This window comes from Copadichromis virginalis, linkage group LG3 (assembly GCF_057382275.1).
Source record: "Copadichromis virginalis isolate Kocher_CV1m ecotype Utaka linkage group LG3, C_Virginalis_male_GT1.1, whole genome shotgun sequence".
NCBI lineage: Eukaryota > Metazoa > Chordata > Actinopteri > Cichliformes > Cichlidae > Copadichromis > Copadichromis virginalis.
In genome coordinates, this window is record NC_140620.1 from 20,577,065 (window position 1) to 20,844,655 (window position 267,591).

At 40.4% G+C, this 267,591-nt stretch overlaps 24 protein-coding genes and 2 long non-coding RNA genes across 31 annotated transcripts; 17 read left to right on the plus strand and 9 right to left on the minus strand.

The window, feature by feature from the left end:
* Nucleotides 1-10,723: 10,723 nt before the first annotated feature.
* Nucleotides 10,724-53,363, minus strand: LOC146713320 (myelin-oligodendrocyte glycoprotein-like). Its single transcript, XM_085446863.1, has 4 exons — nucleotides 53,062-53,363; nucleotides 52,752-52,844; nucleotides 51,454-51,816; nucleotides 10,724-11,727 (listed from the first exon to the last, which is right to left on the minus strand). Exons 1-4 carry the CDS (start codon nucleotides 53,075-53,077, stop codon nucleotides 11,612-11,614), a joined length of 588 nt encoding a protein of 195 aa, XP_085302989.1. The 5' UTR covers nucleotides 53,078-53,363; the 3' UTR covers nucleotides 10,724-11,611.
* On the minus strand, nucleotides 21,772-31,561 carry LOC146713321 (butyrophilin-like protein 2). Its single transcript, XM_085446934.1, has 4 exons — nucleotides 31,482-31,561; nucleotides 22,930-23,289; nucleotides 22,319-22,396; nucleotides 21,772-22,236 (listed from the first exon to the last, which is right to left on the minus strand). Exons 1-4 carry the CDS (start codon nucleotides 31,549-31,551, stop codon nucleotides 22,226-22,228), a joined length of 519 nt encoding a protein of 172 aa, XP_085303060.1. The 5' UTR covers nucleotides 31,552-31,561; the 3' UTR covers nucleotides 21,772-22,225.
* LOC146713322 (uncharacterized) lies at nucleotides 35,077-39,891 on the plus strand. The gene is made up of 5 exons (XM_085446938.1): nucleotides 35,077-35,149; nucleotides 36,573-36,728; nucleotides 36,866-36,967; nucleotides 37,295-37,393; nucleotides 38,817-39,891. The coding sequence occupies exons 1-5, from the start codon at nucleotides 35,098-35,100 to the stop codon at nucleotides 38,918-38,920; spliced, it is 513 nt and encodes a 170-aa protein (XP_085303064.1). The 5' UTR covers nucleotides 35,077-35,097; the 3' UTR covers nucleotides 38,921-39,891.
* On the plus strand, nucleotides 43,354-46,238 carry LOC146713323 (Fc receptor-like protein 5). Its single transcript, XM_085447150.1, has 6 exons — nucleotides 43,354-43,551; nucleotides 43,636-43,671; nucleotides 44,913-45,176; nucleotides 45,256-45,501; nucleotides 45,577-45,771; nucleotides 45,866-46,238. Exons 1-6 carry the CDS (start codon nucleotides 43,521-43,523, stop codon nucleotides 45,868-45,870), a joined length of 777 nt encoding a protein of 258 aa, XP_085303276.1. The 5' UTR covers nucleotides 43,354-43,520; the 3' UTR covers nucleotides 45,871-46,238.
* A 3,139-nt stretch (nucleotides 53,364-56,502) lies between the features above and the next one.
* On the minus strand, nucleotides 56,503-69,126 carry LOC146713324 (uncharacterized). The gene is made up of 3 exons (XM_085447139.1): nucleotides 68,736-69,126; nucleotides 58,310-58,639; nucleotides 56,503-58,071 (listed from the first exon to the last, which is right to left on the minus strand). The coding sequence occupies exons 1-3, from the start codon at nucleotides 68,812-68,814 to the stop codon at nucleotides 57,863-57,865; spliced, it is 618 nt and encodes a 205-aa protein (XP_085303265.1). The 5' UTR covers nucleotides 68,815-69,126; the 3' UTR covers nucleotides 56,503-57,862.
* On the plus strand, nucleotides 68,762-131,560 carry LOC146713325 (uncharacterized). The gene is made up of 2 exons (XR_014917804.1): nucleotides 68,762-68,791; nucleotides 131,369-131,560. It is a non-coding gene; the product is annotated as an uncharacterized LOC146713325 (long non-coding RNA).
* Nucleotides 72,481-75,998, plus strand: LOC146713326 (Fc receptor-like protein 5). The gene is made up of 5 exons (XM_085452611.1): nucleotides 72,481-72,521; nucleotides 73,157-73,192; nucleotides 75,165-75,425; nucleotides 75,505-75,750; nucleotides 75,826-75,998. Exons 1-5 carry the CDS (start codon nucleotides 72,491-72,493, stop codon nucleotides 75,996-75,998), a joined length of 747 nt encoding a protein of 248 aa, XP_085308737.1. The 5' UTR covers nucleotides 72,481-72,490.
* Nucleotides 83,714-105,675, plus strand: LOC146713327 (vascular cell adhesion protein 1-like). 2 transcript variants are annotated; one of them, XM_085446461.1, is made up of 11 exons: nucleotides 83,714-83,931; nucleotides 97,169-97,247; nucleotides 97,472-97,504; nucleotides 98,863-99,144; nucleotides 100,326-100,592; nucleotides 101,339-101,644; nucleotides 101,917-102,183; nucleotides 103,491-103,739; nucleotides 103,964-104,034; nucleotides 104,994-105,044; nucleotides 105,180-105,675. In XM_085446461.1, the coding sequence occupies exons 2-10, from the start codon at nucleotides 97,208-97,210 to the stop codon at nucleotides 105,018-105,020; spliced, it is 1,542 nt and encodes a 513-aa protein (XP_085302587.1). In that variant the 5' UTR covers nucleotides 83,714-83,931; nucleotides 97,169-97,207; the 3' UTR covers nucleotides 105,021-105,044; nucleotides 105,180-105,675. The 2 variants fall into 2 exon arrangements, with proteins under 2 accessions (XP_085302587.1, XP_085302578.1); XM_085446452.1 differs by lacking the exon at nucleotides 83,714-83,931 and adding an exon at nucleotides 95,015-95,097.
* Nucleotides 110,552-113,397, plus strand: LOC146713328 (Fc receptor-like protein 5). Its single transcript, XM_085447148.1, has 6 exons — nucleotides 110,552-110,760; nucleotides 110,845-110,880; nucleotides 112,118-112,381; nucleotides 112,461-112,706; nucleotides 112,782-112,976; nucleotides 113,071-113,397. The coding sequence occupies exons 1-6, from the start codon at nucleotides 110,712-110,714 to the stop codon at nucleotides 113,073-113,075; spliced, it is 795 nt and encodes a 264-aa protein (XP_085303274.1). The 5' UTR covers nucleotides 110,552-110,711; the 3' UTR covers nucleotides 113,076-113,397.
* Nucleotides 118,363-120,314, minus strand: LOC146713329 (myelin-oligodendrocyte glycoprotein-like). Its single transcript, XM_085446942.1, has 3 exons — nucleotides 120,255-120,314; nucleotides 119,944-120,036; nucleotides 118,363-119,008 (listed from the first exon to the last, which is right to left on the minus strand). The coding sequence occupies exons 1-3, from the start codon at nucleotides 120,268-120,270 to the stop codon at nucleotides 118,638-118,640; spliced, it is 480 nt and encodes a 159-aa protein (XP_085303068.1). The 5' UTR covers nucleotides 120,271-120,314; the 3' UTR covers nucleotides 118,363-118,637.
* On the minus strand, nucleotides 123,402-125,538 carry LOC146713330 (butyrophilin-like protein 2; the record flags this gene model as incomplete). Its single annotated transcript, XM_085447002.1, has 2 exons — nucleotides 123,402-124,963; nucleotides 125,202-125,538. Coding segments are annotated over 2 exons (537 nt in total), but the record flags the coding sequence as incomplete, so codon positions are not given.
* Nucleotides 131,561-135,361: 3,801 nt separating the features above from the next.
* Nucleotides 135,362-137,686, plus strand: LOC146713331 (Fc receptor-like protein 5). Its single transcript, XM_085447091.1, has 6 exons — nucleotides 135,362-135,413; nucleotides 135,498-135,533; nucleotides 135,865-136,128; nucleotides 136,208-136,453; nucleotides 136,529-136,705; nucleotides 136,814-137,686. Exons 1-6 carry the CDS (start codon nucleotides 135,383-135,385, stop codon nucleotides 136,915-136,917), a joined length of 858 nt encoding a protein of 285 aa, XP_085303217.1. The 5' UTR covers nucleotides 135,362-135,382; the 3' UTR covers nucleotides 136,918-137,686.
* A 1,078-nt stretch (nucleotides 137,687-138,764) lies between these two features.
* On the plus strand, nucleotides 138,765-144,368 carry LOC146713332 (low affinity immunoglobulin gamma Fc region receptor III-A-like). The gene is made up of 6 exons (XM_085446709.1): nucleotides 138,765-138,811; nucleotides 138,896-138,931; nucleotides 141,963-142,226; nucleotides 143,069-143,314; nucleotides 143,397-143,537; nucleotides 143,621-144,368. The coding sequence occupies exons 1-6, from the start codon at nucleotides 138,781-138,783 to the stop codon at nucleotides 143,722-143,724; spliced, it is 822 nt and encodes a 273-aa protein (XP_085302835.1). The 5' UTR covers nucleotides 138,765-138,780; the 3' UTR covers nucleotides 143,725-144,368.
* A 646-nt stretch (nucleotides 144,369-145,014) lies between these two features.
* Nucleotides 145,015-146,429, plus strand: LOC146713333 (uncharacterized). The gene is made up of 3 exons (XR_014917805.1): nucleotides 145,015-145,049; nucleotides 145,499-145,534; nucleotides 146,385-146,429. It is a non-coding gene; the product is annotated as an uncharacterized LOC146713333 (long non-coding RNA).
* Nucleotides 146,430-147,407: 978 nt separating this feature from the next.
* Nucleotides 147,408-149,298, plus strand: LOC146713334 (low affinity immunoglobulin gamma Fc region receptor II-like). Its single transcript, XM_085437855.1, has 5 exons — nucleotides 147,408-147,420; nucleotides 147,507-147,770; nucleotides 147,850-148,095; nucleotides 148,171-148,329; nucleotides 148,432-149,298. The coding sequence occupies exons 1-5, from the start codon at nucleotides 147,408-147,410 to the stop codon at nucleotides 148,533-148,535; spliced, it is 786 nt and encodes a 261-aa protein (XP_085293981.1). The 3' UTR covers nucleotides 148,536-149,298.
* A 2,639-nt stretch (nucleotides 149,299-151,937) lies between these two features.
* On the plus strand, nucleotides 151,938-154,205 carry LOC146713335 (low affinity immunoglobulin gamma Fc region receptor II-like). Of its 2 annotated transcripts, XM_085446679.1 has the most exons (7): nucleotides 151,938-152,153; nucleotides 152,238-152,273; nucleotides 152,581-152,844; nucleotides 152,924-153,169; nucleotides 153,244-153,417; nucleotides 153,524-153,649; nucleotides 153,960-154,205. In XM_085446679.1, the coding sequence occupies exons 1-6, from the start codon at nucleotides 152,105-152,107 to the stop codon at nucleotides 153,625-153,627; spliced, it is 873 nt and encodes a 290-aa protein (XP_085302805.1). In that variant the 5' UTR covers nucleotides 151,938-152,104; the 3' UTR covers nucleotides 153,628-153,649; nucleotides 153,960-154,205. The 2 variants fall into 2 exon arrangements, with proteins under 2 accessions (XP_085302805.1, XP_085302801.1); XM_085446675.1 differs by having other exon boundaries at nucleotides 151,939-152,153; nucleotides 153,524-154,205.
* A 7,347-nt stretch (nucleotides 154,206-161,552) lies between these two features.
* Nucleotides 161,553-163,317, plus strand: LOC146713336 (Fc receptor-like protein 4). Its single transcript, XM_085447065.1, has 6 exons — nucleotides 161,553-161,620; nucleotides 161,705-161,740; nucleotides 162,008-162,268; nucleotides 162,348-162,593; nucleotides 162,669-162,836; nucleotides 162,922-163,317. Exons 1-6 carry the CDS (start codon nucleotides 161,590-161,592, stop codon nucleotides 163,020-163,022), a joined length of 843 nt encoding a protein of 280 aa, XP_085303191.1. The 5' UTR covers nucleotides 161,553-161,589; the 3' UTR covers nucleotides 163,023-163,317.
* Nucleotides 163,318-166,823: 3,506 nt separating this feature from the next.
* LOC146713337 (myelin-oligodendrocyte glycoprotein-like) lies at nucleotides 166,824-171,250 on the minus strand. Its single transcript, XM_085447151.1, has 3 exons — nucleotides 171,018-171,250; nucleotides 169,396-169,716; nucleotides 166,824-169,164 (listed from the first exon to the last, which is right to left on the minus strand). Exons 1-3 carry the CDS (start codon nucleotides 171,085-171,087, stop codon nucleotides 169,004-169,006), a joined length of 552 nt encoding a protein of 183 aa, XP_085303277.1. The 5' UTR covers nucleotides 171,088-171,250; the 3' UTR covers nucleotides 166,824-169,003.
* Nucleotides 171,251-177,306: 6,056 nt separating this feature from the next.
* LOC146713338 (uncharacterized) lies at nucleotides 177,307-180,799 on the minus strand. 3 transcript variants are annotated; one of them, XM_085446966.1, is made up of 4 exons: nucleotides 180,506-180,799; nucleotides 178,872-178,984; nucleotides 178,320-178,535; nucleotides 177,307-178,081 (listed from the first exon to the last, which is right to left on the minus strand). In XM_085446966.1, the coding sequence occupies exons 2-4, from the start codon at nucleotides 178,879-178,881 to the stop codon at nucleotides 177,909-177,911; spliced, it is 399 nt and encodes a 132-aa protein (XP_085303092.1). In that variant the 5' UTR covers nucleotides 178,882-178,984; nucleotides 180,506-180,799; the 3' UTR covers nucleotides 177,307-177,908. The 3 variants fall into 3 exon arrangements, with proteins under 3 accessions (XP_085303092.1, XP_085303086.1, XP_085303077.1); XM_085446960.1 differs by lacking the exon at nucleotides 180,506-180,799 and adding an exon at nucleotides 180,123-180,185 and having other exon boundaries at nucleotides 178,872-179,298; XM_085446951.1 differs by lacking the exon at nucleotides 180,506-180,799 and adding an exon at nucleotides 179,229-180,055 and having other exon boundaries at nucleotides 178,872-179,091.
* LOC146713339 (low affinity immunoglobulin gamma Fc region receptor III-like) lies at nucleotides 180,352-184,470 on the plus strand. The gene is made up of 7 exons (XM_085447113.1): nucleotides 180,352-180,411; nucleotides 181,810-181,960; nucleotides 182,045-182,080; nucleotides 182,388-182,651; nucleotides 183,180-183,461; nucleotides 183,494-183,616; nucleotides 183,954-184,470. The coding sequence occupies exons 2-7, from the start codon at nucleotides 181,912-181,914 to the stop codon at nucleotides 184,031-184,033; spliced, it is 834 nt and encodes a 277-aa protein (XP_085303239.1). The 5' UTR covers nucleotides 180,352-180,411; nucleotides 181,810-181,911; the 3' UTR covers nucleotides 184,034-184,470.
* A 542-nt stretch (nucleotides 184,471-185,012) lies between these two features.
* Nucleotides 185,013-186,912, plus strand: LOC146713340 (uncharacterized). The gene has a single exon (XM_085437857.1). The coding sequence runs from the start codon at nucleotides 185,013-185,015 to the stop codon at nucleotides 185,706-185,708; it is 696 nt and encodes a 231-aa protein (XP_085293983.1). The 3' UTR covers nucleotides 185,709-186,912.
* An 11,947-nt stretch (nucleotides 186,913-198,859) lies between these two features.
* Nucleotides 198,860-202,688, plus strand: LOC146713341 (Fc receptor-like B). Of its 2 annotated transcripts, XM_085446690.1 has the most exons (6): nucleotides 198,860-198,899; nucleotides 199,293-199,328; nucleotides 200,735-200,995; nucleotides 201,075-201,320; nucleotides 201,396-201,593; nucleotides 201,681-202,688. In XM_085446690.1, the coding sequence occupies exons 1-6, from the start codon at nucleotides 198,869-198,871 to the stop codon at nucleotides 201,728-201,730; spliced, it is 822 nt and encodes a 273-aa protein (XP_085302816.1). In that variant the 5' UTR covers nucleotides 198,860-198,868; the 3' UTR covers nucleotides 201,731-202,688. The 2 variants fall into 2 exon arrangements, with proteins under 2 accessions (XP_085302816.1, XP_085302812.1); XM_085446686.1 differs by lacking the exons at nucleotides 198,860-198,899; nucleotides 199,293-199,328 and adding an exon at nucleotides 199,358-199,700.
* Nucleotides 202,689-215,941: 13,253 nt separating this feature from the next.
* Nucleotides 215,942-232,290, plus strand: LOC146713342 (scavenger receptor cysteine-rich domain-containing protein DMBT1-like). Its single transcript, XM_085437867.1, has 17 exons — nucleotides 215,942-215,990; nucleotides 217,362-217,748; nucleotides 217,892-218,323; nucleotides 220,175-220,561; nucleotides 220,705-221,136; nucleotides 222,197-222,453; nucleotides 222,675-222,825; nucleotides 222,953-223,040; nucleotides 223,147-223,209; nucleotides 225,588-225,787; nucleotides 225,897-226,028; nucleotides 226,122-226,309; nucleotides 229,017-229,168; nucleotides 229,254-229,499; nucleotides 229,582-229,744; nucleotides 230,810-230,896; nucleotides 231,347-232,290. Exons 1-16 carry the CDS (start codon nucleotides 215,942-215,944, stop codon nucleotides 230,894-230,896), a joined length of 3,414 nt encoding a protein of 1,137 aa, XP_085293993.1. The 3' UTR covers nucleotides 231,347-232,290.
* A 429-nt stretch (nucleotides 232,291-232,719) lies between these two features.
* Nucleotides 232,720-235,430, minus strand: LOC146713343 (uncharacterized). Its single transcript, XM_085447191.1, has 5 exons — nucleotides 235,254-235,430; nucleotides 234,299-234,445; nucleotides 233,716-233,890; nucleotides 233,406-233,571; nucleotides 232,720-233,253 (listed from the first exon to the last, which is right to left on the minus strand). The coding sequence occupies exons 2-4, from the start codon at nucleotides 234,351-234,353 to the stop codon at nucleotides 233,406-233,408; spliced, it is 396 nt and encodes a 131-aa protein (XP_085303317.1). The 5' UTR covers nucleotides 234,354-234,445; nucleotides 235,254-235,430; the 3' UTR covers nucleotides 232,720-233,253.
* A 1,559-nt stretch (nucleotides 235,431-236,989) lies between these two features.
* Nucleotides 236,990-249,565, minus strand: LOC146713344 (nephronectin-like). The gene is made up of 13 exons (XM_085447197.1): nucleotides 248,963-249,565; nucleotides 247,973-248,073; nucleotides 247,217-247,309; nucleotides 245,403-245,522; nucleotides 245,040-245,159; nucleotides 244,823-244,957; nucleotides 243,849-243,923; nucleotides 241,332-241,847; nucleotides 238,398-238,481; nucleotides 238,136-238,234; nucleotides 237,779-237,965; nucleotides 237,622-237,706; nucleotides 236,990-237,541 (listed from the first exon to the last, which is right to left on the minus strand). Exons 1-13 carry the CDS (start codon nucleotides 249,028-249,030, stop codon nucleotides 237,455-237,457), a joined length of 1,770 nt encoding a protein of 589 aa, XP_085303323.1. The 5' UTR covers nucleotides 249,031-249,565; the 3' UTR covers nucleotides 236,990-237,454.
* Nucleotides 249,566-251,439: 1,874 nt separating this feature from the next.
* LOC146713345 (atrial natriuretic peptide receptor 1) lies at nucleotides 251,440-262,150 on the plus strand. Its single transcript, XM_085447209.1, has 23 exons — nucleotides 251,440-251,589; nucleotides 251,776-251,887; nucleotides 252,068-252,200; nucleotides 252,291-252,423; nucleotides 252,956-253,060; nucleotides 254,633-254,735; nucleotides 254,985-255,130; nucleotides 255,212-255,284; nucleotides 255,572-255,716; nucleotides 256,957-257,043; nucleotides 257,130-257,273; nucleotides 257,453-257,574; nucleotides 257,898-258,036; nucleotides 258,212-258,260; nucleotides 258,353-258,454; nucleotides 259,374-259,493; nucleotides 259,662-259,755; nucleotides 259,939-260,026; nucleotides 260,194-260,333; nucleotides 260,692-260,844; nucleotides 260,926-261,024; nucleotides 261,148-261,239; nucleotides 261,326-262,150. Exons 1-23 carry the CDS (start codon nucleotides 251,554-251,556, stop codon nucleotides 261,515-261,517), a joined length of 2,607 nt encoding a protein of 868 aa, XP_085303335.1. The 5' UTR covers nucleotides 251,440-251,553; the 3' UTR covers nucleotides 261,518-262,150.
* The last annotated feature ends 5,441 nt before the right edge of the window (nucleotides 262,151-267,591 follow it).

A 267,591-nucleotide genomic window follows, 5' to 3' on the forward strand; every position in this document is an offset into this window, starting at 1 on the left:
TCTAGCCAATTTTTTTAAACCAACCCTTTTTTTATAAGAACAAAGACACCGTTGAAATGACAACTATATTACAGTGTGAGGATCAAACTGTAAGTCAATCAATACAGACCAAAACCAGGAGAGTTTAACATTCCAAAGTCCATATCAGCCTGGAACTGCTTATTTATGTCATGCTAGGCTAAGTAACTCCACACTAGTGATGGGTCGTTCGCGAACGAAATGGCTCTTAGAGCCGGGTCTTTGATGTGAACGACGCGAGCCGGCCCCTTATCGCGAGCCGTCACGTGGGTTTTTTTTTTTCCTTTCTCTCACCCTCTCTCTCTCTCGCCCTTTTTTTCCCCGCTTCACTCTGCACGTGAGCCTTGTACTTTACGCTGGGCAGAGGGGGGAGGGGCGGTAGTTACACTCAGTAGCACAGGAACAGAGCCAGAGGGAGAGAGAGAGAAAGAGAGCCAGGGACAACAACGTCACATTAGAAAGGTATAGTAATCATCCACAACTATTTTCGGTTGCAGATGATAAAGGATTCAGAAAGTTTATTCATGCAGGCCCATATGACAGAGAATATGCATCTTCTTTTTGTTTTCATATTATAATTTATATTTAATTGTGTTGTGGTTTGCAGTGTTTTGTGTTGTTTTCACTTTAAATTTGTAAAAGGAAAAAGCTGAAAATTTAAATAGTTAAATGTTGAAATGTGAATAGTTGATTTTTGTATTATATGATTTATTTATTACATTTTATGTGGAGTGAATAAATAAAAGTATATTTACGGTGGCTCCTAGAGACAAAGCACATACAAACTTCAAATCACGTAAAAACTCTGAAGCACGTAAAAACTCTGAAGCACGTAAAAACTCTGAAGCACGTAAAAACTCAGAAGCACATACAAAAGACAACAGAAGTGCTCCAGGATGCTGGGCGCAGTGTTGAGCTTTTGTTATCTTGTGGCTACACAAGCCAGCAAGTACCAACGACAGGATTTGGTGTGTGGTAGTAACAGGTAAATTAACTTTTTTTTTTAAATTATTTGAATATTATATGAGTGCCTGTGTATACACAAACAATACACACATGCTTTTAATTGTGTAATTTAAGTGATCTAGTACTTTGGAAGTTCAGTTCATGCTAGAAATGTGTTTTGGAGTTTGTACGTGTTTTGTCTCTAGGGGCCACCGCATATATTTATATATAAACATATATAAATAAAACCACTTTTTTTTTTTACGTTAGTAATTCCTTTTGTGCATAATTTTATATTATTGTTAATAATAAATAAATTAAAGCAAAAAAACAACCCGAAGAGCCGGCTCTTTTTAGTGAGCCAAGCCGAAAGAGCCGGATCTCTAAAAAGAGCCGGAAATCCCATCACTATTGTACTGGGCTGTTTGCATTTTCATTAATAAGAGTTTATCTTTATTTGGGTTGAGTTTATTTGGGCGACCGTGGCTCAGGGGGTTGGGAAGCGCATCTGTAACCGGAAGGTCGATCCCGGGCTCTCTGTCCTGGTCGTTGTGTCCTTGGGCAAGACACTTTACCCTACCGCCTACTGGTGTTGGCCAGAGGAGCCAATGGTGCGATATGGCAGCCTCGCTTCTGTCAGTCTGCCCCAGGGCAGCTGTGGCTACAACCGTAGCTTGCCTCCACCAGTGTGTGAATGAATAGTGGCATTGCAAAGCGCTTTGGGTGCCTTGAAAAGCGCTATATAAATCCAATCCATTATTATTATCGCTACAGTTTTCATCCTGTAGATATACTCTCATTTCTGCTCTGACATTGTCATTTAGAAGACCCGTTCTAATGGACTGAAAACATTGACTTTGAACATGTTATTTCTTGTACTTTAGGCTGGAATGGGCACGCTCAGATGCAAAAATAATTTTTTGACGCAAATCCAGCACTCTAATCAGGAACTCAAGTGGTGTTTCATTTGCCCCCTGTGTAACTTTGGTTAACTGCTGATACAGTACTGTTGCATCCGTTTTTGCATAATGGGTTTTTAGAACTTGTCTCAGTCTGGTCAATGTGAGATCTTTTTCCCTTCCAAATAGCGTTTTAACCCAGGACTGATGGCACGTATGACAGCCTCCACGATCTCAGCTTCAGAGTAGCCCGTTTTTAAGCCGCTTTCCATCTGGTGCTCTAAGCCAGCGGTCCCCAACCTTTTTTGCGCCACGGACCGGTTTATGCCCGACAATATTTTCACGGACCGGCCGTTAAGGTGTCGCAGATAAATACAACAAAATAAAACTAGTACCTGTACCGAAAAAAAGAAGATTTATTCATAACACACATGAAAAGACCGCGCCTCCACCAGCAAAACCAGCACATCATTTAGCTCCAGAAGCACCGACACGCCTTCATCCTCTCGTTGCAAAAAATCTTCTCATTCAGAGAACTGGCTAATAAGCTTAACGAGACAAAGTTTGACATTGAATGACATCCACAACAACCACAACCCGTACACAGAGGTCGTATTGACAACAACACTAGATGTTCAGTAGATGTTGAAAAACAAACGTAACCTGTGGGTTACAAAACAACCCTTTCAACGGACCAAAAGTGGACATCCAAAAGAATGCCATATAAAAAAAACGTCACTCTGATGTAACTTTGGGGGTTCTTAAATGATGGATGCTGGTTGGCTTGATCAAAGTGCCAATCCTGGTACAAAAGAGCATATGTTTGAATTAGATCAGGTCTGCTCCACTCTACACCGATGATGTTGTTTCTTGGAGCTTGACATGGCAGAGTTACATTTTCTCCAGACTTAGCTGATGACTTTCTTGTCTGAAAGAGGAAATGACACAGAGCAGAGAGATTTAAGGATCAAAGTACAATTGTTCTCTTCTACAGCAGCCAATCAGAGTGAGAGCACTGTCTGCAGATGGTTTTCCTTTCATCCTTTGTGATTCAGTGTAAGTCCTGCACTCTATCTGCAAAGCATTCATGTATATGTAATCCATCTGCTTTCACTACAAATGCACACTAGATCAAGAGCTTCTGTTATTTGTAAATGAAACAAAAAGGCGTGTGTTGCTGCATCTTCCAAACTTCAAAAATCTTTACAGTATTTCCACCACACTGATGTTGATAGATGTTACAGTGCAGATGAGCAGGCTGATACACTGACAGCTGCTTTAATGTCCTCAGATATTTGAGTATGAATTCATCTCAGCTCACTACAATCACAAAAACAACAAAGTGCTAAATGTCCCAGAGGATTGTTAAGCGTGGCCTTTCACACAGGAACACATCAACAATATGATTTGTTTTTCTAAAGGTCCAACTTAGGGAAAATAAAAGTTCAAAGCAATTGAGCTGTGGCATCTGTGGAAACTGACCCGAGCTGCTCTCCTCAGGACTAGAGAGCAAAATAAATGGCTGGCTGACCGTTACAAGATCGGCTCACCTCCCTATGTTTCAGATCAGAAAGTATGGTTGTCAATGGCCAATGCTCCATCATGCACCAAGTCCAAAAGATTTGCTCCTTGCTTTATGGGATCTAAAATTATGGCAATAAATAATCTGGTGACTGCCTGATTTAACTCATGTCAAAACATGAGGATTCATAATGTTTTTCAAGCCTTCCCAGTCCAGTATGCTGTGTGTGTGTGTGTGTGTGTGTGTGTGTGTGTGTGTGTGCGGCAGTGTCCAGTTTTTCCTGAAACACCACGCCACATCTGGCAGTGGAGCCAGTCACACCTGAGGAATAATCATACTCACCTGTTGCTGATCAGCCTCATCAGGAGAGCTACTTAACAGAGTAGCTGAGCTTCAATCGAATAGTGGTGAGAAACTCAGTCAGCTCCCAGCTAGTGTTTTGCAAGTTTCTTTGTTTACTGATCGTCTGTACTAAGGGCAGCCTGTTGTTGTGGAAATAATTATTACAGACACCGGGAAAGTAACACCACAGAACCGAGGACTAAGTACACGAATAAAACATGCAATAAAACATGTCTGTGTTTACCTCCACACATGGAAGATTATTTTCAGCATTTTTTCATTCTTTTACTTTAAAATAAATACACTGTATGCGACATAGGAATTCATGTTTTTGGGTCCTGCTTTTGAAACTGAGGACCTACACAAAGGCAGAGAATACTTATTTTTAGCTGTTACTTGGTTCTGACCTTAAAAATCAATAAAGGGTCTTAATGCTTTGTCTTTTTTCTTCACAAAAAAGCCCCCATCACATGTTGAGGAGGAAGACAGGTGAATTGTTTAGGCTGTCAATCTCTGATATAGACCACCATAGCTTGATTTTTCAGATCACTGAGATAAGATCACTAACAGTCACACAGTCCATGTGGTGGGAGTGACAATGTCACCAGGCGTTTATGCACCACTCTGCATTTAATTGTGAGTCATGATTCATCTCTGGCTCTCTTCCAAAACATGTCTTTTTACCTTTCTCCCTCCTCTAACCCCCAACCTGTCACAGCAAATGGCTGCCCCGCCCTAACCAGTTCTGTTGGACATTACTTCTTTCCCACTGTTGCCAACGTACTTCCTATTAGGGGTTTTCTAATGGTTTTCTCGCTTATCTTAATGTCTTGTAGTATCCTATCACCCTATTAGAGCACTTCGCTCTCGCTCTGCAGGCCTACTTGTTGTTCCTAGAGTATTTAAAAGTAGAATGGGAGGGAGAGCCTTCAGTTTTCAGACCCCTCTTCTGTGGAACCAGCTTCCAGTTTGGATTCAGGAGACAGACACTATCTCTACTTTTAATATTAGGCTTAAAACTTTCCTTTTTGGTAAAGCATATATTTAGAGCTGGACCAGGTGACCCTGAATCCTCCAATAGTTATGCTGCAGTAGGTGTAGGCTTTTTACTAATCTCTAGCTCTCATCCCGAGCAAGTATATTGTCCTCTCTTCCTCCTCTCACCCCAACTGGTCATGCCACATGGCAGCACGTCCCTGAGCCTATTTCTGCTGAACGTTTCTTCCTGTTGAAAGTGAGTTTTTCCGTTCTACTGTCCCTGAAGTGCTTGCTTGTAGGGTCTACCTTACAATATAAAGTGCCTTGAGGTGACTCTTGTGATTTGGCGCTATATAAATAAAATTTAATCGGGAGGGCTGGCTGGCATGTATGCATACTTGGTGGTGTTTGTAATTTGACTTGAGTAGGCCAAATGTCTTTTTGATATTGGTTTAATTTTTTGATATTCTAAAAATTTATTCTAACTTAACTGTGTCAAATGGAATAAAGTCTGTTCCTTTGAATACATGTTCCAAGCATTCAATTTCTTTAAAACTCCAATTTGGGAAGTTTGTCATATTATTAATCTGTACTAAAAGTCATGGTTGTTCAGTAGTGATGTGTCGGTCGCGAACGAAACGGCTCTTAGAGCCGACTCTTTGAAGTGAATGACGCGAGACGCGTGTTTGTTTGTTTTTTCTTTCTCTCACCCTCTCTCACACACTTTTATTTCCGCTTCACTCCACATGCAAGCCTTGTGCTTTGCGCTGGGAAGAGGGGGAGGGGCGGTAGTTACACTCAGTAGCACAGGAACAGAGCAGGAGGTAGTGATGGGTCGTTCGCGAACGAAATGGCTCTTAGAGCCGGCTCTTTGACGTGAACGACGCGAGCCGGCTCCTTATCGCGAGCCGTCACGTGGGTTTTGTGTTTTGTTTTTTGTTTTTTTCTCTCTCTCTCTCCCTCTCTCGCACTTTTTTTCTGCTTCACTTCGCACGTGAGCCTTGTGCTTTATGCTGGGCAGAGGGGGGAGGGGCGGTAGTTACACTCAGTAGCACAGGAACAGAGCCAGAGGGAGAGAGAGAGAAAGAGAGCCAGGGACAACAACGTCACATTAGAAAGGTATAGTAATCATCCACAACTATTTTCGGTTGCAGATGATAAAGGATTCAGAAAGTTTAGTCATGCAGGCCCATATGACAGAGAATATGCATGTTCTTTTTGTTTTCATATTTTAATTTATATTTAATTGTTGTGGTTTGCAGAACACGTAAAAACTCCAAAACACGTACAAACTCTGAAGCACGTAAAAACTCCAAAACACGTGCAAAACACAACAGAAGTGCTCCAGGATGCTAGGGGCAGTGTTGAGCTTTTCTTACCTAGTGGCTACACAAGCCAGGAAGTACCAACGACCGGATTTGGTGTGTGGTAGTAACAGGTAAATGAACATTTTTTTATATCCTCCTGACTACCAGGAAAAAAAATGTCCAATCAAAAAAAATTTTAAATCCCCCAATGTTTGTAAGGTAATTAGAAGACTGAAATAATTTTTTTGGAAAAAAAAGTTCACATTTTTTAGATATCACATGTCCACTGCAGAGGACATTGGAAGGCCAAACGTGTAAAAATGAACTTTGATGGCAAACATTTTCTTCAACTCTTCACCAAGGAGAAGTTTGAACTCAAGGAACTGTAGTGGTTTCTTCCCCCAAAACTGCAAGTCACTGCTATACTGAAGCCACGAGTTGGTGATTGCCAGATCAAAAAGTAGAAAACTGCACATACTGTCAATTTCTGAGTGTGAGGGACCATCCTGTAGAAACTCAACATTCGGCAACAAGGTCCACGTCACCTATATTGGTAGTGTACTCAGCAATTGCCAGTGGACTTGCTACATGGACAAACCTTTTGTTTTTCTTAGACCATCTTGTGCGTCTGTCCTGAGGTTGATTGCCATAGGCAGAGGATGCCATGACAACTGTCCAACCACTTAATGACAGCAAGTTCAGGTCTGAGTACCATCCCTGATGCTCCTACTTCTTTCTTCTTCAAGGGCTTATTCCCTATGATCTTCTTCATCAGACAACTCAAGATCTGGGTTTCCCTCATCAAACTGCAATAAATTTCTTTCTGCTTCTAAAAATGACTCCTTTTCTGGTCATTTAAAAAAACAGAACAAAATGGAGGAAATGACTACAAATGTCCACTATGGAGGACATTTTTTAAACACTTCAATACTATACTAAAATTAAGTTAGAATTAAGCATACTATGTTTTAATGTGTTATTAAGAGACTTATTTAAAATATGCTAACAACATTTATAGCTAAAAATTGCTCAATAAGAAGTTTTATGCACTTACTTTTCTTCTTCCCATAAAATGTGCTTGCAGCGATGGCCGCCATGTTCCTTAATGAAAAAACTAAAGTTCCCAAAGCTCCACCCCTTCACATTTGGTATCATTGGAAAGCCCTAAATGTTCTCTGTAGATACCAAAAGGAGGCAATTCTGTAGTATGCAGTGCATGGGAGATATTCAGGTTTAGAAAGGTGCACTACAGAGGACAAATTTGCATTGCTGGTAGTCAGGAGGATATATTATTTGAATATATATTAGTGCTTGTGTATAAATACACAAACAATACACATATTTCAATTGTGTAATTTCAGTGATCTAGGTAGCTCTGTTTTGGAAGTTCAGTTCATGCTAGAAATGTGCTTTGGAGTTTGTACGTGTTTGTCTCTAGGGGCCACCACATATATTTATATATAAACATATATAAATAAATAAAACCACTTTTTTTTTTTTTTTACATTAGTAATTCCTTTTGTGCATAACTTTATATTATTGTTAATAATAAATTAATTAAAGCAACAAAACAACCTGAAGAGCCGGTTCGGAGCCGAAAGAGCCGGTTCTCTAAAAAGAGCCGGAAATCCCATCACTACCAGGGACAACAACGTCACATTAGAAAGGTATAGTAATCATCCACAACTAATTTCATTTGCGGATGATAAAGGATTCAGAAAGTTTGTTCATGCAGGCCCATATGACAGAGAATATGCATCTTCTTTTTGTTTTCATATTTTAATTTATATGTAATTGTGTTGTGGTTTGCAGTGTTTTGTGTTGTTTCACTTTAACTTTGTTTAAAAGGAAAAAGCTGAAAATTTAAATAGTTAAAAGTTAAAATGTAAATAGTTGGTTTTTGTATTATATGATTTATTTATTACATTTTATGTGGAGTGAATAAATAAAAGTATATTTACGGTGGCCCCTAGAGACACGGCACGTAAAAACTCCAAAGCACGTAAAAACTCCAAAACACGTGCAAAACACAACAGAAGTTCTCCAGGATGCTTGGTGCAGTGTTGAGCTTTTGTTACCTAGTGGCTACACAAGCCAGCAAGTACCAACGACCGGATTTGGTGTGTGGTAGTAACAGGTAAATGAACTTTTTTTTTTTTTTTATATTATTTGAATATATATATGAGTGCTTGTGTATAAATACATAAACAATACACATATGCTTTGTGTCATTTAAGTGATCTAGGTAGCTCTGTTTTGGAAGTTCAGTTAACGCTAGAAATGTGGCTTTGGAGTTTGTAGGTGCTTTGTCTCTAGGGGCCACTGTATATATTTATATATAAACATATATAAATAAAACCAAATTTTTTTTACATTAGTAATTCTTTTTGTGCATAATTTTATATTGTTGTTAATAATAAATTAATTAAAGCAACAAATCAACCTGAAGAGCCGGCTTGGAACCGAAAGAGCCAGCTCTTTTTAGTGAGCCGAGCCGAAAGAGCCGGTTCTCTAAAAAGAGCCGAAAATCCCATCACTATTGTTCAGATGGGTGTACATTTGCATGGGATTCATGAAAACTAGGTCATTTTTAGAAACTCCCATCATGCTGTCAGAGAGGAGCCGATGTTGATACTTTTAAAGCATTCATGTCATTTAATGTTTGACCTGATAAATGGTAGGTCTGCAATCTATATTGTTGCAAAGTGCTTGTTCTACATCTAGCCAGGGCTCATCTTAGATGGTATTTTTAAACTATGCTAAAATGATTGTAGCCTGTTGGCTAGGAAGTAGTGTTGAAAGTTAGGCAGATCTAGTCCTCCTTTGTTCTTGGTCCTTTAAAGCATTTTTAGACTGATACACGTTGGTGTATCTTTCTAAAGGAATTTATAAATGGTCGTCGGAACAGATCTAAACGTGTCTACTGATTGTTTATTCAGAATAACTAAGAATAAATAATTGAGTCTTGGCAAGACCATAGTTTTTACTGACACAACCCTTCCCATGAGTGATATGGGTAGAGATTTCCACCTAGACAGATCATCTTCTACTTTCTTTATTAAGTGGGATGTGGTTTCATTAATAACATTAATACCTAAATATTTAATATTTCCAAATTGCAGCGGGGTAGAAGAATTTTTGAAGGAGCAATTAATAGGAAGAACTGTTTATCAAATAATATGAAACACTTGAGAATAAGTTTATTAATGTAATTACCTCAGAGAGTGGTTTGTGAGTGTTGGAGAAAAAGTAACACATCCGCATAAAGACTGATCTTATGTTTTACATTTGTGCATTTTTTGCACTTAATTACTGTAGCCTGTCTGATTGCTGCTGTTTGTGTTTAAATAAAATTTGCAAACAGTGAAGGGGAGACAGAAGCTGGGGGATGTTTGGGCATTTGTGCTGTCACAGGCTGTTGGGCAATTATGTAATATTTTCAACCAGTTTATGAAAGAGTCTCCAAAACCAAAATTGTGTAAAGTTGCAAATATAAATAAATGTATTTTTCTGCATCTAGAGACAATATCGTGGTTTCAGTGTTTTTACTACATGAATAGTCTATAAAATTAAGTATTCTGTGTGTATTTGTTGATGAGTGCCTACCTTTAATGAAACCGGTTTGGTCCGGTAGTTCTTTAAGGGGGGTTTTGTTCCAACACAGCTGAATCAAATGAATGGCTTGTTATCAGGCCATTGCCAAACTTGATAGCCTGCTGAAGAGGTAATCCAACCATTTGATTCAGCTGTGTTGGAGTAGAGATGCATCTAAAAGCTGCAGGACAGTAGCTCTCGAGAACTGGAGTTGGACACCCCTTACTTAAAAAAAAATAACAGTCCAATTGTGATGAATCTAGGACTGCGTCCACACGTACACGGGTACTTTTAAAAACAGAGATTTTATGTGTACGTTTTTTTTTTAAGTATCCCGTCCACAGGTGCAGTTTTGAAAAATATCTCTGTCCAATTTAAATGCAAAAAACACAGTCAAATGTTGTCAAGAACATGCCAGATCCTAGCCCTGTGGAAATGTTGTCCAATAAGAAGTCTAGAAGCCTGGGAGGGAAACAGTAAAGAGGGTTTTATGCAGTACTTCTGAAAAGTTTTTCTTTAATAACAAAAGACAGTATTTTGGCTGGTGTAGACTCACAACTTAGGAATGAACAAAATCCATACAGCAGGCCTAAATTTAACTTTTAAAAAAAATCAAGTTTGTTAAAAACTGACGACGACATCAGTGTGTGAATGTAGAAGTTCACCCTGACGCCTCTGTCTTTCTAAATGGAGGTACAGTAACTTTGTGTGTATATATAAGCGTGTAAAAACTGTAGATAATCAGATTAAATCTCCGTTTTCCTCGTCCACATGTAAAAACTGAGTTTTCAAAAATCTCCACCCCGGCAGGAGTTGATAAAAATCTCGGTTTTCAGTGATTGAAAATGCAGTTTACGTTTTGGACGAAAGATGCATAGAAAAATCTTTTCAAAAAACCCGTGTACGTGTGACCATATTCTACGAGAGGGTGGAGCTTTGATGAAGGATACTCCCTTTTAGGTTTTACTTTCTTTCTCTCTGCCAGCAGTGGCTGAACACGAGAAAAGAAACAGTTTACAGTCTGGTCAGTTAAATTCAATTTTATTTATAGAGGACCAAATCACAACAGCAATCACCTCCAGGGGATTTTGTATTTAAGGATAAAGACCCTACAATAGTACAGAGAAGACCCCAAAAAACAGATGACACACTGTGACCAAGCGTTGGGTGACAGTGGGTAGGGAAAACCTTCCTTCATAAGGAATGAAACCTCCAACAAAACCAGAGAGGCGCAATCATCTGCTGCGACTGGTTGGGGTGAGGGGAAATTCAAGAAATATTCATGGAAAATGGAGCAAAGCACAGACAATGGTAGATTCAAAGGATCTCGGCTGATTTAAAGCTCAAAAACATTCGGCTTTTGAAGCCTACCATACAGCAGCATTATAAGAGAGACACAAAGCTGCCACCAAGTGGTCAAACTGGAACACCGCCATCCATAAGTAGGTAAAGGTTAATTCTTGGACATGAATTGACCTGTGGTTTGGGGAAGGCCTTGAAAGGGATTGGCGTCGGTTCCTGGGCCTGGTTATGGTTATCAGGGGTTCCATGGCCCCTGATCCCCATGTACCTAATAGAAGTGAAGAAGTTACAGAATTGAAAAAGGGAGGAAGGGAGGGTGAGGCACGTAAATGAGAATCAACAGCTTGCAGAACTGGGGGAACCTATCTAGATGAGAACCGGAAGGAGCGTGTTGGAGACGTGGTCCTGCTCTTGAAATTCCGCTACTTAATATCCAATAATTACTTTCCCACACACTTTCTGAACATATTTAAAAAAGAAAACCTTCGACTCATTTTAAACATTTTGACTACAGAGCATTGTTAAAGACTAAGCAGCACCTTGAAACAAAATACACACGAACACACTGAAGCTCACAGAGCCACTGATAAACACAATAATACAAAAAGGTTTGACAGAGATGAAACACATTTTACATGATTGAAGTCTACAGCTCATTCTCTACTGCGTGCCCAGATTGGTATAAATCTTGACCTTGTTCTTTATCAAAAAACAACAACAGCAGCAGCAATAAGTAGCACACCTAAAAGTGGCAGGCCAACTTTCAGTCCAACAGATCCATCCTCCTTCCCTCCATCCTCTGTGTCTCCTCCTGGCTGACCTGCAGGTGAGAAACAGGTGTGAGGTGTCAGCTGTCAGGTAGGTGATGAGTGAAGAACAGAACAGAATCCATTTCCTCTTCAAACTGCTGTCAGACATTATCTACTGCACTCTGATCACATCACTCAGACCAGCTGCTTTCTACAAAGTCTCATCAACAACATCTTTAGAAACAAACATCAACAACCAGGAAGCAGCTTCACCTCTGATCACACACTCAACTCTACTCACTCACCTGGAGGAACAACTCTCAGGGTGATGTTGCAGATGGGTTTGGTCTTCAGACGAACTTTTGTTGCACTCATGAAGACATGACACTCGTATATTCCAGTGTCATTAATCGTCACATTCTTTAGAATCAAAGACACGTCTCTGTCCTTCATCTGTCTGTCTCGCAGATCCACACGGTTCTTAAAGGATGGATGCTGGTTTTCCAGATCAAGCTTCTCATTCCGATACACAAAAACATATTCTGGTACCAGGTCAGCTCTGCTCCACTCTACAACAATGATGGGGTCCGTTTTATTTGGTACCTGACATGTGAGATTGACATTCTGCTTAGAATCAGCTGTGATGGTTTCCTGGTCTGAAGGAGGAAACAATACAGAGCAGAGAGGTTAAAGGTGAAAATACAACTGTTCACTTCACAGTGAGGACCAAACAGAGATTCCTGAGCTGTATTTCATGTATTTTTAATCATATTTTACATTTAAATCTTAGGTTTTATTCCCTTCTCAAATCAGTTTTTATATACTTTCCTTATTAATCTCACTGCCTTTACGAAAAAGTACTTTGGGTCAATCCCTGTCGTTTTGTATTCATCTGTTTGTTAATGCAAATGCCTAATTAGCCAATAAAATGGAAGCAACCAAATGCATTTAGGCATTTAGACATGATCAAGACAACCTGCTGAAGTTCAAACTGAACATCAGAATGATGAAGAATGGTTATATAAGTGACTTTGAATGTAGGATGGTTGTTGGTGCCACATGGGCTGGGCTGAGTACTGCAGACAGATCTGATCTGCTCACAGTCATCGCTACAGAGAATAGTCTGAACAAGAGGAAATATCCAGTAAGCAGCAGTTCTCTGGATGAAGTGGCCCCAAGCCTCTTCTTCAACGCCTTTGACATTGTTGTAAGTAAAGAAAATGTGTACAAAAACAAAAATGATTGTAATTTCTTTGAGTTTATTGCAGTTTTTAGCAGTTTATGTTGTTGCTGTCGACGTAATACATACAAATTAATAAAATGTGTAACAACATGTAAAAATGTAAAGATAAGCTGTCGTGGACTTTTTTCTATATTAGGGTTCGCTTCAGTCGCAATAAATATCAGGACTGCCAAATGTGTTACTTAGCTACAAGATATAGTCTACTCCATTTCCACACAGCTTCTTACTTCCTCCAATCAATCAATTGTTCTTAGTGTTATTAGTGAGCTGCTGTTATTTTGTACTTACGGGAAAACATGCAGAAAAAAAGCAGCAGAATGCAGCAGAGCGACTCAGTCACTGCACTCATTTTCTCTTCATCCACTTCAAAGTTCAGCTGTTAAAAATCCAAGAATGCTGATATTGTCAGGAAGACAATCTAACACTGTAAATGTCAGGTAACTGATATAAACAGTCTTGCTTTGACTTGAGGTTGAGGGTGTGTGTGCGGTGTAAAGAAACCAGATAGTGGGAAGAGTGAAGCTGAGAGGCGGGAGACACATGTCTGAGCATGAAAGAGAAATAACAGCAAAATAATGAAGTAATTAAAATTTGAGTAAGTGAGCTTGACAGAGCCTCAATTCTCAGCTCAAATGTTTTACATATATCCTCCACAAGTTTTCTTTAACCCTTTAAGACCTACCATAGAACCAAGGCCGCCAGAGCTTACTTTATATTTTTACAGGCTGTAGTGCCATTTAGGGAGCATTTAAAGTTGCTATACATCAATACAACTGTTATAGCCCACATTTTAATAATATGTATGCATTAAGTCCATAGTAACTACATAAATTGCAAAAAAGTGCAATAAACTACAAAAAAATTTAAAATCGTTTTTGTTTTGTTTTTTACATATATTTCTACTTGGAGAAATTTAAGAGGTTTATCCCTCAAAACTTTAAATACAAAAAAGTTGCAAAAAAAAGTAGTTTACAACCACAGGAAATTTATTTTGAGTGTCTTCATAGTTTTATTTTTGAGATACACCAATTTTTATATAATGCAGAAAAAACTTAAAACAATCTTATGATGCAAATTTGCAAAGAAAACAGCATGTGCATCAAAATAAACTATTTAAAGCAGTGCAATTTGAGTTCTTAGCATCACAGAAACTATTCAGAAAAGCATAAAGTCAAACATGACTTATAAAAACACCAGTATAGGCTTTTAAGGCCTACAAGTAAAACACATTTTCGGCGAAAATGACGTCACTTCCGGTTTCAGGCAGGTAATGGCGGACATGCGATCGTTCGCGCTTGTCGCTACCCGATCCGTACCGGAAACCCGATCGGTACCCCGCATGCGCAAATCTTACATCACTTCCTCTCTTTGCCAGCATTGCGACATTCAATATATTTGAATGATACGGTTAGCGCCCAGTTAGCTCCTGGCATTTCTCAGCAGCTCTGCCTCCTTTTCGACTACCGGGACATTTAAACAATGGATAATCCGTATACAAACAAATTCATGCTTTTCTTCTCAACAGAGAGCGTTCCCCGATTGAACAACAGCGCCGTAAAATAAGAAGAATGGCGCCTAATTACAGAGTTAATAATACAGACTTTGTAATATGTCACGTGAAGATTCCTCAACCAGATGAAGTGTTTACTGACAATTGACAGTGATAGCAGACATCATCATCAGTATTCCAACAATCCTCTCCACACAGACAAGCATAAACACACTCGACTATCACTAATGCATCCCTTCCGAGCCCTGGGGACCAAAAATGGTCCCGCCCCAAAAAGTGCAATAAAAAGATTATATATTCATATTTTTTTCCACTTTAAATTGGTCAGTCTTTTAAAACTACTTCTCCCTGAAATATTCATATAAAGTTTTAATTATATTTTCGTTGTTTTAACCCTTTAAATCCCAGTTTTATTACATGAGCGCCCTGTTTTTTTTTACAAAAAACTAAATATTTTCCAAAAAAAACATTTGAAGTAATATTCAATTGTTATTATAATTAGGCCTTTAGATGGACTAAAGATTGGCACCAACATTCATTTCGATCGCCTTTTTTTTTTTTTTTTTTTTTTTAAGACCAGAAAATGGTCTCCAGGCGGCAAATGCTCCTCCTCTAGGCCGAAAACAGTGCATCTTGCCGGGGTAAGTCGCGACGATTACCGGGGCACGATCACCGGGGACCCCTTTTTCCAGCACACACGTCCGATACCACGTGATAACAAATACGTCATTCCCTGTTGACTAAAAAAAAAAATGCACCCTCTCACGGCCCTAGGGACCGACAATGGTCCCGCCCGATCAGCGGGCCAAGCTGCTGCTGCACCCCGGGAGGAGTGCCTCTCTCGCGGGTATGTGTCGAGCAGCCCCGGGGCAAAGTGGTTGGGTCGCCGCTATTACTATTTTTTTTTCTAGGAGCACAGTAAATGTAATAAATGGTGATCATGTTTTCACTTTTTGCTTATTAGCACTTATTATTTACTTATTGCTTATTACCACTATATACTATTACCTTGTTGTGTTCTAAAATAAAAAAAATATGAAAATAAAAATACAAGATCACTTTGAACAAGAAAACATTTATTTTTAGAACTATATAACAATGAACATATACTGGAATATTTGGAATGGGGAAAGGTATGAGTGAGAGTGGGGGCTGGAGGGGAGTGAGGGGGAATCGGCTGGGGGGGGGGGGGATCGGCTGGGGGGCAGTCCTGCTCAGGTGGAGCAGTTCCTGCAGGTGGTCAGGCTGTGGTCCCTGCATGTCACGTTCCCACATTTGTGGCAGACGCTGTAGACCCTCTTTCTTTTTCCTCGGCACAGCTGACATTGCCTCCTGAGCTTTGGTTTGATGGCTGCAGAGGGACCGGGAGAAGGATCTGCAGCATCGGGAGAAGGATCTGCAGCATCGGGAGAAGCAGCGGCCTGCGCCTGTCTTACAAACTCTGCTGTGAGGACAGAGCGGGGAAGTCGCTCTCTCCTAGCAATGCATGGTTGCACTAAGGCTTCTCCAACCTGCTCTATGTAGACCCTCCTCCTGTAACCTTTATTTCGCTGCCAAGCTGGGTCCACCGCGGTCCACAGGACATAGCCATTATAAAGAGAAATGTCAAGCAGATGGTGGAAAAGGGCTAACAGCCACCGTCTCGTCCGCCTCCTACAGCTGTAGTCGTTAACAGCCTAATAAAAACACAAAACACACACACACACAAAAACATTAAACCTACGTATATTTTACACAAGAATATATGAGCAAGAATGAATAAATTTGTGCGCAACTGATGCTGACACCTACCTGATCGAGTTTGTCCACACCTCCCTTGCATCTGTTGTAATCCCTTATTATGTGCAGCTTTCTCTTGGGTCCGTCGCAGATTCCTGGAGTCCGGTGTTTGGAGCTCAACAGGAGCACATTTTTGCCGCGGCGAGGGACGTATGAGACGGCCGTATGCGTGGAGGTGAAAGCAAACACGGAGGAAAAAACTCCTCTCCCCCTTGTCTGCAGCAGTTCTGGCAGAAGCTCGGGCTTGTTCTTCCGAATGGTGCCAACCAGGGTATTTGTTCTCCTCAGCAGCTCCACTGACAGAGGGTAGGAAGTAAAAAAATTGTCACAGGTGACGCTGTGTCCCTGTAGCCCCTCCGTCAGCTCCAGAACCACTCGCATACCCTGGTTGGTCTCAGCGCGCCCAGTGGCTGCTTTGCCCGTGTACAGCTGCAGCCTCCAGGCATAAGACGTCTCCACGTCGCACACCGCCCATACCTTCAGTCCATACCTCCCCGGCTTTTTGGGCATATACTGCCTGAAGCTGCACCTCCCTTTGAATCGGACAAGCTCTTCGTCCACGCAAATGTCTTTGTTTGGGAGGAACATCATTTCGAGACGATGGGTCCACATGTCCCAGATCTTGCGAAATGGACCCAGTTTGTCGTCAGAGTGTGTTGGTCTCGCAAGTCTGTCATCGAATCGCACAGCTCTGGTGATGTGGCGAAACCTTTTCTCCGACATGGTTGCACGAAAAATCACCCGGCCGGATTTCTCGCTCCAGAGGCTGATCGTGGCTTCGTTTCGGGAGCGATAAACACCGGCCAGAATTATTAGTCCGACATAGGCACGCAGCTCATCGCTGTCCACGTCCCTCCAGTCAGCCATAGCACGTCTCCCCTGGAGATTGGTCATTGACACGATGTGCTGGATAATGTCATCCGTGAGGAAAAGGGAAAAGCTGGATAGTGGGTCACTGATCCGGGCCAGGGCGTATAAAGTGGGTCCGGTGCGTCCCGTGGCCGCTGGAACGTAGCGGAACGTCTCAGCGTTCGTAGGTGACCACCGTGTTCCATTTTTTGAGATCCACCCCGCTGATTCTTCCTCTCCGCTCTCACTTTCGGACTCCGATCCATATGAGTCGGAACCGGACTCCTGCTCCTCCGTTTCCTCCTCTGAAGAAGTATCCGATTCATCCCCCGAGGATGGGGCACTTTCCTCGCTGTCGGGGTCCATGATGAGTCGCAGGGCTTCCTCCGCGTTGTACCGTCTTGCCATTGTGAAAAAGATTACTCCCAGCTACTGCTCATTCTTATAACCACGGTTTTAGTGCAGCTGCACAAACAACCCGAGCTTGCAGACAAAACAAGTCTAATTTGGCTTTGGTATTCGTTTCATATTTGATTTGTTTACATTGCAGGGTGCACTGAACTGCAGACTTCAAAAGGAGAAAACGTTTGAAATTAGGCACACACTCTTTGATTCTGAGGTTAGACACACACTCCTTTATTTTTTTTAAGACACACACACACACATTGATGATGATCCAAACTCATCATTTGAGCAGAAAGACACTGCTTTGAATGTGGGATTTTCCTCTGTAAAACTTGTATTTTCCAGCAGGCGTCAAATGTGAAACAAGAGCGCCACATGATGGACAAATAAAAAAATTACAATTCTAAGCACACACGTCCGATACCACGTGACAACAAATACGTCATTTCCTGTTGACTAAAAAAAAATGCACCCTCTCACGTCCTAGGGGCCGAAAATGGTCCCGCCCGATCAGCGGGCGAAGCCGCTGCTGCACGCCGGAAATGAGGCTTCGTTTCCCGCAGGTCTGTCTAAGCAGCCCGCTGTTTTCCAGCCGGGATCAAATGTGGAGCAAGGGCGCCACCCGGTGGACAAATAAAAAAATTACAACTCTAAGGCCCATAGACCAAAACGAAACGGAAACATAAGTAATCACCAAGACATTAATGGTAATAATTCTGCAGTGAAAAATAGCGTTTATAATGGAAGTCAATGGGCCAAAAATGGTCCCCAGGGCTCGGAGAGGATGTGTATTGTTAGCTTAGCCACTGAAGCTAATTTAAGGAAGTCAGACTTGAATTTTGAAATGAAATTATGCCAAGTTTTTTTTTAGAGGATTTGGCTATATTCCATTCAACACAGTGCAAATGGCTTGTACCTGAAAACCTAAAGGGACCATTTATGGTCCCAGGGCCACACAGGGGTTGTAATGACGCTAATTCAGTTTACAAAAGGGTTCATTCGCTCGGTCAGCAGGTGGCAGTATCCTCTTACACTGGGGAGTAAACTGCCATTAAACGAACAGAAGAAGAAGAAAACCCCTGCACATGCGTGGTACGGATCGGGGAGTCCTGATCTATCTTTTTATTTTTCGTTTTTGTCTACATTATATTGAAATGTTTCATTATTGGAAACATTTTAAGAGATACTTGTTATTCTTAACAGATACTCTGACCCGTAACTATCGTAAAACGCAATTAAAAGTCATAATTCCACACTGAGATTTAATCTGATTCATTACAACTTACTCCCAATCATTCCCATCATGCTGACAATAATGTGGACAATCCTGTAATTTGAACAGCCTCGTCAAGTTTAAGGTGGTCTGGGCACACCTAGCACAAAGGAAAGAGCTGTTTCTGATGTTCAGGTTGCTGTGACATGACATCTTCTGCAAGAGATTGAGGATTTTTCTTCTCTTTAAATATATAGCATATACTCCTTTCCACAGCAGCATTGTCCTCACAGGAAGAACCCTCCTGGGTCATCGGTGATGGGGGGCCTGATGATTGTAGCACATTTGACTGGAAGAGGTCTGTCTGTGTCTGAAAGAGATGCTATTTAGCAATGTGTTTTATGAGGACATGATATTTGTGGCTTTGAACAATGCCAGGTCTTCCTCTGCGCATTGTAAGTCACAAATATCTTTCCAAACTGTATTTCAGGCTTAAGTACAGAGAAACATGTCTGTGAAGAGGATGCACCAAAATCTACCCTCACACAAAGTGGAGCATGTGCCATCTGGGCAACTTTCTGTCTCCTTTTCCATGTCGCAGCCTTGGCCTCTCCAAAGAATTTCAGGATCACCATTTCCATCAATATAGCCTCTTGTGGAAATACCTCTTTCACAGTTTCACAAACTGAATACTTTCAAACTGTGTTGCTCCACTTCACAGACAAGAACAGAACAGAATCCATTTGTTGGATTTGTTCCTGATGGGTGATGGGCACTGCCAGGGCTGCCCTTTGTCACTGATTTTGTTTGCAATTTTTATGGACAGAATTTATAGGCGTAGCCAAGTGGCGGAAGGCTTTCACTTGGGTGGTCTCAGAATCTCATCTCTGCTTTTCGCAGATGATGTGGTTCTGTTGGCTTCATCGGGTGATGGCCTCAAGCTCGCCTTGGAACGGTTCACAGCCGAGTGTGAAGCGGTGGGAATGAGGATCAGCACCTCCAAATCTGAGGCCATGGTCCTGAGCCGGAAAAAGGGTGGAGTTCCCACTCCGGGTCAGGGACGAGTTTTTGCCCCAATTGGAAGAGTTTAAGTATCTCGGGGTCTTGTTCACGAGTGACGGGAGGAGGGAGCTGGAGATCGACAGATGGATTGGTGCTGCGGACGCAGTGATGTGGACCCTATACCTGTTGTGGTGAAGAGAGAGCTGAGTGTAAAAGTGAAACTCTCAATTTACATGTCAATATACGTTCCTACCCTCACCTATCGTCACGAGCTGTGGGTAGTGACAAAAAGAACAAGATTTTGGCTGCATCCAGACTCTTCTCACGGTCAGAGGATGGGCAGCATGGTAGGTAGCACTGTCTTTCTGTGTGGAATTTTCATGTTAGGTAAACTGGTTATTCTAAAGGTGTGAGTGTGAATGGTTGTCTGTGATGTCCTGTGACAGCTGGAGTAGACTCCAGCACCCAGCCCGTGACCCTAACTTGGACAAGTGTAAGCAAATGGATCATCTGAGGATGTTGCAGGAATATAAGCTTACAGAAGGTTTTATCCCACCACCCTGCATCAAAAAATAACAATCCTGCTGTTTTCCAGAATATAATGAATCAAAGCCAATTCAATGATGTTCAGAAGCACCAATAAAATATTCAACTGTGTACAGTTCTGGCCAAAGAAATGTGATTTTCTTTCTCTTTTTTCACTACAAGTCAGTTTTTTATGGCAAAAAGATGGCATTTCAACAATCTGGAGACAAAACCTCATCAGACACATTTCTCTCATTAACTAAACCGGTAAAGCTGGGAAGCGGTGTTTCGTCTGAATGTGGTACAGGTGTCATTGCTGATGAAGGTTGGGGTAACTGACAGAAGATTTAGATTTGCAACTGCTTACAGAAATAATGCCAAAAACATATCCCTTCATATCATATCATATATTTTATTTTATTGCATTCCAGTGTTTTCTAATTTCTGCTACAAAGCTTTGCACTTTTGCTGTAATGAAGCAAATTTCCCACCTGCGGGACTAATAAAGGTCATCTTATCTTATCACTGGAATAAGAAAATCCAGAAAAATCTCTTTGTCCACACTCGCAGGTTTTCCACACATACAAACTGAATGAGGAGCCCACAGCTCTTTTTGGTTGCCCAGTTTCATAGCAGAACAAGTACACTAAGCTCTTTTTGTATTTTTTGGGAGTAGAGCTTTACAATACAACCTATGCTAAGATGGTTTAGTGGGGTTATTCACCCACATCAGGTTAACTGATCATTCTTAAACTAAGTGAAACATTTTAAACATTGCAGCAAAATGAGCAGGCTTCATGTGACCTACTGTTTATGAAAAACTCAGACACTGCCTGATCCAAATGTCTGCAGGGGAATGAAAGACTGGGGTATTCATGCATAAGTGAAATGACTTAATTAGAAATAAAAGTGCATATTTCACTGGTGCCTACAGGCACAGTCCTGTCTGGGCTTGAGCTGAAGTCAGTTACTGTATTTTTACTGTATTCTCCCTCTGGTGGCAAAGGTCAACCTCAGTTACAGACACAGATCTGTGTACAGAAAGAAGTTCAGAGTATCTTCAGAGTAACAACTTTAAAGTCATGTTAGTACCAGGGCTCAGTCTGTTTAACTGAAACAGACTGAAACTGAAATCACAGGAAATAAAACCACACAGAGAGGAGAACTCTGAGCAGAAGGTATTATTTAAATAAATAAAAATGTGTTATAACTCATTACTGCAGGCCTGTGTCTGTCTTTATAAGCTCATGTATTATAAATTTACATTTACGTGTATGCTGTTGGTAATCACTGTGCAATAACAGCCATGCACCAACTGTGACAACCCTCCAGTTAGGCAGTGGTACTCTTCACTCTGTAATAAGAGCTTCCTGGGATTGTCTTTAATCACAGATGGATGTCAGAATGGTGACTTAGAGCCAAGCACACTACACAAACATGATAAGAAGCCAGATTTATAAACCTTTTTCTGTCAGACAGTGATAAGCTGTAATTGTGTTTTTCCCTTAGTACTCATTTTTTTTTATGAATCCAGGGTTTAGATCAAAGTCTAAATCAGATTAAACATTCAGACAAAAAAAGACTTCTCACAGCATTATGCATTATATTCAGCTGTTGTTTTCAGTACACAGTAAAAATGAAATGTTACATTTAAAAAATACAAAATAAATGTAGGACACATGTTACTGCAAAACTTTTCATCTGATTTTTAATGGCTCGTGACATTGCAGAGAATAATGAACAAGCTGGACTTTTGTAGTTCAACAAATAAAGGTCAAGGGTTAAAAGTTACAGTAAATTAACATTTGTTTGCACTGGTGGGAGGGTCCTGCTCAGGTTTGAACGCAGGATCAGTGCTCCTAACCTAAATATTATCAAAACGTGTTGCTTCTCTGAATTAAAACACAATTTGCTATCACTGAATTTTCTATTATAACATCACCTCCTGTTGGTTGATGAGCGTGACGACGAGTGGGTTTGACATTCATTGGAATCTTTCCAGTTGTGGGAATCTTTCAAATCCTGAATGACAACAGTGTTGACTCAGAGTTCAGCTGGAAAATTAAAGATAAACATTTTTTTTAAAATTCCAAGACATTTCAGCTCCAGGCAGGTTTTCTATGGATCAAAACTCACCAACAAGAACAAACAGACCAGCTATAAGTCCAACACATGCAATCATGCTTCCTCCATTGCTGACGCCTCCTTGTAGACCTGGAGGTAAGAAACAGGTGTCAGCTGTCAGGTATGTGATCACAGACCTGAGGCCTGTACTATGACATTCACACGCCATCTTGCAGCTGTCTGCTGATAACTCTGCATTCCTTCACACAGAAAACATCCTACAGCAGAGCCTATAATGAATATAAAGTTTGACATTGAAAAGACATCCACAACAGCCCCTTCAGTGGACCAAAACTGGACATCCAAAAAATACCATATAAAACAACATCACTCTGTTGTTGAGTGGGTTTACTGACACTGCATGATTTTCAATATTTTCTTTACAAGGAAAGATAAAAATCCCAGTTTGTGATCAGTGCCAACCCCATCCCGTACACCCCCTCTGAACACGCTCTCAGCTGAACTGATAAAACCTGGGTAGATGTTTCAACAGACAGTATACTGGGTAAGTTCAACTTTCTTCATAGTACAGTAGACCCAGCAGCTTTCTACAAAGTCTGATCAACAACCAGGAAGCAGCTTCACCTCTGATCACACACACATACTGAACTCTACTCACTCACCTGAAGGATCAACAACAGTCAGCTGGATGCTGCTGATGGGGGGAGTTGGAATATTAAGACTCTGCCGTTGACGGCATTTAACGACACGACAATGGTACGTTCCAGTGTCGTTCGCCCTCACATGCTTCAGAATCAAAGACACGTCTCCATCTTTGATCTCCCCATCCTGCAGATCTACCCGGTTCACAAAGGATGGATGCTGGTTGTCTGGATCAATTCGCTTCTCTCTGTAAAAAAGGACATAATCTGTCCCGAGGTCAGCCCTGCTCCACTCTGCTACGCAGATGGACGAGGTGTTGTTTGGAGCTCGACATGGCAGAGTGACATTCTGTCCGGGCTCAACCGTGATGTTTCTATGGACTGAAAGAGGAAACAACACAGAGCAGAGAGGTTAAGGGGATCAAAGTACGACTGTTTACCTATCCAGCAGCCAATCAGAGGAAGAATCTAAGAGAAAAAGGTTTTCCTCCACACGTGCATGAACTCAAAGCACGGCTTTATTAACAGAAAGGAAAAGGGCGATACAAAACTACACTGGGATGAACTAAAACTAACTCACAAGGAGGCACAGGGAAATCACTGGGAAACGCACACAACACTGAGGGACGACGCGACATGGAACAGAGGGAGACTTTGACATAAATACACAGAAGATAATGAGGGAAGTGGAATCAAACAGGGAACACAGCTGAGGAATTTACACATGACAGGATGGAGAGGACACGAAACTGAAAACACTGACACCAAGATGCGGACCTTAAACGTAACACAGGAAATTTAGAGAGAATACAAGAAACTCAAACTAAGACACTAAACTAGGGCAACTAAGTGAACTTAGAACAAATCATAATAGAAAATCACAAGGACACAAGAAAACTCAAAGTGTAAGATCCTGACACTGTTAATAAATATACTCTCTCGGGAGCGAGTTGTGTGTTTGATGTGCAGTGTGGATATATTTATATTTCACATTTGAAAACAAAGCCACTCTGTAAAAATACCCCTGCATTCAAAATGTTGCTGAAATTTGGAAACATGCATGTGCTAAATCTTGAATAAAAGTTGTCACTGAAGGAAACATTTTATAATTATATAACATTATGTAACATTTAAAGGGTCTCATTGATATTTAGGGCCATATTTACAAAGAAACAAAAAAACTTGTAGGCTGTTAAAAAGGTTGGGGTGAGAGAAGGAAGACAGGATAAAGACATGCTGTGGAAGAGAGACAGAGGTTAATAACAGATATGATTCAATGCAGAGAGGTCTATTAACACATAGTGAGTGAGAAAGGTGACTGGTGACTGGACCAGGTGAATTAAGAAGCAGAAAGTTAGCGGCCATCCAAGTCTTTATGTCTTTAAGACATTCCTGCAGTTTAACTAATTGGTGTGTGTTATCTGGCTTCATGGACAGATAGAGCTGGGTGTCATCAGCATAGCAGTGAAACTGTATGCTATGTCTTCTAATGATGCTGCCTAAGGGAAGCATGTATAATGTAAACAGAATTGGTCCTAGCACTGAACCCTGTGGAACTCCATAATTGACCTTAGTGTGTGAAAAGGACTCTCCATTTACATGTACAAACTGGAGTCTATTAGATAGATATGATACAAACCACTGCAGTGCAGTACCTGTAATACCTACAGCATGTTCTAATCGCTCTAATAGGATATTATAGTCGACAGTATCGAACGCTGCACTAAGGTCTAGCAGGACAAGCACAGAGATGAGTCCACTGTCAGAGGCCATTAGAAGATCATTTGTAACCTTCACTAAAGCTGTTTCTGTGCTGTGATGAGCTCTGAAACCTGACTGAAACTCTTCAAATAAGCCATTGCTCTTGACGAAGGCGGTCCCACTTTTCTCCTCTCCTCCTCTCCCTTAGCTTCCCTGCTTAGCCTTTTATGTCCTTGTCTAGTCTTGTGTTTTTTGTATTACTTTACCCTGGAACATTCTCTCACAGTCTGTTCTCTAAAACCTAAAAGAGGAATTATGGATTTGATCAACTGGTCCCTAAATGCAATTGACACCCCTTTCTCAACGAGAAGTTTGGGCTTGGGTGAGCCTAAGTGCTGAAGATATCTACCTATTCGGAACCATGGTAACAGGCGTTCTGGCTGATCAGAGCTGGCTTGGCCCTGACTTATCGAAGATTTAAGAAACCCCCACAAGGCTGCCCGCTGGGATTGAAACGATGGGAGAGGCGTGAGTTTCTCAAAATGGGCTCATTGAGTGCAGCATGGATAAGATCTTGGAAAAGCTACGAATATTCATAATAAGATCTCTGAGTGCAGACTGGATTACACCTTGGGGAGGCTCACTGTGGTCGTGAGTTCTCAGAATCGGCTCTTTGAGCACAAGAATGACAACATCACAGAACGCAAGTATGGCGAAGCTCACGGCTCTCCAACGGGAGATTGAGAGACCAGTGTTGGACTGTAGAACTGCTTTAAAATTCATATGAGTTGTTCGCACTAAAGTAAAAACCACCATCACTTCATGCGGATACCCTTTCGGTGCCAGCTGCGGTTGCAAGGCTGGAGCCGAACAAAAAACACCCTGATAACGACTGTGTTTAGACTGTTCCTTCCCATTCCATGCAAGGCCACCTGGGTTGGCTGGCAGACTGTTTACTTAGCCTAGCAGGGCGAAGGACACTGTCTCAGCTGAACTCTGGACACGCGCACACATACATATACACTGATATGCACACACTCATCCCCCCTCCCTTTCCAAGCGCCTTCGATGCTTGTTCCTTCCTGGGAACACGGCGGGTCTGAGCCCGCGGTGGAATGGTAGCGCTGGGCAGGATGGCTGCTGTGTTTGGGTCGGATTACTCTTCACCCCCCACCCGACCCTGTGGCTTGTCACGTGTTCCATACTGTTGTGCTCTGGACATTTATGTGCTTTTTTGTGCAGAGGAGTTTTTTTGTTTCCTGTTCTCATGCTATCCTCCCAGGAGCCCAACAAGAGTAGAGGTCTCTTTTTTTCCTCCTGTACTTTCCCATTGTAGTGTATATTTCAGCGTTTGTTTTCTGTAACGCTACCGATCTCCGACCTGTATCCCCATGTGATGTCTGTGTTGTGTGTGTAAGGTCCGGGGGGGTGTGTGTCCTATTTCACTGCAGGAAGGTTGGAGATTGGCCTATAATTAGCTAAGACTGCTGGGTCTAGAGATGGCTTTTTGAGTAAAGGTTTAACTACAGCCACCTTGAAGGCCTGTGGTACATAGCCGATTATTAGAGATAGGTTGATCATATTTAAGATCGAAGAATTAATTAATGGCAGGACTTCTTTTAGCAGTTTTGTAGGAATGGGGTCTAAAAGACACGTTGATGGCTTGGAGGAAGTAATTATTGAAGTTAACTCAGAAAGATAAATTGGAGAAAAAGAGTCTAACTTAACATCAATGGTACTAAGAGTAGCTGTCACGGACCCGGCTCTGGAGGACTCGGGGGTCCTTGAGCAGTTTTGAATGTTGTTGTTATTATTATTATTATTAGTAGAGATGGACCGATCCGATATTACGTATCGGTATCGGTCCGATACTGACCTAAATTACTGGATCGGATATCGGAGAAAAATAAAAAATGTAATCCGATCCATTAAATATCACGAAAGCACCTCACAAAACTTGCAACACGCCGTAACTCACCTCAGAACGTTAGCAGTCGGAGCAGTATGCATCACGTGATAGAGCGGCTGTGGCATGCGGGACCTGTCGGTGGTCTGGATAGCATTTGGAGCTTCGCTAGCAACCTGGCATTTCATCTACGACAAAGTTATCCCCGAGAGAAGTAAAGCAAGTGTGTAAGTCCATCTCTGAATGTTTGTAAAGCATTCCCACGTTAAGCTTAACGAGCGACTGCCTCTCGCTCTCCGGCTGCTACTTCAATCGTGAAACTGCTTAAATGATCAGCTGATCGGCTTTTCTGTCGCGAGTCCGTCTCTCATTTGTTTTTGGTCCACTTTGCGCCAGAAAGAGCAAACCAGCGGCTGAACAACAGCAGCACGTTTAAGCTTGATAAGCTGTTGTTACAATTTATTTAAATATTAATTTCTACACCAGGATCTTTTTCTACATAGCTGACGGCTGGTAACTGTGCAGGGGCGGATCTAGCAAAGTTTAGCCAGGGGGGCCGATAGGGCATTAACTGGGAAAGGGGGGCACAAAGACATACTTTTCTTTCTTATTCTCATTTAAAATGTCTAGCTTTTAATAAATAATTATCTGACACCCAAAGTTTTAATTTGATGTAAAATGAATAGAAATCAATTACTGTATATAGTGATTAAGTCTAATATATATACCCTAGTAAGCTATAGTACTTTTTACTTTGGGAAGGTACCATCTGTGCAGTCTGCAATTTTGTTGAAGAAAGATGTTGAATCTATTTAATATTTCTTGAAAAATAATTGATTTCTGTGCATTTTCTTTCACACTGCATCAAATTAAGGTTGATTACGTCGATTAAGCATCATGAGGTGGCGTGTGAGGGGTGGTTCCCTATTTTTTATTTATTTATTTTTGTTGTTGCTGGGAGTTGGAACCCTATTAGTTAGGTTGCTTAATATTTACGCTAAGTACTCTTTAAAATACCAGAATAGGGAGGATGGTGTAGGTCTAAGTTTATTAGATTGATCAGTATTGCTGAACTATGAAATATTTTTTTTGTATACAGGTATAACAGAATAGCTTTAGTGTAGTTGTTGTTTTAAACTTGAGTATGAACTTGCAGACTTGCAAAATGCAGCAAGATATTTTAAAAAACAGTTTTGTTGATTAAAAAACACTATATCGGATTCATATCGGTATAGGCAGATATCCAAATTTATGATATCGGTATCGGACATAAAAAAGTGGTATCGTGCCATCTCTAATTATTAGTAGTAGTAGTATTATTATTATTTGGTGATGTGTGTGTTTTTCTGCACAATGCTGTGTTAGTCTGTGTTCCACTCGTATGTATAGGCAGGGTGTGGGTGTGTAGGTGTGTATGTCTGTGGGTGTGGCTGGAGGATGGAGCACAGCCACCTGCAGGCCTGATGGGTGTGGCCCTGCGGGAGGACTGGCCACACCTTAAGTTTCTGCCACACCTGTTGGTGATCAGGGCTCGTCGGGGGAGCTACTTAGGAGAGTGTTGGAGCTCCCACCGGTGCGGGATCATTGAGTTATCGTACTAAGTTAGTGTGTGTCTCAGCATATGTCAGTGCTGTTCATATATGCCCGCCGAAGGTTAGTGTTGACGGCTGCTTCTATGGTTTCCCTGCAGGAGGAAGAGTGGTCCAGAAAGGCAGCACGCACGGGGTGTGCAGAAACACAACAGCGGGGAGCACGAGCACAGACGTCGAGGGGAAGCACGCACACGGGGTTCAAGGGAGCAACGGGGAGTTATTGTGTTTACAGCTTTTCACTGTAAATAAAGAGCACTGTTTGCATCGCAGAGTCTGCGTTTTGGGTCCTCCTTTCCCCACATCCCCACGGTCCACCAGCCAGACCATGACAGTAGCTGTAGACAATATTACATCTGTGGGATGATTGTTGGTATTTTTTTTCTCTAATAATAAAAATTTTAGTTGTGAAAAAGTTCATGAAGTCATTACTAGTTAACGTTAAAGGGATTGTTGGCTCAAAAGAGCTCTGACTTTTTGTCAGCCTGGCTACAGTGCTGAAGAGAAACCTGGGGTTGTTCTTTTTTTTTTTTTCAATCAGTGACGAATAGTAAGATGTTCTGGCTTTGCGGAGGGCTTTCTTATAAAGCAGCAAACTATTTCTCCAGGCTAAATGATGATCCTCTAGATTTGTGACACGCCATTTCCTCTCCAGCTTACGAGTCATCTGCTTTAGGCTATGAGTTTGAGAATTATACCACGGAGTCAGGTACTTCTGATTAGAGACCTTAGTTTTCACAGGAGCTACAGTATCCAGAGTCGTACGTAGTGGTAAATGGCCTGTATTTATATAGCGCTTTACTAGTCCCTAAGGACCCCAAAGCGCTTTACATATCCAGTCATCCACCCATTCACACACTGGTGATGGCAAGCTACATTGTAGCCACAGCCACCCTGGGGCGCACTGACAGAGGCGAGGCTGCTGGACACTGGCGCCACCGGGCCCTCTGACCACCACCAGTAGGCAACGGGTGAAGTGTCTTGCCCAAGGACACAACAACTGAGACTATCCAAGCCGGGGCTCGGATACCTTCCGATTACAAGGCGAACGCCCAACTCTTGAGCCACGATCGCCAGTGAGGAGGTAAAATTATTAACAAGATAATCGACCTCTGTTGGGGTAGCGTTCAGATAGCTGCTCTGCTCTATGTTGGTACAGGGCATTGGAAATAATAACAGTGGGTGGATTATATTCTTAAACTTAGTTACAGCACTTTCAGAAAGACATCTACTGTGATAAAGTCTACTCTCCACTGCTGTGTAATCAATTATTGTAAATGTTATCAGGAAATGATCAGACAGGAGAGGGTTTTCAGGAAACACTGTTAGATGTTCAGTTTCTATGCCATATGTTAAAACAAGATCTAGAGTGTGATTAAAGTGGTGGGTGGGTTCTTTTACATTTCGAGAGAAACCAATTGAGTCTAATAACAGATTAAATGCCATGTTGAGGCTGTCACTTTTAGCATCTACATGGATGTTAAAATCACCCACAATAATTATTTTATCTGAGCTGAGAACTAAATCAGATAAAAAGTCTGAGAAATCAGGCAGAAACTCTGTGTAAGGCCCAGGTGGACAATAGATGATAACAAAAAAAAAAAAGTTGTGTCGCGCTGTTGGGGAGATTTGCGGAATTTTCTAAGTTGTGGCAGGATGCTAGATCATGGCTTTCAATGTTGTTTTGAGCATTAAGGCTCTTCCTAGGGCAGCTGCTACTTTCACTTCACTGTCTGCCTTTAACTGATAGTGTTTAGTTTTCTCCTCCTCCAACCTTGCTTTTGTTTCCAATTCCTTTAATTTCCACTCAATTTCCATTTGTCTGATCTTGGTTTCTTGTGCCAGTATTTCTTCTGTGGCTTTTGGCTGCAAGTTCAGCTTCTGCTTCCACCTCATGACTGCCAGTAGAATCTGCCTTTGAGTATGCAACCGAACCATCTGGGAATGATGTTTCAGTTTCGGTATTACCAAACACAGAACCATATTCCCCTTTGTTTAACATCACTTGTACTCTTTCCCTTTCAATATTTCCCTGTCGTTTAGCAATGACTTCACAAATGTTAGTTGTAAGCACTGCACAAGCATCTGTTCGTTTAACAATGTCTGGAATCATGGATTGGCTGCTAGAATGGGTTCATAATGCCGTTGTACTACAGCGTGCTTATGTCTTATGTCATGACTGCCATTATTTAGCTCTTCAGGTGAGCCAAAATTTTTAACTTTGTTCTGATTTCTTTAGCTGCCTTCTTCCAAGTGTCATAAGTCATAATAATGCCTTCTCATTTTTCTTTGCCTCATATTCCTGCATGCTTTTACCCTTTTCAGTTAAATGCATTTCACGATTGCTGGATCTCACTCCTTGTTGCTCTGAGTCGTCGGCTTCTTCAGCAGGGTTCAACATTTCGTTACTGTAATGAGTATGTTGCTCTATGCAATAACATCTGGACTTAAATTTAAGTGAGTGTTACTTTAACTTTTGGAAACAATGCTCACATCAGATGTTTACACCATGCAAATAAACAGATTAGCACTCACATATTTGACAAAATGTAACTGTAAATACTGCTGATACCACAACGTTATTTTAAAGAAGAATAACCCATATAATTTAATTTATAGAGAGAGCTTCGACAGGTGCAGAGTTTTTACTTCAAGATTCATTCAGAATCTAACAGTGCTGAGGTGCGCCAATACACCTTAAAACTAGACAGAAACACAGAAATACATCTTCTTAGGTGGTTCTTATTGATATAAACTCAAATATAAATCAAATAAAGTAGCAATACAACAAAATATCAACTAAGCAGTCAAGTACAGTTTAAAACATGTACCTTAATTTTGTCTTGTATCACGCTGCTTCACGCTTCATTGAGAGCTGCATTGTGGCACATGTGAGCCACAAAATTGGGTCTGAGCTGGAAGTGCAGCTTGTGGCTAACTACGTGACAGGTCCCTCTGCTGGACACTACCCATAGCTATGCAGGCTTATATCAAGAAACAAAAACTGACCTTTACAAAGATTATGTTGCCGTTTAAATTCTCCTAAATATTACAAAAATACTTTGTTATAAATAAATAATACATAAGCTATAAATTATTAATTCAAAACATAATTTACAACTTTTTAAAATGTTTATTTATTTATTTTTTGTGTAGATGCCTCACTCTGTAAACCTGATCTTCCTCTCGCATTATAGTTTTTTTTAGCACAAGTTTTAAAGTATCCATGAACACAGACTGACAGGCATTTTCAAAAGACCGGAAAATATAAAACAGCAGTGTTATCGCATATTCACTCCTGCAGCTTAAAGCCTAACAGTTGCAAACACACTTGCGGAATGAACTGGTTTCCTGTTCCAGACCTTGCTCAGACTCACCTGCAGAGACCAGCAAGACGCAGGCAGACAGCAAACCGCAGCAGAGTGACGCAGATGTACCAGCAGACATCTCTCCTCCTTCAGCCTTGAAAAACTTTTAACTTCCTTGATGACAGACGATTTAACCTTCGAGGGGGCGTGTCCACTGATAGAATCTAGAAACAGTGCATGAGGAGGAACAGATGTTTTACATTGATCGGTTGTTTAATGTCTTTAAGATGTTCAAACTATGTGCCCTTCACTGTTTCTCTGCGTGATTAAAAACCTCTGATATCTGTCACCCTCTATGTTGCTGTCTTGAGCCATATGTCATCTCTATATATTTTGCCTCCAAGCAGCCAGACTTTATTGTGATGTTTTAAAGTGGCCTTGAGGAATAGTTCTTCAATCATTCTTCCTCACCATTTTCAGCTGTTGTTGCTTGTTAAGCCACTTAAGACTGACCCTTCACTAGCACGCTGTCGCCAAAACACATTTTTTTTTGCAGCTGCTTAAAACAGATGCCATGATGTTTGCTTAATTGTCTAAGTACTGATGATAATGCAAGATTTTCTTGATTGGTGCTTGCGTTTCAGTAAAACCATGAAAAAAAACAACAACCTGAAATCAGCATGAAAACACTATTTAAAAAATAGCTTTGTCATTTCTGATTATTACAAAAAATAGTTTTGTTGTCCTGTTTTATTCATTTGGGCTGTTTGCACTTTCTTAGCAAACACTGCAGCTGGTGCAGAGGAACCTGCATTCAGGTTTGATGTGCAGCAGTAGAGTGAAGTGCAGGCCTGCAGGTAACATGTAAAAACATATTTGCAGTGTAGTGTAACACTGCGGTGTCACCAGACTTCTGTAGAAATAAAAAGTGGAATGTGTACATGTTATCAGTGGACTCATTGTTCTGCTCCTTGAGATGAAGTCGTGTCTGAACTTGAGCTGCATTTTTCCACTATGGTTTTAAAGTGACTTTTCACACAAAGTCACTTTAAAAGGAAGCTAGCCCAGGCTCATAAAGGACCAGTGGAAGCACGGTTGGCTCCATCCTGTTGGCTAGTTGATCCCCAAAGCCCAGCAGTAAAGCTCAGTCTGGTGTTCTGAGGGGACCATACAAAAGTATAGCCACCAGGACTCCAACAGGAGCAGAAGAGACAGCTGCCAGTTGGCTGTGGGTTACAAGTGGTGGTGATTGGGTAAAGCTGCTGGGACAGGGCTGGATCATCTAGGTAAGGACGTGTAATGTTGAGAGGCCCGAAACACCCATAGAACCCAGGAAACATCACTTATGATGTGTACCAGTATGACCACTAGATGCGCCTTTCAACAGATCAAAGCTCACTGGTGTCAAGTTTGTCAGTGTGGCAGGCAAGGGTAGGACCCGAACACATAGGAGGAAGTAAATAACTTAAGCAACAGCTCTATTTGCTGTGAAACGGAACTAAAAAATAAAGTACAAAGAAACACTAAAAGAAGCAAACAAAAGATAAACTAGAAACAAGGACTCTTGTAAGCAAGGAACTTGGCATAAACAATAGAACATGAAAAATGCAGTAACAAGCAGAGGGAGACTGAGGACTTAAATATACACATGATAACGACAGGATGGGAAAAGTAGAAACACAGGAGACACAAATCAGACATAACGACAAAGGGGAAGCGAACCTGAACAAAGTGCATACAGGACAAGAGACAAATCAAAATAAGACTGGAAACACACTGACAGAGACTCTGACACGCAAGCTGGACAAAGAAACCGGGGAGACAAGAGTAAACACGGGGACAAGACTGACTAAATATAGAAGATTAGACAACTAAGGCCACTAATAACAGAAGGCTAACAGAAACACACTTTAAACTTGGCAAATGAATAACCAGGAACCTAAGAATTATAATATTTTTTTAAAACGAACACCACAATGTCCAGAACTAGAAAATACTGAGTCACAGACATAATGAGACTGGCAGTTTGTGGCTCTGTCTGCTACTCCCGGCACCCAGCAAGGCTGTTTCAATCTGGGACTGATGGGTCTCGCTCCACCCACCAGCAACCCAGAACACGTGCAGAAGGAAGGCTGAGTAAAGGGCAGAGGTCATCGCATCATGAAATTAATCAAAAGAAAGATCCATAGCTGACATCATTACATTTTTATTGTGATTTCTTCAAGATTCACAAGCTTTATTGTCATATACACCAAAAACACAAGTGGTTACGCAGAGCAATGAAAATCTTGCTTTGCCAGTTCCCTTCACAAAACTAAATAAATAATAAATAACAACTAAACCCAAAGTAAACTTAACTCTGAGCATAGAAAATAATAAAACAAGTGCTTTGTAGCACTTGTTAAATCCAAAATTTTCTCAGCTTTTTGGGAAGAAGAGTCGTTGATGATCTGCTGTGTGTTATGGGTCCATGTGAGATGCTCAATGAGGATGTTGGTGCCGAGGAATTTGAAGGTCTTCACTCTCACGCTGAACATTTCATTAGCTGATAAAATTAAATGAATCAAACAGAATTCAAATAGACTCTCACACATTTAAGCAACCCCATAACAGAGTCTATGTTTTCTAATCCTTCTTCTACTTCTCTAATACTGATTAAATACATGTTTTATGACCATTTGTACTTCAAATATAAGGGGATTCAGGTCATGCTGTTTCCTCTGGGAGTTAAAGGTAGACTGTGCCGGTGTTTTCATCTGCAGTTACTTTAACATGGCGCAGTGTGTGTTTTGCTTTCTTTGGGACAGGTTCAGCTGGATTGCAGTGCTGTAACGAATCAGAATCAGAGGCTGACTGAACTGACTGTGGATGAAAAGGTTGGATAAATACAGCCAGCAGGGGGCAGCACTCTGACTTTGTTTATGTTTATGTTTATCCTTGGCAAACATAAATAGAAGAATAATCTATTCAATCTATTCATGCTGACTGTATAACACATTTCTTCTATGTGTGTTGCATCTGTACTTCTTGCACTTGTTATATGCATGCTGTGTCTTCCTGCACATTCTGGGCACACACACTGCAGCTCTTCTTCATGTTGCTGCTGGATCTAGAACACACTTCTCCTGATCCGGATGAATTTTTCAGTGGAATCTGTGATTAAGAGTTTAATGTCCTGCATATGTTGCCTGCACATGAGTAACCATCATTTGTGTCGGCCCTGCATGCAAAACATTGGCAGTCATGCAGGGTGGATCATTCCTTAAAAAATATAATATAATGAAATCTAAACAGGGACTATCACTTTTCTTTAATATTTGTTTAAGTGATGTCTTGAAGCACAGAATATTATATGCACATTTATATACCCAAATATTATCAGTTCTTTGATCTAAGTGTTCTTTCAGAGCGCTGCAGAATTATTGAAAGTGTCAAAAACAAAACAGAGTAAAAAAGTTTAGCATCATTTCTTCACTCACAGCAGGCAACAGCTGACCCCAGGCCTGCGTCTGAGTGCAATGAGTGAAAGAGGTGTTCCTAATAAACTGGCTCCTCCCTCACAGCTGTTTGCAGACTAAAAGTGAGCTCTGGGTGTTTTGTAAATACAGAGTCTAAGCCCGATTTACTCAGTCCTCCTCTATCGTGCAGACACTGATCACAACCTCAGCAGCAGCTCAGCACTGAAATGTGGATCGTCTCCTGCGTCCTCATTGGCTCTCTGGCCTTTTCTTTGCCAGGTGAGTTCCATGTGTGTTCATACTGCCCGCTTCATCATTTTAAAACTTGAAACATGATTTTTTTTTTTTTTTTTGAAAATGGAGTGTTTATTTAACCTACTGACAGAATTTAAAATAAAACAAATCTATATTAATTTGCATATTTGAATTTTTATTATATTTGCTAGCGTCTGGTATTTTTTTAAACTCTATTTCCTTAAAAATGGTGTAGAAGTCTCAAAAAAATAACAAAAACTTAACTAAGAGTTAAGGAGTTATTTTTCTGAAGGGCCGGGTCATTGTTCAGGACACTCAGCAATTATTTTTATCAATAAATATCTTTAATAATATTAAGTAAAGAACAAATTCAGGAGACAGAGTCTCCAATAAAAACAGGTTAGGAAGCCAGCCTTTGCATTGTTTTCTAACCAGGTTTAGGATTTAAGCCATAAGATTTTAAAAATGCTGGAATAAAGTTGTTTCTTGCTCGATTTCTTGCTTCCTTGCCCATCAATGTACAATGAAGACCATTTGTGTCTGCTCCATGTGGTCTGTGGAATCTTACAGATCTTGTTTCTGAAGTACTGATTGATCAGTGAGGGTTTGGACCTATTCATCACTGACACGAAGATTAGGTCTGCAGCATTTGTTGTCATGGTGAAAGTAGTTTAAAATGCTGAAAACACTCAAAAAAAGAAGATTTTCTGCTTCAAACAGAAAAAAATATTAATTGAAGACTGAGACCAATTGAAAACCACATATAATTCTGTAAAGGTCGATAACAATGAAAGAAAAGACACCCTGGCTTCATGCTTCACTACTTTAACATGTGGACTGCTTTGTGGATGTGACTCATATTCAGTGCTTTCTGTAGAAGCCACAGTGGTTTCTGGTTATAGCTTTCTTTGTTATCTATGCCTTTATTTTACATTTTCTTTCTTTATTACTTGTAAGTAAACATGAGGAGGAAACTGTGTCAGGTTTATCTCACAGGATGTCTGTTTCTGGTTTGGTGGATGGATGCACATGAGCGATTTTCTCAGACCCTGTAATTTCTCCAGGAACACGAGATGCTGTAGCATTTTGTGAAAGTCGCATGACTTTGATAGAAGTGTCATATGTAATCGATCTAGTCTACTTTTCAAGTAGGTATATGCACTGTCACCTCAGTTCTTTTCCCCTTTCCTCATTTTTCTTAGTTATTTGCATATTTGTCACACTTGAATGTTTCACTTTATCAAACAATTTTAATTTTAATCAAAGATAAAATGGGTAAATACAAAATGCTTGTGGAGGAATTTTGGTCCACTCGTGTTTGCAGAATTGCTTGAATTCAGACACATTGGAGTGGGTTTGAGCATGAAGAGCCTGTTTGAGGTCGTGCCACAGCATCTCATTTGGATTTGAATCCAGTCCTTTAATGACTGTGTTTGCTTTATTTTAGACAATCACAATCACACCACCACACCTCCACCTACATCTGCCTCCGTCACTCCATCACTCATTGCTGTGTTGTCATCTATGGGATCAGTGTGTGCTGTGGTTTTGCTTATGTTAGTGGTTCTGGTGGTGAAACGATGTGTATGTGGAAAACCCAAAGGTAAGATTATTACATTTTTTAAAATAATAATTTTCAAACATTTTATAGATTTATTTTGAAACTTGTAATAACAAACATGTCCAACACTTTTATGTCCAAGCAGTAAAATACATTGCTGTTCATTTTCTTCATTTCAGAGGATGCAGAAGAAGTTAGAGAAAATGACATCACAGATGGCGTCATATACAGTGAAATCATAACCTCAAATTATCAACAGCAGCCAGCCAGACAGAGCCCAGGTAGTGTTTTATATGCTGAGGGTCCATGTTGCTATCTTTATGGAGTCCAGTGTCACTTTAAATAAGTTACAGGGAAAGTTAAAGAAAAGAGGAAAGGGAAAACTTGATTTAAACATTTAAAAAATTCTCCCCAGAACTCCAGAGAAACTCAGATTCTCACCAAAACTCTCTGAACATTATAACCAAACCCCATCAAACAGCCAGTTCATTATTTCAGATCATATATTTTCTACATTCTTGTGTGTCTTCCTGCAATGTTTGAAAGCTCATTTCAGCTCTCGCCTGTTCTAGCTGCAGTGATGTCCACTGTGTGTATTTATTGTGCAGAGAGCGATCCAGCTGCAGTCTACTCCACAGTGAGGAGGGACGACGTCACTTATGGACGAATCATCATCAAAGACAAGAAAAAACAGTCAAAGAGGAGAGGTGAGGTACAACCACTCTGCAGACCCCCACAGCTCACAGTGAGGCTTTATCGTGAATCCAGCCTTAGACGCTCTTGGTCTTAAGCTAAAGATTGTTTATTTTAAGCTGAATCTCTTTAAGTTTCTAACTTGCTGTTCTACATTGAAATTCTGCTGCTGTATTTTAAATGGTATCAGGGCAGCTAGAGTCATGTTCACCACATGACCAAAATGACCTGATCTGCACATTTCTTCTCTAACAGCATCAGAGCTATACAAAGTTGCCGATATAGAATCACCACACTGCTGATACTCTTCTCTTCTTTGACAAGTCTTTGTTTTTGGATGGAATTAGACCGATTACTATCGGGTTAAGGCCACACCAAATGAGAAATATCATAAAAATGGTATATTACCCAACATTTTTATTGATCTTCTTCAAACTTCACAACATTATACTGGGCCCTGGGTCACATGAGTCATGATTTCAATACAACGTCACAATGAAGCAGTAAAGTTTCCTAAAATCCCAGTCTGCATGAACACATGTTAAAATCCTCAAGTTTATACAGCTTATAGATTTCTGCTAGTTGTGCTCCAATCATATGGGTAAAGATAATAAAATACACAGTTTTCGTATATAATTCTTCAAGATCTTAGGTCAAAGGTTAGGGTCAGATGAATTAGGAAAAAGCTTTAGTTTCCATTCGGTTATCAGTTTTGTTCTCTGTTATGTTACATTTCATTGTAAGAATTGAACAAAAAGGCTGCCAGTATGACCTGTAAAAACCTGCAGCCTTTTTTAAAAATTGCTTCATTGTGGAGAGAGTCATCCAGCTATAATCTACTCAGAAGTGTGAACTAGTTATGAACAAATTGGCTTCAGAGCAAACAGACCTGCAGGTACAGTTATTCTTCACTATAAGATGATTAGGATTTTTTTTTCTAAAAGTTTGAAATGATCCTTTAAAGTGACCAGGAAGTGTATCTGTAGCATAAACACAGAGCAGGTCCTGATCTGCGGTTTCTGGGTGAGTAACTATAAGATAAAGTTTGGGTGACAGAAACACAGTCAGCACTCTGCTGAGGCTCATTGTTTCTTTTCCATGAACTACTAAACCTAAGCATTTCCTGCTGGCTTTCTTTCAAATTAAAAGCTAATTTATGACAGAAAGGCTGAAAAACTTTTAATGTGAAAATGCTGGAGGAAGTACTGAGCTTCATTCATGGTGTTTTGACATTGATAAGGACAATGAGTTTTAGAAAGATGAACACCCTGCCCTAAAAATAACATTTATATTATTTAAACTGTCTGAGCTCTGATCAATAATGTTTCATTTTGATGACACTCAACAGTTCTTTTGTTGTTTTGTTGCGATTTAACTGCATATAGGTTTGGTTTTGTACAGAGCTGTGGGTTGAGCTGTGCATGTTTGTGTGCTCAGATTTTCTGGAGCCAGAGGTCATTTACTCCAATCTCCAAAGTAGTCGACCAGTCCAGCCAGTGGAGTCCAGCTGCTCTTCTCATGTTGTCCTGTGGGTTTCATGAAGATGACTGATGGAAAATTTGAATGGACTGATAAAACATCTGTCTTCAGTTCAGATAGGAAACAAACAAATTAACTGCAACCACAGACTATAAACAGCATGAGCATCGCTGCATTGTGTGAGTTACAAGCAGCAATTCATATGACAGTTTTCAGAAACCCAATGAACTGTTTCATTATTAAATTAAAAGCATTCTGTGCTTTCAAACTCAAAATCGTGAAATTTGGTTTGATGAAAAAGAAAACATTTCATCATGTTTAGTCAGTTTAATTGAATTAATTGTTTGATTGAAATAATTCAACTCAGTCAATTCAGTTCCATTTGTATGGCAAATAAAAAGATCACAGCAACAGTCGCCCCAAGGTGCTCAAACTGGACAGCTCCCCTGATCCAGTCCAAAAAATTATAGAACCACAGTTAATCATGCTTCCATCAGATAGCATGTATTTTAAATGTGAAACATAGAGACAACGAACACAAAGAAGAACATAGACATGACGTTAGTTTTGTGGTTTATAAAGGCCTTCAGAGTCTGCTGCCATCTACTGCTAATACTGGGTATTAGCAAATGAAAAACTACTTAATGTCTATATGTTGTGATATGTTTATAGTTAGTTATTCAGAGTGAAAATGTTTTTATTGTTGATGAAGGATTATCAGACTGAAAATACATCATATAAACACACTTTTCTGTATCTCTCCCACATGTGATGAATACCTGTTACTGCAGCGGTCCCCAACCTTTTTTGCGCCACGGACAGGTTTATGCCCGACAATATTTTCACGGACCGGCCTTTAATGTGTCGCGGATAAATACAACAAAATAAAACTAGTACCGGTACCGAAAAAAAGAAGATTTATTCATAACACACGTGAAAAGACCCAGGAAAACAGAGTTAACGATCAAAACAGTAACAAAATAATGCTGAAAACTGATAAAAACCTTGAAAACCATACATTTCACACCTGAGACTCTACTCTCGCGGCCCGGTACCAGTCCGAGGCCCGGGGGTTGGGGACCGCTGTGTTACTGGATGAATCTGAACATTCTTTGTTTAAATGTGACTCTTTGTTGGGGCAAAATAAACAAAAGGAACTGAACTGTTATCAAATGTTGTTCCACATTTTGCTTTAAGATAAGTTTCTGGATGACATCCTACTGCCTGCTGGGGGTAAGTATACATGTAGGTGGGTTGGACATTCTTTCTTTTATTCCCCGTTCTAGGAATGTTTGAAATCTGGGAATGAAAACTAAAATAACTGGAACAGCAGCAGGAGACTGAGCTGGAGGCTGCTGTGAATCCTAAATCTGTTGTTTTTTTATTTTTTTATTTTTGTTTGACGAACAGCAAGGAGGCCACTATCAATACAGCAGATCCCTTTAACTCCTCTCCAATATTAACCTGTTTTAATAGGCAGTGTTGGGGATTAAAGGAATACATGTACCAGCGTTATGTATTTAAAACACAAAATATGAGTAACTGTATTCCGTTCCATTACCATTTAAATAGGTGATATTCAGAATACAGTTACTTTGTTGAACTAAATAGAATACACGGTGGTCACTTCCTGTTCCATATGTTAGGCTATCCCCTCTCTATGCCTTCCAATTTTGTTTTTTTGGGGGTTTTTTTGTTTTTTTTCCCTTCCCGTTTGGAAAGATGCCCAACGGATTTACTTTACTTTAACCCAGGAGATGTTACCCTTTCCCCTGAGGTGGAGACAAGCAGATCGCCCCCGGCTCAGTAGTAGCAGAGAGGCTCGCATCCCAGAACCCAACCGGACGGCCAACACCTCCGCCCAGCCCTGATGGCTAACAGAGAACGGGGGGGTGTGAAGACCCCAAACCTCCCTCCACCTGCTCGTATGTAGTGTTGCTGCGTGCTGTTCTAAATTTAAAACACGGGAGAGCAGCAGGTGTCAGCACAGCCCCTCCTGGAAACCCTCAATGTCTACATGGATTTAAAATTGAGAAATGGGCACCAGCGCCAGAGGTGATTTTCAATACACAGACTGTCCTCTGGACGCCATGTAATGTGCCCATCCAAAAGGCCCTATATGTATGTGTTATGAGAGTGTGAGTAATGTGGATGTCTAAGTTGTGGAATAAAATTGAGGCACAGGCGGCCAGAAGGGGACAGAGGGAGGATGCCTCCCCTGCACCCTGGTGACACACCTGCACCCCAAGGCCCTGCATGTGTGAGTGGGTGTGGTGGCGCGGGAAGAGGGAGTCAGTTCTCTCTTCTCCAATTTTGGCGATTAAATGCAGTTTAATGCAGGCACAGGTTTAGCTCAGTTGGCTGAGCATGTATGTAGTCATATATCGCAGGGCTGAGAGCGGCCAGCCCATGTTCAAGTACAACCTAGGACTCTTTCTTTTTTTAAAAAGAAATTATTTTTAAACTCAATTTCAGTTTGGGATTAATACAGTTTCTCTGATTCTGATTACTGTAAATCCAAACAAAACGAGCAATAAAGGCTGTAATGTAAGTGTCCTGTTAATGTTGGTGGCATCAGTCACACAATGGACCCAGAGGCAGCAGTGCACAGGCAGGAATCCATTTCCGACATCATTTCATAAGAAGAATGAGATGGGCGAAACTTCAGTATCTTCGATGTATTATTGTTGTGTGATTTTTATTACTATTAATGATGAATGCTCGTCACCAAGCTAACATTGTTAGCTGGGTTTGGTGAGGTTAGTTCATAGACTGCAGACTGTTAGGCCGTTTCTCAATACTCATGTACAAGAGTCCGTACTCACCTTTTCACTATTCCAGACTTCGTAAGTTGACACAGGAGTCCCGACTTCCCGAGAACGCAGCGCAACCCTTCTACAATTGGAACGGGAGTGTACTTACTGACATCACAGCTATTTTTAGTTATTTAGTTTAGTTTAGTTTTTTTTATTTCACTGCTTTGGAAGTGAAGACCTTAAATGTTTCAAATGAAATGAAATCAACAACAATCAAAATAAGACAACACAAAGTTATTGCTGAGATTCAGTAATACAGAAAATGTTTTCTGTCAACTCTGTGTGACCGTTAAGCAGGAAACTTGCTTTAACAGTCATCAAAAAACTGATTTATAACCATTTTTGTTTCAGCTATAAAGAGACCCATGTCACACCGTCTTATCTGAACATTATGGGGAGATACTCACTGACTCTGGGTGTTTTCTACAGTTACACATGCTCTGTGTGTGTGATGTGGTTTCTCTCAGACACGTTCAGCTGGATTTCTGTCATATCAACCGTAACAGCATGCAGAGTTAATGTTTTGAGGATTTGCAAAAAAATATCTGGTAGTTTGAGAGCAGAAAGAAGAGATCTCATAGCAGCACATCAGCCAGAGCATGACATGTGGTCTGATCTCGCGTATTCACACAGTGTCTGTCCACGTTTCAGAGATTAAAACACAGAGAAGCTGGAACTTCTTGGTACTAAGACTAGGTCAGTTAACCGATACAGAAAAAAATGAAATACTTGCCTCTATCAACCTAAAAACATTAATTTATTATTGATAAGACGTTGTCAACAAAACTACTGTCAGTTGTAGATTTTGCTTCAATCCAAGTCTTTCTGTTTCAGCATTTACATTTTCTTTCTGGTTTGTTTTAACCAAAAACTGAAACTTTCTCATGGTGTTTAGTGGAGAAGAAGCCACGACTCTGAGACAGTCAACGAGAAAGAGGAAGATGAAAAGGAGAAGGAGGAAGATGAGGGTTTTACTTGATGTGACTCTGAACTGATCTCAGTGTTGGTCTGATGTCATTGAGCAGCAGGATGGAGGAAACGTCTCTGCTGTGTCTGCTCTGTAAGTTCACTTTGTGTTTTTCATGCCTCTGCTGTCTTGTAACTAATAACTATTAAAACGATAACTGAAAAACTATATTGTATCCCAAGTAACATAAATGTTTTCATGAATAATGTAGGAATAATAATGTATTAACTTAACTGACAGATAGATTCTGAGGAGAAACACAAGATTTGTGATCTGTGTTGTCACTGCAGGTACATGAACAAAGCTCACTGTATGCAGCACGTCTCCTCAGACCTTCACAAACATTAACCAGGGCGTGACGTGTAGTCTAATGTTGTGCAGCCATTCAAGTTATTTAGTCTTTTGGACCACAAGTCAGTGGTTGGAACAGAGAGAAGCACAAAAGCAACTAAAGTTTGCACAGTTAATGTGCAGTCAACTACAGGAAGACACAGTTTGTTTGGCTCAATCTGCGATATTATTAATTAAATCAATAATTACATCAATGCAGTCAATATAATTATTTCAAAGAGCTGAGAAAACATCCATTAAAAGAGGTCGGAGAGTCAGTGAAGGCATCATACAGGTACTGGTGTTGCATTCAAGGTCAACTGTCAGTCGTAGATATTGTTGCCTTTAATTCTTATTCAATATTCAGTTGAAACGTGTAAAACTTTGGTTTCAAGGAAGCAGAGAAATAAACACACAAAGCTTTTTCACACAAGGTTTTTTCTAACCACAAGTCTAAGACCCAGAGACAGAGAAAGAGGAAGAGGAGGGTTTTACTCAGTGTAACCATGAACTGATCTCAGAGCTGGTGTGATATCATTGAGCAGCAGGATGGAGGAAACGTCTCTGCTGTGTCTGCTCTGTAAGCTCACTCTGTGTTTTTCATGCCTCTGCTGTCTTGTTGAATGTGAAACTCTGAACTAACCTGAGTTTAATTTCTCTTTAGTTCTGATCTCACTGCTGAGCTGCACCACAAACCAAGGTCAGTAACCTTCTTCTGTCACACTGTAAACCTGACTCACTCTCTCAGGAGGCTGCAAGAGGCTATTAAAACATGGTGAAAGAAAATGTATAAAAACAGATCAGTCTTATCTCACTCCTGCTGACTGTCTCCATTATTTATATTTTATTTAAATAAGCGGCTTAACTTGTATCCTTGATGGGGTGTTGGAGAATTCATCATCCAGATACTCTTTTGTTCTGAGGGTGCACTGGGAACATCTGTCAGAGCCCTCACTCCACGAAATTTCAACTCCCACCTCCAGCATTGGTTTGATTGCTTTGTAATGGAGGCTGGGGGCAGTGAGCCAGATTGGACAATGTTCTGCACCTCTATTGCAGAGAATCCTGCAAGGTTGATGGCACCTGTCTCTGCAGTAATCCCAGAACCAGATGATGGACACTGGAGCTGAAGGGAGCCGTCATGCAGGAGGAGTCTTACTGGGCTTTATTAGTCCGTGGGACTCCAGAAGGAGATAACAGGTGCTGGCAGGACGAGCGGAGTACGGTTTTGTAAAAACTTAGGTTTGGGAGTTCAGTGGGACAATGAAACGTGACTTTTGGTCAGCATCAAAGCGACTCTGGCAATTGTCAGATGATGCAGGAGAGGGAAGCGGTATTCTACAAACATTGTTCATTGTTTGGTGGCAAGCTGCTAACCTTGACTGGGATTGATGAGATTCATCCTGAGTTCCTGAAGGCTCTGGATGTTGCAGGGCACCTCTAGGCTGCCTCAGGAGCATGTTGATGTCCCTGGGAAATTTCAGCTCAGAGTGTTTCCCCAGCCACCCAAGCCCAGATAAGCAGCATAAATTGGATGTACAGATGGACTTAACTTGTATTTGATATGAAAATGTAACACCAGTAAATACTAACTCTTAAAAAACAAATATATAAAAAAAAACAATGAATAAACATTCCAGTTATTCAGTTTGTTTCAAGATTCAGTTTTCCTGAGAAACATGACTTTTCCCGCCTTGTCTGCACCACATTGCCTTCTTTTGCCCAAATTTCGAATCTCCCTAAAAAAGGAAAGTTTAGACGCTGATTCATTTACTGAGATGAACAGGAGATATTTAAAATCTCAATAAATTTGTGAACTTGGCTCTGCTCTGTAATGTGTTTCAGCTTCGCCATCATGGGCCACAGGATCGGGTTCTCGTGTATTGATTCAACCAAGCCAATCACATGCAAATATTATATATTCTCCCCCTTTCCTCACAGCTCGTGTGACTGTGAGTCCCAGCAGCTCTCAGTTCTTTAACGGAGACTTTGTGTCTCTGAGCTGTGAGGAGGACGACAGCTCTGCTGGATGGACTCTGAGGAGAAACACAAGCAAACAACAGAGGACTCAGTGTGGAGATGGGTGGGGAACATCAGCTGGTTCGTCCTGTGACATAAACTACATCTACCCATGGGACAGTGGAGTTTACTGGTGTGAGTCCAGAGAGGGTCCCATCAGTAACATGGTTAACCTGACAGTCACTGGTAAGCTGAGTGTGTGGAGTTAGTGTTGATGAAGCTGTGTGTAAATGGATGAAATGCTGTAGTTTGTCTCTGTGTTGAGGTGGATCAGTGATCCTGCAGAGTCCTGTCCTCCCTGTGATGGAGGGAGATGACGTCACTCTGCTCTGTAAAACAAAGACCACTCCCTCCAACCTCCCAGCTGCTTTCTATAAAGATGGCTCCCTCATCAGGAAGCAGCCTACAGGTCACATGACCATCCAGCATGTTTCCAGGTCTGATGAAGGCCTCTACAAGTGTGACATCAGCGGTCATGGAGAGTCTCCATCCAGCTGGATCACTGTCACAGGTGAGGAGCTTCACTCTGATTTCACCTCTAATTTAATGCACATATTCACACTAACAACTACGATTTTCTCTTCAGATAAACCTACACCGACACCTTCACCCACCACAACAACTTTTCTCACATCCACATCACTGTCCACCACAACAGCTCCAAACCCTGGCTGCTCCCTCTGCCATCCTAATTTCAGACTAGTCCTCCACCTGCTGGTGATCTGTCCATATTTGATCTCCACTCTCCTCTTGGTATCTTTATATCAACACAGAACCAAAGGTAACTCTGTGAATCATTCACTGATCAATCAATATGCTGATGATAAATTCCTCTCTTTGTTTAAACTCTGTCTTCTCTTGGCCCACCCCACCAGGCTGAGCAGGGACTGGATGATGACTGTAATTACAACATCACTGCATCAACAAAGAGCACCACATCTGAACCTCTACCTTAACTTAAAAAATTAAATGTGTTCTGATGTTTCGAGTTGTAAATCAATTGGTTACTTTTACTCCGTGTTTTTGTAATGATTACGTTTTTTACAGTGTGTGAGAACATCTGCCAGCACAGACACCAAAAGTGAAGGAGGACGTTTTTGCTTTCTGACGTTTTTGGTGTATCAACCACATGTGACTGATGTTTACTCACACGGTAACCATATTTTGTTTAAAATCAATAAACTAATTATCTTTGTTAGTCCTCAATTCCTCATGTTAAATTTGTGTATGACAGAGGGCTGATGAAGACTGTGGTTTAGATGGAGCTCTGACTGAGGTATCTCTCAAAGTGGAGATGTGGAGGAGGTGGATTAAGTGAATTAGAGTCTAAAAAGGAAAATGACAGAAGAGCACTGAGATTTAAACCGTGCAGAGTGGCAGCTGATTGGCTCAAAAAAAGGTTAAAAAGAAGATGATTGGACTAGAGCAGGGGTGCCCAATCCTGGTCCTCGAGAGCTACCGTCCTGCAGCTTTTAGATGCATCCTTGTTCCCACACACCTGAATCAAATGAATGGCTTGTTATCAGGCCTTTGCCAAACATGATGGCATGCTGAAGAGATCAAACCATTTGATTCAGCTGTGTTGGAGTAGGGATGCATCTAAAAGCTGCAGGATAGTAGCTCTGGAGGACCGGGATTGGGCACCCCTGGACTAGAGTAATGATGTCAGTATTGAGGCTATGGCTGTGTGCATGCAGAAGTTGCAGTAAGCCGCAGTACCAGCAGAGGGAGATATTTTATTTCAAGCCAACATGAAAATAGTCAATGGCAAATCTTTAAACAGACATTATCAAAACATTAAATATAAACACATATTAGCAGCCTAGCTTAATTGTTTCTGGCAAGTAAGGTCCCTAAAATGTAATCGTGCATTAATTGCTCACTTCTGACTACTTTTTTATTGTAAATATATTCTTCTCCTATCTGCATTGCAAGTTCTGCATGTGTGTCCATTTCACGTTTTCTCCCGGATGCAGTTGGTGGGTTTAGGTTTATTGGTGAGGGGAGGAATTTGGGAGCACATTTTTTTGAGGAAGTAAGCTGTTGTAATGGTGTAACTCTGAGAAGCAGATGAGTGCAGCTGCCTTACTGAAATAGGGTTTTCTTTAAAGCTGTCTTCACTACTACAGTTAGAAAGATCATTCTTTGAACAGAAATAAAGAAAAGTACATTTTCACATATAATGAATTTTAAATGTAAATACAAAGACTTAACATATCTTTCCAGCAGCTTTGACAAACAAACAAATAGTTTAAAAATATATCATAGAGCAGCAATACATCACATTTTATTATAGTCACTATTGGAACTTAGGATGCCAAAGTTACGCCTTTAGGTATGTATGTTTATGCACTAATTATATGTTGTTAACATCATTACAGTGCCCAGTAGATTTATTTAAAAAAAATGAAATAACATTAAATTAAATTAAAAATTACATTAATATGAAAAAAAATATTATTAAGATCACTAATAAAAAAAAGTCCTCTCTCAGTGTACTTCCAACCAAAAGGCAAATAACAAAACCACATGTACATCTAATAAAAGATATAAATATTGAAACACTCCTCATAGGTGTGATATACTGGTTGGATGCATCAGCAGGGATGATGAGACAGAGTACCGGGCTGTGGTCGACTCCTTTGTCACGTGGTGTGAGCAGAATCATCTGCAGCTCAACGTGGCAAAGACCAAGGAACTGATCGTGGACTTCAGGAAGACCAGGAAACACTTGACCCCTGTTTCAATCCAGGGGGTCAGTGTTGACATTGTAGAGGACTATAAATACCTTGGAGTACACATTGACAATAAACTGGACTGGGCTAAAAACACCACAGCACTTTACAGGAAGGGCCAGAGTCGTCTCTATTTTTTGAGGCGACTGAGGTCCTTCAACATCTGCCAGAAAATGCTGAGGATTTTCTATGAGTCTGTGGTGGCCAGTGCGATCCTCTATGCTGTTGCATGCTGGGGGAGCAGGCTGAGGGTCGCAGATGCCAACAGACTTAATAAACTGATCCGTAAGGCCAGCAATGTTGTGGGGATGGAGCTGGACTCCCTCAAGGTGGTGTCGGAGAGGCGGATGCTGTCCAAGATAAAGACAATGTTGGATAACACCTCCCACCCACTCCATGACATGTTGGTCAGTCACAGGAGCTCGTTCAGTGAGAGACTGAGATTACCGAAAAGCACCACTGAACGACACAGGAAATCATTCCTGCCTGTGGCCATCTCCCTGTACAACGCATCCACTTAACACACTGTTTGCTGCTACAACTACACGTTTCTTTTCCAACTATTTATTTATAAGTGACTTATGTATGTATGTATGTATATATATGTATATATTGTACTATTCTTAGTTAGTGTATTGTCTGTCTTGTCTTAATGTTGGTTTAAAATGGAGCACTGTAACAAAAAATAATTTCCCCCAGGGATCAATAAAGTATTCTGATTCTGATTCTGATACTTATACAAATACTTAACAGCATTCATACTTAACAGCATTCATAGAATGGCTCTTCTCTACTATCCAATAATGTAAAATGCACCGTAGTTTTTATACTTATAACTGAATTTGTTCTCAGTGGAAATAACAATAACAAATTAAATGATTATCTACTAAAATTTGAACATCTGTCCTCATCAGCAAGTATTATCAGGAAAATTAATTATTTCAGTCACATAAAGAAAACATAATATAGTGAAAACCACAGACACATTACAATTCCTGATGGTTTGGGATGGAGTCAGCGTCCCGACCTGTGTTGTTCTCCAGTTTGTCCCTGAGCGTGATTTTCCTCTGAAGAGGCTGTTATATTTATATTCAGAGGGTGGGACATGTTAATATTAATTTTTCGCTTCAGTAAATAATGACTGTGATTGTTCTCATATTGTTTTTACTGTACCTGTAACAGCATTAATTAAGATCTGTAATCTACATTTTGACGCAGACAAATACTAAAGTGTTTCTTCTGAGGGTTTGGAGACCGTCTGACACAGAGCTGCTCTTACACAGAAGAAATGTGCAGATGTGGAATTCGGCTGTCGTTCAGCCTGTAGATGCACGAGTGTGGATTTACGTCATGTACTAAATATTTGACTTAACAGCCTCCATAAAAGCACAGTTATCTTACGAACGTTATTAATCTTCTTGGACGTCAGCAGCTGTAAAGTGTCCCAAGTAACAAGAAACGTTCCCACAACATTCTTAAATGTGTTTGGGAACATTCAAGGTTAAAAGAGGTTCTATTATTAAAAAAGAAAAATAAGTGTTACACAGTGTTAGATTACATCAGTTAAAGAACATCATCATTTTTGAAAACCTGTCTACCTTGTGTTGGGATCCACGTTAAGGAGCCTCTGGCTCACTGGGTGCGTCAGCACTCAGGAATGTTTTTCTTTGACGTCTCAACACGTCATTCAGACATTTCTGCACCAAGTTCAGTTCCTGCTGCTCTAAAATATATTAATGGAGCCTTGAATACATGTTAGAAACACAGGTGAATGTTTCCTCACTCAAATGTCAGCCTGAGCTACAAACACAGATCTGAGTGCAGAATGAGATCTGATTGGTTTATACAGACATGACAGTTTGGCAGATTTACTTATGACCTCTGAGTAACAGCCTTTAAAATGCTGCATCACTAACAATAAGTGAACCTTTCTAAATTGTTTAAGCACACATTCAGAGCCCTGAAAACACAGCAGGAAGTAAAACCACAGAGAAAGAAGAGATCTGATCAGAAGACATGACTAACATCTCTGTGGACCAAACTGTGTGTGGAAAGATTGAATCTATGTCTGTTTAGCTCAGCTCTTAAATGAAGCTGGAGCAAGTTCACATTTAAAACATGTAACACATTACAGTATTCCTGTGTCTTTATAAATTTGTACAGGTTACAATGTCACTTTGTAATGGAGCTGTAAACCACATCATAGACACAGTGCCAGTGTTTACAGCATCTGTTTGTAGAAGGAAGCTCCTTGTGCTTCAGTGAAGTTGAGTCTAATCTTTAATTTTCAGCTGCTTTTCTGCTTCCAAGTGGTTGAAAAAATACACAAACAAAAAAAGACAAAAACAAACAAACCATGACAGTACTTTAATGTCAGATATCTGAACTCAAACAGAATCACTTCAATACAAAACACCACGTTAATACATTCGCAAACATTTCAGGCCTTGTACACAGAAAATTTCCACGTTGTAAACATATACAGTATAATAACTTCTAAGTTTTGTGCTTCTCAATCCACTAAATCAGCAGTTCTCAAATATTTTCTCCTGTGTCTCATTTCAGGAACTGAATCATTGTCAATTAATCTTAAAAAAAAAATAATGATGGAGATTAAATTTTATTCCCAGGTCACAGCATCAGCAGATACTTGTTTGTTTTGCACAAGCAGAGACTCGATGTTTGAAAACTGCTGGACTACAAACATGTGGAGTTGCAGATTAAAGGTTTTTATCAACAGGAAGCTGTTTTTGGACAAACTATGAAAAAAATCAGCCATTTTTATCCTGGTTTCCAGACTCTGTCAACTGTGAAGGAGTATAAGCTTATGCTAACAGGCAGCTGGCATCAATAAGTGTTTGAGAGAGGAGCTATTAAAAGGAAAAACAGCTTCCTGTGGACACAGACCCTTACTCAGACATAATACAATCACATTAAAGATAAAAGGTAACCGACTGAGAGAAATGGCTGTATTTTAACCTGTCTATACAACCAAAATGTACAAAAACAACGTTACAGAAAGCCTAATTTGATCATGGTTAAATGTTACTGAATTGCTCTTAGTCTGGCTCATCACCTGGGACCTGTTTGTCATGGGAGACCCTACCAAGAGCTGAACGCTCCAGACAACTCAGCTCCCAGGATCGTCTGAGCTCACAAACCCCTCCACCACGATAAGGTGGCAATTCAAGGAGGGGGACATGCCTTGAATCCAACATGCCAAACACAGCTCAGCTAATCACACGTGGGCTAGCTTAATGAGTGTGGCATGTGTCAGAAAAAGACATGTAAAATAAAATTCCCAGCTTGGGAAGAAATTACTGAAAACAAAAAACAGTGAATCAGGACAACAAACTCTTGTCAGGTGAGTCACAGTCGTCTGGTTCGTTTGGATCCTGTTTTTTGCATCTTCTGTAGATTAATATGATCGCAACAACAAGCAGCACAGCGGTGGCTATTGGCAGAACAATCTCGAGTCCAATACGCTGACCTGCAGGTGAGAAACAGGTGTGAGGTGTCAGCTGTCAGGTAGGTGATGAGTGAAGAACAGAACAGAATCCATTTCCTCTTCAAACTGCTGTCAGACATTATCTACTGCACTCTGATCACATCACTCAGACCAGCTGCTTTCTACAAAGTCTCATCAACAACATCTTTAGAAACAAACATCAACAAGCAGGAAGCAGCTTCACCTCTGATCACACACACACTCAACTCTACTCACTCACCTGGAGGATCAACAACACTCAGTGTGATGATGCAGATGGGATCACCGCCCAGATATGCTCTCTTCCTGCGCTTTGTTTCTGGAATCTTACGGACTGCGTATATTCCAGCATCAGCAGTCATCACATTCTTCAGAATCAAAGACACGTTTCCATCCTTCATCTGTCTGTTCTGCAGATCCACCCGGTCCTTAAAGGATGGATGCTGCTTGAATAAGTCCAAGTGTCCATCCCGGTACAACAGGACATATTCTGTCTCCAGCTCAGGTTTGCTCCACTCTAGGCCATTGATGGTTTTGTTACCATCCAAAACTCGACATGGCAAAATGGCATTTTCACCGAGCACAGCAGTAATATTTATCTGTCCTGAAAGGGAGACAAAAACGGAGCAAATGAAATGTTGATATTTACCCCAGCCAAACAGCGCAAAGATCAACAGTCAGAAACCCCTGAGCTCAGCTGAACGGGACCAGAGTGTCCATTTGATACACTTATAATAACCCCAGTTTATATTAAATAAAATACATAATACAAGTAAATTTCAGGTGTAATTGAGGTATATAACACATTTTCACTACAAACTTCAGTGTTTCAGGTGATGTACATTAAGCCCAGCATCCTGCAGGCCCCTAAAACCTCCTGTAATCATTAGTAAGTGTCTATTGGTGACATTTTTAAAAACAAAAATCATGAAAACCTTTTAGGAATGGAAATAAAGACCTAAGCAAATGTCACTTAATACATTTCAACATGTTGAGCTAATATCCATCCATAAAATAATATGTATATACTGTAAACCACCGATTGCTGCCTAGTTTGAGCTTTCTTTTTTTTAAACATGTTTTTGTCAGTGAGATTGAACTTGCTGAAGTCTAAACATGCTTTACTTATATAAGACGAACAGACAGCACTGAGTCACTGTCTTTGCTTTAGCTATGTACTCACACCCTAATGGCTTATTTTAAGTAGGAAAAAACCTCCGTCCTACATATAATAAGTTATTTCATCATTAGAGTCAAACATAGGCTTAGTGACAGTGTTAAATTATAGTAAAATTGGCTCATAAATATAAAATTAAATATTTCAAACTCTCACTTCAAACTGAAGCGCTCAGGCCGAGGCATTACATAACAGTGAGGTGACGTCGACGCAATAGGGAATAAGGAAGTGGTTCTCAACTGCGCTTATTAAATAAGAACTACTTTAACACACGTACACTGACATTTACCGAACTAACCTAAAAATATTTCACTCAAGTGGGTCCACAATCATTTCATATATCAGGAAACAGCTGAACTCACCAGCCGAGGAAGACTTGATGAAGATGGCGAACACCAAAATCAACCAGAGCCAGACGGAAGACGTCGCACCAGACATCTCAGCTGTTCTAAAAACTGAACAGAAAAAAAAAGAAGAGATCAAACCTAAAACATAAAACGATCTGTTTTCGTGTGTTTCCAGTCACTTTACTGTCTTTTTAAAAGAATCATCTAGAAAAACGTCACACAACAGGTGTCACGTTGACATAAGGTGTAAAAACGCCACAAGTGACACAGAGGTTTTCACCATGCGTCAAGTCAAATTAAAACTGTCAGTAAACCAAGAACAAACCTTTCATCGAATCCATAAATGCCACAATGACTGAACGAAGTGTTCCTTAGTTTCTATTCGCTCACACTTGGGCGTGCTCGTGATTTTCTTGTAGGCAGGACCTACCGCTGTCCTCAGGTAGCGATCCCGTAGCGTCCTTACCTGAATGTTCTGGAATCTTCCAGGTGAACGGTGAACCAGCAGCCGCAACTAGGCAGACAAACTGACTTTTATCTTTTGTTTAATAATTGTACTATAAACTAAACATGTTTCCACTATAGCAGCCTATAATCAATTACTACTTAAAAATGTATAAATGAAAACTGTAAGACAAACAGAAAGTAAACAAAGCTCAATAAATGACTACCAAAGTAAAACAGGAACAGATAATCAGAGTATTTTATTGATCCCCAGCATGAACTTTTGCATAAGTATTTCCTAGTTTGGTCAAATTTGCCTGATGATGGACATATTCATTGAAACTTTAGGTATCTAAATACTGGGAACCAAGTGCTTTGAACAAGTTCTGTGTTTTTATAAGATAAGATAAGACTTTATTGACCCCACAGCAGGAAAATTTGTGCATTACCTCAGCTCAGGTACATATATCAGAAGAAAATAGAAATAAAATACAAACAAATACAAAATATTAAGATAATACAGTATATACAACGATAGCATAAATATGATTATGGACAGAAGTTTGTGGAAATGCAAGAAATAAATTTAACCTTTCTTCTTCCTCTCTTCTTCAACTACTATTATTATGTAAGTAATAGATATCTATAAGTATCTATAAGTATATACATGTACATGCACACACTAATATACATATGTATACATATACATATACCTGCTCAGGCAACACGTCCATACATATAATAGGTGCATTATGCATGGAGAGATGACCGTGGATGTCCACAAAGTCCAGTGACTCATAACATCGTGATTGAGGAGTTAAAGAGTCTAACTGCTGTCGAGATGAATGATCTGCAAAAGCGCTCCGTCCTGCAGCGAGGGTGTTTCAGTCTCTGACTAAAGGAGCTGCTCAGCACACTCACACTCACAGATTCATGCAGAGGGGGATGTGGGTTATTCATGATGGATGTCAGCTTTACTAACTTCCTCCTCTCACCAACAGCCTCCACAGACAGAGGACAGCTTAGCATGGAGCTAGACCTCTGCACCAGTTTATCAGTATCGCTCCTGTCCCTGTCCACGCATCCACTCCCACAGCAAGTCACTGGATAGAAAAAGGCAGATGCTACCACAGTGTCACAGAATGTCCTTAACAGACTCCTGCAGACTCCAAAGGATCTCAGTCTCCTCAGTGGGTAGTGTCGACTCTGCCCCTTCTTATACAGGACGTCTGTATAAGAACTCTTGAGCCACGATGACCCGACAAGTTTCAAGAGGAGTTTCTTTTGGTATCTCGGGGGGGAAAAAAGCCCCTTTGGATTTCTCTTTGACCCACTGTCTTATTTGTAGAAATTTGAAGGAACTTTGTCCGGGAAGTTTGAATTTTTCCTTTAGTTGTTGAAAGTCAATAAATGTGTCATTATTGTATTAATCAGCAGCAGTTCGAATATTTCTGTCCTTCCATCTCCCCAATATTGGGTCGGCAATGTGATGAGAGAGATCAGGGTTGCCCCATAAGGGTGTCCTTCTAAGAAAAGAGATATTTAATTTCAGAAGCGAGTGAGATTCCTGCCAGGTGCTGAAGGTGTTAAATATTATCAAATTGTTTGTAAACTTGGATAGACATTTTTTTGTACCTAAAATGGAACATATTTTAATAGTATGGGGTTCACCTCATGTTGTTCTATTGGAACCCATCTAACCTCACTCCTCTCTGCACGTAGCCAGATCCAAACTGATCGGTACTGGGAGGCAAGATAAGTTCCTAAAGTTTGGTAAATTAAGTTCTCTCCTTGAATATGGGGCCTGCAGAGAGGTGAGTATAACTCTTGGATTTTTCTTTTGCGATATAAAAGAAGTTATATGTTTATTAAGCTGTTTGAAGAAACTTTTGGGAACATTTGTAGGGAAACGAACATATTGGAGAGTTTCAGTCAGGTTTCAGAGCTCATCACAGGACAGAAACAGCTTTAGTGAACGTTACAAATAGTGATGTGTCCTGTGTGTCGAAGCGTCGAATCGTGTGTCGGGTAATCTCGGGGGCGTTTTTGTGAAGCGCGTATCGAGGCTTGCTTTGATTACGTATGCAGTGACGTTCGAGATCTCGCGGGCAGTCCGTACCACGTGACTGATTCAGGGACTGGTTCACTGGTTCGCGCCAGATTCTAAATAAAATGGGCAGAAAAACACAGCTGATTTCCCATCACACTGTGTTGTGGAATTGGATTACGTACGTGTTACATAGTTACTTGAGCATTTCTCTCGCCAGGGCGGAACTCATGGTGGGTTCACGCCCTTGGCCCACGCCCCTCTGAAGAGGAAACACCTGGGCCTCATCAGCGCAGCCAGCATTTAAGCCAGGGAGTGGCTTCTACTCATCGCTGGATCGTTGTGTGTGACTCGCGTCAGTGCAGCCCGACTCTGAGCAAGTTCTCTTTTGCTTCCCTGTGCAAAACGTCTAACGTTTGTTTCCTTCTGTACATAGATCCCCTGGACCCGACCCTGCATTCCCCGAGTGGATTCCCTTTTGTGTGAGTGTTTGGTGAGAGAGCCAGAAGAGGAGCAAGTGTCTTTTCCCTGCCTGGATTTCCCCGGAGCTCTTTCCCTGTCACCGCTTTGTATATAGCACTATCCCCTGCACTGTTTGTATATACACCTTGTGGAACTGTAATAAATACTGACTGTGCCTCTGAGTCCTGCGTGTGAGTCCTCAAGCGAACCGTGACAGTTATGCATAAGACCTCCGTTGTTTACAGCGCTGTCAGCCGCTGTTTTTTCCTTTTTAAATACTTCCGAAAAGAAAACCTAATTTCTGCCGTTCAATAGGCTACTAAAATAATTTAAACTTTTTAACATTATGCAAAATTGCAAAACGCTAAGGTGTGTCTCTAATAAAACCTCTGTAATTTGCTCTGCTTCAATTCAGCAGCATCAGGTAATGTTCATTTGTTGATTAATGGTTCGTTCTTTCGTTTTTTTGATCTACTGCAGAATATTTTTATAAAACCATTTTTGTTTTATTTTACTTTGACACAAAGGCATCTGCAGTGATGCTTACACCTTTTATAAAGTCTCGCAAGTGTCAGCTTTCTTTTTATAGATATAAAAATATGAAAATGTACTGATCCATGATCTGAATTATAATATTTCTGACTGTGTGAGGCAAAATTTCCCCGGATCGAATTGAATTGGAATCGAATCGATTCTAGAAATCAGTGACGATACCCAGCCCTGGCAACGGTAACAGTTACACAATCATACCAAAACTGTCCTGATAGTTTCCACTTTCTCTTTTGTATCAGACATACTGAGACAATATTCGGGATAAATAACCATGAAAACAATTTATTTATTCAGTTTACACATAATGTTATTATAATCATTTAGCCTGTTTCACTTGAATCGTCCACTTGATGGCGCAGTAGAGCAAATGACCATCACAATGCTTCGAACCATGAGTCAACCAGTTGGATAGAAAGCTTTAGTTCATCACGAGGCTTCATCTCACCATCACTAATTTTCCATTTAATTTATTAAGACAAATTAACATAACTGTACAAAGACATACTTAAATTTAGAATACTTTCCATATCATTTAGATGAATAAATTACACAGTTTTTACAATGTGCAATGATGAAGCCTTATTTTTTGTCACTTGCAGTTGCCTGCAGCGAAAAATTAGACCTCCAATCATACATATATTACACAAACATCACATTGGGGAAACCGGTCAGAACAGGTAACGTAGAGAAAAACAATGAAATGTATAGCACAATAGGGGGTGGAGGAGAAAAAAAGAGAACTCTACTCAGACTGAGCTCCTGGTAGGAGATCAGTATGAGAACATGAAACAAAAAAAACTCCTCGCCACAAAAAGCACATGACTTCACACCATAACATGAAATGATAACAGCAACAGGGGTGGGTAAATGGGGTGAGAGTTTAGTGATGTAGACAGCAGCATCCGGTCCTGCAGCATGACTCTGCGCTGGTCCAGTCGACCCATGAGCCCTTCCCTCTATAGCGGCTTGCCTTGTGGGGTTTTGAACAGCTGTAACCGCTTTCTTTAATCTTCGATATGCCAGGGCCAAGCCAGCTCCGATCGGCAAAAACCCTGTTATCATTCTTCCAAATAGGTATAAATCTTCTAGGTCCTCAATAGACAGTCCCTCCAGGCACACGATGCGCCAATGCTGCCACCCAACCATCGTGCATCTGAAAGCTAACGTCCCTTGAACATGGTTGAACTCTCCTGAACATGATTTTCTGTGTCCCTGCTCCAAATCAGGGCATCCGATGTAAATGTTGCAGTCAGGAAAACAAATTCAATATTATTACTATTTCTTGAGCTTATCAGAAGTCGAAAGCTGCAGACAAGTCAGCTCTCAGGATCCTTTGCACTCACAAAAAAAGACTTCAAGGAGGGAGCTGAATGATTAGTACAGACATGTGGACCAGACTCTATGAACTCTGAGCAGATTCAACAGTTTTTGACCAGTTTTTTCCTTATGTGATTCATAAAGCTGACTCACACAGACAGACGTCTGTACTGCTGCTGTTGTTTTATAGTGTTCACAGAAGAGGATGCTGCTGCAGGAAACTCTGGTTTGGTTGTTTGAGATTATCTGTTGGTCAGCTGCATCATCAGCATGTGAGTTAAAACGGGAAAAGTTCTGAGGTCTTTCAAACTGGCTGAAGTTCAATTGGAGGCTCGTATGAACCCAGCTTCTGCTGTGCTTTACATTTTCTGTAGATAAGAAAAAAGCCAACAGCAACAAGCACAGCAGCAACTGACGGTCCAGCTATTAGGAAATACAATTTTTCCTCCTTCCCTCCTGCCTCCTTCTCTTCAACTTCCTTCCCTCCATCCTTTGTCCCTCCTCCTGTCTGAGCTGCAGGTGAGAAACAGGTGTGAGGTGTCAGCTGTCAGGTAGGTGATGAGTGAAGAACAGAACAGAATCCATTTCCTCTTCAAACTGCTGTCAGACATTATCTACTGCACTCTGATCACATCACTCAGACCAGCTGCTTTCTACAAAGTCTCATCAACAACATCTTTAGAAACAAACATCAACAACCAGGAAGCAGCTTCACCTCTGATCACACACACACTCAACTCTACTCACTCACCTGGAGGATCAACAGTCAGTGTGATGGTGTTGCTGAGCCTCATTTCTTCTCCGACTAACACCTTACACTCGTATGTTCCAGCATCGGCAGTCGTAACATTCTTCAGAATCAGAGACACGTCTCCATTCTTCATCTGTCTGTCCTGCAGATCCACCCGGTTCTGAAAAGATTGATGCTGGTTTCCTGAAACAAACACATCATCCCGGTACAAAAGGACATATTCTTCCCCCAGGTCAGTTCTGCTCCACTTTACATGGATGGTTTTGTTGTTTGGAGCTCGGCACAGGAAAGTGACGTCCTGTCCAGAATGAGCTGTGATGCTTTTCTGGCCTGAAAGAGGAAATAACACAGAGCAGAGAGGTTAATGTAAAACTACACTAAGGATCAGAAACCAGTTAGCTCTGTTGAGCTGAAAAAGGGAGAAAATATTATATGAGACTCTGTGTGTGCTGTTCAACCAGGACAAAAAGTGGTTCTAAATAAATTATTTAAAAATAAAATTTGTAAATAAATTCAGTTCTGTGGTTTCTAACGTGAACCTTTTTCCTACACATTTCAGTGTTTTTGCCAGTACATAAAACCCCAGAGCCCTGCAGGGCCCATGTGTTTCACACGAAAAATATACAGAGGGCAATAAAGAACCAGACAGAAGTCAACCCTTCAAACAATTTGGCATGTTCAGCTGACATCCATCCACTCGGGATGAAGATGAGCTCAGTTATTTATGTGTGGAGGAGGCTAGCTGTGTGAACTTCGAGCTCTGCTGATGGTTTATTAATTTACCAACATTTCCCTGGTAAATGCTGGTAAATTTAAGGAGCTTTAACTCCTCAGTCAGAGAAGTTAAAGCTCCTCTGACTGAGCTTTAACTATTAAACTGGGCTGATGTGCTACAGCTTCTCCCAGAAAGACTGAATCTATTGTTTGTTGATCAAATCTAAAACAATTCCCAGATGCAGACTTCTTGAAAGAGGATGCCGAGTAGACGACAACAGATTGAAGCACAGAAACAAAGCATCATGGTAGTAAGACGCGTATTTGCTGCCGCCATATTGCTGAAGGCATTTAAACACCCGACCTGTTCCTGTAAAATGCAGTTTCCATCATTTTACATGTGTTTTTCATTTTCAGGGAAATAAAAAAACAAAAAAATCTAAAAAGAAACTGAGAAAAACGTCCAACAATTAGGAAGCTGCTTGATGATATTTTAATACTATTAGTTTTTAATCAAATGTACAGAATTTAATCTGACTGAAGTTACATCACTGAGTTGGTTGATTGGTTGTGTTCAATAGACTTACATTAGTTCATGTTAGCTAACTAGTAACAGACACTAAAACAAAAAATCAGTCAACAGGGGGTCACTTTTGTGCTGCTCCTGGCTGTAAGTTTAAGTCTAAGTTAAGAAACCGAGGATATACTTTCTCTCTCTTAACAGTAAGTGGTGCTTTCTAGTTTGACAAGCTGCACTGACACAAGAAAATCCAGCTGTTAGTTGTAATGTTGGGTTTGTAGAGCACTTTATGAATGTGAATTGTGTGGAGGAGAGTCTGATCCGTCGGCAAAAAATGCACTTTCTAGTGTTCATTAATGTTGATTAATGGTTTTCTTTTGTTTTTGATCTACTGCATAACATTTTTTTTATAAAATCCCAGGCCAGGAAAATCACCTTTATGTTTTTCTGTGTCCTATCCTACTATCCTACAAAGCTGCTGTGATGCTTACACGTTTTATAAAATCTCGTAAGTGTCAGCTTTCTTTTTAGAGATATAGAAATATGGAAATGTACTGATGCATGATCAAAATTATAATATTTCTGTCTGTCTGAGGCAAAATTCCCCCAATTCAAATTGAGTCGGAATCGAATCGATTCTAGAAATCAGTGACGATACCCAGCCATAATCGGCACTGTTTTATGCAATTAAACAGTTTACAACATAACAGCCCACTAACCACTACACACATATCACCCCATCAGCACATCTGTAGGAAAAACAAGTCAAGGTAGATTCCAATTCATTTCCTATGGTGGTCACTTTTGACTGGAAAGACCACAGATGTAACAAAGTTGATTAAAACACACAAAATTTAATGAAAGAGGTGCTCATCACTTTAATATATTCAAGTACATAGTGTGGAGGATGTCATAAGGCCTCGAGGCATTTGGATGTAAAACACAGCTTCACAGACAGGGTTTCATCCATGTATATTACAGGTACTGCGCTGCAGTGGTTTGTATATCTAAGAGAGTCTAATTTGTTCATGTAAATGGAGAGTCCTCTTCACACACTAAAGTTAATTAAGTTTTCATCAGAAGATATAGCATTCATTTTCATGATTTCGTGATTTACTTTCCTGGATGATTGAGAATGCATCAAGAAATTACTTGAAAAGTAACTATTGCGTTACTTAAAAAAAAACTGTTTAACCCTCTGGGGTCCAGGGTATAATTGGCCATTTTTCACTACTTTTGATTTTCCCTCCACATTTCACCTTTAAAAATTATTTACTTTGCCTTCTTTGGTATCATCATTTTCAGCACAACCTCACATGTCTGAATTTACAGTTATGTTTTCATTTTGACATACTGTATTAACACAATTGATCCAAAATCAGACAAAAACCATAAAATCAGAGTAGAAAAAGTTATATTTTTTTACTGTAACAACCACAAACATTTTATTGAATCATATTTCATAACTTTAGATGCAAATATTAATTGTCAATTTTAAAATTTTAAAAAGTTTTGCAAACAACAAAGTTATTTGAATCCATTTACCTTTTACCATTTTTTTAAAATAACCGTTTCAAACTATTTACAGAACAATCAGCTGTTCTGCCTTCAATAAGATGCCTCACAAATTATTTGTGCCACTCCAAAAATATAATTTCTGTCCACTATGAAGGAGAACATCACAGCCTGATACCTGCAGGTCTGAGCAGCAGGTGTATCACGCCTGTTTCTACCTGGAGACAGCAGTCGCCTCATTGTTCTGATACACAACACAAAACTATCCACAACACTACACGTGAACTACACAAGACGACACATTAACTACACACTCCAAACACGCTAAACGTCACAAATCTCTCACATCTCAAAACTCACTCTCTCTCTCGCTGTCACTCCTAAAACTTCCCCTAGTTTTGTTTGGTTTTTAGCTCATAAGCAGAGAGTGCTTGCTAGCGCTAATGTGGTGAAACTATTGAGGAAAAATATTGTTTATCATGACTCTGGTTTTAATTGGCCTATCAATTTAAAAACTGGTATATCTCACCTTGTTGCTTTGTCTTTAAGTGGTCATGTGACTGACTTACCACGACTACTTTATTCTTCCTCAGTCAAACAGCAGCTCTCATGCGATTGTTTTGCCCATGAGCTCCAGGTGTTGTGCTAGACAGTGATGTGATTACCGTCCGCGGGAGCGCGCAGCTGCTTAAAGCTGTAGCGTCCAGATTACTTACAGCTACTTCCTGCAGCTGATATAAGATGTGGTAAACTGAACACAGCTTCAACCGTCTGTTTGTTGAAAAATAGTAACAGACTGCATTTTCTCGTTAGTAACTATAATGGCGTTGTAACGATAGGAATAGTAATTAGTTAGATTACTCGTTACTGAAAAAAGTAACGCCATTAGTAACGCCGTTATTCCCATCACTGAACACACCAATTAGTTAAACTGCAGGAATGTCTTAAAGACATAAAGACCTGGATGGCCGCTAACTTTCTGCTTCTTAATTCAGATAAAACTGAAGTTATTGTACTCGGCCCTGAAAATCTTAGAAATATGGTATCTAACCAGGTTCTTACTCTGGATGGCATTACCTTGGCCTCCAGTAACGCTGTGAGGAACCTTGGAGTCATTTTTGACCAGGACATGTCCTTCAATGCACATATTAAACAAATATGTAAGACTGCTTTCTTCCATTTGCACAACATCTCTAAAATTAGAAATATCCTGTCTCAGAGTGATGCTGAAAAACTAGTTCATGCATTTATTACTTCCAGGCTGGACGACGGTAATTCATTATTATCAGGACTCTCTGAAAAGCCTTCAACTGATCCAAAATGCTGCAGCAAGAGTACTGACAGGGACTAGAAAGAGAGAGCATATTTCTCCTGTTTTGGCTTCCCTTCAAATCCAGAATTGAATTCAAAATCCTGCTCCTCACATATAAAGGTCTTAAATAATCAGGCCCACTTCGCTCTCGCTCTGCAGGCCTACTTCTTGTTCCTAGAGTATTTAAAAGTAGAATGGGAGGCAGAGCCTTCAGTTTTCAGGCCCCTCTTCTGTGGAACCAGCTTCCAGTTTGGATTTGGGAGACAGACACTATCTCTACTTTCAAGATTAGACTTAGAACTTTCCTTTTTTCCAAAGCATAGTGCTTGCTCATTGGCGGTCTTATGATTGTTGGATTTTTCTCTGTATGTATTGGTGTAGGGTCTACCTTACAATATAAAGCACCTTGAGGCAACTACTGTTATGATTTGGTGCTATATAAATAAAACTGAATTTAATCCATGCCAGTTTTTGTGAGCAGGGCTCCATGATGTAAATTAGCTAATTACCTTTATACATGTAGCGTTTTGTGTATTCCAGTCGTGCCTTTGGTTATCAATAAAGTAGCAGGTGTTTTAAATAATGCAGTTAGCATTCAGACCACGGGTATGCAACATTTAATGTCAAGAAATGTTTTGAGCAAGTTTTGGCCAAAATTTATCTTAATGGAGCCATAAAACATTTCAGTCTCACGTTTTCACAGCCTGGTAAGTCTAAATCACTCCTGCATCCCAAAAACAGTAGTATAAGAGTTGCTTTTTTGGAAATTTAGTTTTAAAAAAGAAAGGTAATTAATTACATATTTTCATATTTAGTGAACATTGCAATTTCCCACTTGTGCTTCTGCAGTGCCTACTGATTTCTTTTGTGTGTGTGTGTATTTTTTTTTCCAACATTTTAGTTACACCCTCTACCTGTAAGGAGTCTAACACCTGAATTTTAATCACCTGGTGGTGAATGTCGCTGAACCTCAGTACTTGTGGTTAACATGAATGTAAACACAAATGTCTAGTTTTTCGTGTTTCTATGGAGTCCAGATCCATATAAGAAGAGTGTAACAATATCTATTCAGATTTATTTGCTTTCACCACCAACACTGATTACTGTATGCTTCATCTGCTTCTGCAATTCAGTCAAAATGACTGAATGAATTGGCCCTTTTTTAAGCAAATATGTTTAGACTGCCCACCCATCCATCTTTGGCTACTAATTCTAATTCAGATCACAGCAGCAGTCTACGCAGATTAGCCCAGACCTCTCTCTGCAGAGCCACCTCCTCAATCTCTTCAGGGGGGACACTGAGGTATCCCCAAAGCAGCCAAAAGATGCGATCTTCTCCAGTGTATCCTGGGCTGCTGGGGGCCTCAACCCAATGGGACATGTCCAAAACATTGCTTTCGTAGAGTACCTTACATTTGCCTGAGCTCCTCACCACCACCCATCCCACCCCTTTTTTAATACAATGCAGCTACTTTTGACTCTTTTGCACAAACACAGGTAGTAATCAAAATGGTCTATCAAAGTAAGCTTAAATAAATATCCACAGTAATATTTTTTTCTATTTAATTCAATCACTGTTTTGTTGGCTTCAAAAGAAAATTCTCTAATTTCATAAATGACAAAAAGGAAAAATCACAATAAAAAGGCAAATTTAAAGTATCAACTAATCACAAAAACCTGCTGCAAAGTCACATGATGCGATTATGATTAACCATTTCAGAATATGAACAGGCTCAACAGGCTGTGAAAACTATGTTACAAATATGAGTTATGATCTTAAACAGATTTGGTCAAACACTGCTTAGAAATTACTCTTGATAGCAAATTTGCCAACCCTAGCTCTAGGTCACCCTGGCAGGCAAAACAAGTTCATTTGTTTGGATTTTTTCTCCTCTTTTATATGAACTTGTATGGAGCTAAATGAGGGTTTAAAAGTTTTACGTGATTTGAAACTGAAATTCTTAGTTTTGATATATTTTTAAAAAACTCAAATGAATTATTTTGTTTTGAATAAATTTATAAAAAAATGTTTTTCCATACAAATCTTTCTTGGATTTTTTTTTTTTTTACATTTTTTTCCAGCTTTACACCCTTTTTATTTTTAGTATTGCCTTGTGGGCCTGTATCAATGAAGAGCAGTGGGGCTTTGACTAATGACTGAGTACTAAGTTAATCATTAAGCTAATGTTACAAACATTCACCCAGCGATATAGTCCTTCAGGACAATCAGAAACAGTGTTTCCTACCTGTTGGCTGGTGTCTGCAGTAAACTGTGACGGAGCGGTGGCCACCTTTAACTAAAATGTTTATTTTTAATTTGTAACAAATTGTCAACTGTCAATCATTAGTCCGCACTCTGCCCCACGATTCATTCCCAAAATACAAAATCGGGATCTGAACATCTGATCTGAAGTCTGAAACTCATCAAAATACCTGGATTATTGAGCATGCACCAAGATATCAAAACTTAGAATTTCAGTTTCCTATTAAATTAAGAAAACCTTTAGCTTCAATTTTGCTCCATAGGCTCACTTCTACTGTTGAAGTTGACTTAGATCAGACACCTGTCATGTAGCCATAGTAGCTTTATGGATGGATGAAGTCTTCTTTATGTAAAGTGCAGGGTTACTATAGTGAACTAAAAATAAAATTCAGATATTTAAAAAAAAAAGACTTCAGGGTAAAAAAGGGTATGAAAATAACAAACAGAAACCACTGTCACTTGAATGTCTGCTCTGTGGGCCCACAAGAAAACCAACTGAATTACTTTATTTAAATCTGTTAGATTTACCTTTTCTATCAGATCACAAATATGAGAAGAAAAGCTCCTACAGCTGGCTAGAAAGTGACGAGTTTGCAGAAAAAGACAGAACATGTCTTTGTGTGCATTAACATCCAGAATGTTAACATTACTTTTGTAAGTTTATTTAGACTGACTAATGCACAGCATGTGGGCAGTTTATCTTTTTCTTGTCCTTTTTAATTAAATATTTTAAAAAAGTAAAGGGGAAAAAATAAATAAAAAGCAGGCATACTACAGTTTATTGTGGTGTGAAGTGCCTTTTTTTGCTCCAAGAATTAGCTGCTGCTGTTGGCTGAAATGCCAGGAAGTTTGAGATGGTCAGTCACTGCACACTGCTCAAAGATGGTATTCTACTTGTATCATACGTACAATTTTCCAAAGTCCCTCATATCAGTTGGAATTGTACCCATTGCAACCATAATCTATATCTCTACACACAGACACCTTGATATTGTGTTCATTCAGATGAAATTGGCCCAATTTAAGTATCAGTTTGTTTACTCGTTACAACTTCTCCTGACCTATTGCCCAGGTCACTCTGCTTAAGGACATTTATAACCATTTTACACAGAGAAATGTAGAAATTTCCACAGTAGGTCACTGCTGTCAAATTAGTACATGCACAAACAGGTAATGCAACTTAAAAATCAAGGTTAAAAGAGGCACAATTGAAACCGATAAAGAACTTTTGAAAGCTGTCTGAATTTTTTTTAAATATATTTTTTCTTTAATATCATCTTAGAGCAGGGGTGTCTATCTCCAGTCCTTGAAAGCCAGCATCCTGCTTGTTTTTGAGATACCCCTGCCCTACCTGCTGTTGATTACCTGGATCTGGTGTGCTTTGCCAATAAGAAGCTACAATGGCAGGTTAGTTGGAAAACAAACAGGACAGCGGCCCTTGAGGCCTGGTTCGACACCTGCGATTTAGAGCATAACCATGCAGACCAGTCAAGAGCGGCTGATAGTTCTGAGATAAGGGGGGGGGGGAAAGAAACAATCACATTGACACTTTTCATCATAACACCATCTGACTATCTATTTGCTTTGTTTAAACAAGTATATGCTTTATTCACAGTAAACAACCTGTTGCAAAAGTAACTTTAACAACATTATTTTGGAACCAAGTGTTCCCAAATCTTTATGGAAGTATTTGAGCAGATGGATGACTAAGGTGCAGCGTGAAACAGATCATTTGCTGCCCTCTGCTGTGAGATTTCCATACATGTAGAGCATACAAACTCTTAACAGAGTGGTAGTAAATGTGGCTCACCCCTGACAGCTCTTTTCCATTAGTAGTACCTACTCAGATCAGTGCAACTTGAGTTGTTTTCTATTACATTCAAATACCACCTAATGTGCATGGGATCACTATAGCCATGCGGCTGAAAGTCCCATGACATCATTTGTATGCAACAAGAATGTCACAAGGAGGATGTTGAGGCGATGGTATACCTGCTCCTCTATCAGTGGCTTTTTGTCAGACTCGGGGACCATAGATGTGTTTTTTGTGTAGCCATTTCCCTCACTGCCAGGTTTCAAAAATATGTGCTCTATATGTCCCTCTTCACTATGATGTACTCATTTCTAATCCTGTCCTTTGTGGTCATGGTGAGCTCTGCCTTCCATCTTTCTTTGCTTTTAAAAGTATCCACAAGGGGAGTTAATGAAGACTCTTTGTTAGGAATTTAATGTGAAAAGGCCCACAAGTGAGAGTCAATTTCTTCACAGATGAATGAGTCACCTGTAAACAAGTTACTAACACAAACTTCTTCTACTCACCCCAGGCCATTGGATATGTAGAACACAGCTCATAAACTAATTAATCACCAATCACTACCTACTTGATGAGGAATCAAATGTATTTGACAGTTAGGACAGCTATGCGACCGCTGCCAATAAGTGATGCCTTTCTATTGTAACTGTACCAGTCTGAACTTTAAAATACCCTCCACATCACTGTTCAAAAAAGAAAAAAAAAGAAAAACACTCAATACAAAAAAATAAAGTAGAATGAACAGCTTAAAATTAATTTAAAATGTACTACAAAATACCTACGTATAGCATCTGTTTTAAACAATATAAATGGCCACATGTTGTGCTTTGTGTACTTTAGTGTGCAGGTAAATCAGGTCCTTGCTCTGTTTGGGATGGCTGGGGGGGGGGGTGACACGACTTTGTCAGAGGACATTCAGAAGCTTCAAACGATAATCCATCCACATACAAGAATAGTCATTAATTTACTGCTACGTGGGCTGGGCCGTAGATACATGGTAAGGTTTTAAAAACTGAGCTTTACAACGTGCTGCCGATGAAGTGGTAATAAAAACCGAGAGATGTCAACAGTGATCACTCGATCACTAACTTTCTCTTTTAAATAGTAGGTTGTTGAGATTAAACAGAACAAGATACCACAGCATTAAAACATGTTACAAACACAACAGCCTTAATAAACTCAGAGTATTCCCCAAAGCAGGGTTCACACGTAATCACTTAACCGGAGAATAGAAATTAACTTTAAAAGAAAGGAGAAAGAACTGTTTGTTGAAATGAGCAAAATCTATTTTATAAATGGGCTTCAGGCAGAGACCGGTGCAACCATGTTCTGTATCATACACTACCACCATTTGTAACAAGTTGGGTTATCATTCACCAAGTTAGTACATGAATAAAAATCGTCCTAACCTCATTAACTACCTTTGCCTGTATACAATATGGCGGCCGCAATGACGCATCATTTAATAAATCGCTGCTACCAGAGCGCCGTATTGACGTACCGGCACAAATTTGATTTGTGGGCTACTTTTAACCAACACAAGACACCGATGTTTTCAGAGCAGAAATGGAAAGTAGTGATGGTGAGATGAAGCCTCATGATGAACTGAAGCTTTCCATCCAATTGGTCGACTCATGGTTCGAAGCATTGTGATGATTCATTTGCTCTACTGCGCCATCAAGTGGACAATTCAAGTGAAGCGGGCTCTTTGATTATAATGATGTGTAAACCTTATGTACATCTGGATAATGACACAAACTAGTGTTTGGTGCTTCACTTTTTAATAAACTAAAAGACAGAAATCAGATTATAGGATGTGTAGTGTTGTTTATTTATATTTTGGTGTTTATCATTTGTGATATTTATTACTGTGTGCATACTTTATTAGGAGAGACAAAATTAAAAAAAAAAAAAACATCTCTTCCTTGCTGGTTCCATCGAAGAAGAAATGCACAAGTAACTATGTAGCACGTACGTAATCCAATTCCACAGCACGGTGTGATGGGGAATCAGCTGTTTTCCTGCCCATGTTATTTCGAATCTGGCGCGAACCGGTGAACCAGTCCCTGAATCAGTCACGTGGTACGGACTGCCCGCGAGGCCTCGAACGTCACTGCCTACGTAATCAAAGCAAGCCTCGATACGCGCTTCAGAAAAACGCCCCCGCGATTACCCGACGCACGATTCGAAGCTTCGACACACAGGACACATCACTAATGGAAAGATTTTTTACGGGATTCATTCATTTCGATTAATGAAGCTTATTTTAACCTCACAGCGAAATCTCACCGGGCACGACAGCCGAGGGAACGACGACGACAACGACAACGAATAGCGAAATCCAGGTAGTCAGCGAGCACGCAGCCATTGTTGCTTAACTGAAAACTGCAGACAGTAGGGGAAAACCGATCGTCAGAATAACATTAATCGAACACAGTCAACTTAAACTTGGAGTAAAAGTTTCCGTTTACTTACTGTTTTTACACCGCGACAGGAACCTGAACCGATACGTCGTAGATCGTAACGTAGATCAATTTTATACTTAGGCGTTTACAACATCCAGCTTATTTAGACGGGAAATCATCCGGTATGTAGCGGAGATGAGTTGTCGCTCGATTAAGGACAGTTTAATCGTTTCCGTTACTCACGAGCTGGCGGGCGCCGACGTGCACAGTGTGAACGCTACTCATAAATGAACACAGTGATCCGTGACGGGAGCTTACGTAGCTTCCTTACTTTTCCAGAATGTTCTGGAATCTTCCAGGTGAACGGTGAACCAGCGGCTGCAACTAGGTAGACTAACTGACTTTTATATTTTATTTAATTATTGTACTATAAACTAAACATGTTTCCACTTGTTAGCAGCCTACAATAACTACTTAACAAAATAAAAATAAATAAAAACATTAAAACATACAGGAAATACCTGTTCAAACAGGAAGTAAACAAGGCTCAAGAATTTTTTTATTCTCTATAAGCTTTATTTAGAACAATGACAATCTCAAACAGACAAGCGACACACACACACACACACACACACACACACACACACACACACACACACACACACATATATATATATATATATATGTTTAAAATATATTAAAATATATATATATAAATATATATTTAAAAAATCCCTTCTTTTTTTTTTTTTTTTTTTTTTTTTTTTTAAATGACATCAGAAACAGCAGTATGCGACATTACGTGATGGCAGAGCTTCAGTTCATCCTTTGTCATTTTTTTTTTTTTTTTTTTTTTTAAATAAATAGGACAGGGGGAATGAATGAGAGAAAGAGGGGGAGAGAAAGAAAGAAAACCAAAGGGGAGAAGAGACGGTGAGAAGGGGGGGGAAGAGAGAGAAAAAAAAAAAGAACTCCTGGGTCACCTGTATGGAGAAAAAAAAAAACAAACAAAAAAAACAAACAGAGGAGACAGCAAACAACAAAGAGCAACATAATAATAGAGAAAACAAAGCACCATCACAATAAACTAGCTAGTCATAGATATCAATATTTACTAAATAATAAACGATATTGTGCAGCACGCAAGATAGACAGCGCACAGTGTGCTTTGAGGTAGCAGCCAAGAAAGCTTTAGTCCGTGTCTGTGAATACCCATGTGTGCATACCTGTGTGGATCAGCATGCTTGCATTCCAAAGGTTTCTCCATGTAATGATCTGCTAGGGAGTGTGGGGGGGCCACAGCCCTGTCCACCAGGGTATGAAGCAGGTATGGAGGAGATCAAAACTCCAGACATCCAGAGGCCCCCAGAACACAAGAGACCATGGAAGACCAACAGAGGGGCAGCCGCGCCACTGTCCCAGTAAGAGCTGAGGAGAGTCCCAGATGAGGGCTCGCCCAGCAGCCGCGGAGCAGAAGTCAGGGGGAGTTGCAGTGACGCGCCCGTGAGCTCCGCCGGCCCCCAGCTGTGCCTGAGTGACCGAGCCCCAGGCCGAGAGGCCGGGGGCACCCCACCTCCAAAGGGGCCCGAGCGAGCCCCAGGCCCCAGGCCCCGACAAGCGGCCGCCAAGGAGTGAGCCGGTGTGTACCCGGACGCCCACCCCCAGACACAAAGAACCACCAACACACCGACACCTGAGGGAGTCCGCCACCGGCAGGGGAAGTGGTGGTGGGTGGAGATAGGCCTCCAAACCTTGGAGGGCCTGAGGTGTCCCCAGAGAGGTGGCGTCTGATACCCAACCTGACATATAGACACAGACATACAGGCACACACAGACACAAACATCCATTCCCACCCTCATGCTCTCATATGCACTCACTCTACACTCAACCAACGTGGAGACAGACATAAAGAGACGCTGTACACACAATCACACTCCCCAAGCGTACTCTACAAACCGGGTCTAGGTACCCTTGCCCCTGGAGGGGGGAATTGCACCCAGACCCAGGTGGTGTTACCCTTTTCCCTGCGGTGGGGAGAGGCAGACCACCCCGACTCCGCAGCAGCAGGGAGGCCCCACACCCCAGACCGCAGTCGGACGGCCAACTCCTCCTACTAGCCCTCCCGCTCCAGCAGGCCGCAGAGAATGGGGGTGGGAGAAGACTCCAAACCTCCCTCCACCCGCTCATTGTAGTGTTGATGCATGTGTGTTCTAAGGTGCAAAAATCCCTTCAAGCTCAGGTCCTCTACCACAGGCCTGGGAGCTTGAGGGTCCTGCGCAGTATCTTAGCTGTTCCTAGGACTGCGCTCTTCTGGACAGAGCTCTCCGATGTTGTTCCTGGGATATGCTGAAGCTACTCGCTTAGCTTGGGAGTCACCGCACCTAGTGCTCCAACTACCACTGGGACCACCGTTACCTTCACCCTCCACAACGTCTCAAGCTATATATATATATACGCATTTCCAAACCAATCCACACGTGCAAAGAAAACCATAGATGTCCATTGTCCATAAATGAAGTGTAATAATTAGAAATAACACAGGGAAAACTTTTTGAGCACGTGAAGAAAAGCAGGTGGAAAAAGGCGTGGAAAGTTATGACACCAGTTGAAATCTATCAGTAATTAGTAATTTGCCACTTGGTGGAAATTGATATCAGCTGATTCTTTCCCAACTGATCGTCTATAAAAAGGTAACTTTTTAGCAAGTTTTCACGCAACACACATCTCATGATGATTTTTTCAAAGAAAACAATAAGCAATGCACTCATCCGCCATGGCCCATATGCATGCTCACCATGCAACACTCCATTGCTGAAACAAAAGCCTGTTGAAGCACGTTCCAAGCTCACTGAACAACATTCAGAGAAACCTTTGAAATACTGGAATTACATAGTCTGGCAAGATAAAACCAAAACTGAACTCTTTGGATGCCATAATACACACCATGTTTGGTCAAAAGGCACTGCATATCATCCAGAAAACACCAAATCAGCAGTGAAGTTGGTATAGTGCTACCAGCCTGACGAAGATGAAATGAGGGCCAACATTTAAACAAGACAATGATCCCAAACACACAACCAAGAGAAATGTGAACTGGAACGTGTTCAGCTGGATTTCAGTGAGATAAGAGGTGTAACGACATGTATGGTTAAAGGGTTTACAAAAAGTCTGTTAGCTGATAGAAGTGATCAAACGTCAGCTCACCTCTGCCAAATACCTTTAAAATCTTTAACCACAGCCTGATGCAGTTTGATGTCGTGCATCCACACAGTTTCTGACCACATGTTAGTGGTTGGAACAGAGAGAAGTCAACAGGAACAAAACCACCTCCGGGTCACTTCCTGCTGTCAGCTACAGGAAGACAAAACTTGTTTCTTTCAATCTGTAACACAATTGATAAAATCAATCCTTTCAGTAACATAGTCAGTAATTTTACTCTGTGTCAGCTAGAGCTATAACACATCCCTGTGGTTTGTTCGGACTGGCAGTGAAGGCATTACACAGGTGCTGATGTTCACTTTAGTGCATTTCTGGAGGAAACCACAACGCTAACAGCCAGTCAACGAGAAAGAGGAGGGTTTTGCTTGAAGTGACTGTGAGCTGATGTCTGTGTTGGTCTGATATAATTGAGCAGCAGGATGGAGGAAACGTCTCTGCTGTGTCTGCTCTGTAAGCTCACTCTGTGTTTTTCATGCCTCTGCTGTCTTGTTGAATGTGAAACTTTGAACTAACCTGAGTTTAATTTCTGACCACAAGTCAGAGGTTGAAACAGAGAGAAGCTAAAGCTCACCTCCAACTCAAAAACCTCGCAGCTAAACTACAGTCAGCCACAGGAAGACACAGCAGGTTTGTAACAATCTGCAACATGACTGATAAAATCATTATTGTCAATAAAACACTTAAGAATTAATTTTAATTTAATTGTGAAAATGTATTTTAAACAGTGCTTGATGCATTTATTTCACAAGTAAAGGTCAGAGAGTCAGTGAAGGCATCACACAACTGCTAATGTTGCCTTCAGGTGCAGTTGTAGATTTTGTTGCTGTTGATCTTTACTTCATGTTCTGGTTCAATTTTTTCATTTAAAATTTTGTATTTCTGCTTTATTTCCACCAAATAATTTAACTTTTGCGTGAAGTTCAGAGAGGAAACCACAACACTGGCACCGAGTCACAGCTGAGGAGGAAGAGGAGGGTTTTACTCTATATGAGAGTGACCTGAACTCAGTCTTTGTCTGATATCAGCGAGCAGCACGAGGAAACGTTTCAGAACTCTGAACTAACCTGAGTTTAATTTCTCTTTAGTTCTGATCTCACTGCTGAGCTGCACCACAAACCAAGGTCAGTAACCTTCTTCTGTCACACTGTAAACCTGACTCACTCTTCCAGGAGACTGTGGGACACATTTATTTAAAAAAGAAAAAATCCTCTCCCTGTTGCATCACCAAACCTGATTTTCTGACAGTCTAGATGATGTCACCTGTTTTTCTAAATTAAACATCCACACAAAAGGAAATATATCTGTGCAATAGAATATTTTTATTCAACACCCAATTGCAGTTAAAACTGAATTTATAGAAAAGAAATGTGTCATTTACACTTCAGGTATAAACATCAGCTCATGTTCTACTGTGTCGTTCTTCAGTGTTTGAGCCAGCTGGAGCAGTCGATAAGAATAAAGCTGATTTTCTGTCAGTGTTTATTAGGACCACATGTTTGTGTTTGTGGGGTTAACTCTCATATAAAATTGCTTCCTGGTGGAGAAACGCACACTGACCCTGTGACATAATGAAGAAGAAGAAGCAGAGAGACGCGTTTACTGGCTGTCAAACTGCTGCTGATCTCAGTTACTTCTTAGGATTGATGTCAGGGAGCAGACACCATTTATAGATCTGAGATCATGTGAACATTATTGTTACGTTAGGACTCAGACATGTTAAAGTAGATGTGATAATTGGTTCATTGCTTCTTGTTTTAGGCTCGTGCAGGTTTTAGTTGCACTGAAACCAGTTTATGATGCTTGAGCTGAACTAAAGTCAGTGTGTTGTTGGTGATGCAGGGTGCAGTCGCAGCCACACAGTTTATGTCTCTCTGACATCAGAACAGAAAAGCAGCAACAAGTCTCAGCTGACCTGCTGTCACTAACAAGAAGATCAAACTTTGTGTTTAACATCGTCCTCGTCTCTGACAGCTTCAAAGAAAACTCCTCCATCGCCCTGAAGAAAAGGATCAACTTCATCTAACAGAAAGTTTGAGGATTTAAATGGAGGAAAAATCTCTGTTATGGCTGCTCTGTAAGTTCACGCTGTGTATTTCTGGAAGATTCAGATGATGAAATCTTTAAAAAGCTCATAAAACACTCTGTAGTTTGTTTTCAGTGATGTTTGTCTGTAATATGAATCTTCTTCACGTGTTTGAATCCAACAATCTTCCACCTTCCTGCTCTGATTCTGCTTCAGTCTTTCCTTACAATCAGCTCACAGAGATGCTGTGTCTGCGCTGCTCTCTGATCACTTCATTAAACACCACAAACTCTGAACTAACCTGAGTTTAATTTCTCTTTAGTTGTGATCTCACTGCTGAGCTGGACCACAAACCAAGGTCAGTAAGTTCATCATATGGCGCTGTCATGCAGTTTAAAGTCATTAACATTGTTAGTTGTTACTGCAGCCAATGATGAATCAGGATCACAATGTGTTTGAATTTAGTCCTCGACTACTTCACGCATCTGTAATCTGACAGTTATGAAATATTTAATACAATGAGGTCACATTTTTCTCTCATTTCTGTATTTATTCGTCCATTTTTACAGATAAAAAAGACGAACTAACCTGACAGATCATTAATTTTATGAACATTTCACGAAGGCTGTGAGACTAACAGTTCATTATTTAAAAAGCCTATTTACTGCCTTTAAAAAGTAACTAATTACACACAGAGATATGTTGTGTTGCAACTGTCAGCATAAAATCATGATGAAAAAACATAGATGATGACATGTTAGTGCAGACTTATGCAGACTTGGAGATCACGCTGTGATTTTTGTTGTGACTTTTAATAAGCTGAGGTGAAGTTAAATAAATGTGATGCTTAAAAAAACCCTGAAATATTCCTGTGATTGTTATCTAGATGGTGTTGGTTGTTTGCAGTAGTGTTCTTAAGAATAATAATTCATTAAATTACTAATTAGATACAAATGCAACGTAAATACCTTAATGTATGCTTATGGTAATGTCTTCCTGTCATCCATTAATGAACTGGAAAAGTCAGCAGGTCAATTAATTTTAGTTAAAATACACTAAATTCCTCACAGCTCGTCTGACTGTGAGTCCCAGCAGCTCTCAGTTCTTTGAAGGAGACTTTGTGTCTCTGAGCTGTGAGGAGGACGACAGCTCTGCTGGATGGACTCTGAGGAGAAACATAAGCAGAGACACCAGGACTCAGTGTGACAAGTGGGGAAAACCAGCTGGTTCTTCCTGTAACATTGGTCACATCTACACATGGGAGAGTGGGGTTTACTGGTGTGAGTCCAGAGAGGGTCCCATCAGTAACATGGTTAACCTGACAGTCGCTGGTAAGCTGAGTGTGTGGAGTTAGTGTTGATGAAGCTGTGTGTAAATGGATGAAATGCTGTAGTTTGTCTCTGTGTTGAGGTGGATCAGTGATCCTGCAGAGTCCTGTCCTCCCTGTGATGGAGGGAGATGACGTCACTCTGCTCTGTAAAACAGAGACCACTCCCTCCAACCTCCCAGCTGCTTTCTATAAAGATGGCTCCCTCATCAGGAAGCAGCCTACAGGTCACATGACCATCCAGCATGTTTCCAGGTCTGATGAAGGCCTCTACAAGTGTGACATCAGCGGCCATGGAGAGTCTCCATCCAGCTGGATCACTGTCACAGGTGAGGAGCTTCACTCTGATTTCAGCTCTGATTTCATCGACATATTCACCTGAACAGGTGGGATTCTCTCTGCAGACAAACCTACAACCACCGCTCCAGATCTGACCGCTGACTCCTCTCTACAGCTTGCATTCAGAATAGTCCTCCACCTGGTGGTTTTCTCTCCATATATCATCTCCACTCTCATCGTGATGTCTTTATATCGACACAGAGCCAGAGGTAACACTGAATCATTCACTGATCAATGAATGTGCTGATGATTAAATCCTGTCTCTTCATGAATAAACAGCCGATAGATATTCTACATTTGTTTTTGTTTTTTCAGGAAATGGCATCAGTGATTCAACCAAGCCCACTCTTCCTGACCAGGGATTGGATAATGAGCATGATGATGTAATCACTGATGTCACCACAGAGTATCACTTCTGAATCAGAGCTCTGTTGTGTCTCTGTGAGTCTCACTAACTTTGTCCTCTCCATCTCTGATGTTGAGATTATTTGGATAAATGGACTCTGATGATCATCTCTGGATATTTTTATGTAGATAAACAGTAAATATTCCTGCTCACAGGAGGAGGTCATCATGTACTGTGTGTGTGCATCACTGCAGCTCTGTCACTGAAAGACATTTTCAGGTCAAATATCAGAGAAAAAGACAAAGTCACGCTACTTCCTGTTTAATTTTTGTATTTCATGTTTCCACATCCTACCTGATCACCTCACTGGAGTAGCTGGTGTCCTGATGGTTCTGACCGGAATAAAATCTACCCGTCACACACAGATGCTGTCATAGCGTTTTGGTGCCTGACTGTAAACACATGATCACATGACTCAGACTGGACTAATGCAGTTTTTGTCTTTTCACCTCTTCCTGGATCAACACAAACTGTGAATTTTTCAGTGAGCCTTGAAATTGACTCTTTCTTGTTGGTGCTTTTTTGTTATTAAAGCCACATCCTGTGCAACATTTCAAACTGCTCCAGTTGTTCGTGTCACTCTTTAGTATCTGTACCTACAGCTCATGTGGTTTTTGCTGTGATGGCCCCCTGCCTTCTTTGTCCCAACTCTTTTTGTCATAGCCTCATATGAAATGAGAGGTCCTGGGTCTGAATCCCAGGTGAGCCCCCACATTGTCACAGCCTGGCTCATAAGACCCACAGACAGTATGAAAGATCGACTGATTTTGGATCATTTAGTTTGTAGCTTCAATTATTTCACAACAGTGTTTCTTGTTGTTGTTGTTGTTGTTGTTGTCATAAGTGACCAAATGTGTGCAACAGGGTGGAGCACGCATCAGCTGCAACATGCTACATCCATAGAAATATGAGTGAAAGTACAAATCAAATCAAAGCAGGACTGAAATCCTAATTTTTACTGTTCATGACTGTCAGACATTTCTAAGTAGGTCAGGGCCAATGTTTCAGGACCACCACATGTAAATCACATTTGATTTGATAACAAATAATTTGTTATCAAATCACTGATTAATGAACATTTTATTTCAGATATGTAGAGACCCATTTAACACTGTTTCTTTTAAACATTATGTGGAGATAAATACTGACTCTGTCTGTGTTTTCACTGCAGTTACATCAACACAGCTCAGCTTGTGTTGATGTGGTTTCTGTGCAACACATTCAGTTGGATTTTAGTGAGATTAGAGTTCTGACGACATGGAGAGTAAACACAAAAACTCTGTTAGTGTGAGAGCAGAAGTGATCTGATAGCAGCTCAGCTCAGCTTCTCTGCGTCTCAGAACTGAGGACGCCATCATCTACCTGCTCAATCGTGTCTACACCCACCTGGACCAGCTGGCGAGCACTGTGAGGGTCATATTTTTTTTGACTTCCAGTGCTTTCAACACCATCAGGCGGACCCTCCTGGGTGATAAGCTAACAGCGATGCAGGTGGATGCTTCTCTGGTGTTCTGGATTGTTGATTATCTAACAGGAAGACCACAATACAAACTACACTCTTCTTATACTACCGACACTTTGTTCACTTTTAGTCACTTACAGTTATTTATTCACCTTTCAGTCACTTTACTTTTAAAGCTGTGTCATTTTAAAAGTGTATATACTGTATATTCTGTGTATTTATTATTTGTCCTTCAACATTATACTGCTCTGTTGTTTGTTAATTGCCCCTTGGGGATAAATAAAGTCTTCTGATTCTGATTCTGATTCTGAATATGTGCGTCTCCCACAGTGTGTGTCTGACAAGTTAATCAGCAACACAGGAGCACCACAAAGAACTGTCCCCCTTCCTCTTCACCCTCCACAGACTTCAGCCACTGCACGGAGACCTGCCATCTTCAGAAGTTTTCTGATGACTCTGCGGTGGTTGGATGCATCAGCAGGGATGATGAGACAGAGTACCGGGCTGTGGTCGACTCCTTTGTCACGTGGTGTGAGCAGAATCATCTGCAGCTCAACGTGGCAAAGACCAAGGAACTGATCGTGGACTTCAGGAAGACCAGGAAACACTTGACCCCTGTTTCAATCCAGGGGGTCAGTGTTGACATTGTGGAGGACTATAAATACCTTGGAGTACACACTGACAATAAACTGGACTGGGCTAAAAACACCACAGCACTTTACAGGAAGGGCCAGAGTCGTCTCTATTTTTTGAGGCGACTGAGGTCCTTCAACATCTGCCAGAAAATGCTCAGGATTTTCTACGAGTCTGTTGTGGCCAGTGCGATCCTCTGTGCTGTTGCATGCTGAGGGAGCAGGCTGAGGGTAGCAGATGCCAACAGACTTAATAAACTGATCCGTAAGGCCAGCAATGTTGTGGGGATGGAGCTGGACTCTCTTAAGGTGGTGTCGGAGAGGCGGATGCTGTCCAAGATAAAGACAATGTTGGATAACACCTCCCACCCACTCCATGATGTACTAACTAGTCACAGGAGCTCGTTCAGTGAGAGACTGAGATTACGGAAAAGCACCACTGAACGACACAGGAAATCTTTCCTGCCTGTGGCCATCTTCCAGTACAACTCCTCCATCTAACACACTGTAAACACTGCGATAGCTACACCCTTTTTGCACATGCTCTTCTTTCTTATTCAGATATTTATTAGTAAGTGACTTATATGCATATATATATTATATATATTGTGCTATTTTTTACTTCTTTATTGTCTGTTTTTGTTACTGTTTGTACTGGAGCACTGTAACCTACATTTCCCCTACAGGGATCAATAAAGTATTCTGATTCACATCTTTAGTGTTTCTTTCAGTCTGATGTTGTGCAGCCAAACATTTATTTACTATCTTTCTGACCACAAGTCAGTGGTTGAAACAGAGAGAAGCTAAAGCTCACCTCCAACTCAGACCTCACAGTTGACCTACATTCAGCTACAGGAAGACACAGCTGGTTTCTAACAATCTGCAAAAGGTCTGAAAAAATCATTGAATGTACTATCAATAATATATTAAATAGTTGAATTTTATTTTCTTTGTGTAAAAAGAGCTTCAAACACTCCTTACAGGAGGTCGGAGGGTCAATGAAAGCATCACACAGATGCTCATGTTGCCTTCAGGTCCTGATATCAGTTGTTGTTAATCGTTACTGTTTCAGTTTGAATCTTTAACACTTTATTTTTCCACTTTTTTCAGTCAATTAATGAAAGTTGCTCGTAATGCTTGAGGGAGAGAAAGCCACAACACAGGCTGGAGGAGGAAGGTTTTACTAGATGTGACTGTGAACTTATCTCAGTGTTGGTCTGATTATCAGGAAGCAGCAGGTCGGAGGAAACATGATCTTTAGTACTAGGAGACTGAGACACATTTATTATGGTTACAAAGCCATTTCTAATGTTTTGAGATTCAGGTGAAGGACTTCACACATTAAAGTGTTATTTTTTCAGTGTTTGTGTCAGCTTTTCACCCAGTGTTTAGTTGGGTCACATGTTTGTGGGTTTAACACTTGTATCCTCAGAGAAAAGCACACTGATGCTCTGACATGTAACAGTGCAGAAAGAGGAAGAAAGACTCTTATCACATGTTAGCTTTCAGGGCTGCTGCTGCACTGTCAACAGTCATACCAGCAACAACCAGTAACGACTCATCACAGTCACAGGAGGCTGTGACTCTGAGAAGAAGTGGAGGAGGAGGGAAAACAGTCCCAATAAGTCTACGTCCACACTAATCCGACTTTGTTTGAAAATGCATCTTTTTCTCTCCATTTTGGCCTTCGTCCGTCCACACTGAGACGGCGTTTTTGTTCAAGAAAATGTGAGCTTTTTGAAAACGCAGATACATTTGAAAACAGCGTTTTCCCGTTGCAGTGTGGACTGGAAAAACAGAGGCTTTCGAAAATGATGACACATCTTAGTCATATGATGCAGTCATGTGACCAATTCAACTAAGATGGCGGATGGCATTGTACAGCAGTTGTTTTGTTTGCTTTCAATTTTGCCAGCCCTATTAATGAATAATATCAGTTTGTACATGCTCCAGATAAAACTCGGTGCTTTTCCCCAACATTTTGCTGCAACGTTTCAAAGAGCCGAAAAGTAAATAAATGGCAGACGGAAATGAGGCAGGTCAACTCCTCTTACGTTTCACGCATGCGCAGTACTGGAACATAGGGTTTTAAGTGTGGATGGAAATGACTGAAAACGATAGCATCGATGCAGAGCGTTTTTAGACGAAAACGCCGTTTTCAAATTTATCTGGATTAGTGTAGCCGTAGCCTAAGAGTGTAAGGAAGTGACAAAGATGTGAAAGTAACAGTGAGATAATAGAGAGACATAACTAGAAAGGGAGAGATTCAAGTAAAATGAACAACTACTTTGAAAATGAGCCGCTCTTAATGCCAGGGCTGATTTTCTGCCCCAGTCATGTCTGTAGTTCGATTTCATTGATGTTTGTCTGTAACATGAATCTTCTTCATATCTTTGAATTCAACAATGTCCCTACTTCCTGCTCTGGCTTTGCTTCATTATTTCCTTACAATCAGCTCACGGAGATGTTCCTGGCTCTGCTCTCTGACCACTTCATTAAAAACACCACAAACTCTAAACTAACCTGAGACTCGTTTCTCTTTAGTTCTGATCTCACTGCTGAGCTGCAACACAAACCAAAGTCAGTAACGTCATCATGTGACAGTCTGAAGTCATTACTACTGCAGACAATGAGGAAGCAGGACCAGAATGTGTTCAAATTTATTGCTCAGATACTTCATGCATCTCTAATCTGACAGTTATGAAATATCAGTATGATAAGGATCATCTTCTTTCAGTTAATTCTGCACTTATTTGTTTGTTTGTACAGCTTTAAAAGACCAACCAAAGCTTGACAGATCACTAACTTTCTGATGAACCTTCAACAAAGACTGTATGAGTAGCAGTGTTAGTATAAAGGATTACTTTACTTATTTACTGTAGAACTAATTACACACAGAGATGTGTTGTGTTGTAACTGTCATATTTTAAATAACACACTGAAAAATCCTTCATATGAACACAAACTAGAATCATAATCCTGATGCTCTGTTCTGTGATTTTGTGTTTCCTTCTAGATGAGCTGAGATCACGTGAGCGCTGCAGCAAAGCACATTTAATGTTGTCTGACCTTTGTGCTGATAACTGAAAAACTATATTGTATCCCAAGCAGTGTTGGTCAAGTTACTTGAAAAAAGTAATCAGTAACTAATTACTGATTACTCCCCCCAAAAAGTAATCCCGTTACTTTACTGATTACTTATTTTCAAAAGTAATTAATTACTTAGTTACTTAGTTACTTAGTTACTCTTTAAAAACACGATTTACAACCTGAATTGGTGATAAAGTGATAGATCTTTCAGCCCAATTCTACTTTTTCTGCATAATCCATCATACAAAATGTAATCAAATGGAAAAGTCTCTTTTTTTAACTTGTTTTATCAGTTTTAATCTTTTAACTTTATGCATCAAGCAAAACATTTAATTATATGCACCATTCTCTGACTTGAATAAATTAGTTTAACATTTAAACCTATTTTCTACACATTCCAGCACATAAAATAAAATATTTTTTGTGTTTTCACTCACTCTTTCAAACAGATGCAAGTAAAACACAGCAGAAAATAAATAAAGTCAAAGACTCAGCGGTCCTTTTGCTCTATTTTCACCTGTAAAGCAGGAGCAGGGTAGGCGGAGGGTTACCCTGGTGTAGGTGTGCTGCGGTCAGTTGAAGAATCCGCGCGAGTGTCTCTGTGAGTTTCCCATCACGTCGTAGCTACTCGGTGCTTGCTCGGAAGTTATGGGGTTTTTTTCGCTGTAAAAAGAAGTTTTCTTCCCACGCACGATGGACGCTAATGTTTTTGTCACTTTTTATGGAATCAAACTCAAAGTAAGGTCAGTACTTCCACACTTTAAACGCTGCACGCTCATACTCTCTCCCGCACTAGATATATGATCCATTGTTGATCTGCACACAGCTGCTGTCACCAACGTCGCACTTGCTTACGTCACTGTCATGAGACATTCTCGCAAAAAAAATCACGGTTTTAGTAACGCAGTAACGCAGCGTTCCTACGGGAAAGTAACGGTAATCTAATTACCGATTTTGCAATAGTAATCCCTTACTTTACTCGTTACTTGAAAAAAGTAATCAGATTACAGTAACGCGTTACAAGTAACGCGTTACTGCCCATCTCTGATCCCAAGTAACATAAATGTTTTGATGATTAAATATAGAGTAATGATTGAATGTAGGAATAATAATGTATTAACTTAACTGGCAGATTCTGAGGAGAAACACAAGATTTGTGATCTGTGTTGTCACTGCAGGTACATGAACACAGCTCGCTGTATGCAGCACATGTCTCCTTCAGACCTTCACAAACATTAACCAGGGCGTGACGTGTAGTCTAATGTTGTGCAGCCATTCAAGTTATTTAGTCTTTTGGACCACAAGTCAGTGGTTGGAACAGAGAGAAGCACAAAACAACTAAAGTTTGCACAGTTAATGTGCAGTCAACTACAGGAAGTTTGTTTGGCTCAATCTGTGACATTATTAATTAAATCAATAATTACATCAATGCAGTCAATATAATTATTTCAAAGAGCTGAGAAAACATCCATTAAAAGAGGTCGGAGAGTCAGTGAAGACATCATACAGGTACTGGTGTTGCATTCAAGGTCAACTGTCAGTCGTAGATATTGTTGCCTTTAATTCTTATTCAATATTCAGTTGAAACGTGTAAAACTTTGGTTTCAAGGAAGCAGAGAAATAAACACACAAAGCTTTTTCACACAAGGTTTTTTCTAACCACAAGTCTAAGACCCAGAGACAGAGAAAGAGGAAGAGGAGGGTTTTACTCAGTGTAACCATGAGCTGATGTCAGTGTTGGTGTGATGTCATTGAGCAGCAGGATGGAGGAAACGTCTCTGCTGTGTCTGCTCTGTAAGCTCACTCTGTGTTTTTCATGCCTCTGCTGTCTTGTTGAATGTGAAACTCTGAACTAACCTGAGTTTAATTTCTCTTTATGAATGGAAAGCATGTCTCAGCAGCAGCACTCCACTTACTCTGATTTGGAACAAAAATCATACATGATTTTTCACTTCACTGTTGGTGGGCTGGTTCAGGTCTGTGAGCCTCATATTTCACACCACTGGTTTACACTGTAATTGCAGATGTTGTTTGGGTTTTCAGCCACACATTTCTTCGCAGACATGTTCATTTTCTCAGGATAGAGCCAATCAAATGTGGGCCACTGTCAGTATGATGGAAGGTTTCTCCTACATCAAGGTCATAGTCAGAGGAGAGCCACCTAAATCTGAGCTTGACTCCTGTTTATTCTATTAAACAGCTTCTATGGTGATCTTAATGTGACTGATGGTAGATTAGTAATCAGTTTTGTTGTTGATCAGCTCTGAATCCAAACCTTTAATTCAGTGAAATGAGCCCCTTTGTGTTTATGACGTGTTATGTCCCCACCCTCAGTCTGTTTTCTTCCTCAAAAGACAAGCAGCCCTGTCACTGAACACAAACGCATCTGTTTTCACCCTAAATAACGTTCAGCTTTAATGAAAAACTCCTCTTTAAACTCGCCGTCAGGATTAAATTTGGATGTTCTGTTCTCGGTAAATCTCAGTATCCTCTGGATATATAGCAAACTTTGAAGAGTCGGATCATCAGGCGGAAATAGCTGCTGGAGCGTCTCAGCTGGACTCACCGTCTGTGTCTGCAGGTGAGTTTGAACTAACATAAGAGGTTTGTTCGTATTTGTTAGATTTGTAAACTTGTTAGATTTGTAAACTTGCGTGTAAGTAAACCACGTGACCTGTCCGCGCTCTCTGTAGATTAACAGTTTAGGAAACCATCATTTCTGCTCAGATTCTGGAGCGCGTTAACAAAACATTTTATTTTTATTTGCTGGCTCCAGAAACCAAAACATTCAGTCAGAGACGGTGTGAGGAGCGGACGTTAAAAACCTTCCGCGCAGACTTTGTGGTTCTCTCTGTGCGCGCTCACATAAAAGCAGGCGTTTTGTTTTTGTGTTGTGCGCGTGAACGACCGTTTGACCGCCGCACACGTCACTGAGAGACAGGATCACAGAGAGCTACAAAGTAAAGCCTTTAAATATACGAGGAAACTGTTGCACTGGTGGTGCAAATAAGATGTGTGAGCAGTGCTGGGCATTAACGAGCAGCCTAATAAGGCTATTTATTCTAACTGCGCACACACTGGAAGCGAGAAAGCGATGTCCGTCACTTTGAACTGTAGCGTGTGAGTAAGACACGGCGCAGCAGGCTTTAAGCTGCAGAGCGATATATGACGGATTGCACTCATCGAACAGATGGAAGATCAAAAGGGCACTTATGTTCAGCTGCTGAGATGAATAAAAGTCAAGCTTTCTCAAGCTGTCAACAAGCTCCAGACTGCGCACCCGGAAGGATTCGTTATTGTGGCCCGGCGACTTCAACCAAGCAATTCTCACGACAGTCACTCCAAATTCCAAATCCGCCTGAATTAAGTTTACAGCAGCTGTACGCCTGCTAATCGGCTCATCTGATCACGCCACTGTGATGCTGCTGCCCGCGAATACATAACTGCTGAAACGCACAAGGTCTGCCAAAAAACTATCAGAGTCTGGCCGAGTGGGACTGTCTCAGCGCTTGGACAATTTTTACCTTCAAGAAATCTCATGCTTACAAGCTGCTAGACTGGTCACTTTAAACCACTCTAAACTGTAAATTGTAGTTTCTCTTGATCATTTAGACTTAAGCGTAGGGGAGACCGGGGATAGTTGTAACATTTTTGACATTTCTGTCTGTAAATGAAGCTCTTTTAAGGTAGTGGATTCAAAATGTAATCCAAAGTATTTACATGTCTCTGCTATTAAATAGTGCAGCTATTTTCTCTGCAGCACAATTACCCATTGCATGGTATGGTCTCAAACACGAAGAGTGAAATGTTACAATTAACCCCATAGTCTGGGTTAGTTGTAACATATCCTGGGGTGAAATGTAACACAATGAAATAAGGGTACTAACAAAACATTAACATGTAATCTTTGTTTATTCAACACATGAATGCACTTACATCCATTTATGCAACTATGTGTGTGTGTGACAGAATGCAGAAATCTAGCTTTTGAACATATTCCAACCCCCCAAAAAGACAAATTATGGAATTTTCTGCAACTGAATATTTCATTAATTTTGGTTGGTCTTCCTTGAGTTTGGCCTCATTGGCTCAGTGGGCATTATAACCTACAACTCTTGCACCAATTTTGAACATAACAATGAAGCTGAAAAAATGTAGTTGTTCACCAGCATCGCAATTCCATTACTTTTTATCATGGCTTACCTTGGTGTGGTTTGCAAAGTGCTTCAGAAAGATGAGGAAATCTGTTTCTTGCACCCATCCTGACTTATTTCCACTACCAGTACTTCCTACTGGTCCATCTCTGACACAGTGGGCTGCATAATGTATGTGTGGGAACACAAACAGTGGAGGAATTGTGTTGCCAATGGCATTAACCGCATATACAAAAGCGACCAGTGAACCTCTCTCTGCTGATGTCGTTGCCCCAACTTGTTTAATATAAGTTAAAGTAATAGTGTGGTAAGTTGTAACATCTGCATTATTGTTACAACTAACCCAGACTCCTATAGCCATGAACTAGCTAGCATTACAGCCAACGGCTAAAACATTAGCACTAAAGACCTACACAGAATATATCCCCATAGACATACAAATAACATAATTTAAGTTTGAGGAGTTTAACTGCAAAGCAGATAATGCTATTAGAAATTGAAATAAAGTAGAAAAACTTACTTTTTGGCATACAAATTACTTTTTTTCATGTTAAATTGTCTGTGTTTGACAAAATGTGCTGATTTTTCACATGTGATAGCAGAACTGAATTGGGCATGCACAGGATGAGTCACATCATTTGAAACTTAGCCCTGATTGGAGAAATTGGAAGTGTTACAACTGACCCACGTTACAACTATCCCCGGTCTCCCTATATTTATTTTCTTACTCCTCTTATATATATTTATTTGGTTTTCTTGCACTGATGTAACCAGAGCCTTGTCGTCTTGTCTCTCTGCTGCACTGGGTATAGCAGAGATGACAATAAAGTTTATTTGACTTTGACTATAAAGTTCTATGAGTCGCCACTTCTGTGGCTTTTCTTCGCTTTCTTGATTAAATGGAGATCTAATCGAAAGAGATTGTAAGGCTTCACAATCACACCTGTGGTCATTTCTTTGAAACCTCTCTCCTTTCCCGTTTCACCGTTGCCCCATTGTCTCTATTCAGCTGTCATTGATGATTTCTTTAGTCATCTTCTGGTGTTTCTCTGTAATTGCTTCATCTACAGGCTAGTGAAGCTGAACCTAGTTATGTTTTAATTCCTCTAAAAATTAAAAACTAAAGTGAAATCGTGTTTAAAATTATAACATTTTCTTTCAACATATATATCCAATGTAAAGCGCTGCCTTGCAGTTTTTAAGAAATAGACTCTCTTCTTCTACATTTTTTTGTGTATAAACTTCTTAAGTAAGTAATTCTATGAGCCAACCAACATCCATTTACCTGTTTGATCTCAGATCTTATATTTACATTTTCATTTCTATAGATGTTCTGTTATTTATACTTTGAATAGGGACACCCTTCAGATCAGACAGGATTACTGCCTCCTCAAGGACAACAAACAGATCAATGATATCTTCTTCTTTTACCATCACAGTGCCAACTTTCATCCCCTTGATCAATGTGTCTTCACGGGATATAGATGAGTTCAAAAATAAAATGCATTTATCATCATTTAAGGTGTAAACTTTCAACAAAAAGATTTTAATTCAAAATATTCTTAGTTGTGATTTTTTTAAATGGTCTCCTGCTTTTAGTTTTAGGTTTTTACCCTCATCTAAAAAGGCTGATTGGGTATTTTTTCCACACTGTCAGGCAGATGGGGGGGGGGGGGGGGGGGGGGAAGTAGGGCTGGGTATCGTCACTGATTTCTATAATCAATTCACAGGATCCCGATTTAATTCAATCCATGATTCAATTCGATTCAATTTGAATAAAAATATTATAATTCTGATCACTTATCAGTACATATCCATATTTATATATCCATAAAAAGAAAGCTGACACTTGTGAGACTTTATCAAAGGTGTAAATATCACATCAGTTGCCTTTGTAGCAAATTAGATAAAATACAGAAAAATTTGAAGGAGATTTTTCTGGCCTGGCTTTTTATAGGAGATAACCTTAAACATATTCTGCAATAGAACAAAAATGGAAGAAAACAATGAATCAACATATGAGCATTACCTGATGCTGCTGAAGTAAAGAAGAGTAATGTTACAGAGGTTTAATTAGAGACACAGCTAAGTGTTTGGTAATTCACAAAACATAATTTAAAAAGTTTTAACTTCTTCAGTATTTAACAGCAGACGTGAGAGTTTCTTTTCAGAAGCCATTTGAATACAAAAAAAAAAAAAAAACAGTGGCCGCCGGCGCTGAACACAAAGGCAGACTGGTAAACAGCGGTTAAAATATCAACACTACAGTCTAAATATCAGGAGAGAAAATCAATAAGCGTTCAGATGTGTGGCTACATGTTGGTGGCAAACAGAGATTTGAGTAGGGCTGGGACAACGCGTCGACGTAAAAAAAATCTGCGTCGATGCGTCATCACTTTCAAAAAAAAGACATGGCGGCAGCGAGTAGCGGAATCATGAGTGAGGCAGTTGCAGTGAACTTAAATCACTCCACCCGGACACGCAGTTCTACAGTATGGGGATATTTTAACAGAAAAGGAAGTGATTCAGTCGTTTGCCAGCTTTGTGAGGTGGAAATGGCCTATCATAAAAGCACGACCTATGCACCAGCACCTCAAACGACGGCATCCAGGAGCAGCTTCTGCAAAGGACAAACCACCGTAAGTTTTCAACTTTTTTACTAACGCTAGTTTTTACCTGTTAATTCATCCAGACCCCCCCACGTAGACGTACACTCACTCATAGACACAGATAAACACCCAACCTCCGTAAATGCAAAACTCATTTAAGCTGCTTAGCAGTAACATATAGCAGCTGCTGTTTAGTTGTTATTGTTTTTTGGTTTGTGGCCCATGCTGGCAAAATGAGTCGGAATGCGCGCAGGCTGATTATCAGAATCGGCGAAAGACAAAAATGTGAGACAGCGAATTGGCCGCAGGAGAAATGTTAACAAGGATAATGCACCACCTGCTAAACGTAGCCGTCGTGGACACTATTACAACATTGTTAAAGTGCTTGCAAAAGCAAAATGACAATGAACTCTTGATTTGTCAAATTTAATGTGTTTCATCCTATTTGAACGCTGTTTTTATACATAATGCTTCTCCAGCTTGATCTTATAGGTCAAAGTTATGCCATCTAATGACTAGAAAGCAGTGCACCAGTAAAGGTGCCATCAGCTATGGCTGTTTAAACGTTATCTTTTCCAGCCATCATGATTACTGCATATCATATGTTCAACATTGGGGATTATTATTAACCTCTTACTGTTATGCTATGAAAGCACATGGCATAACAGTATGTGTGTATCTATCTATCTATCTATCTATCTATCTATCTATCTATCTATCTATCTATCTATCTATCTATCTATCTATCTATCTATCTATCTATCTATCTATCTATCTATCTATCTATCTATCTATCTATCTATCTATCTATCTATCTCAACCAGATCCTTATCAAATTATTTTGATATTATGCTTTCCATATAATTATTTTGTAATTATTCGAATTCATCTGTGTGCTGTGTGTGATTTATGATTTCAGGAATAAACAGAAAAGTCTGGAGGACTACTGTCAGAGAAGAAGTACACCATGCACCCCCCAGGAGGTGGCTGTACTTACTGAGAGCGTCTTATCTATGATTTTAAAAGACAAGAGACCACTTGCTGTGGGTGAGGGATTCAAAGAAATGCTGACCACTTTCCAACCAGGTTACACTCTGCCATCTAAGCGTCATTTTACAAGCATGATGGAGAGAAAGTATGAAACTTCAGTGGAGAAACTAAGGAAAGAACTAAAAAAGGCCACATCCAAAATCTCCCTTACCACTGATGCTTGGACAAGTCTGGTCACAGAGTCCTACTTAGGGGTAACTTGTCATTTCATTATTTGTTCAAAGACGCCATTGCTGCTGTTTGTATATTATTAATTTTTTGCTATGATTTCCTTTGTTATATTTGTTTTGCAAAACATTTAATTTTTTTTTAAAAACAGAAGATTGTAGTACAATGTTATTGTGGATTTTGTTTTGTGAATGAAGAGCACTTTTTGGCAGAAAGCAAAGTGAATGTTACATTTTGTTTGTTTAAAGACACCATTGTTGCTATTTATTTGAAATGTTTTGTTAACTTTTCCTTAATTTTATATATGTTTGCACATTTCATTTCTTGTTAAATGCTATCTCTATTGTATTGATTGTACGACCTCTACAACTTTATTTTGCAATTTTTTTTTTATTAAAAGGTCTTCAAATGAATAAATTTGTGTTTTTCATTTATATACATGAATTAGTAAATGTGAAATTGCTATACAAGTCAAATAATGGGGAAAAAAATCGTTAATCGAATCAAATCGAAATTGAATCGGATCGAAAAATGAATCGTTAGATTAATCGATGCATCGAAAAATTAATCTCTACATTCATCGATTAGGAAAATAATCGTTTTGCCCAGCCTTAGATTTGAGAAACTGTTCGTGAAGTACATACAGAGAGAGAGATGTGCATGAAGTGTTATTTTATCGTGGTGATATCAGTGATGAGGCCAACTACTGCAGAGTCTTCAGAGAACTTATGCAAAAATACATTGTAAGCTATAAAAACTTAGTTTCTGTCTGAGTTTCTTGCTGCTGTATTATGAAGTGCTGGCTCTCCACAAGGCTGTGTACTGAGTCCCCTACTGTACACTCTGTACACACATGACTGTGTTAGTTCCCACCCAGACAACACAGTCATCAAGTTTGCAGATGATACCACCGTGGTGGGGCTCATCTCAGGGGGAGATGAGACAGTGTACAGAGCTGAAGTTCAGAGGCTGTCAGATTGGTGTGCAGATAACAACCTGGACCTCAATACCACCAAAACAAAAGAACTGGTAGTTGACTTCAGAAGGAGGAAGTCCGAGCTGCAGCCTGTCAGCATCAACGGGGAGTGCGTGGAAAGGGTCTCCAGTTTCAAGTTTCTGGGTGTGCACATAGACACAGACCTCCAATGGAGCTCTAACACCTCTGCGGTCTTAAAGAAGGCCCAACAGCGTCTCCACTTTCTGAGAATCCTCAGAAAAATGGACCTGAAGAAGGAGCTGCTGACCGTCTTCTACCGCTGCTCCATTGAAAGTGTGCTGACATATTGCATCGGTGTGTGGTTCTCCAGCTGCACCACAGCACACAGAAAGGCACTCCAGAGGGTCATCAACATGGCCCAAAAAATCATTGGACATCCTCTTCCCTCCCTGAAGGACCTGTACAGCACTCGCTGTCTCAAGAGGGCACGCAGCATCCTACGGGACTGTACACACCCAGGACACCGGGTGGTTAAGCTGCTGCCGTCTGGCAGGAGGTTCAGGCTGCTGAGGTCCCGAACAAATAGACTCAAGGACAGCTTTTACAACAGGGCAATAGCCCTGATCAATGTAAATAGCTGACCTGACTGGATACCTCCCTGGACTTTTTTAGGGGGGAGGTAACAATGTTTAAAACAATAACAATAATAATATTTATATTTATAACAAGGTGCAATAACAATTAATGTGCAATAATAACAGTGTGCAATACACATACACTTATTCTTCTTTTTTATACTAAGTTAATATACTGTGTTGTGTTGTTTGTTGCGTTGTGATGTGTCATATCGTGTCGTGTTATTTGTAGTGCCGACGTAGGACAGTTTTTCCAATTTCATTGTACTACTGTACTATGTATGACTGTGCAATAACAATAAAGAGTTATCTTATCTTATCTTATCTTTGAAGACAGCAGTTACTATTCTCTTCATTTATTCTTAAAACAGAACACGACGAGGTTGAAAGCACCTAAATGCAGCTTGCAGTTTATCTCAGTTATGTCTCGCTTTGATCAAGCAGCATGTGCTAAATCTATCAGCTGACCTATTTTCATGCAAGCTCTTGCTTAGATAAGATGCGTTGTTACCGCATCTGACATGACTGGTACTCGTTTAGTGCTATTTTTCACCATGTACGACACTCTAACAGAGATCAATAGCAGCCCGTCAGTGTCTGAAATCAACACCAGAGATACAGACTAAATGTTGCTTGTGGTAACCCAGGAGATGTCAGAAAAGATTCTACCAAATATGAGGAGTTTGCCTTTTAAAGTGTGTTTAACATGGTAAACTGTGTTTTTTAACCATAACTGTGATTTTTCAGCTGGACAAGCTAAACAGGCCTAATAAGATGGGGAGTTTTTTAGGGTTTCTGAGGAAATATCATCTGTCCTATCACTGTAATTCCCACTGGTATTGATAGATAGGGGATTTTACTATGCAACGATGAGTTGATGTGAGAGTGATTCATGATAATATGTGGGATTTTCACAGTTATGGTGATCAAAATAATTAAAAAATCTTACTCTAAGATGATAAAACATGTTTTTTCTTAAATTATCATATCAACATTAGTAGTTGTGTTCATGTCTAAAATGTGATCCCTGTGTCTAAACGTGATAAGAGAATACCTAAAAATGAAAAATATCTCACAGAAGAATAAAAAGCATTTCCTCAAAGGTTTAAACGGTAAATGCTGCTGTCAGTTCAGCTCAGGATATCACTGACTGTGTGTGAAATGAAAATCATTGACATCAGTCTGACATCAGTCACTGTCTTTTGTGCAACTGTCTTTTGAACTCAGTGATCAGCTGATAAGATGCTTGAACACAGACAAAAGCTGAGGTTAAGCCTGGCAGGCAGCTAGCAGGCCCAGGATTTTCAAACTGATAGCATAGGTGCATCACCTGAAAGTCTCTTAAAAATGTCAGATAAGGTTGAATGACAGTAAGCTTGAGGTCAGAGGTCATGTTTCACGTGACATTTGCGACACTGTGGAATTGTCTATAACTATTCATCTCTTTGTTAAGACTTGGAAAGAAAAGCGTCTGGACTTCTCTAAGTTGCTTGAAGACGTTTCACCTCTCATCTGAGAAGCTTCTTCAGTTCTGGAGTCAAACAGCGGAGAGTCCCAGATTTAAACCCAGTGGGAGTTTCCCCCCAAAGAGGGACAAAAGACCCCCTGATGATCCTTGTTACGACCCCCTCTGCTAGGCGTAAGGGAAGGAGTAAGGCCTCCAAGGCCTCTGGCCGTAACAATCCTCTACCTAATCACATGAGCCAAGGTGTGAAAACAGGTGTGGGTCACAATCAGCCAGGGTTTCAGGTGAGATGAATGCAGCTCTCAAATGAGAGCTGCTCCATCCAAAGTGGGACGGATGCCATCTCTCCTAACAAGACCAGGTTTCCTCCAGAAGGTTTGCCAATTATCTATGAAGCCCACATCGTTTCTGGGACACCACTCAGACAGGGACAAATGGACCCCCTGATGATCCTCTAATCACCTGAGCCAAGGTGTGAAACTGGGCGTGGGTCCCAATCAGCCAGAGTTTCGGGTGGGTTCATTGTGAAACCTGGCCCCACCTTATCATGCAAATTCCTGAGATCAGATGGCCCAGGATGTGAGTGGGCGTTAAGGCGTCTGGGAAGGGATCTCAAAACTGGATTATAGATGGCAGAGAGTTGGTGTCGTAAACCCCCGCCTCTGTTCAAAGATGGTCTCTCACAGTGGACATAGATGGCTTCTTTCACTCCTCTTTCAAACCATCTGTCCTCTCTGTCCAAAATGTGAACATTGGCATCCTCGAAAGAGTGTCCTTTATCCTTAAAATGCAGATGGACTGCTGAGTCTTGTCCTGTGGAGGTGGCTCTTCTGTGTTGTGCCATGCGCTTGTGAAGTGGCTGTTTGGTCTCTCCAATGTAGAGGTCTGGGCATTCCTCGCTGCACTGTACAGCATACACCACATTGTTAAGTCTGTGTTTTGGCGTTTTGTCTTTCGGCTGAACCAGTTTTTGTCTGAGTGTGTTGCTGGGTCTGAAATGCACCGGGATGTCATGCTTGGAGAAAACTCTCCTGAGTTTTTCTGATACAACAGATACATAGGGGATGACAGTGTTGTTGCGTCTGTCTGTCCTATCCTGGTGTCGGATCTTTTTTTCTGTGCCTTATTGCTGACTTTATAAACACCCAGTTAGGATAACTTATTTGCTGTTGTCTGTCTGTCCACCTACAGGTACAAAGAAAACATATTCACTCTAAATAGGCTATTTATGCATTTAATCATTCAGTTATTCATTACCATCTTTACTTGTATGAGACAGGTGGAGTGAGACAAGATGAAAATATAAAACAAATATTTTGTGTCTCCGTCTTAGGAAGCAGCCTTACTATGATGTGGATAGCTAACAAATAGAAAGCATCTAGTTCTGCCTTTGGGCCTCATGGAAAAAATATAATTGTTACTTATATAAAAAATATGTGTTCAGATTACCCAATGCAATAGTCCTGTTGTTCTAAGACTGTTCTAATTAAAATATGAGCTCGAATTTGTTGAAGGTGATCCAGCTGAAAAACTTTTCCTGAAAACATTTAAAAGCAGGGATACAGTGGCAAGATGTATTTAAAATCTAATGAAATACAGGATTCGGTTGTTGAACACAAGATTTGAGTAACTAATCTCATATATTTAATTGAAAAAAGAGACTTGTTATTGTTTTGGACTATGAAGATGAAGAATGCTTTTTTAAAATTTGCGAACTCTATTCAGAGCAGACTTGCAAACTTGCACAACACCACAGCTGTTTTACTTTGAAAGAATGTGGGAAACAACACAAACAACTGTGTTGAAACATGAAGAATATTAGTCTATAAAATTGGTTTTAGTAAATTGTGTCATTCAAGGTCCCAGTTGGTTATTTCTTTGTAATGTTTGTCAAGAAAGTCTATAAAAAAACTGTATTTGTTTTGAATCAAATTCATTATTAAAAAGTTGGTTTCAGGAGAAGCAACCAAAACACTACAGATATACATAACACTTTGTCAAAGGGCTGTAAATTAGATTTTGGTCTAAAATTGTTTTAAAATGATGCCAAGGATAATTCAATAATCTTAATTCAGCTCAGCACTGAAAGATGATGATGATGGAAACTATTTCAGACGTGTTATCAATAACAATCTGAGTTTCTCAGACAGCTACAACAAAACGAAAATATGAAACCCGCATGGACTGTTCTTGTACTTTGGCATGTAACAGCAAGACAAAGGTTTGATAAAGAACTTGAAAAGAAGCCATATGAATACTGTAATCAAGAGAGATTTGCTTAGCTTCAGTAGGTTCCAGCATATTTGGTATTAACTCCTCCGGATATTGAATCTAGGAGGTGGCAGCGAGTTTATAACTAGCTGCCTGAATACAACAAGCGCACTGTAGTATACCAAAATAAATACTGACGACTGCCAGTAACTTCCAGTTTTGAGTAGGTGGGGTTAAGAGGGAAATTCTAGTATGGCTTCAATCAACAGGACACCGTGAAAAATCACTAAAGTTTCTAAAAAAAAAAGAAAAAGAGAACTATAATGTGAATTGTGTGACTTGAACACACATTCACATGTTAGCAGGTAGCTCACCTGTGTGTTAACGTCTGGGCGGTGCTTCTCTGCTATATAACAGATGGTTTTGTCTTTCTTTTTCATTCACTCCTTTGTCTGAAGCAACAAGCTTTCAGAGCATTTTAAGCTGGTTTTCAATCGAGATTTCAAAAAAACTAAAAGGTAAGCTGCTTGTCTTGTTCTGCTCATACACAGTGATGACTTTATTACATTTGTTGGTACTTTTGTGGGTGGTTTGATTGGCTGTTTTCAGCTCATATCAGACAGCACATGTGCCCTGCTTCAAGCTGCAGTTGTGATAAAGCATTGCTTTATTTTTTAGGTAGGCTGCCTCTGACTGTGCTTCACTGAGTTTGTCATATTTGGTGAAAACAAAATTCCAGGTTTGTACCTGCCTTGGACTTTTGTGCTACACCCATTCAAGCAGAGGCGCGTCTAAAGTGTGGGCTGAGAATCCTGTATTTCCTTAAAGTGAATTCAAAAACTGACAATAAAAGACAAAACCTGAAATGCAAAGGAAGAAACACTTTTACAGTCACAGTTTTAAACTGTGATGATTTGACCCATAGATTTCTAAAGCTAAGTCTGCAACATCTCACTTTATGACACTTATTGTCTGTAGTGTGTACGTGTTTCTATGTGTCGCTATTCACTACTCTAACAATTTTCACAAGATCCCCAATTCTACTAGCTAACATGTGATCCAAGATTATGACAGGGTTATTCCTATTTCACTCACTTCAACGTAGAAATGTTAAGTTTTCTACAATTTTTATTTATTTCACAAGTGGGCTTATTAAAGTATTAGGAACAATATCTTGGTCCAGCTCAGGATATTATACTATTACAAATTGTCCAAGTCTCCATTTCTTCAATTTTAATTTTGAAAAAAATGAATCAATACAAACAACAGCGTGGACAGGATGTAACAGTGGTGACAACACAACAGGGAAAGTTTGCTCCTTCAACCACACATTCATCTCCCAATTGTTAGTAAAATACTAGCAAACTTTAGACAGACGTGTAATGAAATGGCACATTATGAAAATAAAGAAAATCATGAGCAGGAGTAGTTCCAGATAAATATAACATGGGCAATCGTGGCTCAAGAGTTGGGAGTTCGCCTTGAAATCGGAAGGTTGCCGGTTCAAGCCCCTGCTTGGACAGTCTTGGTCGTTGTGTCCTTGGGCAAGACACTTCACCCGTTACCTACTGGTGGTGGTCCCCATAAGGAGAATCATGTGCTATCGGCTGTTTAAATGACTCGGGTAAAGTTTGTAGCATGCATGCTTGTTGTTTTTGTCTGCTTCCACTTGTCTTTGCACTAGGATGATGTCGGCGTAAATGTGCAGTCATATTCGTTGTGTTCCCACTAGTGCTGTCAGCTTTAAACTCGTTAAAATGACATTAACGCCATAACGCGGCAAATCTCTGTTAACGAGTTACCGCGGATCGCCCCGTGCGTGGGGCTGGACGGCGTCAACACGTTAACAAGCTAACTGCGCTAACGCACTAGTTCCCACAAATTGAGCATTGCGTGGCACATCCGACATACTGTTTTACTTTTGTCCATGACGTGCTTACCATCAGGGTCATACTCCACATGAAAACCAAGATAGTTCCAAACGCCAGATCTGAATTAGGGTGGGGGAGGTTCAATTTCAGGTAGCGTTGAGGCAGTTGCCATGTTGCAACGAGCTTAGCTTCTGTCTTGCTAGCTTGTGCTGCGTTCAGTGGATCTGCGCTCAACAGTGCAGCCTAGGCGGAGTAGTCGAATGCAGATCCACTGAGCTCTCAACACAGACAGCATCATCAGAAGAAAAGTTGATAAAATAAATAAAACATTTTGTATTGTTCGATACATATGCGTACCGAACCGAAAGCACTGTATCGAACGGTTCAATACCGATACGAGTATCGTTGCACCCCTAATATATATATATATATATATATATATATATATATATATATATATATATATATATATATATATATATATATATATATATATATATATACATATGTATATTATGTATATTTGGTTTGGGGTATTTTTGATGTAATGTTGTTATTCTTAACAGGGTATAATTATCCCATTACTTTATAATTCTTTGGCTGAGTGCATTAATAGAGTAAATTCTGTATGATTTGCATAGATTATGTATACCTTTCTCCAAAATAGCTTTCATCAGCGTATAACTTCTCTTTCTTCTGCATTATTTATGCAAAGTAGGAAACCTCGAGATAAGCTTTGTATCAGAAAGCAGCAGTGATGGACATGAGCATGAGACACACTTTGCTGGGGTTATTTTGTAAGTATTTTCTACGAATGGCAATAATTAAAAGAAATGTTTTTCTACTGCGAGAGATGAAGTGCAGAAGTGCTGTTTAAGTGCTGTGTGTGTGTGTGTGTGTGTGTGTGTGTGTGTGTGTGTGTGTGTGTGTGTGTGTGTGTGAGAGAGAGAGAGAGAGAGAGAGAGAGAGAGAGAGAATGCGGATTATGATTTTCAGTTTCATAATGTCTCAATTGCTCTAGTGCTCGCATCACTCTTCTCTGGCAATGCTCAAGGTAAGAAACTGCTTTCTTTTATTTCAGTCTGAGTAACACTCAAATTAACATTTTCTTTGTATTTATATTTTACACATAAAACTATTAATTCTATGTTTCTGTACTATATTTTAAGTTCACATGTTGTTGGTCACATGAGAAAATATTGCACTCAGCCATGAGGTTTGGTGCAGAGGTTTTAGGTTATCCAGCAGAAACCACTGGTGGAGAAACAAGTGCAACCACAGACACATACTATATTCCTAATTGTAGTGATTATCTCACAAATTTAGATTAGGCCTACTGGTATTTCTACAGGGTTCATTTTTGAATAAGAAATACTTCTAACACTGGCTAAAGTGTGCTATTATGACAATGAGACCATACAGTAAGCCTCAGGAAAGATTTCTTCCTGACAGGTAAAGGCTAATACTTGGGCAAAGTAAATATGACATGAAATAAAAAGAAAATAAGAACTATCACAAAATAAAGACTATAAATTTAAGTTGCTTTCATAATAGTTTGTGAATGTGTTGTTGTGTTACAGTTTGTCCTTGACCCAACTAGCCTTCTTACATTTACTTTATTCATACGTTATAAAGATCAGATTTTTTTTTATCTCCTAAATGGATGTTTTAATGTGAACAGTTCATATTGAGTTTATTGTTGTCTTTGAGCCTGGCTAGGCTCAGAAACGATGAGGTGAAACGTCCAATGAACACAGGATATTCAGTGTTCATCTGATGTTGCATTGGTTGGATTGCATAATTTTTAAAATGTTTATTCAAGTTATTAGTTTCAGCTCAATGAGTTGAACATTGTGTTTTGTGCTGCTCAGTGTTACTAGCTATTTTTGTTCAAAAACAAAATATCTGAAACAGCTTTTAAAGTACAATAACACATCCCAAACATATCAGATTAACTTCCTATTAGTATTAAACTCAAAATGCGGCATGCTGTACATGTGTAGTATTATTGTAAGAAACATTATGATACACGTTTGTCATGTATTTTTTTTCTCCTAATCTATGAGCACATGTGCATGGTTAATTAGTGTGGCAATGCATTTTCTGTAGTTTAATTGTCTTAGTATTTATATTATATTTTATATATTATTTATATTTTATTATATTTTTTACAGAGTGTTTAAAAAGAGGTTTCAGATTTGTGAAATTGTTTTCATCAGTAAATAAAACTCACTCAGAAACAAAAAACATTCACTAACATGACAGCATTATTAGTGACATTTATTGTATATACTCTCTATGTAGTACTTTTTCTTGTGAAATAAGTAACACGTTTATGTTCTCTCTCTCTCTCTCTCTCTCTCTCTCTCTCTCTCTCTCTCTTGCCCTTTTCCCTAAATACTACTGGAAAAGTGAAGTACCTTTTTGAAACACCCACTGCCATACTGAGACCAACAAGGTATCAGTTACCAATAGGGGGCAGCGTGACACTGAGCTGCTCTGTGGAGGGCTCTGGCAACTGGACGATTTTGTGGTACAGAGCTGCTTCATTTGGTTCTAAAGAAGAGCCTATGACAGAATATGAAGGGAAGAAAGCTATTCTTGTATCACAAAGAGGTCTCTACTCCTGCAGAGGAAGAAGTGATTCAGGTCGCCACACATACAACAGTGATAAGGCCATCATTAAAGACACTCGTGAGTTTAGCTATTTATATCGTTGTTATGAAAGTTAAATTCTCTGTCCTTCTTTTTGTCTTTCTGTCAGTAATATTACATTAGTGAAGTATGACATGGAAATAACAATGATGACTTGTGCTTGACTTTGCTATTTAAATCTTTCACTTGTTTCACAGAGTTCTTTTGTAAATTGAAAGATAGAAATTTAAGTACTGTACTGTATGTTCCTGATACATCGGGCTTTCAAGCAGAAGAAATTAAACCACAGCTAACAGATCATCTGCAGAAGAATGGCTTATTTGAAGAGTTTCAGTCAGGTTTCAGAGCTCAGCACAGAAACAGCTTTAGTGAAGGTTACAAATTATCTTCTTATGGCCTCTGACAGTGGACTCATCTCTGTGCTTGTCCTGCTAGACCTTAGTGCAGAGTTTGATACTGTCAGACATAATATCCTAATAGAGCGATTAGAATATGCTGTAGGTATTACAGGTATTGCGCTGAAGTGGTTTGTATCATATCTATCTAATAGATGCATTGAGTTTTTCCTTTCAAGTCAACTTTCTCACTCACTATGTATTAATAGACCTCTCTGCATTGAATCATATCTGTTATTAATCTCTGTCTCTCTTCCACAGCATGTCTTTATCCTGTCTTCCTTCTCTCACCCCAACCGGTCGCAGCAGATGGCCGCCCCTCCCTGAGCCTGGTTCAGCTGAAGGTTTCTTCCTGTTAAAAGGGAGTTTTTCCTTCCCACTGTCGCCAAAGTGCTGCTCATAGGGGGTCATATGATTGTTGGGTTTTTCTCTGTATCTATTATTGTTGGTCTACCTTATAATATAAAGCGCCTTGAGGCGACTTTTGTTGTGATTTGGCACTTTGGCGATTCTTTAGTGCCTCCTTTATTGCCTCCTTCAGTGGAGTTAAGATGCTGACACGCATTTAGACTAGCATGACACTTCACCTGAAACTCAAAGATCAGGCTGGTTATTTATCCCCACAGGAGAGGATGTTCACTTTTGGATGTATTAGTGAGTCTAGGACTTTTTTTGAAGTGAAGAGATTTGGGTTTCATATATCACCTCATAATATAAAGCGCGTTGAGGAAATTGCTGTCATGATTTGGCATCAAGTAAATTAAATTTAATAGGACTGAATTGAATGATGCTTCTGTCTCTTAATTTAATATTTTCTGTGAACAGTTCCTATTACGGCCATTTTGACTATACAGCCCAACTGGACCAGGATATACACGAGTGAAGCATTCACTGTCAGATGTGAGATCCCAGGAGGAGAAGGGACTTACTGGAGCTATGACTGGAGACCAGAAAGGTTCACCACATATTACACAACCAATGAAAGAACATTCTACAATGTTGGTTGGGAAGACAAAGGAAATTATCAATGCAGGGGCAACATGGGGCTTTCCTTGACAGAATGGAGTAATGTCATTCCAGTCACTATATCATGTAAGTTGGACAGACATGTCTTACCCATATAAACTGTTTCATCCAAATGATCCTGTCCTGTTTTTACAGTCTCTTGTCCTGTGAGCATGTTGAGTTCTTCTTCACTCGGCTCATTAGTCTGATCTTGTTCACTTGTGTTCCCCAGTGTGTTCATTTTCCCTGCTTAGCTCATGTGTGCCACACACAGCGTACTGTGACATGCTGTGGTTCAAATAACATCAATAAATTTAGTCTTATGTATAACAATGGCAGTTTCTAATTTTGTAGCAATTTACTTATTTACTTAATTTACTTATAAGGGCGATCGTGGCTCAAAAGTTGGGAGTTCACCTTGTAATCGGAAGGTTGCCGGTTCGAGCCCCGGCTTGGACAGTTTCAGTCGTTGTGTCCTTGGGCAAGACACTTCACCCGTTGCCTACTGGTGGTGGTCAGAGGGCCCGGTGGCGCCAGTGTCTGGCAGCCTCGCCTCTGTCAGTGCGCCCCAGGGCAGCTGTGGCTACAATGTAGCTGCCATCACCAGTGTGTGGATGACTGGATGTGTAAAGCGCTTTGGGGTCCTTAGGGACTAGTAAAAGTGCTATACAAATACAGGCCATTTACCATTTATGTTCAAAAGTGAACACAGGCCAAACCAGAGTGATGATAAGCTGGCTGTTCACCTCATTTGTGAACCCATCACTTAGCAATGTTATTAGAAAAAATAAAACAAATTTTAAAAACCTGATTTAAAAAAACTCTTTCAACAGTTAAACTGCAACCTGTCCTCACCGTGTCCCCTTCATGGCTGAGTCCCGGAGCCTCAGTAACTCTGAGCTGTGAGATGGAATATCCTTCGGAGGGATGGAGCTTTTACTGGTATAAAGCTTTTCCTGATTTGGACATAAAAGAAGAGGCCTACAAGTACGAGCTGCTACCAGATGGCAGCGAGACTGCTCAGACTTTGTACATCATTACTGGACAAACACACACAGCAGCATATGTGTGCAGAGCGCAAAGAGGAAGGAACTACTACTACACCTATTACAGTAAACCAAAGTTTGTCTGGTCTGCAGGTCAGTTTGTTTCTGTCTCTTTTTGATAAGCTGTATTTAATGTCATTAATTATTTATATAACCATAAGATCAATTTGCATTTGTGCTCCCTGCATACAAGGACTAAATGTAACATTTTCCCTTCTCTCTATGATCAAGTAAGAATTTCCTTCTTTGGTTCTTTTAACAGATCCATGTGCTTTTACTTGCATTTAAGCTCATGTCAATGCTTGATACTTAGTTTTTATGTGTTGTGCCTGTGCTTTCACTCATCTATCCGTGTTGTTTTTCAGATCTTTATTCAGCAGCATCTCTCACAGTCGGCCCTGTAGAGCAAAGATTAGGCTTTGACTTTGTCAGACTGACCTGCAAGGGAAACTCTACTTGGTGGAGAGTGAGGAAGTTCCCTGAGAATAGCGTGCCGTATTGCAGTAACGTTTGGAATCTAGGAGAATCCGTATGCACACTCTACACAAAAGCTTCATATTCAGATGATGGAGTTTACTGGTGCGAGTCTATGTCAAAACAGTTCAGCAATGCAGTCAACATCACTTTACAGGGTATGTAGAATATTTTTTGTATCTTATAATGTTTCATAAATATTTCTCTCAATATTCTGTATTTTAAACATTTTTTTGTGAAAAAACAGGCAAAAATGTAAAGGTTATGTTATCTGTGACACCAAAGTAATATTCCTGAAGATTATCATGTAAAAGCTGCAAAAAGGACCATCTGCAGTAAAAGTATTCACAGCACTTGCTCCACATTTCGTTATGTTACTCTTATAAACTTTCCAAAAGAACAACCAAGCAAAAATGTCAGGCCCGATGTCGAGCATTGTGTCTGGAAGAAACCAGGCACCACTCATCACCTGACTATTACCATCCTTACAGTGAAGCATGGTGGTGGCAGCATCTGCGGTGAGGATGTTTTCACCACCAAAAACTGAGAGACTAGTCAGTGTTGAGGGAAAAATGAATGCAGCCACGTACAGAGACACCCTTGATGATAATCTCCTCCACAGTGCCACATCTTCCAACAGGCCGACGATCCTAAGCACACAGAGTTGGATTCAGGAAAACTCTGTGAATGTCCTTGACCTCGACAGTTCAAAGGGCTCTGTGAGCTAAAAGAAAGGATGATTAGTTATGCCTCACTTACGGTTTTGTCCAATTTAGAGCAATGCTGGTGTTATTTTATTAGACATATTCAATAACATCTGTATCATTATTTTCTCTTGACGTTTTAGTACTGAGTATGGCTACTAATATATTTTTTTATGTTTTTCATATTTTACTCTGGGCTTGTAATTAGGAAAAGAATGTTTTGGAATTTAAAACAGTGTTGTTTCCAAAAAGGCAGCTGGTTACAGGCTGAATCAGGCGAAATGTAAAAAAAAATTCCCTGGAGCTTAGAGGTTAGGTTTTTATATCATTAGACACAATTGGGCAGAGGGGCCGATGGCACAATATGGCAGCCTCGCTTCTGTCAGTCTGCCCCAGGGCAGCTGTGGCTACAACTGTAGCTGCCTTCACCAGTGTGTGAATGTGAGAGTGAATTAATAGTGGTATTGTAAAGCGCTTTGAGGGGTCCCGAAAAGCGCTATATAAATGCAATCCATTATTATTTCATTATTATTATTATTTAAAAGCTCTATATAGTTCATAAACCTGCTGTTTATTTGGAAATTATTATTTTTATAGAATAGTTATTAAATAAGCCAGGTCACATATCACATCTTCATGCTACAAGACATTTATGAAATCTATTATTATTATTGCAAATAAGCGTTTTTTGTTTTTGTTTTTTTTCTGAAAGCCGGCACCAGCTGATCCAGTTGAAACAATATATTCTGACTGTTTTTCAGATTTTTATTCAGGTCCTCTCATGGTGATCCCTGATGATCCTGTGAAAAAGGGAACTTTCGTTAGTCTTAGCTGCAACTTGAGAATAAAAAAAAACTTCCCCAGTGTGGCTTTTTACCACAATAACAAACTTATCCAAAATGATTCCCGAGAGGAGCTGAACTTCTTGGCAGTGTCAAAATCTGATGAAGGTTCCTACAAGTGTCAGTACTCAGGAAAAGAGTCGCCATCACGTTACATGTCGGTTAAGTGTGAGTAGCATTGCAACGTTATTTAAACATGACTTTTTTAAAAACCATCTTAATGTTTGAGAAGGAACTCAGTCCTCATGTATTGCGTTAGCAAATATGTATAGCAGATAGAAATGTGTGCCTGTTTAAGTAAAGTAAACTTACTCTGTTTTATAGTTTATTAAATTATATTTTGTAAAAATGTCTCATATAACATCTTTCAATTCTGTTTGTTATCACACTAGCTGCTGTCGGACCTGAAAGCTCTTCATTTCCTGTCAGAATGAAAGTCATGAATGCAGTCGCCTTCATCCTGGTCAGTACTGAAACCAGTTATTATTACCATTTTAATGTGAACTGAGATGGAGTTAAAAGCCAAAAGTAAAAGTACAGAGAATGTCAGGAGTCCTTGTGGATCTAAATAAAGCATTTGAGAGGGTGCCAAAAGAGGAACTGCGGTACTGCATTTTCTTTGCATGAGGAGATCAAGACTGATAGAGTGGTATGTGAGAGTGGTGGAGGACTTGTATGAAGACAATGAGCAAGGTGAGCAGTAGTAACAAATGGGTTTAACAATGAGGTGGAATTACATCAGGGATCAGTTCTATTGTTTGAAGTGGTGATGGACAGGCTGACTGATGAGGTCAGGCTGGACTCTCTGTAAACTATGTGTGGAGTGAATAAGGCACCACGGCACCACTGATTGTAATTATGAGCCATTTATTTGCATTGGCTGACAATCCCAAACTGCCAGCCGCACATCACACCACAACACACAACAACCCCTTGTGTAGGTCGGTGGGCGTAATTGCCGCGCAGGTGCGTGGGCCCTCCCTGCACGGCACCCCAGACCACGCCCTACCATATACCCCCTTCGCCCGATTGGGCTGGAGAGCCATCTGGCTGAACCTACTCCCCCTGTGACACCGTGATCTGCAGTGAGAGTTGGGAGCAGTTGGAATAGAGGAGAGGTAGAGGTATGGTTTGGAGAGAAAAGGAGTGAATGTCACTAGAAGCAAGACATAGTAACTGTGTCAAACAGCCAACTGACAAATAGATCAAAGTTAAACAAAATTGTAAAGACTTTAAATAATCCAAATGTTAGTGTTTCACTTCATATCAACAGCATGCAGACTCACAGTACAAAAATATTGCATAATTCTGGTTTTAGTTATATAGTTTCCAAATACTTGGTCTTTGCAGTGTATGACAATGTGATATTTATTGAGTCCAATAACATTAAATTAATTGTTGCTGGATGTTTCTTTTATGTAGGTAATGATGCTGTCTATGAATCAGTAACACAAATGGAAGAAACTGGAGAAGGTACTGTATATTTTTTCGAATATTAAAGAGCAATACAAGATGTGAAAGCTTTTTGATTGAAGGATATCAGATTTTGGAGGATTTGGCTCATCATGACAACTTTAAACTTTCTGTCTTTATGTGGATGTTTTACAGGTCAGTGAGGAGAGCTGTAGCCAAAGCAAAAAAAGAAGCATTTTATGAATCACTGTTGCTCCTCTGCTACACAAATATCAGACACATATCAAACACATGCATATTTTCTACAGTTCGTTTGTTTGAAGATAATACAACTAAATACAGACTTCATAGTTTGTTTCAGCACAAATAACACCATAAATACATTATTCAGGCTCTATAATCATTTGTTTTTTACAATTAAAAAGTATAAATATAATCATTTGTAGTAAGAAAAATCTGAAATATGTGATCTTCAGTGACTGATAATGCATCTGAATAATCTCTGTATAGATTGTGTATAGAGGGTAGTAGCATGCAGTATGAAAAATCTCCTGTGTCTGTCCTTATGACAGCAGAGGTGAAACTGTACAGTAAGTGGTACTGAGGCCAATCAGGATTATCCATGATGATTACAGTTTTTTTTACTAATGGTCCATATTTGATTTTCTACATTTCTGTACCAAATAAATGTTTAAAGAAATTCAGTGGGCACATTCATTTGTTTGTTTATTAATATTGTCTTAAATTTCGCATAGATTAACATGGATTTTAGATTTTAGATTAAAGCCAGTTAAAACTGCCAACAACAACAAACGGAGAGGGAAGAGAGTAAACATTCAAAACAAATTTGCAACCACATTATGAGGAAAGTTTAAACAGAAAGCGTTGTGTAATAAGCAGAGCTGTATTTCAATTTCAGTGATGAAATTGCCATAGCAACTGTTAAGGAGGAGGAGGCTCAGAGGAAGTTGGAGCTTGTTACCATTATGGGCTCATCTGGTCAGAATGTGAATGAAGAGTTATCAATTACTTACAGGCTTCTCGTTTTATTCGAATAAACAGTATTAAAGGACACACATGGACTGCCAACTCTGAAAAGAAACAAAATGTGATTTAAGTCACTCATTAACTTAAAATAATGCGTGAACTGAGGAGACCCAAACAAAAACTCACCTCAGTTGCCGCCCCATGTGGGAGTGAAGAAGCAGTGAGCTCTAGGTGGGTGCAGTCCTTTTATAACATGTGACAGGTGAGTGCAATTAAGGACAAGCACCACACCCGGTCAAAGGTGAGAAAAGGAAACAAGGCAAACCTCCTTCTCCTACTTCAGATTAAGGAGCAAACAAAGACCACTGAGCTGTATCATATGATATATATCATCTTGTATTCATTCATTCATTTGTTATCGTGTGTTGCATTTAAATCTCAATCCTGTTCATAGGATTTACTCTCTCTTCAAAGCACATGGTAACCATGTAGGTATCACAGTTGTTATAATGTATTTAATAATAGAAAACAAAGACAAAGATATTGTGAGCAAAGTGGTAACAACTTGATTACAATAGTCTTAGAAGTATATAAATATAGCACTGCATATGTGTCATATGTGTTTATAAAACAAAATAAAACAAACTTTTGTGTTTGGAGTATAGACTGCTAAATTTATGAAGTGAACCTAAAGGCACCAAGAATTGCGTCCACATATTGAAGCACAAATCAGGGAATTTAGTCTTTTGCACTTTGCCCTCTTTCTGAAGCTGGTACAGTGTCAGAATATGTGAAGAAATAAAAGAGGTCGAACATGTCGATATGTTGAATATGAACTCAACCCAGAATGCAAATCTGCTAATCAGGCTCCACAAAAAGTATATTGGCGTGTGTTTATTGAATGAGCTGTACCTGCCTGATTTCTCCTTAACCTTAAACACATGCATGCAAAATCAGCGTGAAAAGCATCATTATTGCGGTGCTGTTATTATGTGCATTTCACTTACTGAACAAACAGGTAAAAATCAGCAAAGTCCAGCAGAGCAGCACAGGTACAGACAGCAGTTATCTCTCTTCCTCCAAGTCTGCTAATCACAAACTTTGATTGTTACAAAGTCCTTTGATTCTAGTTTGCAAGAAGCTGGGCTGAGCACAGATCAAGATCCAAAGTGAAATAATTCTTGGAAACAGAAATCACCTGTTTTAGAGAAAACAGGTGATTTTCTCCCTGTAGAGTGTGACTGTTAGATAAGTCGTTTTAAGAAGTGGGTTTGAGTGGGTTAAAGGAAAAGTGGAGGATAGAGAATAAACAATGCTGCCACCTACAGACCAGTTCAAATAAAAACCAGCAATCAAACACTGATTCAGTTTGTGTTGTTGTAGCTTCTGTACAAAAAGTTATTTAATACATTTGCTCTATGATTGGTTATGACTGGAATCAAGAAAATATCAAAGCTGACTCTGTATTTCACTCGGCTCCTGCTGCTCTAGAAAACAGTGATGGAGCCCTGAATACATGTAAGAAACAGATGTGAATGTTTCCTCTCTCAAAAGTCAGCCTGAGCTTTAGACACTCATCCAAGTACATTCGATCAGACTGATTTATAAATAAAGACAAATAAAGTTTCTCAGAGTTTCATCCTTTAAAATTGCCAAAGTACTAATAATAAGTAAACCTTTTTGATTTGTTTATGCTCAGTTTAGCTTGGCACACAGCCAAACCCCTCAAACAACAGCAGGAAATAAAACCGCAAAGGAAAGCTCTGATCAAAGGTCATGATTGCCTTTAAAAGCTGACTAACATCTACGTGGAATGTATGTGGAAGGAGTGATGATGGAAAAAATAAGTTATGCAATGTTAGAATTAGTGTGAACTGTATAACAGTCGGGGAGACACTCGGTACACCTAGTGCCTGGAAATACACCAACGAGTTTCGGATTGACAAAATGTAATGAAAGGTCACTAAGGACTTTTCCCCTCGAGCACTTGCTTGCAGTTCTTCACCGTTTCTCATTTTTGTTCATTTTTATTCTGACAAGTGAATATATATCTACACTCAACAAAAATATAAACGCAACACCTTTGTTTCTGCTCCAATTTGACATGGGATGGACATAAAGACCTAAAAGTCACTCCAGATACACAATATTGTTGTGTATCAGACCCCCAATAAAGCAAAAAACTGCACATTCCAGGGTGGCCTTTTGTTGTGGGCAGTCTGAGGTACACCTGTGCACTACTCATGATGTCAGATCAGCATCCTGATGTGGCACACCTGTGAGGTGGGATGGATTATCTCAATATGGCAGATGTGCCCACTACCACACATTTGGACTGATTTGTGACCACTGTTTGGGAGGGATGGTTATATTGTGTATCTGGAATGAATTTTAGGTCTTTATGTCCATCCCATGTCAAATTGGAGCAGAAACAAAGGTGTTGCGTTTATATTTTTGTTGAGTGTATGTAGTCATATATCGCAGGGCTGAGAGCGGCCAGCCCATGTTCAAGTACAACCCAGGACTCTTTCTTTTTTTAAAAAGAAATTATTTTTAAACTCAATTTCAGTTTGGGATTAATACAGTTTCTCTGATTCTGATTACTGTAAATCCAAACAAAACGAGCAATAAAGGCTGTAATGTAAGTGTCCTGTTAATGTTGGTGGCATCAGTTACACAATGGACAGTGCACAGGCAGGAATCCATTTCCGACACCATTTCATAAGAAGAATGGGATGGGCGAAACTTCAGTATCTTCGATGTATTATTGTTGTGTGATTTTTATTACTATTAATGATGAATGCTCGTCACCGAGCTAACATTGTTAGCTGGGTTTGTTAGTTCATAGACTGCAGACTGTTAGGCCGTTTCTCAATACTCATGTACAAGAGTCCGTACTCACCTTTTCACTATTCCAGACTTTGTAAGTCCCGACTTCCCAAGAACGCAGAGCAACCCTTCTACGGGAACGGGAGTGTACTTACTGACATCACAGCTATTTTTAGTTATTTCGTGTAGTTTAGTTTTTTTTTATTTCACTGCTTTGGAAGTGAAGACCTTAAATGTTTCAAATGAAATGAAATCAACAACAATCAAAATAAGACAACACAAAGGACTTTAAGTTATTGCTGAGATTCAGTAATACAGAAAATGTTTTCTGTCAACTCTGTGTGACCGTTAAGCAGGAAACATGCTTTAACAGTCATCAAAAAACTGATTTATAACCATTTTTGTTTCAGCTATAAAGAGACCCATGTCACACCGTCTTATCTGAACATTATGGGGAGATACTCACTGACTCTGGGTGTTTTCTACAGTTACACATGCTCTGTGTGTGTGATGTGGTTTCTCTCAGACACGTTCAGCTGGATTTCTGTCATATCAACCGTAACAGCATGCAGAGTTAATGTTTTGAGGATTTGCAAAAAAATATCTGGTAGTTTGAGAGCAGAAAGAAGAGATCTCATAGCAGCACATCAGCCAGAGCATGACATGTGGTCTGATCTCGCGTACTCACACAGTGTCTGTCCACGTTTCAGAGATTAAAACACAGAGAAGCTGGAACTTCTTGGTACTAAGACTAGGTCAGTTAACCGATACAGAAAAAAATGAAATACTTGCCTCTATCAACCTAAAAACATTAATTTATTATTAATAAGACGTTGTCAACAAAACTACTGTCAGTTGTAGATTTTGCTTCAATCCAAGTCTTTCTGTTTCAGCATTTAAATTTTCTTTCTGGTTTGTTTTAACCAAAAACTGAAACTTTCTCATGGTGTTCAGTGGAGAAGAAGCCACGACTCTGAGACAGTCAACGAGAAAGAGGAAGATGAAAAGGAGAAGCAGGAAGATGAGGGTTTTACTTGATGTGACTCTGAACTGATCTCAGTGTTGGTGTGATGTCATTGAGCAGCAGGATGGAGGAAACGTCTCTGCTGTGTCTGCTCTGTAAGTTCACTTTGTGTTTTTCATGCCTCTGCTGTCTTGTAACTAATAACTATTAAAACTATTAACTGTTAAAACTATAACTGAAAAACTATATTGTACGTAACATAAATGTTTTGATGATTAAATATAGAGTGATGACTGAATGTAGGAATAATAATGTATTAACTTAACTGACAGATAGATTCTGAGGAGAAACACAAGATTTGTAATCTTGTGTTGTCACTGCAGGTACATGAACACAGTTCACTGTATGCAGCACGTCTCCTCAGACCTTCACAAACATTAACCAGGGCGTGACGTGTATTCTGATGTTGTGCAGCCATTCAAGTTATTTAGTCTTTCGGACCACAAGTCAGTGGTTGGAACAGAGAGAAGCACAAAACAACTACAGTTTGCACAGTTAATGTGCACTCAACTACAGGAAGTTTGTTTGGCTCAATCTGTGATATTATTAATTAAATCAATAATTACTTTAATGCAGTCAATATAATTATTTCAAAGAGCTGAGAAAGCATCCATTAAAAGAGGTCGGAGAGTCAGCGAAGGCATCACACAGGTACTGATTTTGCATTCAAGGTCAACTGTCAGTCGTAGATATTGTTGCTTTTAATTCTTATTCAATATTCAGTTGAAACGTGTAAAACTTTGGTTTCAAGGAAGCAGAGAAATAAACACACAAAGCTTTTTCACACAAGGTTTTTTCTAACCACAAGTCTAAGACCCAGAGACAGAGAAAGAGGAAGAGGAGGGTTTTACTCAGTGTAACCATGAACTGATCTCAGAGCTGGTGTGATGTCATTGAGCAGCAGGATGGAGGAAACGTCTCTGCTGTGTCTGCTCTGTAAGCTCACTCTGTGTTTTTCATGCCTCTGCTGTCTTGTTGAATGTGAAACTCTGAACTAACCTGAGTTTAATTTCTCTTTAGTTCTGATCTCACTGCTGAGCTGCACCACAAACCAAGGTCAGTAACCTTCTTCTGTCACACTGTAAACCTGACTCACTCTCTCAGGAGGCTGCAAGAGGCTATTAAAACATGGTGAAAGAAAATGTATAAAAACAGATCAGTCTTATCTCACTCCTGCTGACTGTCTCCATTATTTACATTTTATTTAAATAAGCGGCTTAACTTGTATCCTTGATGGGGTGTTGGAGAATTCATCATCCAGATACTCTTTTGTTCTGAGGGTGCACTGGGAACATCTGTCAGAGCCCTCACTCCACGAAATTTCAACTCCCACCTCCAGCATTGGTTTGATTGCTTTGTAATGGAGGCTGGGGGCAGTGAGCCAGATTGGACAATGTTCTGCACCTCTATTGCAGAGAATCCTGCAAGGTTGATGGCACCTGTCTCTGCAGTAATCCCAGAACCAGATGATGGACACTGGAGCTGAAGGGAGCCGTCATGCAGGAGGAGTCTTACTGGGCTTTATTAGTCCGTGGGACTCCAGAAGGAGATAACAGGTGCTGGCAGGACGAGCGGAGTGCGGCTTTGTAAAAACTTAGGTTTGGGAGTTCAGTGGGACAATGAAACGTGACTTTTGGTCAGCGTCAAAGCGATTTTGGCAATTGTCAGATGATGCAGGAGAGGGAAGCGGTATTCTACAAACATTGTTCATTGTTTGGTGGCAAGCTGCTAACCTTGACTGGGATTGATGAGATTCACCCTGAGTTCCTGAAGGCTCTGGATGTTGCAGGGCACCTCTAGGCTGCCTCAGGAGCATGTTGATGTCCCTGGGAAATTTCAGCTCAGAGTGCTTCCCCACCAACCCAGATAAGCAGCATGAATTGGATGTACAGACGGACTTATCTTGTATTTGATATGAAAATGTCACAGCAGCTAACTCTTAAAAAACAAACATAAAAAAAACAAAAAAAAAACAAAAAAACAATTAATAAACATTCCAGTTTGTTTCAATATTCAGTTTTCCTGAGAAACATGACTTTTCCCGCCTTGTCTGCACCACATTGCCTTATTTTGCCCAAATTTCGAATCTCCCTAAAAAAGGAACGTTTAGACACTCATTCATTTACTGAGATGAACAGGAGATATTTAAAATCTCAATAAATTTGTGAACTTGGCTCTGCTCTGTAATGTGTTTCAGCTTCGCCATCATGGGCCACAGGATCGGATTCTTGTGTATTGATTCAACCAAGCCAATCACATGCAAATATTATATATTCTCCCCCTTTCCTCACAGCTCGTGTGACTGTGAGTCCCAGCAGCTCTCAGTTCTTTAACGGAGACTTTGTGTCTCTGAGCTGTGAGGAGGACGACAGCTCTGCTGGATGGACTCTGAGGAGAAACACAAGCAAACGACAGAGGACTCAGTGTGGAGATGGGTGGGGGAAACCAGCTGGTTCGTCCTGTAACATCAGCTACATCTACCCATGGGACAGTGGAGTTTACTGGTGTGAGTCCAGAGAGGGTCCCATCAGTAACATGGTTAACCTGACAGTCACTGGTAAGCTGAGTGTGTGGAGTTAGTGTTGATGAAGCTGTGTGTAAATGGATGAAATGCTGTAGTTTGTCTCTGTGTTGAGGTGGATCAGTGATCCTGCAGAGTCCTGTCCTCCCTGTGATGGAGGGAGATGACGTCACTCTGCTCTGTAAAACAAAGACCACTCCCTCCAACCTCCCAGCTGCTTTCTATAAAGATGGCTCCCTCATCAGGAAGCAGCCTACAGGTCACATGACCATCCAGCATGTTTCCAGGTCCGATGAAGGCCTCTACAAGTGTGACATCAGCGGTCATGGAGAGTCTCCATCCAGCTGGATCACTGTCACAGGTGAGGAGCTTCACTCTGATTTCACCTCTAATTTAATGCACATATTCACACTAACAACTACGATTTTCTCTTCAGATAAACCTACACCGACAGCTTCACCCACTACAACAACTTTGCTCACATCCACATCCCTGTCCACCACAACAGCTCCAAACCCTGGCTGCTCCCTCTGCCATCCTAATTTCAGACTAGTCCTCCACCTGCTGGTGATCTGTCCATATTTGATCTCCACTCTCCTCTTGGTGTCTTTATATCAACACAGACTCAAAGGTAACTCTGTGAATCATTCACTGATCAATCAATATGCTGATGATAAATTCCTCTCTTTGTTTAAACTCTGTCTTCTCTTGGCCCACCCCACCAGGCTGAGCAGGGACTGGATGATGACCGTAATTACAACATCACTGGCATCAACAAAGAGCACCACATCTGAACCTCTACCTTAACTTAAAAAATTAAATGTGTTCTGATGTTTCGAGTTGTAAATCAATTGGTTACTTTTACTCCGTGTTTTTGTAATGATTACGTTTTTTACAGTGTGTGAGAACATCTGCCAGCACAGACACCAAAAGTGAAGGAGGACGTTTTTGCTTTCTGACGTTTTTGGTGTATCAACCACATGTGACTGATGTTTACTCACACGGTAACCATATTTTGTTTAAAATCAATAAACTAATTATCTTTGTTAGTCCTCAATTCCTCATGTTAAATTTGTGTATGACAGAGGGCTGATGAAGACTGTGGTTTAGATGGAGCTCTGACTGAGGTATCTCTCAAAGTGGAGATGTGGAGGAGGTGGATTAAGTGAATTAGAGTCTAAAAAGGAAAATGACAGAAGAGCACTGAGATTTAAACCGTGCAGAGTGGCAGCTGATTGGCTCAAAAAAAGGTTAAAAAGAAGATGATTGGACTAGAGCAGGGGTGCCCAATCCCGGTCCTCGAGAGCTACCGTCCTGCAGCTTTTAGATGCATCCTTGTTCCCACACACCTGAATCAAATGAATGGCTTGTTATCAGGCCTTTGCCAAACATGATGGCATGCTGAAGAGATCAAACCATTTGATTCAGCTCTGTTGGAGTAGGGATGCATCTAACAGCTGCAGGATAGTAGCTCTCGAGGACCGGGATTGGGCACCCCTGGACTAGAGTAATGATGTCAGTATTGAGACTATGGCTGTGTGCATGCAGAAGTTGCAGTAAGCCGCAGTACCAGCAGAGGGAGATATTTTATTTCAAGCCAACATGAAAATAGTCAATGGCAAATCTTTAAACAGACATTATCAAAACATTAAATATAAACACATATTAGCAGCCTAGCTTAATTGTTTCTGGCAAGTAAGGTCCCTAAAATGTAATCGTGCATTATTTGCTCACTTCTGACTACTTTTTTATTGTAAATATATTCTTCTCCTATCTGCATTGCAAGTTCTGCATGTGTGTCCATTTCACGTTTTCTCCCGGATACAGTTGGTGGGTTTAGGTTTGTTGGTGATTCTAAATTGCCCACAGATGTAAATGTGAGTGCAAATTTTTAAGCATTTAACCTATATGTTTAGGTCAAGTATTAGCCACAGTTATATCATAAGTTTATGCCACTTGTTGTTTGAGCATCTGTTGATGCATACTGCAGGGTTAATGTGTGTGTTAGGATGTGGCTGCTGCTGTTATGTAAGTCACCTAAAGCAATGGTTGTAAAGAAAGCTGGAGAAGATAGAACTAATGCTGCCATCTACAGACTGGGTGACTTAAACTCACCAATCACACACTGAGTGTGGATGTAGCTTATGCACAGTTTGAGGGTATTGTAATTTACTTCACTGCATTTTCTTGTTGTTCAATAAAGTTTTTGAGTTTTTGATGGTGCACCAGTCTGAGCACATGATGAAACCTCAGATTCAGGGATATGATGGGGCCTCATAATTCACGGCCTTTTACTGTATGAGACAAGAGGGGGGGATTTGGGAGCACATTTTTTTGAGGAAGGAAGCTGTTGTAATGGTGTAACTCTGAGAAGCAGATGAGTGCAGGTGCCTTACTGAAATAGGGTTTTCTTTAAAGCTGTATTCACTACTACAGTTAGAAAGATCATTCTTTGAACAGAAATAAAGAAAAGTACATTTTCACATATAATGAATTTTAAATGTAAATACAAAGACTTAACATATCTTTCCAGCAGCTTTGACAAACAAACAAATAGTTTAAAAATATATCATAGAGCAGCAATACATCACATTTTATTATAGTCACTATTGGAACTTAGGATGCCAAAGTCAAAGCCTTTAGGTATGTATGTTTATGCACTAATTATATGTTGTTAACATCATTACAGTGCCCAGTAGATTTATTTAAAAAATGAAATAACATTAAATTAAATTAAAAATTACATTAATATGAAAAAAAATATTATTAAGATCACTAATAAAAAAAAGTCCTCTCTCAGTGTACTTCCAACCAAAAGGCAAATAACAAAACCACATGTACATCTAATAAAAGATATAAATATTGAAACACTCCTCACAGGTGTGATATACTTATACAAATACTTAAGATAAGATAAGATAAGATAAGATAAGATAAGATAAGATAACCTTTATTAGTCCCACACGTGGGAAATTTGTTTTGTCACAGCAGGAAGTGGACAGTGCAAAAGTTATGACGCAAAAATTAGAATACAATAAGAATAAATACAGTACACAGCTGTACAGAATAGAATAAAATAATATACTATATACAGTAGAATAAAATAGAATAAAAATATACAATAAGATAAAAATAGAATACGAATGCTATATACAACTGAGTAAAAATACAACGATGCCAGAAAAGATTATTGCACTTAGTGTTATTGCACATGTGTGGATGTGTGTGTTTGTTCAGTTAAAGTCTTTGTTGTGGAGTCTGACAGCAGTGGGGAGGAAAGACCTGCGAAATCTCTCCGTCCCACACCGTGGGTGCCGCAGTCTCCCACTGAAGGAGCTGCTCAGTGCTGTCACAGCATTCATACTTAACAGCATTCATAGAATGGCTCTTCTCTACTATCCAATAATGTAAAATGCACCGTAGTTTTTATACTTATAACTGAATTTGTTCTCAGTGGAAATAACAATAACAAATTAAATGATTATCTACTAAAATTTGAACATCTGTCCTCATCAGCAAGTATTATCAGGAAAATTAATTATTTCAGTCACATAGAGAAAACACAATATAGTGAAAACCACAAACACATTACAATTCCTGATGGTTTGGGATGGAGTCAGCGTCCCGACCTGTGTTGTTCAACAGTTTGTCCCTGAGCGTGATTTTCCTCTGAAGAGGCTGTTATATTTATATTCAGAGGGTGGGACATGTTAATATTAATTTTTCGCTTCAGTAAATAATAACTGTGATTGTTCTCATATTGTTTTTACTGTACCTGTAACAGCATTAATTAAGATCTGTAATCTACATTTTGACGCAGACAAATACTAAAGTGTTTCTTCTGAGGGTTTGGAGACCGTCTGACACAGAGCTGCTCTTACACAGAAGAAATGTGCAGATGTGGAATTCAGCTGTTGTTCAGCCTGTAGATGCATGAGTGTACTAAATATTTGACTTAACAGCCTCCATAAAAGCACAGTTATCTTCATGAACGTTATTAATCTTCTTGGACGTCAGCAGCTGTAAAGTGTCCCAACTAACAAGAAACGTTCCCACAACATTCTTAAATGTGTTTGGGAACATTCAAGGTTAAAAGAGGTTCTATTATTAAAAAAGAAAAATAAGTGTTACACAGTGTTAGATGACATCAGTTAAAGAACATCATCATTTTTGAAAACCTGTCTACCTTGTGTTGGGATCCACATCACTGGGTGCGTCAGCACTCAGGAATGTTTTTCTTTGACGTCTCAACACGTCATTCAGACATTTCTGCACCAAGTTCAGTTCCTGCTGCTCTAAAATATATTAATGGAGCCTTGAATACATGTTAGAAACACAGGTGAATGTTTCCTCACTCAAATGTCAGCCTGAGCTACAAACACAGATCTGAGTGCAGAATGAGATCTGATTGGTTTATACAGACATGACAGTTTGGCAGATTTACTTATGACCTCTGAGTAACAGCCTTTAAAATGCTGCATCACTAACAATAAGTGAACCTTTCTAAATTGTTTAAGCACACATTCAGAGCCCTGAAAACACAGCAGGAAGTAAAACCACAGAGAAAGACGAGATCTGATCAGAAGACATGACTAACATCTCTGTGGACCAAACTGTGTGTGGAAAGATTGAATCTATGTCTGTTTAGCTCAGCTCTTAAATGAAGCTGGAGCAAGTTCACATTTAAAACATGTAACACATTACAGTATTCCTGTGTCTTTATAAATTTGTACAGGTTACAATGTCACTTTGTAATGGAGCTGTAAACCACATCATAGACACAGTGCCAGTGTTTACAGCATCTGTTTGTAGAAGGAAGCTCCTTGTGCTTCAGTGAAGTTGAGTCTAATCTTTAATTTTCAGCTGCTTTTCTGCTTCCAAGTGGTTGAAAAAATACACAAACAAAAAAAGACAAAAACAAACAAACCATGACAGTACTTTAATGTCAGATATCTGAACTCAAACAGAATCACTTCAATACAAAACACCACGTTAATACATTCGCAAACATTTCAGGCCTTGTACACAGAAAATTTCCACGTTGTAAACATATACAGTATAATAACTTCTAAGTTTTGTGCTTCTCAATCCACTAAATCAGCAGTTCTCAAATATTTTCTCCTGTGTCTCATTTCAGGAACTGAATCATTGTCAATTAATCTTAAAAAAAAAATAATGATGGAGATTAAATTTTATTCCCAGGTCACAGCATCAGCAGATACTTGTTTGTTTTGCACAAGCAGAGACTCGATGTTTGAAAACTGCTGGACTACAAACATGTGGAGTTGCAGATTAAAGGTTTTTATCAACAGGAAGCTGTTTTTGGACAAACTATGAAAAAAATCAGCCATTTTTATCCTGGTTTCCAGACTCTGTCAACTGTGAAGGAGTATAAGCTTATGCTAACAGGCAGCTGGCATCAATAAGTGTTTGAGAGAGGAGCTATTAAAAGGAAAAACAGCTTCCTGTGGACACAGACCCTTACTCAGACATAATACAATCACATTAAAGATAAAAGGTAACCGACTGAGAGAAATGGCTGTATTTTAACCTGTCTATACAACCAAAATGTACAAAAACAACGTTACAGAAAGCCTAATTTGATCATGGTTAAATGTTACTGAATTGCTCTTAGTCTGGCTCATCACCTGGGACCTGTTTGTCATGGGAGACCCTACCAAGAGCTGAACGCTCCAGACAACTCAGCTCCCAGGATCGTCTGAGCTCACAAACCCCTCCACCACGATAAGGTGGCAATTCAAGGAGGGGGACATGCCTTGAATCCAACATGCCAAACACAGCTCAGCTAATCACACGTGGGCTAGCTTAATGAGTGTGGCATGTGTCAGAAAAAGACATGTAAAATAAAATTCCCAGCTTGGGAAGAAATTACTGAAAACAAAAAACAGTGAATCAGGACAACAAACTCTTGTCAGGTGAGTCACAGTCGTCTGGTTCGTTTGGATCCTGTTTTTTGCATCTTCTGTAGATTAATATGATCGCAACAACAAGCAGCACAGCGGTGGCTATTGGCAGAACAATCTCGAGTCCAATACGCTGACCTGCAGGTGAGAAACAGGTGTGAGGTGTCAGCTGTCAGGTAGGTGATGAGTGAAGAACAGAACAGAATCCATTTCCTCTTCAAACTGCTGTCAGACATTATCTACTGCACTCTGATCACATCACTCAGACCAGCTGCTTTCTACAAAGTCTCATCAACAACATCTTTAGAAACAAACATCAACAACCAGGAAGCAGCTTCACCTCTGATCACACACACACTCAACTCTACTCACTCACCTGGAGGATCAACAACACTCAGTGTGATGATGCAGATGGGATCACCGCCCAGATATGCTCTCTTCCTGCGCTTTGTTTCTGGAATCTTACGGACTGCGTATATTCCAGCATCAGCAGTCATCACATTCTTCAGAATCAAAGACACGTTTCCATCCTTCATCTGTCTGTTCTGCAGATCCACCCGGTCCTTAAAGGATGGATGCTGCTTGAATAAGTCCAAGTGTCCATCCCGGTACAACAGGACATATTCTGTCTCCAGCTCAGGTTTGCTCCACTCTAGGCCATTGATGGTTTTGTTACCATCCAAAACTCGACATGGCAAAATGGCATTTTCACCGAGCACAGCAGTAATATTTATCTGTCCTGAAAGGGAGACAAAAACGGAGCAAATGAAATGTTGATATTTACCCCAGCCAAACAGCGCAAAGATCAACAGTCAGAAACCCCTGAGCTCAGCTGAACGGGACCAGAGTGTCCATTTGATACACTTATAATAACCCCAGTTTATATTAAATAAAATACATAATACAAGTAAATTTCAGGTGTAATTGAGGTATATAACACATTTTCACTACAAACTTCAGTGTTTCAGGTGATGTACATTAAGCCCAGCATCCTGCAGGCCCCTAAAACCTCCTGTAATCATTAGTAAGTGTCTATTGGTGACATTTTTAAAAACAAAAATCATGAAAACCTTTTAGGAATGGAAATAAAGACCTAAGCAAATGTCACTTAATACATTTCAACATGTTGAGCTAATATCCATCCATAAAATAATATGTATATACTGTAAACCACCGATTGCTGCCTAGTTTGAGCTTTCTTTTTTTTAAACATGTTTTTGTCAGTGAGATTGAACTTGCTGAAGTCTAAACATGCTTTACTTATATAAGACGAACAGACAGCACTGAGTCACTGTCTTTGCTTTAGCTATGTACTCACACCCTAATGGCTTATTTTAAGTAGGAAAAAACCTCCGTCCTACATATAATAAGTTATTTCATCATTAGAGTCAAACATAGGCTTAGTGACAGTGTTAAATTATAGTAAAATTGGCTCATAAATATAAAATTAAATATTTCAAACTCTCACTTCAAACTGAAGCGCTCAGGCTGAGGCATTACATAACAGTGAGGTGACGTCGACGCGATAGGGAATAAGGAAGTGGTTCTCAACTGCGCTTATTAAATAAGAACTACTTTAACACACGTACACTGACATTTACCGAACTAACCTAAAAATATTTCACTCAAGTGGGTCCACAATCATTTCATATATCAGGAAACAGCTGAACTCACCAGCCGAGGAAGACTTGATGAAGATGGCGAACACCAAAATCAACCAGAGCCAGACGGAAGACGTCGCACCAGACATCTCAGCTGTTCTAAAAACTGAACAGAAAAAAAAAGAAGCGATCAAACCTAAAACATAAAACGATCTGTTTTCGTGTGTTTCCAGTCACTTTACTGTCTTTTTAAAAGAATCATCTAGAAAAACGTCACACAACAGGTGTCACGTCGACATGAGGTGTAAAAAACGCCACAAGTGACACAGAGGTTTTCACCATGCGTCAAGTCAAATTAAAACTGTCAGTAAACCAAGAACAAACCTTTCATCGAATCCATAAATGCCACAATGTCTGAACGAAGTCTTCCTTAGTTTCTATTCGCTCACACTTGGGCGTGCTCGTGATTTTCTTGTAGGCAGGATCTACCGCTGTCCTCAGGTAGCGATCCCGTAGCGTCCTTACCTGAATGTTCTGGAATCTTCCAGGTGAACGGTGAACCAGCAGCCGCAACTAGGCAGACAAACTGACTTTTATCTTTTGTTTAATAATTGTACTATGAACTAAACATGTTTCCACTATAGCAGCCTATAATCAATTACTACTTAAAAATGTATAAATGAAAACTGTAAGACAAACAGAAAGTAAACAAAGCTCAATAAATGACTACCAAAGTAAAACAGGAACAGATAATCAGAGTATTTTATTGATCCCCAGCATGAACTTTTGCATAAGTATTTCCTAGTTTGGTCAAATTTGCCTGATGATGGACATATTCATTGAAACTTTAGGTATCTAAATACTGGGAACCAAGTGCTTTGAACAAGTTCTGTGTTTTTATAAGATAAGACTTTACTGACCCCACAGCAGGGAAATTTGTGCATTACCTCAGCTCAGGTACAGATATCAGAAGAAAATAGAAATAAAATACAAACAAATACAAAATATTAAGATAATACAGTATATGAAACGATAGCATAAATATGATTATGGACAGAAGTTTGTGGAAATGCAAGAAATAAATTTAACCTTTCTTCTTCAACTACTATTATTATGTAAGTAATAGATATCTATAAGTATCTATAAGTATATACATGTACATGCACACACTAATATACATATGTATACATATACATATACCTGCTCAGGCAACACGTCCATACATATAATAGGTGCATTATGCATGGAGAGATGACCGTGGATGTCCACAAAGTCCAGTGACTCATAACATCGTGATTGAGGAGTTAAAGAGTCTAACTGCTGTCGAGATGAATGATCTGCAAAAGCGCTCCGTCCTGCAGCGAGGGTGTTTCAGTCTCTGACTAAAGGAGCTGCTCAGCACACTCACACTCACAGATTCATGCAGAGGGGGATGTGGGTTATTCATGATGGATGTCAGCTTTACTAACTTCCTCCTCTCACCAACAGCCTCCACAGACAGAGGACAGCTTAGCATGGAGCTAGACCTCTGCACCAGTTTATCAGTATCGCTCCTGTCCCTGTCCACGCATCCACTCCCACAGCAAGTCACTGGATAGAAAAAGGCAGATGCTACCACAGTGTCACAGAATGTCCTTAACAGACTCCTTCCATCTCCCCAATATTGGGTCGGCAATGTGATGAGAGAGATCAGGGTTGCCCCATAAGGGTGTCCTTCTAAGAAAAGAGATATTTAATTTCAGAAGCGAGTGAGATTCCTGCCAGGTGCTGAAGGTGTTAAATATTATCAAATTGTTTGTAAACTTGGATAGACATTTTTTTGTACCTAAAATGGAACATATTTTAATAGTATGGGGTTCACCTCATGTTGTTCTATTGGAACCCATCTAACCTCACTCCTCTCTGCACGTAGCCAGATCCAAACTGATCGGTACTGGGAGGCAAGATAAGTTCCTAAAGTTTGGTAAATTAAGTTCTCTCCTTGAATATGGGGCCTGCAGAGAGGTGAGTATAACTCTTGGATTTTTCTTTTGCGATATAAAAGAAGTTATATGTTTATTAAGCTGTTTGAAGAAACTTTTGGGAACATTTGTAGGGAGACATTGAAATAAGTAAATGAACATATTGGAGAGTTTCAGTCAGGTTTCAGAGCTCATCACAGGACAGAAACAGCTTTAGTGAACGTTACAAATAGTGATGTGTCCTGTGTGTCGAAGCGTCGAATCGTGTGTCGGGTAATCTCGGGGGCGTTTTTGTGAAGCGCGTATCGAGGCTCGCTTTGATTACGTATGCAGTGACGTTCGAGATCTCGCGGGCAGTCCGTACCACGTGACTGATTCAGGGACTGGTTCACTGGTTCGCGCCAGATTCTAAATAAAATGGGCAGAAAAACACAGCTGATTTCCCATCACACTGTGTTGTGGAATTGGATTACGTACGTGTTACATAGTTACTTGAGCATTTCTCTCGCCAGGGCGGAACTCATGGTGGGTTCACGCCCTTGGCCCACGCCCCTCTGAAGAGGAAACACCTGGGCCTCATCAGCGCAGCCAGCATTTAAGCCAGGGAGTGGCTTCTACTCATCGCTGGATCGTTGTGTGTGACTCGCGTCAGTGCAGCCCGACTCTGAGCAAGTTCTCTTTTGCTTCTCTGTGCAAAACGTCTAACGTTTGTTTCCTTCTGTACATAGATCCCCTGGACCCGACCCTGCATTCCCCGAGTGGATTCCCTTTTGTGTGAGTGTTTGGTGAGAGAGCCAGAAGAGGAGCAAGTGTCTTTTCCCTGCCTGGATTTCCCCGGAGCTCTTTCCCTGTCACCGCTTTGTATATAGCACTATCCCCTGCACTGTTTGTATATACACCTTGTGGAACTGTAATAAATACTGACTGTGCCTCTGAGTCCTGCGTGTGAGTCCTCAAGCGAACCGTGACAGTTATGCATAAGACCTCCGTTGTTTACAGCGCTGTCAGCCGCTGTTTTTTCCTTTTTAAATACTTCCGAAAAGAAAACCTAATTTCTGCCGTTCAATAGGCTACTAAAATAATTTAAACTTTTTAACATTATGCAAAATTGCAAAACGCTAAGGTGTGTCTCTAATAAAACCTCTGTAATTTGCTCTGCTTCAATTCAGCAGCATCAGGTAATGTTCATTTGTTGATTAATGGTTCGTTCTTTCGTTTTTTTGATCTACTGCAGAATATTTTTATAAAAACATTTTTCTGTTTTATTTTACTTTGACACAAAGGCATCTGCAGTGATGCTTACACCTTTTATAAAGTCTCGCAAGTGTCAGCTTTCTTTTTATAGATATAAAAATATGAAAATGTACTGATCCATGATCTGAATTATAATATTTCTGACTGTGTGAGGCAAAATTTCCCCGGATCGAATTGAATTGGAATCGAATCGATTCTAGAAATCAGTGACGATACCCAGCCCTGGCAACGGTAACAGTTACACAATCATACCAAAACTGTCCTGATAGTTTCCACTTTCTCTTTTGTATCAGACATACTGAGACAATATTCGGGATAAATAACCATGAAAACAATTTATTTATTCAGTTTACACATAATGGTATTATAATCATTTAGCCTGTTTCACTTGAATCGTCCACTTGATGGCGCAGTAGAGCAAATGACCATCACAATGCTTCGAACCATGAGTCAACCAGTTGGATAGAAAGCTTTAGTTCATCACGAGGCTTCATCTCACCATCACTAATTTTCCATTTAATTTATTAAGACAAATTAAAATAACTTTACAAAGACATACTTAAATTTAGAATACTTTCCATATCATTTAGATGAATAAATTACACAGTTTTTACAATGTGCAATGATGAAGCCTTATTTTTTGTCACTTGCAGTTGCCTGCAGCGAAAAATTAGACCTCCAATCATACATATATTACACAAACATCACATTGGGGAAACCGGTCAGAACAGGTAACGTAGAGAAAAACAATGAAATGTTTAACACAATAGGGGGGTGGAGGAGAAAAAAAGAGAACTCTACTCAGACTGAGCTCCTGGTAGGAGATCAGTATGAGAACATGAAACAAAAAAAACTCCTCGCCACAAAAAGCACATGACTTCACACCATAACATGAAATGATAACAGCAACAGGGGTGGGTAAATGGGGTGAGAGTTTAGTGATGTAGACAGCAGCATCCGGTCCTGCAGCATGACTCTGCGCTGGTCCAGTCGACCCATGAGCCCTTCCCTCTATAGCGGCTTGCCTTGTGGGGTTTTGAACAGCTGTAACCACTTTCTTTAATATTCGATATGCCAGGGCCAAGCCAGCTCCGATCGGCAAAAACCCTGTTATCATTCTTCCAAATAGGTATAAATCTTCTAGGTCCTCAATAGACAGTCCCTCCAGGCACACGATGCGCCAATGCTGCCACCCAACCATCATGCATCTGAAAGGTAACGTCCCTTGAACATGGTTGAACTCTCCTGAACATGATTTTCTGTGTCCCTGCTCCAAATCAGGGCATCCGATGTAAATGTTGCAGTCGGGAAAACAAATTCAAAATTATTACTATTTCTTGAGCTTATCAGAAGTCGAAAGCTGCAGACAAGTCAGCTCTCAGGATCCTTTGCACTCACAAAAAAAGACTTCAAGGAGGGAGCTGAATGATTAGTACAGACATGTGGACCAGACTCTACATGAACTCTGAGCAGATTCAACAGTTTTTGACCAGTTTTTTCCTTATGTGATTCATAAAGCTGACTCACACAGACAGACGTCTGTACTGCTGCTGTTGTTTTATAGTGTTCACAGAAGAGGATGCTGCTGCAGGAAACTCTGGTTTGGTTGTTTGAGATTATCTGTTGGTCAGCTGCATCATCAGCATGTGAGTTAAAACGGGAAAAGTTCTGAGGTCTTTCAAACTGGCTGAAGTTCAATTGGAGGCTCGTATGAACCCTGCTTCTGCTGTGCTTTACATTTTCTGTAGATAAGAAAAAAGCCAACAGCAACCAGCACAGACAGTCCAGCTATTAGTAAATACAATTTTTCCTCCTTCCCTCCTGCCTTCTTCGCTTCAACTTCCTTCCCTCCATCCTTTGTCCCTCCTCCTGTCTGACCTGCAGGTGAGAAACAGGTGTGAGGTGTCAGCTGTCAGGTAGGTGATGAGTGAAGAACAGAACAGAATCCATTTCCTCTTCAAACTGCTGTCAGACATTATCTACTGCACTCTGATCACATCACTCAGACCAGCTGCTTTCTACAAAGTCTCATCAACAACATCTTTAGAAACAAACATCAACAACCAGGAAGCAGCTTCACCTCTGATCACACACACACTCAACTCTACTCACTCACCTGGAGGATCAACAGTCAGTGTGATGGTGTTGCTGAGCCTCATTTCTTTTCCGACTAACACCTTACACTCGTATGTTCCAGCATCGGCAGTCGTAACATTCTTTAGAATCAAAGACACGTCTCCATCCTTCATCTGTCTGTCCTGCAGATCCACCCGGTTCTGAAAAGATTGATGCTGGTTTCCTGGAACAAACACATCATCCCGGTACAAAAGGACATATTCTTCCCCCAGGTCAGTTCTGCTCCACTTTACATGGATGGCTTTGTTGTTTGGAGCTCGGCACGGGAAAGTGACGTCCTGTCCAGAATGAGCTGTGATGCTTTTCTGGCCTGAAAGAGGAAATAACACAGAGCAGAGAGGTTAATGTAAAACTACACTAAGGATCAGAAACCAGTTAGCTCTGTTGAGCTGAAAAAGGGAGAGAATATTATATGAGACTCTGTGTGTGCTGTTCAACCAGGACAAAAGTGGTTTTAAATAAATTATTTAAAAATAAAATTTGTAAATAAATTCAGTTCTGTGGTTTCTAACGTGAACTTTTTTCCTACACATTTCAGTGTTTTTGCCAGTACATAAAACCCCACAGCCCTGCAGGGCCCATGTGTTTCACACGAAAAATATACAGAGGGCAATAAAGAACCAGACAGAAGTCAACCCTTCAAACAATTTGGCATGTTCAGCTGACATCCATCCACTCTGGAAGAATTTGAGCTCAGTTATTTATGTGTGGAGGAGGCTAGCTGTGTGAACTTCGAGCTCTGCTGATGGTTTATTAATTTACCAACATTTCCCTGGTAAATGCTGGTAAATTTAAGGAGCTTTAACTCCTCAGTCAGAGAAGTTAAAGCTCCTCTGACTGAGCTTTAACTATTAAACTGGGCTGATGTGCTACAGCTTCTCCCAGAAAGACTGAATCTATTGTTTGTTGATCAAATCTAAAACAATTCCCAGATGCAGACTTCTTGAAAGAGGATGCCGAGTAGACGACAACAGATTGAAGCACAGAAACAAAGCATCATGGTAGTAAGACGCGTATTTGCTGCCGCCATATTGCTGAAGGCATTTAAACACCCGACCTGTTCCTGTAAAATGCAGTTTCCATCATTTTACATGTGTTTTTCATTTTCAGGGAAATAAAAAACAAAAAAATCTAAAAAGAAACTGAGAAAAACGTCCAACAATTAGGAAGCTGCTTGATGATATTTTAATACTATTAGTTTTTAATCAAATGTACAGAATTTAATCTGACTGAAGTTACATCACTGAGTTGGTTGATTGGTTGTGTTCAATAGACTTACATTAGTTCATGTTAGCTAACTAGTAACAGAACCAATAACACAGAGGAAAATAAGGACACTAAAACAAAAAATCAGTCAACAGAGGGTCACTTTTGTGCTGCTCCTGGCTGTAAGTTTAAGTCTAAGTTAAGAAACCGAGGATATACTTTCTCTCTCTTAACAGTAAGTGGTGCTTTCTAGTTTGACAAGCTGCACTGACACAAGAAAATCCAGCTGTTAGTTGTAATGTTGGGTTTGTAGAGCACTTTATGAATGTGAATTGTGTGGAGGAGAGTCTGATCCGTCGGCAAAAAATGCACTTTCTAGTGTTCATTAATGTTGATTAATGGTTTTCTTTCGTTTTTGATCTACTGCATAACATTTTTTTTATAAAATCCCAGGCCAGGAAAATCACCTTTATGTTTTTCTGTGTCCTATCCTACTATCCTACAAAGCTGCTGTGATGCTTACACGTTTTATAAAGTCTCGTAAGTGTCAGCTTTCTTTTTAGAGATATAGAAATATGGAAATGTACTGATGCATGATCAAAATTATAATATTTCTGTCTGTCTGAGGCAAAATTTCCCCAATTCAAATTGAGTCGGAATCGAATCGATTCTAGAAATCAGTGACGATACCCAGCCATAATCGGCACTGTTTTATGCAATTAAACAATTTACAACATAACAGCCCACTAACCACTACACACATATCACCCCATCAGCACATCTGTAGGAAAAACAAGTCAAGGTAGATTCCAATTCATTTCCTATGGTGGTCACTTTTGACTGGAAAGACCACAGATGTAACAAAGTTGATTAAAACACACAAAATTCAATGAAAGAGGTGCTCATCACTTTAATATATTCAAGTACATAGTGTGGAGGATGTCATAAGGCCTCGAGGCATTTGGATGTAAAACACAGCTTCACAGACAGGGTTTCATCCATGTATATTACAGGTACTGCGCTGCAGTGGTTTGTATATCTAAGAGAGTCTAATTTGTTCATGTAAATGGAGAGTCCTCTTCACACACTAAAGTTAATTAAGTTTTCATCAGAAGATATAGCATTCATTTTCATGATTTCGTGATTTACTTTCCTGGATGATTGAGAATGCATCAAGAAATTACTTGAAAAGTAACTATTGCGTTACTTAAAAAAAACTGTTTAACCCTCTGGGGTCCAGGGTATAATTGGCCATTTTTCACTACTTTTGATTTTCCCTCCACATTTCACCTTTAAAAATTATTTACTTTGCCTTCTTTGGTATCATCATTTTCAGCACAACCTGACGTGTCTGAATTTACAGTTATGTTTTCATTTTGACATACTGTATTAACACAATTGATCCAAAATCAGACAAAAACCATAAAATCAGAGTAGAAAAAGTTATATTTTTTTACTGTAACAACCACAAACATTTTATTGAATCATATTTCAAAACTTTAGATGCAAATATTAATTGTCAATTTTAAAATTTTAAAAAGTTTTGCAAACAACAAAGTTATTTGAATCCATTTACCTTTTACCATTTTTTAAAACAACCGTTTCAAACTATTTACAGAACAATCAGCTGTTCTGCCTTCAATAAGATGCCTCACAAATTATTTGTGCCACTCCAAAAATATAATTTCTGTCCACTATGAAGGAGAACATCACAGCCTGATACCTGCAGGTCTGAGCAGCAGGTGTATCACGCCTGTTTCTACCTGGAGACAGCAGTCGCCTCATTGTTCTGATACACAACACAAAACTATCCACAACACTACACGTGAACTACACAAGACGACACATTAACTACACACTCCAAACACGCTAAACGTCACAAATCTCTCACATCTCAAAACTCACTCTCTCTCTCGCTGTCACTCCTAAAACTTCCCCTAGTTTTGTTTGGTTTTTAGCTCATAAGCAGAGAGTGCTTGCTAGCGCTAATGTGGTGAAACTATTGAGGAAAAATATTGTTTATCATGACTCTGGTTTTAATTGGCCTATCAATTTAAAAACTGGTATATCTCACCTTGTTGCTTTGTCTTTAAGTGGTCATGTGACTGACTTACCACGACTATTTTATTCTTCCTCAGTCAAACAGCGGCTCTCATGCGATTGTTTTGCCCATGAGCTCCAGGTGTTGTGCTAGACAGTGATGTGATTACCGTCCGCGGGAGCCCGCAGCTGCTTAAAGCTGTAGCGTCCAGATTACTTACAGCTAATTCCTGCAGCTGATATAAGATGTGGTAAACTGAACACAGCTTCAACCGTCTGTTTGTTGAAAAATAGTAACAGACTGCATTTTCTTGTTAGTAACTATAATGGCGTTGTAACGATAGGAATAGTAATTAGTTAGATTACTCGTTACTGAAAAAAGTAACGCCATTAGTAACGCCGTTATTCCCATCACTGAACACACCAATTAGTTAAACTGCAGGAATGTCTTAAAGACATAAAGACCTGGATGGCCGCTAACATTCTGCTTCTTAATTCAGATAAAACTGAGGTTATTGTACTCGGCCCTGAAAATCTTAGACATATGGTATCTAACCAGATTCTTACTCTGGATGGCATTACCTTGGCCTCCAGTAACGCTGTGAGGAACCTTGGAGTCATTTTTGACCAGGACATGTCCTTCAATGCACATATTAAACAAATATGTAAGACTGCTTTCTTCCATTTGCGCAACATCTCTAAAATTAGAAATATCCTGTCTCAGAGTGATGCTGAAAAACTAGTTCATGCATTTATTACTTCCAGGCTGGACGACGGTAATTCATTATTATCAGGACTCTCTGAAAAGCCTTCAACTGATCCAAAATGCTGCAGCAAGAGTACTGACAGGGACTAGAAAGAGAGAGCATATTTCTCCTGTTTTGGCTTCCCTTCAAATCCAGAATTGAATTCAAAATCCTGCTCCTCACATATAAAGGTCTTAAATAATCAGGCCCACTTCGCTCTCGCTCTGCAGGCCTACTTGTTGTTCCTAGAGTATTTAAAAGTAGAATGGGAGGGAGAGCCTTCAGTTTTCAGGCCCCTCTTCTGTGGAACCAGCTTCCAGTTTGGATTCGGGAGACAGACACTATCTCTACTTTCAAGATTAGACTTAGAACTTTCCTTTTTTCCAAAGCATAGTGCTTGCTCATTGGCGGTCTTATGATTGTTGGATTTTTCTCTGTATGTATTGGTGTAGGGTCTACCTTACAATATAAAGCACCTTGAGGCGACTACTGTTATGATTTGGTGCTATATAAATAAAACTGAATTTAATCCATGCCAGTTTTTGTGAGCAGGGCTCCATGATGTAAATTAGCTAATTACCTTTATACATGTAGCGTTTTGTGTATTCCAGTCGTGCCTTTGGTTATCAATAAAGTAGCAGGTGTTTTAAATAATGCAGTTAGCATTCAGACCACGGGTATGCAACATTTAATGTCAAGAAATGTTTTGAGCAAGTTTTGGCCAAAATTTATCTTAATGGAGCCATAAAACATTTCAGTCTCACGTTTTCACAGCCTGGTAAGTCTAAATCACTCCTGCATCCCAAAAACAGTAGTATAACATGAAAAGAGTTGCTTTTTTGGAAATTTAGTTTTAAAAAAAAAGGTAATTAATTACATATTTTCATATTTAGTGAACATTGCAATTTCCCACTTGTGCTTCTGCAGTGCCTACTGATTTCTTTTGTGTGTGTGTGTATTTTTTTTTCCAACATTTTAGTTACACCCTCTACCTGTAAGGAGTCTAACACCTGAATTTTAATTACCTGGTGGTGAATGTCGCTGAACCTCAGTACTTGTGGTTAACATGAATGTAAACACAAATGTCTAGTTTTTCGTGTTTCTATGGAGTCCAGATCCATATAAGAAGAGTGTAACAATATCTACTCAGATTTATTTGCTTTCACCACCAACACTGATTACTGCATGCTTCATCTGCTTCTGCAATTCAGTCAAAATGACTGAATGAATTGGCCCTTTTTTAAGCAAATATGTTTAGACTGCCCACCCATCCATCTTTGGCTACTAATTCTAATTCGGATCACAGCAGCAGTCTACGCAGATTAGCCCAGACCTCTCTCTGCAGAGCCACCTCCTCAATCTCTTCAGGGGGGACACTGAGGTATCCCCAAAGCAGCCAAAAGATGCGATCTTCTCCAGTGTATCCTGGGCTGCTGGGGGCCTCAACCCAATGGGACATGTCCAAAACATTGCTTTCGTAGAGTACCTTACATTTGCCTGAGCTCCTCACCACCACCCCTCCCACCCCTTTTTTAATACAATGCAGCTACTTTTGACTCTTTTGCACAAACACAGGTAGTAATCAAAATGGTCTATCAAAGTAAGCTTAAATAAATATCCACAGTAATATTTTTTTCTATTTAATTCAATCACTGTTTTGTTGGCTTCAAAAGAAAATTCTCTAATTTCATAAATGACAAAAAGGAAAAATCACAATAAAAAGGCAAATTTAAAGTATCAACTAATCACAAAAACCTGCTGCAAAGTCACATGATGCGATTATGATTAACCATTTCAGAATATGAACAGGCTCAACAGGCTGTGAAAACTATGTTACAAATATGAGTTATGATCTTAAACAGATTTGGTCAAACACTGCTTAGAAATTACTCTTGATAGCAAATTTGCCAACCCTGGCTCTAGGTCACCCTGGCAGGCAAAACAAGTTCATTTGTTTGGATTTTTTCTCCTCTTTTATATGAACTTGTATGGAGCTAAATGAGAGATTTCCATAAATTCCGGACTGTCACACACCCATAAAACATGTGCTCTGTTGTTTCCAACGTTGTTTTACAAATATAGCAGTTGTCTGACACAAATTTAAATCTTTCTCTTTTTTTTTTTTTCTTTTTTTTTTGCCTGTCCCGTTTGGTAGTGATGGTGAGATGAAGCCTCATGATGAACTGAAGCTTTCCACCCAATTGGTCGACTCATGGTTCGAAGCATTGTGATGATTCATTTGCTCTACTGCGCCATCAAGTGGACAATTCAAGTGAAGCGGGCTCTGTGATTATAATGATGTGTAAACCTCTAAACTGAATAAATAAATTGTTTTCTTGGTTATTTATCCCGAATATTGTCTCAGTATGTGTGATACAAAAGAGAAAGTGGAAACTATCAGGACAGCGTTTTGGTATGAAACTGTTAGCCTCAGACAGTCTGTCAATAGTATAATTCAGATCATAGATCAGTACATTTGCATATTTGTATAACTATAAAAAGAAAGCTGACACTTTCGAGACTTTATCTAATGTGTAAGCATCACAGCAGATGCCTTTGTGTCAACATAGCTGAGGCTAAAACAGAAAAACGATTCTATAAAAATATTCTGCAGTAGATCAAAACCAAAAGAAAACCATCAATCAACAAATGAACATTACCTGATGCTGCTGAACTGAAGCAGAGCAAATAGAGGTTTTATTAGAGACACACCTTAGCGTTTTGCAATTTTGCATAATGTTAAAAAGTTTAAATTATTTTAGTAGCCTATTGAACGGCAGAAATTAGGTTTTCTTTTCGGAAGTATTTAAATGGGAAAAAACAGCGGCTGACAGCGCTGTAAACAACGGCGGTCTTATGCGTAACAAACAAGCGAATAATGCAGAAAACAGATTTTTAGACGGGAAACTGTTCTTGAAATATAGTGTGTGTGTGTGTGTGTGTGTGTGTGTGTGTGTGTGTGTGTGTGTGTGTGTGTGTGTGTGTGTGTGTGTGTGTGTGTGTGAGAGAGAGAAAGCTGTGCATGAAGTGTGATTTTATCCTGGTGAAAGCAAAACAGCAAAAGTCAGAGGAAATTCATGACGATGTTTATGTGAAGGTAGTTTGGATCTTCTTTTGCTGCTGGTTCGGTCAATATTGTTTGAAGAGAAATAAAACCTGCAGCTTCAGAATCAGCGCAAAAAAGGCGTAAACACGAAGCCCGGACCCGTCGACGGATACTTTATTAGGATACTTAATATTAATATTAGGATACTTTATGTGCATACTTTATTAGGAGAGACAAAATTAAAAAAAAAACATCTCTTCCTTGCTGGTTCCATCGAAGAAGAAATGCTCAAGTAACTATGTAACACGTACGTAATCCAATTCCACAACACAGTGTGATGGGAAATCAGCTGTATTTTGCTGCCCATTTAATTTCGAATCTGGCGCGAACCGGTGAACCAGTCCCTGAATCAGTCACGTGGTACGGACTGCCCGCGAGGCCTCGAACGTCACTGCATACGTAATCAAAGCAAGCCTCGATACGCGCTTCACAAAAACGCCCCCGAGATTACCCGACACACGATTCGACGCTTCGACACACAGGACACATCACTACCGTTTGGCTCTTTTGCCATCAGAATTGTTGTCTAAAGGCAAAGAAAGATGCCCAACGGATTTACTTTACCAAATTGACCATCCCAGCCTTGCCGTAATGGTCCATTTGATTCACCTTTTATTGTTTATTTTATTTTCACTTGCTGAATACGGGACAGACTTGACTGGGGGAAAGAAGGGGAGAAAGAAAGAGGGAAAGAGAAACAGCTGAGAAGAGGGACGGGGGAGAAGGGCAAAAGACAAAAACCAACAGAATGGGCAGAAAAAAAATGCATATATCGATCACCTGGATCACCTGCTGAGAAAGAAAAAAGAGAACAAGCAGAAGAAAACAAGAGTAATAGAATAAACAACATCACAATGATATATGGGAATATGACAGTAAATACTAAATATTAAACATTATTGTGCAGCACATAAGATCAACAGAACACAGTGTGCTTTGAGGTAGGAGCCAAAAAGGGTGTAGTTTGTGGGTGTGATCACCCGTGTGTACACCTGTGAGCATGGACGCGCTTGTTTTTTTAAAAGGTTCCTTAATTTAAATCTTTCTCTCATAAATTCATTGGAGGGGTAAATATTTGTGGTAGTTATAAAATGGACTTCTTTAAATTTGGGGGGGAATGGACATTTTAAATATTTGGTTCTGATCAACGAGATCTCAGATTTGTTATAATCTTTAAAGATGAGTGAGTGTTTTTTCCTGGAGAAAGGTGTTAACCAAATACCTCCTCAAAAACTGATTATTGCATTTTTCATTAACCAAGTCAAGACCATCTAATTTAATTTTATGTAAATTTGGAGTCGATATATTTGAAAAACTGTTCTTTATCATATTGATAAGGACTACTGGGATATTCTGTGAAACCTTTTTAGAGAGCTCAAGCAAGCAACTCATGCCATATTTCTCAATAAACCTGTTTAATTCAAGTATATTTCCATTTTCATCCATTATATGTGTCACAGACCAAATTTGTTTTGTCATCCATTCTTCCACAAACATAGATTTCCCCTGATTTAATATCACCCTATTATTCCACAATGGAATGTTGTGGGGACTAAAGTTATGTTTAAACATTAATTTCCAATTTAACAAAACTTGTTGATGAAATTTGGAGAGTTTTATGGCCAGTTTAAAAATTTCAAAATCACATACTAATAGGAATTGGATCCCCCCCCCCCAACTTTGTTGAAAATAAGAGATGATATCAAGAAAAAAACAATTTGCCTGTTGCCCCTTGCACAACAGAAAAACAGCTTTGCGCTTAATTGAGTCTTTAAGTCCTCTTGTGTTAAAGGAAAACTGCTCCAACTACCACTGGGACCACCTTTACCTTCACCCTCCACAACGTCTCGAGCTATATATATATATATTATATATACGCATTTCCAAACCAATCCACACGTGCAAAGAAAACCATAGATGTCCATTGTCCATAAATGAAGTGTAATAATTAGAAATAACACAGGGAAAACTTTTTGAGCACGTGAAGAAAAGCAGGTGGAAAAAGGCGTGGAAAGTTATGACACCAGTTGAAATCTATCAGTAATTAGTAATTTGCCACTTGGTGGAAATTGATATCAGCTGATTCTTTCCCAACTGATCGTCTATAAAAAGGTAACTTTTTAGCAAGTTTTCACACAACACACATCTCATGATGATTGTTTCAAAGAAAACAATAAGCAATGCACTCATCCGCCATGGCCCATATGCACGCTCACCATGCAACACTCCATTGCTGAAACAAAAGCCTGTTGAAGCACGTTTCAAGTTCACTGGACAACATTTAGAGAAACCTTTGAAATACTGGAATTACATAGTCTGGCAAGATAAAACCAAAACTGAACTCTTTGGATGCCATAATACACACCACGTTTGGTCAAAAGGCACTGCATATCATCCAGAAAACACCAAATCAGCAGTGAAGTTGGTATAGTGTTGCTACCAGCCTGACGAAGATGAAATGAGGGCCAACATTTAAACAAGACAATGATCCCAAACACACAACCAAGAGAAATGTGAACTGGAACGTGTTCAGCTGGATTTCAGTGAGATAAGAGGTGTAACGACATGTATGGTTAAAGGGTTTACAAAAAGTCTGTTAGCTGATAGAAGTGATCAAACGTCAGCTCACCTCTGCCAAATACCTTTAAAAACTTTAACCACAGCCTGATGCAGTTTGATGTCGTGCATCCACACAGTTTCTGACCACATGTTAGTGGTTGGAACAGAGAGAAGTCAACAGGAACAAAACCACCTCCGGGTCACTTCCTGCTGTCAGCTACAGGAAGACAAAACTTGTTTCTTTCAATCTGTAACACAATTGATAAAATCAATCCTTTCAGTAACATAGTCAGTAATTTTACTCTGTGTCAGCTAGAGCTATAACACATCCCTGTGGTTTGTTCGGACTGGCAGTGAAGGCATTACACAGGTGCTGATGTTCACTTTAGTGCATTTCTGGAGGAAACCACAACGCTAACAGCCAGTCAACGAGAAAGAGGAGGGTTTTGCTTGAAGTGACTGTGAGCTGATGTCGGTGTTGGTCTGATATAATTGAGCAGCAGGATGGAGGAAACGTCTCTGCTGTGTCTGCTCTGTAAGCTCACTCTGTGTTTTTCATGCCTCTGCTGTCTTGTTGAATGTGAAACTTTGAACTAACCTGAGTTTAATTTCTCTTTAGTTCTGATCTCACTGCTGAGCTGCACCACAAACCAAGGTCAGTAACCTTCTTCTGTCACACTGTAAACCTGACTCACTCTCTTGGGACACATTAATTAAGAACATGGTGCCAAACTTCAGTCAAATCAATGTTATCTTACTCCTGTCAGTCTACATAATTTCATGTTGAATTACAATTAAACAGATGTCTTACACTCAAATACATCTGCACCTTAACAACGACTCTTATGTAAGAAATAATATCTGATTTATTATCATCCAGTAACAATTGATAGTGAATGAAAACAAGGAATATGGGACTAGAAGTTAAGATATGAAATGTAATATGGGCCTGGTCTAAATATCCTCTACTACTCTATTACTCACAGCTCGTCTGACTGTGAGTCCCAGCAGCTCTCAGTTCTTTGAAGGAGACTTTTTGTCTCTGAGCTGTGAGGAGGACGACAGCTCTGCTGGATGGACTCTGAGGAGAAACACAAGCAAACAACAGAGGACTCAGTGTGGGGCTGACTGGGGGAAATCAGCTGGTTCTTTCTGTAACATCAGCTACATGTACAAATGGGAGAGTGGAGTTTACTGGTGTGAGTCTAATCAGAGTACCATCAGTAACATGGTTAACCTGACAGTCACTGGTAAGCTGAGTGTGTGGAGTTAGTGTTGATGAAGCTGTGTGTAAATGGATGAAATGCTGTAGTTTGTCTCTGTGTTGAGGTGGATCAGTGATCCTGCAGAGTCCTGTCCTCCCTGTGATGGAGGGAGATGACGTCACTCTGCTCTGTAAAACAAAGACCACTCCCTCCAACCTCCCAGCTGCTTTCTATAAAGATGGCTCCCTCATCAGGAAGCAGCCTACAGGTCACATGACCATCCAGCATGTTTCCAGGTCTGATGAAGGCCTCTACAAGTGTGACATCAGCGGTCATGGAGAGTCTCCATCCAGCTGGATCACTGTCACAGGTGAGGAGCTTCACTCTTATGTTACCTTTTATTTCATCCACATATTCACCTGAACAGGTGGGATTCTCTCTGCAGAAAAACCTACAGCCACAGTGAAGCCCATCACCTCTGCTCTTCCCTCTTCCACAACACTGGCCTCTCACTCCTCCACCCTCCACCTTGCTATCAGAGTGGTCCTCCACCTGGTGGTGTTCTGTCCATATTTCATTTCCACTCTCTTCATGGTGTCTTTATATCGACACAGAGCTAAAGGTAAAACTGAATCATTTCCTCACTTAGTGTGCTGATGATGAACTCCTTTTGTTCTGAAATCTTCATTGTCTCACATCTGATACTTTTTCATATTTTTTGTTTGTGCAGGGAACAAACTTTCCGTCTCAATCCCTCCCACTCATCCTGAGCAGGGATTAGAGGATAAACATGAGGATGTAATTATTGATGTCACCACAGAGCATCGCTTCTGAAACAAACTTCTGTTGTGTCTCTGTGGGTCTCACTAACTTTGTCCTCTTCACCTCTGACGTCATTGCAGTAAATGGACTCTGATGTTCATCTCTGGATATTTTCATGCAGATAAACAACAAATATTCATCCTAAGAGGAGGATTTCCATGATGTACTGTGTATGTTACTGCAGCTCTGTACCTAAGGTATTTTTCACCAAGTATTCAGGTTATTTCTGAATCAAACCTGCAGATGTTTTCAGATCTGATATTGGAGGAAAACCTAAAAACTGTTACATAGATAATGTTCATGTTTTATGTCCCTGTCCTGCATGATTAAATAGCTGGACTGTTCATGGGCCGGGGTCTTTTCCCCAGCATGTTTTAACTTGAAATTTAATTTATTTATATTATTCTGTCTTGTGCTTGGTATCTTCTTTTTTTTAATTCTTCTCATGTTCTGTTTTGTATTCTACCTTAACTCTCCTTGCTTGTTTGTTTACCACTGCAACTCTGTAACTACTCTATTGTAGGAAGCATTCAACTCATTTCTAAATGAAACCTACAACTGTTTTCAGATTAGGTTTTAGAGGAAGATGCTATTCTACATCCTGTTTTATTTTGGTAATTCTTGTTTTCATCTCCTTTCTGATGAGGATATTACACTCCTGATGTGTGACTGGAATTATAACTACCAGGCGGTGACTCCATCTGAACCTTTTCCCCTGAAACTACCTGGACTTTGGTTCGCTGCTTTTTGAAAATGTAACTTTTGGAGTTAGTTGAATCATTCCAACTTCATCCTCAATAAAGATTAACTTTTGTTAATTTAGTCTGCCTTCGAGTCTGTATTTGATTCTTGATTTACATTGTATGTCAGAGCACTTGCCCAAGAAATGAACCCAGGACTAATGGACTCCTGACTTGGCTAAAGGATTTTGTTGTTGTTACACTTCATGTCCCTTCACCTCCTTTGCTATGTTTCTTACCAGCTACTTCCTTGTGCTCACCTTCTCTTTCAAAAGGAAACTGGACACTGCAGCTGCCTGAAAATTCCTCTACCAGGGTGATTCCAGACCTAAACGCATCCTCCCTTTGAGGACAATGGTCACTAGACCTCCACAGTGATCTAACAAACCAGCAGACGACTCCAACAAGGTCATCTGCTGGTCGACCTTCTGAACTGTTTTCACCTTCAGACCATTCCCCTTCTGAACTGCTCCCTACAGCACTTGTCCCACTGACATTTCTACAACTCATTAACAGAGTTAAAGGAGATCAACATCCATGTTTTCTATCAGCTCTGTATGATCCTTAGGCAGGATGTCCTTTATAAGTCTTCAAATCACTGATTTATGATCATTTGCATTTCATATATAAAGAGACCTACACACTTTTTTCCTCTGAATATCATAAGGAGATGAAGGCCGATTCTGCCTGTGTTTTCACTGCAGTTATATTAACACAGCTCCTTGTGTCTGATGTGCTTTTCAGACGTGTAAAAACATGTAGAATCAAGACTAAAGGAACAAGGATTTTCAAAATGTGAAGGCAGAAAGAAGTAGGCACACAGTTTATTTCCTCTCTTTCTGACCAAAAATCAGTGGTTGAAGCAGGGAGACGTTACCTTGTCCAAACCACATCTATCTCACTTATTGTAGATGAGTGAGATAGATGTGTAGTTATGTTGCCTTCAGTTTCTGCTGTTAGTTTGTTGTCTTTATTTTATGTCCTGGTTTATTTTGGTCAAACAAAGAAACTCCTCTCATGATATACAGTGGGGATGAAGTTACAAAACTGACAGACAAAGAAAGAGGAAGAGGGTTGTAGTTGAAGTGAACTATGAGCTGATGTCAGTGTTGGTCTGATACCATTGAGCAGCAGGATGGAGGAAACGTCTCTGCTGTGTCTGCTCTGTAAGCTCACTCTGTGTTTTTCATGCCTCTGCTGTCTTGTTGAATGTGAAACTTTGAACTAACCTGAGTTTAATTTCTCTTTAGTTCTGATCTCACTGCTGAGCTGCACCACAAACCAAGGTCAGTAACCTTCTTCTGTCACATTGTAAACCTGACTCACTCTCTTGGGACACATTAATTAAGAACATAGTGCGGCTAACTGCAGACAGACCTCTTTTTTGTTGAATTTTGTTGTTTGTATTATTTTCCTAAACCTCAATCACTCCTTCCAGCAGTTAAAAGTCAAACACTGGGTCAATTTACCTGGCATTTGAGCTTTTTGGACTTTCTTTGGACTTACTAGTTACACACACGTGCATTTTTCCTGTTAGTGTGTAAGTTGTTATTTGAGTTCATAGTTGCATTAGTTTTGTTCCTCTTTCAGTTCCTTCCTTTGTCTTGTATGCTTTGATTTACTTCAATTGTTTAGTTGTCTCATTCTCTCAAGTTTCCTTTTCTTTACGTATACTCTTTGTCAAAGTGTCTGTTCTCCCAGTTATAATATGTCCAGCCTTAGCACAGGTTCCAGTTTTTAATTGTAATGCTTTCGGTTTCAATAAGTTAATATTTTTTGCTTCACAAGTTTGAACTTTATATTTTACCTTTTGTACTTCCTACCATCAGCCGAAATAAACGGCTTGCTTTCAGTTAAACTTAGCCTGCCTCGAGGCCTCTGCATTTGGGTCCTCACTCCTCACACTCAACTCCATGACAGTAACTGACCACTTTGGACCCAGCAGATGCAGATGTCGTTTTTATGGAGGAGAACAATGTGGAGTGTCACGGTTCAATTCTATTCTATTTATATAGCGCCAAATCACAACAACAGTCGCCTCAAGGCGCTTTATATTGTACAGTAGAGCGTACAGATCTGCTGTACTATAAGTATGTACAGGCTGTAGTGAGTGTACAAGCTATGTACAGGGTATAAACAGGATATAAATATGAAAACTATACAGAAATATGAGCTATGCAAGTTATAAACAGTTGTAAACAGTTGTAGAATTATAATTATCCTATTGTACATAATGATTGTGTCTACAGCATTTACAGTAGTGCAGTTTAGATCAGTGAAATATGTAGATAATTCCTACAGAGGCTATATAAAGTGCTAGTGGTTTTGAGTGGTGGTTTAGTCCATGTTATTGTGTGTTTGAGGGTACAGTTGTCCATTTGTTAGTTTTTTTCCTAAGGTCTTGTTTAGACTCCTGTGGGAAATCTGTGTTGCAACCTATGAAGTAACCGGAAAGTCTATTTTAACCTCAGTGTCCTAACTTTCCAACTAGCCCGATGGACACCTCCAGAGAACTGTGACTTCAAGTCGGGTCAATGCAGCTCACGACTATTGTAATTGGCCAGTTTAGCACAGTCGATTTGTCCTGTGCTTTTCTGGCTACTTTTTTTCCTACAATTTTTGAATTTATCAAAATTATCAGAATTAGACTAGGAATACTAAAAATGTTGCAGATGAAACAAACCAAAGGTCAGCAGAAATTATCTTCCATTTGTACGAGGTTAAGGGTTGTAAAAGATAGCGAGGCTTTGAGAAATACTGAAACCAACTAGCTAAAATTATACTGATCTTTCGAAACAACCTGAAACCCAAACTGTACAAACGGAGAAATCCCTGTACAACAAGGAAAGAAACATTGAGACTGTTAAAGTAAACAAGCTGACAAAAACAGTGTACTTCAGCAAATACTATTTTCCCCTGTGTTAACATATGTGAGGCTGTTTCAGTTGCTTAGTAATCCAGTACAATGCACAATAAACAAATGTATGAATATAGTGAGAAAAGATGGGCATGTCTGGATGACTGGTTCTCAGTCATCCAGGTCATCGTAGTCTGAGGAGCTTGGAACGAAAAGCGTCTGTATGTTTCACCTCTCATCCAAGAAGCTTTTTTACATCATGACAGATTCAGATTGTGGCCTACAACTGTTTTCACACCTTGGCTCGTGTGAATAGGTAGAGGATGATGAGGGGGTCCATGACCCTCTTGTGGGACACACCCACAGAGCTTAAATCTGGGACTGTCCACCCTTTGACCTTAGAACTGAAGAAGCTTCTCAGATAAGAGGTGAAGTGTCTTCAAGCAACTTAAAGAAGTCCAGATGCTTTTCTTTGCAAGGTCCTTAGAAAAGATGAGCATTTTTATTTTAATAACCACAAACGTTTTTAGCTGTTTTGGTGCTGAATCATTTGCCTGCCCAGTCTTTGGTGTCAAAGTGTGTTTTTGTTTGGCCTTTCAACTTTCTGGTAGTTAATGTCATCGGGTTTGTTGTACACACTGTCAAACAAAGCTAGAAGCTCCTGTAGCTTTGTGCATGGACCTAGGCGCCAGAATCCAAACACTTAAGCAATGGGCCGATCAACTTTCTCATGTTTAATTTTGAAAATAATATTTTTTTTAAAAATAAAAATAGTTTTCCTTCGACAAGAAAGGACATATTTTACAAAAGCTATCACTGGCTAATTCTGGGAAACTGTAATAACTGTAAGTCCATTTCAAACTGATAAATACCTATTTTCTTTAAATCGGAAGAAACAGAACTTTTTCAGCAAAGAATGAAGAAACTTTCCTAAAACTTTATTTGATATGCATGCTGCTATGGATAGATGACATATGCATTATTTTTCATTTAGTCTGAGTTTGACGTTTTGGTTAAATAAATCTGCATGACTTTCTCGGTTTTTGAGATATTTTCTGTCAGTAAGAAAAGGAAAGACGAAAACAGATGAAAGTTAGAGCTGGAAATTGCTCTGTCTGATTTTCTGATATAATTTAATACAATCACAGCACAGAGCCGATCTCTCTCTCCTGTAACTCTTTGGAGCTCATCCAAGAGTCTCTTTCTTTCCCTCTATATGTCAGTAAATGTTTGATTAAAGCAACTTTTATGAACACTTTTGATCTCAGTGTTTAAGTAAATGAGAAGCGTATATTGCTCTTCACAGCAAAAATAACAATGAATCAGATATTATCCTCTTTATTTGTCCAAGTGTATATGCTTCCACAGAAACCATCGATTCGAAGGAGCTGTTCACCATAGTGTCAGAATTATTGAAAAATGGCTATAATATATTATATATCATCTCCTGTTCCTCACAGCTCGTCTGACTGTGAGTCCCAGCAGCTCTCAGCTTTTTGAAGCAGACTTTGTGTCTCTGAGCTGTGAGGAGGACGACAGCTCTGCTGGATGGACTCTGAGGAGAAACACAAGCACAGACAAAAGAGCTGAGTGCGGAGCTGTGTGGGGAGAAGGACCAGGATATTTCTGTAGCATGAAAGTTATTCCTGAATGGGACACTGGAGTTTACTGGTGTGAGTCCAGAGAGGGTGCCGTCAGCAACATGATTAACCTCACAGTCACTGGTAAGCTGAGTGTGTGGAGTTAGTGTTGATGATGATTATGATGATGACAAAGCTTTTATTTGTCACTTGCAGTTGCCTGTAGCAAGATTGGACCTCTTCCAACCATACATATATTACACAAAAATCACATTGGCGAGACAGGTCAGAACAGGTAGTGGAAAGAAAACAAATGAAATGTAGGACACAGGAGGGCAGTGGAGGAGAGAAAAAGAGAACTCTACTCAGACTGAGCTCCTGGTAGAAGATCAGTATGAGAACAGAAAACAAAAACCCCTCAGCACAAAAAGCACATGAATCTTCACAACATGACACGAAAACACATCACATCATCAGGAAGCTAAAGGGGTGGGTAAATGGGGTGAGAGTTCGCCGGTGTAGACAGCAGCATACGGTCCTGCGGCATGATGCTGCACCCTTCCCATCGCTCAATGAAGTATACATTATTATTATTATTCCAACCATAAACTTATCCCTAACTTTAACAACAACCTTAATCGTGTTTGATAGAGTTTTCCAAAACTATTCATGAAGAGAAAGTAAAATAAATATACATGTGTTGATTCAGTCCGAACAGTTCTCATGTTTCCTCCTGTTTCTGAACGTGTAGCATAGAGATGTGTTGTCACATAGCGTAATATGTTACGTTTTGGGATCGGGCACTAATGAAGCCAGTTACCAGATGATCAAATCCATCTTCTTTAGGTTTTAGAGAACAAGACTGAAAGACTCTCTGAGGGTTAAAGTTACACGAGACGAGACAAGGCCATCAGAAGCCAGGCATTAAAGTATTGATGAAGCTGTGTGTAAATGGATGAAATGCTGTAGTTTGTCTCTGTGTTGAGGTGGATCAGTGATCCTGCAGAGTCCTGTCCTCCCTGTGATGGAGGGAGATGACGTCACTCTGCTCTGTAAAACAGAGACCACTCCCTCCAACCTCCCAGCTGCTTTCTATAAAGATGGTGTCTTCATTGGGAATGAGACTACAGGTCACATGACCATCCAGCATGTTTCCAGGTCTGATGAAGGCCTCTACAAGTGTGACATCAGCGGTCATGAAGAGTCTCCATCCAGCTGGATCACTGTCACAGGTGAGGAGCTTCACTTTTATGTTACCTCTTTTTTCATTATATATTCACATGTGGTTGAAATAACCATATATTCTCTCTGCAGAAAAACATATAACCACACCTCTGCCCCTTGACTCGTCCTTACTCCACTTTGTGATTAGACTGCTCTTCCACCTGGTGGTGTTCTGTCCATACGTCATCTCCACTCTCCTCATGGTGTCTTTGTATCGAAAGAGAGCTAAAGGTAACACTGAATCATTCATTAATTAATCAATATGCTGAAATCTCTATAAATTAATGGCTGAAACACTTCATACATTTTTACAGGAAAAATCTTCCGTGTCCCGATCCTGCCCACTCAGCCTGAGCAGCGACTGGACGATGAGCATTATGATGTCATCTCTGATGTCACCACAGAGTATCACTTCTGAATCAGAGCTTTGGTGCTTCTCTTTAGGTCTCACTAATGTTGTCCTCTCCACCTCTGTTGTGAATCTTATATGAATAAAAGGACTCTGATGTTCATCTCTGGATATTTTTATGTAGATAAGCAGCAAATGTTCCCAAGAAAATCTACTGGAGCTCTCAATAGAAATTATATTGACTTATGATTGTATGCCCTACACTCAGTCACTACAATCAATGTTAGAGTTTCTCCACCTACTGAACCCACTTTAACCTCTGACTGTGCACATTTTACTGTTTACAGGCAAAGTCACCCTCTACAATGTAGGTGACTGAAAATAGAGCTAATGAGTACATTTCAGAGCCTGCACTTTTCTACTTATACTTGAGTAAGGAACTTGAATCAGTACTTCAACTTTTACTGGAGTATTTTTTTACAGTAGTGTTTGTATTTGTACTTAATGTCTGAACTTTTGCCAACTCTGCTTGCTCTGCCTCCTTCGCGATCATCAGTTTGAACTACCTGGCGTCCTATTGTTGACGTTTCTGACTGAATTCCAACGGCCAGGTTGTTGCTGCTGCTCACTCACAGATACTGACAGAGTGTAAAAGTGTTGAAATTGACTCTTTCTTATTGGTGCTTTTGCTATTAAAATGATATCTTGTGAAACTCTTTAAACTGTTCCTCTCGTTCGTGTACCTACAGCTCATTTGGTTTTAGCTGTGATACCCCCTGCACTTTTTCTCCATCTGTTTTTGTCATAGCCTCGTATGACAGGTTGTGAGAGGTCCCAGGTCTGAATCCCACACAAGCCTTACATTGTCACAGCCTGGCTCATAAGACCCACAGTCAGTATGAAAGATTAGTTGGTGTTGGATCATGCAATTTGTCGCTAGATACAGATAGAGATACCTGCAAAATAGTGAAAAGTATTATGCTAGCTTCTTCATCTACAGAGGATGCTACTTGGGCATTATATGGTCATGATAATAACAAAAATGAGAAATTAATCAAACTGAAATACATTCAATAAAAAATTAATTGGAGTCTAGAAAACAGCAGAATTGAAATCATATTTATCATTCATGACTGTCAGACATTTCTAAGACTCAGTAACAGAGTTAAAGTAGGTCCATGTTTTCTATCAGCACTGTGCTTTAGTGCTGATAGGTAGGATGTTCTTTAAAAGCCATCAGTTTGTGACGTGCAGTCTGATGTTGAGCAGCCAAACAGTGAACTCACTGCCTTTCTGACCACAAGTCAGAGGTTGAAACAGAGAGAAGCTAAAGCTCACCTCCAACTCAAAAACCTCGCAGCTAAACTACAGTCAGCCACAGGAAGACACAGCAGGTTTGTAACAATCTGCAACATGACTGATAAAATCATTATTGTCAATAAAACACTTAAGAATTTATTTTAATTTAATTGTGAAAATGTATTTCAAACAGTGCTTGATGCATTTATTTCACAAGTAAAGGTCAGAGAGTCAGTGAAGGCATCACACAACTGCTAAAGTTGCCTTCAGGTGCAGTTGTAGATTTTGTTGCTGTTGATCTTTACTTCATGTTCTGGTTCAATTTTTTCATTTAAAATTTTGTATTTCTGCTTTATTTCCACCAAATAATTTAACTTTTGCGTCAAGTTCAGAGAGGAAACCACAACACTGGCACCGAGTCACAGCTGAGGAGGAAGAGGAGGGTTTTACTCTGTATGAGAGTGAACTGAACTCAGTCTTTGTCTGATATCATCGAACAGCACGTTCAGAACTCTGAACTAACCTGAGTTTAATTTCTCTTTAGTTCTGATCTCACTGCTGAGCTGCACCACAAACCAAGGTCAGTAACCTTCTTCTGTCACACTGTAAACCTGACTCACTCTTCCAGGAGACTGTGGGACACATTTATTTAAAAAAGAAAAAATCCTTTTCCTGTTGTATCACCAAACCTGATTTTCTGACAGTCTAGATGATGTCACCTGTTTTTCTAAATTAAACATCCACACATAAGGAAATATATCTGTGCAATAGAATATTTTTATTCAACACCCAATTGCAGTTAAAACTGAATTTATAGAAAAGAAATGTGTCATTTACACTTCAGGTATAAACATCAGCTCATGTTCTACTGTGTCGTTCTTCAGTGTTTGAGCCAGCTGGAGCAGTCAATAAGAATAAAGCTGATTTTCTGTCAGTGTTTATTAGGACCACATGTTTGTGTTTGTGGGGTTAACTCTCATATAAAATTGCTTCCTGGTGGAGAAACGCACACTGACCCTGTGACATAATGAAGAAGAAGAAGCAGAGAGACACGTTTACTGGCTGTCAAACTGCTGCTGATCTCAGTTACTTCTTAGGATTGATGTCAGGGAGCAGACACCATTTATAGATCTGAGATCATGTGAACATTATTGTTACGTTAGGACTCAGACATGTTAAAGTAGATGTGATGATCGGTTCATTGCTTCTTGTTTTAGGCTCGTGCAGGTTTTAGTTGCACTGAAACCAGTTTATGACGCTTGAGCTGAACTAAAGTCAGTGTGTTGTTGGTGATGCAGGGTGCAGTCGCAGCCACACAGTTTATGTCTCTCTGACATCAGAACAGAAAAGCAGCAACAAGTCTCAGCTGACCTGCTGTCACTAACAAGAAGATCAAACTTTGTGTTTAACATCGTCCTCGTCTCTGACAGCTTCAAAGAAAACTCCTCCATCGTCCTGAAGAAAAGGATCAACTTCATCTAACAGAAAGTTTGAGGATTTAAATGGAGGAAAAATCTCTGTTATGGCTGCTCTGTAAGTTCACGCTGTGTATTTCTGGAAGATTCAGATGATGAAATCTTTAAAAAGCTCATAAAACACTCTGTAGTTTGTTTTCAGTGACGTTTGTCTGTAATATGAATCTTCTTCACGTGTTTGAATCCAACAATCTTCCTCCTTCCTGCTCTGATTCTGTTTCAGTCTTTCCTTACAATCAGCTCACAGAGATGCTGTGTCTGCGCTGCTCTCTGATCACTTCATGAAACACCACAAACTCTGAACTAACCTGAGTTTAATTTCTCTTTAGTTGTGATCTCACTGCTGAGCTGGACCACAAACCAAGGTCAGTGAGTTCATTATATGGCGCTGTCACGCAGTTTAAAGTCATTAACATTGTTAGTTGTTACTGCAGCCAATGATGAATCAGGATCACAATGTGTTTGAATTTAGTCCTCGACTACTTCATGCATCTGTAATCTGACAGTTATGAAATATTAATACAATGAGGGTCACATTTTTTTCTCATTTCTGTATTTATTCATCCATTTTTACAGATAAAAAAGACGAACTAACCTGACAGATCATTAATTTTATGAACATTTCACGAAGGCTGTGAGACTAACAGTTCATTATTTAAAAAGCCTATTTACTGCCTTTAAAAAGTAACTAATTACACACAGAGATATGTTGTGTTGCAACTGTCAGCATAAAATCATGATGAAAAAACATAGATGATGACATGTTAGTGCAGACTTATGCAGACTTGGAGATCACACTGTGATTTTTGTTGTGACTTTTGATAAGCTGAGGTGAAGTTAAATAAATGTGATGCTTAAAAAACCCTGAAATATTCCTGTGATTGTTATCTAGATGGTGTTGGTTGTTTGCAGTAGTGTTCTTAAGAATAATAATTCATTAAATTACTAATTAGATACAAATGCAACGTAAATACCTTAATGTATGCTTATGGTAAAGTCTTCCTGTCATCCCATTAATGAACTGGAAAAGTCAGCAGGTCAATTAATTTTAGTTAAAATACACTAAATTCCTCACAGCTCGTCTGACTGTGAGTCCCAGCAGCTCTCAGTTCTTTGAATATGACTTTGTGTCTCTGAGCTGTGAGGAGGACGACAGCTCTGCTGGATGGACTCTGAGGAGAAACACAAGCAAACAACAGAGGACTCAGTGTGGAGATGTGTGGGGAAAACCAGCTGGTTCTTCCTGTAACATCAGCTACATCTTCACATTGGACAGTGGAGTTTACTGGTGTGAGTCCAGAGAGGGTCCCATCAGTAACATGGTTAACCTGACAGTCACTGGTAAGCTGAGTGTGTGGAGTTAGTGTTGATGAAGCTGTGTGTAAATGGATGAAATGCTGTAGTTTGTCTCTGTGTTGAGGTGGATCAGTGATCCTGCAGAGTCCTGTCCTCCCTGTGATGGAGGGAGATGACGTCACTCTGCTCTGTAAAACAGAGACCACTCCCTCCAACCTCCCAGCTGCTTTCTATAAAGATGGCTCCCTCATCAGGAAGCAGCCTACAGGTCACATGACCATCCAGCATGTTTCCAGGTCTGATGAAGGCCTCTACAAGTGTGACATCAGCGGTCATGGAGAGTCTCCATCCAGCTGGATCACTGTCACAGGTGAGGAGCTTCACTCTGATTTCAGCTCTGATTTCATCGACATATTCACCTGAACAGGTGGGATTCTCTCTGCAGGCAAACATACAACCACACCATCATCCACCACCTCAGCACTACCCACTGACTGCAGCTCCCTCCAGCTTGCATTCAGAGTGGTCCTCCACCTGCTGGTGTTTTGTCCATACTTTATCTCCACTCTCCTCATGATGTCTTTATATCGACACAGAACCAAAGGTAACACTGAATCAATCCCTTAATATGCTGATGATTATATTCTTTTCATCTGAACTCTTCATTGGTTCACATCTGATACATTTTCATATTTTGTTTGTGCAGGGAACAAACTTTGCATCTTGAACCTGCCCACTCATCCTGAGCAGGGATTCGATGATGAACATGAGGACGTAATTACTGATGTCACCACAGAGCATAGTTTCTGAAACAAACTTCTGTTGTGTCATCTGAATAAATGGGCTCTGATGTTCATCTCGGGATATTTTCATCTAGCTAAACAAATAAATTGATCATTTTTTTTTCTTTTTTTTTTTTGCCTGTCCCGTTTGGCTCTTTTGCCCTCAGAATTATTGTCTAAAGGCAAAGAAAGATGCCCAACGGATTTACTTTACCAAATGGACCATCCCAGCCTTGCCGTAATGGTCTATTGAGCTCACCTTTTATTGTTTATTTTATTCTATTTTCACTTGCTAAATACAGGACAGACTTGACTGGGAAAGGAAAAGGGAGAAAGGAAAACAGCAGGAAAGAGGAACTGTCATAGAAGGCAAAAAACATAAACCAACAAAACAGACAAAAAATACATATATCAATCACCTGGATCACCTGTTGAGAGAGAAAAAAGAGAAAACAAGCAAAAAAGAGAACAATATAATAAACAACATCATCGTGATGATCTATGTGAATATGACAGTAAATACAAAATATTAAACATTATTGTGCAGCACATAAGATCAACAGAACACAGTGTGCTTTGAGGTAGGAGCCAAAAAGGGTGTAGTTTGTGGGTGTGATCACCAGTGTGTACACCTGTGAGCATGGACGCGCTTGTATTTAAAAGGTTCCTTCATGTAATGATCTGCTAGGGAGTGTGGGGGGGCCACAGCCCCGTCCTCCAGGGCATGAAGCAGGTATGGAGGAGATCAAAACTCCAGACATCCAGAGGCCCCCAGAACACAAGAGACCAAGGAAGACCAACAGAGGGGCAGCTGCGCCACTGTCCCGGAAAGAGCTGAGGAGAGTCCCAGATGAGGGCTCACTCAGCAGCCGCGGAGCAGAAGCCAGGGGGGGTTGCAGTGACGTGCCCGTCTGGCAAAGCTGGGTTGCAGTCAGCTGTGCCAGAGTGACCGAGCCCCAGGCTGAGAGGCCGAGGACACCCGACCCCCGAAGAGGCCCGAGCGAGCCCCAGGCTCCAGGCCCCGACAAGCAGCCACCAGGAGTGAGCCGGTGTGTACCTGGACGCTCACCCCCGGACACAAAGAACCACCAACGCAGCCATGTCTGAGGGCGTCTGCAGGGGAAGATCAAATAAATTGATCCTAAGAGGCGGATTTTCATCATATACTGTGTGTCTTACTGGAGCTCTGTAACTAAGGGATTCTTCAAAGCATTCAGATTATTTCTAAAAATTCAAACCTGCAGATGCTTTCAGATCTGATGTTGGAGAAAAAACACCAAACATCTGCTATATAGATAATGTTTCCTCTGGATATTTCCTCAGTCCCTCTCCTTCCTTCTCAGGTCCATGGACTGTTCACAGGCCTGGGTCTTTGCTCCAGTACTTTTTAACTTGAAATTTAAGTCATGCTTTAATTCTTGTCATATTTTGTTTTGTATTCTAGCTTAAATCTCCTGGTTTGTTTGTGTGTTTACCACTGCAGCTCTGTAACTACTGTTTTGTACAAATAATCCAACTTATTTCTAAATGAAACCTGCAGATGTTTTTAGATCAGGTGTTAAAGGAACATGTTTTGGTACATTTTGTTTTATTTTGGTATTTCCTGTTTTGTCCTCTTTTCTGATGAGCTGATTAGACTCCTGGTGTTTCCTGAAACTACCTGGACTTTGGTTTGCTGATTCTTTTTTTTATTTAACCTTTGGAGTTAGTTGGATCTTTGCAACGTAACCCTTAGTAAACATTCACTATTTGTTAATTCACTCTACCTTGGAGTCTTTATTTGAATCATAATGTACAGCACAGTGTTTTGAACAAGAAATGGACCCTGAGGACTCGTGTAGAGGATGACAGAGAGGACATGATTTACACCACTCTGGTGTTCACTAACTGCTTTCTGGCATAGCTCAGCTAATGGACTCGTTACTAAACAATCTTTATACCTTGATCCTATCTGCTCACTCTGAGCAGGGATTGAATGATACGCATGATGATGTTGGCGTCTCACTAACTTTGTCCTCTCCATCTCTGTTGTGGAGATTATTAGAATAAATTGAGTCTGATGTTCATCTTTGGATCATTTTATCTAAATTAAAAACCAAATATTCTTTCATAGAGGAAGATTTCTATCATCATTATGTGTACGACAGCAACTCTGTAACTAATTATTGACAGTAGCATCCAGTTTATCTCTAAATGAAACCTGCAGTGATGTTTGAGGAACACATAAAAGAGTTATTGATAAGGACTGTTTTATTATAGTTTTTCCTGTTTTGTTATTGAAATCAATGGACAACCTGGTTGCTCAGATGAGGATATGCATCATGCACTTTCCCTCACAGATACTGACATGTTACTTTAAATAGTGTCCAGTAGATGGTAAAAATAACATCATGTGACTGGGAGTGGATTCATTAATCGCTTCTTATCTTCCTGACTGAGCACAAACCTCTGAGAACATTGAGGATTAAAATACAATTTTAAAAAGCTAATGTTAAAATGTACGATTTGCTAATGCTGACATCTTACAGCTTTCTCCGTAATTCGCACATGGAGCTTTCCTTACATTGTCCAACTCATGTGATAGAGGATTCTATGTGGATATTGTTGCAGCAAATGCATGCGTGTCTGTAAATGTCATTTTGTGTGTGCACCTAAATCCATGTCTGTACTTGGATTGCTAAATGTGTAGAGGATTTCACAAACGTGTGAGTCAAAGTAAGTAAATGTCCGTGTTTTTTACTGTCTCTGTTTTTTGTTTTTAGGCAGAAAGTCAACAAATCACTGAGTTGTTAAAAATCTTTATTTTCAGATATAGACACTGACAGTATGCTGATGATGATCTTCTCCATCTGTGCTTTACATCTGATATCTGTAGAGGAATCCACAAATGTGTAAGTTTACGTCAGGTAGTGTCCATGTTTTCTGTTACCTCTGTGATTTTTAGGCATTGTCCTTTGAATGTCAACAAATCAGTGAATTTTTAGCCCTTTTCGTTCATGTCACAGCGTCTCCTATAAACATTATTGGTAGATAATGTTTCACTGCAGGTACATGAACACAACTATCTGTATCCAACACATGTCTGCTTTACACCTTTCTAAATGTTAACTAGAGCATGATGTGTAGTCTGAGGTTTTGCAGCCACTCAATGTGTTTACTCTTTTTGACCACAAGTCAGTGGTTTGAACAGAGAGATGCACAAAACCAACTAAAGCTTTCTACCTCAGAGTCAGTGTGCAGTCAGCTACAGGAAGACACATTACATTAGCATAGTCGATATATTTAAAATGTAATTGTCAAGAAAGAGCTGCGTAACTTTCCCTCCAAGGAGGTGAGATACTCAGTGAAGACCTCACACAGGTACTGGTGTTGCATTCAGGGTCAAATGTCAGTCGTAGATTTTGTTGCTTTTAATTCTTATTCAATATTCAGTTGAAACGTGTAAAACTTTGGTTTCAAGGAAGCAGAGAAATAAACACACAAAGCTTTTTCACACAAGGTTTTTTTCTAACCACAAGTCTAAGACCCAGAGACAGAGAAAGAGGAAGAGGAGGGTTTTACTCAGTGTAACCATGAACTGATCTCAGAGCTGGTCTGATGTCATTGAGCAGCAGGATGGAGGAAACGTCTCTGCTGTGTCTGCTCTGTAAGCTCACTCTGTGTTTTTCATGCCTCTGCTGTCTTGTTGAATGTGAAACTCTGAACTAACCTGAGTTTAATTTCTCTTTAGTTCTGATCTCACTGCTGAGCTGCACCACAAACCAAGGTCAGTAACCTTCTTCTGTCACTCTGTAAACCTGACTCACTCTCTCAGGAGACTGTGGGACACATTTATTAAGAACATGGTGCAGCTAACTGCAGACAGACTCCTCCTCAGTCATTGTCGGTGTATCTAATCATGTTATTATATCAGTCTAAATGATTAGATGTCATATAAATGTGAGGTGCAAGAACGAAAGTGATAATTTCCCATCACTGAAAGTCAGCAGAAAACAACTCACAATGTGAATTCAGTCAGTGTAAAATATGTCTGATAACAATGTAATGTATGTGTCTCCTCTTGTTCCTCACAGCTCGTCTGACTGTGAGTCCCAGCAGCTCTCAGTTCTTTGAATATGACTTTGTGTCTCTGAGCTGTGAGGAGGACGACAGCTCTGCTGGATGGACTCTGAGGAGAAACACAAGCAGACGACAGAGGACTCAGTGTGGAGATGGGTGGGGAACACCAGCTGGTTCTTCATGTAACATTAGTACAATTTTACCCCAGGACAGTGGGGTTTACTGGTGTGAGTCCAGAGAGGGTCCCATCAGTAACATGGTTAAGCTGACAGTCACTGGTAAGCTGAGTGTGTGGAGTTAGTGTTGATGAAGCTGTGTGTAAATGGATGAAATGCTGTAGTTTGTCTCTGTGTTGAGGTGGATCAGTGATCCTGCAGAGTCCTGTCCTCCCTGTGATGGAGGGAGATGACGTCACTCTGCTCTGTAAAACAAAGACCACTCCCTCCAACCTCCCAGCTGCTTTCTATAAAGATGGCTCCCTCATCAGGAAGCAGCCTACAGGTCACATGACCATCCAGCATGTTTCCAGGTCTGATGAAGGCCTCTACAAGTGTGACATCAGCGGTCATGGAGAGTCTCCATCCAGCTGGATCACTGTCACAGGTGAGGAGCTTCACTCTGATTTCACCTCTTATTTCATCCACATATTCACTGAACAGGTGGGATTCTCTCTGCAGACAAACCTACAACCACACCTCCACCCACCACTACAACTATTCCCACCACTCCAGATCTGACCGCTGACTCCTCTCTACAGCTTGTATTCAGAATAGTCCTCCACCTGGTGGTTTTCTCTCCATATATCATCTCCACTCTCATCATGATGTCTTTATATCAATGCAGAGCCAGAGGTAACACTGAATCATTCACTGATAAATGAATGTGCTGATGATTAAATCCTGTCTCTTCATGAATAAACAGCCGATAGATATTCTACATTTGTTTTGTTTTTTTCAGGAATTGGCATCAGTGATTCAACCAAGCCCACTCTTCCTGAGCAGGGATTGGATAATGAGCATGATGATGTAATCACTGATGTCACCACAGAGTATCACTTCTGAATCAGAGCTCTGTTGTGTCTCTGTGAGTCTCACTAACTTTGTCCTCTCCATCTCTGATGTTGAGATTATTTGGATAAATGGACTCTGATGTTCATCTCTGGATATTTTTATGTAGATAAACAGTAAATATTCCTGCTCACAGGAGGAGATCATCATGTACTGTGTGTGTGCATCACTGCAGCTCTCTGTCACTGAAAGATGTTTTCAGCTTATTTTTACATGAAAGACATTTTCAGGTCAAATATCAGAGAAAAAGACAAAGTCACGCTACTTCCTGTTTTATTTTGGTATTTCATGTTTCCACATCCTACCTGATCACCTCACTGGAGTAGCTGGTGTCCTGATGGTTCTGACCGGAATAAAATCTACCCGTCACACACAGATGCTGTCATAGCGTTTTGGTGCCTGACTGTAAACACATGATCACATGACTCAGACTGGACTAATGCAGTTTTTGTCTTTTCACCTCTTCCTGGATCAACACAAACTGTGAATTTTTCAGTGAGCCTTGAAATTGACTCTTTCTTGTTGGTGCTTTTTTGTTATTAAAGCCACATCCTGTGAAACATTTCAAACTGCTCCAGTTGTCCGTGTCACTCTTTAGTATCTGTATGTACAGCTCATGTGGTTTGTGCTGTGATGGCCCCCTGCTCTCTTTGTCCCAACTCTTTTTGTCATAGCCTCATATGAAATGAGAGGTCCTGGGTCTGAATCAGGTGAGCCCGCACATTGTCACAGCCTGGCTCATAAGACCCACAGACAGTATGAAAGATCGACTGATTTTGGATCATTTAGTTTGTAGCTTCAATTATTTCACAGCAGTGTTTCTTGTTGTTGTTGTCATAAGTGATCAAATGTGTGCAACAGGGTGGAGCACGCATCAGCTGCAACATGCTACATCCATAGAAATATGAGTGAAAGTACAAATCAAATCGAAGCAGGACTGAAATCCTAATTTTTACTGTTCATGGCTGTCAGACATTTCTAAGTAGGTCAGGGCCAATGTTTCAGGACCACCACATGTAAATCACATTTGATTTGATAACAAATAATTTGTTATCAAATCACTGATTAATGAACATTTTATTTCAGATATTTAGAGACCCATTTAACACTGTTTCTATTAAACATTATGTGGAGATAAATACTGACTCTGTGTTTTCACTGCAGTTACATCAACACAGCTCAGCTTGTGTTGATGTGGTTTCTGTGCAACACATTCAGTTGGATTTCAGTGAGATTAGAGTTCTGACGACATGGAGAGTAAACACAAAAACTCTGTTAGTGTGAGAGCAGAAGTGATCTGATAGCAGCTCAGCTCAGCTTCTCTGCGTCTCAGAACAGAGGACGCCATCATCTATCTGCTCAATCGTGTCTACACCCACCTGGACCAGCCACGAGCACTGTGAGGGTCATATTTTTTTTGACTTCCAGTGCTTTCAACACCATCAGGCCGACCCTCCTGGGTGATAAGCTAACAGTGATGCAGGTGGATGCTTCTCTGGTGTCCTGGATTGTTGATTACCTGACAGGAAGACCACAATATAAACTACAGTCTTCTTATACTACCGACACTTTATTCACTTTTAGTCACTTACAGTTATTTATTCACCTTTCAGTCACTTTACTTTTAAAGCTGTGTCATTTTAAAAGTGTATATACTGTATATTTATTATTTGTCCTTCAACATTATACTGCTCTGTTGTTTGTTAATTGCCCCTTGGGGATAAATAAAGTCTTCTGATTCTGATTCTGATTCTGAATATGTGCGTCTCCCACAGTGTGTGTCTGACAAGGTGATTAGCAACACAGGGGCACCACAGGGGACTGTCCTCTCCCCCTTCCTCTTCACCCTCTACACCACAGACTTCAGCCACTGCACAGAGACCTGCCATCTTCAGAAGTTTTCTGATGACTCTGCGGTGGTTGGATGCATCAGCAGGGATGATGAGACAGAGTACCGGGCTGTGGTCGACTCCTTTGTCACGTGGTGTGAGCAGAATCATCTGCAGCTCAACGTGGCAAAGACCAAGGAACTGATCGTGGACTTCAGGAAGACCAGGAAACACTTGACCCCTGTTTCAATCCAGGGGGTCAGTGTTGACATTGTGGAGGACTATAAATACCTTGGAGTACACATTGACAATAAACTGGACTGGGCTAAAAACACCACAGCACTTTACAGGAAGGGCCAGAGTCGTCTCTATTTTTTGAGGTCCTTCAACATCTGCCAGAAAATGCTCAGGATTTTCTATGAGTCTGTTGTGGCCAGTGCGATCCTCTATGCTGTTGCATGCTGGGGGAGCAGGCTGAGGGTCGCAGATGCCAACAGACTTAATAAACTGATCTGTAAGGCCAGTAATGTTGTGGGGATGGAGCTGGACTCCCTCAAGGTGGTGTCGGAGAGGCGGATGCTGTCCAAGATAAAGACAATGTTGGATAACACCTCCCACCCACTCCATGACATGCTGGTCAGTCACAGGAGCTCGTTCAGTGAGAGACTGAGATTACCGAAAAGCACCACTGAACGACACAGGAAATCATTCCTGCCTGTGGCCATCTCCCTGTACAACGCATCCATCTAACACACTGTAAACACTGCAATAGTTACACCCTTTTTGCACATGCTCTCTCTCTCTCTCTCTCTCTCTCTCTCTCTCTCTCTCTATATATATATATATATATATATATATATATATATATATATATATATATATATATATTGTATATATTGTGCTATTTTTTACTTCTTTATTGTCTGTTTTTGTTACTGTTTGTACTGAAGCTCTGTAACCCACAACATTTCCCCTACAAGGATCAATAAAGTATTCTGATTCACATCTTTAGTGTTTCTTTCAGTCTGATGTTGTGCAGCCAAACATTTATTTACTATCTTTCTGACCACAAGTCAGTGGTTGAAACAGAGAGAAGCTAAAGCCCACCTCCAACTCAGACCTCACAGTTGACCTACATTCAGCTACAGGAAGACACAGCTGGTTTCTAACAATCTGCAAATGTTCTGAAAAAAATCATTGAATGTACTATCAACAGTGTTGGGTAAGTTACTTTAAAATAGTAACTTAGTTACATTACTAGTTACTTCTCTCAAAAGTAACTCAGTTACTTCAAGTTACTCGTTACTTTCAAAGTAACTAGTTACTAGGGAAAGTAACTTTGGTTTTACTCAGAGTTCTCTTGTTAATGTGTTTCTTCCATAACTTTGCCAGTCTTCTAGCTTGCTTACTTGCCACAAGTGCACTGTGCCACCTACCAATAGAAGGGAAAATATAATGTATAATGTATAATGCATATTTCCACGAGAGAAATCCCACGCCTGGACCGTCATTGACTGCTGCCATGATTCTAGCCTACGTCACAGAGTCATGTGCGCCTTTTACATCCAACACAAAAACTGCAGTCGTGGTGCTTTCGATTGTACTCAGAACTCAGAAATTCTGCCTTCTGAATAGGAAGATGTAGGTAACACCAGACTGCAGATGAGCTGCATACAGGGCTGGACTGGGACTGGGAAAATTGGCCCGGGCATTTTGACTAGAGACTGGCCCACCATTATAGGAAAAATCATAAAGCCTTTGAATGAAAACAAACACTGTTGTGACAGTGATGTACACTGTTTTGATGGTATATATGCATCAATCTATCAATCGTTTGTTGTAAGATTCAGATAATTATTTTTTAAAAGCGAGACATTTTAAATGAGAATAAGAAAGAAAAGTATTTCTTTGTGCCCCCTTTCCCTGTTAATGCCCTACCTGGCCCCCTGGCAACACTTTGCTAGACCCGCCCCTGCACAGTTACCAGCTGTCAGCTACCTAAAAAAGGATCCTGGTGTTATTTGTCTCTCAGAAACAGTTCATAACTTCCCTTCAACTCATTCATGTCACCTAAAAGGTAAACCTGTTTCTCCATCACCTGTTCAGCTCTGATGATCCAGTAAGGACATCTCCTGGTTTCATCTTCATGTTTCCCTCTCACCAGATAACCAAACCATATCATGACCAGCAGCTTTTTTGCAGCTGTGGCTCCAGCAAACATCAGCTGATAGTAGAAATTAATATTAAATAAATTCTAACAACAGCTGATCAAGCTTAAACGTGCTGCTGTTGTTTAGCGCGACATCCCCTGGTTTCCTCTTTCGGCGCAAAGTGAGCGATAAACAAACAAGAGAGCCGATCAGCTGATCATTGATCAGTTTTCATGATTGAAGTAGAAACGGGAGAGGGAGGGGGGAGAATGAGAGAAGAAGAGGCAGCTGTGCAGCAAAGACACAGAATAACTCCAGCTTTGTGCCTTTTTCATTGTAGCTGAATTACGGGACAAACTGTTCCTTTTCACCTCAATAAGAAACGCGTAATATTTTCTCTGAATACCAGACGGGACGGTTGGCAACTCTAATAACTTATGAACAAAATAAAGTTCAACATCATTAACTTCATAGCACCACCCAGCTGTATAGAAACTCCGTCATGCTAGCTAGCACGCAGTACGGAAAAAGTCAGAATAACGAAAATAAACTCCACCTAAACTTGGTTCATATCTGACCCAGAGAGACTGCAGGTCATAACTTCTTACCTGAAGTTCAGTTCACACTTGGACCGGCGGCCGCCTCGGGTCTCTTTTCCTTCTGCGTCCCTTTTCCTTCATCCACCTGCTGCCTCCACCACTTGCTAATGTTACTGAATCTGTGGAAGCTCCGCGATAGCCACCACACGAAGTAACGAGTAACGACCCTATCTAAATCCCAGTAACGACTAACGCGTTCCTGATTTTGGCATAATAACTAGTTACCGTGCTCGTTACCACAATAATAACGTAGTTACTGTAACGCGTTACTTAATAACGCGTTAGTCCCAACACTGACTATCAATAATATATTAAATAGTTGAATTTTATTTTCTTTGTGTGAAAAGAGCTTCAAACACTCCTTACAGGAGGTCGGAGGGTCAATGAAAGCATCACACAGATGCTCATGTTGCCTTCAGGTCCTGATATCAGTTGTTGTTAATCGTTACTGTTTCAGTTTGAATCTTTAACACTTTATTTTTCCAATTTTTTTCAGTCAAAGAATAAAAGTTTCTCATAATGCTTGAGGGAGAGAAAGCCACAGTCACAGGCTGGAGGAGGAAGGTTTTACTAGATGTGACTGTGAACTTATCTCAGTGTTGGTCTGATTATCAGGAAGCAGCAGGTCGGAGGAAACGTGATCTTTAGTTCTAGGAGACTGAGACACATTTATTATGGTTACAAAGCCATTTCTAATGTTTTGAGATTCAGGTGAAGGACTTCACACATTAAAGTGTTATTTTTTCAGCGTTTGTGTCAGCTTTTCACCCAGTGTTTAGTTGGGTCACATGTTTGTGGGTTTAACACAGAGAAAAGCACACTGATGCACTCATATGTAACAGTGCAGAAAGAGGAAGAAAGACTCTTATCACATGTTAGCTTTCAGGGCTGCTGCTGCACTGTCAACAGTCATACCAGCAACAACGAGTAACGACTCATCACAGTCACAGGAGGCTGTGACTCTGAGAAGAAGTGGAGGAGGAGGGAAAGCAGTCACAATAAGGCTACGTCCACTCTAATCCGACTTTGTTTGAAAATGCATCTTTTTCTCTCCATTTTGGCCTTCGTCCGTCCACACTGAGACGACGTTTTTGGTCAAGGAAATGTGAGCTTTTTGAAAACGCAGATAAATTTGAAAATAGCGTTTTCACGTCGCAGTGCGGACTGGAAAAACCGAGGCTTTCGAAAATGATGACACATTTTAGTCATATGATGCAGTCATGTGACCAATTCAACTAAGATGGCATTGTACAGCAATAGGCTGTATCCCAATTCAGGGTCTGCAGCCTTAAAGGCCGCATTTTAAGCCCGATTACGTCACAGCGACGCGACGAAGGCTGTGCCACTTCGAAGGCTGCTCGAAATGCGGCCCTCAAATGCGTCCTTCATTTCCCTGAATTTTAAGGATGTGGCGGTGTAGACTTCATTGCCCAACATATCCCAGAATGCATAGCGCGGCGGTGGGTGTGGATAATTTTGCCGGAAAAAAATGGCAGATGAGGGGCGCCCGAAGAGTACACATTTAAAAGTAAGTACTGAATATTATGTCACTTATTTGTGTGCAAATGTTTAATAACGAAGAACATTAAAACATTACTGTTGGCCACATATCGGCAAAGTTATGTGACATTAGAGACGTTTGTACTTATTTGGTTTTAAAGCCTTTACTTTAAAATATACGCCGTTCAATAGCTGAGTTTAATCTTACAGAGAATGACCAACGCTCATGTAGAAACAAACAAACAAACAAATGAACAAAAGATTCTCTCCTTCTTGTCTGTCAAACAAAGCTGTATGAAACGTTTCCAGCTGTTAGTATTATGGTTGCTAGGCAACCTGGGCAGCCCAGCGGAGACTAGACATAAAATCAGCCCTGGCTAAAATAAGCCAGGGCTGATTTTATGCCCCAGTCATGTCTGTAGTTTGATTTCATTGATGTTTGTCTGTAACATGAATCTTCTTCATATCTTTGAATTCAACAATGTCCCTACTTCCTGCTTTGGCTTTGCTTCATTATTTTCTTACAATCAGCTCACGGAGATGTTCCTGGCTCTGCTCTCTGACCACTTCATTAAACACCACAAACTCTAAACTAATCTGACACTCATTTCTCTTTAGTTCTGATCTCACTGCTGAGCTGCAACACAAACCAAAGTCAGTAACGTCATCATGTGACAGTCTGAAGTCATTACTACTGCAGCCAATGAGGAAGCAGGACCAGAATGTGTTCAAATTTATTGCTCAGATACTTCATGCATCTCTAATCTGACAGTTATGAAATATCAGTATGATAAGGATCATCTTCTTTCAGTTAATTCTGCACATATTTGTTTGTTTGTACAGCTTTAAAAGACCAACCAAAGCTTGACAGATCACTAACTTTATGATGAACCTTCAACAAAGACTGTATGAGTAGCAGTGTTAGTATAATGGATTACTTTACTTATTTACTGTAGAACTAATTACACACAGAGATGTGTTGTGTTGTAACTGTCATCAAATAACACACTGAAAAATCCTTCATATGAACACAAACTAGAATCATAATCCTGATGCTCTGTTCTGTGATTTTGTGTTTCCTTCTAGATGAGCTGAGATCACGTGAGCGCTGCAGCAAAGCACACTTAATGTTTATCTGACCTTTGTGCTGATAACTGAAAAACTATATTGTATCCCAAGTAACATAAATGTTTTCATGAATAATGTAGGAATAATAATGTATTAACTTAACTGACAGATAGATTCTGAGGAGAAACACAAGATTTGTGATCTTGTGTTGTCACTGCAGGTACATGAACACAGCTCGCTGTATGCAGCACATGTCTCCTTCAGACCTTCACAAACATTAACCAGGGCGTGACGTGTAGTCTGATGTTGTGCAGCCATTCAAGTTATTTAGTCTTTCGGACCACAAGTCAGTGGTTGGGACAGAGAGAAGCACAAAAGCAACTAAAGTTTGCACAGTTAACGTGCAGTCAACTACAGGAAGTTTGTTTGGCTCAATCTGCGATATTATTAATTAAATCAATAATTACTTTAATGCAGTCAATATAATTATTTCAAAGAGCTGAGAAAACATCCATTAAAAGAGGTCGGACAGTCAGTGAAGACATCATACAGGTACTGATTTTGCATTCAGGGTCAAATGTCAGTCGTAGATATTGTTGCTTTTAATTCTTATTCAATATTCAGTTGAAACGTGTAAAACTTTGGTTTCAAGGAAGCAGAGTGAGAAATAAACACACAAAGCTTTTTCACACAAGGTTTTTTCTAACCACAAGTCTAAGACCCAGAGACAGAGAAAGAGGAAGAGGAGGGTTTTACTCAGTGTAACCATGAACTGATCTCAGAGCTGGTTTGATATCATTGAGCAGCAGGATGGAGGAAACGTCTCTGCTGTGTCTGCTCTGTAAGCTCACTCTGTGTTTTTCATGCCTCTGCTGTCTTGTTGAATGTGAAACTCTGAACTAACCTGAGTTTAATTTCTCTTTAGTTCTGATCTCACTGCTGAGCTGCACCACAAACCAAGGTCAGTAACCTTCTTCTGTCACACTGTAAACCTGACTCACTCTCTCAGGAGACTGTGGGACACATTTATTAAGAACATGTCAGAGTTACTCTTGTTCAGTCTAAATGTTGTCATGTCTTATTTAGATCAAACACACCAAAAATTGCTTGTTGGCAATTAGTCTAATGCAAGAAACAACTGATTTATTGACCATACAATGACATCTGGTATGAGGACTTAAGTGGTTGTATAAGACTGCACTGACACTGTAGTTCTATATGTTTTCAGCTCGTCTGACTGTGAGTCCCAGCAGCTCTCAGTTCTTTAAAGGAGACTTTGTGTCTCTGAGCTGTGAGGAGGACGACAGCTCTGCTGGATGGACTCTGAGGAGAAACACAAGCAAACAACAGAGGACTCAGTGTGGAGATGGGTGGGGAAAACCAGCTGGTTCTTCCTGTAACAACAATGTTTTCCTATCAGACAGTGGAGTTTACTGGTGTGAGTCCAGAGAGGGTCCCATCAGTAACATGGTTAACCTGACAGTCGCTGGTAAGCTGAGTGTGTGGAGTTAGTGTTGATGAAGCTGTGTGTAAATGGATGAAATGCTGTAGTTTGTCTCTGTGTTGAGGTGGATCAGTGATCCTGCAGAGTCCTGTCCTCCCTGTGATGGAGGGAGATGACGTCACTCTGCTCTGTAAAACAAAGACCACTCCCTCCAACCTCCCAGCTGCTTTCTATAAAGATGGCTCCCTCATCAGGAAGCAGCCTACAGGTCACATGACCATCCAGCATGTTTCCAGGTCTGATGAAGGCCTCTACAAGTGTGACATCAGCGGTCATGGAGAGTCTCCATCCAGCTGGATCACTGTCACAGGTGAGGAGCTTCACTCTGATTTCACCTCTTATTTCATCCACATATTCACCTGAACAGGTGGGATTCTCTCTGCAGGAAAACATACAACCACACCACCACCCACCTCTACACCACCTCCCACTCCATCAACTCCGCGTCCTGACTTATTTTCACCCGAGCTTGTAGTTATCCACCTGGTGGTGTTCTGTCCATACTTTATCTCCACTCTCCTTGTCGTGTCTTTATGTCGACAGAGAACTAAAGGTAACACTTTGAATCGTTCTCTGATTAATCAATATGCAGAATTCTCTATAAATTAACAGCTGAAACACTTCTTACATTTTTGCAGGAAATAACATTCGTGTCTCAATCCTGCCAGCTCAGCCTGATCAGGGACTGGATGATCATCATGATGTCATCACTGATGTCACCACAGAGTATCACTTCTGAATCAGAGCTCTGTTGTGTCTCTGTGAGTCTCACTAACTTTGTCCTCTCCATCTCTGATGTGGAGATTATTTGAATAAATGGACTCAGATGTTCATCTCTCAAATTTTTTTCTGTAGATAACCAGTAAATATTCCTGCTCAGAGGAAAAGATCCGTCATGTACTGTGTGCACCACTGCAGCTCTGTCACTAATTATTGTACAAACCATTACATTTATTTCTGTTTCCGACCTGTCTTCCCAATGTGATGTTTGTACAATATATGTATGGTCGGTCAAATTTTCAACGCAGGTATGTGTAACATTGCATGTGACAAATAAAGGCCTGTCTGATTGATTCACTAATTGATATAATGTCCCATAATGGAGATTTCTTTTCACTGTTGTCGTGTCCACTGTGGGGACGTTTTATGAAATAATTTTACAGAAACATTACTTCAAACTTCCTTCTTTGAGAGCATCACTAGAACTTGTTGTGGAAATGTTCCCTGGAAGCAGGATTGTTGGATGATCAGTGTGGATCATGGATTCTGTCAGGTACTCCGACAGCCCAGACACATGCATGTCAGGTTATTCTGCTCATTCTCAAACCACCTTAAACCACACTATGGAAACCTGAAACCTGAAAAAGATTTCACGGAAATCTTTCCAGAGCTCATCCTGTTTTTCTGGGAATAACATAAAAACCTGCAGTAAGAAAAGTTGCTAAAAGCTAAAGTAGTTCTAATAAAGTTGTAGAGAAAACATTTTCTAGCAGACTCAGATAATTATCTTTATTCAAAGTTGACCCACCATTGCATCTCCTGATTATTTACTATCCGGCCTTTCTCAGCAAACAGTGAGCCAGGTGTTAATCCAGTGGGACAGAAAGTATGTAAAGCATAAAGACCACCGGCAGGCAGAAATATACTGCTGCCTCCATGCACAGGCCTGAGCTGAATTCTCCTGTGATGACATCCAAAGAAGATGCATAAAAAATGTTCTGCACACCTGTACTCCAGAGAATTAAGTAAATAGGGAACCATGTCAATAATCAGTTTTGCTGGTTTCCATATTTATTTATATGAATAATTAAATGATAAATGTAAAATAAATAACTTGATGCATGCTCAATCATTCAGGTAAGTAAATCTCCAAAAGTTGATTCTGTTCATCTGGACGTAGCGTTTTGTGGGAGAAACGTTTCATCACTCATCCAAGTGGCTTCTTCAGTCTCAGCTGAAGGTTTCCCCGATCATATAAACAGTACATTTGCATAATGACTGAAACCAGCCCACTGAAGGAACAATGGGCTGGGAGGTCAGTTCCTTAATCTTAATTATGCAAATTCTCATGACCATTGATTAACAACCACTGACCAAAACCCACTGATTAATGGCCATGAGTACCATTCACAGAGAGTTGGGGAATGGCTGTAAGATGGAGAAAGATGTACCCTTAGGCCCCCTCCTCTATTCAGAGGTTTAAGTGTTAAAGAGTGTCTACTGGCCTGTAGGTGTAAACAGACTGCAGAGTCCTGGCCTGTAGAGGTAGCTCTTCTGTGTTGTGCCATCCGCTTCGCCAGAGGTTGATGTATAAATCCTGACAATCCTCCTGGCACTTAACAGCGTACACTATGTTACTCTGTTTGTGTCGGGGGACCCGATCCTTGGGGTAGACCAATTTTTGGCGAAGCGTATTTTGGGGTTTAAAAGCTACAGAGACCCGGTGTTTTGAAAAAATGCATCTCAACTGCTCCGATACTCCTGACAGAAACGGGATCACTACAGGTTTTCGCTTGGGCAGCAGTTGTCCTTCTCTCCTGGATCAGCTGGAGCTTTCTTTAGGTGCCTTTCCAGCTTTGACAAAAGTCCAGCTGGGATAACCACATTTACTCAGGGCCTTCTTGATGTGATGTTCTTCTGCCTGTGTTCAGAGAGAGAATTTGCATAATTAAGATTAAGGAACTGACCTCCCAGCCCATTGTTCCTTCAGTGGGCTGGTTTCAGTCATTATGCAAATGTACTGTTTATAAGATCGGGGAAACCTGCAGTCAGCTGAGACTGAAGAAGCCACTTGGATGAGTGACGAAACGTTTCTCCCACAAAACGCTACGTACAGATGAACAGAATCAGCTTTTGGAGAGGTAAAATAAATATCTGTACATTTCCTACAGACACACCTCATTAATGCGTTTCTGCACCTAGTTTGGTCCCTGCTGTATGAACAAAGACTGATGGCGAGCTGAGTAAATGTTCTAATGTGTCATTCTTCTGGTTCAAATGTCAGTCTGAGCTACAGACACAGATAAAGCATGTTTAAAAAACTGTGAGTCTAATTTAAGCTCCGACTTTTTGTTCCTTGATCATGCTGTTAATCATTTCTGGGTGTGTTCACACTGAGTTAAGCCTTTGTCACTGTGTGTTTTCCGTGTTTCTGAGAGCAGCTTTAGGCTAGCTCTGAAAACCAGAGTTATGGACAGATGACACACACTCCCGACTTCTCAGAATGGGCTCACTGAGTGCAGCATGGTTAAGAGCTTGGAGATATCTGTTTGTATCTGTCTTGTGTGAAACTTGTATGAAAAGCATACAAGAGTGAAAACAGATATAAGATCCCTTGAAAAATTATATAAATGAAACTTGTATACTTGGATACTTATTAAAACAATATATGAAAGTAATGAGAAAGTGGCCACTTTCATGAGTAAATCATATAAGCCTTATATGATTCACTGTATGAAGTAGGCCACATCTTATGCAAGTCTTTTATAATTTTTTTTTATCTATTTCTTTTCCATATGGGCAGTTACACATCTGTTTCTGTCTTAGTCGCCTGTCTGTGTTAAACAATCTTCTATTTTCTTTGTTTCTGCACTCACTTCTCTGCTCTGTGTTGTAGTTTTTAACCATCTTTGTCTCTATTTCAATGACTCATGGAGAAATGCTGGATTCTGAATCCAATTTTACATCCTAAATTGCTCTCTAAGGATACTGAAGAGGTGATCTGCTGCCACCTGCTGGCTGCTTCAAGAAGCTACTCCTTTACACCCATCAGGAATTCTGATTAGACTTTGAATCTGTTTAATATTCTATGATCTAGGATAGCCTCTTTTCCTGATGTGACCTGAAAGACTTTTCCCCTTTAGACTACATCTGTGTCCACCTGTAGTCTAGTATAGAGGACACAGTTTACTGCCTTTTGTTTCAAGAGTCAATGAGAAGCTTGGGATGGACTACATGATACTAATAACAAATACTTTCTACAAAAAGACCAATGTGTGGTCAGTGTGTGAGGCAACATGTCTCTAATCTTAATGTCTTCTTTAAATGCCTGAGCTCAGCGTTTTTCTGTCATAAGAGACCAAATAAGATGTTTGATTATTGTTTGATTTTTTTATAATCCAGCCTGTAAATGTTTCCCTCAATTCTCTTTGGTCTGTATTGTCTGGTTATTAATTAGCAGTTTTTTAAAACCCTTTCACAGTAAAAGTCCCAGATTCAGACGTCTGATCACTAATCACCATTTCTATGTCCGAGTAATTCTTTGCTTTGGATTTTATGTTGCATTTACTGACCTTTGACCTTTTGTTGGAAGAGCGCTCTATACTCTCTCCGTTTTTCATGTCTGTGCGTTAGTAAAACTGCATGTCTGAGGACAGCACCCTGCACTCCTGGGCATTAGCCGTCTTTACTTAACTGATCACACCCTGATCTGCGTCTGCCTGGAAGGAACAGAAAGCTCAGCACAGCTTCTCTGAGTTTTAAAACCTTTTCCTCCTGAAACTTCCTTCTACCAGAAAACAACACAGTCAGCACAGAAACATTGATTTAACACAGTTTTTATTCATGTCTTTAAACACAGTGAAACATTTTACCACAAAGATAAAGTGGAAGCTTCTCCTCCTCCTCAGCCTCTGATGTCACATTAAGCTAACCCTGTGCTCTCAAGATAGGAGCTCTGACTTCATGAAAATACTTTTTCAAAGTCTTAAACATCATAAAATTAAAAAGTGCATAAATTATCTGTGTTAAAATCACAAGTTTTAAACCCCATTCCAGTTTCACTACAGCAGCATACATCATATCCTGTCACCTGTCAATCTGTTAAAGTTTACATAACGACATCTTTACAGCCTGATAGAAAAACTTTGTAAGCTAAGAAGACTTTTATGTAAGTAATTAACGTAAATGTGTTCACTTGGACGTATCCCATGTGTTACACTAAATCCCTGCATTGTATTTAAAGTGGACATGAAACATTACGAGTGTAAAGGTTAATTTACACCATGGAGCCCCGCGCTCAAGGACTGTCAGAGATGTAACACTGTCTGTGGAGCTGGATTTAAAACATCTTGTGTCAGCAGAGCGTGACATCACTAGGTTGGCTGATTGCTTGCAACTAATAAGACATACCTGAGTTTATGTTAGCTAAATAATGACAGAACCAATAACTCAGCAGAAAACATGGAAACTAAAACTAAAAATCAGTCTAAGGGGACGATTTTGTACTGTCCCTGTCTGCAACAGTGAGTTATTTAATACTAAGAAACCAAGGATATACTGCCCACTTTCACTCTCTGTCTCTTTAGCAGCAAGTGATTCTTCAACATCGGCTAGCTGAACTGAAACATGAAAATCCACCTGTTTTAAGAGTGAGGAGGAGAGCCAGTTTGAGTCAGGTACACTGGTGGTTCACAAAAGTGACACCCTTTTACTGCTTCTCGCTTTACACTAAGTAATCTGATCTGTCACTAGTTAGCTAACATAAATGAATAGAAGTCTATTAGCCAACCAACCCAGTAACATCACATGCGGTACTTGCACAACATGGTGCCAAACATACTCTAAAAATAGAAACTTTATTTCCAGCTTCACAGACAGTGTTAAATCTGTGAACGCTTTTTAGAGCGAGGCTTTGTGGTGTAAGGTAGCGTTTCATGTTCACTTGATGTTATCCTATTTAATGAATCCTTCCAGTAGCACGAATGTACAGTGATACAGTTTAATCCTTAATTATAATCATTTTTTCTTATTTGGATGTATAAAAAAAATATCCATCAATCCCTCCACCTCTGTCTACCAAATCATCGTTACCGTTTAGACCCTGATTTTAAATGTGCACATCACACAAGACGTTCTTGTGACTTTCAGTGAATAAAAATATGTCTATACAGCATCTGCTGCAATCACTCACACATGGAGGTAAAGCTTTATCTGTGCAAAGAGTCATTTTACTGTAATAGCTACATTAATCTGACAATTTACAGGATATCTTCACATTCACAAATGAAACAGTTTTTATTAGCATTAGCTTATAAAATATAAAGATTTGTTTACAAAACTGTAAAAACAGGACATTTTACATTATAATTCATAGAGAGCTTCACCTTTAAGAGAAAACACTTAATGGACAGAAGAAAAAAAATAGTTCCATGTCTATTAATTACTTGATATAATCTGACTTCATGTGATGACAAATTACTCAGTTTCTGTCATGAACTCTTAACAGCTCAGTTTGATTCTTGTGTTTGTGTCTTATAACCAGCTTTGGTGTCATTACACCGAGTCCCACACATCAACAAAAATCCCTGTCCTAATGAGGACACACATATATGATCTTTCTTTTATTATTCAGGTTTCAACACAAAGCAAAGATGACTTCAAAGTGATCACCACAGCTGCTCTACTATAGAAACACGGACAGGTAGAAACACCAATTTCATCATCTCTGCCTTTGTTACCTGTTCAAGTTCAGACTCTGGCTGCTGGGCTGGGGTCAGCATACACCCACTTTCAGCAACACTCTGTGTTATTGGCTTACTTAGCGTTAGCATGCTGTCTGTGCAAATGGTTGCAAAGAGCCAAGGTTCTGTTAGCAGGATACTGTTTAGCATTGCTCTGTTGTCCTTCTGTGCAAAAAATAAATAAAAGTAATGGCCACATCTCCACTGTAAACCGCTCCACCGTTTTCCTACTTCATGTAGTGCAACAAAGAGTTTCAGTTCACACATGATAGTACAAACCGTGACGCCTGCGTTTTTTATGTTTTCGGTAAATTAAAAATACACCAGCAATGATGAACATCACAGGAAGAGGCAGACCAGCTCTCAGTCCAACAAATCCATCCTCGTTCACTCCATCTCCACTCTGTCCTCCTGACTGAGCTGCAGGTGAGAAACAGGTGTGAGGTGTCAGGTAGGTGATGAGTGAAGAACAGAACAGAATCCATTTCCTCTTCAAACTGCTGTCAGACATTATCTACTGCACTCTGATCACATCACTCAGACCAGCTGCTTTCTACAAAGTCTCATCAACAACATCTTTAGAAACAAACATCAACAACCAGGAAGCAGCTTCACCTCTGATCACACACACACTCAACTCTACTCACTCACCTGGAGCAACAACTCTCAGGTAGATGCTGCTGATGGACTTCCCATCTAACAAACGACACTCATATGTTCCTGTGTCCTCAGTCTTCACATCCTTCAGAATCAAAGACACGTCTCCATCCGTCATCTGTCTGTCCTGCAGATCCACCCGGTCCTTAAAATTCGGATGCTGGTTTGTTGGATCGAGCTGCTCGTCCCGGTACAAAAGGACATATTGTGTCTTCAGGTCAGCTCTGCTCCACTCCACACCTATGATGTCGCTGTTTGGACCTCGACACGGCAGAGTGGCAGTCTGTCCACTATCCGCTGTGATGATTTTGCGGTCTGAAAGAAGAAATAATTCAGAGCAGAGAGTTTAATGGGATCAAAGTATAGCAGCCAATCAGAGTAAGGAGCTAAGAGACCACTCAGTGTGGGATTTTCATGTGTTTCACACGGCAGCTCAGGTAACTTTATAATCTTATGAGCCCCTTAAGTCCTTTTATGATCTATCTTTTAATCTAAATTGTTTATTTTCTTGTTTTCGGTGCCGTTTTACTATTAAACTGTTTGGAGATTCTTCATAATCCTTCAAAGATTAGCAGGTCTCCGTCTCTGTGGGAACACTGTGGACAAATGGAACAGAGGGAGTTCTCATGACAGTGTTACAGTCCCCTACAACTACAAATGCATTGGTAACAGCAAGCAGTCTTTAAGTGAGCCTAACACAGCCACACCACATGTGTGGATTGTCAGAGCCCTGTCAATGCTTTCCTGCACAGCTGAAGTCCATGGCTGGCAAAAATGATCCCAAGGCCACCGGGAAATGTCCCTGTACCCTCCCTGATAGAACTCAGCTCACCTGCACTGAGCTATCTGGTCTTGGGACAGGTATTAGGAGCACATCGGCCTCTGAACCCTTCCTATAGAGGTGGGCAGATCCATGCAAATATCAGTACAGTGATGATATTGGTATCAGATTGAAAATGTGTTCAGAATTTTCAATTTGAGGATGACTGAGCCCATAAATCACAACACACTGCTCACCCCAACATAATCTGCCTTTATGACTTAAAAGCTATACTGCTATTTACTTGATATTGGATGAATACAAGAATATGTAGTATTGCACAGCATTACTCTTTGGTAAAAATCCTGTTGTAGGCTATAACACAATGTTCCAAAAAAGGGGAACAAAGTAAACTTTTGGTGGTAGTAAAAATGCATAACTTTTGCAATTAATTATCCAAAACGGGTCTAGTTTTATGCAGGTTATAGGAAATTATAGGTTATAGTAAAAGCTGTTTTTTTTAAATACATGAATCACTTGGAAACATGCAGTCCATATAGTCTCCACCTCCTCCTGCACACCTTAAACTCCTCCCTCAGTGACAGCGCAAAGCAACATCATTTCTCCGGACCTTGTCGTGTTAGTGAAAAGAAATTGTTGGGAACTGAGCGCAGCACCCCGCCGTGCGTATTTCAGAATAACTGCAAATAAATCGGGTTGCGTGCTGAGTTTCCACAGCACAGGTTAAACAGACACTAATGACACAGATATTATAGGCTCAGTATTACGGACTTTTCAGAGTAATATAAAGTGAACTCTCATACTTCATGTTGCTTTAAAACAGCTTGAGTCTCACCTGCAGAGACCAGCAGGACGCAGACAGACAGTAAACTCCAGCAGAGACACGCAGACCTGCCAGCTCTCATTTCCGTGTTCGGACTTTTCCTTCTTCAGCTTTAAAAAAAAAAACTTTAAACTTCCTTATCGATAGATCCTGGGCGTGAGATTATCTGAGTTGGACTTTATTAAAAACATTAACATTTAATGTTGTTTAAATATCCGTGTGTCTTCCGCGTCTTCCGTGATCGTGTCAACGCAAGCAGGGGCGTGGAAGCGGTGGAGGAAGAGTAGGACTACCCAGGGCCCCTGAGGTGGGAGGAGTCTATCCAAACCTGAAACATTTTTTTTTTTAGTTTGCATTTTTTTTTTTTTTTTAGTAATTAGTGTCATATTTAAATTTCATGAATAAATCAGTCAGGTGACTAAACTTTGATTCCTAACTAGCCGTGATAATACTAGGTGTGATGCCATTTCACCCCTTACAGATAAAAAAAAATGGTTTAGTCCACCCTGCTGTGGGGCTTGCAGCAGCAGCCTATCTATATGAATGCTAGTGCACACAGTGAGTCATGTCTTTAAACAAGAAAGTAAACTGAAAGAACCAAAATAAACAAAGGAGCGAGAAAACAAACTGAGGACAGTCGACTGCTAACAAAACCCCGACTTTCAGCAGCCACAGTGCAAAAAGCTGTCAGAACTGCTGCCTCTCACTAAAATCAGTTGATTTTGTGCATCAGAATAAGTAAAAGTTTTGTTCTTTCAGGAAACTTTCATACTTACTGTTCAGTTCTCATCCCACCACTAAATTTAACCAACTCGGTCACGTTAAGAAAAAGGTAAAATATCAGTGTAGCAGAAACATGTGAAAAAACTTTTGTTTCAGATATTTTAACTGTTACCCGGAAGGAACATTCCCACAACCTCAGTAACATCCATACAGGACCCTCAGAATGCTGCAATCAAAACTTTTAGTCTCAATTAAACTTTTAACCTCACATGAACTTTATTTCATTTATTTTTGGTGACAGAAACCTGGCGATGACTCCAACCTCCTTGGAGCAGTTTCAACAGGAGGCCGTTCCTTCCTGCTGCTGTCAGACTCTTTAATTCAACCACGTGGTCAGATCCACAAATACTGAACCACAGTAAACACACCTCACTGCAAACCGTCACTTTTTGTACACCACAACGTACATTTGCATACCTGTGCAGCTATAATACCTGTTAATATCCCACTAACATTACTGTTAATATGACTTTCCTTTTATATTTTTATCTCTGTTTCTACAATTCTTTTTATACGATTGCTCTGCTGTCTGCTGTATGTGTGTATTCTGCTGCTGACAGTTCATAAAGTTTCTCTGATTCTGATTCTGAAATGATCATATTAAATGGTTTCTTGATAACTTCACTGTAACTTGTTTATAACATTTGCTATGATTGTGTGGTCAGGTGTTTATTCAGAGAGCAGCAGCAGAGCGAATGAGGCAGGTCTACAGATAAAGTGTAAAGATCACCAGTTTCTCTTAAGTCACATGACTTCAACTGAAGTCTTTTACAGAAGTCATGTAATTCAAAAGTCCCTGCTGTCTTTACACACAGAACCATTTGCACCACACTTAGAAAATTCTTTGTAAATGTCAGAGATGTGCTAATGTTTCCTCCCTCTGGTGTCAAAGGTGGGCGACAGATGAAAGAGTTAGTAAGGATTTAAACAGGGTGAAGTCTCTTTGTGGACCAAATTGTTTGTGGAAATATAAAAAAGAAGAAGAGGTAATGTGGACTCAGACTCTTCTTTCAAGCAATGTTGCCACTTTGAGGTATAATTTAATATTTCAAACTCTCAACTTTTCTGCAACAGCTTGGGGATGGCCTCTTCCTGTTCTAACAGTGCACAAAAGCAAGTTCCATAAAGACACGGATGATGGTGGATTAATGAGTTTGGAGTGAAAGAACTTGACTGGCCCGCACAGAGACCTGACCTCAACCCAACAGAACATCTTTGGGATCCATTTGAGTGCAGACTGTAAGTCAGGCCTTGTCATCCAACATCAGTGTCTGATATGACACTTCTGAAACATGATCGAATATTCCCATTAGTACTCCTAAACCTTGTGGAAATCCTACACAGACGTGCAGAAGCTGTTATTGCTGAAAATAGTGGGACAACATTATATTAAACCATATGGATTAAGAATGAGATGCCACTTAAGTTCATATCCGAGCAAATACTTTAAAATGTATCTGGCCTGTCTGGTCTGATAATGGAACTAATCTTGTTGGTACTAAGAAAGAGGCTAGGGGGGAAGAGTTGAGATCAGTAAAATACCATGTTTGAGGGGAGTAAGCTAAGGGTCACTGATTCCTCTTTTACATGGCAAACAGTAGGTGACAAAGGTCTCCAAATCCTGTTCAGTGAAGCTGAAGCAATCCTTAATAAATTGCCCAGCACTTCTATATCCTGTGAACTCTTTTGATGTAGAACCTTCTACACCAAAAACTATACTTTTATTCAACCCTCAACCTATTTTCCCTCAGCTGTCCAAGGCTGGTGGAAACAAGTACAGTACCTGGCTTAAGTTACATAAAACCATTTCATCCTTGCCTTGTTGCTTTAATCTCACTCACTTTGATCTGTTCTTAAAACATTATGTTTATTTCATGTCTTATTGCGTGAAACAGTGCTGGATGTGTTTGATGGTAATGAGGTGTCTCAGGCTAAGGGCCAACTTGAACTGGCACTACAGAAAGCTGTAGAGATGCAATTCTGGAGAAAAAATAGCTAAATGACTTCTCTGCAGCTCAGTTCAGTCCAAACAAAAGTGGTTTAAATAACGGAGACATGTTGTTCTTTAGCTTTGAGTGGTGAAAAAATGTGGCAGGTGACAATGATGACGAAGGGGAGGGTTTTTGCCATTGTTTGTGGTTTTATGTACTCCAGATTCTCTTTGGTGGTGGATTATTAGTTTGTGAGCAACTCTTGACCAAAGCAAAACCGACAAGGAGCTGACCTTATAACGTAGCAACAGCAACAAATAAATTTATTTTGTTTTTCATTTTCATCATTTTAATTTGCTGTTCTGTGAGGTCACGACAAAAAGGTTGGAAACACAGTTTTTCCAGTTTGCAAGAAGACGAATCGTGTGCCTGTCAACATGAAATATGATCGATAATCATGAATATTTTCAGTAACTCAGTCAGTAATTTTAGTGTATCTGTGAAAAAAAAAGCTGAAAAACATCCCTCTGATTTATTTGAAGTGTAAGCAAAGGCACCACATTCAAGAAAAGGAAATTGGGTGGTTGTTACATTTACAGTTTACTAACTTAGAATTTGAACAAAAAAATTTAATGTTTCTATGCTCAACATAATTAAATCATGTGGGATCTGCATGAAATTCAACAACTTAATTTGATCTTGTGTCGATGACATGATACAATCTAGTAAGAATAGTTTATTGCCTGGACTTATGAAATTCACAAGATCACACGAGATTTCAAACCACAGGAAAATCACTGGGGTTATTAGAGGAAGACAACTATGTGTATGCTGTTGCTATTTATTGTGGTTTAACCTGTCAAGGACAAAAACGTAAAGAAAATTCTGCATCAAGCCTTGTAACCACAGATTTCCTACTTTTGGGAAGTCAGGCTTGACAGCTTGGTGGCGCGGTGGTTACTTCACAGTAAGAAGGTCCTGGGTTCAAGTCTGCAATCCAGCTAGTTAGCAGTGGGTTCTCTCTGGGTACTCTGGTTCCAACAGTTAAAAGTCATGCAGTTATTGGGGTTAGGTTAGTTGGGAAATATTCTCCAGCGTTAGCCCTGCAATAGACTGGTGGCATGTCCAGGGTGTGCCCCGGCTCTCGCTCTATCACATTTGGGATAGGCCCAAATGACCTGTGTGATTTAACTCAGTTGTTTAAGGTGAAAAACCTCTGTGTGCAACCAATGTCTACTACTGAATTAAGTAAATCCAACATGTTCTCTTTTCATTGCAGAGAGGTTCTGCTTTTCTAAAGTTTTGGGGAAACAAGAATGCTGACACCAAGTCAAATAGAAGGAGGAAGAAGGTGAAGAGGAAGAGTAATTTTTTTATTTGAAGAAACAGTGAATTGATTAAATACAATTTAGATTAAACAGGTGGGATTCTCTCTGCAGGTACACTTACAACCACAGCTACAGTGCGAGCCACCATGGAAACAGTGCCCCCTTCCTCAGCTCCACTCCCTGATTGCAGCTCCATCCAGCTTGCATTCAGAGTGGTCCTCCACCTGCTGGTGTTTTGTCCATACTTCACTCTCCTCGTGGTGTCTTTGTATCGATGCAGAACCAAAGGTAACACTGAATCACTGACTCATCACTCAGTGTGCTAATGATGAACTAGTCTCCCTGTGTAAACTAGTCTTTCTACATATTTACAGGAAATTTCCTTTGCGCTTCTCATAATGATGAGAATAATGATGTCATCACTGATGTCACCACAGAGCATCACCTCTGAATCGCCTCTATTGTGTCTCGGTGATCTCTGCAAACTTTATATCAGTAATAAATAAAGCTGTGCATTTATTGTCATTTCTACAAAGAGGTCTTCTGTCATCTGAGTGTTAGAGATGATTTATTTCTAGTAACTTTTGTTTTTCAAAGTAGGAGTCTAGAAAGAGTCTCACTGTGAAACAGACTGAACAGCTGATTGTCTTTGTTTTAAAACTGACTTCACAGCTAAAACACATTTAAAAACAATATTACTGTAAAAGTAGAACAGTGAAAGTTTATCATCTCGTCCACATCTGATCACCAAACCTGCTGCCTTTCATCCACCCTCCACTGTGCTCCGCCTCAGTGGTCAGCTTCACCTCCTCAGCTCTCCTGCTCAGACCTGAACCTGGATTTCATTCTTTATTTGCTCAGATCAGTTCTCCACACTCTGGACTCTCTGCTCAGGTCCACTTCCCAGCTGCTCTGCACAGCCAGTGTCACGGTCCTGGCTCGGTGACCCAATGTTTTGACGTTTGTATCATTATTCATCTTTATTTTCCTCAGTGTTTAGTCTGTTAGTGTTTTGGTTTCTATTTTGGAATTCTAGTTCTTAGGTTTTGGTTCCTCTGCTTCTCATGTCACTCCTGTCCTTGTACTCCATGTTCCCTTTGTTCAGTTTGTAGTCCGTGCCTCTGCTGTGGGTTCATGTTTTACTTTGATGGAGAAGCAGGCATTGGTGTGATTTGGTCTGTAAGGCAGGGTTAGGAGAGGTGTGCTCACATGTTGGTGCCATACTCTACATCAGCGGTCCCCAACCTTTTTTGCGGCACGCACCGGTTTATGCCCGACAATATTTTCATGGACCGGCCTTTAAGGTGTTGCGGATAAATACAACAAAATAAAACTAGTACTGGTACCGAAAAAAAGAAAATTTATTCATAACACACGTGAAAAGACCCAGGAAAACCGAGTAAACGATAAAAACGATAACAAAATAACGCTGAAAACCGATAAAAACCCTGAAAACCATACATTTCACACCTGAGCCTCAACTCTCGCGGCCCGGTACAAACGACTCACGAACCGGTACCGGTCCGAGGCCCGGGGGTTGGGGACCGCTGCTCTACATTCTTCAGCTGTAAATAAACACTGATTAGTGCATTGGAGAGCACAGCAAACATCTGGCACTTTAATTAAACTCGAATGACTGCAGGGCAAAGGACCCAGTATAGCTTTTGCCCTCGAGGTGGGCGTATCCCAGAAGCTCTAACATCACGTAAAAATGATAAATATCAGTGAGTCTGTGGGTGTGGACAGGATTAAACACAAATATTGCAGGAGCTGGATTAGAAATACTCACACATAGGTTAGTTCAAAGTAGAGCCCTAAGTTTAATTTCTCTTTAGTTCTGATCTCACTGCTGAGCTGCACCACAAACTAAATTAATTAAACATTTCTATGTATCCTCTCCACTTCCTCCCAGCTCATCTGACTGTGAGTCCCAACAGTTTGCAGTTCTTTAAAGGAATTACTGGCATTAATTGGCTGAGGTAATGCCAATGACATCAAAATGCAGCTGATTGAACTGAAAAGCTCGACTCTGTGGGGGTCAAAGTTTGCAGATTTTGATTTGATTGTAATTTTTCCACTTTGTATAACCACATTTTGGTGTTTGATTCACGACTAGCAGAAGTTTGAAGCAGATTGAGTCCAAAGTGACTTTTCGGTAGAGAGGGTTGAGTTGATTTAACTCCTCTCTATATTAAAAATGATTGAAACCATCAAATAAGTAACATTTTAAAATGAAAAGAACCAGTACAGGCATGACACTTTGATTCCAGCTTCAGTTTTATTCAGGTGATATCAACAGGGCACTTTAACTTTATAGTAGAAACATTAGAATCACAAACTCCCAGATTTCTGATGAAATACATTTCATTTTTAAAATAGAATAAAAATAAATCCTACATTTCACTATTACTAATGAAGTCTGCAATAGAAATAAATATATTAAAAACTGTGTGCAATAACAAAGTTAAGAAGTGTGCACAGTGCTTAATGCTTAGAAAGCTCTCTGATATAAACATGAGTGTTTTATCTGTTTAAAGTGAAGCAGCAGGTAGTTTGATGCAACAAGTAAAAGTAACAACTTTCTCTTTTCAAATGAATATGAAGACTTCCAGTTAAGCATGATTTTTGTGAACAGACAGTGAGTAACTAAAAGCACAACTTTGACTCTGGACATTTTTTTCCACTTAAAATAAATAAATAAATAAATTAATTAATTAATTAATGGATGTTTAAATATGAAACCTGAAAATCTTTGCGGTCACCTCAGATCAGCTGGAAAAAACTGAAACATTTCAAACAGACTCAAGTTCAACTGCAGCCTGATATGAACCCTGCATCTGTTGTTTTAAGTTTTCTGTACCTCAAAAAAACAACAACAACACCATCACCACCACCAACAAAACAACCAAAGACATTTTCAAAGGCAGCTCTGAAAACATCACCAACACCCCCACCACACACACCACCGCCATGAACTCCCTAAACAAAAACTTCATTCCAACAGATCCATCCTCTGTGTGTCCTCCTGGCTGACCTGCAGGTGAGAAACAGGTGTGAGGTGTCAGCTGTCAGGTAGGTGATGAGTGAAGAACAGAACAGAATCCATTTCCTCTTCAAACTGCTGTCAGACATTATCTACTGCACTCTGATCACATCACTCAGACCAGCTGCTTTCTACAAAGTCTCATCAACAACATCTTTAGAAACAAACATCAACAACCAGGAAGCAGCTTCACCTCTGATCACACACACACTCAACTCTACTCACTCACCTGGAGGATCAACAACACTCAGGTTGATGATGTTCCCCTGCTGCAGATCCACCCGGTTCTTAAACCCGATGACAGAGTCAAAGTGTCCAGCCCGGTACAAAACCACGTATTTATAGCCCAGGTCAGCTCTTGTCCACTCTACAGCTAGGATGGAGCGGTCATTTGGAGGTTGACACGGCAGAGTGACGACGGGTCCAGCGGTGATGATTTTGCGCTCTGAAAGACGAAACAACACAGAGGTTAGAGAATTTACAAAAGGTATGTTTATCTGGTACACTTCTAAAATCTGTAAGTACATTTTTGGTTAATAATGCAGCAAGACATTGTTGGCTCTCTCTGTCTGGACGCATTTATTTAAGGGTATAAACTCTCACTGTCATTGTCATCTGGGTTACCACACACACACACACACACACGAAATAGATTCAGCCTCGCCACTCGTCTATTTGACTCCTCATTTTCAGTGAGCCAGCAGATATCACACAAGTTACAGTACAAGTGCATAAGTGCTAACAATATCTCATTGTTTTACAAAAATCCCAAACTACTCACCCTCCTTCATGTTTCACACCCACCATGGGCCTCAATAGCCAAATCCCAAGTCCTAGCGTTGCAGTCATCCTCCTGTTCACTCTCCTTCCACTCTGGAGCACCACTTTTTTTTGCTTGATAAATCCATAGATTTTTTTTAAAAAAACCTTCAAAATGAAAATATTTTTCTTCTTCTTAGTGTGTCCTTGATACTCCTTTTCCTCAGAAACTGGCTGAAAAGCTAATTTTTGCACAGTTGCACAGAATGAAGTGACATATTTTCAAAAAACTTTTCAAAAGTGCCTTTTTAATCAGTGGAGTGTAAACTCCCTAAGTAAATATTGCAGTTTGATATTTGGACATATCAGTGGAACTCACGTGGCGCCTAGTTTACCGTAACTCTGTGAATAAGAGCATCCAGTGTGACGTAGAAGAGGCGTCCTTCCAACTTGTCGGGCGTGAGGGATTTGATACAGTATAACGCATCATATCTAATACACAACTCAGCTGATACTACAGTCGTTAAATGGAAGAGTCGCATTATCTCCATTCACGCCAATGGATCAGTCTTTTGTTGTTATAGCAATGGCAGACTGAGCACAAGAGAGAGGGTTTTATTATTGAGTTCAAAATTTTTCTTATGTACCTATTTTTAGTCATATCAACTTTAACAGCAGGAAATTAACTAAGTACATATTTATTTTCTTTCTCTCTTTTTTTGCCATATTTTTAAAGTAACCTATATTTTACAAAAGCATAATAAGACTGGAAATTCTGTTGTTGGTGTGTAAGCCCAGTGTTTTTAGGGGTCCCTATATGGCCACCCCTAAGAAAATTTCTGGAGGCGCCCCTGCTTGCAAACATATTTGTGCCTGCCTTTTTTCAGCCAATTAAAACATCTTTACAAAATTAAAGAGAGGTTATATATTGGCCCACTTGAAAGGTATTTTTGTGTCTATTAAAGTTTTTAGCAGAAAATTGATAGCAGCTTCTCCCTTTTGACAGGAACGTTGTTTGTGGCTCAATATGTTTGACAAGTAAGCACCGCAGGGAACGATCTGAAGTCTCCCTGTTTAAACTCGCGACTCTTCCATTCAAAGGCTTCCAAACTTACGACCAACGCGCCATCTACGATGACGTGACCACAACTTTGAGATTTTGGAACATTTTTCCAACCAATAAAAGGCACCGAATACTCAATCACACATAGAGGTTTGCACAGTCAGCAGAGTGATTTGTTTTGTTCGGTTCGGCGCCGAGGCGAAATCTCACCGGCGAAAGTGGACGCGGTGGCGACGACAACGAGCATCAGAATCCAGCAGGGCCACGAAAACGTTACAACAGCCATTTGCGCTTAACCTAAAACAGCAAAGATTGAGGAGGGAATAGACGCAGGATTAAAGTCACGGAGTCCAGTTAGTTTACATTGCACAGTAGAGATTTACGCAAATATCCGTTTGTTTACCGTCGTTTTAAACTACGGCAGAAAATGATGTGACGTTGCTGTACCAGCTCGTACCGTGAACCAGTTAAAACGTTAGCGCTTTACAGATTATTAACGGTAAGTAAACAGCGACGGTTACGTTCAATGTGTCAGTAAAAACAGAGGAGCCGGTAAACGTTTATCTTTTAAAGGTTTTCTGTCAGTTACTCACGAGCTCTCAGCCAGGTACCGCCAACACGACCACGGTGGAAACTACTCTGAATGAGCGCGCCGGTTCCGGTGAAGCTTCTTTACCGGCTCCAGAACTTTCTGGAGTTTTCCAGACCAGCGGAGGATACATTAACCGACATTTGTTTATTCGTTTAGATTTTTATGTTGCGATTTTACATTAAAGTAAACATGGTTCGTTTAAATAGCTGATTGATGGCGCTCTTTTTTTCAATAAAAAAACTAATCACACGGAAATCATTCAGCCAATCTGTGGGCGGTTCCCGTTCATATAGGAAGTAAACAAACCGCTGTTTTTTTTCTCTCTTCAAACCTTACTTATAAAACACGCCCCCTCCCCTATTTGTAGTTTATCGTTAACAGATACAGAGTGGAAAGAAATGATATAATTCGGATTGTCTACACTGGAAGGAACTACTTCCTCTTCCGTCTTTAATAGTCATGTGTGAAATATGGCTTTATAAATGTGTCGCTGCCCCTTGGTGCACACACTCACAACAATGGCTGTGTGTAAATGGAGTCATTGGCCGATGTACTTTACCTCCACTAACAGCCAAGACGCGGTTTGTGGTAAATGTGGCAAGATAGTGAGGTGTTGTGGTAACACCACTAAAGTCGTCAAACACCTCAGAGTAAATCACATTGTTTATGTTTATGTTGAGATGAACTGAAGAGGAGGGGTGGACAGGGTCAGGTGCTGCTAGGGTGAGACAGACGTCTCTCGCGGAGTCCTTAAGTGCAGGCAAGGCGTTCAAAAAAGCTTTTTTATTTCTATGTGATAATTCTGCATTATTAAATGATAAGAACAAGTAACCTGACGTCCTGTAATCATTATGAGGTATCGGATCAGTATCGCCAATACCACCCTGAATTTTACTTGGTATCCGATTGGAAAGGAAATCAGTGGTATTGCACATAACTACTGATCAGAAAGTGTCACGGACACACAAAAACACATGAAAATCCCACCAGGTTATCAGTTAGTGGTGATCACATCCCTGATTTATAACCATTTATGTTTCAGATACAATAAGAAGTGACTTTATAGCAGCTCATCTAAAGTGTGATTGCCAGTTTGATGTCACAGTTTATTCACGTTTTGACAGCAGGAGTAAAATCTGGCTCGTTTCTCACAGGGAGACACAATTCGTTTCTATCGATCTGCTAACCTATTATTAAAATCAATCCTTTCAATAATGTAGCTCAGATTCTTTTTATTTATGACGAAAAAACTGCAAAACACACCCCTCTGAGCAACCACTGAGGTTCTGCTTTTTGTATTTGTAGAGTTTTGGGGGGAAAGGGAATGCTGACACCAAGTCAAACACAAGGAGGAAGAAGAGGAGAAGGAGGAAGGTTTTTGCGTTAGCTGATCTCAGAGCTGGTGTGATGTCATTGAGCAGCAGGATGGAGGAAACGTCTCTGCTGTGTCTGCTCTGTAAGCTCACTCTGTGTTTTTCATGCGTCTGCTGTCTTGTTGAATGTGAAACTCTGAACTAACCTGAGTTTAATTTCTCTTTAGTTCTGATCTCACTGCTGAGCTGCACCACAAACCAAGGTCAGTAACCTTCTTCTGTCACACTGTAAACCTGACTCACTCTCTCAGGAGACTGTGGGACACATTTATTAAGAACATGGTGCAGCTAACTGCAGACAGACTCCTCCTCAGTCATTGTCGGTGTATCTAATCATGTTATTATATCAGTCTAAATGATTAGATGTCATATAAATGTGAGGTGCAAGAACGAAAGTGATAATTTCCCATCACTGAAAGTCAGCATAAAACAACTCACAATGTGAATTCAGTCAGTGTAAAATATGTCTGATAACAATGTAATGTATGTGTCTCCTCTTCTTCCTCACAGCTCGTCTGACTGTGAGTCCCAGCAGCTCTCAGTTCTTTGAATATGACTTTGTGTCTCTGAGCTGTGAGGAGGACGACAGCTCTGCTGGATGGACTCTGAGGAGAAACACAAGCAAACAACAGAGGACTCAGTGTGGGGCTGACTGGGGGAAATCAGCTGGTTCTTCTTGTAACATCAGTTACATCGACCCATTGGACAGCGGAGTTTACTGGTGTGAGTCCAGAGAGGGTCCCATCAGTAACATGGTTAACCTGACAGTCACTGGTAAGCTGAGTGTGTGGAGTTAGTGTTGATGAAGCTGTGTGTAAATGGATGAAATGCTGTAGTTTGTGTGGTGGCAGATTTCTTTTCTCATGTATTAATCACATATTTAATCATATCACATTAGTTATAGTAATATTACTTTCTCACTTTACTATAGTAAGAGCACTCCTGCCACTACTTTACATGCATGTGGAAAGTTAACACAGTGAGGCTCCTTCTGCTTATCAGGGATGTAAATCCTTAGGTGAAGGCTGAGCAGAAAACAAGGTCATAATTCTCTCTGTGAGGGAGGAGGTATAGCCCCCCTGTGAGAGGGGCCAACATGTAAGAGTTTGAGAAATGTTCTTTGTCTGTGTGTCTGTATATAAGATGTAAGGGCGGTGGCCACAATTCAGAGATGGTCCTGGTGTTTCACTGGGATGCTCTCTCCACATTGCAATGTGTTTATTAAACCCACTTCAAATCAAGCTCACTGGGTGTGTGGCAGGTTATTGTTAAAATTTCCATAACATTTGTCTCTGTGTTGAGGTGGATCAGTGATCCTGCAGAGTCCTGTCCTCCCTGTGATGGAGGGAGATGACGTCACTCTGCTCTGTAAAACAAAGACCACTCCCTCCAACCTCCCAGCTGCTTTCTATAAAGATGGCTCCCTCATCAGGAAGCAGCCTACAGGTCACATGACCATCCAGCATGTTTCCAGGTCTGATGAAGGCCTCTACAAGTGTGACATCAGCGGTCATGGAGAGTCTCCATCCAGCTGGATCACTGTCACAGATGAGGAGCTTCACTCACCTTTAATTTTATCCTCATGTTCACCTGAACAGGTGGGATTCTCTCTGTAGGTAAACCCAAAACTACAGCCCCCCTTCAACTTGCATTTAGAGCTGTCCTCTACCTCCTGATTTTCTGCCAGTTCTTCATCTCCACTCTGCTCTTGGTGTCTATATATCGACGCAGAGACAAAGGTAACACTTTGACTCATTTACTGGTCCATAAATATGCTGATGATTAACACCTCTCTTTGTCTGAACTCTTCATAAAATACGGCTGATTTTTCTATTTTTTTGACTTTTTTTTTTTTTACATCTTTTTTCATTTTCTAATATCTGTAAATTTCTGATCATGTAAGTAAGACTGGACCTCGGAATCATTTTTTCCATCTTCTCATCCTGAATCAGCACAAACAGACTCTGAAAAGTCAGTGATGTTGTAAATGACCTTGTTTCTCATGTAAACTCTGCTTCCATCTACTGACAATACTGATGTATTACAGCAGCACTGTGTTTTCATTCACTCTTCCAGGAGACTATGGGACCTGTCCTAAAAGTGGATTCTGTTCAGTGATTTCAGTGGGAGAAACGTTTCGTCACTCATCCAAGTGACTTCTTCAGTCTCTGCTGACTGCAGGTTTCCCCGATCTTATAAACAGTACATTTGCATAATGACTGAAACCAGCCCACTGAAGGAACAATGGGCTGGGAGGTCCGTTCCTTAATAATTAATATCAATTCTCATGACCATTAATCAACAGCAGCATATTTTAAAAAAAAATTATTTTAGATTTTCAAAATATAAAACAAAAACAAACAGGCTCAGACGTGTTACAGAAAAAACAATTCAAATAAACATGCACGTCACAAAACACCACAGGATAGAATACCAAAAGCTGGAGTCGAACCGATTTGCACTACAACCTGGGTTTGCCTCTTATCTGTAGTTTATTTTATTTTATTTAATAACTGCACAGTACTCTGTTTATAGTAACCATTATCCTTGATGTAAATATGTAAGAAAAAAATTGTGTATGTTTCTGTTCTGTGTCCTGTGTACTGTTTGTTTGTATATGATTGTCAGCACAAAGAGGGAGAGAGAGGAGCAGAGAGGGAACAAGAGCAGCCCAGGATCCTCCAGCAGCCACCAGGCCCAGGATCCTCCAGCAGCCACTAGGCCCAGGATCCTACTGCTCCACCAGGCCCAAGATCCTCCAGCAGCCACTGGGCCCAGGATCCTCCAGCAGCCACCAGGCCCAGGCTCTTCCAGCAGCCACCAGGCCCAGGCTCTTCCAGCAGCCACTAGGCCCAGGATCCTACTGCTCCACCAGGCCCAGGCTCTTCCAGCAGCCACCAGGCCCAGGATCCTCCTGCTCCACCAGGCCCAGGCTCTTCCAGCAGCCACCAGGCCCAGGATCCTCCAGCAGCCACCAGGCCCAGGCTCTTCCAGCAGCCACTAGGCCCAGGATCCTACTGCTCCACCAGGCCCAGGATCCTCCAGCAGCCACTGGGCCCAGGATCCTCTAGCAAGGCACCACCAAGTAAATCAACAGTGACAAGACGGTGAACGGAGCGAGCAAGACAACAAGCAATGGGGCCTAAGAGAACACCGAACGCCGATGAAATTGAGGACATCAAAAAGTCATTGGACTTTCTAACCGAGGAAACATCGGCTATCAAGCTACAACAGAAATATATCCTAGACTTAGTCGAGGAAATAAGGTCGCTACGTAACCAGAATGCAGAGAAGGAGAAACGGATCGTCTATCTGGAGAGCAGGGTCGCGGACCTGGAGCAATATACCAGAATGAACGACGTGATCATCACAGGGCTGTACATAAAACCCCGGTCATATGCTCGGGCTGTGACTGCTGGCAGTAAAGAGGAGCAAGGAGATCTGGATGGGAGCTCTGCGGAGCAACAAGTAGCTGGTTTCTTGCAGTCGAAAGGGATCGACCTGGACTGTAATAACATCGAGGCATGCCACCCCTTGCCCAGGAGAAATGCTAGTGATAAACCAGCTATCATCATAAGATTTGTAAACAGGAAACACAAGAATGCACTGCTGAAGCAGGGGAGGAAACTAAAAGGATCGAACGTCTACATGAATGACCATCTAACCAAATCCAATGCTGACATAGCGAAGAAAGCACGATACCTAAAGAAACTGGGTAAAATTCAGAACACCTGGACTGCAAACTGTAAAATATTTATAAAGCTCAACGGTACACCGGAGGAAGCCAAGGTGCTGGTCATCAAATGCATCCAGGATCTGGAAAAATATTAACAGGTCACTTGACTACAAAGGCAAGGAGCGGGACAAACAATCTACAGTCATCAAAGCAGGTAATAGAAGACAACAACGGAAGCTAAAGCGTAACGTATTCAAGGATGAAACAATCAATTAATTCATTATCTGGGAATTATACATTGCTACCACAAAGGATTGCTAATCAGGAGATAAATTCACCAGTAAACACGGAATACAAAACACACTTCACAGAGCAGGACATTGATCCAGAACTGAACTTTTTTAACATCAAAAATACCTGCTACTATCATACTGAAGAACAATTCAACAAAACTGTCAAGGTCGACGGCAAAATATCTATAATCCACTTTAATAGTAGAAGTTTATATGCAAATTTTCACAAAATAAGGGAATATTTAAGCAAATTTACACATCCATTCAGTGTGATTGCAGTATCTGAAACATGGATTAATAAACAGAAAGGAGAGGACTTTGTAATAGATGGATATGAATTAAATCTTACAAATAGAAAGAATAAGAATGGCGGTGGTGTGGCCTTGTTTGTGGATAAAAATTTAAAATACAAGATGGTAGAAAAAATGACGGTGGCGGTAGATAATATATTAGAGTGTGTAACAATAGAAATTAGTATGGGAAAAGAGAAAAATGTCATTGTAAGCTGTATATATAGAACACCAGGTTCTAATATTGAAATTTTTACGGAGTGGGTAGATAAAACATTCATTAGGACAAATCAAAAAGTCATGTTCATTTGTGGGGATTTTAACATAGATCTACTAAATCCAAACAAGCAGAGAGCGACAGAGGAATTTATTAATACAATGTATAGCTTGGGACTTTTTCCAGTGATCACTAAGCCCAGCAGGATTACAGCACAGTCGGCAACCCTAATAGACAATATATTTACTAATGAAATAGAAAATAGAACCATAAGTGGTCTCCTAATTAATGACATCAGTGATCATCTACCTGTTTTTATAGTGTATAACAGCAATTACAGGAAGGTTAAACAGCAAAACACAATAAAATACAAACGAGTGAGAACAGAAGAGTCAATAAACGCATTCAAAAGTGATTTACTCAAGCAAGAATGGGAGATGCTGTATAAGGAAAAAAATATTGATAAAGCTTATGAGATTTTTTTAGGAAAATTTAAACTGTTATATAATAGTCATTGCCCAGTAAAGAAATATAGTAAAAAACAAAAATATGCAGAGTGCCCATGGATTACAAAAGGATTGCAAAATGCATGTAAGAAGAAAAATACCTTATACAGAGAATTTATAATGAACAGAAGCACAGAAGCTGAAAATAAATACAAGAAATATAAAAATAAATTAACGAGTATTTTAAGGTCATGTAAAAAGGAATACTATGAAAAATTACTGATTATGAATAAAAATAATATTAAAGGGATCTGGAAAACATTAAATACCATCATCAAAAAGGGCTCGGGGCAGGCAGACTATCCTTCGTATTTCGCAAATAATGATAGAAATATTACTAATATGAGAGATGTGGTAAATGAGTTCAATAAATTCTTTGTAAGTGTTGGGCCAGACTTGGCTGAAACAATTCCTGATATAACAGATTCTGTAGAGAAAGAAACTAGACTCATTGACCGCAATCCTCATTCAATATTCTTAACGGTGGTGGAAGAAATGGAAATCATTGATATTGTTGGGAAATCACAAACAAAAAACTCTACAGACTCTGACGACATTGATATGGAAATCGTAAAGAGAGTGATAGAGGGCATTTCCAAACCCTTAACACACATTTGCAATTTGTCCTTACAAACTGGTACATTCCCAAAACAAATGAAAACAGCTAAAGTAACACCACTGTTTAAAAATGGTGACAGACACCAATTCACAAATTATAGGCCTGTCTCTCTACTTTCTCAATTTTCAAAAATACTGGAAAAAGTCTTTAGTAATAGACTTGACAAATTTATAGATAAACACAAAATAATAACGGATAGTCAGTATGGTTTCAGATCAAATAGATCAACATCATTGGCATTAATGGAACTGATCGAAAATATCACCAACAATATAGATAAAAGACAATGTATAGTTAGTGTATTCATTGACCTAAAAAAAGCTTTTGACACAATTAATCATGACATATTAGTTGATAAACTGGAGTACTACGGCATTAGAGGAGTGGTGTTAGAATGGGTAAAGAGTTATTTGAGAGACAGGCAGCAATTTGTGAAAATTGGGGAATATCAATCAGAGTGTATGGACATTGTTTGTGGAGTTCCGCAGGGGTCAGTATTGGGACCAAAGCTGTTTATCCTCTATATCAATGATATATGCAGAACATCAGATATACTACAGTTTATTCTATTTGCAGATGATACAAATATTTTTTGTGCTGGAGAGAACTTACATCAGCTTTTGGAAATTGTCACACAAGAAATGATTAAACTGAAAACATGGTTTGATAGAAATAAGCTATCATTAAATTTGGAAAAAACTACATTTATGTTATTCGGAAATTGTAAAAAAGATGCAGGAGCAAAATTATTAGTAAACAATGTTGAAATAGAGCAAGTTTCGGATACAAAATTTCTGGGTGTGATAATAGATAACAAAATCTGCTGGAAACCTCACATAAAGCATATACAAGCCAAACTGTCAAGAAGCATCTCCGTACTAAGTAAAGTTAAATATTTTTTGCCTTCCAAATCACTCCGGGTACTTTATTGTTCACTTATATTGCCATATTTGGAATACTGTGTGGAAATTTGGGGAAACACATATAAAACTGCACTTCAACCAATATGTAAAATTCAAAAAAAAGCAATCAGGATGATTAATAAAGCAGGATTTAGAGACCATACTAACATCATGTTTTTGAAATTAAAAATACTGAAGTTTATGGATCTTATAAAATATAAAACTGCAAAAATTATGTACAAGGCCAGATACAATATGTTACCAGGAAATATACAGAGGATGTTCTATGACAGAGAAGGAGACTATGAATTGAGGGGGAAATTGAATCTAAGGATTCTTAAAGCACGGTCAAAGGTTAAAACCTTTTGTGTCACTATTTATGGGGTAAAACTGTGGAATAGTTTTACTATAGATCTACAGCAATGCTCAGGAATTAGTAAGTTCATGAAAATACTTCGAAAACTGATTTTGGAAGAATATGATACCGATAAAGATGATCACCCATTGTATGTATAAAAATATCAAATTATATCCAAATTATATCAGTCACGGTAGCCAAGTTTATATAGGTTCTCCTCGTGTATCGTGTGAAGTATGTGATGATGGGAATTAGGTGAATTATGTGGGATCAATAAGATGTTGAGCAGGGGTAGGAATTAATAAGTATGTTCATACTTCTTCCTACTCCTTTTCAGACCAAACATTGTTACATTATGTCAGACGATTTTGTTTTATTTCATTATATATTTTTTGTTTATCTGAACACATACGTGTGTGTGTGTATATCTACATATATATTCGTATCTGTAAATGAAAATATATGTAGTGTGTATATATTGTTTTTTGTTTGATATGTCTGAAACAAATAAAGATACAATACAATACAATACAATATGTGTCTTTCTGGCTGCTGTTACAACCAAATTTCCCCTTGTGGGACAATTAAAGGATTATTCTATTCTATATTACAAATCTGGGTCGAGTTTATCCATTGATGAAAGACCACTGATCAATGGCCATGAGTTGAACTGAATGTTACTGATCTCTTTGTTGTTGGTGTGTTTATACTTTAACACTGAGACATTGAAATCAGACGAGGAATTCCCCATCTCGGTCATAACTAATGGACTGAGAGGACTAACACAAACTCCAAGTTCATTGTGTTTATTTACAGTGAAGTAACATCAGAATGTGACAAAAGAGGGATAAATTCCAGTTAGTGAATCCAAAGCTCTGTGCAGGCAGGTCCACAAAATCTCTCTCCACAGGAATTCTCTCTCAGTGGTGGTTTCCTGCACAGAGAAGAACAGGTAAGACTACGTCAATAAACAGAAGCATGCAAAGGTAAGGACTTACGTTTGCATGGATGCAAACAAATAAACAGGATTTGTTTTGGCCAGGGGTCCATTCTTCGTACCTCGCTAAGTAAGTTAGCTGGATTAGATTGTTGACGATTTCGCGTGATCCTGGATCGTTCGGTTCTCCGAAGCTCATCCGGGACTTGCTGTCATAGCAACAGATCCGTAAGCGTAAACCTGCTTGGGAGCAGGCTTACTTCATGTAAACAACATTAGATCGCGGCCACTCCGGTATGTCCGCTTCATTTATACGAAAGCAACAACAATATTTTACCACTGTTTTTCCATAAATAAATAATATCAATGTAACTGAAGATAATGCAGTATTTGATCCTTTTATTGATTCCATACAGATACATACAGGTCATTTCCTAAAAAAAGGGAAATGTACTATTAATCATTCTATTTCATGTATTTGATTATTTCAGATGTAAGTCATATTTCAGAGCAGTAATAGTAAATTACGTCGTGTAATCAAGATGAGAGACCACGGCTATAAAAGCGAAGGTGGATTAGGGAAGTCTGTCGCAGCCATGTCCTGTCCGTATACGCGACCAACCCATTGCGGAAGGTGCAAGATTGATAAGGAGAGTTTTCAGAATTCAGCGTATATTGCGGGACAGACAGGATCCTTTAGCTCAGCGCGACAGTGTGCTCATAGAGAGATATCGATTTTCCCGTGAGGGTATTATTCACTTAACCAACTTGTTGATGAGGGGGTGCAGGACCACCACCTGTCTTTTTTTTGCTCTGCCCTTTTCTTGGTTGCGGTTATAAACAAACAAACAGATTATTTCAGGGTCTCTTTCCAAGAGACTAAAAGCAATATAAGTGATAAATATTACCATTCTGTAGAATATTCTTATATTTCACTTTTACTTGTTCCCATGTTCTAGTGGGTCCTGTCGTGGCTCTAATATGAAAGAGGATATAATGTAATATAATATAATATGATATAATGTAATATAATAAATTACCTACGAGTTTAATTTGTCAGCAACTTTCTGCCAGCCCTCTCTCCTTGCTTTTGCAGCCTTTGCAGTGTTCCCTTGCGTTTTAATTAAACTCTGAAACTCCTGAAATCCCTCAATCATGAGTTCTTGCTCTGCTGCCGAAAAATACTGAGCGCGCTCCTTCGACATTTTCGCCGACCAATCAGAGGGTTGCCGATCAATGTTTCTACTATCGATGCGCAGCCCCTGTTAAGCTACCCAGTGATCTCACATTACTTCATCCAGCTGTACTAATCGTCAACAACAGGTGTGTTCGGAGAACCAGAATAGCGAGCTCAAAGTTAGCGCGATGATTTGATCTTGGATGTAGTAAGCGAGGTACGAAGAACGGACCCCAGGTTGAGCTATCCAGGTATTGCAATATAGTATGCTGCAACACATTTAGCCTAGTTAGTGCTCTGTGTGTGGCTTATTTAGTGGCTCAAATATACAACAACGCACCATTCAACTTTGATGCAATGATGACTCTTGTTGATTCTTCGAACCACAAAGGTGATGCCTCCTCACTCCTGTGGCACCAGCTGGTCTGCAGAAAGAGCAGGAGAACACGGCTATTTAATAAGAAATTTACATTTATGTAAAACTATGAAAGGCACATGCTGCCTTGTTGTTATTGGAAGAAAAACAAACATGTGATGTAACCCCTCCTTACACAGGTATGGATGCTGTAATACAATTATAAAGTCTTACCCTGTCTCTTGCCTGCTAAATTTTGCCCTCAGACGCTGCTGGGTGGCTAAAGGTGGCATACCTGCACCATCTGGTGCCATGGTACTGTATGCAAAGAAGCCCACATGCTCAGGAAACCTGTTTCATTACTATAGCCCTGGTGAGGTTCTAGGATTTAACTACATAAAAACTTCACCTTCATGATATCATGTTCTAGATGTCCTCGTATCTGAAAGAGATTTGAAAATAATTAAAAACAAGTCTTGATTCATGCCCAAAATTGGTCCACCCCAAGGATCGGGTCCCCCGACACAAACAGAGTAACATAGTGTACACTGTTAAGTGCCAGGAGGATTGCCAGGATTTATACATTGGGGAAACCAAACAACCTCTGGCAAAGCGGATGGCACAACACAGAAGAGCCACCTCTACAGGCCAGGACTCTGCAGTCTGTTTACACCTACAGGCCAGTGGACACTCTTTCAAGGATGAGGGTGTACACATCCTGGACAGGGAGGAACGCTGGTTTGAGCGCAGAGTCAAGGAGGCCATTTACGTGAAAAGGGAAAGACCATCTCTGAATTGAGGAGGGGGCCTAAGGGTACATCTTTCGCCATCTTACAATGCTGTGATTGCAGCCATTCCCCAACTCTCTGTGAATGGTACTCATGGCTATAGATCAGTGGTCTTTGATCAGTGGTTGTTGATCAATGATCATGAGAATTTGCATAATAAAGATTAAGGAACTGACCTCCCAGCCCATTGTTCCTTCAGTGGGCTGGTTTCAGTCATTATGCAAATGTACTGTTTATAAGATTTGGGGAAACCTGCAGTCAGCTGAGACTGAAGAAGTCACTTGGATGAGTGACGAAACGTTTCTCCCACAAAACGCTACGTCCAGATGAACAGAATCAACTTTTGGAGAAGACATTGAAATCAGGCGAGGAATTCCCCCTCTCGGTCATAACTAATAGACTGACTGGACTAACACAAACTCCAAGTTCAGTGCGTTTATTTACAGTGAAGTAACAACAGAATGTGACAACAGAAGGATTTTTTTTTTCAGTTCAATTCAATTTTATTTATATAGCGCCAAATCACAACAACAGTCGACTCAAGGCACTTTATATTGTAAGGTAGACCCTACAATAATACATACAGAGAAAAAACCCAACAATCATATGACCCCCTATGAGCAAGCACTTTGGCGACAGTGGGAAGGAAAAACTCCCTTTTAACAGGAAGAAACCTCCGGCAGAACCAGGCTCAGGGAGGGGTGGGGCCATCTGCTGCAACCGGTTGGGGTGAGAGAAGGAAGACAGGATAAAAGACATGCTGTGGAAGAGAGACAGAGGTTAATAACAGATATGATTCAATGCAGAGAGGTCTATTAACACATAGTGAGTGAGAAAGGTGACTGGAAAGGAAAAACTCAATGCATCATGGGAATCCCCCAGCAGCCTATGTCTATTGCTGCATAACTAAGGGAGGATTCAGGGTCACCTGGTCCAGCCCTAACTATATGCTTTAGCAAAAAGGAAAGTTTTAAGCCTAATCTTAAAAGTAGAGATAAATTCCAGTTAGTGAATCCAAAGCTTCAGTTCAGGCAGGTCCACAGAATCTCTCTTCACAGGAATTCTCTCTCTCTCCCAATTTCCTGCACAGAGAACAAGAAGAGGTAAGACAAGGTCAATGAGCCAAAGGTTCAGACTGAAAGAGCCAACTTTCCTAACTGTTTGAGTCTAATAATCAAGCATCTGATGAAATCCCTCCTCCATCTTAAGTTGTGGGCAGCTGATCAGAGCTTTACCAGTATGTGAGTTAATGAACCCAGGTGTGCAGAGCTGAAGCACGAGAAGCAGAGGAAGAACCTGCCCTTTGAACACAGGGTGTGGTTAATTTAGTCACACTCTCTATGAGCCAGAATAGGAGGATGGGAGGGCCATTACACAGCCTCTTAATATGCTGGTTAGATAAGGTAGAGTGCAACGTTATTCAAGTGTAGTCCATGAAGGGAGATGAGTGAATTCATTTAAACAGGCACCTTACCAAATGTTCAAAAATGACAAATTCGAAGTTATTCACCCACCGAAGGATGAATGAACAGAATGAAATGTAGGACAAAAGAAGGCCATTCTGTCTTTGTTTTTAGAAGCCACCCATCTCACATCAGCTTTTTAAAGTTTTCTCCCATCACTTCTCAGAAACAGATCAAATTCCAGTCCTCAAGGGCTGAAACTTTTAAATGTGTCCCTGTTGCAATAAAGCTAAATAAGCTGAATTAGCAAGACTTTAGAACTTGACTGTGGCAATGTACTGAAGTGGCTATTCAGCCATTTGATTCATGTTATTTGCACTATGAGTGTATGAACATTGTGCAATACGAGTAATTAAATAAGTACACTTTTCCAAACACTTACTTACATTTATTTAAATTTACTTGAGTAGGGTTAGATGTCGCCATCTCAGTATTTAGTCAAGTTCTATAAAGTCTTTCCCTCAAGGCCTGGAGTTTGACATCCCTACTCTAAGGCTACGTTCACACTGCAGGTCTTAATGCTCAGTTCCACTCAGCTACACTGGCAGGGCTAGGGGCCAGGATAGAGGTCTGCGCGGGAATGTTTTTTTAGTCCCGCTCCCGCCCGCTCCCGCAAGGTTTTGTACCGCACCCGACCGCTCCCGCTGTATATTCAGTCTTTGTTCACCCGCTGCCCGCTTAGAATAATTTTCTACCCGACCCGACCGTTCCCGCTAAATTTAGATCTGGTTTCCAAAATCTCACATTTAAATGGGGTACCACCAAAAAATAGAGATAACAGATAAAACTGCAGGTTGTGCAATGATTGTATTTATTTTTCTTAAACAAGATGCATTTATCTGTCAACATGCAACATTTATCTTTTAACATGGAAAACGTGTTGCAAAAATAAAATAAATAAAAACGAATACAGCATTGTGGCCTACTTGTTATTTTTATGTAAAATACAAACGTAACATTTTTCTGTCAACACAGTAGGGAAAGTGTCGCGAAAAAAAAAAAGTCACTTAAAATTGTAAACAAAAGAACAAAATAGTTGGCCACTGCGAAATTAAATGGTTGTTTAAACTATCAGTTTAACGAAAAAATGTCCCAATGTCGAATTCAAGGTCTCTCCTACAAAAGAAAATATGCATATATAAATACAACAATAAACGACATCTCAAAATTATAAACTATTAATCAAATGAATGAAACTAACTTAAAAAATCCAAATTATTTTAAATTTCCATGCAGGAAAAGAATGTCACTGACTGATGAGGGTTTCAGTACTGAACGTCTCTCCTCCAAAATCCGACCACAAAGGCTGAATGCTCTCTCGGAAGGTGCACTCGTTGCCGGGATGCAGAGGACAAATCTTGCAAGGTTGCTCAGGGCAGGGAACTGGGAACTGTTGGAATTCCACCACTGCAAAATGTTTTGTTGACTTGATAATTCAAGTTTCATGGTCCTGTACTCCTGAATCTGAACATCTAGTGATTTTGATCCACATGATTCTTCCTCTTCCTCCCAATCTGAAAATTTATGAAGAACAGTAGGCCTTTTGGCAGGTGTTGGTTCAACATCCTCATCATGTGCATGATCAAACTTTAAATCTTCGATCATCTCCTTGACTCCCTGTATCACATTCTGTCGCCCTCTTTTATCTAACATTCTCAGACCTCGCAGATTTGGTGTCAGAAAGGTTGCTATTTTATAAAGCATGTGAACAGAATGGGATGAAGTGCTGTCTGCTGACAGTAATTCTTTCAGCCGTGTTACACAGACGGTTGCAATTTCAGAGAGCAGAGGGTCTTTTGTGGCTGATGTACAGTGCTCAATTAATCGCACAGACCACGGAAGAACAAGTGAGGCACTGGGAGCTGTGTTATCAGTTTCCAAGTTGTCAGTTGCCTCTTTGAAGGGTTTTAGGAATGATACTAGTAACTTAAGAGTACTGATGCTAATGCGTCCGATCTTGTCATAATTATTGCTCTCAGTCAGCACAGATGCAATGTCTTCGTACTGTTCCAAGACAGAATTTAACATGTCAAAGTTAGAGTTCCATCGTGTCTCTATGGATTGTTTCAGTGACTTTTTAAGCTTGCCCTGCTGTCCTGAGTGTTTGAAATATGTAACCAACTTTTTAACATCAGTCAGAAGGCTAGCGATCTCTGGAGACTTTTCGATTATGGCAGTACCAAACGCACTGGAGAGAGTCACGTTTAGTATGTGCGCTGTGCAGTTTAGCCTCGTGTATTCTCGTAAGGCACTGATCATGTTGGCTCCACGATCTGTGACAAAAATAATCTTTTTGCCCATGTCTGTCGCATCAATGCCAAACACTCTGAGATTCTGCAGCAGGTGCCTTCGAATGTTTTCACCTGTCTTTGAGGTGCTTGGGTCAAAAGGGGCAGCAAAAAGCACTCTTGAATGTAGCTCAGATTGCTCATTAACGTAATGGATGGTTGCAGACAAAAAGGACGTTTTTCGATATGTTTCTGTCCATATGTCTGCTGTAACAGCGCATCCAAACTTCGATATTGTTGCAGTGATTTCCTCCACAACATGTTTACGTAGACTCTGAGCCCTCATTTCAACATTTCTTGACACCGTTGTGGGGTGTGGTAGTATCTCACAGACATCGAATTTTCCTATTCTTGCTGCTGTGTCGACCAAATGTTGGGCCAGCTGTGTGAAGCCTTTTCCAGAGATGGTATCATACGGTCGAATGTCTTGGCAAACAAACTGAACACATTTGTCTCTGGTTTCTTTTTTAAACTTCTCTGGCACCAGCAAAGATTTAGTAAATGCCAGTTTTGTTTGCCCCTTTGTGATGGGACATGAGTGCCGCCTTAAACCTGAGGTTCCAGTCTTGTGACTGCAAAAGGGTAAAACTTTGAGGCATTTATCGCATTGTACAAAGGGTAATTTTTTTCCATTTGCGTCTATGACGCATGAAAAAGACTCCCATACATCAGACTTGCCTGATGTGGGTTTCCTTAAAGTAAACTGACCGTTGTCTAATCCCAGCTGAACGTCCTTCAAGGAAATTGCATCTTCAGTTTGCTCTGCCATGTTGGTAAAGCGCGCTCTGATGCAGGTGATGCGTGCACAGAGTCACAGACTGTGCAAGTAAAATGCACGTGCAAAAAGCACTGATCCATGCGCTCAGTGCGTGTAACAGGCGTGAGCACTGGCTGTACCAGTGCTCAATTAGAATGAGGAAATCACAGATATGCTGTTCCGAAAAAATGTCGGGCACGCTATATTTTCAGACCGCCCGCTCCCGTTCAAATTACACCAGAGTTACCGACCGCTACCGCATTTTATTTGGAAATTTATTCCCGCGCCGCAAGAAATCTGGTCGGGTCCCGCGGCTCCCGCGGGACAGCCGTGGGAATGCAGACCTCTAGGCCAGGACTCTCCTCTTCGTGTTTTTGGGGGATGTTGCTGCAGTGTCCTGCAGGTTTTAGATATCACCCTGAATCAAATGATTAGTTCATTACCAGGCCTCTGGAGAACTTCAAGACATGTTGAGGAGCTAATTTAGCCATTTAAATCTAATAATAAACTAATAATAATAATAATAAATTTAAATCAGCTGTGATGGATCAAGGACACATCTAAAACCTGCAGGACACCGGCCCTCGAGGCCTGGAGTTCCCTACCCCTGGTTCAGAGAGATTCAGATCAACATAATGAACCTTCACTTTACAATATCACAGGCTTTACTGTGATATATGAAACACGTGCAGAGTCTCAGCCTATCCTACCTGCTTCCTGTCACAGAAAATGATTTCTAATAATAATAATTACTAATTTAAGAAAATACTTTTTCGATTAAATTGATTAACAGTGCTCACACATGTTCACTACATTCTTGTTTTGAACCACTAGATGTCAATAAACCTTCATTTTTATGGTGTGAAGAATGAAACTATTTATATTCCTGATGTTTCACAGTTTAACATTTTTTCATATTTCAGACTTCCTGCAAGTATTTCACAATAAAAAAAAACAAACTTTTCATACTTTTTTCAATTTGAAGGGCTAAAACACTTTCCATGTGAAATGATGCAGAAAAGTCTTTTTTTTAGCCATAAAAAGAAAACAGATTTATTATACTATTATTCAACTTCTATGGATTTCTCATTCATTATTCTGCCATAGCTCAGCCTAGTAGTATTCACCTGTAGTAATAACTTATTGATTTATAAATAATTTCTATGCATTTCAATTTTATTAATGCAGAGCCAAATCACTACAACAGTTGCCTCAAGGTGCTTTATGTTGTAAAGTAAAGACCGAACAATAATACAACCCAGCCCAACCCCCTGTGAGCAAGCACTTGGCAACAGTGGGAAGGAAAAACTAGCTTTTAACAGGAAGAAATACCTGACAGAATCACACTCAGTGGCAGCTATTTCGTGTGACTGGTTGGGGGTGAGGGGAGGGAGACAGGACAAAGACACACAGTTATTAGATGCTGCTCCAGCCGGTCAGAGAATCCCCTGCCGCCCCGCCCTCTCCTCCCTGTGCAGCAAGCAGCAGGCGAACCTCGCAAACGGAGGGCGCCCTTACTCCCATCAAATGGGCGGCAGAAAACCGATCGGTGCCTATGCTATTCCCAATATGCGCTGGCATGGCATCGGGGCAGGATGAGTACAGCAATTTATTATTTTTTTTTTTTTGCCCATGTCGCCTGTATCAAAAACCTCTACTGCATAAGGGCATAAGGAAGTTTGTCTAATGACACCTGTTGTGGATAGGCGTAGCTTTGGGTCACGTGGTGTCTGTAATAGTAATAGTGATTGCTATATCACCTGTTCACGTCCCGAGGGAATTTTTGTGAATGAGTGGGTGATGGGGGAAGTCGACTTTTGCTGACTGTTCAAGTTTAGAATGTTTTTGATTGTTTTTCTACGGATTTTAAGGATTTGATAACAAATAAAGGAGTTTTAACCTGGTACTTTGACTTACGTTTTAAACAGTGGGCGCGTCAACATTATTCCCCTATTCAGCTGCTCGGCGACTCAAAGGCTTGACAGTCGCCAATAACACATTTACAAACCACCCGATTGTGGTTAAAAGAGAGAGAAGCACAACACCACCTCCATCTCACTTCCTTTCATGTGAACTGCTCTCACTATCAGGAAAACAAAACCTAATGTTCTAACATAACAGGTCATCACTTCATCAATCATTGTCCATTGAAGCTCTCTGATTCTCCCCATGAAAGGGAATCAAAGAGCTCATGGTTAATAAAATCACATTCATATTTACTTCATATTAGATATTAGAGCTTTGATTTAATAGAAAAGCCTCGTACTGATGAGTGAAGAGGAAACCACAGTCACAGAGGAGGAGGAAGAGGAGGGTGTGCATAGAAACTGATCACTTATAAACTTTTAACTTACCAAGTGTGAAGATGGGGGAAGTTTCTGTGCTGTGGCTGCTCTGTAAGTTCCCTCTGTTTCTACAAAGTTTAGTTAAAGATACTTCCAAAAGGGAACAAAAACATTTCTCCGAAGTATGCTTTTAGGGATGTTTGGCTTTGTTACGATTAATTTGTGAGACTTACTCAGAAAGGTCGTAATGATACTCCTACAGGAAGTTTGCATGTTTTTCATTTTAATACATTTTAATACTGTTACATCCTGCTAGGGCCGTAACAAATACAAACGTTGAAATTGTATTTAAATTCTCTTCACGTTTGAATCAATTCCTTGTTTTCAGCACTTTTTCTCCTTCCTTTGCTGGCTTTTCTTCAGTGTTTTTTTGTCACTTTGCCCTCTGATCACTTCGTTAAACCTCTCAAATTAAAAACTAACCCAAGTGTCATTTGTCTTCAGTCCTGACCTCACTGCTGATCTACACGACAAACCAAGGTCAGTGAGCTTCGTCTTTGTTAGTAAAAACTTAATTTAAGCATTCAGGTGTTGGTTTAAGGAAAAGTTTTCATTATTATTACTCATTGATTACATGCTTAAACTCTCATTTCATACAATCTGCTTCACCCCGATGCTTCACAGGGCAACATGATGGTATAAAACATGAAAAAGGTCAAACTCGTGTTGTACCAAGAGAAAAAAATAAAATAAAAGGAAAGGAAACAAACAGCTACAAAGGGAGGAGATGGTTTTAACAAGAGCTCCCATTGGTGGCCTCACTGATAATGAAAGCAGAAAAGGAGGAAGTGACGCTGTTACAGAGACAAACAGGCAGTGATCGGAGCATGAGAGTAGAAAATTCATCAGCAGGTGACCAGAGCCTGTTTATCTGTGCAGTCTGGGACTATAAACTGTATATAAAAGATGGCTGAAGTCAAATGGAACAACAGTATGTTAATGATTAGTGAACTGTTTAAAGCTTTAGCTTCAATCGGGAACATCGTACTTTGAAGTGACCGTACTTGGGTGAGAGGTCAATGCTAAGCTATTGGCTAATGCTAGCTAGTTAGTGCTAAGTGACATCCAAAGAAAATTCTAAAATTTCAATCACTAAAACTGGAGCAGAGACATCTTATATGTGCTTTTAGAACATTTAAAAATTTCACCTCCACTTGTCAGTACCATTAAATAAATATAGCAGAAGTAGTACATTTATTTTGTAGTACACATTTAGGTTTTTATGATTAACTGTATGCAATATTTTCTTTATATAAATAAGTTTTTATTCATTAGAATTATAAAGACAAACTGTTAACTGTTTGGTAAAGTCAAGACATTCATTTAAAAATGTGTTATGAATTAAGTCACAAGTAGATTAGAGTTGAGATAAGAATCTGTTCATATGGTCTTAATGTTTACAGCCAGTGGAGTAAAGGCATGAAGACAAAAGCCTGGAAAGGTTGGTGCTTCGAATTGGAAGCATTTGTTATTTATTAGCTCTTCTAGCTAACAGCAGCAGGCAACTTTTTCTCTCCGACTTGTGGCTTTTGTGGTCCTACAGGCGATTCTGTGTCACTGTGTATGCAAGGTAAACATGGCTGTGTGTAAAAAAAAATATTGCCTTGCTAATGAAATACCTCTTAGTTTTAAACCTAACACTGGTAATTAAACATTGTTTATTTTGAATGAATTTCGGCACTGCCAGTAATCCCAATAAGAGTCCTGCTAATCCAGATTTGATAAACCTTAAAAGTCTGTACCTGGATCAGTGTGATTGCCAAAACTGGATCACTTACATACTGTTAAAAATTCAACATTTACGGTGGAAACTTGCTTGACCTTTGTGATCAGTGCTCAGGTTGACAGTTTCTCATATCCAAGTATTTTTTCCCTGTTTCATTCAGTTCGTCTGACTGTGAACCCAAACAGCTCTCAGTCCTTCAAAGAAAAGTCTGTGTCTCTGAGCTGTGAGGGGGCCGAAAACTCTGCTGGATGGACTCTGAGGAGAAGCACACTTGAAGGACAGAGTCACTGTGGAGATGGGTGGGGAAGATGGTCCAATTATTCCTGTAAGATCAGCATGACGCTCCCATGGGACAGTGGAGCTTACTGGTGTGAGTCCAGAGAGGGTCCCATCAGTAACATGGTTAACCTGACAGTCACTGGTAAGCTGAGTGTGTGGAGTTAGTGTTGATGAAGCTGTGTGTAAATGGATGAAATGCTGTAGTTTGTCTCTGTGTTGAGGTGGATCAGTGATCCTGCAGAGTCCTGTCCTCCCTGTGATGGAGGGAGATGACGTCACTCTGCTCTGTAAAACGAAGACCACTCCCTCCAACCTCCCAGCTGCTTTCTATAAAGATGGTGTCTTCATTGGGAGTGAGACTACAGGTCACATGACCATCCAGCATGTTTCCAGGTCTGATGAAGGCCTCTACAAGTGTGACATCAGCGGTCATGGAGAGTCTCCATCCAGCTGGATCACTGTCACAGGTGAGGAGCTTCACTCCGATTTCAGCTCTGATTTCATCCACATATTCACCTGAACAGGTGGGATTCTCTCTACAGGTAATCCAATAACCACAGTCCTGCCTACATCTACACCCCCACCACCCACTTTTACATCCCTCACCCCTGGATCAGCTTCACACCCTGATGCCCCCTCCCTCCAGCTTGAGTTCAGACTGCCTTTCCACCTGCTGGTGTTCTGTCCATACTTCATTGCCACTGTCCTCATGGTGTCTTTATGTCGACGCAGAGCCAAAGGTAACACTTTGATTCCCCTCGAATATTTTTAAAGCTCGATCTGGGATTAACTTATTCAACAGGCACTCCTTGTTTCTTTGGTAACAGCACCACCTACCTGCACTGGACAGAAGTTGCCTGACGACTTGTTTGACTGACCACTGAGCATCAAGTGTGAGATGCAGCTTAGAAAAGTCAACATAGACTCTTTGTACAAAGATATGTCTGCTTCCTGATCTTCCCCTGTTAGGTCTTAACGTCAGGCTTTTTCCATAAATCCTTTTAAAAACATTAATAGCAGTTGTTTTTGTTGCTTTTCACTCGTAAAATTTCTTAAATACATTCTTAGGATCAATATGTGAATCACCAAGGCGAAGGCGAATCATTTCTCACTCACCATTGATAACTCCACAGTTTTCCCTTCTCCTCAGGTTAAGAGCCTTGGTGTCATCGTAGACAGTTCACTTTCCTATAAATCTCACATCAGTAATCTCACCCTTTCTGCCTATTTCCATCTACACCACATTAACAGATTACGTCCTTCTCTTTCCACCCAGTCTACGTCCATTCTAATCCATAGTCTCGTTCTCTTCCTTCCTCCTTCATTTACTATAGTAATTCTCTCTTACCTGGTCTCCTCCAAAAATCCCTCCAGAAGCTTCAACTGGTTCAAAATCCCTTCTACCAGCACATCACCCCCATTCTCCAGGAATTTCACTGGCTCCCAGTGAAACTCCGGATGGTGTACAAACTTCTTCTGCTCATCTTCAAGGACATTCATAACCTTGCTCCTCCTTATCTTTCTGACCTGTTAAGCACCTGACCTGCCTTTTTTCCGCCTCACCTCCATGGGAAGCAGAGCTTTCAGCTGCTCTGCTCCCAGGCTGTGGAACTCTTTACCCCCAGATATAAGAAACATTGGTTCTTATATCTCAGCTCAGAACCCGTCTGTTCAAATCTGCATATTCACTGTGAATCCACTGTTTGTTCATTTTATCTTGTGCTTTTATTTTATTGTTCTTCATTGTGTCATTGTTCTATTATGTGTTTTATCCTATTGTGCAGTGTCCTTTGGTGTCTTGAAAGGCACATTTTGAATAAAATGTATTATTGTTACTATTATTGTTATTATTATTATGAATACTTAACCTCTCTTTTTTTTAGGATTTATATTCAGTGCTCTTTATTGGCATAAAAACAATTACGTTTTCAATTCAGTTTGATTAATGCAGCACCAAATCACAACAAAGGTTGCCTTTAGGTGCTTTATATTGTAAGTACAATGAATGTTCTCTGTACAATAATACAGAGAAAAGAGAGAAAACCACAACAATCAGATAACCTCCTATGAGCAAGCAATTTGGCGACAGTGTTGCTGAGGTTAGTTCATAGACTGCAGACTGTTAGACTTGATGGATAGGATTAACAACCTGTTAGCTGCAAATAATCATGTGCAGTTCTGAAAGCAGTCTATGAACTAACCTCAGCAAACGGCAGCTAACAATGTTAGTGGGGTCGCGAGTAGCCTTCAGTAATACTAATAAATCACGCAGCAGTAGTACATTCATGTCGTTGTAAAAAGCATGACAGTATATTAAGTAATCCAAAGTCTTCAGAATGTGTTACTCTCATTGAGTAACTTAACCGAATACGTTACAAAATACATTTGGGGGCATGAATTCTGTAATCTGCAGTGGAATACATTTTAAAAGTAACCTTCCCAACACTGTACATATATATGTATATGCTATAGTTATGCTTATATTCATCTAATAAATAAAGTTTTGTTTTTTCAATAAAGAGGCACTCACAGTGTTTTTCTACTCATCAGTTAGATGGAAAGTCCGTGTGCTTATTGTGGTCTGGCTGTGGTTGACAGGGCGACACATTCTCACATCCTCTTTGAGTTTGTTTTTTTGTTCTTTTGCTTCCTTTTACTGAACACTGCAGACTCAACACACTGAGCCCGTGAAGCCGAAGTCTGGGTTTACGCTTCAGATCTCCTTTACATGATGCCTCTGTCCTCCTAAATGGCAAAACCAAGACTGTGTATGCTCGTTCACGGTTGTGGAGAGTTTCAGGCTTTCAAAGTGCGGACATTGTGACTCCTCCTCAGAACATCTGCTGTGGTTTCTGTGGTTTTTGCTCCTCTGCAGGCTTTTCAGAAAAATGCTTTCTAAACTTGGCTGCAGGTTTAAAACTGCCCCCCTGCTGGGCTGGGAGTCCTGCAGCTACGTTACTTTAAATAAGCACAATCATCCTCTGTAAAAACTCTTCGAAGTAGAGCCTGTGACTGTCCAGTGTGCTCGACAAAATAAGCAGCTATTTTCCACTGCCATGTTTTTTTAAAATTCCTTGGCTCTGCTGGAGTAACTTTGTATGACTCAGAACTGAAAATAATCCTTCTTTATTTTGTACTGGGCGTCCGTGCAGAACCTCAGTTCTGGAGTTCAACCTTGTGAACTCTCAGCTAGGAAGAAACAGTCACATTATTTACATATGAGTGCTAAAACACTGCAAAATGCTCCAGTAATATCCACTCATCCCCAACCCATTGAGTCAGATGGCCGCCCCTCCCTGAACCTGGTTCTGCTGGAGGTTTCTTCCTGTTAAAAGGGAGTTTTTCCTTCCCATTGTTGCCAAAGCGCTTGCTCATAGGGGGACATATGGTTGTTGGAATTTTTCAGCTTTTCTTAGGTTTTTGTCTTCACATGTGGCAGATTAGGTTCTATTTATATTTTCAAGTAATCATTTCACCTTATTCTTTAGTCTCCATCTCAGTTTTCTCTTTGTGTGGTTTACTTTTGTGTTTGTGTTTAGCTATTGTTTCTCATTTCCTTATTTGTCGTCTCCTGTGTTTGAGATCTAGTTTCACTTCCTCATTTTCATGTGCACTCAGAAAAATTATGGTTCTTCAGATGTCTTCATGGTTCTTTAAAGAACCATCATACGTCAAAGAACCTTTTTATTTTGTGGATGGTTCTTCAGCTATTACAAATGGTTCTTTAAAGGTACTGACGTATGTTACCATCAGTTCTTTGCCATGGTGAATCATTAGAAGGAGAGTTTTATCATTTATTTTCCTACTCTTGGTTTTCTTGTTGATGGTATGTGGGTGGATTTCTAATTATAGTTTCTTAGGAGACCAATTAAGTAAACTCAAGAAATGTTTTAGGTTTCAGAGTCTGTAAAGCTCAGATTTGCTGATTAAATATGCTGCACATAGATAATGTTGGAAACAAGACCTGTCAAAGTTGAGGGAGGAAGGACAGCACCTGATTTTGTTGATGGTTATAGAAATTAAAGGTTATTAAGGTGGACAAACTGATAAGGTGATCAGATTTATTGGCACCTGTCAGTAAAGACTGAATCACTGCGTGACAGAATACTGTCGTATCCAACAACACCAGCATTCAGCTGAATCTGAGACCATGGCAGATGTTTGAGGGGTTGGTTTTTGTTGAAACAGTGGAGTTGGTCTGTTTTGTTGATTTGAGCTGCTTCTCTCCATCTCCCATATCATTCATTGTTTGTTCCATTAGAATAGGGGAAAAAATCAAATAAAGGGATGATTAAAAAACAATCTCAGTTTCTTTCAGTTTTTTTGGTTCAGAAGCTGATTTGATGTAAGATAAGAACCCATTAAAATACTGTTGGGTAACAGAGTCAAAGCAGCTTACAAAGAAGCCACTGGACTTACTTAAGTTTCTTGAAGAACTTTTCGAAAAGCTTCTTCTTCAGTTCTAAGACTAAATGGTGGAGAGTCTGATCTATATCGCTACTTTATTTTACATGTAGATCAAGCAGTCAAATATTTTTTGACTGCTTTGTCTTCCCATGCTGCCTTTGTTCGCTTTTCTCTGTCATTTCTTTTCATTGTCATGTCCCTGTGTTTGTTATTCCTCTCTTCACTACTTGTTGTTTTGCTGTGGAGATGAGTTTTTATGTCCTTAGTGATTTGGTACATTGGAATAGCCACTTTTCCTGGTCATGAAGTCAAGGAAATGTGTGAAGGAGAACTGATAACTTAGGAAAAGGGAAATGTGGTCCAAAAGGAATCCGACTGGACTGATAAACTCAAATTTCAGGTTTATGATGTAAAATGCAACAGGTCTCCTCTGGATAGAGCCTGTGGCCCAGACCCAGTCTGCAAGACCACACACAGTGCCAAATGGATCCAAATGCAGGACCCCAGAGACGACACATGAACTTAAACAGCTTTATTCCTGAGAACCAAAACTAAAACTGGGGACTCAGAAATACACAGGATCATGAGAGGATGGGCAACAGGGGCAAACACAGATGGAATAAATTTGACAAACGGAACAAGGGAAGCAAAACTGAAATTAACACACATGAGACGAGGTAGCTTCATGATAAAACAATAAGTGACACTCACACTGAGACCCAGACAAAGACAAAGACATGCGAACTTGACAAGAGGACAGGTAACAAGCAGACATGAAACACATGATAGACTGGGGAGATGAGATGAGACACATGGAGAGCCACACTGGAACAGATATGGAAGACGAAACACAGAGACACCACTAACAGAGTGAGAGAGAGGGACGCTGAGGGCGAGGGAGTGTGTAAGGAGTGTGCTAAAGAGACGACAACTATAATAAACGGGACATGACAACAAGACTGACAAACACTGCGGACAACATAGAGGGAAAGGAAAACACTAAGAGAACTAAACCGGAAGCAAGAGGGATTAACACAATCAGAAAAACGAATAAATGTAAGAAAACTAAACTAGGAAATATGAGTCACTCTAGAAACATAACACTAATGATTAATCAAGATTCAAGAGGTCCACAAACACAAAGGAGTGGATCAGTGACCCAGGACCATGACAGTTTCCTTTAGAAGACTTTATAAGTTATCTGACAACACAACCAGAACACAAACAGCCTCATAAGATTACAGGTGAAACAATCCTTTTTACTTAATGACATGTAATGTTATTTCAGCAACATGATTATGAAGTGTTTAAGCTGTGACTACTAGAGATTACATCATTTACAGTTGATGACTCTCAGTCAGCTGGGAGTGAGGTCAGGTGTGGCCCATTTAGGAAGGTCAGAGTCAAACTGGTACATCTGTTTCACAACGGATGTGATCATTCTCAGTCCAAAGGAAAGGCTTATGTCCAGGGATTGACCTCCTCAGACTCATCAGATGTATTTTTGTCCACTAGTGGATCTGTATGGTCCTCAGGAAGAGGCTCATCCATATTGCTTTGCTGTTCTGGTTCTTCCTCATCTTCAGCAAAGATATGATCCCCATTTCATACTCATCACAAACATCATGACTTTCACCAGAGCATTTTATAATTTAGTGAAATTCTATTTTTTGTGTCTTCTGTTTAATTATTAGCAGCCATCACATTGCCAGCTGTGTGACACCTGTTTTTGACTCTGGTACAGTTGTTTTTGTTTGCTGCTACCTCCTGGCAGCTTCCTGTCACTGCTCAGTTTGTCTGAAGCTGAGCAGCTCCACAATGAAACACAGGTCAGTGTTTAAAGATGGATATTGGATGGATAAATAATTTCCCCCAGGGATCAATAAAGTATTCTGATTCTGATTCTGATATTTATTGAATAAACTGAAATTCATTTTATTAGTCATAATGCTGATTTCCACTCACACTGGGAATAAAGTGGGTAAGAGTTTGACTTAAGTAAAATTTTGTGACTTTAAGACATTTTAGGGTGTGAAAAATATGCTGCTGTGTTCATCCGTGTGTTATTTAACTCACCACCAACACACTGACAACATTGAGAAATCATGTGTAGCCATTTTATCACAATATAAGATTTTTAAAACATGTACATTGCAGATACTCTTGACCAGTGTTGCAAAGATTCTTCATATGCTGTTAACCCAAAAATACCCTCGATCCAGCTGTGGTGAGTGTGAGCAACCAGGTACATGAGACAGAATGACTCTGGTGGGAAAAATGAATCGGGAGCCATGATGAGATGTTTGCAATGTACATACACTGCTTTGCCATTTTCATGTTGTTGCAAGTAACCTGGTAGCACACACAAACTTTCTACCCCAAATGCTGTCTTAACACAGGCAACAAAGGTAAATTGCAAACTGTTTTAGTTACTGGACTCTAATCAAATGAAATGTATTTAACTGGTATAATTCAGTTAATACCAGCAACATTGTCCTTAAAGATTAAGAATTTAAACAATTGAGAGTCACGTGGGACCGCCAAAGAAGATGGCCGCACACTAGAGGCGCTCCTAAAGCCTGTTGATTAATGTTCTGAATCTGGAAACATACACTCCAGCTGTAGTCGGAAGTTGGACACCCTTTGTGGACTTTGAAGCTTTTCAAGGATTACCGTCTTTGGAAAATGGCAGGTAACAACAAAGCAAACTTTTTTAAGGGAGCTACCACGAGGAAGAAGCAAGCTAGCATTAGCCTCGCTCCGGAACCACCCGAAAGTGCATCTGCATCTGAGGCCGCCTCTCCAGTAGTTGAGGGTGGTATGGGGAGCGAGAGCAAAAAATACATTTTTGAAGAAATTAAGAAGATGAACGCTACTCTTCAGGTCGTAGCAAAAGATGTCACCACTATTAAAGAGGCCACTAAAGAATTGAAAGATTCGGTGGAAGATATAAAAGTGAGGTTAGGGGAGGCGGAACAACGTATATCAGACATGGAAGATGCCAGCATGCTTACCGAGGCAAAAGTGGACAAATTCCAGAAGAGGATGGACGCGTTGTGGTCGCGAGTGGAGGACCTTGAAAACCGTAGCAGGAGGAATAATGTACGGATCATTGGACTCAAAGAAGGTGTGGAGACACCCGGGAACGTGGACAAATATGTGATGGCGATACTGGCCAAAGCATTTGAGCTTTCTGGAAGTGAATTTGAAATTGAACGTGCCCACTGTTCCCCGGTACCAATGCCGGAACCTAACGAGCCTCCCAGGGTGATACATGTCCGCTTTCTACGTTCATCTGCTAGGGAGAAAGTGCTTCGGGTGGCCAGAGAGAGGCGTGGAGTCGATTGGCAAGGCTCCAAGCTTTCCTTTTTTGAAGATATTACAAAGGAGCTGGCGGAGAAGAGGAAGGCATTCAACCCGGTGAAGAGGCGTCTTCGGGAGCTACAAGTGAAGCATAGGCTGCTGTATCCTGCAACGCTCGTTTTCACGTGGAACGGACAAAAGAAAGCATTCAAAGACGGAAAAGAGGCCGAGAAATTTCTGCAGGAGTCGACTTAGAGGAATGCGGGACATGATGTAACAGATCGGAGTAGTGTATGTGGAATTTAAAATAAGGTAACAAACAAACAATGGGCACAATGGGGCTGCGGCGGTGGTGCTGCTGTCGGATGATTAGCGTGTCTCACGGACCACAAGCAGTTTGGGGTTTCAAGCTAAAGTTAGTTAGGCTTGGGTAGGAGGGGAGGGAGGGGGCGCTTAGCAACGTTGTTCTGAGTTGCTATGCAAAGAAGGGTGTTGGTTTTGTTCAGGTTTGTTTGTTTTTTTGTTTTTGTTTTTTTAATGACGGCTAGTTTGATAAGACCAGATGGGTTTTGTAATATTGAGTGCCTATGCATATATTTGTGTTGTGTTGTAAAGCGCACAAGGTGTGCCTTACCCCATTTCTGTTAGAAAGCGATGAACAGGTATACTAAAATAATATCGTGGAACATAAACGGATGTGGGGACCCAATCAAGAGGAGGAAGGTTCTAACATACTTAAAATCTAAAAATGCAGATATAGCGTTTATTCAGGAATCCCACATTGCGGGGGAAGAAGAGGCGAAAAAGTTTAAACGAGACTGGGTGGGCTCCGTTTTTCATCGTTCATATTCGAGTAAACGAAATGGTGTATTGATCCTTGTTAATAAGAAATTAAGCTTCGTGTTGCTGAAGAAGTATAATGATGACGAAGGACGCATTATATGCTTGGAGGCCTTAATTAATGGGGTTCGAACAGTTTTGTGCAATATTTATGCACCTAATAAGGAAGAGCCAGTTTTTTTTTCACAAAATTAATAAGATAATAGGGGATCATGTGGGGCAGGTGATATTGGCTGGGGATTTCAACCAGGTGATGGATGGGATAATTGATAAGAGTAATCCCAGGGGTACGTCTACACCCAGGGACAGAGAGGCTGTTCATTTACTGACAGAGGATCTTTGCTTAACGGACATTTGGAGGTTAGTTAATCCCAGTTCAAGGGAATACACGTTTTACTCCAACTGTCATAAAACATATTCGAGGATAGATTTCGCCTTAATATCAAAGTCTCTGGTCGATTCAGTCGTAGACTGTGAGATTGGTGCCATTGCTATTAGTGATCATGCCACAGTAGAGTTGTAAATTGACTTGAACACAGATAGAACGAAGAGGGGCCGCTGGAGGCTTTTATCGAAGTTTACCGGAAGCCCACACACACGGACCAGTACCTCCTGTTCGACTCCCATCACCCTCTGGAACACAAACTTGGAGTAATTAGGACCCTACACCACCGGGCAGAACATGTTCCCTCTAAGCCTGAAGGAAAAAAGAAGGAACACACACATGTAAAGGAAGCACTCAAAACGTGCGGCTATCCTAAATGGGCGTTCTTAAAGTCAGCAAAGAGGCACAGAAAAGAAGACCAGACACCAGCGAGGGAGGATAAGAAGGACAGACGCAACAACATTGTCATCCCCTATGTAGCCGGTGTATCAGAAAAACTCAGGAGAGTTTTCTCCAAGCACGACATCCCAGTGTATTTCAGACCCAGCAACACGCTCAGACAAAAACTGGTTCACCCGAAAGACAAAACGCCAAAACACAAACTTAACAATGTGGTGTATGCTGTACAGTGCAGCGAGGAATGCCCAGACCTCTACATTGGAGAGACCAAACAGCCACTTCACAAGCGCATGGCACAACACAGAAGAGCCACCTCCACAGGACAAGACTCAGCAGTCCATCTGCATCTTAAGGATAAAGGACACTCTTTCGAGGATGCCAATGTTCACATTTTGGACAGAGAGGACAGATGGTTTGAAAGAGGAGTGAAAGAAGCCATCTATGTCCACTGTGAGAGACCATCTTTGAACAGAGGCGGGGGTTTACGACACCAACTCTCTGCCATCTATAATCCAGTTTTGAGATCCCTTCCCAGACGCCTTAACGCCCACTCACATCCTGGGCCATCTGATCTCAGGAATTCGCATGATAAGGTGGGGCCAGGTTTCACAATGAACTCACCTGAAACTCTGGCTGATTGGGACCCACGCCCAGTTTCACATCTTGGCTCAGGCGATTAGAGGATCATCAGGGGGTCCTTTTGTCCCTCTGTGGGGGGTCACTCCCACTAGGTTTAAATCTGGGACTCTCCACCATTTGACCTTAGAACTGAAGAAGCTTCTCGGATGAGAGGTGAAACGTCTTCAAGTAACTTAAAGAAGTCCAGACGCTTTTCTTTGCAAGCTCGTTTGACTGCTCATGTTTGTTTGCATACTGTGTTCAGGAGGCTTGCCCCATCGTGATCATCACTAGAACATCAGTTTCTGAACAAAAAGTGATGAAACACTGGTTTTTAATCTCATCCTTTATGTATTTATTTCTGTCTGTTGGAAGAAACAATAAAGCAATGAGGGAGACAGAGCAGCTCATCAGCACAACTGTGACCAGCACTACTGTCTTCACAACACTCAAAGACAACTCTATAAAATTTACGAATAAATTCTTTACAAATCCTACCATGTGGATTCATGGATTTTTTTTTCACATTCTGTCTCTCACAGTTGAAGTGTACCTCTGGTGCAAATTACTGACCTCTGTCATCATTTTAGGTGGGGGAACTTGCACAATCGGTGGCTGACTAAATACTTTTTTGCCTCACTGTACGTATTTGAGCAGCTATTCCCCACCAAAAACCGCTCACGCCTCACAGACGACAGCTTACAGTCCTGTGTAAAGATAAAAGTGACTTCGTACAGCCCCGGTCTGCTGACGCTGTGTGTAGAGGTTCATGAGCAGAAGTCCCATTGGAAACATATCACGGCAGACCCGACGATGTTTAATAATGAAGAACATTAAAACATTACTGTTGGCCACATGTCGGCAAAGTTATGTGACATTAGTGATGTTTGTACTTTCAGCGTCAGCTTGGTTTTTAAAGCCTTTGCTTTAAAATATACGCCGTTAGATAGTCGACCTCAATCTTACAGAGAATGTGATGATTTTATGGATAGTTAAAGTCAGTCATATATCCACAAACACAACAAGCTGAAAGTCAGTGATGCTGCTCGGTCTGCAGTCCTGAATATCACGGCACAAGCAGGATTCACTGCACTGTTAATGTTAGCTATGTTATATTGCTGCCTCTGTTCGGTGGTGTCGAGCCAAACGGACTTTAACGTGTGTTTGAACGAGCTGACAGTTCAAACTTAATACAGTATGCTCGGATATAAAGCCTGACGGATAGCAGATGGTCAAGATATTAGTGGCACATACGACACGTGAACATGGGTATGCTGATATACTTATTTCATACATATATATCTCATAAATTCTTTTTATGCATCTCCCACATTTATTTTGCTGAAGGTGGCATTTAGACTTTTAACAGTGGCTGCACTTTGTGTTTGTCTGTGTAGGACAAGTCCTTCGAGAAATGTCAAAGGGTATCATCACGTTGTTTCCATACTTGGCTGATCCTAGGAGCAGGTTTGGCTATGTAAGTACAAGCTTGGCTATGGGTTGAGTAATACTGAAGCTGGGGGTTTTTTCCATCTGTGCTGCATTTTATATTAACTCTGATAGTGGAGCTATCAGGTAGCTCAACTGTAGATGCCGCCTCTGTATCCACCCCTCCTGGGTGTGGAGAGTGGAGCGGATGTACATAAAGAGAGACAGAGTGGTGTCCTCACAGAGACACCAACAGACAGATCTGTCCAAGTACTGCAGATCCACCAGATAGCCTCCTGAACATCAGCTTTCATCCTCCATCAGAGCTGCAGAAGGTAAGATGAGCTGCGCACTTGTACTCTTATTCTTCCTCTAACACAGGGGTCTCAAACTGAAGTCCTCGAGGGCTGGTGACTTGAAACATATCCATGTGTCCCTGTTGCAACACACCTGAATGTAATTAGTAGGTCATTGGCAAAAGTATAGAACTTGACTGCATGCTGAAGTGGCAACCCCTAACGCTACTCAATTAAATTTAAATAAATGTAAGTGTTTGAAAAATTGTACTTCTAAAAGTACTTTTATTGCACCATGTTCATTCACTCATGAGCTGCTGTAACATGAATCAAATGGCTGAATTTCCACCTCAGCATGCAGTAGAGTTCTATCGAGCCTGCTAATGACATACTAATTGTATTCAGGTAAGTTGCAACAGGGACACATTGAAAAGATTCAATACACCGACCCTCGAGGACTGGAGTTTGAGACCCCTGCTCCAACAGGACTGCTCAGCTGGCATAGATACCACACATCAATTTTATGCCTGTTAACAAGCTGCATAAGCTGGACAATACACATACAGAAACAGTTTGAGATCAACATGCAGCTCTGAGGCCTTATCAACAGGTATAACAGATAAAGTTAAGGAAACACGAACATAAACTTTAGATTTTTTTCATTTCATTTAACTATTTATTTTTATCTTCATTTCAAAAAGAAATTCAGTGTTTTTGGCTCATAGTAATCAGTCCTCTTGTGCTTTTGTCCTAATTGGATTGACTGTAAGATACTCAAAACCTGTTATTGTGATGACGTCCTGATCACTTTTAAATCACCTTATACTTATTCTCGTATGGCTTTAAAAGCTAAGACCTTTTTCTTTCTTCTTTACCCAAAAACTAGGTTTGCAAGTCCTTGAATATCAATGGCGTCTCAGATTACCCACATTTTTCTTTACAAAAGACATCAACTTATTCCACGAGTGTCTGGTTACCAAGGTTTTTCAGTACCAGGAATCCCTGTCTCCTTTGTTTTGTTCCATGTTATTAATTAATAAAGACATGCTTCAGAACTCTTAAGCTGCATCTTTCAACACTTACTAGAGCATAGGGCAAACGGTATTAACTTAATGCTTTACTTGTGAATAGAACACCTTAAATTTGTGCTGAATTCATATAGAACATTTATTGTGTGAATATCAACATTGCTATTTTAAATATTATAACATTTACATTTAACTACTGATTTTATCTACTGTTCTGATTTTATCTGTTTTGATTTTATATACTGTTGTTTGTTTGTTTGTTTGTTTGTTAATTAGTTAGTTAGTTTATTTGCTTGTTTTAATCAATTTTAAATCATGCTTTTTATTTGTTCTTGTTTCTAATGTCTCTGTAAAGCACTTTGAATCACCTTGTTGTTGAATTGTGCTATACAAATAAACTTGCCTTGCCTTGCCTTGCCTTATATTTTTACTACGTCTTGATGCATGCTCAATCATCCAGGTAAGTAAATCTCCAAAAGTTGGTTCTGTTCATCTGTAGCGTTTTGTGGGAGAAACGTTTCGTCACTCATCCAAGTGACTTCTTCATTCTCAACTGACTGCAGGTTTCCCCAATCGCATAAACAGTGCATTTGCATAATGACTGAAACCAGCCCACTGAAGGAACAATGGGCTGGGAGGTCAGTTCCTTAATCTTTACTATGCAAATTCTCATGACCATTGATCAACAACCACTGACCAAAACCCACTGATCAATGGCCATGAGTACCATTCACAGAGAGTTGGGGAATGGCCGCAATCACAACATTGATTGTAACATTGTAAGATGGCGAAAGATGTACCCGTAGGCCCCCTCCTCAATTCAGAGATGGTGATCCCGTATGTGTCAGGAGCATCAGAGCAGTTGAGACGCATTTTTCTAAACATGCATTCTGTGGCTTTTAAACCCCAAAACACGCTGCGCCAAAAATTGGTCCACCCCAAGGATCGGGTCCCCGACACAAACAGAGTAACATAGTGTACACTGTTAAGTGCCAGGAGGATTGCCAGGATTTATACATTGGGGAAACCAAACAACCTCTGGCAAAGCGGATGGCACAACACAGAAGAGCTACCGTGTCAGGCCGAGACTCTGCAGTCTATTTACACCTACAGGCCAGTGGACACTCTTTCAAGGATGAGGGTGTACACATCCTGGACAGGGAGGAACGCTGGTTTGAGCGCAGAGTCAAGGAGGCCATTTACGTGAAAAGGGAAAGACCATCTCTGAATCGAGGAGGGGGCCTAAGGGGACATCTGTCACCATCTTACAATGCTGTGATTGCAGCCATTCCCCAACTCTCTGTGAATGGTACTCATGGCCATTGATCAGTGGCCATTGATCAGTGGCCATTGATCAGTGGGTTTTGGTCAGTGGTTGTTGATCCAAACTCTTCCATGGCATGCATTTTTAATTTCTCTTTGATATTTGGGCATATTGGGGCCCGATGAATGTAAAAACAAAGAATTACCAGATTTTTTTTTTTTTTACCTTATTTTTGTTTTTAAGAGAAATCAGAGCCACATAAGGATATTTGTTTAAAATTTTGATAGAACAGTAGCAGTATAGTGTCCTCGTAAGTGGATATCAGGCCCTTGTAGAGCAAAATTGAGTATTTTGGTCTAAATAACCCAAAATGTGATGTCCACGTATGTGGACAGCAGGTAGGAGGTTAAGGAACTGACCTCCCAGCCCATTGTTCCTTCACTGAGCTGGTTTCAGTCATTATGCAAATGTACTGTTTATAAGATTTGGGGAAACCTGCAGTCAGCTGAGACTGAAGAAGTCACTTGGATGAGTGACAAAATGTTTCTCCCACAAAACGCTACGTCCAGATGAACAGAATTAACTTTTAGAGATATTTTTACTACATTGTTGTCTTAACCAAATTTTGCTTGTTGGGAATCTTCCACATTTCCATTTTTGTTGGTACCAAATTCTTCAAAAATAAACAGGTTCGTTCAAACTTTAGATGTCCATTAAATGACTCAATAAAACTGTAATACTTTTTTAAGCAGAATTAAAAAGTGACTCCTATCACCCACAACCGCACTGTATCACAAAGACACACACAAGTTATTACGCTCGAGGCAAATAGCAAACTGTACACATCAAAAGGAAATAATGTATGGTATTTATCAGTCCATATATCAAGTCACAAATGATTATATTTTCTTCTTTGGATGGTGAGGGTTTCAAACATTTAGATAAACAAATGGAAATTTACAGACATTTCATCCACCTTGTGGGATGATGTACAATATTAGGATGAATACCAAGTTTTGATGATGGGAGAATGGGATTGTGACTTTCTATCCAATCAGAGATATCCAACTACGTGTGTGGTGTGTCTTACAGCTCAGTCGCCTGATTGGCTCTCTGCAACATGCTCCACCCCCTGCTCATCCTGCCTCTTCTCAGCTTGCTGACAGCAGGTAAGCTAAAACAGCTGGCAGTCAATTAAAAGCCATTTGGGGGTGACATTTAGTTTGTGACCGGCATTTTTTTTCCTTAAAAGAATATTTGATCTTTGTGATAAAATAGGTTGATCAGGACCTGACAATAATGTGTGATATTTTGCATGTGTGTCTGTTATGATTATCTGGGTCTCACACAAGCACCAAAATCACTCCTCATCAAAAGTTACCTCAATCATTTACCTTTGATCATTCTCCATCTGAATTTATACTGAAAGTCATGTCCTATTCATGTATTTAGGAGATCTTCATTTACCCTGAAAAAAATCTTAGTGTCTTACTATTCATCACTGATTGAAGTAAATAAGAACAGCCCTAGGTTTGTCTTCAGCACGGTAACCAAGCTGACAAAAAGTCATTTATGTTGAGCAAACCATTCCTTTAACATTAACTAGCAAGGACTTCATGAATTTCTTCACACAGAAAACCAATCAAGGAAAAAGTATTTGTGACAATTATGTACAGCTGCTTTCAGTACCATTTACCATCCACTGACACTGCTCTGTTTTGTGTGGTCAACCACTTCATGGCTGAGTTGCAGTCACTCCCTATCGCAGGTGGGATCCTGTCAAGGTTACATGAAACAACCAAACAAAGTACATTACAAAAACCATAAATAGCAACCCTTAGACCTGCGAGGTCATTCAGCCTTTAACCCCACCAACCATCCTGCAAATTTTAAACAACAACTTAAGTCCTTGGTAAATACAATGCTGGACACCTGAATGACTTTAAACAGATATATAAATACAATATACTCTAGGTCCTAGGGTATATTGTATTTATATACCTAGGGCCTAGGAGTAGTGATGGCCAATTTAAAGCTGAAGCTCTGGTGTAAGTGTCAAAAAAATCAACTCATTGTTTCAGAAACACTGTGTTGAAGCTTGGTTTGTCTGAACAAAGTGATCAATGATGTCCGAAACTTCATTCGGCACGTCACTGTCAATTCAGCTGTATAGAGTGGGCAGTCCTAATAAAGCAGTGCATTCGAATTTGTAGATTCACGCTGCTCTTCATATTTGTGACCACCAGATGTCACCAAAGACTGTACTGAACAGCTTCTAGTGATGAAATGTTTTTCAATACAAGCTTAAATGCATCAGAAAACTTAATTTGGCCATCACTACCTAGGGAATATATATTTCATAATATTTTACCAGGGTAAAAAAGTATTGTGATCAGACAGAATTAACTCTGTCTGATCACATTCGGTCTGAATATGGTCTATCCTTAAAGCATAAGAAAAAGGGTTGTATGACTTGTGTAAATTTCACATATATCAGTGAAATTTGCTTGAGGTAAAGATGACTTCTTTTCATCCTTCAGGATATTCCCAAAGTGTCGATCCTTGTTACAACTACACTGTGCTGAATGATCAATGGCGTTCAACAAACAACACAAACACTCAGGACCTACACTGTGATCAATCTATTAACTGGCAAGGCTGGTACCGCCTGTTTCTGGGGAGCTCCAATGCTCGTATTCCCGAGAGGTGTATAGACTCAAACAGGTGTGGAACCCATGCTCCTCTGTGGATAACACAACCTCATCCCTCACAGCCAGGTGAAACTGTAAATCGCACTGTGTGCAACAACTGGTCTGGAAGCTGCTGCCAGTTTCCATCACACACCATCCAAGTCAAACTATGCTATGGAAACTACTACGTCTACAAACTTGAGAGGCCATCTGTGTGCCACCTTGCGTACTGTGCAGGTATTGTTGCCCTCTAAGCATGATCACACTGTAACAAATTCATCTTTTTCATCCTGCTGCTAAATTCAACTGTTCAGAAGGAAAATGCTCTCAGCTTTACCGCAGTACTCTCACTTATTCATTTATGTATTGACTGTAAACAGAGGTGAACACAACAACATCTGCACTTTCTTCAACCACACCTGCTCCAATACCGCAGACCTCTACAGCCAATCAGGTCAGGCTCACTTCTACAACAGCAGTGAGCAACAGTGCAGCAGTGGAGGGGCGCATCCGCCTGGTTGGAGGAAACAGCTCGTGTTCTGGCAGGGTGGAGATCTTCCACAGTGGGCAGTGGGGGACGGTGTGTGATGATTTATGGGACCTAGTGGATGCTCAGGTGGTGTGTAGACAGCTGGGCTGCGGCAGGGTCGTCTCAGCACCAGCAAATGCTCAGTTTGGTCAGGGCACCGGACCCATCTGGTTGGATGATGTCAGTTGCTCAGGCAGTGAATCAAATCTCACTCAGTGCCAGCACTTAGGATTTGGATCTCACAACTGTGGACACTCTGAGGACGCTGGTGTCATTTGTGAAGGTAAATTTGTGCAGCTGCTTACACTGAAGTCCCACTGCTTGATTATATGTCCAGGATGTTTAGCTGACAGGTTTGCAGTCTACGATTATGATAGCTTTGACTTATGTTACACTGTTTTGCCCACAAGCTCTTTCACATTGAATATTTTATTTACAGACAATATCTTGGAGCCTTACTGTAAACCCAACAAAAAGTCCATCATTTTCCATTTAAAATGCAAATTTGGATGATTTTTTACTCTTTACAGGCTTTGCACTTGAACCACCTCTTCTTTCAGCTCTTTGTGATGGTAAATTGGGAGGCTTTTGAGTTTTCGTTAAAGTGGGACAACACCAAAATAAAACACCAAAATGCAATGCGTTTCCACAGCTCTTGATATTGCTCCACTCAAATATATGTTATCCAACATGTACCTGCTTTTACAGGCTCCGTGAGAATCATATTCTGGAGACGTCTAAGTAACAATATTTGGTCACAATCATACTTGCACCTGGTAGAAACAGGACTTCAGGATTAAATGCTTAAACTTTATCCATTCTAGACTACATTTTCACTGTGGGTTCTGCAACTGATACACAGCTGCATGAAACATAGTTAGTGGGTCCTCTATAACCTTACCTTATGTCCACAGGAAGTCCCTCTTTCTGACTGTGAGCAGCAAAATAATATCCAAGACTTAAAACACCCATGTGACTGCATTAAATGCCCTGATTGCTGGACATGTGACATGCACTGAAATGTTATGGCCCTGTGTTGTGTCCACATACTATTGCATTTTGTTCTGTAGATGCATTTACTAGAAGCACTGGAGGGCGCTAATGAATATCGTTGTTGTTGTGGTACTTGGGAAGGAGAAAAATAAAAAAGGAGTTTTCTCCGGTGATCCTCTGTTCCTACATGCTCATGTGTGTTCATGCCTGCTGAAACAACACCATGTATGCAATACATAAATTGTCTGTCTCAGCAAATCTAACAATTTTATATCCAGCAAAAAGTCTTTTTGATTTTGTTTTGAGACTAACAGGGTAAGCAAGAGCACGATGAACGAGATCATTAATCTTCTTTTGAGAATATATGCCTTTTATTTTTTATTTTGTTTATAAATCCGTAAATTGAGCACTTTACATGCATATTAGACTAATTCATATGGCCACACTGTTGGAATTTACATTGTATTTTACAGCCATTTTTAGCTGTGGACCCTGGTTTCAAGGCCTCTCCTTGTGGGTTTTCTCTGGGTAATTCGGATCCCTCCCACAGTTCGATGACTTGCTGTTCCTGAAGATAGGTGAACTGGTGATTCTAAAATGTCCGTGTGGTTGTAAGCCCTGTGACTGACTTGTGAACAGAAGAATCATCTTTTACATTTGCTGTTGTTTTAAGATTTTTTTTCTCTTAAATTGAGGAAGAGGCGATGCGGAAAGAAGCACCGAAAGGCTTGTTTTGAGTTTATTTGACACAATAAAGTGGGTGGAATGAATGTTTCAACTATTCTTTTAAGATATTTCTCACATGTCTAAGGTCGAGATATTATGTCACTTGATTATAGTCTGGATTTTTTTGAAATTAAATACTTTTTTCATGCCAAATATTTAGATGTCAAATCTTTGCAGTGTTCATACCAAAAACTGATTGTATTGAACAAAAAAAGTTTGGAAACTAAAGAGACAATTTAGTTAAAGATATGCACAACAGAAATCTTTAAGACCGGTACAAACACGCTGTTTCATCCCTGCTCCTTCAGTCTGCATGTCGAAGCTTTCTTGGCCAAGACATTGAACCCAATTTGTCCCCAATGCATCTATCAGTGTGTGTGATTGTTTAAAAAGATGACTTCTTTTCATCCTTCAGGATATCCCCAAAGTGTCGATCCTTGTTACAACTACACTGTGCTGAATGATCAATGGCGTTCAACAAACAACACAAACACTCAGGACCTACACTGTGATCAATCTATTAACTGGCAAGGCTGGTACCGCCTGTTTCTGGGGAGCTCCAATGCTCGTATTCCCGAGAGGTGTATAGACTCAAACAGGTGTGGAACCCATGCTCCTCTGTGGATAACACAACCTCATCCCTCACAGCCAGGTGAAACTGTAAATCGCACTGTGTGCAACAACTGGTCTGGAAGCTGCTGCCAGTTTCCATCACACACCATCCAAGTCAAACTATGCTATGGAAACTACTACGTCTACAAACTTGAGAGGCCATCTGCGTGCCACCTTGCGTACTGTGCAGGTATTGTTGCCCTCTAAGCATGATCACACTGTAACAAATTCATCTTTTTCATCCTGCCGCTAAATTCAACTGTTCAGAAGGAAAATGCTCTCAGCTTTACCGCAGTACTCTCACTTATTCATTTATGTATTGACTGTAAACAGAGGTGAACACAACAACATCTGCACTTTCTTCAACCACACCTGCTCCAATACCGCAGACCTCTACAGCCAATCAGGTCAGGCTCACTTCTACAACAGCAGTGAGCAACAGTGCAGCAGTGGAGGGGCGCATCCGCCTGGTTGGAGGAAACAGCTCGTGTTCTGGCAGGGTGGAGATCTTCCACAGTGGGCAGTGGGGGACGGTGTGTGATGATTTATGGGACCTAGTGGATGCTCAGGTGGTGTGTAGACAGCTGGGCTGCGGCAGGGTCGTCTCAGCACCAGCAAATGCTCAGTTTGGTCAGGGCACCGGACCCATCTGGTTGGATGATGTCAGTTGCTCAGGCAGTGAATCAAATCTCACTCAGTGCCAGCACTTAGGATTTGGATCTCACAACTGTGGACACTCTGAGGACGCTGGTGTCATCTGTGAAGGTAAATTTGTGCAGCTGCTTACACTGAAGTCCCACTGCTTGATTATATGTCCAGGATGTTTAGCTGACAGGTTTGCAGTCTACGATTATGATAGCTTTGACTTATGTTACACTGTTTTGCCCACAAGCTCTTTCACATTGAATATTTTATTTACAGACAATATCTTGGAGCCTTACTGTAAACCCAACAAAAAGTCCATCATTTTCCATTTAAAATGCAAATTTGGATGATTTTTTACTCTTTACAGGCTTTGCACTTGAACCAACTCTTCTTTCAGCTCTTTGTGATGGTAAATTGGGAGGCTTTTGAGTTTTCATTAAAGTGGGACAACACCAAAATAAAACACCAAACTGCAATGCGTTTCCACAGCTCTTGATATTAGCTGACAGGTTTGCAGTCAACAACTATGATTTTTTTGATTTATGCTACATGTTTTACCCACAAGCTCTTTCTTTTTTGGACATGAATTCAATCATTGTATCTGTTCTGGTTTTTTGATAATTATTTACAAAATAATACAGATGTTTATTTTTAATTAAAATTTTAAGGCCTTTTTGACATTTACAGGCATTATATTTGAACATAAATTGTATCTTAAGAGATAATGATTTAATTTAATATTAGCTGCATGAAGAGAATTAAAATCGATCATACTGAAGTTGTTCAAAATTTTCCAGTACCCAGTTCCATCCACTGGCTGTAAGGAACAATCTTTCCACCCCAGTAAACAGAAAACGACACAACAAAAAATGCCCAAACAAGTCTGCTTCATACCACCTGTCACTCACTTCTGGTCATTTCTGCAAAAGACAAAGTAGATTGTGTGCTGAGATATTTTGAAATGTTATCTTAAAGATAATCCAAGAGACCAGTCATTTCCAGAGGTTATATCATCCATACTAAAAGTGTGACCATGGTTAGATATTCACATATGCATCTCCTGAACTTATCATGATATCTTGTGAAACTGTTCAAGAAGTTCTAAATAACTTAGAACTTCCAAAATCCAGAAGACTTGTAGAGCTGATACTAAGACACCCTTTCCCCTCTGTTTTTTAAGAATTTCTACCTGAGATGCCCAGTGTGTTGGCCTCAACCTGCACTGTGACCGGCCCCACTATCATTGACGTCCACGGCCAGATTAACTCCATCCAGGATCGCTGTGCGTACTCTCTGTTCTCGACTCCGTTACTCCCAGATTTCCTTGTTCTGGGGAACTTCAGGGACAGACGTCGTAAAGATGTGAGCTTTTTGGACAGTGTGACGCTGCGTGTGGACGGGCATGACATTCACCTGGAACAAGGTGGGAGAGTTCAGGTAAGCGACCTACAGCCACAGTTCGTGTGTCAGAGTGGAGTCTGATCCAAAGTCCTCCCTCATCCTCTGCTGTGTCTCCTTTCATCTTTCTTCTCAGGGCTGTTAGAAGCAGTTCTTTCAGAGCTGCTGAACTCAGTGGTTGTTGCTGTGAAATCAGCCTGTTTGTGTGTTTGACATGTTTCACTCAGTGTTTCCTCCACTTTGTCTCTGCTGTGATGCAGCTGGACGACTCCACACTGACCCTCAGCAGCTCACCTCAGCTGGTTCATGGTGTGCAGCTCTCTAAGGACCAAACTGGAGTCACTGCTGATCTCTCCAACCTCATCATCTCTGTCTTCTTTGACGGCTACACCGCACAGATCCTCTTAGAAGGTGCAGAAGATAAAGTTTAATTATTGTAACGTAAACTGTAAACTGTGCTGTTATTTATTGAGCTGCTGTGTTCCTCCAGTTTGAATATTGATGCTGATCTGACTCATTCTGTCCTGATCCTGTGCAGGACCTGCTGGTTCATCTGTGGAAGGTCTGTGTGGAAAATCCAGCAGGTCTCTGAGTGACCTGAGGCTCTCTGAGTACAGCTCCACCAGGTAAGACCTCATCACAAGCTCAGAGTCCCTCTGACTGCTGCTGCTGATGTTGCAGATATTCTGTTTGTATAAAGGAGCCTGAACTTTGTTGTTTGTCGCCCCCTAGCTGTGAGATGCAGTACAGTGAGACTGCTGACAGCACGATCAACTCCACCAGTGTGACTGAACGGTGAGCAGATCCACACAGTAGGGAACATCTGTTATATTGTTGGATATATAATTTTTGTGGCAGTTACCTTGTGTACTTCTTTAGAAGTTTGCCTTTGCAGACCACCACATTAAATGCCACACTTAAGCCTTGAATGTAGTCCAGATTTATAGCATTAAGCAAAGGTGTTCAGCAAAAGCCTTGCATTAACTGTTTAGGAATTACAGACATATACACAGTTTGATGTTTTCACAGGCTCAGAAATAATTGGTTCCACTCGAAGGCATTCATGCCCATGCTATAACACTGTCTCCATTATGTGTGACTCATAATGTGGTGCTTCAGACTATGAACTATTTCTCTCCTCCAAACTTCATCATTCCGCTACTAAAGTCAAAATCAGCCTTCTTGTCTGTAATTGTAACCCTTAGTTTGTTATGAATCCTCTGTATTTACATTCATGAAGGCATCTCTTCATTGCCAATTTTGGCAATGATACTGTGGAATACACTTCACACCGACAACAGTTGTGCTCACAGTTGTCAATTTTATTGGACATTCATACAAAAACCCACAGTCAGGGCAGCGCTGGTCTCAGCTTTCCCTCTTTCCATCTCTCGCCTCACCAAAAAGAAAAAAAGGCCGTCCACAGTCTAAGTGCAGTTATGTTCTCACTTTCCTTGCTTTCACGTTTCTGTCCAGTTCATCCCAAAACAGCTCAATGGGGTTTACGTCTGGAGTCTGTCCCGGCCACTCCATGTTTTCAAGCGTATCATCTTGTTCTTTATTCCTGATTCTGGCATAGCTTGGACTTGTTTTTTGGGTCATTATCCTTCTGTAGGATGACCAACCCCTGATCAACTAGGCCAGAGGCTGTTGCATGGCGCAGGACAAGGCTGTGGTAACTGTTGTGATTCAGGGTCCCCCTCATTCTGTATAAGTCACTGACCCTGGATCCAGCAAAACAGCCCCAGACCATCACACTTCCTCCTTGAAACTTGATGCCATGGAATCTTTCACCTACTCAACAGCATACGAAAATCCAGCATAATGAAACCAGGATTTCAATTTTTGATTCCATTATACTCCCTTCCAGTGTTCAGTAGTCCAATGGTTTTGTTTCATGGCCCAGGCGAGCCTCTTATTCTTACATCTTAGCAGTGGCTTTCTTGCTGCAACTCATCCTGTCAAACCTGTAGCTCGAAGTCTTCTCTTCACAGTTGAAGGTGAGACTTGGTTGCCATGACTACTATTAAGCTTGTGCTTGAAGCTGTTGTCCTTTGAGCCGCCTATCATGCAGGCTGTCCTCTGATTCAGTTGTGGTATTGGGTCTGCCCGACATCTTCCTGTCACTTTGCTGCAGTTTCTGAGTAACTTTTGATAGTGAAAGAAACTGTACTCTCTGACACCCTGACTCTCTTTGCAATTTCTCTGTAGGAAAAACCTACATTTTTAAGTGTTACGATGGTCTGTGTCTCTTCCATTGTTAATTGCTTTTTTCTCACCATTTTTGTAGCAACACACTTCTTTCAGCAGTATAATACTGATCAACTGATGCTCAAGAGGGTATGATACTGCAGTGACGCAGACAAAGGGGGTTGTAAGTAATCCAAAAAATTGGGATCACCTGTTGGAATTTGCAGCACCAGCTTTCAAGCCTTGATCAACCTCCTACAGAACAGTTTTGAATTGTTAACCCATTTTGAGTTCCCTGAAAAAATGTCATGAAGAGGCTGTGTGCAGGCAGAGAAGCACCTAAAATGCAGACTTCACAGAGCAAAAAAGTGAACTCAAAAAGCAGCTTTATTTCTGACTCAAGGGTAAAACAATAAAAACTACACTGTGGAAGTAATAACTAAACATAGAGTGAGGCACACAGGGAAACACAGCCATGAATGAGGGAGATCGCAACACAGACCAAGGAAAACACAGGGCTAAAATACACAGAGGGATAAGGAGGGAACGAGAGACACAAAGGGAGCACAGCTGGGAGTAATCAAACCTGAGAAGACCAAGAGGAAGCAAAACGGTAAACATTAACATAGGACACGGACTGTCAAAGTAAAACAGGAAACATAACACAGATGCAGACTTGACAAGGGGATACAAACCAAGCAGTCAAGTCCCTTGAAACTGATGAAATGAAAATGAAAAGTGAAAAACTGCAGATCAGTCACATCTTGATTGATTTGCATGATTTTATTTAACAACCATTATGGCAGTGTAGAAGCAAAATTACAAAAACAGAGACTTCATTTAATTTTGATCTACCATAAAAAACCATTAGATTTAGAGAAGCACATACGCAAGATAAGTAGTGTTTGATAAGCTATATTTAGACAAATGATTACAGTTGATCATTTTCTTGTCTTTAATTTTGTTTTCTCTGTGGTGAGCAGCTGTGATCTCCTGAAGGAGGCGCCCTTCTCCTCCTGTAACAGTGACATTGACCCAGAGCCCTACATAACCGCCTGCACCGACACTTTGTGCAAATATCCTGCAGTGGACGGACTCAACTGTCAGTTCCTGAAGGCCTACGCAAGAGCCTGCAGTCAACACAACCACACTCTGGATGGCTGGACATCAAAGACCGGCTGCTGTAAGACCTTAATAAGACCTTAATAAGCTCTCCTTTGTTAAACACCTGAACTCTGGAGTTTTAGAGCTCCCATGTTTTCAGGATAATACATCAGTGTGTTCCTCTGTAGCCTCTGAGGCCTTCTGTCAGGACAGGACCTGCAGCGATCACGAGTTCTGTGGTGAGAAGACGGTCGGTGGTGACACTCGCTGCTTCTGTCGGGACATTTTTGCCTCCAAGTACCAAGCAAACAACTCTTTGGGTATGACAGCTGTGACATCACCATGTCAACAGGGCTGAATAATGGAGGAAAACTTCTAACTGTGATTTTTCTGACTGATATTGTGATGTTCAGGTGATCCAACGGTCTGCATGCAGGACTCTGCTTCACTAACTCTGGTCGGTTGTCTCCTGGAGGACAAAGGCATCGACTACTCTGCCTTACACCTCAACGACCCGACCTGCAGGGGTCAGGTGGACGAGCTCACCCACATGGTGACCTTCAGCTTCAACAGCAGCAACAGCTGTGGGACGGTGGTCACGGTGGGTTTCATCTCCTCCTCTTTACCTTCTACAAGCTAGAATTGGATGTCCCGAAAACCGGTCTTGGTCTCGAGACCGGTCTCGACGGACTTTTGTCTTGGTCTTGTCTTGATCTTGACGGACTTTGGTCTCGGTCTTGTCTTGGTCTCACTGTCTCGGTCTTGCTGTCTCAGATCAACATAGTGGTCGGGAGATTTGGAGTCAACAGTATCCATGACACACAGCATAACATTTGATAATGTATCATGCGCAAAAGCTTTAGCTCTAAGAGCCGTGCTTAGAGAGTGCTTTGTAGTGAATCAGAATAGTCGACTCCCATTGAGCGAGAGCCGGCTCCTCAATTAATTTCCTTTCCCTGCTCAGCTGTCACACAGCGACACACAGTGGCTCAGCCATGCTCAAATCCCTCCACATTGTGGCATTTTATTATTTCGCCTTTCGCGCCCTTCAAACACAACTAAATGCAACCCGTTAGATTGAGCAGTATGCCCGGTCAGTAAGTTACAGAAATGTAAGCGATTTCGTCTGTCATAAAGTTTGCGTTCATAGAACACAAATAGTTTTTGGTAAATGCAAAAAAGAAGCATTCGGCAAAGTGCAGTTTTTGCAAAGTCTCCTTGACCAAGACAGCCGGGACTACCTCAACCTTCACCAGGCACCTGGAGCGCAAACACCCTCAAAGGTAACAAACACCTTCAAACTCTTCTAACTACCTTTCCAACCTCAGATGACCTGGTCATGTTTATGTAATATTGTTATTTATAATGTGTTCTTCAAACATTATAAATTATGTAGGGACAGTTTTTTTGCAACCGTCCCTGCAGACTTAACTTTAACTTAACGTTACATTACATGCTATGTACAGGTAGCTAGCGCTAGCAGTGGCGTTCAGCTACTTAAACAATTTTCATTAACGTTAGGTATTTTGGTGAATTCATTGAGCAGAAATATATCGAAACCATTTCAGTGAGCACTTTAAGGGCTGGTATGGTGTGGTTTGTTGTCGACTTTAATGGGCATATTTATGTGGTTGCTGACTAGAGTTGGATGTCTCGAGACCGGTCTCGAGACCACTTTTACGTGGTCTTGGTCTCGTCTTGGTGTCGATGGACTTTTGTCTTGGTCTTGTCTTGGTCTCGATACCCTCTGGTCTTGGTCTTGTCTTGGTCTCGATACCCTCTGGTCTTGGTCTTGTCTTGGTCTCGGATTAGGCGGTCTTGACTACAAGTCTACTACAAGCAGCCAAACATCTTCCAGCATCTGCTGAGCTTCTGCTGCTCTGCTCTGTTATATTTAAAAAAAACAAAGCAAAACAGAGGAAGCTGGTTAAAGTGAGTTGAAATGACTAAAAAGATGCAATGTAATATTTTTCTCTTGTGCATACTCATCTGCTTACGAATTATATGCTAGGCTGTTGGTTTGCCAAACCGGTTTCATACGCTTTTTTTATATTTATGGTAGTGTGACATCTTAACAGCAACTCAGTTAAATATTATTTGATTCCAGTTGTCCTTTATCAAAAAGCAACACTGTAAATAACAGCTGTTTACAGAAGCCTAATGACTGTCACATGAAAAAGATTTATTATCATTAATTAACATTTGGTGCAAGATTAATAACATTTATTATCTTAAGATAGTAATTCTCAGAAGGGTATCACTACCTTACCGTAGTGGAAGGGTTTGTGTGTCCCAGGGATCCCAGGGGCTATGTTGTCGGGGGGCTTTTGCCCCCTGGGAGGGTCACCCGTGGTAAACTAGTCCTTAGTGAGGGACCAGACAAAGAGCGATTCAAAAGATCCCTATAAATAGAGCATCAAGGGAACAGTTCACCTTGCGCGCTTAGGGTTATCAGGGCCCTGCCCTGGAGTCAGGCCCGTGGAGGGTGCCCGAGGTCGAACGTCTGGTGAACGCGCCTTAGTCTATGGGGCCCGGCCGAGCACAGTTCGAAAAAGGTCTGGAGATCAACAGACAAATTGATGCTGCTGCAGTGATGACGCTGTACCAGTCCATCGTGGTGAAAAGAAAGCTGAGTGTAAAAGCGAAGCTCTCAATTGCCCGAGGGCAAACATCTAAACACGCATTGAAGCACACAGAGAAACATACAACCATGAAGCAGAACGTGTCAATGGACAGAGAGAAACAGAGGGCTTAACTACACAACACAATGACGAGTGAACAGGAAATACATTGGAAACACAGCTGAGACAAATTAATGTAATGAGACAGAGGCAGCAAAACTAAACACACTGAAAATGGAACTTAAGACTGTCAAAATAAAATAGGAAACACAATGGCACAAGGAGGGAACAAGCCAATAGGAACATAAACACAGACGCACAGGGAGGGACACAGAGGACAAAGACACAAGGGGACCCTATATGTACAAGAAGCTTGTGCATTTGGAGTTAGATGTTGCATTGAACATGGAGAACAATTCCCAATCTCTTCATCACCTCAGAGTTATGAAAAAAGCTAATTAATTTAACAATGATATCAGGAGATATAAGTATCAGGTCAGAAATAAAAGTTGGATTGATGCATTCCTATTTCTTTGTGTTGACCAAGTAATCATAGTACCTGGTAAGTTGTAGAAACATAACAGATCTCTGTTGATTCCTGATGTCCAGCATTAAAAAATTATACATATACTATAATTTTAAAATGAACCGACTTGTTTAGCGTCATCTGATTGTGTGACTCCACAGACCAACAACAGTGAACTCATCTACAAAAACACCATCATGAACCAGAACAGCTCCTCTGACATCATCACTCGTCACGACCAAGTCTACATCGACTTCTCCTGCGTCCAAACTCAGCCGGACATCAAGACTGCCACCTTCAGGATCAGAGACAGGTGTGTGGTTGAATTACTTTAAGATGTGAAGCTTCTCATGAGGTTTGTGAGTCAGAGAAAGCTGAAGTGTGTTTGTGTTCTGCAGCTCTGTGATCCAGCACATCACATCTGGAGTTTGGGATTACACTCTGACCATGAAGGCTTTCACCAACGTCAGCCACACACAAGCTGTGGAGTCCAGCATTGAAGTGCAGCTGAACCAGAAGATCTGGGTGGAGCTGAAGACTGACGGGCTGGACGGAGACGTGGTCGTCGTGGTGACCGACTCCTGCTGGGCAACTGACCAGCCATCACCCGACAGCACTCCGAGATACGACCTGATCATAAACGGGTGAGACAGACTCAGAGAGTCATGTGGTTTTGATCTCTCTCATGGACTCCTGAACAAAGTGTGTTTTCCTGTCTGTGAGCAGCTGTGCCAACCCTGCTGACCAGACGGTGCAGGTGGAGGACAACGGACTGGGAACCTCCAACTACTTCTCCTTTAACATGTTTGAGTTCACCGGGGGTTCTGGTGAAGTCTTCCTGCACTGCAAACTCCACGTGTGTCCCAAACAGGAGTACAGCTGCCTCCAGGTACAGCATTCTGCTAACACACTAGCAGCATGTGTTAAGCTCTATCAAAACATACCAAATTTGCATCTCAGAGTTTTATTATCGGTATTTGCATGTAACTACTCCTACATTACTGAATTTTAAAGATGTATTGATCTGGCATACCTGTACCCACAGGCAAATTAAATCTCTAAAATTCTTCCACGGCTTTGATGTTTGCATCACATAGTGACGAATGATGACCCAAATGCAGTTCAGTAGGCAGACAACATACATAACATAAAGCGCTTCATTAACGGCTGTTCAAGTGATCAACCAGGAAAACATAAACAGAATCCACAGTAACAATGAAATAAGGAAAGGTTAACACACAATTTAAAACTGGAACTACTAGACATGCATAGACACAATGATTGCAATCTGAGCACTCACCACTCTTCCCACATTTTCGATCAAAGCAGCCAGCCTTGTGGGCTTTTGAACAGCATTCACCGTTTTCTTCAATTTCCAATAAACCAGGGCCAAGCCAGCTCAGATCAGGAAGAGCCCCTTTATCATGGTGCTGAATAGGTAGATGTCTTCAATGTCTTCAATAGACAGTCCCGCTAGGCACACGATGCACCACTTCTGCCACCCATAAATCGTGTATCTGGAAGGAAAGTCCCTCCAGAGCACGCAGGCTCTCCCAATCCTAGGCTTCTCGTTGAGAAAAGGGTGTCAAGTGCATTAAGGGACCAGTTAATCAAAGCCATAGTTCTTCTTTACTTTTTAGAGGACAAGAGCAAGAATGAGAGGCTCTCTCAGGGTTAGAGTGAGACAAGACCAGACAAGGACATAGAAGCAGCAGCAGGGAAGATAAGGGTAAGGAGAGGGTGAAAGATGCATCCGCCTCCTCCAAAAGCCAGAGCAAAAAGACTGCAAGGGAAGTAAAACTTATACAAAACACTGGACACTGGGAATTAAACTGGTCCAATTAAGGGATTCTGACACAAAAGCTATAATGTTTGCTCTCAGCAGATTCAGTCCTGAATGAAAGGATCAGCGTTGATGTTCTTAAGTCTGGACTTTGTCTCTCTTTGTCTTTAGACTTGTCCTGGAGCTGCTCGCAGACGCAGATATGCCAGGCCCAAATATGAAGGTGAAGCCTTCATCAGCATGGCCTGGACTCATTAGGTAAGACACAGTCTGCTGTTTTAGATGATATCATTCTGAGACCTGTGCTGATAGTTAGTGCTATTCATTATCACAATGAAAAGCCTCAATATAATAGAAACATCTCAAACCTCACTGATGGAGGGTGAAAGAAAAACTACAGAAATAATACTGATTCCAGCTGAACTATGATTTCAGGTTCTTGAATTTAGTTAAAGCAAATATAATGTCTTTATTATTCCCACTAAAAGTCTATAAACTTGACATCTGATGAGTTCGATCTTCTAAGTCAGTGAAATGTCCTGGTTGGTTGTCTGTAGCCTGACAGTCCAGGATCAGGGTGAAGGTCCATCTCAAATACTGATGATGAGCAGATAAGAGGAAGAAGTGGGAGGAGAACGATAGATACAATTTGGTATGACACCAGAAACAGGAAGATTTTCCAGCATTCAGTGTCGTTCATCTTCTCAGGTGGTTTCCATGGTGACTCGGACTGATTGACAGGCTGCCCACCTCCATGATGATCCCTGTCTTTTGATGATGATCCGGATGCTGGTTGTATGAAAGATTGAGCTGTCTTCTGGCTGCTATGGTGTTGTGATCACTACACAGCTGGAAAAGGCAGCAGTTTTATTGGAAGTATTGTAAGGACAGGACCAAACAGAGAGATAATGATTCTGTTCCTTATGGGTGGAAGTAGCTCAGGAGGTAGAGGAGGTCATCTACTAACCAGAAGGTTGTTTGTTTGAACCCTGGCTGCTCCAGTCAAAACACTAACCTGAAGTTGCTCTCTGATGCAGCCATCGGAGCATTTACTACATTTTATTATTAACATGGTGAAGGGAAGTGTGTCAGTTTTTTTTTATTTATTTGAACAAATTGATATATTCCTCAAATGTCTCCAAGCAAAGCTGGTTGCACTCTAGAACTTCTGGGGACCAGTAGGGTGTCAAATGTTGGATTAGAATTGAGACTAACGACTTGTTGGACTTGTGCCCTTCTGAATATAAACACATCTTTGGTAACAGGTCTCACAAGCAATAAAGAAGCATTCCTTCTTCTCAAGTTGTTTTAGGTGAAGATGTTTTACCGTACTCATAAAGATGTGAAAGTATCCATTTGAGAGGAAAATGAAATGAAATGACAAGAGGAGAGTTTGAGAAACATATATTTTGGGGCCATAAAGTCCCATATAGATAAATGGAAATTGATTCTTTACCAGGGTGAGTCATTAAAAGGAGAGCAGTATCATTTATTCCCTTACTCCTTGTTTTCTAGCTGCTTTTGTTTTAATTTGATTATGTATGGGTTGACTTTTGAATTTTGCCTTCAAGTGATCATTCAAGAGTTATTGCTGTGTTCTTTTTTCTTATTCTGTCTTACTGTTTGCATGAAAGACCAAAAATAAAACAAAAGGTCAGGGTAAAAATGAAGCTTCAAGCATTTTTTTGTTATTTCCACTGTCTCACTAAGAAACTGTTTAGCCCGAACTCCATTAACTACAGTGGTTTTCTGAATGACACGGGGCTCTATATACACTGAGAACAGTGCATGTTTATGCAGGCTTCATCTATTTAACACCTGTTAAATCAGAAAGAAGAAGGCAATGACCTGTTTTTTCTTCTGTTGAGTAACATTTTGTGGGCTACCAATAAGTACACTGTTAGACATTTTATTGTATTTTTACAGCAACTTACTGGCAACACTATTGCCAGTAAGTTACTGTAATTACTGATCTACAGTATCTTTACTGTTGTGATGTTTTACAGTTCAACCACTTTACTGTAAACATATATTACAGTATAACAGCTTTACTGTAAACGTGGTTTACAGTTAGAAAGACTTACCGTGATTAAGTTTTATAGTATCACTGTACTGCAAATGTGGTTTATGGTATAACACTGTAATTGTGTACAGTATAATTTGTTTAGACTGTAATTGTGTTTTACAGCAAATAAAAATAATGTTAACATTCATATTCAATATAAGAACATTTACAAAAAACAATATAATTCAATAAAGTAGTCTCAGAATAGTGAATTAAACCAACATTTATTGTTGATATTTTTTTTAACAAGAAAAACATTTTTCAACTGAATAAAAACAATGTCAATAACCAAAATAAATAGAAGCGTACATGAAAACTACACAGTCCTTCACCTTTCTGTGTCTGATTTTTTTAAGGAAAACAGTTTTTCATTCCACTAAAAACAGGTCAAACCCACCAGCATGAACATTAAATAAACTATTACAATTGTAAAACAAAAATCATTTACAAAATGTAATAATTATCAGTGGGTCCCAGGAAATAGAATGTGACATGGGATTTAGATTTCCGTTACCAGGATGGTCGGGTTCAGTGTAGTCTTTATCACCACCTGTCAAAGACACATCATCAATATTCATGTTTGCTCAGGTTATTCACTTGTTCACATCTGTCTGAGATCATTCATACTGTTGTATGGATGAGTGTACAGTATGTATATAATTATCAGCTATGTAAAAGATATTATCATCTCTGTATTCTTACCTAGTTGGAAGTCCTCCATTCAAACTCAGAGAGCCGCTGGAGGAAGGTGGTGATCCGAGGGCTGATGCTTGTAACCTTCCTCTTTACGACACGACCTGTCTTGCAGCTTGTACCAAGTTTTGCAGGGCATTTTGTTCCCATGTCTGGATTGATCCTCACAAAGAACCTTTTAACGGAAAAAAGGCTGCTTTAATTTCAAAATTAAAACATACATTACAGCAATCACCTATATGTTTCTGCAACTGTAGTCAAGCTATCACATATATTTCATTCTTAAATGGTGTAAGCTTTAATGGTGTAAAGTATTTACCTCTGTATCATCTCCAGTGTGATGGACGCTGACTCCTGATACTCAAGGTTGAAAACGTAGTATGACGCAAAGAAGACAGCAAGGGTGCTGGCAAAGTCATGCATCTGCTCAGGCTCATAAAATGCCTTGCCCTCCAAACTGATCATCCAGCGGCTTGCAGACATGAAATTATTCCCTAAAAACAGACAAGAGTCCAATAAGACAATGTGCTCACCGTTACAAATAAGGTTTCCACAAGAATGCTGGATAGCAGGCCTCACACTGTACAAAAATAGAATCCACACAGTTTGCTGCTATTTCTCTTATTATTTATTATGTAATGAAAATTATGATCAATTACAGGAAAAAACTGCCTAATGTTTTGGCATTTTGGCCTGTGCTGAAATGTTAGGCTGTTTTTTCCTGTTGGTCATTGTGTATAATAAATAATAAGAGAAACAGCAGCAAACTGTGTGTATTCTATTTTTATACAATATAAAACAGACAAACCCCTGTTAAGTAAGTTGTTGTGGGTACAAATACCACAATAATTACATAGATTTTTTACAAAAATATTACAAGAGGATTGAAAGTATTTACTTACCAAGCGCTATTACCCTTGGTGTGATGGGTAAGATCATCTCTCTCTCAACAGACATCTTGGTGGAAAAAGCATTTAAAACACAAACACTGAGGCTACATCACACTGTCAGCGCAGCCAGCAAGGGCAGGAGAACAGCAATGCACCACACTGGGCGAGAAAAGACAGAGAGACAATTGTTAATTTAATGTTGCATTTATTTAACCCTTGAAAAATATATTTACATAAGTAAATAAAAGAAAAAAAACACACAACCCATCTTTTCCAGAATAATTCAACTAATTGCTCTTTTGACCAACCTAACACAGACGTTACACGGTTTTCCTATGAAAAAGACCCTGGAAGACGTTGTATTAAAGGGAAAAAAACATGCTCCCCTTCCCACTTAAAAAAATAATAAATATTAAACTTAGGTTGGAGTTCCTCACGCCACCAACCTAATGTTATATTAACTTTTTAATGTTGTGTACTGCAGCTCACACAAAATTAAATAAAGCAGGCTAACCTATATGAGCAAGCTCAAAACTGGATAAGATTGTTTTAGCAGTCTCTAAATTTCCAAAAAAAAGTTGTCTTTCTTTATTCTCATTAAATGTGTATTTTTACCTGCTGCTTTAGCTGAAGCTAAATGTCCCACTGTTAGCATGGCCAGCTTCTCAATAGTCATAGAACAGAAGCGCAGGAGGACAATGCACCACACTCGGCGGGAAAAAGACAAAGACTGTCGTTGCGCCTGTGTTCTTCGCCCCTCCCCGTGGAAAATATATATCTAAATATATATTTAAATAAGAAAAGAAAAAAACACACACAACCTATTTTTTCCAGAATAATTCAGCTAATGTGCTATTTCGACCAAGCTAACACCGATTTTAAGCCCCCTCCCCCCACACACAAAAAATATATATGCTCTTAAGAATTAATAAACGAGTATGTTAGGTAGGAGAGTCCTTTGCATTACCTTATGACGTCCCGTTTGCAGTTTCCACACAGAGCTCCAACAATAACGAGGTGCAAAATCTTTTGTCCTCTCGAGCATATCGTAATGAAGAGTTAACAAAGTTGGACTGTCTTTCCTCTCCTGTCAATCACTGGATCACAGGTCATGTCAGTCAGGATATGGAGTGGTGGTTGGTAGAGGTGGTGGGTGGGCGGGGCCAGCATGCATTCAGTGTGTGTTTCACTAAGTTGGGTTGACTAGTTCCCAGAAGAGTTCTGTACATGTTGCACGTTCAGTAAATGAGCAATTCAGTTACTGCTCGACTGAGAAGCCTCCGCCAAATTATTACAATATTCTCCACTGACTGAAGTTCGCCTTTGGCAACGCAGTGGCAAGCACACATTTGCAGCAGCTGTGCATGTGCATACAACTGCATGCAGCAGATTAGATGATCAGAATTCTTGAACCTTACACACAGGCAAGTCCCCTAAAAAGTCAAAACCATAATACTTTCACTGGTATCATACTGACAAATGGCATAGGTTGGAGGAAAATCTGGAAATGGTTGGCAGTGAAAGAGTTAAAATGTAATGCACTATTGCAACCAACCACTGAAAGAGTAAAAATACACAAACAGTATGATGAACCATTCAAATCACATAATACAGTAGCACTACTGCTAATGTGTTAACGGTAGGTATAACTACTACCGCAATTTTAAAAAATACAGTAAGTAAATGTAAATAACCTTAATATACCCATAATGCAAAGCAAATTACAGTAATTAACTGTAGAAATGTTTTCAGGTAAGTTACTGGGCATTTTGTGGTATTTTACTGTGAAAAATACAGCAAAGGTTAACAGTGTACTTTGTACTCAGCATAACTCTAAACCAGAGTTGAAGTATTAAACCACAATAAGTCTCTTTCATATATGAAGAGAGATTACAAGACAATAAGCAACAATCCATATTAGAAATAGAGAAAGAGATGAGATAAAACATGTAGCTTCAACTCAGTGATGTTCTGTGAGGGCAAGCACTCAAACAGTGCTTGTCCAATGAAATCTAAATATAGATTGTACCAAAGTGAGAACAATCTCTCTTCTTGTATTTCAGTATTTTGACACATAAAACTTTCTCCACTGCCTAATTGCATCCATCCTACACATGACTCCACTGCAGTTAATGATTGTATCGGGCATCAGATTTAACTCTAAGCCTTCTTGATTTACTATTTTAAACAATACTTTTTTTTATTAACAACATAAAACAACAATGTTAGATAACGGTGAAGAAGATGTACTGATAAACTGGATTACAGGACATTTTGCAGTGAAAAATGCCGAGTTAAATGCATGGATCTGTGAAAAGAGACTAACTTAATGCATATATAGATTCAGTGTAATGACTTTTGTGTTGTTGTTCTGACAGACAATATGACGTAGCTTGGCTGTAGAGTGGAGTTGGTTTACTTTGGTGATTGCGGTGTTACCGTCTTTAAACATACAGGCTTAAAGATTAACGACAGGTTTCACTCTCCACAGTCACGTGTCTATAAACCAATAAATCTGCTGATCTAACAGGAAAGTAGCAATCAGCTTTCTGGCTGCTCCACCCATCTCTTTGTGTGCGCCCTCTGAAGCAGATGCTCACCAGGCAAATCTCTGCCCTCCTCATCCTCTCTTCCTGCATGTGAAGTTGCATCTGTCTCCCAACACAGAAGATTTAGAATGATTTCTTACTCATGATTTATATGATCGATAAAGTTTATTACAACGTTACAGTGAAACAAAAAATATGGACCTAAATATTTATTACACTCTCACTGCAGTATTTCTATGAATCGAAATCCTTGTACAAATCAGTGAAATCAGTGTGAAATTGTAAATCTTTGTAACGATATGTTACTTTTACTACATTGATTATAAATGATAATTAATGATAATAAATCTTTGCACTCATTAACATATAAAGTAAACAGTTAAAGTAAATCTGAAACCTTTCCAAAATGAATTCTGAGTGTTTCCAAATCTTCAGTCCGGCTCATAAACAGGAACTTCTACTGTCACGCAGCACAAAATTTAAACTGAAGCACTGCTGCTGTGGCTTCACCACAAACCCACATAACTTCCTCTTCCTCTGAGGGGGCAGAAATCCTGATGCTGGGATTGCAGCAACATTGGTCCTTTAAATCATGTGACCTGAAGGTCTATATTTGGTGTCATCGACACGGCCCCCGTCTCAAAGTGACATCGTCAACAGCGATCTGTCCTCTTTGTCCAATCCTCCGCTCGGCCTTGAGCAGCACCTGCACGCACACACATCCGTCATCATCAGCTTCACAAACTCAGCTCAGCAACAAATTTGGGTCATGTACGTCTGCCTCACCCTGTCCAGAGAGTGTGTTGTCAAGGTAACATGCGTGTGTCTCCAACCGTGCCCACCTGTCCTACTCCAGAGGGCGGGGCCATACCTGCAGCAGCAAAAAGTGTTACAGAGGCGACTCCAGCAGGAGTTAACAGTCGTGGCACTTTGACTCGAGTACCTTTGGTCTCGTCCCTTTTTCCTGATGAACAGCTGCAGCACGCCCACGTGATGCCCCGTCAACCAATGGGAGAAGGAGAGACACAGGTCGCCATGGCTCCAGGAAGGGACTACCTGGATGGCCAGTCGAGCACCACGGATGCTTGTCTGTCCCGCCTTCAGCTCGGGGACAGATAGGTACCACCCACCTGAGACACATACGATCATCAGAGCAGAAACTGAATTGAAACTAATTCTACTTTTCACTGGGAACACATCATGTCAATCAGACATCCTTACTATGACATGAAAATGTGTGTGTGTGTGTGTGTGTGTGTGTGTGTGTGTGTGTGTGTGTGTGTGTGTGTGTGTGTGTTACCTGCAGGACTTTGAACCGTCTCCCAGTGTAGATCTCCCTCACTGTCAGACATCCAGTCACAGAGTCTGTGACTGAAGCTGCAACGGAGCTCCCCGACCTCTACGATCAAAGAAGGGAAACAGGATGCTACTAAAGTCACCAGCTGGGGGAAGTTTGATATGACCCTGTAATCTCCTCTTTTAAACAGGGGAATGAGATGTGTCTGCTTTTTTAAAAATATGAATATTAACCTCCTTTATCACGCAGTGTAACCGGTGCTTACCAGGATCGTCTCTGGCATCTTCCGCGATGTTTCCCAGCTCGATGTCAAACTCCCACACGTGGTTGTGACCGGGATGTCGAGGGACTGCAGAGCACACACACAAATAAGTAAACGATCAGTTTATCCTAAATGTATTATTTGGTTCATGCTGATATTCAGTATTTAAAATGCTTCTAACCGCCCATCAAAGACATTCAGTCTATAAACCAACAAAAGCAAACACACCAGCACATATATAAACTAATTACTGAAAATTTTAAAAGAGAAAAATCAATGTTAATCCTCTTCAACCAACACGCAGGCTTTGTATACACACATGTGAAAACCAGACTGAAGTCCAAAGTTTGCAGTTTTTACTTTCTTACATATCCTAAAAAAAATTTAAAGTCTAGATTAGCATGCAAAAACTGGTTTCATTTTTCTACCTTTGTTTATTTTCATGAATCTTTAACTGGAAGACATCAATCTAAGTCACTTCTTTGAATTATTTTGGCTTAGTAACAACGCAATCAGACAAAAACTTACTTCAAGACCTCCCAGTAACGATTTACAAAAGGTAAGAATACTGGAGCAGTGATTAGCACTACTGCCTCACAGCAACACCATCCTGGGTGACTTCACTGTGTGCCTTAGAAGAATCATCTTTTTTCAAGATATTTTCTCTCAAAATGAGAAAGAAGCATTGACAGGCTTGTTTTGAACTTTTTTGGAAGGAGTGTTTCAGCACTTCCTTTAAGATATTTCTCACATGTTTAAAAAAAAATCTTATTTTAAGAAATCTTACCAAGTGAAATCATCTTACTGCCAGATTATTTCGCTTGATTATAGTCTCGATCGTCTTAATTTTTTGTTTCTCATATTAAGTAGCTAATTTTTGCGTTTTGAGAGGAGGCTTCACATCCACCATGATCTTGGTGGAGCTGCTGAAGCTCTAACTGGCAGTGTGAAGCTTTATAAAACTTTAAGTAGACCAAACATACTGAAACATGAAGGTTAGCTTTAACGCTATTGTATCTTCTGCTTGACCTTCTTTCATTTTTGACTGTTTTTGATATTTTTTACTTTGTTGCATCTTCTTAATCGAGCATTGAAGTCCAACGAAAATAGAAATTTCTTTATTTTTGTAATCAAGTATTTCATGTTAAAAAAGTACTCTAAGTGTTTCATTTGACATTACTGTGAAATTCAACAACACACCAACTAATTTAATTAGTTTTCTTTTTCTTTCTGCTTTAACCTCCTAAGACCTGAACTCTTCCACGACATGTATTTTTAATTTTTCTTTGATATTTGGGCATATTGGGGCCCGATGAATGTAGAAAACAAAGAATTACCAGATTTTTTTTTCAACCTTATTTTTGTTTTTAAGAAAATTGAGAGCCACATATGAGGATATTCGTTTAAAATTTTGATAGAACAGTAGCAGTATAATGTCCTCGTAAGTGGATATCAGGCCCCTGTACACCAAAATTGAGTATTTTAGTCTAAATAACTAAATCAATAATAATGTGATGTCCACATATGTGGAAGCCAGGTCCTAGGAGGTTAATATTAAATGGCCTGCATTTGTATAGCGCTTTTTTAGTCCTTAAGGACCCCAAAGCGCTTTACACTACATTCACACACTGGCAATAGCAAGCTACATTGTAGCCACAGCTGCCCTGGGGTGCACTGACAGAGGCAAGGCACAGGACACAGGCGCCACCGGGCCCTCTGACCACCACCAGTAGGCAAACACGGGGTTAGTATCTTGCCCAAGGATATTTGGCATGCAGCCAGGATGCAGCCTGGGATCAAACCACCGACCTTCTGATTAGTGGCTGACCTGCTCTGCCACCTCAGCTATAGCCACCCCAATTAGAATTTACACAAGTGTTGGACTTTCTTTTCCATCCATCCATCTTCTTCCGCTTTATCCGGGGCCGGGTTGCGGGGGCAGCAGCCTAAGCAAAGAGGCCCAGACCTCCCTCTCCCCGGCCACCTCCTCCAGCTTATCCGGGGGAACACCAAGGCGTTCCCAGGCCAGCCGAGAGATATAATCTCTCCAGCGTGTCCTGGGTCTGCCCCGGGGCCTCCTCCCGGTGGGACATGCCCAGAACACCTCACCCAGGAGGCGCCCAGGGGGCATCCTTGTCAGATGCCCGAATCACCTACTCTGGCTCCTTTCGATGTGGAGCAGCAGCTGCTCTACTCTGAGCCCCTCCCGGATGGCCGAACTTCTCACCCTGTCTCTAAGGGAGAGGCCAGCCACCCTTCGGAGGAAGCTCATTTCTGCCGCTTGTATCCGCGATCTCGTTCTTTCGGTCACTACCCACAGCTCGTGGCCATAGGTGAGGGTAGGGACGTAGATCGACCGGTAAATTGAGAGCTTCGCTTTTACACTCAGCTCCCTCTTCACCACGACGGACCGGTGCAGCATCCGCATTACTGCAGCTGCAGCCCCAATCCGTATGTCGATCTCCAGCTCCCTTCTCCCATCACTCGCGAACAAGACCCCGAGATACTTGAACTCCTCCACTTGGGGCAGGAACTCATCCCCGACCCGGAGTGGGCTTTCTTTTTTCTTTTTCTATTTTTACTGGTCAACATTCAGATCTGCATCTGCATCTGTCCCATATTACAGACACTGAGTCACTTTTACGTTGGGGTCCGTGAAAAGTTCAGACTTTAGTCCTTAATAGTTTTTGAGAAACTGATGATTTTAGTGTTTGAAAAAATGTCCTGAGAGTTGATGAACTGGCTTTAAAAATAAAAGTATTTGATACATGAAGCTAACATTTCACAGCAAACATTTTATAACATTAACTTTGTACCTGGCCATAATGAAACACAGCAACAAGAGCGACTTCTTCCCAATTAATTAATAAACAGTGTGATTGGGCGAGCTCATACTCGGCAGGTCCGTGGATGTGTGCTGTGTTTGTGTGTCCTTACTGTGCACGTCTCCTCGCTGCTTTTGTGTCACGTCTTTGTTGATCTTGTTGTTCACCGTGGTGGTTTGCAGCGAGGTACTCGGCAGCACTGTAGTGATTGCTGGTGTTGTTGTTGTTGGAGGAGGAGGAGAAGAAGGTGTCGTCTGGGTTGTAGTTAGCAGAGTGGTGGGTGTAGTTGAACTTGCAGTGATGGTAGTAACATTTGTTGTTGTACTAGGAGTAGTAATAGCAGAAGTGGTGGACGGAGGAGGCGTTGTGGGAGTTGTCGTATCCATTTCAGTTGTAGTAGTAGCAGCAAGTGTTGTTGTTGTCACAGTAGTGGCAGTAACTGGTGTAGCAGTGGTATCAGTTATAGGTGTTGGAGTGGTGGTCATAACATCAGTGGATGTAGACAGGGAGGTTGTTGGGATGGGGGCAGTTGTGGTGGTTGGAGGAGATGTAGCGGTAGTGATGATGGTGGAGGTCATGGGAGTTGTAGTTCTTGGTCTCTGCGGTTCTACCGTCACTTTGGGGATGGCTATGAGTAAAACAAAGAAAGTAAACTTTACTGCTGCCTCAGAGTTTGAGGCCAAAAACAAAACTTGCAGTCGGGGGAACTGCTGACGTGCTTAAAAACAGTGTAAACCTCAGGGAGGACAGGCAGGTGAAAAATGAGTGGTTGTTAGGCGATATTTGTACAGTCTGGATAAATTGTGTGCCATTAACTGATACACAAGAGGCATAAGACCAATAAAACAACTGGAACAAGAACTAGTGTGCTGGGACGTAAAGAAGTGAACTTAATCTTCCCATCAGCTGTAAAGAAGAGAAAGAGATTCAGGTTTCCTTCATGTTTCCATGCTGTTGATCTACACAGGCTGTTCTCAGACCCAACTTTATATTATATAATCTGTTTGTCTGTCTATTGTTTGTCTGCTAAGACATCATATTTAGACTTTGTGTGATGTTAGTCCAATGACAGCATTTCAGAGAGAATTTAAATAGTTTTAACTTTTATATCTTTTAACACAGGTTCTCTCCTGTGAAATACAACTTTTTTTAAAAACCTATATATTAATAGGTAAGTGTACACTAATATATAATATATATTACTGTTGGCAAACAATTAAAATATTGAATCAGATTCATCACTGGGTTACTGTGGATTAATATTGATTAGTCACGATTAAATATCCTTCATTTTCATTCTATATTAATCACATTTCATTTTGCATGAGCAAACAGACTCAAGAAAAAGGGAAAATATACGCACTTAACATGTTTATTGAACAGCTTGAACATTCACGTTAACAAAAAACTCTGTAAACATTTATCCCCTCTCTCTCTCTCTGTCACTCTTGGCGAGGCACTTCAAGTCCTTGAAATGAGGAACCAAAGCTATGTAAAGAGCGTGTTCTCATTGATATTAATAGGTCTGCAGTTTGTTGCAATCCACATGGCATTGTTTCAGTCAATATGTCCGAGGTAGACTTACTGAGTCCCCTGCTCCGTGAGTGGTTTGTCGCAAGCTGGGTGACGCATTAGCCAAAGTCCTAGCACCATCCCAGACTAATGTATGCTTTGGGTCAATGTGAAATTTTAAGCTCAAAGTGCTTCGGTGAAAAGAAAATTCCTTCTGGCACAATGTGCATAATGCTTTATGTCGGTCGACTGCTCCGTCTTGTTATTTTTTAATACTCAAATTTCCCATTGAGAAATCATTATCATCTTCCATATAGAGTTGATTGGTTCAGCTGCCCGTCACTACCAGATCAACTGCCTATTTGCGAATGTGCATAGGTAACTCTACTTGGACAAACTGCCCGAAATGTGTTAGCTGAAATATTTCAGGGATTTTGAGTCATTCTGTGCTCCAGATGCGTTAATTACATTAAAAATTTTAATCGCGTTGACCGTGATGGCGGATTAATTTGCTTTAACGCGTTAGTTTTGACAGCACTAATTAAAACATAATACTATAAAAGATTATGAAATCCAACCTCAAAGGAAAAAATTCACATGGCATATTGCACTGTGTCATTATTTATTTAAATCTAAACCAGAAGCAGTGTGTGAAGATATGACAAAGCCAGTGTTCATTATGTTGTTTCAGCCCAAAGTGGAGCTAATTATAAGCTCAACACCTTTTTTAAAGTTTTGTGTTTTTGGTGGGGAAATTTACAGAAGCAAAGCTGAAGTTCAGCTCAGACTTTGAAGCAGATTTTATCATTGAAATGTGTCTGACTGGTGCCTGCAGTTCACCAACACCTGCCTCTCATCTGTCCTGAGTAGCAATAAAAGAGTCAGAAGACAGAGACTGAAGGAAGGTCTGGGACACTACCGAATCAACAGATCTAAACTTTTTTCCATCATTTTACTTTACCGTGCTGATTATATGATTGTGTGAAATGCAGCATACAACTTCAGAACTCGACAGATTTCTCTTTTTATTTGAAACGACAAGAAAAGTCTAAAGAATAAACCCTAACCTAACCTTTTAAGAGATGGACAGGTGTTTGTGATAAAGAGCTGTTTTTACCTTTGCAGCTGCCGTCTTTACACTTGCACTTTGGAGACGATGGATTCAGAGAGCAGAACGGACGAGTGTCCTTATCTGGTAACAAAGAGAGAAACGAGGAAGAAGCGCCTTCTTTTCTTTTTTCTTTTAACTTCTAACAAATTAAACTTAATTCTGATTAAGTCTGAAGAATAAGTTATTTACAACACCAGAAATCCGTCTAAAAAAATGAATTCGACTAACAAAGCATATTTTTATGGCTAAAACAGCAGATAAAACATTCCATTAAAACAAGCAGCAACCTCCAGAACTAAAAATAAAGCCAGCATGGATTTGATAGACTGCAGTCCCTCTAATGTCCACTTGAGGGCCCCCCAAACTCAGTCAGTCCCCACAGACTCAGATGTCAAACTGGCCAACTTCACAGCAGACTAAACATGTTTCCAGCCTGCTACAAAAAACGAAAACCATTTTGGTCTTTATAGATCATTCGAAACAGGCAGATGTCGCTGCTAGCTGTCTGCTAGGCTCCACCTCAGGTAACTAGAGTCCCTGAACTGGACCTGTGGCATGTTTGTCATATTATGCTGTTATCGGAACATTTTACATGTAATTGTCTGACCGCTAATATGGCTGCTGTGAAGTTAATTGCAGTAAACCTATCTAACTATGGGTTAGATATTTAGATAGGTGTGATGCACCCATACAGTCTTGTGATGCTGCTTGCAAACCAAATACGCTAGCATTAACTGATAAGTTAAAACTTCACCTTCTTGTCCAAATATGGTCACTTCCCCCCCAAAAATTAATTAATTAATTAATTAATTGAAACAGCAGGGCAGTGGCTAAAATGCTAAAGAGTCTATGTACAGCCACAGTGACTTAGCAGGGAGTTTTGTGAATAGTTAAGACATTTTATGTATAAGAAGAAATGAAAGCTCTGTAAAATCACATTTTATTTTATTTTACTTTAATCTCCAGGGTTTTAGCCTCACCGATGCAGGTGTACCGCCCGTTGATGTACACGAGTCTGAAGCCCAGGTGACATTTACAGATGAAGCTCCCGAAAGTGTTCACGCACTTTCTGCGACGAGGACACACGCCTCCACCCAAGAAACACTCGTCGATGTCTGAACAGAAAGAAAAAGGTGGAGGACGAAAGATGATCCTGCACTTCTTCATCCAGGAATTTAAAAAAGCAAGCTAACTTACCGACGCAGGTGCGTCTGTCTGGACCCAGGCGTAACCCTGGCGATGGACAGGTGCATCGCACTGCCCCTTTGATCACCTCACAGCCATACTGACAGTTGGCATGGTAACAGGTTTGGGCATCTGCGAGCGTACAGACACCGAAAAAAATCAAAGTATGACTCACAGAGAAAAATAAACAGGACAAAAAGGATTATAATGTTTGTCTTTACTAAGACAGAGACAACTCATAAAACACTCTGCACAAGAAAAACAAGTAGGCCTCATAAAGCTGGTGACTGCACTGTGTTTTAGCTTATAGCTCACACTGAACACGTGCATAAATACTTCTGCGAAAGGGAATCGAACGCTCGATGAGTAACTCACTCCTGCAGCTGCCGTCCGGCTGCAGCATGTACCCGTCCACGCAGTAACACTTGTAGCTGCCTGGCGTGTTCATGCAGCGGTGTTTGCAGGGCCGAGGCTTCACGCCACACTCGTTCAGATCTGAAACTCACACACACAGAGGGGGTATTAAACATAAAACTCCTCCCTGTTTTCACTCATCTTGTCAGCCTGCGGGATTAACCTTTGACCTTAAGCCCTGAGCATTTTAAATAAGTGTGTGTTTGTAAAAACACCTCTTGCTCTGAGACAAAAAGTGCATTCCAGGTGGAACAAATCACCCACTCCTCAGGTAAACACCTGGTTTAACCCTTTATTACCACAGGCTCAGTAGCAGGGCCATTTTACAAGCGCTCTTTAAATTTCCATTTGTGCTACAGACAAACTTGAATCATCTTTGGAAAGGAGAGAAGACGGGCTTTATGCTGACAGTTGATTTATCGTGGCAGCACAGAAGAAAATCAGCTCCAAATAGATTTTGCCATGTGCGCTTCACATTTTGGGCTCGAGAGAAAACTGAAATGGTTCCTGAAAGAAGAGAATTATTTTATAATTTTGCAATTTTGTGTGTTAAAGGGTTAAGTTATCTAAATGAAAGGAAGACAGAGCGGTGTGCTCTGAAGTGTTGGAGAAACATCTGAGTTTAGATAAACTCAGGACTGAAACCATCATAAGCAGGACGGTCGTCATGGCTTCAAAGGGCTTTTTGAGGTCTCTCAGTGAGTGTCCTCTCAAAGACAGAAGTCCAAACACACACAGCGTGTGTGTTTGGACTTCTGGGGGGGTCTCCAGATGCTGTTTTATGGTCAGGATATGAGTCATAATGAAGCCTCTAATCAGGACATTAACACTGTGTGTGGGTGGAGTAGGCCTAAGATTAGAAACAGTAGTTAGAGTGTGTTTGTGTGTTTTGGGGGTCTTCAGGTAAAACACGCCCTTGCAGGTCAAACAAACATGACAGGAATGCATCTGTTTTGTTGAGGCAAAACAGATGCATGATGGGCAATCTGATCTCTGTGAAACCAGGAGTCCACATCTGGACCAGCTCCCTGCAGATGTGCTGAAGAGTTCTCACTTTGTGAGCTAACTTTATGAGCAATCTCCTATTCTGTCAGGTTATTAAAAGGCAGTTTTATATCTATCTTAATTTAGAAACACACCTGTGAGGTTCACTGCTGCACTGCTCATGCACTGAGGTTAATTTAGAAGCAGATCCACAGTCAAGTTTTAACATGCATATATATTAACATACAGCTTTCGTACTTTCTTCTCTGTACCCACACACACTAGCAAAAATCACACTAGCAAGATGTGACTGAAGTACAGACTTCCGGCTTTAATTCAAATGGGTTTAACAAAAGTGCTCAGGAATCACAGCCATTTTAACCCAGTTGACTGACATCAACTGCTTGGAAGGCAGCTATGCTAACCACTATACCTCCAACATTCACAACCACCAAACAAACATGAATGAATGACTAAAGGCAAAGGCTTCACAACAAGGTGCAAAACACTGGTTAAATTCAAAAACATGAAGGTGAGATGAGACATTTTTATCAGAATGATGGAGGATAGAAACGGGCAATGATCCAAAGCACCACAGTATCTATCGCTGCCATGGTATGGCATGGCCAGTTTAAAAAAATGTGATATTCCTTATTAACAGCAACACAGCATCTGTGCATCACTCATATCTAAATGTAACACCTCCATTTAATTACAAATGCATAAAAATAGAGAAGTTTGAATAGGTACGTCTGAACCTGGTGTACTCTGTGCTGAGTAAAAAGACATACCTCGGTTACATGCCTTTCCCGTGTATCCTGGGTGACATTTGCACTGGTCTGGTTTCACACACTCTCCATGTTTACAGCCCTGCTGGCAGTGAGCTGCACACACACACACACACACACACACACACACAGAGGGTGTTAACATACACTGAATCATGTACAAACATATGTCAGGCTGACTGGCTGCAGATCAGTTTTCAGTCCTAAATAAAATAACACACTCCGGTCTCTGCAGCTGCTCCTTCAGTGTTTAAACCCTGAACAGATGCACAAAAACACAGTTAAAGCTGATTTCCTTCCTTCCAAGCAGCTGCTGGTTTAACAAAGAACCATCAGTCAACACAGTCCAGTTTATTTGTCGACTGGTTTCCATCACCAGTCTGACTGTGGTCCCCCATTGAAACAAATGTAAACTTTCTCTAACCAACATGCTGGTTTTGCTGGGGATGCTAGCTTGCTAGCATTAGCTGACAGCTGATCACTGAACCCTAGGGTTGAAATACCATCATGTCTGACCTCACAAACCAACAAATGCCTGATCACAAAAGCTAAAACTGAAGCTTAAAAATATGCAGGTTAAAAAAAAACTACAAGTGACATCACTGTATCTACTGCCTTCTTCTATATACAGTCTGTGTCTTTAACAGCTATCAGCAGTCGCATTAAGTAGGTTAAAAGGAAAGTCCACTGGCTGATCAGTTGGTTAGGGAGGATTTTAGACTGACTTCACTGAAAGGACGTATAAATGTGTGTCCTTACGTTCACATCGCCCCCAGTCCAACTGTTTCCAGCCCCAGCAGCACTCCACGCTGTTTCCATAGCGACAGAGTCCACGGGACAACGTGGCCTGGTCCGCCCAGCTGCAAACACACATGAACACACAGCATGTTTGAGGATCATATCATGTTGTTAGGATTGGGGCGTTGTGGGGGGGTGTTGCTGCCTGCACGGGGTCATGTGACCCCGTGGATGAACAGAAATCCAATGAACTGTTAGGACAACAAGAAAAGACACAGAAACAATCTGAGGGAGAAATATGACTTGAGGCTTTAAAAAACTACTCTGTGGCTCCATGACTTTTTTATGTCGCCTGTACTAGTTGAGACCGGCTGGAGAGAGAGAGAGAGAGAGAGAGAGAGAGAGAGAGAGAGAGAGAGAGAGAGTGTGTGTGTGTGTGTGTGTGTGTGTGTGTGTGTGTGTGTGTGTGTGTGTTATTGATATCTCCTGTTTCCAGGTGCCTGTCTGAACATGAAATATATCAGCCATAGAGGAGGGGAGGGTGCTGTGCGTGCCTTTTTTCCACTCCCTCCACATACTTTCCCCTCTTCATCATGTCCTCCTCAGTGTTCCCATCATCATTCATTGCTAGTTATTTTTTAACTCTGGATTTTCTTCTTCCTTTCTTCTCAGGTCTCTCCCCTTAGAAACGAATTCACGGTTTTGGTTGCTGTCTTTTAGTTAAAATGTTCTTTAATTGCACAGACTTTAAAGTGTTTGACTTGTTTGCCTTTTTTCAGCACTGCTTCTGAGCCAAACCCTTTAATTAGAAACAAGACCATGCAGAGAGGAAGAAGACGCTCGTGTTTTGCACAGGTGTGCGTTACTGTGACTGTCACTGAAAAGCACCAGACAGTTGAAATGTATCATTGTGAGCAAGAATTATCTATTTACATTTATTTTTAAAACATGTTTTCAATGAAACTACCTTAAAAAAGCTTAACCAGCTAAAACGAAAAAGAAATTCCTGACCTGTCGTGGTCCAAGCGCTGGCCCCGTGTCCACAAACAGAAGCAAGACAGGAGAACTATGGTCAACATCCTGCGGTTTTAACCCGGGACACTAACACTAGCACGGCCCGGGTTAGTCAAGCAGTTCGCTCCAAATATCTCGGATTTCGGCAGGGAACCGGTACCCGTGCAAACTTACACAGTGCGTAAAATAAAAAAAAACCCGAGACATTCAAAACATGCAGTTGGTTAAAAAAAAGGCTCATCAAAAGTGCAAAAAGCCGCTGAATCCAGTGAGTAAAACATAAAAATAGATCAAAAACGACATGTAGAATAACACAGCTGCGATGCTAAATGTGAGAAAAATGAATTAAAAGCCGCTAAATCATTGCGCTTCTCACTGCCCTGCGCGCGAGCAGGCGCGAGAGAAAGAGAGCCAGGAGAGTGTCCTCGCGCGCTTGAATTGGACTGTGTGGAGTCGCGTGCCGGGGAATAACCCGACAGACATTCAGACAGCGCGCGAGCAGGAAGTTTATAGTCGTTAACACGAAGACGGATTTGTTTCTTTAACCCCCACGCGCTCTCTGTTGATGCATAAACACAGATGGACCGTAGGCGCGTGGGGTTATTCATTCACGTCCGTTTTCATGAACATCTTGCACCAATCAGAGCCTTTCACTTCATGAAGCTGTTCCCCTGTGACGTCATGTTCTTAGGCAGTCAGGCGCGACCAAAGTTACAATGTTAATAAATAATTACTGATACTTTTTTTCTCACTGCTGTCGCTACTACTATTATTATTGACGGTAGTACTAGTAATAACAACAAGAACAATAATAACAGTGTTATTTTGTCATCAACATTTTAACTGCTGTAAAAATAATTTAGGCAATATGGAATAAATAAAATACGGCTGACACTGTGTTACTCTATAGAAATATTTAAGATATTAACATAGATGTTTAAATTCTGATAAGAATATATAGTTTGCAGTTTATGACCCTCGTATATGTGTTCATGGATAAATAAAAACAAAGGGATAACTCAGTGAAAGTATGGCAATTTTATAATAGTTATATTTGAAGTTAAATGACCTCATTAGTGATAATTAAGGATGTGGTTCATGTTTACAATTAGCTGGCACAGCTGTCAGGAGCTGGCTGGTTTGTTGTTTTCTTTTGGAGATTGCAGTCTTTGTAAAATCTGTGAGTTATATAAGAACCTAAAATACCAGAGATACAGCCAGCTTTATATGTGTGTGTGTGCGTGTGTGCATGTGTGTGTGTGTGTGTGTGTGTGTGTGTGTGTGTGTGTGTGTGTGTGTGTGTGTGTGTGTGTTAACATTGGTAATTACATTAGCTACAAATATGCCGTTATGTATGTTACAAAGTTTCCTCAGTTGTCTGTATGATGAGCAGATAGAAAGAAAAAAAGCTATTTAGTGCTACAATCAGCAGATTTCAGCTTGTGTACAGGTAGGACACAGAGGTCTGTAACCTCTTTGGAGTAGACATAAGAACACTTTAATTTGTATTGCTCAAATGGACAAGAGTGGGAAAACTATTGAGTAATTACATTAGGAAAGGAATGTAGCATTAATTTTTTAGAGTAACATCCTGAACACTAACAATAAGTCATAAACCTTCAACCAAGGGGGTGGACCATCAGCTGCATACAGACCAGTCTTGGTCTGCTTTCGGCTAGACCAGTAAAAAAAAAAAAAACTGAGATAACCTTTATGCAAACATCTTGGTTGGTTTGTGAAAAGCATCTTTAAATATTTCCTACAATCTAAAATCAAATGCAAAGTCATCAATATGTCTGACTTTTTCCACATTCAGTACTGGGAACAACCCAAGGAGAGCCATCAGCACAGATCCCTGCAGTGTGGTGCAGCAGATCATGGGTAAAGTCTGTCACAATATCTTAACAGTTCAAAAGATCCATCCAGCGGGCTGGTTTACTTCCTGTGGGCTAAATGTTTGACACCGCTGCCTTACAGGGTTAAACTGTAACTGACAAGTTTTTTGTTTTGTTTTTTTTTTTTGTTTTTTTTTTTTTTTGCTTTAATCCATCATTACAAAGTAAATAAAGCAAGTGAAGTCAGCTCATATTGACTCTTTAAAAAAAACCTGCAAGAAGTTTGAAAAAGAATTTGCCTTTTAAATATAAAAAAAAATATCTAAAAAACTCCAAAAGACCACACATAGAAAACTGGGTTTGCATAGTGAATAAAAATACAATATTTCTTAATTCTTTAAAGCTTTGATCGGTAGAGAATTAAAAATGTAGAGAGGGAAAAACTCAACTAAGTCAATAGTAAATGTTTAAAGATCAGTGCAGTAACAGCAGCCACCACCAGAGGGCAGTGAAGTGTAGCCATCTCTATGTAAAACATTGAATTCAGCTTTGACAGCGCACGGGAGAAATACAGAATCCAATCTCTCTTTCTCTCTCTCTAGTGTCTCCTGCCTCGCTCTACCTACCACGGCTCCATCAGCTCTGACTCCACAGCAAGCGAGCAGCTCAGAAGCTGCAGATGTCCGAGACTCTCAGTCAGTCTTCCTACCTGTCTCCATCCTGTCCTCCTGTCTGTCTTTCAACAGCAACAGTATGAAGAAACAACAAAGACTTTGGTTTCTGTTCTGGGTAAGACATCTTATATGAAACACCTTTTTTTACAGGCCTAAAGTTTAATGTATTTAAATTCAAGGGAACGAGCTCAGGTCCATAGTTTTTAATCATGTGAGCACCTCGGATGATTCTCTGGATGCTTTTTCCTTTTTTATTTGTGGTGTAATTTTGGTCATTGAACACGTGTGGTGTTGTTTCCAGGTGTCTGTTTGTGGTGTTGGTTTGGTGTTTTGCTGGCACGATTTGGACAACAGCGAGTACGACTGTTGGCCTCTGGACAGGCCCAACGAGTACAACATGATCGACTGTGGAGGTGAGAAAACAGACGGCAGTTACAATACAATCATTAACCGTAGGTCTTGAAGAGAGATTTTGGTTGGTCTCGAGATTAAATAACAAGTATTACAGCTCCCCAGTGAAGTCTGAAATTATTTATTTTAAAGATTGCAGTCTAAAATCTCTGTCTGTCTATTATCCTGTGGCTCTTGTCCAGGTCTGGAGATGGCTTGGGTTCTTCGTCCTCCAGAGTTGATAAAGAGTGGTGAGGTATTCAGTGTCATATACTCGGTGACCGCCCAGGACTCTTTCTACCACTGGGCCGTCCAAAACCGCGTCTTCACTCAAAGGTAAACTGGTTAAACTGGGTATAAAGCAGAATAATTTTAGACTGAACAAAATAAACTAGATAAACTGGTCTGCTTTGTCTGTGTGTTCAGTGACATAGAAGACGCTGAATCAGCTCGGAGGTTCTGTGAACATCACGAATGTCCGGCCAACTGGAAAGATGCAAATGGCGAGAACTGCTGCATTCACCACGCTAACATCCACTCCTGCCCGCTGGGATACATGGTGCACTGCTTCTTCTTGTCTTCATCACTCCTCTCTGTAACACAATCCACAGAGAACTCCAAATTCTAGTTGCAAAACGTAGTTTGGCAAATTTTGTCACCAATCCTCACACAATAGCGTACTATGGAGATACAGGTTAATCCCAAGGTTGGTCAGCTCCAAAACTTAAACTGTTTACACAGTTTAACTCAAAATTGGGACCATAATTTACTAAATTATGCTGATTTCAGTTAAACTTTAAACTCGCAACAGAGGCCATAAATAAACCAGACTAGTGTTTAATGAGGTCACAGATTACATAAGCAGTGGGATCATTTTCTATTAGACTTCTTGACATATTCACTTATTTTCTACCCAAAGTAGTCACCCCTTAGTGGTGAGAAACTGCAGGTCTAAGACACCTTAGGATCCGTTTACTTTTCCCAGATCTACTTTCTAGATGTAGTCCATCTATGTAATGTCTGACAGATAAGTAAACAGATAAAAAGCTCTCTCATAAAAATAAAGTTTTCTGTTTTTTCCTCACTAACAGACAACAGAGAGCATTTGTGGCCCCTGGATTCCTGATGATGGAAAAATCTTCACACATACCGTCTCGACCTCTGGGAAGATGACCCAGACCAACTGGACCGCGAAGGTAACACACATGCCAGTTTATCTTAATAAGTCCATATCTCACATAGTTCCTCTTCAAAAATAAATATAACTCCACCACTAATTAAATGGATTTAGGTCAATTAATTCAGAGAATAAGAGTAGAGCCACATTGGAAGGAGCCAGTTCACCCAGTTGATGCCCCCTGGATGCCTCGTAGGTGAGGTATTCCAGTTATGTCCTATCAGGAGGAGGCACCAGGGCAGATCCAGGATTTGCTCAAGAGATTATATCTCACAAATGGCTTGGGAACAACTCGGTGTCCCCTCTGGATAAACTAGAGGAGGTGGTGAAGGAAACCTGGGCTTTTCTGCTCAGACTGCTGCCCCCACAACCCTAACCTGGATAATCGGTAGAAAATGGCTGGATGGAAGTGTAATAGTGAACATTAAGCCTAAATAATTGTTTAAAATAGTTTACATTAATCCATACACAACACACGATTGGGCATATCCAGCAATGAGGTCACTGAGGTCTTCAAAAGTACAGCAGTTTCTCAATGAAACAAAAACTTAAAATAGGAAAACTAACATTTTAGGAACATACTAATACACTTACTGGACCTACAGGTCATCTCATTGGTTGCATTTAGCAATTTAGGTTGATGCATAACTCAGCAGGAATGATAACTGTCTGGTTTAAGCACAAAGAGTGAATCACTGGATCACTAGAGCCAGAGCCATTGAAAAATTAACCTTTTCCCTCGTGCTGTCATTTCAAGTGAATGAATAATTCTGTATTTTGCTATTCTTTTTTATTCCATTGTTTTATACAGACAGTGTTCTTCTTCCTTAATTCTAGTATTTACACCCTACATTGTTTCTGCAAAAGAGGAAGCTGTCCAAAAAGCATCTTTTACAGTTTTCAAAATTTCTGGTTTGACTGTTATTTCAAGTCTAGGACCTAGTCTCTTCAGAAATGAAGCCTTTTGTACTGGTGACTGGAGCCCAAGTGGAGCCCAAGTTTCTTTAAATACAGAACATTAAGCAGAAAAAAGATGTAACATATGCTTCTGTACAGACAAACCTATTTCATTCAAAGTAGGGCAATACTACAATATTATAATCAATCAATCATCAATCAATCTTTATTTATAAAGCACTTTTCATACAGAAAAAATGTAGCACAAAGTGCTTTACATAGTTAAAAGCAGCCCAGCCCACCCTCCAACTCACTCCCCACACTCTCAATACACATATATCCCCCCACCCCCACCCACACACACATACACACACGCGCACACTTAAAGAGTAAAAATTGGGCTGGGCTCGCATGAGCCAAGTGAGGAAACATTATAACAGAGAGCCGTCTGCACCGGGAGCCGGTCACAGACCGCAGCCTCCGGGCTGGGCACACAGCCGGAGGGAGGCAAAGGAGCCCCCCAACCAGGCTGAGAGGACCCCAGAGACCCAGCAGCCACGGTCAATAACTGTCCCAATGACAAAATAATATAATTGCATGCAGATGCTACACTCAGTTACTATTAAATACTCACATTCTGATTCTTTGCTGATGTTTTGTCTACAGCCAGTTAATCTAACATGTTGATTTGTAGGTGGTTCTGTTTCATCCTGGCTTAAACTCACTCATCGCTCACATTCGGGTCGGTACCATGCAGGTTGCCCTGGAGGCCAAAACCACCGTGTTGCCTGCTGTGGGTATGTTTTTCCCCTCTCAAAATCCTGACTTGACTATAAGAAGTGCAACAAGGAGTGCACAAAAGCTTCTGTATTAGATCATATTGTCATTGTTATGTGAACATTTTCTGGCCACTGATGACAGAGATTATACTGATAACCCAGCAGCAAAGATGTCATAAGGTTCCAGCAGTCAGTCAACCCCAAACATAGTGTTGCCATAAAAAAGTAAATAAGTCACAATTTCATCTTTAAATTTCACCCTTGAAGTCTGTGGTGATGGTGTCTGTGAGGAGGCGGAGTTTTGTTCCACCTGTCCAGCTGACTGTGGTGAATGCCCTATGTCCCCTTCCACGAAGATTGCCATCGGTCTGCCACTCAGTCTGCTCTGCCTCTCCTTCATAATGACTGCTGTGGTAAGGACTCACACAACAACACACATATGCTCAAAAAAAGTCTGCCAGTTAAAAATAAATAAATAAATCTGTCTCTTGTAGTGGCTAAGGTACCAGAAACAGAAAATGTTGTGGGACGAAAGCTGGATCATCGACTTCTCTACAATAAAACAAGGTCCTTTTAACAGTCTACATAAAACTCTGAGAGTAGCTTAGTAAGTACTGAAAGGCTCTGAGTGTATGCTGGAATTGCCTAAAAGCTGCACAAGAGAGATATTACTGCAAAAAGAGTATGAACCAGATCTAAAACATTACAGTGCAGAGCAGGACACAAAGCACCACAAAAAAACTTAATTAACAGCACTGATTTAGAATGATTTGAAATGGACCCACATCTGTAAATTTGTATACATTTTATGTACATGAAGGAAATCTAAAACTTAACTCTGTTTTTCTCTGCAGATCAAGAGGGGCACATGACCATGGGCAGCATAATGAGTGTACCAGTGGGGAACAATGACAGTCATACTAGCTGTGTATCAGCGCTAAGCACCTGTACAGGACAACTGGGAACCCGAAAAACAATGTTCACCTGCACTGGCATATAGTACGCCTACCTATGTAACCACTAGGGGTGCAACGATACACAAAAATCACGGTTCGGTTTGATACTTTGGTGTCACGGTTCGATATTTTTTCGATACAAAAAAATGTTCATGCCTTTTTAATTTGTCATTTAATAAAATTATAAATATATATTTTACCTCAAAAGTACCGTTTTTAAATTTAATGTTGCTGAAACAACAAAATAATAAAAATAAATAAATCTGTCTGATCAAGAAATCACTCATCTTTGGAAAAGAGAGTTTATTACAGAGAAATGGCTCTTTCCAAAATAAAAGCTATACTATACGCTTCTTCTGGGCTATATTCTCAGCAGCATATTAAACATATCAGGTCCCCATAAGGAGAATCATGTGCTAACGGCTGTCTAAATGACTCGGGTAAAGTTTGTAGCATGCGTGCTTGTTGTTTTTTTTTGTCTGCTTCCACTTGTCTTTGCACTAGGATGATGTCGGCGTAAATGTGCAGTCATATTCGTTGTGTTCCCACCAGTGCTGTCAGCTTTAAACTCGTTAAAATGACATTAACGCCACAGCATGGCAAATCTCCGTTAACAAGTTACCACGGATCGCCCCGTGTGTGGGGCTGGACGGCGTCAACACGTTAACAAGCTAAGTGCGCTAACACACTAGCTCCCACCAATTGAGCATTGCGTGGCACATCCGACATACTGTTTTACTTTTGTCCATCAGGGTCATGCTTCACATGAAAACCAAAATAGTTCCAAACGCCAGATCCGAATGAAGGTGGGGGAGGCTCAATTTCGGGTAGCGTTGAGGCAGTTGCTATGTTGCAACGAGGTTAGCTTCTGTCTCACTAGCTTGCGCTCCGCTCAGTGGATCTGCGCTCGATTAAATTTGATAAAACAAATTAAAACTTTTGTATTGTTCGATACATATGCGTACCGAACCGAAAGCACTGTATCGAACGGTTCAATACCGATACAAGTATTGTTGCACCCCTGATAACCGCCTGTCTGTCTTTATATAAAACTGTACTGTGCTATTTCGGATACTTTGATAGGCCACCAGGGCCAGTTTCAAGTATCTTTTCCTGATTCCCAGAGGTCAAGATTTTTGTTTGTCAAAGCCACAAGTTGTCCTTTGCCACTTCTGTGTCACACACTGGTTATAGCACCATCCATACCTATCGCCAATAGAAATGTCTCCAGCTTCCTGGTATATTATTTGGAAATGTATGTTAAAAGCCACTTTGTTTTCCAGTGATGGGCGCACCGTGGCTATCAAAAGGATTCACACAAAGACGTTCTCTCTGTCCAAAACCATCAGACAGGAAGTCAAGCAAGTCAGGTAAGATGCAAATACAAACCTATCCCCTTCATACTGCAAATACACAGCATGTTAGTCTGACTTTCTGTCTTTATGTTTGTCTCCAGGGAGCTTGATCACCCCAACCTGTGTAAGTTTATCGGTGGCTGTGTTGAGGTGCCAAATGTTGCCATAGTGACAGAGTACTGCCCAAAAGGAAGCCTTAACGATGTCCTTCTTAACGAGGAGATCCCACTTAACTGGGGATTCAGGTACTCAGATAATCACACAGACTCTTGCTTATGGTACAATGACATCTTGAGGTAATTAAGGCATAATGCGACTACACATAAAGTGTTTGTCTTTGTAAGTTAATTGGTCACACACATTTCCAATTCATTTGGGGTTCTCATAAGGTCTGTTTAGATGCATGACTGTTTGTGCCTGCCAGGTTTTCCTTCGCCACAGACATCGCCAGAGGGATGTCGTACCTGCACCAACATAAGATCTGTCACGGCCGACTGAATTCTCTAAACTGTGTCTTAGACGACCGCTGGGTCTGCAAAATAACAGGTGATCTGAGCGTGCAGAAAGAATGTTCCTAAAAGTATTAAAACTATACGTGTAAATAAAAAAAACCCAGTAAATACTTGTTAAACTTACCAGATATAAACTAGCTTTGAAAGTGAACGTTTGCTTTATTCCTAATTTAGTGAAGATCATTTTCTATAACTGAAATCTCTTTCTGAATTGTTCTAATCTCCGTTTTTTATTGTCATTTTAATTAAACCAAATTTTTGTCATCCTAAAATAGATCTGAAAAATAATCTAGAATGCAGCAAAATTTTTGATTATATATCTACAATTGTTTTTATTTACATATAATCTCCAATTAGATTACGGTCTGGGAACCTACCGCACGGGCGATGGGGCGGAGCCTCTTTCCACCTATCAGCAGAGGCTCTTGGAAGTGTACTTGCCGCCTGAGTTTCAGGACTCTAACACGGAGCCAACGCTGGCAGGAGATGTGTTCAGGTCACAGAGTTAACTTTAAATTTCCTTCACTTACTCACCTCAGTTCCCCGAAGACTTCCATCTGCCTCCCTCACCTTTACCCTAAACCAAAGCAAAACTGTAGTTTTAGCTCAGTCTCCACAATGTGATAAATAAATATAGATCAGTTGATACTCTCTGTATGTAAATTTCCCAGTTATTCCATCATCCTGCTGGAGATTGCAACTCGCAGTGATCCGGTCCCTGTAAGTCAGTCTGAGTGTCCTTTCCCTTCACTGTAACTGTGCTGCTTTCATGGTCTCCCTCAGTAAAATTCGTAAAATGCTTTGGTTTACAGGCAGAGGAGTCAAACCTCGAGTGTTCCTGGTGTCCTCCTCTTCCTGAATTGATCTCCAGTAAAGCTGACAACACCTGCCCCTGTCCCGCTGACTATGTAGAGGTATGTCATTCCCTTTAAACTGACTGTTATGAAATGGTTGAAAGCAGGCTGTATGAAATGTGCTATCATTAATAAAATAAATAAAAATTTATAGTGTTCGTATGCTAGGTTGTTATAAGCATACTTTTGTAGGAAAAAATGTGTTCATTTATATACTCAGAACTTAGTTATAGTTCTTTTAACACAAATTACTGCATCAATAATTACAGTATTCGTACCATGAAGGTGATCAGCTTGTGGCACCTCAGCTTCAACTTCCTCATCTTCCTTCTCTCAGCGAGCTGTAGAATCTGTCAGGTTGAGGTTAGGTGAGTTAGCTCCCCAAATAAGCATAGTCATAAAATGGTTAGCAAACTGTTTGGTAGTAGTTCTGGCACCACCAAACAATTTATTAACTACTTAGTAGTGGAAGTGTTAAGTCCTCTCGGAAGAGGGAATCTGCATGTACATAAATATCGTCACCAAACTGAAGCATGAAGAGTTCTAAAATCTCCTGGTAGAGGGCTGTGCTGACTTTGATAAAACACGTGGATGAACCACCACCAAGACCAGGAGATGATAAAGTACCCCAAATTATCACAGAATGCAGAAACGTCACATCAGACTTAAAACATCATGGATTCTGTGCCTCTACACTACTCCTTTATACTCTAAAACCTTGCTTTCCAAGTTAAACACTAAATTTACTTTCACCTGAAACGAGTGATTTGGACTTCTGAAGAACAGTCAAGTTAATGTTTTGACTGGGTGAAGGATGTCTGTAGCTGACAGCTGTCAGGTGTTCCTTGCAGTTGTGGTCGTGTATACTTGAACTAGTTGATGTTTTGTTTAAATTATGTTTTCTTCTTTGAATGATCCTCGATGACTGAATATTCCATCTCAGCTGTTCTGCTCTTTTGACCCACCTGTGTTTCCGTAGCTGATTCGGCGATGTCGCTCTCATAACCCTACCCACAGACCTACCTTTGAACAGATCAAGAAGTTTGTGCATCGAATTAACCCCATCAAAACCAGCCCAGTGGACATGATGATGAACCTGGTAAAAACAAACTCTGTCAATACAGTGGACAGTCCAATAATCATTATATGTTATTACTATAGTAACAAACTGTGCACTGTACCATGTTCTCATGTAATATCATATGTTAAATTACATCAATGCTATATACTGTATATGTAAAGCTTTTTTCTTTTGTCTCTGTTTCAGATGGAGAAATACAGCAAACATCTGGAGGTGTTGGTGGCTGAGCGGACTCAGGATCTGATGCATGAGAAACAGAAAACTGATAGGCTGCTATACAGTATGACCCACAAACACACACACATACTAATGTGTTACTAGGTTAGTAGGATGATTCTGTTTCACATTTATTACACACATTTTCATCCAGAAAACATTTATTTGTATGCAGATTATACAATTCTCTATATCTCTGACCAGTTAAAACTCGCCTTTTACTGACATTTGTATGTTTGTGGTTCAGGTATGCTTCCCAAACAGGTTGCTGATGACCTCCGTCAGGGAAAACCTTCCCAAGCTCAGAGCTATGTCAGTGCTACCGTCTTCTTCAGGTAAAGATAGACTAGAGTTGAAAACCTTGGGGTCTTTAGTCAGATGAGGCTAATAATGCTGGTTTGTAGCAACCACATGAGCTAAATAAATTTCTATGGATTCTATTCTACTTTTCTATATTTTTACAGCCACCATAATAAAGGATGGTATGTGTGTGTTTGTGTAGTGATATAGTGGGCTTCACCCAGCTGTCCAGCAGCAGCACTCCTTACCAGGTCGTGGACTTCCTTAACAAGCTCTACACAACCTTCGATGACATCATTGACAATTACGATGTCTACAAGGTAGAAACCATCGGAGACGCATGTGAGTGACACACATGGTAATATATAGCTATATAAATATATAGCTCATTTCCGGGCAGCCTTTCCAAACAAGCCACACTTGTTTGGTCTTTTTTCTAATTGTACTGCCATGAACTAAAAGATTTAAAATGCTAACTGAAGCCGGTAGAGTCAAAGATGTAACTCTTTCGGTTTTGTTAATTTCTCTCAAAACTGACCTGGGATGTTGCTCTCTTATGTTAGCAGCATCTGGCTCCGTCTTACCCACTTGCTCATAAATGGAAGCAATAAAGGTGTACTTGGTTTTTCACAAGACTCTATAGTGTCCTGTGAAATCTTTTTACTTGATTGTTGTTTTTTGTTTGTTTGTTTTTGTGTAGATATGGTGGTCTCTGGTGTTCCACAGGAGAACGGGATACTCCACGCCTCAGAGATCGCCAGCATGGCTCTGGATCTGGTGGGCGTCTGTCGCACCTTCAGGATCCCCCATAAACCCAACACTCAGCTGCAGATACGAGCTGGGATACACTCCGGTATACAAGCTACTAAGCCACTGTAATAAAAAATTTTTGTTAAATCATTTTTCCACCCGTGACTCTTCTGAGTCCTTTTAGGTCCAGTGGTGGCAGGGGTGGTTGGGACAAAGATGCCTCGTTACTGCCTGTTTGGAGATACAGTGAACACAGCATCGAGGATGGAGTCAACAAGCGTTGGTAAGACTGCAGGACCTAATAAGAGTATGACTAATTATTACTGGAACAAATGCTGGTTACTGGACACAGACTTAACTTTCTTCTTCTTGGGGTGAAACAAGCTGGTATGTTCCATTTTTGCAGCCCTGAAGATCCAGTGCAGCTCCAGTGTCTTTTACCTACTGGAAGAGATTGGTGGCTACGTGTTGGAGTGCAGAGGAACACTTCAGGTCAAGGTGAGCTGTACACTCCCATTGGAGTCCAGTTAAGGTAAAACTGGGAGCTGCCCAGTTAACACTCTGGACCTGATTAATTTCTTCAGGGTAAAGGTGACATGGTTACTTACTGGTTGGAAGGGAAGAAGACTTCTCTGGTCTCCAAGGACATCATTGCAGACCCAAAGACAGCCAAACTCATCACCACGGAGACAGAAGAGGAAGCAGAGAAGAAGCAAGAGCTGTATTCATCAATACCGGGGTATCTGAATGACGATCTTCTCCTGGACCCAGCCTGAACCGCAAACTGTGGATCTATCTTTTGTTGTGATGTCCTCACTGTTAGCCTAAGAAGAATACATTACTGTGTTGTGTGCTACATTTCACATGTATGGTCACCCGGTGGATCTCATTAATCCACCGAGGAATGTTCAACGAAACTGAAAAACAGAATAATCTTAGTCTAAATTTTGCCATTTGCTATGTTTTTCACTCCAGTCAAATCTTCGCCTGATAGTTTATGTTTTACTATATTCTATGCTGTTATTATGTTTTTGTGAAGAAGCACTTTCCCATTAGTCGACTATGAGGATGAAAAGTTTATGTATAGAATTTTAATGTGACACCAGGGATGCTTTTAGATGAAGACAGCACCTGGTCTGAACCAATGAGTTACTTTGTTTCTTCTTCGATGTTTTGTCTTAAATTTGTTTACAAGTGAAAGGCAGAATACTGCAGGTATATTTTACTGCTATTAGTTTGTGTTGTTTGTTGGACTGTGCACAAAAACTCAAACTGACATTAATGCTGAATAAATACATCCTGTGTTCACGGGAAGTTTTGCTGAAGTTTCTGCATATTCTTTTAATACATTCAGTCCCTCTTGTGAGACTAGAGCAACCCTGTCATAATTTAAAGAACTGCTGGAGGAAGTTCTTGAACTCTTTTGTGTCTAGACTGCAGTTACTCGTTTTATGGACCTTTCTAGGTCACTGTTTAGCTTCAAATCACAGTCACACAGATTCAAACACAATCAAAGACAATCTGCAATCGACTCGCTGGGGCTTTCGCAATCATGGCACAAGGTTTTGCAAAACCAGCCCTTTTTGTAAAGTTCCATTCATGATCTCAAACACTGCATATGCTTCATGAAAAACAGGGACTCTGTGATTTCAAACCTGAAAAGCAGACATTTTGACTTCAAAGACTTTTGGTGGTACTTGCCAGTGTTTTCTTTAGCGCCTGTGGTTCATGAACATTTAACATGTGGCCATGTTGGTTTTATGTTTTGTCCTGTTTGCCTGTTTCAGTTTTATTTTTATGTTTTTAATCAAATCTTAGATTTTTTTTCTCCTATTTTTTTCTGTAAAACACTTGGAATAATAGAAATATTATTAGAAACGAGACACAAAAGTCAGCCTACAAACATACTGGAGTGAACATAATTATAGTTTAGTTTTTAGTTTTTATAGCATTTGTGTAATATTTCAAAATAAAATAGGTCAACAGTTAAAATGGTGATATCCATGAAATACTCAACAATAAACCAACACAGAGGTTTTTCTCTAAAGGCATTAATAAAATCAAACCAATTATATTATTCCATCCATTTCTTTCTCCTCCCAGTTAGTTTCATACTCAGACACTTCACACCGGCTGGTTAATCAGCACCTTTTGTCACGAATGTTCTGTGTGAATATTCATGTCACGTTGTTGAGCAGATGGAAGACTTAAAGAGATGGAGGCGATGTGGTCTGTTTACTTTTTTGTGTCAAAGATGGCTGACATGACAACTGGCGGACATGAAGAAGAAGAGGCTCTGAGGGAGAATAGATGAGTTCCCAGTTCCAGACTCTCCTGTCTACAGACATAAAGTGACAAACTGCATTTTACTCACAGCTGTTGGGTTTTGTGGCTTTGTTCAGAAATAATTTTTATTTTGGCCAAAAATATAGGTGGAGAGTTAAGAAAAGTAGATTTTTAATATTTAGTAAGCAGAGATGGGCAGTAACGCGTTACTGTAATCCGATTACTTTTTTCAAGTAATGAGTAAAGTAAGGGATTACTATTGCAAAAACGGTAATTAGATTACCGTTACTTTCCCGTAGGAACGCTGCGTTACTGCGTTACTAAAACCGTGATTTTTTTGCGAGAATGTCTCATGACAGTGATGTAAGCGAGTGCGACGTTTGTGGCAACAGCTGTGTACAGAGCAACAATGGATAATATATCGAGTGCGGAGAGAGTATGAGCGTGCAGCATTTAAAGTGTGGAAGTACTGAAATTACTTTAAGTTTGATTCCATAAAAAGTGACAAAAACTTTAGTGTCCGTTGTGCGTGGGAAGAAAAACTTCTTTTTACAGTGAAAAAAACCCCTAAACTTCCCAGCAAGCACCGAGTGCGCTACCATGTAATGGGAAACTCACAGAGAAACTCGCGGATTCTTCCACTGACCTCTGTGGCTCACCTGCACCAGGGTAAACCTCCGCCTACCCTACTCCTGCTTTACAGGTGAAAATAGAGCAACAGGACCGCTGAGTCTTTGACTTTATTTATTGTCTGCTGTGTTTTACTTGCATCTATTTGAAAGACTGAGTGTAAACACAAAAAATATTTTATTTTATGTGCTGGAATGTGCAGAAAATAGGTTTAAATGTTAAACAAATTTCTTCCAGTCAGAGAACATTGCATATAATTAAATTTTTACTTGATGCATAAAGTTAAAAGATTAAAACTAATAAAACAAGTTTTAAAAAGAGACTTTTCCATTTGATTACATTTTGTATGATGGATTATGCAGAAACAGTAGAATTGGGCTGAAAGATCTATCGCTTTATCACCTCTTCAGGTTGTAAATCGTGTTTTTAAAAAGTAACTAAGTAATTAATTACTTTTGAAAATAAGTAATCAGTAAAGTAACGGGATTACTTTTTTGGGGAGGTAATCAGAAATTAGTTACTGATTACTTTTTTCAAGTAACTTGACCAACACTGTTAGTAAGTGCATTTGACCCTCCCAAGATTACCAAATTAATTACTTCATTAAACCTGGTCAATGATTGTACTTAATTACACTCTGTTTCATTATATAGCACCAAATCACAACAAGAGTCATCTCAAACCATCCTGTATTCTAAGGTAAGGACCCTACAATATGAGAGAAAACTCCAGCAATAAAACAATCTCCAATGATCAAGCACTTGGGAAGGAAAAACTCTCTTTTTGACAGGAAGAAACCTCCAGCAGAACCAGGCTCAGGGAGGCCATCTGCCTTAACTTGTTAGGGTTGAGGGGAGGAAGACAGGACAATAATTACACTGTGTAAGAGAGCCAGATTAATAATTACTGATGATTTAATGCAGAGAGGTGCATAAACAGAGTGAAAGCAGCCTAAGCCTATGCAGCATAAAAAAGGGAGGATTCAGGGTCACCTGATCCAACCTTAACTGTACTGTTCCAAAAAAATATATGAACACTTTGAAAACATGTCACATCTCAATGGGGAAAAAATCTTTCTGCATCTCCATACTGATAAGGGTAACATGTTAGGAACACAAGGATGCCACATTGTTTGCTGGGAATTAAAATTCGTCACCTAGCCTGTAGAGCAGGGGTGCCCAATCCCAGTCCTCGAGAGCTACCGTCCTGCAGCTTTTAGACGCACCCTTCTTCTGACACACCTGAATCAACTGAATGGCTTGTTATCAGGCCTTTGCCAAACTTGATGGCATGCTGAAGAGGTAATCACACCATTTGATTCAGCTGTGTTGGAGTAGGGATGCATCTAAAAGCTGCAGGATAGTAGATCTCGAGGACTGGGATTGGGCACCCCTGCTGTAGAGGACAGTGCGTTCCTCCATGGATATGCCTCACCAGACCATCACTGACCCACCACCAAAACAGTCATGGTGATCAATTTCACGCACACCATAACATTCTCCATGGCCTCTCCAGACACTTTCACATCTGTCACATGTGTTCAGGATGAACCTGCTCTCTGTGAAAATCACAGTGCACCAGTGGTGGACGTGCCGATTCTGGTATTCTGTGGAAAATGCCAATCGGGTTCCAGGGTGTCAGGCAGGGAGTCCAGGAACCACTAGAGGATGTTGTGCTCTCAGGCAACACTCATGAAGTCTGTTTGTGATTGTTTGATCAGAGACATTCACACTAGCAGCCTGCTGGCAGTGTTCATCCTGCTACTTATAGCGGCTTACAAAAGTATTCGGCCCCCTTGAACTTTTCCACATTTTGTCACATTACAACCACAAACATGAATCAATTTTATTGGAATTCCACGTGAAAGACCAACACAAAGTGGTGTACACGTGAGAAGTGGAACGAAAATCATACATGATTCCAAACATTTTTTACAAATAAATGACTGAAACGTGGGGTGTGCATAATTATTCAGCCCCCTTTGGTCTGAGTGCAGTCAGTTGCCCATAGACACTGCCTGATGAGTGCTAATGACTAAATAGAGTGCACCTGTGTGTAATCTAATGTCAGTACAGATACAGCTGCTCTGTGACAGCCTCAGAGGTTGTCTAAGAGAATATTGGGAGCAACAACACCATGAAGTCCAAAGAACACACCAGACAGGTCAGGGATAAAGTTATTGAGAAATTTAAAGCAGGCTTAGGCTACAAAAAGATTTCCCAAGCCTTGAACATCCCACGGAGCACTGTTCAAGCGATCATTCAGAAATAGGAGTATGGCACAACTGTAGACCTACCAAGACAAGGCCGTCCACCTAAACTCACAGGCCGAACAAGGAGAGCGCTGATCAGAAATGCAGCCAAGAGGCCCATGGTGACTCTGGACGAGCTGCAGAGATCTACAGCTCAGGTGAGGGAATCTGTCCATAGGACAACTATTAGTCGTGCACTACACAAAGTTGGCCTTTATGGAAGAGTGGCAAGAAGAAAGCCATTGTTAACAGAAAACCATAATAAGTCCTGTTTGCAGTTTGCCACAAGCCATGTGGGGGACACAGCAAGCCTGTGGAAGAAGGTGCTCTGGTCAGATGAGACCAAAATGGAACTTTTTGGTCAAAATGCAAAACGTATGTGTGGTGGAAAACTAACTCTGCACATCACTCTGAACACACCATCCCCACTGTCAAATATGGTGGTGGCAGCATCAGGCTCTGGGGGTGCTTCTCTTCAGCAGGGACAGGGAAGCTGGTCAGAGTTGATGGGAAGATGGATGGAGCCAAATACAGGGCAATCTTGGAAGAAAACCTCTTGGAGTCTGCAAAAGACCTGAGACTGGGGCGGAGGTTCACCTTCCAGCAGGACAACCACCCTAAACGTAAAGCCAGGCAACAATGGAATGGTTTAAAACAAAACATATGTGTTAGACTGGCCCAGTCAAAGTCCAGATCTAAATCCAATCGAGAATCTGTGGCAAGATCTGAAAACTACTGTTCACAAACGCTGTCCATCTAATCTGGCTGAGCTGGAGCTGTTTTGCAAAGAAGAATGGGCAAGGATTTCAGTCTCTAGATGTGCAAAGCTGGTAGAGACATACTCTAAAAGACTGGCAGCTGTAATGGCAGCAAAAGGTGGTTCTACAAAGTATTGACTCAGGGGGCTGAATAATTACGCACACCCCACTTTGCAGTTATTTATTTGTAAAAAATGTTTGCAATCATGTATGATTTTTGTTCCACTTCTCACGTTTACACCACTTTGTGTTGGTCTTTCACGTGGAATTCCAATAAAATTGATTCATGTTTGTGGCTGTAATGTGAAAAAATGTGGAAAAGTTCAAGGGGGCCGAATACTTTTGCAAGCCACTGTATAGAAAGGTGAAGAAACCCTTCCTGCTAAAGGGTTTAGGGCAATCTATGGCTCTGTCCAGCTCTCCTAGTGTGGAAAGAGCCTGTCTCCTGGAATCTCCTCCATGCTCTTGAGACTGTGCTGGGAGACAGCAAACCTTCTGTCAGTTGGACAAATTGATGTTCTGCCCTGGAGGACTTGGACTACCAGTGCAAACTCTGCAGGGTTCAGGTATCAACTCATGCTATCAATAGTGACACTGAGCCTACCCAAATAGAAAACTAGTGAAAAAACAGTCAGAAAAAATGAGGATGGAGAAATTGCCAGTGGCCTCCACCTGTAAAAGCATTCCTGTTTTGAGGGATGCCTCATTGTTGCCCCTCTAGTGCACCAAAGCAGCTGAAACTTGCCAGACCAGATCAATATCCCAGATATTTCACTGACTTGATGATATAACTGATTAAAAAGTGTTACTTACAGATTTTTAGCTTCTATCTCCTGAGATGAATTTTAATTTGATTCTGGATTTAACAGGGAGCCAATAAAGACAAGCCAATATTGGAGATATATGCTCTCTCTCTGTAACCTTC

What these genes read in the sequence shown, in the direction of transcription:
- LOC146713321 (XM_085446934.1), bottom strand. Translation starts at nt 31,551, where the DNA reads ATGTCTGCTGGTACATCTGCGTCACTCTGCTGCGGTTTGCTGTCTGCC. An exon ending in CGTCTTGCTGGTCTCTGCAG is followed by an intron (nt 23,290 to 31,481) that starts GTGAGTCTGAGC and finishes TTCCTCTTTCAG; the next exon opens with TCCATAGAAACATCACGGTT. An exon ending in GACTGTTGTTGATCCTTCAG is followed by an intron (nt 22,397 to 22,929) that starts GTGAGTGAGTAG and finishes TCTTACCTCCAG; the next exon opens with GTCTACAAGGAGGCGTCAGC.
- LOC146713322 (XM_085446938.1), top strand. Translation starts at nt 35,098, where the DNA reads ATGTGGATCGTCTCCTGCGTCCTCATTGGCTCTCTGGCCTTTTCTTTG. An exon ending in TCTGGCCTTTTCTTTGCCAG is followed by an intron (nt 35,150 to 36,572) that starts GTGAGTTCCATG and finishes GCTTTATTTTAG; the next exon opens with ACAATCACAATCACACCACC. An exon ending in GCCAGCCAGACAGAGCCCAG is followed by an intron (nt 36,968 to 37,294) that starts GTAGTGTTTTAT and finishes TTTATTGTGCAG; the next exon opens with AGAGCGATCCAGCTGCAGTC.
- LOC146713323 (XM_085447150.1), top strand. Translation starts at nt 43,521, where the DNA reads ATGGAGGAAACGTCTCTGCTGTGTCTGCTCT. An exon ending in GGTTAACCTGACAGTCACTG is followed by an intron (nt 45,177 to 45,255) that starts GTAAGCTGAGTG and finishes CTCTGTGTTGAG; the next exon opens with GTGGATCAGTGATCCTGCAG. An exon ending in CAGCTGGATCACTGTCACAG is followed by an intron (nt 45,502 to 45,576) that starts GTGAGGAGCTTC and finishes TTTTCTCTTCAG; the next exon opens with ATAAACCTACACCGACACCT.
- LOC146713320 (XM_085446863.1), bottom strand. An exon ending in CATCAAGTCTTCCTCGGCTG is followed by an intron (nt 51,817 to 52,751) that starts GTGAGTTCAGCT and finishes TCTCCCTTTCAG; the next exon opens with GACAGATAAATATTACTGCT. An exon ending in GAGTGTTGTTGATCCTCCAG is followed by an intron (nt 11,728 to 51,453) that starts GTGAGTGAGTAG and finishes TCTCACCTGCAG; the next exon opens with GTCAGCCAGGAGGAGACACA.
- LOC146713324 (XM_085447139.1), bottom strand. Translation starts at nt 68,814, where the DNA reads ATGGCTGCGTGCTCGCTGACTACCTGGATTTCGCTATTCGTTGTCGTT. An exon ending in TCCCTCGGCTGTCGTGCCCG is followed by an intron (nt 58,640 to 68,735) that starts GTGAGATTTCGC and finishes TTCCTCTTTCAG; the next exon opens with GCCAGAAAAGCATCACAGCT. An exon ending in ACTGACTGTTGATCCTCCAG is followed by an intron (nt 58,072 to 58,309) that starts GTGAGTGAGTAG and finishes TCTCACCTGCAG; the next exon opens with CTCAGACAGGAGGAGGGACA.
- LOC146713326 (XM_085452611.1), top strand. Translation starts at nt 72,491, where the DNA reads ATGGAGGAAACGTCTCTGCTGTGTCTGCTCT. An exon ending in GTCTCTGCTGTGTCTGCTCT is followed by an intron (nt 72,522 to 73,156) that starts GTAAGCTCACTC and finishes ATTTCTCTTTAG; the next exon opens with TTCTGATCTCACTGCTGAGC. An exon ending in GAGCTGCACCACAAACCAAG is followed by an intron (nt 73,193 to 75,164) that starts GTCAGTAACCTT and finishes AATTCCTCACAG; the next exon opens with CTCGTCTGACTGTGAGTCCC.
- LOC146713327 (XM_085446461.1), top strand. Translation starts at nt 97,208, where the DNA reads ATGGACATGAGCATGAGACACACTTTGCTGGGGTTATTTT. An exon ending in AAAGTTTGTCTGGTCTGCAG is followed by an intron (nt 101,645 to 101,916) that starts GTCAGTTTGTTT and finishes GTTGTTTTTCAG; the next exon opens with ATCTTTATTCAGCAGCATCT. An exon ending in ATGCAGTCGCCTTCATCCTG is followed by an intron (nt 104,035 to 104,993) that starts GTCAGTACTGAA and finishes TCTTTTATGTAG; the next exon opens with GTAATGATGCTGTCTATGAA.
- LOC146713328 (XM_085447148.1), top strand. Translation starts at nt 110,712, where the DNA reads ATGTCATTGAGCAGCAGGATGGAGGAAACGTCTCTGCTGTGTCTGCTC. An exon ending in GAGCTGCACCACAAACCAAG is followed by an intron (nt 110,881 to 112,117) that starts GTCAGTAACCTT and finishes CTTTCCTCACAG; the next exon opens with CTCGTGTGACTGTGAGTCCC. An exon ending in CAGCTGGATCACTGTCACAG is followed by an intron (nt 112,707 to 112,781) that starts GTGAGGAGCTTC and finishes TTTTCTCTTCAG; the next exon opens with ATAAACCTACACCGACAGCT.
- LOC146713329 (XM_085446942.1), bottom strand. An exon ending in CATCAAGTCTTCCTCGGCTG is followed by an intron (nt 119,009 to 119,943) that starts GTGAGTTCAGCT and finishes TCTCCCTTTCAG; the next exon opens with GACAGATAAATATTACTGCT.
- LOC146713331 (XM_085447091.1), top strand. Translation starts at nt 135,383, where the DNA reads ATGGAGGAAACGTCTCTGCTGTGTCTGCTCT. An exon ending in GAGCTGCACCACAAACCAAG is followed by an intron (nt 135,534 to 135,864) that starts GTCAGTAACCTT and finishes TATTACTCACAG; the next exon opens with CTCGTCTGACTGTGAGTCCC. An exon ending in CAGCTGGATCACTGTCACAG is followed by an intron (nt 136,454 to 136,528) that starts GTGAGGAGCTTC and finishes TTCTCTCTGCAG; the next exon opens with AAAAACCTACAGCCACAGTG.
- LOC146713332 (XM_085446709.1), top strand. Translation starts at nt 138,781, where the DNA reads ATGGAGGAAACGTCTCTGCTGTGTCTGCTCT. An exon ending in CAGCTGGATCACTGTCACAG is followed by an intron (nt 143,315 to 143,396) that starts GTGAGGAGCTTC and finishes TTCTCTCTGCAG; the next exon opens with AAAAACATATAACCACACCT. An exon ending in GTATCGAAAGAGAGCTAAAG is followed by an intron (nt 143,538 to 143,620) that starts GTAACACTGAAT and finishes ACATTTTTACAG; the next exon opens with GAAAAATCTTCCGTGTCCCG.
- LOC146713334 (XM_085437855.1), top strand. An exon ending in CAGCTGGATCACTGTCACAG is followed by an intron (nt 148,096 to 148,170) that starts GTGAGGAGCTTC and finishes TTCTCTCTGCAG; the next exon opens with GCAAACATACAACCACACCA. An exon ending in ATATCGACACAGAACCAAAG is followed by an intron (nt 148,330 to 148,431) that starts GTAACACTGAAT and finishes TTGTTTGTGCAG; the next exon opens with GGAACAAACTTTGCATCTTG.
- LOC146713335 (XM_085446679.1), top strand. Translation starts at nt 152,105, where the DNA reads ATGTCATTGAGCAGCAGGATGGAGGAAACGTCTCTGCTGTGTCTGCTC. An exon ending in GAGCTGCACCACAAACCAAG is followed by an intron (nt 152,274 to 152,580) that starts GTCAGTAACCTT and finishes TGTTCCTCACAG; the next exon opens with CTCGTCTGACTGTGAGTCCC. An exon ending in GGTTAAGCTGACAGTCACTG is followed by an intron (nt 152,845 to 152,923) that starts GTAAGCTGAGTG and finishes CTCTGTGTTGAG; the next exon opens with GTGGATCAGTGATCCTGCAG.
- LOC146713336 (XM_085447065.1), top strand. Translation starts at nt 161,590, where the DNA reads ATGGAGGAAACGTCTCTGCTGTGTCTGCTCT. An exon ending in GTCTCTGCTGTGTCTGCTCT is followed by an intron (nt 161,621 to 161,704) that starts GTAAGCTCACTC and finishes ATTTCTCTTTAG; the next exon opens with TTCTGATCTCACTGCTGAGC. An exon ending in CAGCTGGATCACTGTCACAG is followed by an intron (nt 162,594 to 162,668) that starts GTGAGGAGCTTC and finishes TTCTCTCTGCAG; the next exon opens with GAAAACATACAACCACACCA.
- LOC146713337 (XM_085447151.1), bottom strand. Translation starts at nt 171,087, where the DNA reads ATGAGAGCTGGCAGGTCTGCGTGTCTCTGCTGGAGTTTACTGTCTGTC. An exon ending in CGTCCTGCTGGTCTCTGCAG is followed by an intron (nt 169,717 to 171,017) that starts GTGAGACTCAAG and finishes TTCTTCTTTCAG; the next exon opens with ACCGCAAAATCATCACAGCG. An exon ending in CCTGAGAGTTGTTGCTCCAG is followed by an intron (nt 169,165 to 169,395) that starts GTGAGTGAGTAG and finishes TCTCACCTGCAG; the next exon opens with CTCAGTCAGGAGGACAGAGT.
- LOC146713338 (XM_085446966.1), bottom strand. An exon ending in GAGTGTTGTTGATCCTCCAG is followed by an intron (nt 178,082 to 178,319) that starts GTGAGTGAGTAG and finishes TCTCACCTGCAG; the next exon opens with GTCAGCCAGGAGGACACACA.
- LOC146713339 (XM_085447113.1), top strand. Translation starts at nt 181,912, where the DNA reads ATGTCATTGAGCAGCAGGATGGAGGAAACGTCTCTGCTGTGTCTGCTC. An exon ending in GAGCTGCACCACAAACCAAG is followed by an intron (nt 182,081 to 182,387) that starts GTCAGTAACCTT and finishes TCTTCCTCACAG; the next exon opens with CTCGTCTGACTGTGAGTCCC. An exon ending in ACCTTTAATTTTATCCTCAT is followed by an intron (nt 183,462 to 183,493) that starts GTTCACCTGAAC and finishes TTCTCTCTGTAG; the next exon opens with GTAAACCCAAAACTACAGCC.
- LOC146713340 (XM_085437857.1), top strand. Translation starts at nt 185,013, where the DNA reads ATGGGGCCTAAGAGAACACCGAACGCCGATGAAATTGAGGACATCAAA.
- LOC146713341 (XM_085446686.1), top strand. Translation starts at nt 199,616, where the DNA reads ATGAAAGCAGAAAAGGAGGAAGTGACGCTGTTACAGAGACAAACAGGC. An exon ending in GGTTAACCTGACAGTCACTG is followed by an intron (nt 200,996 to 201,074) that starts GTAAGCTGAGTG and finishes CTCTGTGTTGAG; the next exon opens with GTGGATCAGTGATCCTGCAG. An exon ending in ATGTCGACGCAGAGCCAAAG is followed by an intron (nt 201,594 to 201,680) that starts GTAACACTTTGA and finishes CTTTGGTAACAG; the next exon opens with CACCACCTACCTGCACTGGA.
- LOC146713342 (XM_085437867.1), top strand. Translation starts at nt 215,942, where the DNA reads ATGCTCCACCCCCTGCTCATCCTGCCTCTTCTCAGCTTGCTGACAGCA. An exon ending in CCACCTTGCGTACTGTGCAG is followed by an intron (nt 217,749 to 217,891) that starts GTATTGTTGCCC and finishes GACTGTAAACAG; the next exon opens with AGGTGAACACAACAACATCT. An exon ending in CCAAGCAAACAACTCTTTGG is followed by an intron (nt 226,029 to 226,121) that starts GTATGACAGCTG and finishes TGTGATGTTCAG; the next exon opens with GTGATCCAACGGTCTGCATG.
- LOC146713343 (XM_085447191.1), bottom strand. Translation starts at nt 234,353, where the DNA reads ATGTCTGTTGAGAGAGAGATGATCTTACCCATCACACCAAGGGTAATA. An exon ending in ACCAAGGGTAATAGCGCTTG is followed by an intron (nt 233,891 to 234,298) that starts GTAAGTAAATAC and finishes GTCTGTTTTTAG; the next exon opens with GGAATAATTTCATGTCTGCA. An exon ending in ACACTGGAGATGATACAGAG is followed by an intron (nt 233,572 to 233,715) that starts GTAAATACTTTA and finishes TTCCGTTAAAAG; the next exon opens with GTTCTTTGTGAGGATCAATC.
- LOC146713344 (XM_085447197.1), bottom strand. Translation starts at nt 249,030, where the DNA reads ATGTTGACCATAGTTCTCCTGTCTTGCTTCTGTTTGTGGACACGGGGC. An exon ending in GCCGGACGGCAGCTGCAGGA is followed by an intron (nt 245,160 to 245,402) that starts GTGAGTTACTCA and finishes GTACGCTCGCAG; the next exon opens with ATGCCCAAACCTGTTACCAT. An exon ending in CGGGCGGTACACCTGCATCG is followed by an intron (nt 243,924 to 244,822) that starts GTGAGGCTAAAA and finishes CTTTGTTACCAG; the next exon opens with ATAAGGACACTCGTCCGTTC.
- LOC146713345 (XM_085447209.1), top strand. Translation starts at nt 251,554, where the DNA reads ATGAAGAAACAACAAAGACTTTGGTTTCTGTTCTGG. An exon ending in GACTTTGGTTTCTGTTCTGG is followed by an intron (nt 251,590 to 251,775) that starts GTAAGACATCTT and finishes TGTTGTTTCCAG; the next exon opens with GTGTCTGTTTGTGGTGTTGG. An exon ending in TGGACATGATGATGAACCTG is followed by an intron (nt 259,494 to 259,661) that starts GTAAAAACAAAC and finishes TCTCTGTTTCAG; the next exon opens with ATGGAGAAATACAGCAAACA.